General features: G+C 40.6%; 9 protein-coding genes, 1 long non-coding RNA gene and 2 other non-coding genes across 35 annotated transcripts in view; 5 read left to right on the plus strand and 7 right to left on the minus strand.

Moving 5' to 3' along the window:
• LOC139614550 (POU domain class 2-associating factor 1) overlaps positions 1-4740 on the minus strand; it is a 15681-nt gene extending 10941 nt beyond the window's left edge. Inside the window, exon 1 of the mRNA XM_071471897.1 lies at positions 4631-4740. Within this exon, the coding sequence (XP_071327998.1) occupies positions 4631-4646 (16 nt within the window). The 5' untranslated portion in view covers positions 4647-4740. The remainder of the gene's footprint in view (positions 1-4630) is intronic.
• Positions 4741-28658: 23918 nt separating this feature from the next.
• On the plus strand, positions 28659-40277 carry LOC139614557 (NF-kappa-B inhibitor zeta). Of its 2 annotated transcripts, XR_011687076.1 has the most exons (12): positions 28659-28967; positions 29501-29622; positions 30827-30851; positions 31071-31117; positions 31253-31400; positions 31498-31804; positions 32724-32829; positions 33447-33593; positions 35857-35917; positions 36106-36269; positions 37368-38126; positions 38235-40277. XR_011687076.1 is itself a non-coding variant. In XM_071471908.1 (11 exons), exons 1-11 carry the CDS (start codon positions 28814-28816, stop codon positions 37398-37400), a joined length of 1320 nt encoding a protein of 439 aa, XP_071328009.1. In that variant the 5' UTR covers positions 28671-28813; the 3' UTR covers positions 37401-37546. The 2 variants fall into 2 exon arrangements, 1 of the variants encoding a protein (XP_071328009.1); XM_071471908.1 differs by lacking the exon at positions 38235-40277 and having other exon boundaries at positions 28671-28973; positions 37368-37546.
• A 9520-nt stretch (positions 40278-49797) lies between these two features.
• LOC139614405 (uncharacterized) lies at positions 49798-54498 on the minus strand. The gene is made up of 4 exons (XM_071471641.1): positions 54216-54498; positions 53340-53552; positions 51814-53002; positions 49798-51100 (listed from the first exon to the last, which is right to left on the minus strand). The coding sequence occupies exons 2-4, from the start codon at positions 53476-53478 to the stop codon at positions 50914-50916; spliced, it is 1515 nt and encodes a 504-aa protein (XP_071327742.1). The 5' UTR covers positions 53479-53552; positions 54216-54498; the 3' UTR covers positions 49798-50913.
• A 3135-nt stretch (positions 54499-57633) lies between these two features.
• Positions 57634-67989, plus strand: LOC139614406 (uncharacterized). Of its 2 annotated transcripts, XR_011687039.1 has the most exons (5): positions 57634-60253; positions 62326-62420; positions 65425-65484; positions 66246-66714; positions 66949-67989. It is a non-coding gene; the product is annotated as an uncharacterized lncRNA (long non-coding RNA). The 2 variants fall into 2 exon arrangements; XR_011687038.1 differs by having other exon boundaries at positions 66246-67989.
• A 125-nt stretch (positions 67990-68114) lies between these two features.
• LOC139614404 (alpha-2-macroglobulin) lies at positions 68115-100293 on the plus strand. Of its 2 annotated transcripts, none has more exons than XM_071471640.1 (36): positions 68115-68779; positions 70083-70263; positions 71344-71500; positions 73469-73521; positions 74447-74467; positions 75248-75416; positions 75538-75622; positions 77042-77162; positions 77270-77384; positions 77471-77580; positions 78646-78801; positions 79060-79296; positions 79547-79610; positions 80598-80743; positions 80899-81048; positions 81698-81952; positions 82411-82501; positions 82611-82755; positions 85266-85491; positions 85676-85802; positions 87354-87475; positions 88618-88669; positions 89437-89520; positions 89608-89784; positions 90535-90616; positions 93396-93552; positions 93987-94061; positions 94566-94731; positions 95344-95540; positions 95633-95848; positions 96315-96433; positions 97693-97783; positions 97882-97950; positions 98124-98229; positions 98376-98417; positions 99616-100293. In XM_071471640.1, exons 1-36 carry the CDS (start codon positions 68697-68699, stop codon positions 99636-99638), a joined length of 4470 nt encoding a protein of 1489 aa, XP_071327741.1. In that variant the 5' UTR covers positions 68115-68696; the 3' UTR covers positions 99639-100293. The 2 variants fall into 2 exon arrangements, with proteins under 2 accessions (XP_071327741.1, XP_071327740.1); XM_071471639.1 differs by lacking the exon at positions 82611-82755 and adding an exon at positions 82810-82954 and having other exon boundaries at positions 68116-68779.
• On the minus strand, positions 99941-219347 carry phldb1b (pleckstrin homology-like domain, family B, member 1b). 18 transcript variants are annotated; one of them, XM_071471623.1, is made up of 25 exons: positions 219069-219347; positions 189438-189539; positions 185576-185699; positions 183198-183368; positions 159240-159365; positions 151007-152517; positions 132889-133206; positions 131538-131684; positions 131221-131358; positions 128785-128913; positions 125554-125709; positions 125273-125383; positions 124721-124810; positions 124233-124367; positions 121557-121718; positions 119080-119220; positions 117327-117443; positions 117105-117207; positions 116383-116427; positions 114177-114519; positions 112253-112343; positions 110338-110484; positions 109710-109929; positions 107512-107597; positions 99941-105497 (listed from the first exon to the last, which is right to left on the minus strand). In XM_071471623.1, the coding sequence occupies exons 1-25, from the start codon at positions 219090-219092 to the stop codon at positions 105357-105359; spliced, it is 4878 nt and encodes a 1625-aa protein (XP_071327724.1). In that variant the 5' UTR covers positions 219093-219347; the 3' UTR covers positions 99941-105356. The 18 variants fall into 18 exon arrangements, with proteins under 18 accessions (XP_071327724.1, XP_071327727.1, XP_071327722.1 ...); XM_071471626.1 differs by lacking the exon at positions 219069-219347 and adding an exon at positions 209525-209810; XM_071471621.1 differs by lacking the exon at positions 219069-219347 and adding an exon at positions 193746-194261.
• Positions 182052-182149, minus strand: trnar-ucu (transfer RNA arginine (anticodon UCU)). The gene is made up of 2 exons: positions 182113-182149; positions 182052-182087 (listed from the first exon to the last, which is right to left on the minus strand). It is a non-coding gene; the product is annotated as a tRNA-Arg (tRNA).
• Positions 191350-191441, plus strand: trnar-ucu (transfer RNA arginine (anticodon UCU)). The gene is given in 2 exon segments: positions 191350-191386; positions 191406-191441. It is a non-coding gene; the product is annotated as a tRNA-Arg (tRNA).
• A 2279-nt stretch (positions 219348-221626) lies between the features above and the next one.
• On the minus strand, positions 221627-232834 carry arcn1b (archain 1b). Its single transcript, XM_071471956.1, has 10 exons — positions 232435-232834; positions 230929-231192; positions 227552-227731; positions 227086-227291; positions 226644-226805; positions 225611-225776; positions 225328-225475; positions 224934-225042; positions 224400-224604; positions 221627-223253 (listed from the first exon to the last, which is right to left on the minus strand). Exons 1-10 carry the CDS (start codon positions 232435-232437, stop codon positions 223164-223166), a joined length of 1533 nt encoding a protein of 510 aa, XP_071328057.1. The 5' UTR covers positions 232438-232834; the 3' UTR covers positions 221627-223163.
• Positions 232835-233648: 814 nt separating this feature from the next.
• On the plus strand, positions 233649-242959 carry LOC139614593 (porphobilinogen deaminase-like). Of its 2 annotated transcripts, none has more exons than XM_071471958.1 (14): positions 233649-234162; positions 235852-235905; positions 236302-236374; positions 236857-236906; positions 237766-237821; positions 238265-238342; positions 238841-238918; positions 239000-239075; positions 239187-239300; positions 239393-239431; positions 239544-239663; positions 239777-239830; positions 240297-240383; positions 240479-242959. In XM_071471958.1, the coding sequence occupies exons 1-14, from the start codon at positions 234139-234141 to the stop codon at positions 240650-240652; spliced, it is 1077 nt and encodes a 358-aa protein (XP_071328059.1). In that variant the 5' UTR covers positions 233649-234138; the 3' UTR covers positions 240653-242959. The 2 variants fall into 2 exon arrangements, with proteins under 2 accessions (XP_071328059.1, XP_071328058.1); XM_071471957.1 differs by lacking the exon at positions 233649-234162 and adding an exon at positions 234351-235707.
• Positions 242960-243914: 955 nt separating this feature from the next.
• On the minus strand, positions 243915-247022 carry LOC139614591 (uncharacterized). Of its 2 annotated transcripts, none has more exons than XM_071471955.1 (5): positions 246925-247022; positions 246024-246658; positions 245806-245939; positions 245657-245719; positions 243915-244918 (listed from the first exon to the last, which is right to left on the minus strand). In XM_071471955.1, exons 2-5 carry the CDS (start codon positions 246596-246598, stop codon positions 244071-244073), a joined length of 1620 nt encoding a protein of 539 aa, XP_071328056.1. In that variant the 5' UTR covers positions 246599-246658; positions 246925-247022; the 3' UTR covers positions 243915-244070. The 2 variants fall into 2 exon arrangements, with proteins under 2 accessions (XP_071328056.1, XP_071328055.1); XM_071471954.1 differs by lacking the exon at positions 246925-247022 and adding an exon at positions 246746-246909.
• Positions 247023-252514: 5492 nt separating this feature from the next.
• Positions 252515-288358, minus strand: part of LOC139614590 (ubiquitin-associated and SH3 domain-containing protein B-like) — a 45508-nt gene continuing 9664 nt past the window's right edge. The window contains exons 2-14 of one of the 2 annotated variants that reach the window (XM_071471953.1): positions 263680-263733; positions 261834-262020; positions 260836-261034; positions 259477-259646; positions 259189-259397; positions 258410-258554; positions 258158-258281; positions 257879-257998; positions 257673-257765; positions 257406-257550; positions 256163-256269; positions 255913-256022; positions 252515-254795 (exon numbers count right to left, since the gene is read on the minus strand). In XM_071471953.1, coding sequence (XP_071328054.1) covers positions 254658-254795; positions 255913-256022; positions 256163-256269; positions 257406-257550; positions 257673-257765; positions 257879-257998; positions 258158-258281; positions 258410-258554; positions 259189-259397; positions 259477-259646; positions 260836-261034; positions 261834-262020; positions 263680-263733 — 1801 coding nt within the window. In that variant the 3' untranslated portion in view covers positions 252515-254657. Of the gene's footprint in view, positions 254796-255912; positions 256023-256162; positions 256270-257405; positions 257551-257672; positions 257766-257878; positions 257999-258157; positions 258285-258409; positions 258555-259188; positions 259398-259476; positions 259647-260835; positions 261035-261833; positions 262021-263679; positions 263734-288358 lie in introns of both variants that reach the window. The other variant, XM_071471952.1, reaches the window with a different exon arrangement.

Below are 288358 nucleotides of genomic sequence, written 5' to 3' on the forward strand. Positions count from 1 at the left end.
TAACATGCTAACAGTGTCAATGCTAATGTGCTGCAGCTTAGCAGGTAATATTTACCAGGGTCACCTTTAGTTCGTAAGCAAGCTGATATTTGCTAATCAACACAAAACACCAAGTAAATAAGATCACCAAAGTAATGAGGGTTTATCCTCAGAAGACTGTGAACATCTGTGACATATTTCATACAATAGATGTCTTGACATTTCCCTAAAGAACAAACCTGCTGATGGGGAAAGTCAGTAGGATTCATTCTCTGGGAACATGAATGTCTGCACAAAATTTCATGGCAATTTATTTACGTTATTATATAAATGATTTATAATACTTGTTGAGCAAAGATCTGGACCCATTAACAATGCACCATTACCATTGCTTCAGACTGTTTCTACTTTCTACTTTCTACTTCTGCTTTCAACTAAATTATTTAACTAATCTATTTTTTTAAAAATAGCTAATTTATTTCACAATTGATTTGACATTTGAAATATGTTTCCTTTCCTTTCCATTTCATTGCAAAGCACTTGTAGTAATATTGTTTTGTGGCTGACATGAAGGAGAATCATGCTTCACAAAGGTGTGTGATCTGGAAGAGCAGCATGTTCAGGTAAAAAGCCATCTGCAGGTTAACTATGAGCCCCTCTGGCATTGAAGTGTCTCTGAGGCTGAGCTGCAAAGCTGCAGGAAATTGTGAAAAATTAACATCAGTGCAAATCCCAAAAGTCAGACCACCCTTGAGAGGAGTGTCCTGTGCTAAAGAATTTAAATGTGCCTTTGCATTTTGATCGCTCTGCCAACAGAAAATGACATAAACCAACCTCACTGCATCAACTCTGGTGGATCTGGCAACGTCCTGTAACAATTATGTCAAAGTGGGATTACATTTTTTATTTATTGATAATTATTTAATTATCACAACGTCTCTATCTGACACAAAGTGTGAGTTTCTGGCTGTTGGGGAGGGATCATGGGAGTGGTAGCAGTGCACAGTTAAGCCAGCAGTAAGCCTGGGCTGGTTTACAGTTAAGCCGATACAAATTAAATGGCGTGTAGGCACAGGAAATATGGTAGTTTTCTGGCAAGAAAAAGTGCCACACTGTGTTTTACATGCCGCAGTGCGTGCAAGCCGCTGCTGAGAGTCTGATGATATTTTCACACAGTGTCATTCACCGCCCTGAGCTTTTAGTTTTGTATCTAGACTGGTGACACATATTTTATGTTTACCTCTTGTTTATTTTGTGATTGTGCGATTGTAACAGCAAGATGAACCAATTACAAGCGGCGTGGAAGGAAATCTGATCTTATCTACCCATATCGTTCTGTTGTTGTACAATTTTCAGTTCACACCATCTCCACTGGCATGTGTTGAATGTATCAAGCAGCTGTTTGGCAGTAGCCTACAAGAAAACAACCCGTATGCCTGAGAGTGCCAAAATTAAGCACAAAATGCAATTGGCCATATTATCTTATTTCCCTAAACCTTGGTATATTTCCAACTGGTGTTTAAAATGTTTTAGATGGATTAGCAGATAACATAATTTACATTTTTAGGAAAACTGACACAAAATTGTAGCATTTTTGAAGGGAATCTGGTGATTACAGATGCCAATGGGATGAATATACTGTAAAGTTAGGCATTATTTAAGATGAAATGATTGAAAGATTGAAAGATTAAAAAATATTAATACACTATTTTCACGTAAACTGCATTAAAAATCTGCTTAAATACCCAATGTTTGCTGTCCTCTTTGGATAGACTACAGCAGGGGGAAAAAAAACTTAGATTTAGATTTTTTTCCCCTACATAGGTAACGTCCTTAGCAATGTTCCCCTTAATATTTTAAAATCAACAAACATTTCCTGAAGAAATGGCAAGAACATAGCCTACTGTATAAGAAAATAATAAGTAATCAGGCTCTGCACCTTGGAAACTTTACTTTTGCACAGAATAGTTTTATTATATCTGTTGCTGGTGGTATTTGTCTCCTGTTTGTGCCGAATTTATCCGTTTGTTTGTGGAAGACGATCATCTCATCAGCTCCCGTTGGATCTGGAAGTGTTTTGCCAGTTAAGAACAGGAGCGCTCCTCTTAATTCTCCTGCTAAGAATTTCCTTCCAGTTAGCGGCCTGGTCCTCTGACCTTTAGCCTGTGACTGTTGTCCCCATCACTCCCAGTGATGGAGGACGGAGGCCTGTGGTCCAGACTGCTGTTGTCTCTGCCCTCTACATGACCCCTGTTGTTAGGCTAAGGGTGTCCTGACAGTATCTTGTCCAGATTCCTATCTGAGGCTGATTGATCTGCCTTCATGGGTCAGACAGGCTCTAGACAAACAGAACGCTGTGACCGTCTGCTATGTGCAGACGAGTGCATGATGCTGGACAGAAACAGGGACTGGAAACAGGTCTCCCACCCCTTTAGTTACTGTCGTACATGTGCAGTTTACAGTTTTAAAATTTTGCTGACTGAACTGTCTGCTGCTAAAAGATTTGGTCACTATATTGAGCTAGCTCATGAAGCTAACTTCAGCTACATCACCGCAATTTATGTACTTTATTATAATAGATATTAAAGAGATAAGAGATATTAAATTCTGGAGTAAAGTGGTGGACCTATTACCAACACTATCATTGCTTCAGACAGTGTTTGAATTACACTGGTTTTTAAATTTTGCAGACTGAAATCTAACATTAGCTCCATGACTTGGCTGAAAACTCAGACTCCAGCTGACTCTTCAGTGTTTAATGTCCAGTCATTTTCAATACAGAGTGTTAAAGGGTATTAAATAAGCACTTGCTGGCAACATCCACGTTATGCTAACAGACTAAAGCTAACAGGGCACAGGTGAATCATGAAAGAGGTGTTTTCCTTGTGTAGCGGTGTAGCGCTAGTCAAGCTATAGTCATAATGATTAGCCAAGTAGCATCATGTGACCAGTGCTGTAAAGGCTTGAAAAGCTGTGCAGCTTAGAATAGAAATGCTCCATCAAAATGTAATAATTCTCTATAAATCATAGGTTTTAGGCCCAGGTCCAGCCTATGACTGACCTCTGTTTTAGGGTAATGACTAACCATGTCTGGTTGGATTTGTTTGGGTGTTAACTTTGCACAATTCAATAAAGAGCGAATATTACCCCAAAATTTGATACCTAGGAACAGTTTTCAGAAAGTGGTGAAATATTACATAGTAGATATTTTATTCTGAACAGAACTTTTTAAAAACATTATCTGAAATCCCTCAAAATATAGTTAGTTATCGAAATGCTAGTTAGCCAACACGCTAACATTTGCAGTTTATGATACAGCAGCACAGTTACTCAGAAAATCTGCTCAAACTCTGTCTGCTAAATAAGATATCTGTGAATCTTCAAGATATTTTCAAAGTCTCAGTTTATTGCTTCAGACCAAATACTGACGGACCGAGGGCCGCTGTAAACTAGGGCCTGTGCAGCATTTTGGAAATGCTGATTGTGGAGGAACGAGAGCAGATAGCGTTGCAGGAGGTCAGGAAGTGCAGCTGTCACTCAGCCAACAGTAACAAAAGATTTAGAAATGTTCCTGGCAAAGAACTGCAGGAGTGTGAGGAGTGTGCCGCAAACGGGGGAGTGGTGCTTATTGTGACAATTAATTTATAACAGCAGACGGTGCTAAACAAGCACAAGGAAATAAACGGTGTAGGATAAACGCTGCAGTATGGATCTTTGAATTGAAACTCAGTTGAACAGAAGCTGTTGTTGTCTTTCATCTCCCTCGGTTTGAAACACATGAGCACACACAGACAGACAAATAATCAACACGGCACATGCACGGTGGACAACACAAAAGAGGAAGCTCCACAGCTGTGCAGTCTTTTACTGTGCCGGAGATCTGTCGCCATTTTGCATATCAAGATTATAGGCCAATGGCAACATGCAGCCAACTTCCAAAAGACCACCTTCCTCTTTCCAAAAGAGTCTGACGCAGCAGCTTTAATACTGATCCTGAAACAGTTGTAATATACTGTTGTTTCCTCATGTTAATATTCCAAAAACGCTTGAATTAAACATTTCATTCAGTTTTCTTTGTGGTAGTTACACGGCAGGATAATCACATTCAAGTACATTGATGTTGTGGTTACAGCTTTACAAACCATATTTCTTCTGGTTAGAAATAATAAATGAATCAATTACAATTGGCCAAAAATGCATCAGCGAAAATTCAAAGTTCCGAAAAATTACATGTCTTTGTCTCAGAAACAACTCTTGTATTTAAGCAGATCATTTTCTATAAAAGATTCCACACAGACACAGCCAAAAAAATAAATCAAATAAATTCAGGTTGCCTATATTGCAGGGCTGTTGTAATGGATTGCATGGAAATGTGCAGAACAGAATATTCTGCTCCTCCTCAAAGTAAAAACTGATGTAATGCACACAAACAGTACAAAAGATGAGGTGAAACATGCTTTTTAAGAAGTTTTAAAATTTTAAACTTTCTGCAGCTTTTTTATCTCCTTCACTGAAGTCAAAGTTGGTGTAATCACTCAAATCATAGACTTCTCATCAACATATGCTACATATCTACACAACAATCTGCATGAAAGATATTACAGTTTGTGTATATCATGTAAATAAAACAGCGATGTCGTGTTGTACTTACATTTCTCCCAGTGCATACTGCTTATCTCGCTAATATCGTATAGTTAAACTGAAGAAAATCAAAGTGGCGGGTTGACTGACGTGCTTTATAGCAGCCTGTAGCTGACTAACAATCCCCTTGGGATGTCACAGTTTCTCCAACCACAATTCTCCCCTATGCATCTAGTTTCATTGCTGGTGCAATTTAAGTTGAATCATAACTACAAGAGATAAAACATTTTAAAAGAGAAATCGAGTGATGCCAAAATTAAACAGAGTATAAGAAAATGGACAAATAAATAAACAACAATCAATTGTGATACCTTGATGCAAATATTGTTTTATTTGTGTCACAGACTTCCTTTCTAGGCCTTCCTTCCTCAAACCTCAATAATGTTAAACAACGTTTTAGTTTGTCTGAGAGAACTTGCACTAAAACCCACAGAATGCTGTAACATTTAAATATATATTAATATAATTAATCTGATGTTTAACTGAAAGAGGATTTTGCACATCAAGGTCAGTTTGGCTGTTGCGGAGTGTAGCTGCATATGTGAATAAAGTTGTGTAAAGTCTTTTGTGCCTTCATGACTGTGTGAAGTCAAAATAAATGACCTCCAGTGATGTCACATGAGTCACTGTTAGTTTGGGCTTAAGCCTTTAGGTTTGAAAATGAAAAGAATCTAAGGGGCATGGAGTTAGAAAGGCCACTCCTCATTTCTGCTTAAGACTCGTTGCTCGGGGCTACGTTAGCTACTACAGGAACCACACCCAAATCTCTTACAGAACAGTCAGTAATTTAGTTGCATTGTGGGTAATGTAAGTGTCAGGTTTTGACAAGAAAATATATGAATATGTGGAGTAAAAAAACACGATGCTGCATCAATTGTGATCCATTTTTCACAAAAAAGGAATATTAGTTTTTTCTCTTTTTGTCTGATCTTTTTTTTGTGTGTAAATAAATAAATCAAAAATGATCAAGCCAGAGTCAAGTCATAGTTAGCCTAGCTTAGCATTAAGCAAGTTTTGCTCCCAAAGTTCAAAAACACACTTACAAACATGTCTAATGTTCCCTAATTAATACCTCCACCTCCTTTGTTTAATCTACACATGTTCAGAAATGTCTTCTACAGCCAGAGAACATTTCCTGAAAATCCTTTTTAACCTAAGCTAGTTGGTGCGCTCCCTCTTCTTACTGGAAAGTTTCCCTTGTGAAAGGTGCAGCATCCACGTCATCGCCTCACTGCTGTCTCATTTCAGTTCAGACCAGATTTCACCTCCGTTGCCTTCAGGTGCAACAGAGAGATAGAGCGTTGCAGGGACGGCATATTTTTGGAAGCCAACCCAGCTTCAGCTTTTAAATTACTGCAGAAAATAAACTCTGTGACAAATACAAGTTTATGATTCTACATGTCTTGTTCCTAACACCACTTTATGATTTTTGAAGCCTCAATACAATCACCAGAGGTAAAAAGTTAGGCTATAAACCAACTACACGACGGTACCGTGACTTTAACCTACCTACCTCTTCTACAAAAGCCTTTCTTCTTACAAAGTTAGTAACAGTTTGTAAGAGTGTGAGTAGAAACACAACGAGGCTGTAAAGGTGGACTGGTCAGTAGATGAGTTTTTGTGATGACGTTTAACTTCCCCGACAGCGTCTGTGGTCTCATTTAGACACTTAAATCAGGGGTATTTACTGATGGATTTTATGTCCTTGGATAAAACATGAAAATGTCTTGAAGTTGTGTTAACCACAGACCATCTCACCAAAAACCTGTTCAAAAAACCCATGGACTTCTGGGTGAGGGAGCAGGAAGTAGGATTCATTACTGCAGGTTCACTTGACACGTAAAACACCATTCATGAACAAATGTCACAAATTAGTCTTTCAGTAAAATAAACACACAGACTCACAATAAAGACCACAAGTATTTTAATAAGGTTGCTAACATGTTGCCACAGAGCTACATGGAAACTCAGGTCAGAACAAATCAACTGAAACTTCTGCTCGAAATGAAAAGAAGTGAACTTTCTAACATACGCTGGGGCTTGTTCAGGAAGCACTTTGTTCATAATCTGCACCATTTTTAAAGTGAATCCTGAATTTGTAAGTTAACCAGTGGAGAGGAGCCAGTGTGGGAGTGATACGAGCCTCACAGGCGGATCTGTCTTGCTGCCATATCTGGCTGTGGTATTTTAAAGAAGAGGGTTTGCCGACATTGACCTGTTTAGGCATGTGAATGGAGAATTAGTCCAGCTTGAAGTGTATGTACTGTATAATCAGAAGATCTTGATAAGAGACAATAGGCTTTTAATACCAAAATATTTTGGCTGGGAAAAAAAAAAGAAGCGAGTCAACATTAATGTGCTGATCAAGGTTCATGTGCTGGTCAAACATCACAAAGCGACAACAGAGTAATCCAACAAACGCTGCCACAAGAAATTTGATTTCTGATATTTGTTTTTCTGAGGTTTTATTTTTCACAGTTCTGACAAAGATCAGTGTTTAAGATCTCAGGGGGGCCTGGGACGGGCGGCACCCCTGCAGATTCTTGTCGAGCCAAACCAGACCAGAGCCGTGCCCCAGGCTGCACAACTGCTCTCCAGACAGGAAATATCTAATACCTTTGTAATACTTTTTCTCCTGCAATGCTTATATAAAAACATAAGAAATGAAGAAAGTAGATAAATAAAGGTGAAATAGAATAAATATTTTGTATGTAGAAGGTTTCACATCCAACACATTTACACACAGTGCCAATACAAATTTGCACTTGCAACACACATTACTACATACACCCAAAACCACAATGCCTTCCCTCAGATGTCCAACTACCTGATCAAGAACAGAGAAATCAGAGGAAACTGAATCTTTGCTCTGATCAGCCAATCACACGTCTAAAGAGCAAGTTTGCTATTTCTAAATTGGGACAACTTCATAAAATGAACTAAACACAGCTGAATTTTAAGTAAACTTAAAAAGTGGATATAAAGTCAACATAACTTCAGACAAATAGATATATTTACTTGCAGAAGGCAGAGGAGAAGTGTTTCCATAGCAACCCTTCTCTTATGGCGAGAACAGGTGACTGTTTTTTCTCGCTGGACACGACACTGGTTCCCGCTCCGACGGTTCTTAAGGTGGAGAATCCAGAGAACAGAGGATTCAACAAGGTCCTGTAGTCCTACAGCCGGATCTAGAAGAACTGGCTGCTACTGTGACAAGGTGAAAATCTGAAAGGAAAAAAGTGACAGGATATCAAAAAAATAAATAAATAGATTGAGTTTGTAGTTGAGGTTTTATAAATTCAGTTTCAGTGGCTGTGAAGAGTCAAAAAAACCTCACATTTAATTAAAACATATGTTTGTTTCCAGCACCTGAAGTTCACTGTCACTGCATTTAGACAAAGCTGCTCTGAAATAACAGACTGAGCAGTGTTTCTCCTTCAGGCCATGATAGACAGAGAGGTAGTGAAGAGGTGAAGACAGTTAAAAACAATGAATGCACTCACACATAAGATGATTGTGTTGACTATAACAATATGATGTATTGTCACTACACCCTCCAGGCCAGACAAGCTGAATCCTGTCCTGCTTTTACTCATGTTACAATCTGCTTTTTCACGGTAAAAACTTTTACTTTGTGCTGCAAAAACGTGAATTTCTCTCTGTTGTGTATCATCATTGTTGAGTTTTCGTGGTGTGTAGTCTGACGTGTTTCCCTCCAAGTTCAGGAGCTGCCACACTTCTCTTTTGTTTGCAGTAATTGTGTTGATCTCAGAATGACTGTGGTTACAAATCCGCACGCAGAGCAATGATACACAAAACATGCTGACTCTTTAATTCTTTAATTCAACAGCCTGTAATTATAGAATATTTCCATTTCAAGCTGCCTGCTGGAAGTTGGGAGAGAAGATATTAAGATATTATCTCTAAACGTGCTCATGCTTACAGCAGATTATTCTGGTTGGTTTCGAGGAATAAAATCATAATCCCAGCTGCTATGTTATCAATGTGAGGGATTACAGTTAAAATCACAACAAAGGAAGTCATGTCCGTCCTTTGATAACTGGCTTCAGCGGCAGCTCAAAGACGTGACTGTAATTCACATCAACAGAGCTGGAAAAGTAAAACGATGATTGACACATCACCATCAGGCTTTCTCAACATGCTTGCCTAATTTCCATACACTGTATCGAAAACTGTTTCGTGCAGGTGCAAATTAATGGTTAAAAAAAAATGCTCGCTGAGTATGTTTAGATCGAGTGCGGTTCTGATACAGTGGGCAGTTGTGTTTACAGTCATTTCATTGTGGTTGACTTCCTCTTTTTGAGACTTGAAAGAGGTTTGGAAGACAGTTAGCTGCAGGTGAAAGATTATTCCTCTGTAAAACAAAAAAAGAAACTGAATCCAGATTCTAAATCCAAAATTTATTTTCCATGTTTATCTCTCAGAATAAAAAAATACAAATTTATGTAAAAACAGATCAATTTCCCCCATAAACACCATCATAGGAAACTCTCCTCTGGAAACACTAGAGGAAAAAGAAACACATTATAATCTGTTCAAAGTCAAACTACATAAACTCCAGGACAGACAGATTTTTGTGTGTCTATCACGCTGATGAGTGCATGATGTTGCAGACGGTTTAAGTTTCCTTCGGTTCAAACAGTAACATGTTTCTGCCTCAGGTCACATCTGTTCAGTCGGGGTTAAACTCAGTCAAACAAAAGTCCACTTCAACTTGTGAGACAGATTCAAAGTCTGATGACTTCATACTGAAGCTCAGCAGGATCTTTGCTTCCCAGTTAGAGTCCACCTCAGAAGAAGTTAAAGGTCCCATGTTGAATAAAGGTAGATGTCCATGTGTTTGTGATTATAAAGCAGGTCTAGGTTCTATATTAATACTGTGAAAGTATCAAAGCCTCAGTCCACAGAGAAATGCACACAGCCTGTATTCAGAAACTGAGCCTTAAAACCAGCCGTCAGGACTTCTGGAACTTTGTGATGTCACAACAAAGCAGTCACTGCCCTCAGCCACGCCCCAAGCCCCGCCCACCTGGACCCACCATCCAACCTTGTAGGATTTGGTTTCTCTGAGTTTTACCCTGAAATCTGCTATACTTTTATTCCATCACTCAGATAACAGTCAGCCAATCAGAAAAGAGGCTCAGATCCTCTCTTCTGATTGGCTCACAGATGTGTTGTTACCAGAGCTCCAGAGAGAAGCCTGAGAGAGGAGATGTAAAACTACACTGAGATGAGACCAAAATATATCTTCTTATGGAGATCAACACTTCACATAAAACACAGGAGAAGTGTCAAATATGGGACCTTTAAGAAGAGTTTCATTGAGCAGGATTTTGTGACATCACAACTCGTTTGCAAGCCAGTTGTGGCCCAGTATGCAACTTAAACAAGTGTGATGGGGAAATGTGAAGCACCCAGTGCACACACACTCAAACTGGACTTTTCACTAATGTCAAATTTTGGATCCAGTAGTTTTGAAATATTAGTATATTTATAGATCATAACGTTTTCAGTTATTATTCAAAGCAAAGTATTTTTATAAGTTATCAAACATGTCTAGGGGGGACCTTTAAGCATTTCAAATAAGGCCTATCATCAGTGCACCTTTCTTCTATGTTCATTACTCAAGTCAAAAGAAAAAACACTGTCACTATCAACACAGAGAACAGCTGCAGAAATCTGGAGACTAAATTCAGTCTAATGCTGAGCCTGAAACCGGCCTGGTTTGGTCTATGTAGTGGTGCAGGATGGGAAACACCTGCATGTACTTCAAGGTTGACTGAGCAGCAACGCACAAATACCACAAGCAGAAACCTTTGTGATAGTCAGCTTCAACAAGACTGCATGTTTCACTGCCCAACTGAATGATAAAGTCTAACTGATCTGCAGGGTTTACATTATTTAGGATTTTAAAAAAGTAATAGTAAATGGCACCAACTTGGTCTCTGACAAACAGTTGAATCTAGTTTTCTGTTGGTCGAATCATGTCTGTTTTTTAAGCTTTAAATTGACATATATAGTCAATGATTATAAGCAAACCACAGCCATTATCAATACATTCACCAAGATGTAAACTACTAATCAAATCTTCAAATCGTGCAGGTTCGTACGAGCCGGATTCCTGGAAATGAAAGGTGGCTAAACCAGGTTTATCTCCCTCCACCACATCCTTAACTCCACACGCTCTCCTTAGCATCATGCTAATTTGCTAAGCAACAAAAACAGAGAGAAAAGGCTATGACTTACATTCACACACCAAGTTTCATGGCAGTTCCCAGCAAGTCCATTACTCCACTGTGTGTGTCTAGAGTTTTGTGTGCTGCTGGATTTTGAATGTGTGCAGTGAGTGATGCAAAGTGTGGCTTAATGTAGATAGCTGATGCAAAGAGGTTTTCAAAAGAGGTGAGGGCTCTGGTTTGTGATTGTTCATAACGAGGTTTTCACTCAGTGGTGTTCAAATAACTGCAGTGTTGATTTGGTTCAGCAGTGTGTCGGTCATAGAGCAGATAACTGGCCTTAAAGAGTGTGTGTGAAAGGGGGGTGGGGGGGGGGGAGACAGAGAAAGACCGAAACACGAAAGAAAAAGCTGAGCTACAGTTATTTCTCATTGTGAGACTCATTTGTCAGTTTAGCCTGTGGGCTGGGTTTCAACACTGATTCTATCTTCGCTGCTTTCAGGGCAATTTAAGGACTGATGCTGCTATCTCCATCTACAGTAGCCTTACTGACCCACACACAGACGGTAGATTCCTGTCTGAGCCTCGTGCCAACTGCAAGTGTCCGCAAGGCTTCAACACAGCTCATCCTGACTATTAAACTGCTATTAAAAAGACACGCGAGGTGACTCATTTTTAGATGTGTGAATGCTTGTTCAGCACATCTGTATTTCACAACAGGCCGATGAGTTTTAATATGAAATCACTTGTTTCAAAAATGACCACAATAGAGAAGAGAAAAAGAAAACACTCTATACTGCAAAGAGTAAACATGTCGGGTCAGATAACATCTCACTTAATGCATAATAAGAGAAACTGCCTGAGGCCTTTTGCAGAGGACTCGACAGTGCACACACATTCCTCTAGAGGTCTCCAGGAGCCGAGCATGTCATCAGCTTTGAAGAGAAAAACTGCGGCTGTAACTGTGTCCGTTCAGGTGGAAATTCATCAAAGATCAGTCTTAAACACCAGTGTGGAGGGAGAGCTGTACTTAGATAAGGGAAATAGGAAATGAGGCAAACTAAGTGAAAGCTGGTGAACAAACCAGTCAGTCAGTTAAAACTATTTCATCAGAAAATAACCAACATGGACTCATCTTTTTTCTTTAGGCTCTGTCAAAGTGGAAAAGTTTGCAAGGCCACAGAAAAAACTACATCTGAGTTTAATGGTAATAACACTAACAATACTTGTCTAAAACTACTGAGGACCAAATACAAGTAAAGTAAGAAGAGTCATCTTCAAGTTGAAAGAATTAACATTTTCAATTTTATATTACAATTATAAAACTGATGGTGGAGAGCAAAACAGAGCTAACACTAAAAGGACAGTTGGACAGAAACATGACTCGAGTTTAATGTCGTATCAGTGTTGGACGTGTCAATAGGAAAATGTTGATAATGTGGTGGGAATAAGTCACTGTTGCCTCAACAGCTTGTTCCACTGCCCCCAAGTGGCCGATATATGTATTAAGTCTAATTTGAAAGTGGCTGCGGCCCTCAGCGTCAAATATCTTCATGTCCAAGTTGAGGACATGATTTAAACCTGCACATCCACTTCTATATAATGTATTTGTGATGTTTTATGTGTGTGAATAAAGTCAAATCAAATTCTCCTTTTTTCAACTTTATCTGACTGGTTGTTTTACTACATTTATATGCTACTGCACATGACTCCTCTTTAATAGCCTTTATTAGTATATAGTAGTCCATGTCTTCAATCTAAAAGAAATTTCATAATTACAGATATTTTCATAATTACAGATATAATTTCCTGTAATCCATCATATAAAAAGAGCATTTCTTTTCAAATCACAGAGGAAAAAGATATTATAGGAAATATAACAATACATAATCAAATATGAGTACATGAAACATATACATATGAATAAATAATAGAGAAAGCATCATCATCATTTTTCATGCAAACAAATGTTGCATCTTAGTTTATGTACAGTTTATTTTCCATAAGATGAATTTGTTATTTGTCTCCATTTTAGTAGTTGTAGATATTTTCTGCAGCCTCGTAGGCCTTGTTCACACTAATACAGATATGTATTATATGTGATCTATGTGGGGGAAGAAAAAGTTGTGTCTCAATGAGAATCTGAATAGTTTGGCTCTTTAATCACTGCTAGACACTGAGGATCGGAGTGCATATCAACATCATAAGGAATTATAAAACCACATTTGTCAAGCATGGATTTGTCTGATTTTCCTTTCCTCTCCCTCTGTTACATAATTTAATACATTATACAGTACGTTACCTGTGCAGATGCTAATGCTAATGTCACCAGCAGCAGTGTGTGAGAACTGAGGCTACAGTTAGCTTGTGCTCTGCTCCTTCTACCTGGCAAAGCAGCTGCTATCACAGTTGTGGGGTTTGACCTCTTATAAGGTCTTGCCTATGACATCACAGTTAGGGAGGGGCCAGAGGATCCGTCTGGACCAAACGTTCAAATCCGAGCAGACAGAAACCGGCTTGACCTGGGTTCTTCTAAAATCCTGTGTGTGAGTTCCTGAGCTGCAAACTGCTGTGACCTGAACTGACCTGACTGTCCTGCCGCCTCTGCTGGACCTCACCTGATGTGACCTCGCTGTCTGACCTCTTACAGTCCTGATAGGCTGCGCTGGGAGTGTGTGTTTGCCACCACGTTTTCCATGCAAATTTTCTATTAAAGCAAAATCCAAGCAGTAGTGGTGGTAGACAGTAGCAGATAGTCACCCACAGAGGTGGGTTGGAGGTGTGTGAAGAGGTGGGGGGTGAAAATGGGCTGAAAGTGAAGTGATTGGGGGGAAGGAGTAGTAGTAGTAGTGTGTGTGTGTGTGTGTGTGTGTGTGTGTGTGTGTGTGTGTGTGTGTGTGTGTGCCAGACTCCAGCTCTGCTTGGTTTTGGCCTGTGTGTGCATGCTAGGCCTTAAAGGACCTGAAACACGCCTCAACCTGCAGAGCAAACAAATCTGCTCTGGGGGCTGTGGCTTCACTTTCACCTTTCACTTATTGACTCACACTCTCTCTCTCATGCACACACACACTCGTGCATGTTGTGCATTTCAGGCCGCACAAGGCTGGCTGGCCCTCCACCTGTGCGGAGGATCCAGACCTGAGCTCAGGAGGCCTGACAGAATCACTCACAGGGGAGGAAAGTGCAAAGTGCTTGCACAGCTGCTCCTGTTGAATAAATGGTCAATGGACTAGTGTCAGCTTTCTCCTGTTACACTCCGAGGGTCTAAGGGTTCGTAAGTTCATGACTACATAATAAGATAAGGAGGAAATCAGTAGATGTTTGTGCCACTTCATGCCATCCAAAGTGATACCAGCTCAGAGAAATATGAAACACAAGGGGAAAGTCCCTCGAGCTGGTTGTTTAGGTTAATATTTACCTCACACACAAAGAAATGATTTACGTACAGTGAGGTATTAAAATGTGATAGCTAATCTTTGATTTAAAATCCTTCAATCATTCATAAACAGAGTTTTTTTATTTATTTATAAGCAGCACAACAAAGAGCAGTGGATAATAATAGAACAATAAAGAAAAAAAAATGTAGATTACAAAGCTTTAGGTACAAAGGAGTTGTCTCATCTTAAAAGACCAAAAATTAAACACATGCACTGCATTGATTAGATAAGATTTATAACTGAAAATCAGAGAGACATAACTGAAAAAGCATCAATCCATCTGCTCCCCAGGCCACAGTCATAAACTTTATAACCACTTTATTGGGTACACCTGTACATTCAGATGCAACAGCTCTGCATCATATTTTTCCTCTGCAGCCTTATAATGGTCATTTTTTCTTCCGGTTCAGCATCATGTTGGTCACTGAGGTCAGAGTTAGTGGTGGTGGATTATACTGAAATGTGTTTCTAATATTCTGTCCTCCTCTTCAGCCTCAATGACAGAGTTATAGTAAATAACAAATCTCTGAAAGTGTCAATCAAAACCAAATATTATCTTTGTTGACTTTATGGTTGAACTGTTGTACTTAATAAAGTGCCCTCTGAGAATTACCTTTTACTTTTATGTGACTTTATACTTTAATCTCACTACATCTAAGAGGGAAAAACTTTTTACTGCATCACATATATTTGACTGCTGGAGCTGCAAGGTAAGTTTATCTTTCCTTAAAAGCACAGAATCATTTAATAGAATATGATGTATTATTACAAATTAAACTACTTAACAATATCTAAAATTTAGAAAATCATCTCTTCCTCAACCATTTACAACAGCAAAATGCTTCTTATACATTACTTCATCTGTAATAATAATATAATTGTATAAAACACACAGGAGCCATTCCCCCATACATCTTGGTGTTAATATTATATATATTATATATCTTTACATTTTGTGTTCATGATTTTTACACTGTGGTATTTTTACTTTTACTTCAGTTAAGAATTGGACTACTTTCTCCGCCAATGGTTCTGGGTCTGAGTCTGATCAGTCCAAACCAACTGAACTCCAGCCTGGAGGTGCAGAGGAGGCTGCTGCAGCAAAAATACTGAGCATTAACACACACATGGCCTACAATGACAAGACTCACACATAAAACTTAGTAAAAGTTTCAGTAGTTAAAAAAAGTACATAAATAAACATCATATCTTGAATCCATTAAGACATCCCTCAGGATGGCGGCCATATTCAGGAAGTTATGGAACTTCCCTTTTTGTTTTCTAAGCAGGGGCACAGGTGAGTGTGCCAGGTGCTTTTACATTTTATCTTAGTTAAACATCAGCTTCCCTCAGAACTGCCCCGACACATTTATCACTCACATGCACGGGGCAGACAGACAGGTTGTTCACATACTGCACAGACCTGTCCCCCTATCGCCTTAATAAAGTGGGAAATTAAACCGGGTGAACACTGACTTTTATGAAACTTAACATATTCACAGGTCAGTTCATGTAAGGTGAGCAGGCAGCTCAGCGCTGAGCTTAAAAAGACTGAGTAACAAGTCAAAAATGCATCTGGTTGTTCAGCAGAGAAACATTAATCTGTTTGTAAGAATGACTCATATTTCAATAGTGGGTGGTTTATCATCGGTTTAGTGAGTGTGAGAAGTTTGGGCATGTACTTCTATTGATTTAACTGATCCAAAAAGCTGCATACTTCATAGTATTAAACACCAAAAACACTGCTTTTCATATGTACAAAGAGTAAATCATTTGTGGGTTTTACCCAAAATGTTCTATTCACACATGCTTGAACTTTCAAACTTTGTGTTGTTTTTTTTTTTTTTTTTTTTTTTTGAGAACATTTCCAGATTAAATATTGAAGGAACTGGAAAGAAACAGCATTGTGTGGGTTGTTATTTCCTCAGTAACACATAAAGAAGGTGGGTTAGAAAAGCATTGCCCTGAGCAGCAATGAAAGTATTCACCACCTCCACAGAAACTCATTTAATGACACTACCTGCACCTTTACACAAGCGAGGGCTTGTACAGGAGGAAGCAAAGTAAACCCTGACTTAATACTCCACACACACACACACACACACACACACACACACACACACACACACACACATATACATATACATATACATATATCAAGGCACAGTGGTGCACACAATGATCCTTTTTACCACTGAGACATGTCATCACATTTGTTTGACTATCAGCCATAACTTATGTTTCATTGTGCGGTTATGTTGAGGCAAACCCACTATTTACACTGTTTCTGTCTGTCACCTGTTGAAAAACACACTCTCATCAACAGCTCTTTTCAGCCTGGATGAAGTAAAAGTTGAGAAACTAAAGCAAACTGATTACGAGCCTCAGAAAAATACTGGATCAGCCTCTCAGAGGGGCCAGTCCCAGCATGAGGAAGGTCAAAGGTGTTTCATTCATATACAATACTGCCACCTCGTGGTAAACCCTCAAAACTACAAGTCAAGCAAACAAAGACCTTGTTAGGGGATTTTTAAACACTAGATGGAGCCAGAGAACCAGACACAGACTGTTTACTATTGCGCCCCCCCCCCCCCCCCCCCCCCCCCCCCCCCGACCCCCCCGACCCCCCAAGCACCACACATCATTTAAAATGCAGTTTAACAAGAAGATGATGCAAGAGAGGCTGAAAGTTTGGTTGCAGGAGCCAGTAGAGACATCATTTCATGGTGGGTGATTGGCTCCACATCATCAGTCAAACCTTCCCTGCTGCACTACGACCACTCCAGTGAGGCGCCAGATGGATTAAAAACCAAAGTTTTTAATGGAGATTTTTTGTCTCAATCATTAGGTGCTGAGAAGACTCTCCTCCTGTCTGTTTTCATTCAGCTTTATTGGATCAAGTGTCGGCTTGATGGGCAGTGCTCTTCTAGGCAAAGTGTAAAAGGCCCCTGGTAGAGCTGCCTTCAGGCAAAGACTGGGCAGTCTTTAATAATACGGTACACTGAATATATAATATGAAATTCATTGTGCTTTACATTAGGATTAAGATGAAAAGAAAGAAAGAAAGAAAGAAAGAAAGAAAGACAGAAAAAAATACAGAAAAAGAAGAAGAAGAGTGATATAATGATAATAATCAAAACAAGCAAACAGGAGAACACACATAAATTTTACAAAAGACATATTGTACAAGGGTAAAAAAAAAGCTGCTACTGAAAAAGAAATGAAAGCCTGGCTCAGGGGAGATATTCCAGTGTCTATAAGCATGAACATTAAAAGCAGCCTCACAGGATTTTAAATTGGCCCCAGCTGAGGACCTCAGAAGTCTGAATGGCTCAGAGCTTTTAAGCAAGTCTAACATGTCCGATAATGAAAGGCCACTCAGAGCAGAAGAACCATGACGTCGACAGTGTGAACTGGAAGCCAGTGATCGGAGGACTGATATCCAACCATCACAGTAGGGTATAAACAAGCCTCTCTAGACCTGGTTTTGAGAAGTAGTCTGTTGTTTTTGTAATGGTGAAGGCTGTGAAGCACTGTTGATATGTTTATGGAAAATCCAACAAGTCCTCCAGCCTGAACAACCATAGGTTGTCTCTGATGAGCCCCTCAGGCGTGTCTCCTGAAGTAGTGCCCCTACAGCAACAGTAACAGATAAAGAGACAAGTGTCCTCCTCACTGATCACCTGCCTTGATGAGAGGACTGACTGATTACATTTTCATTGTGACCCCAAAGGAGCGCAGGGACATATAAATCTAAATGAATGGACCAAGGGGCTGTTTGCTTCGTGTATTTGAATATTGATCATGTAGAGCAGGTGAAGTCTTCATTTTCATTTTAATATGGCCATAAAATGCGCACATTAGTATGTGGAAATTAAAATTGGATTACTGCAATTTTTCATTTTATTTTCACACATTTTTTTGATTTAAATAACACAAACTGTGGGAGGTGGGGTCACGTGACTGCTGGGCACAGGTGTGCTGAGTGGGCAGCTCACACAGGTGCCTTGAGTTTTCTGTGTTGTTCTGTGTCCTGAGCTCATTCTCTGTTTGACTTTCAGCTGAGCTGCTCTCACCTTTGTTCCTGAGTGAGTAGTTTATTTCATTGCATTTCCTCTGGTCATGTTTATTCTGTTGATGAGTAGAACATCTCATCTCCTTGGTTTGTTCTCACATGATTTTATATTTAAACTCAGAATGTATTGATGCACTGATGTTGATTTAGAATTGTATGTTGCTTTATGCAAGATAATATGATGGAATTTGACCTGTATGTTCACTTTCTTTCATCTGTAGAAATATAACCAGTCAGCTGTAACCACTCACACCTGCCTGCAAGCACAAGATTAAATCCTTTCAAAGGGAACCTGCTGACTGCTTCTCCTGCTTTGCTCATATTCATTAGGTCAGGTCCGGTGTGATCCTAGAACACATACATGAGGGAAAAATTGCATTTCCAAGTTTACATGATCATGATGATAAAGTCTTCTGTAGGTTCCTACAATGACTTTAGCATTTATAGTTTTAGTCTGTTGTTTTTCTGCAGCAGATGCTTTGGAGATGAAACACTATAATAGTCATGTTCTGTGTATTTAAAAGAACACAACTCTTTTCAAGAATTCACATCTTATTCCTGTGCACCAGAAACCAAAGGTTAAAAATGTGTGTTGTCAGTTTGCTCTGTAACAATGAGTGGGACACTGTGAGGCCATAAAATGTTTGCATAATCTCTTACACCAAGATGAATGTTTCAGATCTTAAACCTTTGATCCAATTTAAAACCAGTTATACAACTTCAGTAGCCTGACTGATGAAAGCAAGGATTGAACTTTTTGAGAATGACATTTGCATTTAAGTCTATGCTTCCAGGGTATGTTTTTATGCTGTATTAGTTCATTTGTATTAGTTCTAACTTTAGGACAGATAATACAAACATAACTGTCTGTCGGCACAGGAATAATATGTGTTTGCTTTTGAATGAATGAACTGTATGTTTATGAATTTTGTCTGTTTATTGCCAACTTCAACTTTGTGCATAGTTGGACTTTTACTTGCAGTTTACCTTCACTGACCGCTGCAGTTTATTAACTTTGAACTTCACTCTCAGCTGAAAAACAGCACAAGAAAAGTAAACTGGGGAACAGACGCGCAAAAAATGCAAATACGGAAATCAGGTGAGCAGGAAGAGGCCAGGAGGAAATAGAGCAGAGGAGAGGTACACTGTTTATACCTGTACACTGTTTATATTTCTTTATATACAGTCTATGGTTTATACCCTGCCCTCATGCAGTAATTGGGCAGAGTTGGCGCCTTCCCAGCTTTATATATATTTATTTATATAGCTTTATATATCACAAACAACATGGCTGCAGTGAACCTCCCGTCTCCAAGATTTACATTTTGATATTGAGATAAAGATTAAAAAATTTTAAAAAACCCGAACTGACAAAGGAAACAACGACACTGAAAAACTTGTATTGGCACTGAATAAAGTTCCACAGAAAAATTAAACGGGTATTAAATCAAACTACAATCTTAAAATCCTTAGATTTACAATTTGTATATATTTATTTTTATATTTAATTTTTTTGCATTATGTGTTCGATTATTCTGAGATCTTTTTGTTCATATCTTTTCAATGAGGGTTTTTTATTTATTTTTTTTAACTGTCACTATTTCTCAGTGTCACTGGTTTTAACTTCCTGCCTGTGGGAGAGAGGGGGGCGGGGCAAGGAGCGCATAATTAATGACATCCGGTTGGACCGGCTGAGTACCCAGGTAATGTCTTCCCCAGGTTCTCATGGAACTTCAAACCGCAGGTAACGGTTGTCTCTTGACGTGAAAGCACACCGGGGTAAAGTTGGCCTTTAATGGATAGGCCTTTAAGGTCTGCTTGAACAAACGTTGATGTTAGCTCAATACAAATCAATTAGCTAACATGGTTTAAAACTGGGCCATCTCCTCTGGCGCTGTCTGTTCTGGGATTTGAGCCATTTTCTGCAGCTCATGTGACTGCACTGAATTCTGCTGTGTTTGGGTTTAATGCTGTTGAATATGTTTTTATGGTCGTTATCACGTTTGATGAAAAGATCACGGGGCAGGAGACGCAGCGACCTTTAACCATGTTAGCTTACTAGCTTGTATTGGCTAAGTTAGCGTTTGTTGACCTCTGCTAAAACAGCATAATGTCTGGTAAGAGTTAACGTCTGTCTCTTTCCTGATCACACTGAAAGGCAAAGAGTTCTGGAGTTCCAGTTGAACCAGGTCCTGTCAGGCTTCTGAATGTAAACCCCCCCTCGCCCAAAAAACCACACCCAAACGGTGACAGAAAGTTGAATCTGACACAAAAATAGTGAAAGCGTAAAAATAAACTGTCAACGCACAGACATGACATGAAGAAAAAAACAAACGCATCTTAATGACAAAATATGGTAAGTTTGTTCTTTTTTGTTGTTTTTGTTGTTTGTTTGACCTTATTTTTAAACATGAATCTGATTGGACCGTGACAGTCCAATCACAAAGCAGAGTCCAGATCCTGAGAGGTGTGGTAGATTTTCAAGCCCACACTGTCGTCCATCTTGAAAAGCTACTACGTCTTCCAGGGTCTGCGGTGGACATGAACATAGACAACAAAATCTGCTTTGTGATTGGACTGTTACTGTCCAGTCAGATTCAGGTGTAAAAATAAAATGTCCGTGCCACGCTGTGGGAACCTTGAGCTTTATACAGTTTTCTGCTCTGTCTGTTCACAGATGCTAACAAAATCGCTTCTTCTGTCAGTGTCTTTGTTTTACCTCATCACTGACATCATTCAACAAAAACATCACTTTTCAGGGATTCTCAGTTCAATTTAATCAGACTCAAACTATTGTTAGCTGTAGTTGCTATTAAACGTCACCTTTGCTGGCTGTTCTCAAACTACTAAATTTAGAGTAGTCAATTTTCATACTTGTGTACTTACAATATTAAATGAGTTTAAATTGATGACTGATAAGTCTTTTGTGGTTTGTTTCATTGACCGTGTCCTGACTGAAAGGCCTTTGACTGCTTAAACATTTTAAAGTCATTGTTTCACTTAAAAGGAAACTTTTAAAAGTTTTTCCAGGCTCCTGTTAACAGTATCTGCAGTTTTAGCTGTGTGACTGAGTTGATAATGGTAAGTGAAATGAATTCTAAGTAAAAATGTTTCTCAATTCTTTATTGTGAAGAGCTGCCTAAAATGTCCTGGTTTGCCCTGCAATGGAAAGTTTATTTTATTTATATGTGTGAATAAATAGCAGTGGTATGTCTATGCTTTTGTCTGTGTACAGATAAAGGCCAAATAATGTGTGGCGTAATATGGCATTACATTCCTCTAATTACGTCCTGTGTTGTCTGATTAAGATGTCATAGGTTCATGGTGATAATGTTCAACAGCATCATTTCTAGAATAACGTCTAACTGTGGCATATTGCGGATCTGATGTGGCATTGTATTTTCTCTCTCTTTAGTCTATGATCTTGTAAAATGGTGTCTAATAGTGTTTAAGGGTCGGCTATTTGTTTTGTAATTAGAGTATAATTTGATGTAATGATGTCTTTATTTTAATTCAGGGTTATAAGTGGTTTCAAATGACAGCATAATTTAGCTGTGGTCTATGGTGTCTAATTAGCATATAACTATATTTGTTTACTGTCTATTAAAGAGCATGTAAATTCTAGTTTTGTGTAGTTTGATACAAAGGACAGCTTGTTACGTCTTATTAGTGTACAATAAAATAAAGTGCAAATCAGGTTTGTAACAATAAAAACAAGACTTTATGAATACAACTGAACAAACGATATCAGTGGTGAGGAAACGCAAAGACACTGCTTTTCTCAACAACTGTGAACAGGCACAAAGCAGAAAATTGTGTAAAACTTGGTGCTCAAAGTTCTCACACAGTCATGTCACATGTACAAATTTTAGCCCTGTTTTAACACCCGAATCTGATTGGACAATGACAATCCAATTCTGTCAATCCAACAGTCCAGATTCTGACGGGTGGGAGGTTGGTAGATTTTCAAGATGGACAACAGCGCAGGCTTGAAAATCTACTACACCTTTCAGGTTCAGCTGCAGAGATAAAGGCAACAGAGCCACCTGCCCTCTGGATTCTGCTTTGGACTGTCATTGTGTAATGTTCAGGTGTGAAACTGGGGTCAAAGTTGTAACTTCAGTGTCGCACACTGTGTGGGGAACTTTGAGTATTAAGTTTTATACAGTTTTCTGCTATGTGTTCACAGATTCTTACAAAATCAGTGTCTCTGTGTTACCTCACCACTGGCATAATTTGTTTAGTTTTATTCACAAAGTCTTGTTTTGTTTTTTTTATTACAAATACAAATATCATTCGCACTGTACTTGTATAAAAGTAGACAAAACTAGAAATAATGTTGTTAGACAGTAAATAAACATAGTTATATCATAATTAGACACCACAGGCTACAGCTAAATTATGCTGTAATTAGAAACCACATTTAATCCAGATCCAAAATAAGCAATACTTAGACACAATTACAGCAAATTATACTCTAATTAAAGAGCAAACAGGAGCCCCTAAAATAATGTTAGACACCATTGTAGACATTAGGCTATGAAAGTTGACTTTGCGTCTTTATTTCCCACAAATTGGACTCTTATTAGGCACATTACAACAACACTGTACCGTAAACTAAAGTGAAATCCTCCTACAGTCTTCATACCTTTTTTCCACATCTTATCTTACTTAAATTGCTTCTTCATACAAGTTCAAGATAGCAATGCAGTTTACCATTAGTTGCAAAAATTTCTTCAGAAATTGCAGTTTCTAGTTACGACTCATGTGAAAGCCTTAATCTCAGTCTTTCACACCCAAGGTGGAAAATGGAAAAAAAAACAGTTCCACCACTTCTGCGTTTTTCTGAGTTAGTTCCTAGTACAGATAAAGTCATTATAGTGGATGATTTCGACATTTATGTAGATGTTGACAGCAGCAACTCACTATTGGACTCGATTGGCTTCTCTCAAATGTCAATGCACCCACTCACTGTTTTAATCACACCCTTGATCTTGTTATGACAGGCAAAAAAACATTTCACTAAATTTCCTCAAACTGTTGTCCCAGTTCGTGATAATGGATTACACAGCATTTTGCACAATATTCCATTACAGTAGGTGTCTGACAATACTGTAACCAGATTTAAATAAAAAAATTCCATTGTGGTTTACTCCAGTGTTGTGTCAATACTCCAAGGCCCTTAGAATCATCTCTCCAGCGCCTCTGGTACCAATTATTCTGAACTGGAACAAAGAGTTCCAACAATCTCTAACCCTTTCAACTGAATGAACCTCCTCCGCTCACTGTTACAACATCGACTCCATTTATGTCTCACTCTTTGAAGGATTTCACTGTCATGCTAATTGTGTTGTCAGATGTAAAGGCATTTATTTCTCCACATGAAGTCAGAGATAATATTAGTGATTTAACCTGTCAGCTGACAGGCACTACAGGCAGAATGCTGCAGCTATGTTAGTCATGATAAGTGTTCTGCTTTTGTCAGAGCAGCTCGTCCAACAAAGGAATGATCTCTCTGCAAGCAATTATTAAACATGTTTTGCCTCTTGCAGTCGCTGAGAACTTTCTCTGGTACGACACTGGGGACAGGGTTGCTGAATGGTGTCAATAAAAATAGAGCAAGATAAAGTAAATACTTCATACTTGTTTATGTATGTAGTATTTTAGTGATCCTTAACATATCTATAAACTGAGACAGTTTCTGAGACACCTAAATAGAAACACAGGGGACCTAAATGACATGTTTAAACAAGTAAAGGCAGATTTAACACTTGTTTATTCTTACAGCTGCACAAATATTATATTTACAGTGTGTTACATGTCAAATAGACACCAAATATGTAAACATGTCATATGTATGTTTGCACAAACACACCGATGCTACGCTGACAAGATATGCTATCATCTCACTTTTGAAAGGATAGGGCACATTTCTTCAAACCTATCTTGAAACAGCACTCACACACCCCCATATGCACTGTATGTTGAGAGGCTGAACTTTGGAAGGAAGCCTTGCAGCTGCATTTGTCAATCTCGCACACATCCAGTGGAACTGATGCACTCTTATTTTAATCAGACCAGCTGTTTACACAGGCCACATAATGGTTTGCGTTTTACTTACATGCTATATGCACATAAATGCAACCTGCAGCATACTTTTACAGTCCAGGGCTGTTTTCCAGCATTTTACACAGATAACTAGAAAGTGCAGTTTATGGAGAGATTGCTGCCTTCTGCATGAGCTGACTGAGAAGTCGGTCACAAATACATATAAGGCCTCATGCTAATGCATAGCAACTCAATGTCATTCTGCAGATACTTTATTTAATTGTAATACGTCTGTCACAGCCGTGGGTGTGAACTTGTTTTCTCCTTGTGTCCTCCGTGTCTCCGCCTCCCTGGTCTAATCACCTCTCAGCTGCTCAGTATTAGTTTACTTTAGTTATTCCTTGTATATTTTCTTGTGTACCTCATTAACTTTGTTTTTCCTGCCCCCCAGGACTCCAGTGTCCGACCTTCACCCCATTTCCCTCAAGCCACTGCCCGCTAACCATCTCCACCATGCTGTTCACCTCCAGCCATCTCCAGTCTCCACCACCTCCTTCCCTTTGCTCCACGCTCACCATCGCTCTCCAGTTCTTCCGTCTCCAGTAATACCTCACCTCTGCAGCCAGCCCGCTCCTGCCAACACCCCCAGACATCTCCAGCCTGATGACAGGACCTTTTGTCATCGAGCAGGGGCAGGTGAAGACTGATCCAGCCCAAACCCAGTACATGTAAGCGGCTTCAGCGGTTCCTAGGGTTTGCTAACTTCTCTTGTAGGTTTATCCAAGACTACAGCCCCTATAACCCAACTCACTTCTGCAGCCCATGCTTTTGTTCGGACACCTGAGGCACACATAGCCTTTGCACATCTTAAGCAGCTTTTCACCTCAACCTGTGTTGACTCATTCAATCCCTCTTTGCAGTTTATTGTGGAAGTGGACGCTGCAGAAACAGGGGAGAGCGCCGTGTTATCCCAACGCTTTAGGACAGACTGTAAATTACACACCTGTGCATTTTCCTCTGGGTGCTTGTCCCCAGGAGAGCGTAATGACGATGTTGGCAATCATGAATTGTTAGCAGTGGTTTTAGCTTTAGAGGAGTGGCGACACTGGCTGAGCAGCCTTTCATGGGCTGACCATAAAAATCTCTTGTATCTCAGTTCAGCTGAGAGGCCAAATATTTAAAACAAACATTACAAGTATGTGTAGTAGAAAATAATGAGCTGGTAAAAGCAGAAAATTGTGGCAGTTTTATGTTAAGACAACAAAACTTTTTTGTGTTCAGCATAAGTCTGCAAGTCTTGTTGTACATTTGTGTTTTTTTATGTTGTCATATGAACATAGAAACATTTACAACCATTTTTCAGTTGATTAAACTATTTAAATCAACGCAATTGCACAATGTATGTGTTGTTAAATGGCCAAGAACTAATCAGGCTATATCGACTCTATAAATTTAAGTACATTTAACTCAAATCATAATCATTAACATAAAATATGTCAAGCTCACAAGAGAAGTGTTTGTGTGGACATAAAGTTTTTCTGTCATTGTCAGTCCTGAACATTTGAGTGGACTGGAAAACTGGGGCTGGATTGGCACCAACAGTGTAATTCAAACTGAAATGTGCAATTTGAGATGAAAGAAAATGAATGAAGGTTGTGAAAAGGCTGAATTAATGTGTAAAAATGATGTTTGTGACTTGTTTGAAGTTAAGTTAAGGGAAAGTGAAGAAAGAGGCTGAAGAAGTTTATCTCAGTCACTTCCATGGAAGCTTTTTACAGGAGCAGCTGGAGCCAAACTGCAGTGGTTAACGGATGACTGGAGCTCTGAGCTGCTGGTATGCTGGTAGCTTGTATGTTTGTGTGAGTGTGTATCTGTTTATCTGTGTGTGTACATGTTTGTGTGTGTGTGCAAGTCTAATCAGCTGATCTGAATCGGTTGTGTGTGCCCAGCTGCAGTTAATGGTTGCCATAGTGGTGGTAACTCCTTGGTTGCACCTGGTTAAAACAGGAAATTATGGTGAGACGCACCTCAGACTCTGGCTTGCCAATCAAAGACGGTTACCGCCATCGACTAAAGACAACTAAACACACACACACACACACACACACACACACACACACACACACACACACACACACACACACACACACACACACACACACACACACACACACACACGAAGGAATCTCTGGCCAGTTTGGACAGGAGGAACAATTACAGAGACCAAAAATGCGTCATTGTTGGAAAAAATGTGAACTTGTCTTTTAATAAGTTATTTACTAATTAAGTTACTTGCATTCAACATTTAAAAGACAATCAAAAGGAAATGAAAAATAAGTATTAGATAATAATTGCTTTACCCAGTCTGTCTGTGAATATCTCGGTCACACAAGAGAGCTAGCACAAATACATCTAGCTGCCAGACAAGAAGATGAGTCTATAAAAATGGTTTAAAGATTGAATTGACAGTGTTAGCAGACTGAACACTAACTGTAGTTCTCCCAAAGCTGAGGAGCCAGAACAGTAAATACTTCATCACCCTGTGGAACAGCTAAAAGGCCTAATCCACCATGATCTAACCGACCTTTTGGGGCAGTAATGGGCTGGAGTTTCCTCTCACAGTGACGAGAGAGAAATCTGACCTCAAATAGTCAACTAGTTGATCTTGGCCTGTGCGAGGGAGTGTAGGTGGTGTCTGTTAGGTGTGTACAGACACCTGCCTGAGGTGACATTCTCAACATGACACAGGGGTGTGGACCTCCTCAACAACTGGAACTCACTGCATTTTTCAGTCTGTTTGTGTCTCACGCATACAAGAGGCACTAGTTTACATTTACATGATACTGAACCCGTTTGCAACAGAATAAAACTAAATAAAACCAAAACATAGCAAAATAATTTCCACTTAGTTCACGCCACTTAATATTGGATATAACTACTTTATTAATAATATTTCTTCATAGATTTTTCTTTAAATTGCTTCCAAGTTGTGTGTGCAATAAGATCTTAGTACTTTGTCCATTTATTATTATTATTATTATTGTTATTATTATACAAAGAAGTAATACCCAATAGTAACTTGAATGCTCTTTTTGTAGTCACACATTTCAGAACCGATTTGGAACCAACAAGTTGGTATCACTTAAAGATATTTAGTTTATAGTCCAGCTTGATCTCTGTCAAAAAACAAATTACTGTCATTCGATCTGTTAAATGATGAGTCTGCACATCGCTGTTGTGTCTAATTCCTTCAGCTGTGCTGCATTTCTGAGCTCAGCCAACTTTCACACAAGAGTGAATATTTCAACTGCCAGATCTGTTGCAAGTATTTTTATTTTGTGATATTATTACTTTTAAATTATCTGAATATCTCTCCAGCCTCTGGTTAGGAGATGCAGGGTTTTAAATACAGTACATCATACATGAGTTACACACAGTCGGATCTCATTATGCATGAAACCAAACACATCTTGTCAAACTTGTTATGACTTGTTCACTGATGAAGTGGGCTCCCACAGATTAGAGCTTGAAGACAGCCAGATCCTTATTCCAAACACCAAACAAACAACTTCTGGACATTTTGTTGATTAGAAAGTCATTGAAAGAAGCTTTTGTTAAAGGTCTTACATTTTATTATATACAAAAGATATTTACAGTATCAGAAGTAAAAGTAGGTCAACACATTATACAGCTGAATGGCCCTTGATGGTGTATATTATTTGATTATTATTACTGATTACTTAACATAAAAACATTTTTTAAGTAATGTAACTATCCTGTTGAGTGGTTTAATCTGTAAGAAATGTTAATTTGTATAAAATAACTAGTAACTTCAGCTGTTGAATACATTTAGGGGAGAAAGTGAGGTGCCTCAGATTGTAGTGATAATTTCTGACATTTTACATGTTTTCTTTCATTCTGGGAAAATAGATGTTTCTCTAACTTTTGGAACCCACTGTAAATAATGTCAACATGTATTTACAGGCCGTGGGATGGATATATATTTACATGGCATATGTCTACAATATAGCATATACACATAAACATACATACAGTATTTGTATGGGCTGCACATATCAGTCAATATATGGAATTATTCCAGTTTCTAATAGATTTCATGTATATTTGTACATATGTGCTTTTCTTTTACATTTGTGCTGAGGGGTTATGGCCGCTTCCCAGCTCCCTCTCTCCTGCTGTGGTGTGGGAGTGGACCTGCCGCCTGCAGGTACAGGGCGGCCCCGCCTCTCGGTGCAGCCAGGTGTCCTGCGCGGCGCCGCCAGTCTCACCTGGACGGGAAGCTGTGAGGGCCAGTTACACCCGGCGGCAGGAAGTCCGTCTTTTATTTTGAACTTTAAGCTCTGGGAGCGTTAGGTTTGCATTTCCCACTCGGTCACAGTTCATGATAACGCTTTGTTTCTCGGTACTTGTTCAAAATGAGAGGAAGATACAAAAGAAAGGGCTCGACAGGAAGAAGTGATGAGGCGACGGTCGGTGGGCTCTCTCCGCTCCCGGGGGAAGCCGCGGCGGGCTTAGCCGGACCTGAGGCACCTCCTCCGGGCCACACTGTCCAGGATGTGGGCGGTAAAGGTAAAGGTACGAAAACCTGCTTTAATAACACACTGAAAGATTCAGTGGCAGCGTTGGCGAACAGGCCTCATAAGATGTTTTATCTTTAGCTTGGTGTACCTAATAAACTGCAAACTGGCATCTGTAAATGAGATCTTGATCTCAATGTGACTTCCTGATTAAATAAGGTATACATTTAAAAATAACTATGAATAAATAAAAATTAACAGTGAAGTAACTGTACCTGAAGAGTAGATGTAGTGGGGGAAACATTTTTCTGGGAAAAACAGTGCATAAAGTTGGATAAAATAAAAACAGATTATGTCAAGTACCTAAAAATCACCATCTTTGGTAACAGACAATTAAGATACAGGCAAAGGATGAAAAAATATGTCCTACTGATCCTACTGTCCTTTACAGCTATCCAAAGAGCCCGTCCTCATAGAGGAGCGACACTGTGTACAATTAGTTTGAGCATGTTCTTAAAAACAATGAAAACAGTCTAATGCATCAGTCAGAAAATGATTTATCAGCCCTGCATGTTTCTTCTCCAGGTGCACGGTGTGCCCTTTATGGCGATGACAAGGTCTACCTTGGAGTCCGTGTCAAAATGCCAGTGAGGGATCTGCTGAGGAACATCCGTCTCGCCCAAGGCTGGGAGCCTCAAGATTTACAGGTAACATTTTTTTCTCTGTGACCAAAATATAATAAATGATAATGGTGGAGATATTCATCAATGTGGGCATCCAGTCAAAATCAGAGCCAGAGTAAAATTTGGTTTGCTTGTTTTTGGTTTGGTTTTCTATTATGCAAACACGCAGAAGTTTACCTTCTGTGTTGTATCTTTCCAGTTGGTGTCTGGTTGGTTGTTGCGCGTCTAAACCACAGAAAAGTCATATGGGCTCAAAAACAGCTGAAATATTTGAAGCAGTTTTGCAGTTGAGTAATGAGTTCATGTTACATCAGCAAATTTAAGGGAGTTTGTAGTTGCCTGGGTCCGTTTTTGTTACTTTCTGACTTTTGTGCCATCCTTAATAAATATATAGTATTGTACTATAGTAAAATATGAGGACATTATGGGATGAATCTAAATAAAAAAATGTTAAAAATCAGCCATAGGTGCTTCAGGTTTCGTGCTCAGTTCACCAACCACCATCCTTCTGGTGGTATTTCCCGTACATGACATGTTGATGACTTGTGGTGTTGGGTAATGAGAAACTTTTTACTCATGACATAATTTCACAGCAAATTAAACAGAATCATTTCAACATCAGAGTTTTTGCTTTTCAGATTCAATACAATCCTGATTTAATTTTTTTGTACGAAATGTGTTTCTCCATGTGGAATAATCTCCTTGAGCGTTACTATAGTAACCATTTTAAATGAAAAAAAAAAATAATACTCACATTAATATCATAATTAATATCAGATTAAACTGTCCGACAACCTAACTGCTGAAATCTGTCGCCAACACTTTCATACCTGTTCAGACCGGCTGAGAAAAGAAACAGATGAATGCGAGCTTGAGCTGTGTTTTATTTATTTTAGTCTGGTTATCAAAACTCAAAACTCAACTTCATCCTTATTTTGATGATACCTTGTTCTCATATTTGGTTGAGCTTGTCTTCATGTAACTGCACCACAGTTTGGTTGCAGGAGCCTCCTCGGTGCATTGATTTGATGCATCATTGCCTCCAGACTCCAGAGTTTTCTTCTGTGTGTTGGACATAAAATCAATATTTACATATGAGCCCACCCTGTCCAGCCATACTATGATGTACTTTCATGTTTGTGTATGAAAAACATATAGAAAACAACTTGCACTGATGCAACTGTTTTGTTTTTTTCCCTTTTACATCCCACTTGTGTGTGAATTGCAGGAGATGTGCAGCAAAAGAGTCAAAGGTCAGTAAAACCCAGATTCATGAAAGTCATTTTGGTGTCGTGTAGATTTTTGTGAAAGTGCTTTAACCTGTCAGTTAGATACAGGAGTGAGAGGTTTACAGCACCAACACTAAGCAACAAAACCTACAGGACACCAGTCTGCAATAAGCTAAACTGTGGTTTGCGGCCACACAAACTGTATAGACCTCTCAGATTGAAACTTGACTGTTTCTTTCACAGGGGACAAGAAACGAGTCAAAACTCGCTCAGGATGCCGAACCACCAAGGTGAGTGTTGAAAAACACAGATCCCAGCTCCTCCCAGAGGGTTCCTCCAGCTTTATGTACAAGGCAGGTTTATGGAACGCTGTAAATCACATGACAGTTTTAATCCTGTATTCCTTTACTGTCCTTGGTTTTCAGAGTAAACGCCCCACAAAAAGCCTGGAGGAGCTGGCAATCATCGTCGAGGTGCTGGAGGAGGATCTTAGGACCGGCAGCATCTGCCGCTCCCCTTCCCAAACTCTGTCCTCTCATGACCCGCCAGTGTCCCCTGAGTGGTCTCCAACTGGTAATTCATGGGGACAAGAGCCACTATACAGTTAATGATGAATATGTTAACAGCGACAACCACTCCTCACATGCCACGTCTTCTCTCCAACCTGCAGGGTACAACAGCGAAGAGTCCGATGAAATGATCCCCAGCCCCCAGGCCTACATGAGCTGCTCGCCTGGCACAGCAGAGAACTACAAGGCCCCGTCTCCTCCCGGCTTCGTGCATACCAGCCCTCAACCTTCCGGCTTTGCAAATGCGGGACGAGACGGCGGAAGAGGGGAGGAGCGGTTCGATCATCAGAACCACGACTGGAACCTGAACAACTCTGCGTTCTTCTGGACCCAGCTGCAGAAGGAGGAGAGTCAGCTGAGGGACATCTCTGATGCAGTCCTGCTGGCTGCCGATGAACATGGCAGAACGTAAGTTTGGTGCAAGTGTATCTTTGCACTCAAGGCTGCATTAGCCACTACTGGCATAAAACACCACCAGGTTTTGGCAAGAAAGAAGAAATAAAAAAAGAGGATAGCTGTGTCTCAGTTCAGGGGCCGCATCCTTCGTAGGGCCATAGACCATGAGACGGTCAGGCCTACAAAGGATTTTCTCTTTGCCTCACCAGCTGTGTCTGCACATACCATTACATCACAAAGTGTGGCTCCATTCGCCTGCAACCTTGGCAACACATAACTGGACCTTGAGTTGTACCATTACCCAATACTTAAACCTAGCCCAAAGAATCTTGGGATAGGTTGGGCCACAAAGAATCCACCTATTGGATCCTTCGTTGCTCAGGAAAAGAAGGTCATTTAAAGGAGCCTAGTCGAGCCAATGTGATGTAATCAGTCTTCAGATGCAGCCTCTGAATGATGCAGCCCCTGGACTGGGAAACAGTTGCAGTTGTGTTGCATTGTGGGTGATGAGGGCGCCAGGTTTTGGCAAAAAAGAACAATGTGTGAAAATAAAAAAACACGATGTCTCTGGTTCTGCTGCGTTGATTTTAATGAGTCTGACAATGTTACAGAAGTTCAATTCTAAATCAGCAGACTCGTCCTTTAAGGAAAGCTACAGATTGGTGGTGGCTGAATTCCATTTAGCTCCTTCAGCTTCACGGTCCTGGTGTTGTTCACGCTGGCTCACTGAGACTCTTGAATGGAACAGAGCCACCTGAGCTTTTCCTTCTGTGACAGGTCAGACTGTCAATCCTGCAGACTTTATTCTCTCCCAGCTTTAAGGAACACATGTAACCCAGGTTCAGACCTGTGAACCTCTTAGTAGAAAGTATGCTGCCTCTTTGTGTCAGTAAATGTGTCTAAATATGTCGGATTGCGTTTGTCCCTGCAGAGCTCTCCATAAAGTGGCGTGTGTCGGGAAGAGGGCGCTGGGCTGCGCCATCGCTAAAAGGATGGTGGCACTCAACAGCCTGGACCTTAAGGACTCTGATGGAATGGTACGGGACAGTTCAGATTTTCATCTGTAGTTTTTGTAAATAAATCTGTCTTTTTTTTTTTTTTTTTTTTTTTTGTGTCCATGTAAGAAAGTCAGAACAGTATTTAATGACTTCCTGTGATTTTTACAAAGCATGATAAAGGAAAACACAGAAAAACACTCATTCTTTTTATAAAATGTATATTTGGGAATAATTAATGTGCAAACAAATGTATTAAGATAATAATAAAAGTTACATAGAAATAAAGGACATTCACCTACTATCTGCAAAATAACATAATCTGCCTCTCAGCATTGGTTTTGTCATTCTGTATCTCCTTAATCAAAATGTGCATTTAGCTTGTAATTTAGCAGAACTGCCACATCTGACAGATACTAGGTTAATTAAGTCGGTTAACATAGTATATAATGCATAATAAAGATGTGTGGAAAGTGGGTTTGAAAGTTAATTCTTAACAGTTTTTTACTGCTTCATTTACTCTGGTTGTCAGATCATTCATATCAGTAACTACTCAGTGTTTAAATGTCTGATGGATACAGCTGTTTATTCTATATAAACATATTCTTGTCCCATCATTGGACACATGTAGTTTAATGTTAGCGGCTGTCTTTTCCCAGACTGCCCTCCTGCATGCAGCGAATCACAATCATCACTTCATGGTGGCCGATTTGATCCGTTTGGGCGCCAACGTCAACGAGATGAACAACTCGGGGAAGTCCTGCCTCCACCTCAGTGCTGAGAAAGGCTACGTCCGAGTCCTGGAGGTTAGAGTCTTGTTTTTCTCTCTGTTGCTCAGAGTGTTTTAGAGAGATGGTCCCTGCTGTTTGTTGCGCTTGGTATCTCAGACAACACCAATAGTGTTTGGGCCTCCTCGTTGGGCTCCAGCGTTTTTAAAATGACACTGGCTGCAGATTTGGTGTCAGATTTAACATTTCAAATAGTAGAAAATGTCATCATCAGTCAGGTGACATGTTTACTGCTTGTTTCTTCTGTTTTTATGCAGCTCACAGTTCACAAACATTTCTCACATATCTGATGATATTTACTTCAAACGAGCAACGTGACCCCTGTTGTTAGGAGTTCTTCGAGACCACAGATATTGTTGACTCTGATCCCAACTGACAGGTTATTCAGGTCCATGTACATTTGTTTTCATGTCATGAAGGTTTCCTCTTTGCTGGTGTCAGTAAGTAAAAGTCTTCGAACGACTCAGAGGAAAAGGTCCGTCAGAAACTAACAGAGCCAGTTCGATAAGAAACACCAGCTGTGCACAGTGTAACACACATTATGTGTTGACTGAACTTGTTTCACATGTGTTTGATGTGTGTGCTGCACAGGACAATGAGGATCAGTGTGTCACATGGCAGTGTCATGTTAAAGGGCGTGGGATGCTCCTCACGCAGAGCACTTATTTCAGGTTTTCATAGGCGAAGCTAAGCAGCAACTTGGAGAACTTGTCATTATGAGTCCAAGCAAATGTTTCTCTCTTCACTTTTTAGAGCACAGCTCAAACACACACAGCAGATGTTTCCACTGTCTGTGAAGGACACACGTGAGGCCAACACACCCACAGACCTTATTTTCTTGTAGGCGCCAGTGAAGGCACAGTGGAGTTTTTCTCCCCTCACATGTCACAGTGGAGTGTAAGCACAGCATGAAGACAGTCAAAGGCAATGAAGCAGCGCGCTTTAACAGTGGCGTCAATACTTTTCACACCATGAACCGTGTATGAAAGAATCTGTGTCTGCTGTTTCCCCCATTTTTACACTAGAATCGCTGCTATTAGTTGTTTAAAGAAGCTATTTGTAAGTTTTGCTATTGCTACATAGCTAACGTTAGCAGCTGTAAACAGCTGTTTACTCGCCAGTCTTGCAAAGAGCTTCAGCCATTGTTGTGTTTACAGTACAGGAGGTTATAATACCTCCTCTGAATGGCAGACTGGATGCTACACTGACTCGGTATCGGAAAGTGAGGAGACGGGGCTAGCTGGTTAGCATGCTAACTTAAGTAAAGGAAATAGAAGCAAAACACCTCTGGAGACGGCTCTTAGTGAGTAAAGGAGTAAAGTTAGATGCTGAAGTCGCAGTGTTTCTTCCAGACTGGTAGGTAAACAGCTGTTAATGCTAACGTTAGCTATGTAGCAACAGCAAAACTTACAAATAGCTCTTTAATCAGGTAATCAGTTGGAAAAAAATAATCTGCAGCTATTTTGATGATGTTTGAAGATGTCACTTCCAAACAGTTAATCAATACAATAATCAGCAGATTCACTGATAATGAAATTTGTCAAACTTAATCATTAGTTTTTTTCGTTTAAAAATTTTAACTTGTGCATATTATTCAGTTTGTCTTTAATCACTACTCACATGTATAACTCAATATTTAGTTCTAAAGTTTTATTTTTTAACTTAACAGAGAATGTGGTGTTATTTGGGGCGGGAGGGAGGCTCATTATAAATCTTTTATTAGCCTTTGTTCACTTTCACAACAGAACAAAGTATTGAAAAAAAACAATCATTATTTCCAGCACTTTATGAGATGCAGGACGACACTTTGACTGTAGCCAGTCGGCAGGTATGTCCTCTTTGAATTCCACACAGGCCCAGAGCATTATTCGACCTGCTGAAGCAGGTGGGTGGAACTTAATTAAATGTTGTGCGTCTGTTGCCGATGGCACAAACATGTACATGTTGTTCACATGAAACTGGGAAATGGTGATATTGTAAGCACACATTGGACAGTTCACAGTGGAAAGCTCTTAGGAAAGTTGGTTTCTCTCAGTTTTTCCTCCGTCCCTCTGCTGTGGGACCGTCGAGTGTGTCCTGAAACACGACGATGTGTTTGTGCGACCATGTGCTGTTTTCACATTTGCACTGTTTTATTGCAACTGGGGCAGGAATTTCATTTTCACTGCTTGTCTGAACTGAGAAATGTTTTTAAGGCAGATGAGAGGAACTGTGGTTGGTCTGTGGTTCTCCACGTGATACTGTACGTCTGTGTTGAACTAGTGTGTATGTTTTCTTTTAGGTTCTAAAACAGGCAATGATGGACGGTGTGTTTGTTGACGTCGAAGCCACTGATAACTATGGTACGTACTAAAACCTTGAGGCTTCAAAAGTATATCAGTTATATATAAAATGGTAATAAAATAATAAAAATAATCATAGTTTTTTTTTCTTTATCAGTTGCTTTGGTACAGTTTAGCTTTAGATGTGTTTAAATGTTAAAGTGAAAGAGTAAGGTGTGGATGCATGATCCAGATGCTTGTGTTCTCAGGAATGAGCGTCCTCCAGTGTGCGTCGGTGGCTCTGAAGGCCACAGTGTGTGAGCTGGAAAGCAGTAGATCTCCCAGTCACACCAGACTCCACTCGCTCCGCCAGGAACAGATGATGGAAACCCTGGAGTGTCTGCTGCACATGGGCAGCTACCTTCATACCATGGTATGTCAGTCTGGAATAGCTGTTCACATAGTTCTACACTGTAATGACTGAAAACTAGATCCTCTTCCCGTCTGACACAGATCGGGTTCCAGGAGTAGACTTATGTTTTATATTTAAAGGAAATAATATTGAATAAGATGTGACCATGAGTTGCACTTTTAACAGAAGCAGTAACCATGAACCACAGCGTCTGTGCTCAGCAGCTGAACAGCTCTGTTTTCTGGCTGCTTGTTGACTAACAGTTGTAGCCAGAGGACATTCAAACAGATCAAACTGTTGAAACATCGAGTACAGTTGTCACTTGTTTGTAGTTTAGCTTTTTGGTGGGGCAGCGCCAGATAGCGACGAGCATGAACAAATAATGAGTCATTGAAACAAAACATAAGTAATATATGAATACAAACTATAGGTCTGGTCCCTTCCTGCAGTCTTATGGTTGTTGTATTGTAGGGTATGTTCTTGTAAAGTACTGTTGAGAATGCTGGTATGCTTTTGAAGTGTCACGCAGAGAAATTTGTGGTTGCAGTTGCCAAGTTGTGCACAATTAAAATAAGTCGACTCACAAGCAGGTTGAACAACTGAACTGAGTTCAAAAGCTGAACGTGTTTTTGAACTGACTGATCTATTTTTAAACAAACTCACCGTCTCCTCCAGAGGAGCACTCTGTTCCAGGCTGAAAAGTCACCACAACAATAGGAAACCATGACATTAGACACGTTTGGTCCCTCAGAGGATGAAAACTGATGAACTGGCTGCAGTTCAACATTTCCATTTGTCCAACACATCTCTTTACAGTTTACCTCCCCCTCAACTCTAGTATTCTCTACTCATTTTTACTCATATAACATCCTAACTCTAAGCATGTCAATATTAGCATGCTAGTGTTAGCATTTAGCTCAAAACAGAGGCTGATTGCAGCTTCAATTATTTTTACAACTTTAGAATTTACTCTCAAAAAAGAAACCTGCTCCACCAGTGTTGACTTCAATCTCAATATTAACGTAGAAATGCTGCAGGAATATATTCATTGTTTCTGTATATTAAATGATTATCCAGAGACTTTTGATCACTAATCTGTTTTTTTCATCTCTTTCTCAGGGAAGCCGGAGCATGCAACCTTGGATGGGTTGACCTCTAGGCACATCTGCCCGGCAGGGCTGTTGAGACCCAACAGTAATGTTCTAAGTTGGCTCAGGCTTGAATTCCTCATGGAGAGACAATAATTCCTCTCTCAATTGAATGAATTCAGGCTTGTTGCGTGAAGCATCTGATGTTTTGTGTTTGGTAAAAATGCCTGACTTGCAATCAGGTATTTATTGTAGCCTGCACAGAAACGTCAGGTGCCCATTAGCTGGTTTCTGTGAAACTTCCATTGTTTGTTACATTGAAGTAACAAGTTGTCCTCATTCAGTGTCTGTGTAGATCCAGATGTAAAATCCGATGAGAATATTTTAGAAATACAATAGGATCATTAGAAACATCAGCGCCACAGGTTGTTGTTGTTGTATAGTAAAAAAAAAAAAAAAAAAAAAAAAAAACTGACTGGGCTGATTTAGATTTGGGTTTTTTTGAACCAGTCAATAAAGATGTGAATAAAGAGATTTTACATATTGGATCCTTTAAATAACTTTTATACTAGAGGACATGACAGGTTTTAGTAAGTATTGTATGGTGATGGTGTAAATATAGTTTCATTTACCTTCACACAACTCAGCCCAGTTTTTAAAAGGTCATGCGTAGGAGTTTTGGGTTTTGTTTATGCTTAGCCTGGTTAGCTCAGCTCAAAGACGAAGGAGGGGGAAGAGCGAGGTTGGCAAAGTCAAAGATGTCTTCCAACAACGGGAAAACTGCCGACTGGTGTCATCTGTATTTAATGCACGCACAAAAAGAAACGAGAAATTAGGTCGTGCACTGAAGCTATTGACCAAATAGTTTACATTTACTTTTCTTGGACTCAAAACTCAGGAGTTTTTTGATGCATTGATAATTAACGATCTGGTTGTAAAAAAAAAAGACAATTTTTCCTCTCGCCCAGCTTTTCACTCAGCGCTCAGTCTTTGAGCTGATCAAGACCAAACGTCCTGAATCTCTGAACTAAGATTGTGCAAACGTGCTGTTTTGTTGTTGTTTTTTTAAAATGTCAGTGCATTCCTTCATAACTGTGGTAATGTTGTCCTTTTAAAGGTTTAAAAGATTAGTCTGATGAGATAAAACATTTTGACCACCCCCTGCTTTATGCACCGTTGATGCTTCACATGCCACCAGAGGAGCTCCGACCTGTCGGGGCACGCCCTCTGTTAGACACAAGGTGTCCTCTGGTATCTGGCGTTTGCTAATTGCTATGAGGCACTCAGCATTAATACCTTCTTCCATGAGTGCTCATAATGTATTGGCTCATCTGCGTATTTTATTACTTGACTCATTTATCAGGTATTTGAGCAATGAAGCCATGTGATCTAATTTACTTTAAGGCATGTACTGCTAAAGTTTGTTCAGTCATTAACACGTTTCTAGAGAATTCATGTTGTTTTTCCAAACGATTTGTCTGAATTCTCGATGAGCTTGTTTCCTAGTTGATTTTTTTTTTTTTGTTATTTTAAGTGAGGATCATTTCTGGGTTAAACTCTGCTCAGAGGTTTAAAAAGTGATCAGATCTTATTCTGTATAGTTTTGTAGTTTGGTGGTGGGTAACGGTGAAAAGGACAACACCACAACGGGAGCATTTTTTACTACTGACACAGATCTGAGTATTTTGAAGTGATAGTTATTTAGTGATAGACGAATATGAAATGTACTGATTAACTGTTGTTATAGTTGTGAGATGATATTTCCAGTTCAGTGTGGGGGGTACTGGGAGCTGGTCGGCTGATTCATGTTCTGTTTCCACCTGATTCCAAATAACTCGGTTTAATGAACCAAACCTTCAGCCGGTCCCCCATTAGATGGATGTTCTGTAGTAGACAATGTGATTCATTTGCCAATGAGTGGTCAAGTTGAAGTTAAGTATCTTCATACTTTGGTGACATCTGCCCAGGGCTTTCTTTAACTGCTTGTCACTGTCTGTCGGTCCTGACAGGGACAGTCTTCATATCAAAGAAGATTTTTTTAAAAAGGTGTTCAGGGGAAACTGTCCTGACACTGACACTATGTAAACATTCCACCATGTTGTACAATATATGTTTTTATACTCATCTACTACGGTGTTTTGTGTTTATTATTGATGATATTCATGCAGTTTCCACAACAATAATCAACTTACTTTTACTTACTGGTCAAAGAGAGAGATAGCCTGTAAAGTAATCAAGTGCTCACACTTATAATGTTGTTCATTTACAGTAGCTTATATATTGATAATTGCTGCTTAGATTATAATGTAAGATCATATCAAATTTAATTTCTCGTGACAGGATAATTGCTCACTTAGGTGCTTGTTTTATCTTGCAGGGACGAAGGTTTATAAATCTGTTAGCTTAAAATGAAATACTGTTAAAAAGCTTTTTCAATGGGAAGGTTGAAGTATGAGAAGTGTGTGGGTTAACTGTAGATATCTCACAAGGAGTCATTATCCATGTCAGTTTTCAGTTAACTGACTGGTTTTTTACTGATTGCGTTAGATATGTTTGATGAATCATGCAGGTTGTCATAGTTTTGACAGAGCTGTTCTCCAGACAGAGATGATGTCATAGTTTCAACCAACAGTTTATCTGAGTGTAAATAACACGTGATACAAAAATTCAACGTTAAATCCATGTAATCGTGTTTCTCATCATCTTCAAACATTAATGGGCTAACAAGCGAGCTTAGCTATGCAGCATCACAAACATCCGTACGCGGTGGCGACGTCTGTTCCAGCAGCTCTTTGTAGTTTTGTGCAGCAGTTTGTATCTGCAATTTGTTTTTGTCATATAATGATTCACGTTGGTGATGGTTATTATTACAATTCATGCTTCTGTAACAATATGTGCATTTCTATCTTAAAGACATCAATAAAGTTCTGGATTCAGTAAACTTTGCTTTTCAAATTATTTTATGATTTATTTTTTTTCCCACTGTTACACTCGTCCATGGGTAACCCCTGCTTTAATCACAACAAAAACCAAACATTAACAAAACAAATAATAAAAGTTAAAGGTATGAAGCAGCTGTAAGCTTTTCTACAGTTTCCGTATGTGGTGATGTTTTTCCACTGTGACCTGGCAGGATTCATGGTTCCTGTAGCGCTGACAGTAAAACTACTGACCAATTAAAACTGCAGTAAACACTGGAACAGCACAAGATTTTTTTTTTTTTTTTAAGTTTTTTTTTGGGGCTTTTTAATGCCATTATTATATAGCACAGTGAGAGAGAGGGGGGATGACATCAAGCAAAGGGCTGTGGGTCGGACTCGGACTAAGCTTTAATGGTATGGCTCTACCAGGTGAGCCACCGAGGCGCCCCCAAAGCACAAGATTTACAGTCATGCTATAATACTCCTGTTGTAACTTCCATAAAAATGTAATCACTCTTACACATTCATATCTTATAGTCATATTATGAACCTATTCCGTCTTAATGGATGACACAGTATGACTCATATAAACACACTTCCAAGTCATAAAACGCAGACAGTATTATCACATATCCTCAAATGTCAAACCGTGACAACAAAGACCTTAACCCAGTCCAGCAGCACACTCCTTCAGCTGTCAGGCTTGTGTCTCTTCAGTATTGCATAGATTTGCTGGGGCTTGCTGAGTTGGCGTAGGTAGATGACTAGTTGCATGCCTTGATGAACTGTTTGGTTCCCAGTGCCAAGGTTTGAAAACAAACAACTTTTACCTGGGAAAGAGCCTGTTGAAACCCACATTTTTTTCACGATATAATTCGAGTTTCTGTAACAAGAGCCATTTGCCAACTGCATGTAGACAAGGATCACTCACCAATTTACACAGAAATATTCTTTGTTTTGAAGATAGAGTTCTTAAGATATTCAAGTAAACCACAAATAACAAGGAAAGAGATTGAGCGGGAAAGGAAGTTATAGTTGAGGTTTACAGTAAACAAAGAAAAAGCTGCAGGGGGTGTCACAAAATGCCCCATAAAACAGACCTAATTCAGAAAAATTAGAGCCTGTTTTCATGCATGTTTGCCTCCATGCTCAGAGACATAGAGGCTGCAGGAGGGCAGGGCAGAAAGAATGTCTCTGATGTTCACCTGGGGCAGAAAACAGTTCTTGGCTCATCAGACCAGTTCCATATTTCAGTCCGATGAAAAGTGTAACAGCGTGAACGGGTCACTGACTGACAGTCGGGGGGAGAGAAGATATTTTCAGTCAAGTCCGGGGCTCTTTTTTGACATTAATAGAGGGGATGTCTGATTAGATAAATAAGTGGCACTTGATGTATCGGATGCAACTGATTGATCAACTTATTGATCAATTTAAAATATAGATGTAAGGCACTTGTGTTGTTTTATTTATTTGTTTTCTTGGTTTTGATATTTTCTTTTAATTTTAATGTATGTTGTCATTAAAAGAGGTGAACTTTATGTGTTTGAATTTTATATGATGACGATGATGTTGTTATGTATGCTCGACTGTCTGTTAAAAATACTGATAAAAAGTCATTAGTCGGAAATACTTATTTTTCAATTTAACTCAATATTCTCAATATTGAGTTAAATTTCCATCTCCAGTATGTATTGAGTTGCACACTCTTAAAAACTAGACCGTGCAGTTTGTAGTTTTTTGCAGTTCTTTTGTTCAACCTCATGTCTGCAGTGCATTAAACACAACACAGGTGTTTCAATGTGCTTTACAGGCCAATGAGTCGCAATAATGACCCCACACTCCCCACACACCCATTCCAATGTCAATAGACGCGGTCAGGATTTATTTGGAAATATCTCTGACAGGTTTTTATTCACTTCCAGAAAAACCACTTAAGTAGTCAGTGATATCAAAGGAGCTCATGAGCATTAGCTGGTGTGACATCAGTGGTGTGGGTGTGACCAGAGGTGCAACACGCTCTGAGGTTTCAAACCACAGGAAGTTGAGCAACAGTAGTTTTCCATCCTTTAAACACGTGCAGAAAACCAGGAGAAGTGCAGCCACTGTCCATCATGACCACTCTGCAGGGTGCAGGTCATGTCCTGGATATCTGTGCCACATACAAGGGAGGAGTGCATGGATACAGGGTTCACGCCTCCATATCCAGCCATGCATATATATTTTACTTTTATCATTCATTTGAAGTCATTTTTGTGGCCATCTGATGAAATGCAATGATGAGCAGACACAGAGGAAACCAAAACACTGAGAGATCTAAACAGTGGCGGCTGCAGATTCAGATTATAATACATCACTACCAAAGACACTCTACACACAGTCACATTGTTTTTACATTTGATATGATCTTCTTATAAAAATTTTATTACAGCAGCTTTGAAGTTAAACAGTAACAGAAACTCTCTTGAAATAGTGTCGCTGTGTCATACACATGTGAAGAAACGCAGCGTTGCTAGTTCTGGTTCCACTTCCTTTCAAAATAAAAATCTCCTTTATTGTTTGTTTTATGGTGGAGGAAATGCAATCAACACATTTGTTAGACCTCAAACATACTCACGGTGCTTTTCGCTGAATATAAATATAAATATAACTCAACAGGGCACCTTTAACTTCACAGCAGAACAGGCTGTTTCTGTGTCCTGGCCACCCTCAGGATGAACACAAGGCGATGAATAAGAATATAAATTTATAAAAGAAGAAATCTGATAAGAGACGGAAACTTCCTCAGAATTTCTTTCAAATGCATTATAACTGATGTTGACTCCACCTTGTCCTGTTTTGCATGTACTAACACTTTAGGAAGGTGCCAATATACAAATATCTTTTCCCCTCAAGCTCGTATCTTTTGAAGGCAGCAGAAAAAGGTGGCATCTTTATTTTAATGCCGTCATTTAAAATGTTCCGGGATATATTAAATATATGTTTTATCAACATTTGAAAACATTTGCACAATCTGCATATCCTGCAGTATTACCTGTTTACCTGCAGTTATCCTTTATTCAGACTCATGTTCCCCACATAGCCTCAGTATCGCTTCATTGTATCATACAGAGGAAAGTAAAACGTGTATTTCTATGAAAGTACCACAGAGTATTACTTTAAAGCAAAATGACAGCAGGTTTATTGAGGGTTTAGCTGAGGATTAAATATTAATGTTAAGAAATGCTTAACATTTAACTATTTATAAGTTTTACTTTGCTTGCAATCAATCACCCAAATTGATTGCTCTGCATACTGCTGGGTAGCTTTATCTATAATCATAATATTATCATAATTTATTTGTTTATATTGTATTTTGTGAGCTGTATCTGCAGAGACACTAGTAACTAAAGCTGTGATACAACTACAATATTTGCCTCTGAACCTGTAAATAGCATATGATTTTTCCACGAGCACTGACATGAGGAAGGAAACATTCAAATCTAATGGAGTTATTTCCATAAATGATCAAACAGGTTGAGCCCTATACACCTGCCTGAACATCTCAGGGCAAATGCCTACTTTTGATTTATTCCTGTAGTTGAAAAATTGAGTCCAGTGACTCGGACAATTATTGTATCGTGAAAGTTAAACTAATGCCACAAAGTTTTTCCCACTAGTCTGGCCCTCTGCCTCTCTAACCTCACGAAAGGCCCGTTCACTCCCATCAGCTCATACAGCATCTTTAACCTCACAGCTCCTCCAGTGGCTCATGATGAATTTAAAACCTGCTCGCTGATCTACACACAGCCTCAAACAGAGCCGCGGGCCATTCTGCAACACTGAGCTCCAGCTCATCCTCTCCTCTCCACCAACCCTGATGCTCACTGTGGTCCCTTCACCCGCCTCCTCCTCCATTTCTCTTCTTCTTGCATCACATCCCCTCTCCCACAGCGCCCGCCCAGCCTCCCACCCCTGACCCCCACTGCCTCTAATATGATCATGTCTTGCGTTCGTCTTACCTCTCATGTCTTCAGGCTGCATGTCTCTGTATGACCACTCACAGGAACATCAATATCAATATCCAAACTCCATCTGCTGATGAAAAGTGTAATGTGGTAGAAAGCTCCAGAACAAGTACAGTGAACGGAGATGTTTGTGAACTGTTTCCCAGGTCAGGAATGAACTGTCAGGCTTTATTTAGCTCTTAGTTTAGTTTAATTGTCAGTAGTGTCTCAAGGTTGATGATGGATTCACATCAATCTGTGCACATACTGCATAATTTCCTGTCAGTCCAAAATACATTTATTTTTGTATATTAACTGCAAAAACAATATGATCATTTGTGTATTATTCATACTGTTAGAATGTGTATGAAAGTGGGACATAGCTTATTTCAAAAGTGAAACTTTTTATCATTATTTGCTGGTTGTGTTACTGTATCATTATAATCATTTGTTTCACTTGTTGTTGTTATAATGTTTTTGACCTCTAACCTTTAGTGCTGCCATCAGGTCAGAAATTCACTCTGATCGATACTTGAATCCATGAAAACATCCATATCAAAAAGTGATGCCTCGACTCCCACAACATTTAGTGTGTAAATTGTGTAAACTGTTCTGCCTTCTACAGAGGCAACATCACATTTAATCCATTGTTTGGTTTGAAATTTACAGCTAAATCATCTGAATGCTGGTTGTCCTGTCCAGCACTTTGGTCTGTAGGCTGTAATCTGAAGTCAACACAAGCACGGAGAATTTGTGATGAATACTGTATCCATAATAAATGTCTTTTAAGATATTACATAGAATATATCCGGTTAAATGTGTTTGAAAGATTCAAACTAGATATTGATTACAAAAGTGTTTTTTTGTGGTCTACAAAGAGAGAGTATTTCCCATTTGTTTTTTGACTGTACCAGATTGTTCTGGATTGATGCAACCAACTTTCTGAAAAAGAAACTATAGCTATAACTATAACTATATGTGTATTGAAATACATGTTTATGTTTGATGTAATGCTATATTTTTGTCAAGATAAGATTGAAAGCAACATGTTGTATATAACACAACTTTTTATTATTTTTAAGAAAATTCCATATTCATAAGAAAAAATGGTCAAGAACCAAGCCAACCTTCCGGCACTTTATTAATGAATTTAAACATTATAGCACCACTTTATCAAATGTGAAAAGCAAAAAAGCTGTAAAGACCTTAAAACTGTTGAATGAATATAATATGCTGCATTCTGGCATTGTAACTGGGAAATGTTCATCTCTTTTTTCTTTTGTTCTTTGTTCTTGGGTTTATTTGTGTAGTTGTCTTGTATCATTTATGTGTCTGTATGCTTGTACTTTTGAGTGAACTTGAGTGAAATATAAATAAATAAATAAATAAATAAATAAATAAATTCAACACGGAAGTGCCAAAAGCTGCAGTTCCTCGAATGACCACTAGAGCCCCCCCCCCCCCGGCCCCTAAGTGAGTCAATGCGTTTGTAGTGTTGATGCTTTAAGGAGGATTTTCATCTAAATATTGGACAAAAAATATGTCTTGCTGTGCGACTAACGGAACATGAGGAAGTCTGTGCTCCTGTATTTTGAGGTGAGTGAAATTCTAGTGTTATTTTGTGTCTGTGTTTACCATACCTGGCTTGTTAGCTTAGCTTGTTAGCTAGCTAACTAGCCAGCAAATTAATTATCCTTCGTGCAAGACACCCGGCTTCGCCAACGAAGCTAACGGGAGCTAATGCTTGCCACATGTATTAAACCGGTATGCCGGGGTCTCTGCTCCACACAGGCCCCGCGTCTTTACCAGCTTTTGGCTGAGGTTCAGGTTCAGGCGCTGCCAAGATGGCGTCGGTGGAGCTGTGTGTTTTTCTCGTTTACTGTAAACCGTTACTGAAGTAAAGTAGCGCTGCCACATCCGCAGTGTAGAGCGAATTCTTTCATTTAAAAAAAATCACAAATTGGTGTTGTGTCTTAATACATCTATATTTATGGATAAAAAATAAAATCCTTAAAATAAATTAAGTATTTAATAAATATTCAGCTTTCTAAAATCGTTTGTGGTTCACGGTCAGGCGGAGCGGTTAACCTATGGGTGACGTCACGGAGGCGACGTCCATCTTTATCTACAGTAAACACTGAGTATTTATTACGTCACTGTGTGTTGCCCAATAGAAAGTACTGTGCCCAAGCAGAGTCTGGAAGAACCATGAGAGTTTCTGATTACTCAATTTACCGCCATATTATTGCAGAACGAATTGAATGTCACACCTGGTGATAACCTCCCTGTTCAAGATGCACAACACACCTTACTGGGCTGATTCACTTCATACCTGTGTGGCTTGTGAACGCCCACACTGAGGTGTGGACGACAGGAACGTTTGAAGAGTTCCTAGGAACAACACACATAATGGGACAGTAAAGGGCCTGGAGGAGACGCTGGGGATGAGCGCTGTTGGAATTATCTTTACTCTGTGTATACTGTGTTTGCTTTTCCATTGGATCCTCCATTATTACCTGTTCACAAACTGCATCCAATGAGCATGTTATTAAGATTCATGAAATCTTTTCGCACTTATTCTCAACTACCAGCAAACTCTATATGCATATATCGTATATTTATTGTAATATGCAAACAGTTGTTATTCTTGTGTTGTAAAGAAATGATACATGAAAAAAAATCAAAGTTTTGTTGACAGGTTTTTTTTTTTTTTTTGGAGTGAAAAATATTCTTTTTGTGAGAAATATTGAACTACCTTAAAAATAGAGATTAAGTAATAGTGAGTTTATTTTGAGTGTTTCTGGTATTTTCAGTGCAGTCTTAGATTAACTGTAATGCCAAACTGCATGATGGTAGAGAATCACACGCTTTGAAAAAGTGGATTTAGAATTGAGAAATTACTGTGGTTGGTAGTATACTGTATGTCTATTTGAAAAACCTACAACTTTTACCCTCTAGACCTGTGTTGTAAATCTAAATTAGCCTCTCGTACATTTCACTTTATTACAGCATCATAATATTTCTCCCCAGTATTTGCTCACTTGGTCATAATAAGGATCGAAGCACAGTACAAGAAAACACAGGTATCTAACTGCTTGTAAACAAAAGTGTATCTGAGATTACAAGTCATATAGTTAAGAAAAAACTAACGGTAAGACAAGTGAAACCACCATAGATGTCAAAAAGAAACTGAGTCAAACCCCTTTTTACCCAACAGGTCAAATATCTGCATAATAATGTACATATGTATATTGACTGAGCAGGTTCTACTGAAATTAAAGCAGGAATTTTGCACCACTGTTTTTCATTATGAGACACACTTCACGCAATTCGTTTTTGCTGCTGGTAGTGTAACAAATGTATTTCATCCTGTTTCAATGCTGCTATCGGCAGACACAAGACACTGTAAGGACATGTTTCCCTCCACCAAACTCCATTCCCTCGAGTGCAAACTTTGCGGTTTTTCAATTATTTGTGATATTTATGAGCCTCTGTACAGTTAGTGGGTACTAGATGTTATGTATACATAATAAACTAAAGGCATATTTGAGTACTTTCTACTTTAGATGTTCACTGTATTTCAGAGGAAAATATGACAGCTGTAATTACTGTTACTTTTTTGGTTAAGATTTTACACATGAAACACATGCCAAGCTTCTAAAATACGATCCACTGTTAGAGATGAAATTATCCCAGAATATAACATAGTTAACTGTAAGTACTGTAATAATTAAGTACATTTTGTACAATTTTATAAATACATTTTGTTTGTAATACTCGTGTATTTTTGCTTAAGTAAGTACATGCAGTGGGGTACTTTTATACTGTGGTATTACTACTTCTACCACTGCTCTTGCAGTTGATCTTTATGTTTCTATTTTTCTACTTCGTATTTTGCTGCTGCGACATTTTAATGTCCCTCTAAATCTTAATGCTCCATGTGATGCATGTTAGAAACCAAACTGTGCATAGGTCCAGACCTAAATATAGTGTATTCAATGCTATATTGAAATGTTTGAGGGTTACTGTAGAAATCATTTGAAAATAACAACCCTGCAAAGCTGCAGTCTTTTTCTAAGCTAACAGGGCCCCCTGGTGGTGAAGCAGCCTCACATACAGTAGATCTTGGTGGAATATTCAACGTGCTCACAAGAAAATGTATAATTTCTCCCTGTAAACGGTGTATTTTCAAGTCTGTCTGTAGACCTGCTCATGTCACATTTACCCGTTGTAGTAAATCACAGTATATATTGTAAATTAAAATGTGGTTCTGTAAATATTCTCATCCTGAAATTTGCTTTTATCTTTACAATACTCTTGATATCCATGTAATTCTCACTTAAATTATATTATATTTTGCATCTTTAGTGTTGTTTGTGCATATCACGTATTTGGCTCAGTATTCTTTTATAACGTAAAAACGTTCCAATTTTAATTCAGTGTTTTTGCTTGAAATGTTGGCTGGTTGTTCATCTACCTCAAATGTACAATATATGCTATATGTATATTTATAATATTTTTAAAAACTGTAATATTGTTAATTTTGGAACATTTACATTCAGTATTATATTCACATAATTTATCATGTACAAACCTGGATGAGCGACTAAAAATGGATAAATGGATTCTCATCTCATCTAAAATGTTTAATAAGATAATGTTATAGTGAAGAACTTTATTGAACACAATGCAAAAACAGATTATATTATACATCTTATATCAGCAGTAAAATCAGTTTTTTTACATTTCATCTGTATCAAACAAACAACAAACAGAAAGACAACTGAATCAACAGATTTAATGGCATTCTCTGTCAACCCAGTACTTTTTTATTCTGATAGTTCACTTGTATCTCTCTTCTCTCCTTGTGCAAGTATTGTGTGATATTGCCTCATGCACTTGAAAGGCCTATGACTGCTAGGAGAGATACCAAGAGATTTCACACACTCTCACTCACACACACACACACACACACACTTGCGCACATACATGCATTTGCACACCCTCCACGAGCTGGGAGATGAGATAGGCAATTTATGTCTGTCTGTTGACTGCTGGAGCTTGATATCGCTCCGCTCAGCCCTGCGGATCAATCATAGAGCAGGAACAAAGCATTAAAATATTGGAAAAAATAACATGAGTGTTTCTCCAAACATCTTCCTCTCATTGTGAGGCTGTTTGGACAAGTCGACTCACTCCTGGCTCCTAAGTCTGAAAGAAAACAGGTTGTTTTGTTGCAGAATGGTCAGGTGTCACTCAAAGCCTGCCTCGATATCCTGCCGTCCAGTGGTGAATCTTGGGAAATCACTTGGACTCTTGACTGCATTGCAGCCAAAAAAGAGGGCTGGAACCAACAGTTACAGGGCTGGGCCAAAAAAAGATGGGAGGGGCAGAGTGGGTTTATTCTACACCTCTCTCTATCTCTTAATCCCACTGTTTTCTTATTCAGCGTGTGTGTTGTTCTGGGTGCAGTTCATGTGCTCTGGACAGTCGTAGTGAGGTGTTTTAATGGAACAGAATGAACAGCATGCAGTGAAGAACAGTCCAAAGGCAGAGATGAATGATACTACAGAACTTATTTTTATTTGGCTGCAATTTACCTGATGTATAATTTCCTGACATTGACATTGACTATTAAAAGAACCTGAATTTCAGATACATCAAATTGATCAATTGAAAAACAAAAATTCCCATGAAGTTGTACCATTACCCAACAACAATTTATCGTCGCGTCGACAGGTGATTGTTTGTTCGCAAAATACAGCCGAGAGAGAGAGAAGAGAGAAAGGAAAAAAGCCAGCGAATGTTTCTGTGTTTCTCAGAGCCGAAAACCAAAAACCTGAGCATGGATCACACTGGCAGGGGGAAAACTCAGAGAAAAGTCGCCAGCTTTGACTAGAAGAGTAAAGTCAACTCAGTTAAATTGACGCGGTGGAGATCTTGAAGCCATGCAGTTAACAGAATATTGCCTTCAAATAACACTCGCACATGCTTTTCCAAAATCAAACATGCATTGGGTATTTCAGTGGGGTAAAGAAGTGTAAATACTCAACATTTTAGCAATACAAATTTCTAAATGTTTCTGATAATGAATATTTGTGGAGCATGTTACACACTTTTTCCAGCAATCCCTTTATTCACTTGATTGTTTTAAGCAAAATGATAAATGAACATTATTAAGTAAAAATAAAATATAAAATAAAATATATATTTAGTATGGATCTGCCTTGATGCTGCCAATGTGTGTCACAAAAACCACAAGCAAATTCAACCACTACTACTAATTCAAAGAGCATTTTTGTAAACGATCAATCATTGCAAGCGCAAACTCAGTCATCACAAGGCTGTGAGTGCAGTTCGGATCACAGTGGTCACGGACAAGTTCAGCATCTCCTCTGGAAGCCACCTCACTAAGGCTTTTAATAGTTTAGTCACCCATCTGGAAACTTCTCCTTTTCTTTTTTTTTTTCATAGGAAAGGTGTGTTTTTGTGTCGCCATCCTCTTGAAACAATTTTTTTTTCTTTTTTCTTTTTTTTTTTTTTTAGAAAAGAACTACGAAAATCATGCAACTACCATTTCATTTTTGTGAGACAAAAACCAGTTGGTGCTCTTGACTTGATTTTTCTCTTGCTGCTGGTTGGGAGATTTGGAGGTGAGGTCAGCGTGGGCGTTTTAGGCACTGCCATCCTGTTTGTGTCGCTGACTGCGAGCCTTGTAGACCTCGATCAGTAAATCTTTGACATACTGGATTTCTCGTTCCACCGACTCCGCCTTGTCACGAAGCTCTCGGTTCTGCCCCTCGAGGCCGTGCAGCTCCTCCTCCAGAGAGTCCAGCTCCGCCCTCTTACGCAGCCTGTACCTGCAACAGGAAACAATGCATTCGGTTGGTTTTACAGGTTTTTTGCTGCCTTGCATCTTTATTAATGAGTTAAGCGAGCTTGACCTTTGAGCTGCATCGAGAGGAATTACTCACACAGCTCAGACATCCCTTCCCCGAGATAACATGATGTGCTGTTTATTCCACATTCTGCAGGGGTTCATGACTGATCAAATTTCCACCTTTTCAAACTTCAATCCTTGCCCAACATTAAATACACTTTTTCAATATTTCTCTCATTCTACACAGATGTGGATAAATGAAACTGATGCACACAGACAAACTAGACTTATAGAAATGGTTAGGTGGGGCTGAATCTGGCAGGCAGTGAGGGACTTTCCATTTCCCTCCTACACTCTGTAGGACATTTAAAGCTCAGGGGTGGTTGGTTTATGTAACACTCCAGCCATGTTTAAGTGGAAAGCAAGACAACAAGTATCATCAATGGATGTATAAGCTATGAAAAAGCAAGAATATGACCAGTAATGCAACCACTGCAACATTGACTTAATGAAAAAAATAACCTTGGTTAGTTGTGATTGTGATTTTTTTCTACTTTTTATTGTTATGAACCACATTTTCATTACTGTATTATCAGACTTCTGAACACAAAACCTATTTTTTTTTTTTTAGATGTTTATGGAGGTTGAAGGATGTTTTTATGGAGAGAGAAAGAGGAAAAATCAACTGTTTACCTGTGAGCAGCAGTTTTGTTCTGGTCTCTCTTCTTCTGCTTCCTCTCTCCACTGTTGGTATCCAGAGAAGCTGCGCCCATCACTAGAGATGGTTTGATGGAGCAGTGTTCATCCTTTAGCCTCTGGGTGGGGCGGTGTATAGGGGCACCCATCAGTGGCCCCTCGCCCTCCCCTCTGGACAGACATTCATAGCTTTGGTCTGCAAGGCATTCTGGATAGAGGTAGTGGCCGTGTTGGGGCTCTACAGCCTGTGCTTGTGACGGCTGTTCTAGGTCACCTATAAAGCTATGGTAAGGCTCTGTGCTGGCCATTGACTGGTGGAAGTAGCCGTCACCGGCCACCATTGTCTCTGGGGGAATACTTCCAGAAAGTCCTCCATCTTTGCTGCAGTGCAAAACATCAAGCCCCGTGCTGTCGTAACTTACATTGACCTTCACATTGTGCATCAACTGTCCTTCTCGCTTGTGGTGGCTCTCGTACGAGCCACCCAGACAAAAACCTCGAGCAATCTCTTCGCTGCAAAACATTCCTTCTGAAAAACAATAACTCTCCTCTTCCTTCAACGATAAAGCACATTCTCTCACCTTCTTGACGCTGCTGAGGCTGTTCTTGCTCACCGTCTTCAGTGTGGAGTAGTGGTTCACAGACAACTCTGTGCTTCCTGAGTAACTTCCCCTGGAGCCCCACGTATCAAGTCCAACTTCCTCCCCGACTTTCACAGCCTCGCTGATTATTCTTCGCCCGTTGTTGTGGTGGTAGCGGTGATGGTAGTTGTATGGAGCAGGTCGAGCAATTTTGGTTCTGCCGATGGGACCGCCACAGAAGCTGGCCAGGTCCAATTCCCCTGTTGCCAAGGTAACAACCACAGGGCTGGTTTCTGATTGGCTGGACCCATAGGACCCATAGGGTAACTGATAATAAGACTGGGAGCCCATGGCTTGAGCACCCTTGTCACATTTTGAGGATTTCTCCAACTTGCTTGTTGTGGATGTGGACTCGGAGCGGAAGTAGTCCTCCAGCTGAGCCAGCTCCTCCTGTAGTAGAGAGGTCATGACCTCCAGATCCGAGGGCACCTTGACATCTTGTTCTAATGGTGAGGGTGGAAGGGAAGAGCTTGGAGAAGACTCGGTCGTCGACACAAATGAAGACAAATCAACTTTTTCCGTCATCCAATCTGAGTGACCATCACCTATAAAAATTAAAAAATAACCATATAGTGAATAAAACAATCCATTTTTTTCATTCAGCTGCTTGTATAGAATAACTGAAATAAAAACTAGAAATTCAGGAAAAAATTCTTAAATCACGCAAGGTTGAGACGATAAAAGCTTAAGTTAAAAGCAAGCAATACATCCGAGAAATCCAAGTGAACAACTAACCGATCATCTGAAAATGATTGAACAGCATCGTCTGCATTCGATAAATATCCACTTAGCTGTACTCACTGTACGACATTAGCCCCGTGCTGCACTGCGGCTCCGACCTCGGGATGTGGAAAAATAAAAAAGCGTCTTGGCAAAACTCACCAATTAAGTGCTGCCTCTCCACAGGCTCCGCCCCCGTCCTGGGACGTGATTGGCTGTGGCTAGCCTGTTGGAGAAGGGGAGCGCCGAGCTCGCCTGTGGAAATGGGGGGAATTTTCCTGCGAAGGATCGATGCCGCCATTGTGTCGTCTGCTTCGATCGAATTGTTCAAAAGCACAAACCGTGCACAGGGTGGATGAAAGAGTTGTGGAAGACCTGTAGGAGAAATTAAGGAAATAAACAAATGTCACAAATTTTATTTCACCCTTTAAACCCCCCATTTCAAGCTCAGAAGCACTTAATAATTCTCTAAAATATGTTTTTAAACAATTATTATTATATTAATTATTAATATCTAAAAAATAACACCACACCAATAACTTTATTTAAAGGGTTATTGAGTTCAAATTGGCTTTTATTTTTTCTGTTCACCTGTCATCTTACACTGTGAAGAATTATGCCATAACAATTTAATTATAACGTAACATTCAAAACAATGAGCTGACATACTTTGAGAAACAATACACTTTGAGATTATATTTATTTAAGAAAAATAAAAAGATAATGAAGACTTTAACATAATTACAGTTAATTAAAGTTATTTTACATCACTAGAAACATTTGTGGTGCAAATAGAATATATCATAAAACAGAAATTCAGTTTTTACACTTGAAAAAGTAACTTAGACATAGTCACTTTAAAACAGTATTAAAATAAAGTGCAGCGTCTCCTTTAATAAAATAGACCCATATATGGCGTAAATGAATAAGTGAATTTACGGAAAACATCAGTTTAAACAATGTCTGGACTGGTTTGTTTGCTAAATCCTCCTCTGAACTTTCTCCTATTCCGCCGGAGCTAGAAACAGTTTTACTTACCCCATAGTTTCTGAATAGTCTTGTAAAGTGCGTTGCAGGAGCAAAGCACACGGAGCTTTACGGTGAGGAGGAAGACGGTCACAGTTTAAAAAGCCATGTTTTCCCCTTCTGGAAGTCAGAGACTCTTCTTGAAGTGCTATTTCGACGAAAAGACATGCAGACAGAAAGTTTTTAAATCCGCTACTTCTGCAACTCCTAGTGCCCGGACCTGATCACAGCAGGCGGAATCACTGCGCAGCTTACAGCGATCACCCGGCCGTTACGTCATGAACCTGGGGACTTTCCCATTATCCAGAGGCCACAGCCTGTTTGTGTAGCCTGCACACACTCCTCCAACACGTCCTCATTTATTTTATTTTCATTCCAGTTTATCTGATTTTATTAACTTCATTTCAACAGAATTAAAGAATCTGTCAGAGAATTTAAAAAATAGAATTTGCAATAAATATTGTCATTTTGTAAAAGTTATTCTCTTAAGATGCTACAGAAGTCAGCAACAACTTTATTATTAAAACTAAAATGAAAGTGAGTGTTCCCGTTTTTCTTTTTTTCTTTTCTTTTCTTTTTTTTTTAAATAAAGTAGTGCCTTGCTGGAAAAAGTCTTAAAAACATGATCAAGAGCTTCGCCTCCTAAGACACAGCAGTCTTCAAAGTCTGTAAACGCCCTGTTAATCACACCCAGGCACACTCGAAATAATAAACACACTTTCAAACTGAATGGATGAGGTTGGATACGCTCAGCAGACCGTGGAGCCGGCACTAGTTTTCCGTGCGCCGTAGCGGAAGGACATCATATTGCAGTTCGAAGGTGTAACTTTAGTTGCAGCCCTGTTGCATCAGATCCGCTGGGGATTCGCTGAGCGCTGTAACAATGTGGCCACACCATTGGTTTATCTGGGGGAACTTTTCTATTTCTATTGGCCTGCTATCAGTCTTACACTGATTGCTAATCATTACACATTAGCACCAACCTGGGACTGGAGAACTGAATCTTGCATCCGGCAGTGTTGTGGTAAAAGAGATCATGGCCTCCAGCTGGGACCAAACTGAGACAAACAGCCACTTTAAATCACTTTTAATTCTGCATGTTTATTTTCTCTAAGGTGCACTAATTCAGTCACAAGTTTACTGCTACTCTGTGTAAATCTACTCAATGAGTTAAACAGAAACATACTGGAAGCTAAAGTCCCTTTATCAAACTTTCTATGTAGCTAATAAAGTTTACCCCTTTACTGCTACTGCATCATGTTAGGTTTCTGTTAATATTTCAGACATAAACACATATAAAGTGCATTATATATGAGCAACATCATGAAAAATATATGTGTTAAGGTCTTTTAAGTGTGAAAAATCTAAATCATTGCTTTAAAAAACAATTTTGTGAAAGCACAAGTGAATTTCATGTAGTTTTAAGAGGAGATATAGAGACATATACATCTCAGTCAGTGCAGCTGTGTCCAGAAGAAAGCTGGAGCACATGTTTTTTTATTTTCTCAGGTGTAATGACTAACACGCTGTTTTTCAGATAAGATAAGATGAGGTAAGATGGTTCTTTACTGCAGTGGAGAAATTAGCAGAGTTACAGCAGCAAAGTGGACAGTACAAAAAATCAGTTATTTGAATATAGCAAAAATAGAAGATAAATAATATTACATCTTTGGTGTATGTTAGTTATTGCACATGAGATTTTGTCGTTGTGTTTTTGGTGTTTTACATGTTACACGTTAGATACATGTTGCATTATAAAACTGGTAAATCCCCCTCTGCATTTACCCAGGATAACTATTTGGGAGCATATTTTTACCAAACATATATTTTCCTATTTAGTGTAACATTCATGCATCCCTCAACTCCCACCCCCCCTCCTCCTGCAGGCACCAGTAAGTGGAGGATGGTGTATAAACACACAATGAAGGACAATAGTAAAATAAAACACAATACAAAATATCCCTTATAGGAGAAGTTGAATGTAAACACACACACACACACACATTTTCCTCATTATACAATTCCACCTGCCACTTCACACTCTGATGCCTTCACAACTGTCACAACATCATTATTATTTAACATGCCTCTCAAAACAGGATCTTTATTTAATCATGAGGTTTAATGAAGCATAAAAAGAACAATCAGCCGACTATAACTGCAGTGACATAAAAAATGGAAAGACTTGTAAATCAGTTACACACAAGATGTGGATGTTTTTACAGTCTTCAGGATGTCGCTGCCTGTCACTTGAAGCCGCTGAAGGACAGACTTTGATCGCACATTGATTGATCCCAAATCCCAAATAGAGTGAAAGAGACAGATGATGTAGTCAGGTTTATAGACAGTGGCAATAAAACTGCTGTTAAAATGTGTCAGATAAATCTTCTGTAATCACTGTCTGATAAAAGTCTGTAATGTGATAATGAGACTTTAATCAGGTGTATTTATTCTCTCTCTCACCAGGCTGTCACTCTGTTTGTGTACCTTACACCTGACCTCCGGACCGCCTGCGTGGCATGACAGGCAGCATGACAGTTAGGACATGTGGAGGTCGGACAGGCTGGCTGACACCCAGCGTGTCCCGCTGCCCTCATTAGTAAAACCAGGGTGGCTCTGCACGGCTCCCAGGCTGGAGCTCCTCTGCCTATCCTGGGCCTCCCCAACGAACCAAAAGCTGATTGAAGCAGCCAGGTCTTCCTGTTGCTATAGTAATAGGCAACACTGGCTCACCCCTCTCAAAAACATGTTTTTGGCATCCCTGTAGTTGTGGCTTTTACGGCCTCCCCCTCAGAGCTCACAGTGCCATTGTTTACACTCTTCGTCTTGCTATTTTTGCAGGCAGTGCAGTTTTTATTATGCACGATGCACCTCTTTAGTTGCGCATGAATTTGTAATTCGGGGTTGTGGAGATCAGGACAAGTTGTGGTGATATGTGCAATGCCCCTGCAATCATTTTATATTTTATCTGTCTATAACCTCTAACAAATCACTTATCAAGATCAGTTTCTGAACACACAATCTTACATCCCAGTGTTCATTCATTAAATAAAAACTTACTCAATTATATTTTTAAAATTAATTGCAAATGTCACTATTTTATCTTGACCATATGTTGAAAATCACATTATTACTATTAATGTAGATTTAAAGAATTAAAATATTGATACTTGCATATGAAGAAAAAAAGAAATCTCACTGACGTTGGCCTATAAATAACATATTCTGTTTGATATTAAATTAACGTCCCACTGTTGACTTTACATACTGTATATATTTACAGTCCGCAGATTTCAGTTTTGTGTGCAATAGTGAATCCACAATGAATTCCTTAACTTGCAGGCTTTTTTCTGTATTGCGGCAAAATGATTGCCTGCTTTTTGTGCAGTATTGCCCTCCATCTGTCCTTTTGTACTGTACAACCATACAGGAGCCCTCTCCAGCAGAGCATCGTGGGATGGGAAGAGCCTCCTTCAAAGATGCAGGCGGCCATGCACTCCTCTACTATGGCACATTGGTATCAGTTACACCATAATTTCATCACCAGCAGCTCTCTGTGAATCCTGCTTACATTAACTTTTTACAGGGATTGGCAACGCAGAGGCAGGGATGCATGGCAATGCCAGCACTTGAACCCGTTTAGACTTAGCCGGCTATTCAATAGTTGGTCTCAGCATATTGTTATTTGTTGATGAAGTGTTGTATTTGTATGAACAAATGGTCTGCATTGTGAATAATCCCTGCAGTTACAGTGGGATTACACTGAGAGAAAAGGCGAGGGGGGATTAAAAAAACAAGAAGGATGGGGAGACTTCAAAGTGGCAAAGTGTGTAGGGCTGTGTTTGAATGATGGCTGGCGTATTGTTTTGATAAGTGTTCCCTGAGGAGAACATGTGAGGCTGCATGTCACTTTCTCCTCTCATCTCTGCGATAGGGAGCCGGGCAACGAGGGGATGTCAAAAAAAACCCAGCAGTAATTACAGCGTTCATACAACAACGCTGCAGAGCAGTTGGCTCACGCTCGCTAGCAGCCCAAATGTGAAATGCAAATTAATTAATTTGCTTTAAACATGAAATTAAATTAACATGTTAGACCCAGAGATGGTGATAATAACACTGGTGCACTGGGAGCAAGGAAGAAAATAAAAGAATACAAAATGTAGACAATGTAAATCAACCCCCATGATACACACAGCTGCTTTCATCACTGCTCATTGAGATATTATCAGCTACTGTAGATGCCTGTTATGATGTCAAATACACTGTAAATTTCCATGTTTGTTTACTGTGTGTGAAACTTTAATCTACATTATATTGTTTCTGCTCACAAATTTAAATTACAAAAGCACACATGAATAAACATGAATGAATTAACCCATTAGTTTGGCCATGAACGTCTTTTAGATGATGAAATGAAGATCAGGGGAGGTCTCATTAGTAAATCTGTTTATTATACCATCTTGACTTATTTCATGCATTTAAAATATTGCCAGAAAAATCTCTCTCACACACACACACACACACACACACACTCTAGTACCTCTAACACATACACAAGTAGCAGGAAACAGCACACACATTACACATTAGAATAATCCGACAAAATCAAGCAGCCAAACCTTATTTGTCCTTCTCTCTTATGTGCATCTGCAGTGAAATAATTTTATTTAACAGCTTTACTATGATGTGTGTTTTTATAAAAGAATTAAATATTTGTTCAAAATAATTGCAGGACGAGACCCTGAGCAAAAAAACTGTCATTTAACACACAGGTTTCACCATCATACTCCCAAACCTTAGGGTCAGAGGTCATGAGAGTAATATGGGGAGAGGAAAAACAAACAAAAAAAGAAATCTGCTACATATCGGCTATATATATATATATATATATATATATATACTTATTTTGCAAAATCTTTGTTTTTTATGAATTTCTGAATAGTTTTATCTCTTTAGACGTCAAAAACACATTAAAATGATTCAGCTGCTCACAACTCTCAGACACACACACTGTGACATCTTTGTGTTTAGGGCGTCACAAACATCTGTTTTATTCTTATGGCCCAAAATCAAACTTATATGTGTTAAGAGCTTTAGAATCTGTAGAACATAAAGCCCTTGATTTGGATGTGGTAAAAAAATCCTTTAATGTGGAAAAATATAAGAAAAGGAAGAGAAAACATCCGTCCTCCAGGATGAACAACAGACACAAGACAGATTGTGTATCGTTATTAAAATGAGATATGATGCAATGTTTGTCACCTCTGACTGAGAGGACTTTGTTTTTAATTTAGAAATGACTGTAGAAGGAAAGTATCAGTATAATTTTGAGCTGGACTTTTTTTAGCTGGCTTCCAAATAAATGAACATTTTACTGAGAGTAAAAAAGAAAGCTGGATTTATTTTATAAAAATCAGTAAATTTAATAATTATCAGCACTGGGGTTGGTGTATAGGTTCAATTTATATCTGTTCTGACACAGACTTGAATGGATGAACATAAACACACACAGTGTCTTATATATTAAATTACATCAAACTGATGTTTATTGAGAGAGACAGTCCATCCACCTGCGTCAGTCACCTGAGGGAAAAAAGCTGTGATGGACAAATCACATTATTTCTATGCTCATGGCAGAAATGCTGATTCTGTCATTATGATATTTATTCCATCTCAGATTTTCAGTTCTCCAGCTGGATCACAAAGCTGAGCAGATGAGTTTACATCCACAGAAACCCACATTACTAGATTACTGTTGTGTTTCTCAGGGTGTTTCGCCGCAGTCTCTCGTAACAATGCTGTGGTTGGGGGAGAGTGTACCGAGCCATCCCAGCTATTTCAAGTCATTGTGGTCTCATTACAGCAGGCTGTTGGTAATCCTCTGCCTTTGATCTGCAGGCTGAGGGGAGCTGCGATTTACTGTAGTTCAAACAATGTTCTCCCTGCTCCCTCAGCACCTCCATCAGGAGCCCCGTGGTAACTGAAGAGCCACAGCCCGACAGCGGGAAGTGGAAATGTCGGGGGCTGGTTTGTTTTCCAGCTGAATGCAGGTGAGACTGAAACACACATGAAGCCTTGTTGAAGTCAAGCTGAGGTTAAGCAGAAGGAGACTCACTCCACTGGGGGCTTCAACAATGGGGTCAGATGGAGCGCGCTCTCAATACAAACCAATTCAGAATGTTTTATTCACGCCTTAAGCGATGATTCAAGGCAGGCGAGTCCACAGCTAATGAGAGACGAGAGCACAGAGCATCATTCATACACAAAAACCCATGAAGAAGACAATAGAGTGCACAACAGCTTCACCATCATACAAAAGTCTCTTCATAAAAAGTGCTCTGCAGCGTATTAGTCTCCTAAAATAAAACCAAACCTACTTGTGTTTGTTTTATCATGTGTAGCTTCTAGGTAGTTTCATATAAAAGACTCATTGTGAACACGGAACAGGAGAGAATCTAAACCAACAGATGAGTGAAAAAAAGGTTCAACAAAAGAAAATGCTAGTATTTTGCTTTGTGCTGGTGTCCTCTACACCTTACTGCCATTAAAACATCTGGATACAACCGGATAAAGAAAAACATATGTTAATGCAGCAGATTGCATTTGGATCAGAATGCAGATTCGGATCATTTGGAGATTGGTCAACCTGTAAGACCATGTTCTGAAGAAACTGCAAAAGAGTAGATCCATACCATTGTTGCCTTGAACTGGAACATGGTCTGCTGGTTGATCCAGATACAGATCTTCTGGTAATAACAGGTCTAAACGTGGCTTTAACTGACAGGTTGGGCCACAAGTGTGAACACACCGAAACAGCCTTGTTTACTCAAAGAGTCGCACACAACCTCAACACAGAGAAACCTTTTTAAACAGAAACAGCAGAGCACTGGACATTGTTTTTGCTTAAATGTTTAATATACAGTACATTCAGGAACATTTCAGGAAATACAATGAGCTTAGCTTAGCAGAAAAAAGGAGGGGAAACAACTTGCCTGGCTCTTTCCAAAGGTTAAAATTTGTCACACTAATTAACACATTTATTAGAAGTCAGTTGATCTTCTGAGGTTGAAGGAACCAGTGGAGTCAAGAAACAGGTATAGAAAAGATAAGAATTTTTTTTTTTAAAAATAAGCTCCACACATTTTTTTAATGGGTAGGTTTTCATTGTATGGATGAACTAAACAAGATGTCACCTTGTGAGCTTTAAAGGTGCTGGTAGGTGTTAGCTGTTTCCTCTTGTTCCCAGTCTTTATGCTAAGCTAAGCTAACCGGCTGTTGACCAGTCGAGGTTTCTTCCTTGTAAGAATTATTTTTTGTGCTATTCATTGTGGGGAACTGTTGAATTTCTCTTTATATTATAAGTGTCTTGAGATAATGTCTAATCAAATAGAACTGACTGTAGCTTCATATTGAACTGACACATGAAAACAGATACCACAGGAGTATGAAAACAGCTGCCTGCTTCAGTCAAAACCAAGCTAATGGGAGCGGTGACGATGAACCTGAAGGTGGTAATTCTCCCTGGATTTGTTTCTACAAATTCTACTTTTCACATACAAGTAGTCATGTGATCCATTATTAACATAAAAATATTGATTATAGCTGAACCTTCGTTATAATAACCTGACTATATTGGTTGGAAACATGCTCCTCGGTGCACTGACAGCTCTTTGAAGTATTGTGATGTTTCTATACAACATTACTCCTCTGGGATTTCACCATGGCTGCTTATGTCATGGACTCAGACGAAACCACCAATCAGGAGCAAGCAGCTGCAAGAATAAACAAGAATTGCCACAAGAATTGTTTTTAATAAGAAAAAACAAGCTCTGACCAATTAGTTTACACACCTTTCTTGAGAGCTGTCAGAGGGCATTCTGGGAAATTGATGAGATGAGTGTGAAGTTTTTTTTTCTTAATTTTTTTCAGCCAGTGCTGTAAAAACATATTTCAACTCATTTTAAATTATCTTGTCTAGTATTTTGTGTCTTCTCATGTTGTAATTAAGTCTATAAGTGACATATCTTATTCATTCTTTTTTTATGACACACACACACACACACACACACACACACTCATATATAAAATATTCTTGACAAAAGTTAATTTCTGTTTCAAACAGGTTGAAGATCTGTATTCAAGCGACGTGACTCTGTGAAGGCAGTCCAGTCTCTCTGTCTGTTGATCTGTATCACCAGCCATTCACATTCCCAACAGGTAAACTTAACAATAATAATAATAATGTTTTTCGATTTGTCCAATCCTTTTGGTTTATGACCAAAAACCTGAGAAGTTAATGATGTTACCATCAGCCGCAGCAGGAGTTTGTCTTACTGCTATCTGTCTTTTTTAATAGGCTATTTAAATGTTAGCATGCTCAGATGCTAAACTAAAGTGGTGAACAATCAAAAACATTATAGCTGCGTCTTAATTCAGGGACCGCTCCTTCAGTGAGTACATTTGATGACCAATAGCTTCACAACGCTGTCCCATTTCGAAGGCTTCTTCAAATGCGTCCTTCTCAACAAAGGCTCTACCAGGTGGATCCTTCATGGCCCAACCTAGATTTATTGTGCACCAGTAATTTAAATGATATAGCAGCAAACAAAGCTGACAAAGAGCCCGAAGATTAAACTTTTAAATGTATATATTAGGTTTCAGATCAGTTGAACAGCTAATGGTACAAATGTTTTTGTAAAAAAAAAAAAAAAAGATGCGGCTCCTGAAATCGGACACACCTTGTACCTGCTGAACATACACATGATAGCACTGTCAGTGTGAGCATGTTAGCATGCTGATGTTAGCATCTCACTCTGCTTGGTGACCACGCTGCTACAATAGCTGCTAAAAATCATCACATTGCCACTGTGAGGACGTTAGCATGCTAATGTTAGCATTTAGCTCAAAGCCATACTGTGCCTAAGTACAGCCTGAAAGAGTGGTCCCAGCCTGGTCAGGTGCGAGAAAGAACTGATGAAGCCTCTTGGATGAGAGGTGAAACGTCTTCCTAGACAAATAACCAAGTCCAGTTGCTTTCGATTTGAAACTCCTTTGAGATACTATGACCTGGACAAATGAGAATATTCACAGCCCCAGCCTGAAAGAGCTGCTAACAAGGCTCCAGACTCTTAGTGTTGTCAGGATTTAATTATAAGAAGAAATGACTGATTGTTTGCTGTGAGTAAAGCAGCTGTAGATGATTCAGTTTTCTGAACAGTGGCTACAATTTAAACGTTAAAAAAAATAAGTAATCCAAAACTAACTAGATTGTTGTGGATGTCACGGACAGAGAGTATCTGAGGAGGAGCTCTCCTTTAAATCTTAAGTGGAACACTACAAAGCAGACTAAAGCTAAAAGGCAGCGTCCGGGTCTCTGGAGCACCCATGGGACTCCGGAAACAAACCAAGGCGGTGCTTAATAAACCTCTAGAAACTACACAGGCAAAAGAACTGAAGAAACCAAAGGCAGCCAGCTCTCTGCTATATCCACCACCTGAAGCTCAACATATCCCTGCTCAAGCTCTGTAGACACACACAGACAAACACACACAACTCGTGGATTTTTCTTATAACAATATGGGAATCACATGGTCTGATATGGCCTCACTGACAAAAATTCTCAGGGATTGTGCTCATCGCTGGCTCATGTACCGCCGCTGTGGGCTTCTGTTTGTCCCTGATCTTCAACATTTTGGTAGAAGTGTAGATTCCAATAAAGGCTTGTTAAACAACAGATTTCATTCTCTGACTCAAGAGGGCCCTACATGGCCCAGAGGCGTAAGCTGCTCCTTTGAACATCTAAATCCCCATGCAGCGTCTGACTTCCCTTTGTTATTCACTGGTGGATGTTCCTCCACTGTTTTTCCGTGTGTGCTCTCACTCTGGAAAGGCTCCAGCGGACCGTGTAGAGGGAGCTTTTAGCTGTAAAAGATCATCTCATTGAGATCATCAAGCCCCAGTTAATTGAACTTTTATCTGATATCCTTGTTGGAGCACGGGGTGAACATATTGTTTTAATAAAGAATTCATCAGCCAGAGATGGGAAGCCAGATTTAATGAGCCCTTCCCTGAATCGGGGATGAGAAACGTGAAACAAACACTGTGCTCTCAGCCCTAATGTCTGCTGCCCTCCCCTGCCTGCTGCTGTGAACACACACATCACATTCAAATGCCTAGTTTAGCAGTTGTGTTGCCTTATGAAACCAGAGCAATAAATGGCCAAATTACATGTTTTTTTCCATTTGAAATGTGACCGTCACAGCTGCATAATTATTCATTTCTGGTAATTTTATCAATTGCAGATCTATTAAGGAATTTGTTTGACTAATATTCAACACAAACCAATACAGGTCTTAATTATAAATCATTGCAGCCCTGTGTTAAAATCTAGTTTTATTACATTTATTTTCAAATTTGATATTATGCTTACATGGTGCATTTTTCAAATTAAAAGTATGTTTAATCAAATCGCCACAAACAATGACACCGACACACAGAAAAACTGAGGCCAGGGACTGTTTCAGTGTAATTATTGGTTGGTCTCTGGGTGTATTAAAGCTGTCGTGGGAGGAGGGAATATATACAGCATTGAGGAAGCATTGGGTGAAGGGTGGTGGGGTCACTGGGGGCTCCGCTCCCAATGTACCTAAAGCATCAAAAAAACAAACGTGCACAGTACAAACAGCTTAAAATGTACTATGAAAATAAGTGTATATTGTATATAGCATTCACACAGCCTGTTTATGTGATTCCATTATTTCTTAGATAAACTTCCATCAGCTGTAAAACTAATATCTCCATAACAACACACTGGAATAACTGACACTCAGTGCAGCTCAAATGATGCCTGTGTGCCCACCGCTGATTGAAAGTGAGGTTGCACCTTTTCCTTCAGAGCTGTCAAAAGGCATTCTGGGAAGTGTAATGTGGAGGTGCTGCAGAAATCTTCTTTCCAAAACCTGCAAATGCAGTGAGAGTATTTCATATTGTGTGTTCTGTGAAAAACATTGTGTTCCCAGTATTTTTTTTAAATCAAGTCATTTTCATTCATTCTTGTTTTAAGACACAGAAACAAATTTCTAGAAAATTCTTTAGTTCACAGAAATGACTATGATGGTGATTGTTTGGCAGTGAGTAAAGTGGAAATAAATGATGCATGCTGAGCAAAGTGTAAACAACTTAAGTTTAAGTTAAAAAGAAAAAATATTTATTATGATCACAGGCATCTGGTCAGAATGCATGGAGGAGAGGAAGCCGTGAAACTTCAGTCCTCTGAACGGAGGTATGTTTTCAAATGCATTTCTAAACATGGAGAACACACATGGGCTACTGAATCTGAAAGGAAACATGCAGAGATTAGAGATTAAATTGAACACAATAAATCAAAGTCATCTCATGTGTCCTTCTTAAAGAAATAAGGATAAATAAAGGTCTTAGTTAGAGACTAACATGGACATAGTATAAGGAATGAAGAGTAATGTAAACTTCTCTTATCAGATCTGCATGTGTGAAAAAGAATGAATGAGAAGTTGAAAACGATCAGTAATGAGGAAAGGAAAGGGAGTGAGGGAGAATGAAGAATCTCCAGATTTCAGGGTTTTCAGGTTTTCAGATCACTTAAAGAAAAACTAGATCCTATAAAACAAGTTCATTCAGAAAAGTCCCTGTTAGGTATAAAAGCTTTTGTTTGAATTGCACTGAAGCCACATTAAAATCCATTCAATTAGCCAATAACTGTCTTTACTGACCAGCTTCATTTCTCTGAATTGTTGCTGTAAACACTTTTCTTTTCTCTGCTCCATGATGTTCCTGATGTGGAGTCGTACTCTTGACTCCAGATTTGTGCAAAACATCAAACACATGATTATTGTTCTGAAGGTCTCTGACCTCAGACAAACACTGATAGAAGAAAGTAGAAAGGCAGCGCTGTGGATAAATCTGAAACATTTACAGACAGAATAAGAGCAGGTCTGCACTGAACTACTCTGCATTGTTACAGTTTCTGGGCCATTTATTCTTATATTTGATTGATTTTTTTTTCAGCTGCAGAGATCAAAGGCAGCAGGAGACAAAAGATAAAAGAAGAAAAAGGAGGAGCCGGAGAGAAGACATCCTAAAAACTGTCACCGTGTCACCTCCAGTTGTGGAAAACAGGCTCCGCTGCAGACCTGAAATGAATGAGAATCATATTGTTCTGCTGGTATCCTACTTTAACTGGCTAATTTGCAAACTGGAAAAGTCGGACCTTCCTGTCCTTGTGCAAGAATGAGCAGTGGGAGAGCGGCTCGTCACAGAGAGTATTTTTTAATATCCTGAGAGGAATTCTCCTCATGCCTACCCTCTCCTCACAGGACAACAGGCCTCGTCTGAGCTGCCCTTGACACACAATGTCATGTGCCACATTCCCACAGCTGTGTCTGGTTACCGGCTGGTACTTGTTGTTGCCAAAAGCTCAGGTAGAACTACTTCACCCCATCAGCCTGCAGGATCCGAACGCTGGGGCGAGGAGCAGGTCAGTTATGTTGAGGATGAACAGTGACAAGTGTTTCCTTATCAACAACCTTCAGTCTGGACCACATTAGAAGAGCACTCCACCAGCCTGTGACAACAGCTGTAAAATCCTATCCTAATATAAAAGATTAACATTCCTCTCCAGACATGTTTTAAACTATGTAAATACTTTGCTTTAATACTTTGTTATTATTAATATTGTGTTTAATGTGGTTTTTCTCCATATAAATTGAAGAAAATGGAAAACTGGGGCAGGAAGCACATGTACTCTTACTTCCTCATTGATAATCTGGATCAGGCCTTGGCCCCGCCCACCACCTGCTGGCTCCAGGTGTCCAGGTGAAAGAGCAGAGAGGATGAAGATGGTTAGAGGAGGAAACATCAGAGAGACTCAGCCTCATGTTGGAGCCTCAGTCAGACCCAGACTCAGATGAGGAGTCTGAGACCAGAATCAGAGACTAGCAGACGGATCAGAACCGTTAACAACATTAGATTTTTTTATTTTATTTTCTTTCTATTACTATTTTCCTAATCAAAACACATAAAATGAGCCACACCACAGACTGTGGAGAAAACCCCTGTTAGATTTTTAGTTCTTATCGTAGCTACATGTGTCAGTAGATGTATTTCCATTAACCTGTTTAAAGTGCAATTTAAAATTTCCCACTGAAAAATGAGAAATGGAAACACATGGATTTTGAAAAAACTCAAAAGAATTGATTTGCTCACGTGTGGTGGATTTTCAGACTATTCGACAAAACAAGATTTTGCTAAAGTGAAATGGAAACACTTTTCTTGCACTCACGTTGTGGCGCCTGCCTTATGAGGCCCCTGGAAGCCAGGGAGGTGTGGTCACATTTAATCTGAATGATATCAGGAGAAAACCCAGCTTTATTTGCATAACATCACACAATGGAAACACAGACCATTTGCAATTATGTTTTGTTGACTTTCCTAAAAAAAAAATTGCTTCTCACCTAATGAGACTTTGATGAGGTTTTCCTCTGGAACAGAACCCTGAAGTTCCAGTTCCACTTTGTTTCTCTGTTTAGCTCAATTTTACATGTAGTGACGAATTTTGATTCAAGATTTAAACTTTGTTTGGAGAACCTGTGGAGGTTTTGACCCTTACTGGTGCAGTGGAGAGATGTTTTTAGGAGTGGGCCTCTGTTTTGCTTGGTGTCTTACATATGTGCACAGGGATGCACCAACACACACACACACACACACTGTGTACACACCGTTTCACTGGTGCAGGTAATGCACAGAAACACAGCAATGCATTGTTTTCAGATGACTATTTTCAGACTGCAAAATTTATGAGTTATCAATATACTGTCTGTAATTTCAGGAAATGATCACAAGGGCCTCCATGAAGCCGCTCTGGGCCCCACAGACACTGGGGGATGTGTTTGTGGGGCCAGGTACCTGTGGGAAGTCCAGCAGGGGAACAGATTTCTGCAGGGAAATGTCTCTCTGAAGCGGCCTGAGGAGAGCTGTTCTCTCTGTAGCTGCCTGCTGCAGTCAGGACTGTGCTGAACCCTCCTGGTCACCGCTCCTGGGGCAGACAATGCCTCCTGTATTCTCACCTCCCCACCTCCCCACCCTTTTTGCACCCCCTACCTAATGTCATGTGGGTTTCTCTTGAGTTCTGGAGAAACAGGAGGAGTGGATTCTGGCAGCAGGCAGGACTGTGTGATTCAACTTTTGGGAAATGAAAGTCTGTTGGGAATAGGGAGGAGGCTGCAAGCTTCCAACGAGTTTGGGGGGAGTGACTCAGTTGGAGGGGGTGGCGGAGGTTTAGGGGTATAAACAGCAAAGCCACCGCCACCGCCCCCTGCGCCTGAGCGACTTTGTGTCCGGCACATCATCTCTCCCCGCGTCCGGCCCGCAGTCAGGGAAGCAGGCAGGAAGTGCGTCCTTCTCCTCCGCTGCAGTCCGCTTCAGTTCGTGTGGTCCCGCCGTCGGCCGCGTCCTGCAGACATGACACCTGTCCTCCACGTATGTGTCGTCATCTTCGCATCAGCGCTCCTGCAAACTGCGACACCGGCCTCCCTCAATGAGACGTGAGTAAAAAACTAGTTTCTGATGGAGCCGCGGCTGCTGCTCAGCCTGCAGAAAGTTCGTGTTCGTGCGTCACTGTTATGCAATCAGTGGAGAAGATGTCCCACCAGTGTGTGTGTGTGTGTGTGTGTGTGGCAAAGTCCCTCCATCTGTTGCCACTTTGCACCTTTAATCTGCTCCTCTCTGCAGAAATAATCTGGACAAAATGGAACAATGATGATTGATGAGATGTTATTGATTAATGCATCAACTAAAGTGGTTTACATGATGTAGTTTTGAAGCTAAAGGGTCAAACAGATATCTTGTTTGTTTTTCAAATCAAGATCTTAGTTTAAGAACAAAAGCTCACTGTCTCTGCACAGATCTCCATTCTGATCTTTGTTTTTCAGTCCTGAGTGTTGTCTGCACTGTGGTCATCACGTCTCAAATGCCTCTCATAGTTTAGTATCACAGTCAAATGACTTTTCATCATCGTGCAAAGTCCTCTCCGGCAGAAACAGCATCAATATGCTCAACAGCACCACCCAAAACTCAATTAAATGTGTCCTTTATTTCTCATTGGCAGCAGCAGATCCCTGTGTTCCCACCAGCCAACCACATACTGATCTGCATGTGTCTTTTTACTTTGATCCTTTACTTCAGTGGAACTACCAACAGCACATACGTATTATAATCAAACTGCAGCTCTAAATCAGAAGTAAAGTTCCGTAACTGATGTTTTACAGGTGTAGTGCAGTAGAGGTATAAACTAGCACCAAGTGGAAATACTAAAGTGAAGTGCAAATGCAGCAAAAATTTATTTTTTTACACATTTAAACCTGCAGTTACTGTTGTTGGTCACTCGGGGGCAGCAGAAACAAGCTGTGAACTCAATTTTCACATATTATCACTTTTCAAGTTGATGTGGTAACATCTTAATACAGTCGTTCTCAAATGTTTTCAAATGAAGGAACCTTAAACTGACCACAGACCCCCATGTGATAAGATTTTAGATGTTGTATTACAGAAAATGTTTGAAACTCCAGAAATAGTCATATATTCTGTCATTGTATTACTTATGGATGGAATTATTTTGAAAATAAATTATGCCCCTTTTTGCTGGGGACCCCCAGAAACCCCCTCAAGGACCCCACTTTGAGAACCACTGTTGTCTGTTAATAGAAATCTGACGTTCACTCTCCTTTTAGCTCTGTTTCGGTTTCCACGAGTTCCTGAGATAAATATCTGAGCCTTTAACTGTTAAATGCTCCAGTATGATCACCGGCTAACGTTAGCCGCTGACATCATGTCTCTCTCTGCCTGCAGGATTTTTGCAGTGACTGTGAGTTCCCGGATGACGGGAGGTAAACAGGAGACCCTCTGTGCCCAGATCCACGGCCCCACAGAGCCCGTCTCTCTGACTGTGCTCCTTGAGATGAACTCTGGCTCCACCACTGTTCTGACAGAGGCTGTCAAACAGGACTTTTACCGCTGCGTCACCTTCCAGGTCTGACTCAACACATACACACACAGTTTGGTAACTTTCAGACAAGGATGTGATATTTCAGTCTATTTGCTTATGGTTTTCCAGTTGCAGCAAGATAGAGTAGAGCAGAAAAAAAATAAAATTCAATGTTTGTAGTGGTTAAATGTGTCCGTGAGGTTTCCAGGCACTTTCCTCTCCTCGCCCCCAGCCCCCCATTACACTAATGGCACGAATCCTGGCGTCATTATGTACCTAATTATCCAGCCGGCGCCATGACTGAGGCTGTCAACGCCAATGACCCTCTGTAAATTACTGCTCTGGTTTCTGTCACACCGCTGGTCACTGTTATGCAACTTACAGGCCTTGCTACATATTGATGCAAAATGACCTGCCAACCCCAATCAGCTCTATGACAATAGCACTTAGTTTCACTTGGTTCCCCAGTGTTTGGCCCTGCAGCGGGCCTGGTCTGGAATTTGTTTATCTGCAACCAAACAAAGGCTGCTTTCTGCCAGAGGCTAGCTATGTACCTGCATTCCTCTGGAAAACATCCTCTGCCCCCTACTCTCCGTTTCACACACACACACACACACACACACACACACACACACACACACACACACACACACACACACACACACACACTCACTTAAAACACCCCTTGCAAATTTTGGAAGTGGTTCCAGCCTCTGTTATGTAATGGCAGCTCCTTTAGTAAGTGAAAACATATGCTGCGTAAGTATGACACAATTTCACAATTTCACAATTAACCATATGTAGTAGAAGGGGTCTGTTATTGCTCAATATCAGAAGAGCTCAGATGGATTTGCTTCCAAGTTGTAGAATAACAACATTATAGTTGACAGATGTTTCACAGCAAACACACCCCAAAGAAGGACAATGAGGAAAAAGTGCTTGTTAGCTGGGCTCAAATTCTGGTTCTGCATGAAACAAAATTTAAAAGTCCTCCCTTCCTTCCTTCCTTCCTTCCTTCCTTCCTTCCTTCCTTCCTTCCTTCCTTCCTTCCTCCCTTCCTCTCCTCCTGGACATTCAAATAAACCGTGGTCCTGTCTGACAGATGTGTGTTTTCTGATACTGCAGGTCCCTGTGGTGCGCGGCAGAGTGGTGGCAAACATCAACGTCACCATTCAGGGAGAGAGCGCCTTGATGAGCAAGAAGTCCAAGGTTGTGATTGAGCCTCCTGCTTTTATCCACATCATCCAGACTGATAAACCCATCTACAAACCTGGACAGACTGGTAGGTGTCTGAATGCACTTATATACATTCACACATCACACCTATACACACTGCGGGAGCAGCTTCAGTGTCTTACCCACTTCTACATGTGGACTGGAGGAGCCGGGGATCCTCCTGAGCTCCAGCTGCACAGTGTCAGATTATGCTGTGTGGTAGATGTGCTGATGCTCATCTAGCCCACACGATCCTCTCTGCACTGTTTACCAATTCAGCTGCACTTGCACAAATTTGGACTACTTTATAATATCTGCATAATGCTGAGCCACTAGTTGACAACTTTAGGAATCATGTCTATGTTCAGCACACGGAGGAGTTGCTGTTCCTCAAGAGTTCTTGGTGAGGTTGTTTGTAATCCACATTTTCTTAAGAAAAAGTTGGTGGAGTGTTTTTTTTTTTCCTTAATTTTGTTTAATACCTGGACCCATCAGTTTGTTATTGCTGAAATAATAAACCTTGTTATGTTTACTGTAAAAAATGGAGACACTGGTTCAGCCAACAAAAGCGTCTCTTTTATACCTGTATCTCTGACCTGTCATATTATTAACATTGGTATTTCCTAACATCCCATAATGCAACAGTGGTTATGAGATCCTTCCAACCAGATAAACACCCACGTCTTTCAAACTCCATGTCCCAGAAGTCTAAAGCCTCTAAAGCCTGATGATGACATCATCAGACGAGCGACATGATCTTCATGTGTAAAACAAAGGGTCACTCCGATCAGTTTTACACATTAAGACTGACAGGGTTGTTATTAAACCTTTGAAAACAGTTGTTAAAATGTCTTCTGTGGCTCTGGAGGAGCTTTGTCGAGCTTCAGGGAAAAAACCTTGATGATTTCATAGTGATGTCAGTAGGGTTGTCGTGTCGTTGAGATTAACAATGTTTAACAGAAGGTCTGTGATTAAACTGGGGTCATGGAGTTTGAAAGACGTGGATGTTTACCAAGGATACAGTGCTGCAGGGATGATGTATTTTTGTTGGCCAACCCAGATGTTAGTGTCACCCTGGTTCCCTCGACAAGAAGCCAGTGGGATTTTTACGCGTTTTTAGATCACTGCAGAAAAAAAATGCTGACAAACAAAAGTTTATGATACTGACAAGTTTCGTTCAGCAGGATAATCTTGACTAATAAACACCACCTTCTGATGTTTGAAGCCGAAATACAATCACCAGAATTAAAAAGCTAATGTTAGGCTATAAACAAACTACACCGCGGTCATATGACTTCAGTGTCATCACCAGTGAACTTCCTGCATGTAGTTTGATTTAGCTCTGAGCTTTTCTACAACAAAGTTCGTAACAGTTTTTAAAAATCCATTAAAAAAAATGATAGACTTGCTGAAATGCTAAAATGTTAACTCATTCCTGTGGTACTCTATCTAATATGCTATTGATTTGCATTGTGGGAAAAGCGTTGCAGTGCTTTTGGACCTTCTCGTGTTAATCAGGCCAAACAGGCTGTGTAATGTTTTACTTGTGCTACACGACCTGAAGAATATTTTTTTACACTTCATGCCTATTTTCCTGGATTTTACACATGGAACCGCAGTGATTGTTTATTGGGCTGTCCATGCTAACCCTTCTGTGGACAGTGTTTCCCACATTAGGAGCTAAATTTAGGATATATTGGCCTCTGCTGCTCCAGTTTTAACCATTCTTTATCTTTATGGAAATGTCCCTGGGATCTTGTGTCTTATTAACAAAAACTGGTGATGAATACAACTAATTTTCCATCTTTGTTTCCTCACACTGTCTGCTATCATGAAAAACTGTGCCACACAGCAAACCAGCAGATTTCTCTCCCCTAGCACCCAGTGGAAAGGGCAGTATGCATCTGTTTATTAGCTCCATTTGTTGCTCTTTTACTCACACTATATCATGTATTTCTCTACATGTCTTTAATTATATTAAGAGAATACATTGATGGTAATTGTGGGTTTCTTTTTTCCTCCTTTTTCCTTAAAGTCCAGTTCCGAATTGTCTCCCTGGATGCCAACTTCATCCCTGTAGCTCGAGTGGTAAGTTTAATTTATTCTCTTCAAAATCATGTGACATTGTGTGATGCATGTAATAATTCCAACCACTGAACTTTTTAATCTGGTGTGCGTTCCACTAAAGCAGTCAGTGAATGTGAAGAGTGAGGTCTATTTTGGTTCAGGAGAGTGGGAGGTGAAAGGAGGGCTGTTTGTTGATTTTGAAGACAGCGTGGGTGTGAAGCGCTGTGTGGAGTAGTGTGATAAACATGCTGTCAGAGTTCATTTGGCACACACTGCATTTGACCCAAACATCTGAATCAATATGGGCTCAAGGCCTTTTCCGTTTGTGATGAGAGGCTGAAAACACAACTGTGTGCAGTGACTATGAAATTCATTCAAATATCACATGATGAAGGTGGCTCGCTGGAAAGTGGTAAATCCCATCAGGTATGAAGAAGATTTCAAATGGTCTCAACATTAAAGCTGTGAGATATAAAATCTAGATGTTTTCACACACTGTAAAACAGTATGACACACATCCATCTGCTTGTTTTGACACTTAATCTGAACTACATGAATGAAATATTTTAACCCAATATATTTTCTATGGCTGCAAAATTATCTAAGGTCTCTTGCATCATTTTATACACATTTACTCCAAAATTTTACTCAGTTTCTGTTTCTGTGAACTACCCAGCTCTTCTTCTGTGTATTAAAAAAAGACTAGCTGTGCATCGAAAATTGATGCTATGGAAAAAAACAGATCATGAATTTTCACTGTAGATCAAAATCACTCTTATACCTTACTATCATAGTGTATTTATACATATTTACAAGAAAGTTTCACAAACGTACCCGTTCACTTGAATGGGAAAATGGTCTCACAGTACTGGATTCTACTGTTTTCTAATTGCATATCGTATCTACTTTGCAAATTTTACATAAATGTTTTGTTGTTGTTTTTCAGTACAAAGTGGTGGAACTTCAGGTAAGGAGCATTTAAACTTTTTGCATTAGAAACTAACTCAGGCTCTAATGAGATAGACAGGAAATGACGGGGGCTGTCATGACAAGGTCCCTGACTGGAATCGAACCAGCGATGTTGTGGTTATGTGATATGCTCCTTACTTAGCAGTTAGAGCGTCTTTAGCTTCTTTAATGCGATGCATTTCCAAGTGTGTGGGGGGTTATTTGATCAAATTGTTCAGGCATTTAATTGATTAAGTGATCACTCAGAACTGGGACCATGTATTTTATGTTTATGTTCAGGATGACTCTAATAGGAGGAGTAAAGACAGATTTTTGTATAGATACAGAAAATGAGTTACACAGAAACCAAGGATAACATAATTAACAACTTGGAAATGCAATATTTATTTAAAGATACATAGGATAGGATACTTAAACATTGTGAAGCACATAACTGCAATATTATATAATAGTTTTATTTGTGCTGTGTTACTGTGAGAATTGTTTTTAAATCTTCTACATGCAGGATTTTAAAATGTTTGACTATGGCGACTCCTAGTGGTCGTACCAAAAATAGACATTGATATCAACCAATCAAGGGACACTAAGACGAACAGAGTGAAAGCTGTTGCTGGACTGCACCAATTTTCACTATGATTGTATTTTTCTTCAAACAAATCTTATGCAATCAGCATAATTTGAGTAAATAATCACATGACAGTCCTACACCTAGGGGCTTTAATATAATGCAGAATGTAGCAGCAGTCATTGACTGTGCGTCTTTCTTTCCTGTTTGTAGGATCCAAAATCAAATCGCATTGCCCAGTGGTTGGATAAATCCATTGATGGCGGCATCCTCGATCTTTCCCACCCGATGATTCCTGAAGCGGTTCAAGGAACCTACATAATCTCTGCCACAACGGACAAAGGAGAGCAGATATTCCACACCTTTGACATCAAGGAATATGGTCCTCTGCAGTTATATACTAAAACAATTTAACTATGTCTCACATTTATAATCAGTTTGATTTGTGTAAATTTTTCCAGTGTAGATTTTTGACTCTGTTTCCTTTGTTTCCTCTGCTTTAGTTTTGCCAAAGTATGAGGTAAAGGTCCACCTGCCCAGTGTGATAACCATCGTGGACCAAGAGGCAACGCTAAAGATTTGTGGAAAGTGAGTGTCCCACTTAAAACGAACAGAGGTTAAGAACGGCACTGATGTTCAGACATCATCAGATACATGTAGCCAATTGAATTCTCCTCAGTTTTTGTACAAGGAAACATAAATTCTAATGATACTGCAGCCATTGTGCATATTTTCCTATTTTCTTAAGAGGATAAAACCATTTAAGGAAACTGTCTAAGCTTCAGGTCTTTTCAGTGGGTGTTTCCCTTGTTAGTGGTTCAGCAGCATCACTGCTAGGTTGTCAATTTCCATTGCGTGCTACTGAGAACGTAATACTGTAAATAGTATAATTGTCGATAGCAGACGTTGTGTCCATATTTCAACAAGCACAAGTAGTGTTAGCAGTCAACTGTTGATTTGAACTGTCCATTTTACTGCATTTGATATTTAGAAAACCCATTGTGCTGTTAAGTTTGTATTCTCTCTTACCTCTTGGCTAATCCAAAAATGGGTGAAAAGGTGGGGTGTGTTGAGTCGAAACTATGCATGATGGTTTAATAACTGTGGCAAGTCTGTTTATCCTCTGTTAGCATCATTAGCACAGATGGGATTCTGGCTACTCAAAGGCGAACTCAAGGCTATTTCATTTGGTGGCTAATTGGCTAGGTAACAGGTCCACTAGCTGTAGAGACAGAAACCATTTTTTGTACCAGGCTGTAAACATGTTTATTTCTGCTGTACAGTTGGACATTTTCACATGGGAGTCTATGGGAACTGACTCACTTTTGGAGCCAGACTCCAGACTTCAGTGCTGTTCAATGTTCAATGTTCAAAAGTTCAACGTTGACTTCATTTTTCAGCCCCGGACGTTGCTGCTTGGTTACAACAAATGAACCGACAAAACGAACAAGCCTGTAACTTTTGTAAGATACAGAATAATGTAAAGTACCAAACAGACTTATGTACGAAGAGATTAAGAAACTTGAAGCCATCAGTTCCCCCGCTGGTTAACTGGGTCTGTGAGTGAGATTACAAAATAATTCAAGCACCTGCTCACACAGATATTGAACCAATCAAATTAACAGTAAAGACAGAGACAGTAAAGAGTCAGAACCAGAAATCCATGCAGCTTTGAGAACATTAATGCAGATGTGCTATGACAAAAATTAGTACAGTTATACTTTGTTTTTGTGGTCTGTACAAAAGTCATACAAACACTAAGGATATTTAAACTTAATTTCAATTTAAGTTCAATCCCTTTATGAATTAGTCAGTGTCATCCACATCTGGATTTTATGGTGTTTGTTGCTTTCTTTCTTTCTCACTCTCCACAGCTCTCACTTGCTATGGAAACAGATTAACCTAAAATGGTTGAACTCATCTAAACACCTGCCTTCATCTGTGAATCAGGCTAAAATCGGGATCAATTACATAAAAGAATTCTTGTTCTTTTTCTGTTTCCTGCAGATACACATATGGAAAACCAGTTATTGGTTCAGTCAAGGCAGTGTTTTGTAGGCACGCCATCCGGTTTTACTGGTATTTAAGTACCCAAGAAAATGATCTCTGCAAGACTTATGAACTGACTGTGAGTATTCCAGATGAAAAAAATGTGACTTGCAGTAATCACAGTCCTCTTTTACTCATTTTATGCATTTTTTCAATTTGAATTTCACCTTTGTTATTATCTTCCAGACGGACAAAACTGGTTGTGCTTCACAAATTGTAAACATGACGGAGTTTTCCCTCAACAAGAGCATGTACGACGACAGTTTCGAGGTGAACGCTGAAATAGAAGAGTATGGCACAGGTAGGTTGACTGGATGCCAGATTCTGTTCATTGAGTAATTATGAGCAGTTCCTGATGAGCTGTAATCTGTGTTTATTATCGTGTAGGGGTCATTCTTAAAGGCAGCGGACGGACCAGCTTCAGCAGTCATATCAGAACTGTCACCTTTGAGGATGTACCTGCAGCGTACAAACCTGGCATTTCGTTCGAGGGAAAGGTAATCAGTCCGGGAGCTATACACAGAGACTCATATTTCTTTTTATCCATGCCAATGTTGAGGTTCATGAGGTCATGTTCAATGTCAATTGGACAGCCCATTAGTTAAGTCCAGACTGAAATATCAACAAATATTGGATTCATTTGTCATTCAGGGTCCCAACAGGATGAATCCTGTTGATCATTGGGGTCTCATGACTCTTCCTCATGTGAGGTTGAGTTTAACCTTGCTGATTGTTTCTCACTGGAACGCTCCTTGGGAGTCATTGTTATCTTATTTCCTAAGTTTTGTACGTACACAAGCTTTTACTCTTCGTCTCCTAAAACCAAATGTTTCCGAATGTAGTTGCTCATCTTTTGTACTGACCACATAGTTGGAGAGTTTCATGGCCATTCATGTCATCTATGTAGAAAAGGAGCTGGACTTTTACTCCTGAATTTACCTGGATGCTCAAAATAACTGCACCATCCCCCCCTGATGGGCACAAAATAATGAAAAAAGGTGTTCTTATTTAGCGTCCCCAGAAGATGAATCCTCATATTTTTGGTGGCCCCTAACATTAACTCTAGTGCCACCAGCACATCAAAATTTATTCTTAACCACATCAGTAACAAGGTAGCTTGACAGTTGATAGACAGATAACCATGAAATGTGTTGTGAATATTGGTGGTCCCCAGAGGTTGAGTCTAATAATTTAAACAACCCTTGTTTGAGGGCCCCCACCAGGACAATTTCCAGTGGTGCATGTGAAATATCAAGATAAGTATTGATATCAATAACAGACAGATATCTGTAGCACAGATCGCTTCCGTGAGATCCAGAGGATGAACCCTTAGCTTTTCTCCTGTCCATTGATATTTCTGAACACATTTAAGCTCCCAGAGAGAGAAAAAACCTTTTAGCCTCAAACTTAAAGACCACCAACACAAAGTTTATATTTTAGTCCTTCTGGAAATGCTGGGGAGGGACAAAATCATTAGTATGTTGGGGAATGATGAATTTTGAGCCTTGATGCATCTTGAAAGTGTGCAGCGGGTTAGATTCTACTTTTTGACTTGTTTGCAGGTAAAGATGGTTGGTCCAGACAATAAACCTGTCGCAGATGAGCCAGTGTACCTGGTTGCCGGTGAGTCACAAAATGTGACCCTCACTACGGACAAGAAAGGCATGGCTTTGTTTTCTCTGGACACCTCCCTCTGGAAGGACTTTATTCATCTGAAGGTTGGTTACTGCTCTTTTGTGGTTATTCTATTCTCTTCCCTGGGACTTGTTAATTTCTGGACATTCAGTTCAGTTTGGGGGCTTCCATTAGCTATCAGTTCAGTATCAATTTTACAATCAATATCTAATTAAAGAAAGGTTCATCATATTCATCACATGGCTCACACAGGTCTATAGTCTGATTAAACAAGTTGGTTGAGAATTGGTTGATAACTGAGTGTGAATTTGACCTTTGACCTGCCACTGTCATGTCAACAGGCCAGCTCAAAGACGACGAATGAGAATGAACCATATGTGCCGAATGTGCGTAGACCAGAGTACAGGTCGGCCCACCACCACGTCACAGCTTTTTACTCCAAGAGCAGCAGCTTTCTGAAGCTCATGCAGGTCAGCGAGAAGATTGCCTGTGACGAAGATGCCACTGTGCGCGCTCAGTACGTCATCCAGGGGGAGGAGCTAAACAAGGGACAGGAAGTCCTTGACTTCTTCTTCCTGGTATGTGTGACAGATTATGAGCTACTCAGTACTTTAACATCCATCTGGTGCTGTGCAGGGGACCCTCACTCCTGTGGTCAGTGAGGCAATAAGATAAAATCCAATCCACAGGCTTGTGCAGAAAAGAGGTGGACTTAATTGTGTAATGTTTACACTAGGTGTGGAAAAATTGATTCCATAATATTTCCCCTTTTTTATATTTAAAACCCACATTAATAAATGTCTTTGGATGTGTTGTCTTTCTTTGCAGGTGATGTCCAGAGGTGGAATCGTGCAGCACGGCCGTGTCCCAGTGGCTGTTAAAAAAGGAACAGGTACAACCTATGACCTACTGTTCCTTCATTACCACAGTTCAGTGTTTGGAAACTGGTGGCCTGCGGGCCAAAACTGGCCCACCAGCAATAATATCTGGCCACCAGATTATTTTGATAATCTGATTTTTTTTTTTCTAATCTTACAATATTGAACTGACAGCCTCACATTCAGCTGTAGCTTAGGTAGAAACAGAAAATCTTCCCCCACCTGAAGATTCTTATTATCCATGTTGAGAGTGAATGAAACAGTTACCCACTGAATCACTTCCTCTTTAGCAAATTTTGTTTGTTTATCTTGTCTACAAAATAAAAGCACAAGAAAGTTCTTTTTTTTCTGCAATTCTTAAATTCAAACAAGCTTTTAGCTTTTACTATGAAAAGTTCTGACAGGAAGTTCCAAAGGTCCCATTGCTGACTTGACAGACCTCATGTCATGAGATGTGTGATAAGAAAAAATAACAGCAGTTCAATAAATCAGTCAAATGTATAATAGGTATTTTTATCGATCAGTTTCTTAAATCTGAAGCCAAATTTACTTGCCTGCTGTAGTTTCTATCGTAAGCCCCACATACACCATCCCCTCACTGAAAAAAATAAAAAATAATTTAAAAATTGATCTGGTGCGACCAAATCCACAGCTGAAAATACAACAAATACACAATTTACTACAATTTTACAGAGGCTTTGTAATAAAATTATATATTTGTGATTCATTTTTAAAGAGGCAAAAATCAGTGGTTTGTACACAGGCAACTGTTTGTGATCAAATTCGCCTTAAAAGATGACGTTATGTCACGACTGGGTTGGGAAAGATGGAGAGTGTTGAGAGGAGGACTGACCCGTGTTCAGTAAAGAATAGTTATAGTTATAATATAGTTTTAGTATAATATAGTTTGGTCACCAGAATCAGAAAGTCTGTTATTTGTGTTTTGATTATGTTGTCCTGTCACGTGTCACATCCCTTCGTCTCTGTGTTTCCCGCCTTAGTGAACAAAGGGGAGTTGTCCGTGTCGCTCCAACGGGTGACAGACCTGGCACCATTTGCCCAGGTGGTAGTTTACACTGTGATGCCCAGTGGAGAAGCTGTGGCCGACAGCAAGGACTTCCCCATTCAGCTCTGCCTCAACAACAAGGTAGATTATTAAATGAATCCTAGACTGCAAAACACCTTTTTGATATATACTGAAATACGGAAACATATGCATTCTAGATTATTTTTACAGAGGGATAAACGTCATCTAATCTGCTCCCAAACTAATGACTCTCCATCTCTTTGTGTCCTGTGTAGGTGTCTCTGAAGTTCTCCTCCGTCCAGAAGCTTCCAGCGGAGAAGACCACGCTGAGTCTCCAGGCTCAGCCAGGCTCCATGTGCTCTGTCAGAGCCATCGACCAGAGCGTCCTCCTGCTGCAGTCGGAGCAGGAGCTCACTGTTGACTACGTACGGCACTGATCCTCTTTTACCCGCGTTAACATCTGTACCTGCACCAGCACTGTAACATCACGTTTGCGTCACAAACAGAATAATGCTTTGATTCCAGAGATGGGAAAAGTGGAAATGGTGACTTACCCACAAACCACAGTGTGAACACAGCTGCTCTGTGGCTTTCCTGTCATCTCTTCTGCATACAGTACATTTTACATGCTGTATATTCCTGGTAGATTAGGCTCCCATTTAATGCCATTTGCAAAGATGTGTTCCTTGTTCTCCAGTTCCGTATAAGATACCTTGAGCCAGAAGGATTAAACAGCAGCCTAAACATCTTTGGAAGAATGGCACAATTTTCAGTCTTGCAGCTGCACTTGATTTATCTTTAGCCCTTGTGAATTCTCACTTCTTCATATTTGAAGGTGTCCACTGATGCACAGGGATTAATAATTGTACTGAGCTAATTTATGACTGGAGTTACATCTGCGTTAGTGTTTAAACATGAGTGCAGAAGCCTCTCAAACAGCTTTCAGACAGTAAAGTTTTGTCTCAGCTAATTTGTTCAACAGTAGGTGAGACTCCGAGCTGCTGCAGGTTTTGAAACATTTTTCAGTTTTCACATCATCATTGCGTGGCCCTCCATCACTCTGTGTTTGTGCAGGTGTACAGCCAGCTGCCTTTACAGAAGCTGTCGGGATACACCCACGACGTCGAGGACTTTGAGCCGTATCCCTGCTTCCCGCTGCCTTTGCCAGAGCCGGAGGTCGAACCCGAACCCGAACCCGAACCTGAACCCGAAGCCACACCCGAACTGGAGGTGGAGATTGTGCCCGACACCCAGGCAGCTGGTCGAGCAGCGCGCTCAGTCTACTTCGGGCCAACCAATCAGAAGAATGACGTCTACAGCATCTTTAAAGTAGAAAATTGGATCATTTTGATTGGCTAGTAAAGAACAGGCTACAGGCTATATCATAATGAGAGATCTGTCTGTTTATTGAGCTGTATCTCTGTCTGTTGATCTCTAGTTCTTTATCTCTATTTGTCTATCACATTATATTTCGATTTCTATTCTATCTATTGCTATTTGTTTATCTCTATTTTTCTGTCTTTAACTATTTGTATCTCTTTTCCATTTCGCTCTCTATTCCTTTCTCATACTCTGTCTATCCAACTCTCTCTCTGTTCATCTCCATCTACACCCATCTCTTTGTATCTCTCGCTCTCTCTCTCTCTCTCTCTTTCTGTCTTTATTATCTCTTTTTATTTCCATCTTTGTCTGTCTTTATCTGCCTGGGTAATTAGATATTCATGAAGCATTGTCTTCTGTTTTATCTTGTGTGTCATCGCTCTCTCTCTCTCTCTCTCCCTTTCTAGGACATTGGGATCAAAATTGTGACCAACTCTGATGTGAAAAAACCTTACAACTGCCATGACTTGGCATATCAATCATATTATTATGATATGGGTATGTTTTATTATATACCGCTTGTATTTTACATTGACTGTCCATTCCACTGTCCATTGATACTGGCCCCAAAACAAGAAACTACCATTATACTGTGAACTATATTTAGAGGTATCATACAGCCTCTCGAAATCTGGAGAAATACATCCTATGGAGGACCGCACCAGTTTTTCTGAAGATCAACTTCCAAAGCCCAAGGAGACTATTAGAACATACTTCCCCGAGACCTGGATCTGGGAGCTGGTTTCTCTTGGGTAAGTTTTGTTGTGCGATTAAATTTTTTTTTTTTCCTGTCCATGTGTTCCTAGATTTCGTAGACTCTCCTGTCCCCATGGCCTTCAACATGATGCCACAGAGTTCAGGGGCTGTGCTGAAAGGTAAAGATGAGGAGAAGAAGGAAACCGTCAGGACATTCTTCCCTGAGACCTGGATCTGGGACCTAGTTACTGTGGGGTAATAATGATATACACTATGAAAAGGATCAAAACATTTACATTTCCTATTTTCAGACGTGTGTGCATTTTGGACACGCGTCTGAAGTTTCACATATCTTTTTTTTGGTTTTTTTTTTATTTCGAATTGATTAACTGTTTAGTCTTTAAAAGGCTGTAATATATAATATATTGACAATGTTCACTGCAGTTTTCCAGAGGCCTCGGTGACACTCATGCAGTTGCAAGAAAAAGTATGTGAACCCTTTGGAATGAGTTGATTTACAATGTGCTTAACCTAATAACAACCATTAAACATTCACAGTAAGTGAACCCTTGGCTTTAATAACTGGTTGAACCTCCTTTTGGCTCCAATAACCTCAAACTGAGCATCAGTGACCGAAGTCTCTGCTTCACACACACCCCACCACTTTGCCCATTTTTATGCCTCCGTGCCAGCGACAGCCACGGCTGGAGCTGTATTGTTTTCAGGTTGTCCGTCATACGTCCATCCCGTTCTCGAGGCCACGATATCTCAGTAACGTCGCGACGGAATTTCTTTAAACTTGGCACAAACATTCGCTTGGACTCAAGGAGTTTTTTAGCCATCACTCAAGACTTCACACAGTAATTATGACAAAATAGTTATTATTTTATATGAATCAGGATAAACAGGGAAGTAATCTGAAACTAGTCTGAGTCGCAGAGGCGTACAACCACAAGACATTAATTCTAGTTTGATTAGCTGGGAGTTCGGCGGGGTCAAGCACTGCCAAAATGGCGCCAGTAGACGGGTTCATGTATTTATTCTCGCTACACTGTGAATGTTTGAATGTTTTCAAAATGAACAAGACCAATACAATGATTTGGGAGTTATTAGATAAAATATATTGTTTGTTCATTATTGTAACAAACTTAAACATTAATTAAGTTGATTCCAAAAGGTTCATTTAGTTTTTCTTGCTGCTGCATGTGTCATCCTGTTTTGTCAGACCCACGGATAATTTTGATACAAATGTTAAATCCAGACTGGTTTATGGGTTTATGTAACATCACATATTTTCAACTGAGTCCTGTCATGTGAGAAGAGCACAGAAATAAAAAGCTAATACAGAAATCTCGTGTGTGCAACAGCCAAACACTTCTAACTTTGGCAGAAAATATTGTGTTGTACTGGAGCCCATCACTCACAGTAAGAAGCTAATTGGCCTTTAAATGTTGGTTTTACTGTTAATACATGTATCTTGTTTTGACGACATGATGTACCACGAGGAGCTCTTTCTGCCACTGTAGCAGTATGGTTATAAGGATGTTGTTGTTACAGCACTTTGTATAAAATTTCCAATAGTTGATGAGATATTTCAGGCTTTTCCTCACAGAAAAGCCAGACTTTCTCTGGCTTTTCTCTGACTTGTAACCATCAGGTTAAAATTTTTGTTATAAGATGGAAAGGTTGGTTTGGTGGTTGGTCCACCGCTAAAATATCTCAACAACTATTGAATGAATAGATGGACTGGATGCATGAAATTTTGTACAGACATTCATGGTTTCTGCACAAAGCATTCAAATGATTTTGATGATCTTGTGATTTTTCTTTTAACACCACCATGAAATTAACATTTGTGTTTTTGACTGAATGTCTCGACAACGACAGGATGTTTTCCCAGCATGCTAACATGCTAAACTATGATTGTGAACATGCTAAACATTATACCTGCTGAAAGGTCCCATATTGTATGAAGTGAGATGTCCCGGTGTTTGTGATTATAAAGCAGGTCTAGGTTCTATATTAATACTGTGAAAGTATCAAAGCCTCAGTCCACAGAGAAATGCACACAGCCTGTATTCAGAAACTGAGCCTTAAAACCAGCCGTCAGGACTTCTGGAACTTTGTGATGTCACAACAAAGGAGTCACGACTCTCACTCCCAAGCCCCGCCCACCTGTACCCACCATCCAACCTTGCAGGATTTGGTTTCTCTGAGTGTTTACCTGAAATCTGCTATATATCTATTGGATCACTCAGAAAAATAGTCAGTCTTTTTAGAGTCTTGGCGCAAGTTGTTTTTTGGTGCCCAGGTGGTGCAGGAGTAAAGTTCCCGTCCACCACCAAAGACAGAAAACAGGAGGAGTCATGTCTATATATGAATGAAGAGCAGGCACATTACAATATTTACTGTGCAGTGAATGGAGCTCTCTCTCCCCCTCAGGCCAAATCACAAGATAACTCATCACGCATGATCACAGATTGTCATGAAATGTTTTGAGCATATTCATGTTTCCAGTCTCTGTGCTGTTGAAGTTTTTAATATGGCTGCTTGTATGTTTGTACAGAGACAGTGGGTCACTGGATGTGGAGAAGACGGTCCCTGACACCATCACTAAATGGGTAGCCGGAGCTTTCTGTGTCTCCTCTGTTGGCTTTGGCGTGTCGCCTAATGTGGGACTGACTGCCTTCCAGCCGTTCTTTGTCAGTCTCACTTTGCCCTACTCTGTCATCCGAGGGGAGGTCTTTACTCTTAAAGCCACTGTCTTCAACTACCTCTCCAAATGCATGATGGTAAATATTTAAAACACAGATGACAGATGGAAAAATGACTGTGGGTTTGATTCATTTGACTTGTTTAACATTTTAATAATTAGAGACACGGGATAAATTACATATATACACGTATGCTTTACATATTTGTAATATTTTTATTTCTAAGGCTGAGGATGTTTTGTATTTTATTTCCTGTTTGCAGGTGAAGGTCACACTGGCTGATTCAGAGAACTACACCTTCAGAGACTGTGATGGCTGCCAGTACAGTGTGTGTCTGTGTGGAGAGGAGAGCAGGACCTTCTCATGGATCGTGACTCCAACTGCTCTCGGTATTAATAGATAACTGAGCAGAGATAATGTAGGCTCGTGTCCTTTCAATTTACAAATAATAATAATATTTTTTTTACATTTTACTGCAAATAATATACAGTATGTCAGTTGTTACACACCTGAACTGTTAGATTCCTTCAGTGGTTTGTGGGAAAAGCTGAATTATTTTCAGAACTTTAGAGTTTCAACAGGAACTTTAATGGATGTCAGTGTTTTTGCATTTTTCAATCCAATTTACCAGAAATCACACAGACTGGAGACCATTTTCCAAACCGTGCTGTCTCTTTTCACCACAGTGTCAAAATCAAACATTTAGAGACTTGAACTAGGTCATTCATTTTAATTAACATAATGATTTTGCTTTAAGTGATGTTATTGCTCTGTGGTAATTTGGCTGAGTGCAGATTGGTTTGAAAGCTATGAGTGATGGAAAATACAATCACTCAAATACTATACTATACTACTTTCACAATACTTAATATTTCTATTTTATGCCTCTTTTTATATTTGTATTTAATACTTATTTGTAGTAAAATGTATATTATTTTTACCTTTTTTATTTAGTAAAAGTGCGTTACAGTCATTGAGTTGGCTTGAAATGAAGGCATGAGTAGTAGTGTTTGGGCCTTTTTAAATCTCTGAATGCTCTTTTAGATGCTTTTCAACCTCAGATAAGAATCTCAAAGGATTTTTTTCAACTGTCTAATTTAGTTATTATCTGTACACAACACCATCTAGATTCAGTCCAATAATATCTTGGTTATGTCTTGGTGTCCTTTTTAAAATTGATTGAAAACTGTCTCACCTCTGGTCTTCCTGCCTCCTCATTAGCACAGAGACATTTTCCAACTGACTGTTATTATCTTTACCAATAATATGATGCAGATTTCACATCTTTACTATTAAATACTGATGTAGTTTGTTAAGTCTCATACAATTTTATATACTCTCAGTGACAAAGATGAGACAGAACAAGCTAATTAATCTCTATTAGAGCCACTGACAGCTGTTGCGTCTGCACTGCTGGAAGCAGAGAAAGGCGTCTGTTGCTGTTACGCCGCCTGCTCTGAAGGCAGAGGATTTCCATCAGCCTCCATCAGCTGGGATAGAGATGAGGCTCTTATGAATGTCAAATTGCACTCCTCTAACTCCCCCTTAGAGGAATGCTGACAATCACTTGTACTAACAAGTCAGGTAGTATCTCTGACGAAACACTCAGAAACCTCTCCCTCGGGGGGTGATCTGTACTTGTCCTCCGTGTGAAGGATTGAGGGCTGCGAGGGGAAGGAGGGAGGGTGTGGGAGATGGAGGCGTGTGGGAGAGAGGTAGTATAATAAGGCAACAAATAGGGATTAATGAGGGCAAATAAGATAGGAAACAGGGGGAGGAAGTAAAACACAGGGAGGAGGGATGGAGGAAGAGGGAGTATAATGAAGCAGATAGGAAGCTGTTTTGCCTCCGTATGCACAATGTGACTGTGTGACAGGGCGACAGAGCAGTGATCAATACAGCCCCGCTTTCAGAATAAGAGTATGTTTGTGTGCACACAGGTAAGGTGGACCTGAAGGTCAGCGCCGAGGCCCTGAGGACTGATGTACTATGTGGGAACGAGGTGGCCATCGTCCCAGATGTGGGCCAGATTGACACAGTGATCCGCACCCTGCTGGTGGAGGTCAGTGACACTTCAGACGTAAATAAAGATGGACGTAGCCTCCATGACGTCACCCGCAGGTTTCTGGAGAGTCATTTTGAAGCTCGGAGTAAAATAATAATAATAATAATAATAATATTGGCCACGACCCGTGGCTTTTTCCTGAATGTCATCCTCTCTCTCTCCCTGACTTTCCTGTTGCTACTGTAATAAATAACTTAACACAAAACCCACCCAGGACGTATTTGCATGGATGCATTATAATACATGTACCATATTACATCCATGTGCACTTGTTGTTCAAAGCTTTTAACTTCCCAGCAGGTTCATCACTTTTTAGTGTCCCCTGGAAACACTTCCTTTGTGTTGTGAATATTTGCAGCACGTGTTGTCAAATTGCTGAAGATGTTTTCTGAATTTGTTTTGCCTATTTGCTTGTGTTTCTTAAGTTGCAGCGTGTTGAGTTCTCAGGGCCACCGTAGGTTTGTTACAAAATGAGTCACTGATGTAACTATGGTTCTACAAATTTTGAATGGCCGCCAGAAACGGTCTGTATGCCTGGACATCATCATGTGCAAGCGCAGGAGGCCGAGACCTCATCCCAACAATGTCCTGTGTTACCTGATAAATGAACCCGGCGAAAAGCAGTCTTCATCATGGGTCTCAGTGAACTCAGTGAACTGGCCCCTCCCCTCACAAACATGGTTACAGAATCACTGAATTTTCAGTCAGTGCTGCTTCTGAAACCTGGTAAAGACAAACAAACATGTGACTCATGTTTAGACCCCTGACTTTAACTGCAGACAACAAGGTACAAGCAAACTCAAATGTACTGTAATGTAATGTAGACAACATTATTCAGAAGCTCATACCTGTTGACCAAACTGGGTTTATTAGAAAAAGACACAGTTATTTCATATCATCAGCTCAGCTGTTAAGACCTGTCAGGATTGAGCAGGATTCATCTTCTTCTTTAAAACACTTGAAGAAATGAACTTCAATCTCTTCAATATATTAAAACACTTTTTTAATGTGCCAAAGTCAAGAAGTCTGACAGACGCTATGTTGTCTGACCCTGTATCATTTGTGATGCTGCAGACAACGATTCCCAGCATCTCAACATTGTTTCATTCAATATCGTTTCCTTTGTCTCTCTCCACAAGGCCGAGGGGACGCCGCAGATGGTCAGCCACAATGCCCTCCTGTGTCCGGCAGGTGAGCGTTCACAAACAACCTGAGCATCAGCAGCAGTTATCTAAGCCTCGGGGTGAACGGCCGTCACAGAAAACTAGGACACCAGATAAATACATCTGCTAATGTCATCCTGTCATGGAGGCCTGTGTCAGGGTCAAAGGTCAAAGTTCTCACAGATGTTCAGTGCAGATGGATCCTCACCAGCTGCTCATTATTGTTGAGCTGCATTTTTGTTTGTCAGTGTTAAATGGATGGTTGTAGTAATTATCCACGTGAGGTGCAGTTCGACTGTCACATCTGTGAAGTTTTTAGAAAAAGATTTTTATTCACCTACAAAAAGAAAATTTTATTTTGATAATCTTTATATTGAAATTATCCCTCAGTAAATGTCTTAATTTGTCACTTAATTAATCATGAGTATTGATGCTTTTTTCCTACCTGACTGCATTTCATTTAATTTCAGAATAATAGATATATTGAATCAATTTATATTATCTTTTATTTTACTGCTGCCTTTATCAAGTACTTTGTAACACAGGCAGCATTAAGTCATTTTTAGTCAATTTTTCTTTCTTTTGAGGGTGAAATAACATGAATAAGAGTTGTTTTTTTGCTAAAATGTTTATAAAGTTAAACAAGAGCAAAATAAAAGATGAAACATTTGATAACCTCAACGACAGGTAGATTGGTAATAAAACACGTGGAAATATTCTGTTCTATCGATTTTTACCTGAAGAGAAATGAAGTATTTAAAGTGAGCTCATTTCTTTTTACCTGTGTGTCATCAGAGGGGCCGGTGGACAAGAAAATCTCTCTCCTGATGCCTGAGATGTTTGTGGCTGGATCAGCCAGAGCCTCGGTCTCCGTTCTGGGTCAGTAACAGGATTCTTCCTCTCTGACAAGTAGAAACTCAGATTCTCAGATTCTGTTTTCAACTCTCTTGTTTTTGGCTCCTGCAGGTGATCTGATGGGCCGGGCCATGAAGAATCTGGACAAGCTCCTGGCCATGCCGTACGGCTGTGGGGAGCAGAACATGGTGCTTTTTGCTCCCAACATCTTCATCCTCAACTACCTGAAAAGCACTGGTCAGCTGACCCAGGAGATTCAGGACAGGGCCATGCGCTTCCTGGAAAGCGGTGAGGCCTCAGGACTGACTCTGAATCAGTTAGTGTGTCTTCCCGTCCAGGACGGGTCTGAACGTACGACTCCCAAAACAAACCACTGAGAACGATGGATCTGATTTGATGAATTATTGTAACAAAAATTCAAGGACGCATCTCATGACCGCTCTTTCTCTCTCACACCACTTGATCGTGTATGCTTTCTATTTTATTCTCTCTCTCATACATTTAAGCATCAGTATCACAGAATTTCATTCCTGGTAACAACAGCAGTTCATGAAAGCAGGGCAGTGTCTGACCCGTGTCCAACCACAGTCGAGAGGGGGGTCGAGATAGAGGGTCAGCTGAAGTGGGTTGACCCCTACAGATAGACGTGGGTTTAACCTCCATCACTGTGTCGGTCTGAGTCTGACATTTCACTGGAGTCATTTTAACCAGCAACTGAGAATAACTAGTTTAATGCTAAATGGGCGTTAATAATAATAATAATAATAATAATAATAATAATAATAATAATAATAATAATAATAATAATAGTTATTATTATAACCTTAATTTGTATATCACCTTTCATACAAGAAATGCAGCTCAAAGTGTTTTACAACAAAGAAATGTAATGCTCCGAGTGCTTCACATGAAAAGACAAAACAAACATTTTTGTAAATCTGACACAGCTCTGTGTGTGTGTGTGTGTGTGTGTGTGTGTGTGTGTGTGTGTGTGTGTGTGTGTGTGTGTGTGTGTGTGTGTGTGTGTGTGTGTTGCAGGATATCAGAGGGAGCTCACCTATAAGCACGACGACGGTTCCTACAGCGCCTTTGGGAAGAGTGATGATTCTGGAAACACCTGGTCAGTAAAGATCCAGACACTGATGTATGAACATACAGGAACTGGTGCTCCATCAGTTATAATCAAACTATTACAATAATTTAACTAATATATACCTGTAGAATATTTTTTGTTCTATATTGAAATTATCACACCAGTGACACACGTCACAACATTAACACACATTATGAAATTATAATTACTTTCTTTTTTAAAAACATTTAACAGCAAGTGCTTTAGGCGTGTCCATGTCAGCCATAACACTGTAAAAACAGCTGCGTGGTTCAAACTAATTAATTATGGGAGTGTTTTGGGCGTAATGTATTATAAACCAATCGGAGTGCTATTTCCCATTCCCTTTAAAAGTCAGGTGTGTTTGCACCTGTGGATTTCTGTTCTAATGGTGCAGTGTTTCACAGAATCAGAATATAGGCTACTTGTGGTGAGATGATTAAATATTGAAAATGACCAATGAATCCAGTCCTGACACACCAGCAGCAGCTCTTTTTATCATTATGAGAAATGTAAATAAGTTTTGGGTTCATTATGAAACTGTGTTGGACAAATTTAGTCCAGGGGACGAATGAGAAACACTACAGCACGTTCTGCATGTGTGTGATAGGCAGTGTGTGTGTGCTGTGTGCCTATTATACTGCTGTATAAATCTTTCATTACATTTTAGGTTCTTTTAAATGAGAAGTTAACATTAATTTTAGTTTCATAAAAATCCAACATACTAATAATATTAACACGAATAACAACAGACTAGGTTTAGTGTAAAGAAGGAGGCAGGTATCCCTCCCACTGTCTGTGTTCACACCTGTCAGCTACAACCTTTTGAAGACAATAAACACTAAAGTAATAAAGAATCAGCTCATGATTATAAAACACAGGGAAACTCTGCAGTTACGTTAATAGTTACAGAACATTTTCAAACATTTATCCACAAAACATAAACTGAATATTTTCAGCTCAAATCTCACACTTCATTTGACGAGAGAATAAAGACGTATAGTGGGAGTTGGACACACACAAACACACAGTGTGTCCTCTCTGCCGTTTGGCATCAGCAACCATCCTAATAATTTACTTTATGAGGAACCTGCCAGAAAATATTAATATTTTCATTTAATGGGCTTAAAGCACTGCAGTCCCTCGGGGGATTTAACAAACCCTCTGCTGCTTTTGAAAGGGTGCTGGGCAGTTTGGCAGTTGGTGTGTTTGTGTGTGGGTGTGTGTTTGTGGCTGGGAGAAACTAGGGCTCTCAAGTGTTCGATTACATTAGAAAATCCTTCAGGATGTTGTTTGTCTGGAAATCACTGTGTGCAGAGATGGAGAAGTTCGGAAGTTTTACTTACTAAGTTTGAACAAATTTGCACGGTGGTGCAGTGGTTACTCACTGTCACCTCACGGCAGAAGGTTCTGGATTCAAACATGCGGGCCAGAGTCTGCATGTTCTCATGTGGGTTTTCTGTGGGTGCTCCGGCCTCCTCCCACAACCCAAAGACGTGCAGGTTAATTGGCAACTCTAAACTGCCTGTAGGTGTGAACCTTAGCCTGTATATGAGTGTGAAAAGTGAAGCCAGAGTGTAAGAGCCTTGAACCTGCATCTATCTACTGACCATCAGGGGTCGACTCCACTGGTTGCAAGTCAGATTGTATTGAAGTCTATGGGAAAATGTCTCCACCTCTCACTTTATTTATTACCTTTGTAAATATTTTCCTGATGTTTTCCCAACACAATGTTCATTTTTTAAATTATGGTCCATTTAGAGTAAAATAGACCATAAAGCAGGGTATTGACGGATTGTACCACACAATCAGGATAGAGCACAGAGCAGGTCGGATCCACCCCTCACTCCTCCTCAGCTCCACCTTTTCATACAAATATGGTTTCTTGGTTTCAAAAAACCAAGATGGCGACAGCCAAATAACAGACTCCAGGCTAATAAACGGCATTTAGCTGCCAAACTGTAGAGGGAAATTAGTGACTAGCTAGTGGACCTTGCTAGCTATCCAGTCTGATATTTTTTCTCAGACGTTGATGGAATATTGTACAATCGTCATGAAGTCAGAACCAGGACTTCAAATGATGGCTAATGTTGAGTCTCTATAAGGGGAGAACATTATATGTTAGTGGTTTGTCTTTTTTTAGTCAGCTTGTTCATGCTGCGGCTAAATAGCCACAAATAATTAATGCGATTTGAAATCTGTGCTAATAAAATGTTTATAGTAACAGAAATAATAATGTGAAACAGGAAAAAAGTCACACATCTTTGCTTGACTTGAGTTGGTTGATTACGTTGCTCTGTGTCTGCTGAGAGTGTGAATAAAGAATTGTTTGCTAACATGTTGAACTCTATAAGGTCAGTGTTGTGTTTACAGCTTATTCTGCTGCCCCCAAGTGGCCATGAAAATAATGCAGTTTTTATTATTTGATTTTTTTCCCTTTTGATTTACTGTGGTACAATACAATATGTGTAGTGTGATGTATTTCTGATTAATGAGAATCCATGAATCCATTATCCAGACATATGGGAAGTGGATATTTAACTTTCCAGAGGACGTTTGCTGCCTCTCTGCTCCAGCTGTCTTCACTCTGCTGGGTTTACATGTAGCTCAGAGGAATAAGACTGAGCTGTTGTAGATGCAGCTCAGGCCAAATGCTCTGTGGTAGTGTGGTAGGAGGCTGTTATGTAATTGTCCTGGAGCTGGGTTCATTGTGGGGTTACCAACACAGGCACACATAGCTAGATTTATTCTCTGAAAAAGTGTGTGCGTGTGGTGTGTGTTCTTGTAGGCTGACCTCTTTTGTGATGAAGTCCTTCGGCGGGGCAAGACCATACATTTTTGTGAATCCCAGTCACATTAAAGATGCGAGGAGGTGGCTGTCAAGACACCAGCGACCTGATGGCTGCATCCGATCTGTTGGGAAACTCTTCCACAACGGCATGAAGGTAATGAAGGCATTTTATAGGATTTTATATAGTTTCAATACATTTTTCCTATAAAACAAAATCACAGAATGAGCTCAGTGAGGATCAGGATCAGATTCTGTGGATTGTGCAGATTTCCTGATAACTAAAATAAACAGAGCACAGACCTCCACCAAGGCCAGTGTCAAACGACACACACCAGACTCAATTCACAGTAAAGGATCTAGATCTGCCCAAACTTTAATGAGTCAGTTGGTTCAGTACTTCTTGTGTAATCCTGCTGACAACAAACTAACTGAAATATTATTCAGTTGTAACATAAACCACCGCAGCTTGTACGTTTTGTCAAGTTTTCCAGTTTAATGAGTGAAAGAAAAGCATCAGGTGAACCTGAAAGTGTGACGCTGTGCTGCCTCTTCACTGACCCTCCCACCATGCCCCTGTGTTTCCACAAGGGAGGAGTGAGCGATGACGTGTCCCTGACGGCCTACATCACCGCCGCCATGCTTGAGCTGGATGCCAACGCCACGGTGAGTCTGCCATCGCTCTCCTGCTTTTCAGCCTTCCAGGTTCATCTCAGACTCAGATGACGTCTTGTTGCTGCTGCTGTGAGGTGTTGAAGCGATGAACCCTTGGCCTGCCATGGTAGACTTACTGCCTGTGCCACTAACTTTCTGCAAACAATATTTATGTTAAATAAATGCAGTGTTTTTTATACCACATCATTTTCTACAAATGCTTATTTGTAGGCAGGAGGTGAAAGTTAGGGGAGCACGGAGTCATATTTTATCTCGCTCCACTGCCTCGACGAGATGTCAGCATGTGTTCCTTACTGTCTGTGCAGCTTTAAACAGTGTGTCTCAGTGGCTGCATTTGTCAGTGAGAATTGCTAACAAAGTTGCACAGCAAACATCCTCCAAGTTTTAAAAGCCTCCACGGAAATTGGTCCATTCATTGTTTGAGCTGTTAGAGATCTCTGCCTCTCATTTATGCTCCTGCACAGTCTCATCTCTGCTTTGCTTGGTTTCTGACAGGATCCTGTCGTCCAGAAGTGTCTGCAGTGTCTGAAGGAAGCTGTGGCCGGCCAGCTGGACAACCTATACACCACCGCCCTGCTGTCGTACACCTTCACTCTGGCTGGAGACGAGGAGATGAGGAGCAAACTCATCACTTACCTGCACCAGAAGTCCAACACACAAGGTGAGACAGGGAAACCATCATTTACTGCAGCCGTCAAGCTGCACGAGCTCTGACACAGAAAAAATCCTTTTATGAAGAAAATTTACAAATGCTATTAAAAATCTGATGCTGAAACGTGAAATAGTTGAAATGCTGAAACTGCTGAAGTGGCATCGATTTACAAACACTGAGGTACTGAAGCATGTTGAAGTGTAAGCACTGAATGGAGCTGAAGTGTCAATTGAAGATGTTGAAGTATGTTTAGGGACGTCGGTAAATTGTAGTGTCTGCTGACAGCCATCATGTGATGCATTTAGTGAACACCAGTAAATTGTAGTGACTATTGTCTGCATGTGAGGTGTTTAGGGGACATCTGTAAATTGTAGCTACAGAAATGACCTTGGGTCACATTGTTTGCCCTTTTTTGATAAAAAAGAAAAAAGGTTTGTAAGAGCTTTAGCTTGGCTGTTGATTTTATAAATGTAGAAAATCAAGGGAAATTGGCAACTGAAACATCATCTAAAACTGAAACATGAAGACCTCCTCTTTACAGTTTGAATCACAGGCTCTAGAGCTACATGTACATGTCTCTGCTAACCCACTGACGGATGATTCCACTCTCCTGACCGACAGGAGGCACCCGTCACTGGGACAGAGCAGGGGCTTCTGGGAAAGGCCTGGACTCCCTGGAGGTGGAGATGACCTCCTACATGCTGCTGGCTCTGCTCTCCGGTCCAGCCATGCCAGAGTTTGGCCTGGACTACTCCTCTGGCATCGTCCGCTGGCTTGCTCAGCAGCAGAACCCGTACGGCGGCTTCTCTTCCACACAGGTAGGACAGACCACACCCACAGGTGGTTTCTGTGAAACCTCAAACCCTGAATGGACTCTGACATCACTCCTAACCTCCTCCCTGCTGCTCAGGACACGGTGGTGGCCCTGCAGGCCCTGGCTAAGTATGGAGCTGCCACCTACAGTGTGGAGGGCAGCACGACGGTGACGGTGACATCGTTAGGAGGCCTGAACAAAGAGTTCATGGTGGATCAGCGCAACAGGCTGCTGTACCAGGAGGAGAAGCTGAGCGAGGTCCCAGGAGAGTACACAATCACAGCCCAGGGACAGAGCTGTGTGCTGGCTCAGGTACAAACAAAACACTTCAACCACTGAATGTCTGTCATTCTCAACTATCACGTCAGACAGAGCAGATTTATTTGTGTAGCACCTTTTAACAACAGGTCAAAGTGTTTTACATGAGAGGCTTTAAGATGAGATATGAAATAAACATCAAGAGACACGAAGATAAGACTTTAAAGAAAATACATGGAAGATAAAAATATGGTAAACTGGAATAAAAGTGAAAAAACAGAAGAATAAAAAATGCAGAGCAACATATGAATAAAAGGCTGTTAAATAAACCGTACAACATGTACCTGCTGCAGGTAGAGAAGCGAGTGAGTGAGAGCATCACCTGATATTTCAGTTTGAAATCAAACACCACACGAGTGTGTTGAGCTGTGAGCTGCACAGACGGTGCGAACTCGTCCGCTGTGTCTCTTCACACTGACTGTGGATGAACAGATGTTGCCGATGTTGCGTCTCTCCACAGATCTCCATGCATTACAACGTCCCCCCTCCCCCGGACTTCTCTGCCTTCAACATCTCCAGTAACATCATGGCCAAGTGTAACACCAGCCGGCCGCAGCTCATCCTCTTCGTTAACGTCAGGTACTTTTTACTGACACTTCAGTGCGAGCACAGATCAATAGTTCGTATTGTTGATTATATTTTTCTTACTTCAGTGGAGACTTTGACCAGATAAACTAAAACTTTCTCAGGTTGCATCAGCGAATAGTTTCATACGACACTGAACCAAAAGTAGCTGCATCAACACAAATGAGCTGTTTAATTATGAGGCTAAAATAATGAGTTTAAACTTTGAAATGACCTTCACACAAACCAGTGTTGTGTTTGCACCAGCTACAACTCGTTACAAACTATTGTGATTCTCTTTTTTCTTTTCTGATTTTCAGTTTCAGATTCAGTCCAGACTGTAAGTATTTGGAGAGTTTCACGTTTCATTCTTCAGGCTCTGAGCTCCAGCACATTCAGTGTGAACCAAAATAAAAGCTACTACATTAAATACATTAAAGGGCCAAGTCTCAGCTTTAATTTGAGGAGGTTTACGTGAACATAGAAAGAAGTGTGTGGGTGATACAGGCCTTCAAACGTATATCACACAAAGTTTAGTGGTCAAAAGTAATTGGACAGATGCACATGGCTTCAGACAAAGTGGCCAAATGTCTGATGACTGTTGAAACGTTGAGGTTTGATGTAAACATCCTCAAATTAAAGCTGAGACTTGGAACTTTCAGCGTGAAACTGTCCAAATACATGTGGCCTGGACTGTGTGATAAACACACTGTATATAAAGATGGACATCAGAGTGAGCTGACTGCATGTTTTTGCTGATTTGTGGCAAACACCACATTGTCCCACATGTCATCAAAGAGGCCACACCCACAATTATGCAGAACTTTAAGCCTTAACAAAACTTAAACAGGTGAGTTATATAAAAATTCAGCCTGTACAGTCGTCATGGAGGAGGAAATTAGCTCTAGAGACCAGAACAGTTTCTGTACCAGGCTGTAAACTTGTTTATTTCTGCTGTAAAGTTGGACATTTGAACATGGGCGTCTGTGGGGACTGACTCACTGCTGGAGCCAGACTCTAGTGGTCATTAGAGGAACTGCAGCTTTTGACACAGCATCATTTTTCAGCCCCGGAGTTCGACACTTAGTTAAACAGGATTAAAACATATTTTGCAAACAACAAGAAAGAAAAATTAAACTATACTAAATATGTAATACCTTTTAGATTATAAAGGAAAAAAAAGAAGCACATTCACAGGGAGGCTCGTCGGCTCAGGTGAGTCGAGTGTGTGTGTCTGCGATGTGTTTGACTGTTGGTGTGTGTTGTGTTTGCAGGTACCAGGGCAGGAGAGAGGAAACCAACATGGTGATCATCAACATCAAACTGTTGTCAGGCTACATTCTGGATCAGAGCTCCCTGAAGCTGGTCAGTCAGTCAGTCAGTCAGTCAGTCAGTCAGTCAGTCAGTCAGTCAGTCAGTCAGTCTCCATAACTCTCTAACTATCTGTGTCTGTGCTGCTGCAGCTGAAGAGCGACTCCTCAGTGAAACGTGTGGATGTGGACGAAGGATTCATCAACATCTACTTAGACGGGGTAAGAGGCTCTGTTGCATTCATATCAGCGTCCCTGAGCAGAGCGTCATTGGTTATCTTTGTAAGGGAGGTTGTGAGTGAATTGGAAAGTCGAACTTAATTTCATTAGCTTCTTTCTGTGTGTGTGTGTGTGTGTGTGTGTGTGTGTGTGTGTGTGTGTGTGTGTGTGTGTAGCTGAAGAAGGATGAAGCAAAGATATACAGTGTGACACTAGAGGAGGATCAGCCTGTCAGGAACCTGAAACCAGCTGTGGTCAAAATCTACGATTATTACCAGACAAGTAAGAGACTCATCAACATCTTTTCACAATAAAATGTTTAAACTGAAGGGGTCTTATCACTTACTGAAGCCTCAGTCTGTGTCATTTCCCTCTCTCACCATCTCACATCTGTATTTCTAATGATTTTTTTTTTGTTGCATTTGCAGGTGATGAGGCCGTAACTGACTACACATCCCCCTGTGCAGAGAGTACGTAACATTTCTCACTAATTTCCTTTCAGCTGTTTATCTGATATAAAAAGTATTAGAGGTACATCAGTGTATCTGAAGCATAAATCGAAAGAAATATCAAATTATCAGATAACACGTCACAGTAAGAAAAGCAAAGGTGTGAATAAAGGTGTTCATGCTGCCTCACTGTCACTGAAAGTCATTGCTCATGTTTTTAAGTAACATCTGAACTTCTCCTGCTGTGACAAGTTAAAGTTAAAAACAACTATTACAAGTATCATTTTATTTCTCCTGAACATGCTGGACATCTTTCAGCTGAAATCTATAAACTGAGCTTGACTTAAACAAACTGGATCTCTGGAGCAGTGGTTCCCAACCTGTTCCAACTCAGGCCGACCTGAAAATCTCAAACATGTTGGCGACCCCCATCATGACCCCGTAACAATGTGGAAAACCATCGAACATTCAGGACTGAACTGAAAGCAGAGGAAACATTTTTTATATTAAGATTATTTCATTTTAAAACATTTAAAAACATTATTTATATTGCATCTCTTCACCCATGCTGTACTGTGATTTACAAATGATTTGTCGGCCCTTGGAACAGCTGTCTGGCCCACAGGTTTGGAACCACGGCTCTAGAGTTTAAAGGATAAATCATGGACTAAATTTGTCTTCTAACAATACACACACGTCCATATGTTGAGAGTTGTTGGTCATCAGTTCAGCTGAAGTTAATTTGAAGCCTCAGCTGACTGAATCAAATCCAGTTACAGTGTTTTACTGTCTCTCCAGTAAAACACTGAGATGAAAAGAGGAAATTTAGCACTGAAAACACAAAAGATTTCATCCTAGAGTTTCCTAAACCAAAACCTCCTCTGATGTATGTATGTGTACATTGGTGTTGTATTAGGATACACTTCAATAATGTCGGGTGCAACTAATCAATAACACTGATATATCAGTAATCCAGTCTGCTCACAGGGACAGATAAACTAACATTTTGTCTCTGTAGCTTTGTCGTGAGTTTTCCAAACTCACTTGGCCCAACTTTTCTCGTTTGTTACGATTCAATTTTTCCATTAAGTTTTTTTTCCCCCGAAGTTGACACTAACGTCATATTTTTTCCTCAAAACTGGTCAAACAATGAGTGAGACGTCTCCACTTCAGGTGTGTTTGTAGTTTAAAGGTGAATGACAGTTTGTTTCTTTTCCAGGTGACAGCGTCAACGAGCTGTGAAAGGTCCGGACAGGACGTGTCAGTTAGAAGAATCACTGTGTTCAAGAAAGAAACTTTTAGATGTTTATTTTGTTCTTAGATTGTGTCTCCCAATTTAAATTTTTTTTTTTTTTTTACTCCTTTTAAACTTTTTTCTTTTGCTTTATCAGTGTGTGAATGCAACTTTCTGTGTAATTCCAGGAACAGACTTTTATTTGTTCCACTTCCTGTTACATTAGTCCACAACCTGTAATTAGTCCGCATGAGAATCCACATAACCGCCTCTCATCTCATCACCTGAACTCAAGAAACAGACGACAGACTCTTTAACAGTTTTGTTTTTAATAGATTTGACAAAATCCATATTATTCATACCTGAAAGTGACGCATGAGACGTACAGGGTACCAATAACACAGTATGGTCCGAGTATTGATTCTGAGTGTGTGTGTGTGTGTGTGTGTGTGTGTGTGTGTGTGTGTGTGTGCAATGTGTGTGTTTGAAACAGGAACTACTTTCTAGAAAAGAAGAAGTACAGTCACGTGAGTGCTAGGTGAGTTATTCTGTGTGTTCTGCTGTACCAGTAATAAAAAAGGTAGCTCGATACATCACTACCAAACAATTTAAAATGTAACTGACTGACAATAAAATTTCTAAAATGACAAAAATAAGTAAAAACTGTACTTATTTTCATACAATACTGTTTCATCTCAATAGTAATATTATTTTTTCATTCAGGCATCCTCTACAGTATATTTAGTTTCCTTTCTTTTCAACATTGATAACAACAGTAATGTTTATACCATCTACTATCAACAGACATGATTTAACAGCCTTGCCAGTGTTGAATAGTTTGGTTTGCACATGTTTAAAGGCAAGGAGGGGGGTGGGGGGGGGGGGGCTGAATATATTAAGGTCTTTTCACTGATCTTCTACGTCATGTTTTAGAAGTAAACATGTCACTATCTCAGGCACCACAATCATAAATTATCGTTACTGTACCGACACATGAAACTAAACAACAGTTCCACATGCTCCATAAAAATCACAGTCTGTTAGTCTGAAAACAGCATCCAGGGATCTGCTGACTACAAACCGGCCGATCAACAAGATTCACAATGTGACGATTAACACGACGACAAAGACGATGACCAGGAAACATCCGGTCAGTTAGAGTCTGTTAAAGCTGAAGATACAAGGGTTTCTCCCTCCTGCACTCAGGCCTCCGCTCACAGTGGGGATTCAACGCATGTGACGGCTTCATTACTGATGCAATTTCATGAAGTGGCAGCAAATTAAACGTAGATTTTTTTGTGGCTTTTAAGGAAAATAATACATTTTCTACCAAAAAAAAAAAATCATACTTTTCTTTTAGGTGCCCTACTTTGAAAAATAAACTGTACAGTACAGTGAATTCATGCAGTAAACGGTCTATTGCAAATAAAAGTTGACAAACTAAGGTGCACTACTGAATGTACAAAATATTCACATTTTTATGAGTTTAAGTTTTTCATATACAGTTTATGGTTTAAGCTTGAATCCGAAGTTCCGGTGGGTGTGGCCATAAACGACGGCCTCGGGCTACGTCATGAAACAGCGTGGGATCATGGGAGTTGGTGTCTTAAACACCATTCCCGTAAGCTGCTCTCGGTTTGAATTTCGTCAGTGTGAGTCGTTCAGGTGGTTTTCACCGGAGGCCGAGTTATCAAAGAGGTCTCCTCCTCTCTACAACAACAGACCCGGTGGTTATAACCGAGAAAACTGCAGCTTCACATTTAAAGATGTCGCCTACGGAGGACACATCGGGGAAGGGTTGGGGGCTGAGATTGCTAAACTCACTAACTGCTAATTTACGAGCCAGATGTTCAAAACGTTTTTACCGGGAGCCGAATTATCCGCAGAGGTGTCCACCTCCTCGTGACAAACGGACCAGGGGGTTAAAACCGGTAGAAACACCAAATAAAGCAGTGTCACAATAAAAACCTGCGTTTCACCGGCGCTAGTCGGCGGATTTCAGGCATCAGGGAGGAGCTGTGAGCTAAAACTGTCAAGCTAGCTGCTACTTTATGAACCAAACGGTCGGGAGTTTGTTTTTTAATCCGCAGCCGAATCATCCACAGAGGTGACAACGCCTCCCGAGCAAATGGACAAAGGGATTAAAACCGTGAAAAACACCGAATAAAACCGTGTCAGTCTAAAAACACTTCTCAGCGGACAGGAGTCTTGAAAGGCTAATACTCGCACAGACAGGTTGCTGGTTTGACAATTGCTAGAAATATTTCGGACATATGTTAAAGGTAAAGACGTGTCATGGGACGTAACTCAAAAATATAATATAGGTCCGGTCATTTGTAGACATTTGAAAGTGAAAAGTTATATATTATAATTTCAAATTAAAGCCGCCGTTGTCCACTCACCGGAAATGTCGGTCGCAGCAGGTGGACACATCGTCGCCCACCTGCCAGTGGCCTTGCTCAGCTCTGTCAAACTACACATTTTAGATTTAGCCACATTTGGCTCCAACCACGTGTCCTGTCGCTGTTCTCCCCTGTTTGAAACTACAACAGAGGCCCTTCCACTTCCGCTACGTCACCAAGATGGCGACGGTTGAGAACTGTCCCTCGTTTTGTGCGCAACATCCGGGTACTTTTAGTGCACCGCACTGTAGATTTGTAGTCTTCTGTTCCTCTAGCGCCAAGACGGTTCATCCTCCCGATGACTGTTCAAGTGATTGTGATAAATCAAACTGTCCATTTAACGACGTAAATGAATCCGTTTTGTATTTTGTACATTCAGAGTTTGGTACATGTGAGCCGGTGGATCCCCAGTGTGATCAGGGCCCCTGGTTTCTGCTTGTATCGATGCTGCAGGCAGATGCCTCCATAATGAAGTCCTGCAGATCTGTCCACATACTGCACCACAGCTCAGGAATGCACTGAAACGCATCCATGTGACTGTAGCCTTCCAGCGAGGCTGTGCTGCACTCAGACACGGCATCAACAACAACACATAGTCAAGGCACAGTTCTGAATTTGCATTAGTCTGTATGGTTGATGCTGCGTGGGCTCTGTGGCCTTCTCGTCGGTTCTGTAGGCTGGCAGTGATGATGGCTGCGTCCAGGCCGCGCAGTCGCATCATCGAGTTAGCTAAAGGCTACTTGGCAGATAGTCAAGCTTCTTTAGTTGGAGTGTGTGTGTGTGTAGATATGCAGTTTGAGGTGGCAATGATGAGAGATGAGATATTCCTGTTCAACATATTCACAAGTACACGATAAAGTGGCAGCTATGGTTCGACCAATATACAGGCTCTGTGTGTCGGCCCTCATCCGGTGGAAATATGCAGATTTAAAGCCATGTTTAGCCATGTTTAGCCTTGTTTAGCCATGTTTAGCCTTGTTTAGCCATGTTTAGCCTTGTTTAGCCTTGTTTAGCCATGTTTAGCCATGTTTAGCCTTGTTTAGCCTTGTTTAGCCTTGTTTAGCCTTGTTTAGCCATGTTTAGCCATGTTTAGCCTTGTTTAGCCATGTTTAGCCTTGTTTAGCCTTGTTTAGCCATGTTTAGCCTTGTTTAGCCTTGTTTAGCCTTGTTTAGCTTTGTTTAGCCATGTTTAGCCATGTTTAGCCTTGTTTAGCCATGTTTAGCCTTGTTTAGCCTTGTTTAGCCATGTTTAGCCTTGTTTAGCCTTGTTTAGCCTTGTTTAGCTTTGTGTAGCCTTGTTTAGCCATGTTTAGCCTTGTTTAGCCATGTTTAGCCTTGTTTAGCCATGTTTAGCCTTGTTTAGCTTTGTTTAGCCATGTTTAGCCTTGTTTAGCCATGTTTAGCCTTGTTTAGCCTTGTTTAGCTTTGTTTAGCTTTGTTTAGCCATGTTTAGCCTTGTTTAGCCATGTTTAGCCATGTTTAGCCATGTTTAGCCATGTTTAGCTTTGTTTAGCTTTGTTTAGCCATGTTTAGCCATGTTTAGCCATGTTTAGCCATGTTTAGCCTTGTTTAGCCTTGTTTAGCCTTTCAAAACCTGAAAGCAGATGGGTCCCACCAAGAGAACCAGCTCCAAAGTCAAAGATGTGATAGTTTGACTTCGATTTTGGGGAATCACGCTTATTTACTTTCTTTAGAGTAAGATACAAGTATTGTTGACACTTGTGTCTGTACACTACATATGAAGCTAGAGCTAGCAACTGATTAGCTTAGCAATGCAGAAAACAGAAATGAAATGAGTGAACCAGGCTAGCTGTTGCTTCCAGTCTCTGTGCTAAGCTACAGGCTTTAGCTTCATATTTAGCATACTGATATGTCAGTGGTATCAATCTTCAAACGTTTCACACAAAAGCAGCTAGAGCTTAGATAATGAAGCTAGAGCAAGGATAATGTTAGCTTAGCTTAGCAAAAAGACTGGAAGCCAGAGGACACCACAGGCCTAGTCAAGAAATATAGCAACACATTTAGCAACACGTTTTTAGCTTTTTAGCTTCAGAGCCAGGCTGTTTCCTCTTGCTAGGCTAAGCTAATCGGCTAACGGCTGCAGCTTCATATTTAGCATATACATGTACAAGAGTGGTATCAATCTTCTTATCAAACTTTTGGCATGAAAGCAGCCAGAGCTTAGAGGATGGAGCTAGAGAAAGCAGACTGTTAGGTTTTCTTAGCATAAAGACACGTTGTGATAAAACACAACTTTTCTTTTTAAGCAGAGCCAGGCTAGCTGTTTCCACCTGCCTCCAGTCTTTATGCTAAGCTAAGCCAAACTTGCGCCTCTAGAAAGAAAATAACCACAATGCATATCACAAAATATCAAACTATACCTCCAAAGTGTGCTAACATTTAAAGTTATTGTCACTGTTCTGCGTTTAGTGCAGCATATCAGTTATTGATATGTGCTAATTAGACCAGAACATGATGCTCATTAGCAGCTTCATTACTCATGGAAGAAGATGCCTCCCAAACTGGATATTGAACAAACCATAGAGCGAACTGCAGAATGAACTCCTGAGCTGTTGTCTAACAAAATACCTCCAATTACTTTGATGAGCCTAAGTAAAGTAGGATACCGTGCTGTGCTGTATATGCTGCAATGATTTAGTGTTCATCTTCGTCTAAGAGCAGCACTGAGGCGACGTGACCGTTGTGGACGTGGAGGATGCAGAGATTTACAGATGTGCTGGACTCTTCGATCACCTCCAGCCCCTGCTGACTCACTGACGTCTATCATATCTCATAGATTTGTACAACACATTGAATAAGATTATTTCAAATATATTTCTAAAATGATTACACCCTTTGAAGATTCTTTTAGACTCCGTCTGAACTAAGCATAGTCATGATGAACACTCAAACAAAACAAAAACATTGGCATTATGTCATTTGGCAAATTTCTCCATAAGTAAAAAAAAAGAAAAAGAAAGAAAGGAAACAAATAATACAAAAGGTTCAACAAACAGCAACTACAAGATCTCCATTTGGCAATATAGAAAGGCTTTTTAAAAGTCTCTGACAGGTTTACATTTGGTTTATATACAATAGTGTGTGTGAGTGTGAGTGTGTGTCCTTCACAGGCTCCCTTTTTAAATCCAAACAGAATCACGTAGAAAACGTGGAGGTGAACGTCTACACAGTAAAATCAAATCGTGAGATTAAAAATGAGTAACAAACAAGGCGTTGTGTCTGCGGTGGACTGGAAACAGGAAGGGCCTACAGAGTCTGTGATGGGGAGTCCCTGCCGAAACTATTAGCTCATCACCTGTGCTCTCAGTTCATGAACTGTGTGTATCCCTCCGCTCCTGTGACGATAACATCCATCCAGATCCTCATGGCCTCTGCTGAGGGGGCCACCATGTAGTAGAGCCGGTCGTGGGTCTTCACGCAGAAGGTCAGTGAGGGGTTTGGACTCTGACGGAGAAAAATAAAAAGAGAAAACTAGAATGAAACTAATGAAAAGCTGACCGACTCCCTGCTCTCTCTCCTCTCTTACATTCATCAGGTCTGGATGTAGTTCACAGTTATAGGAGGAAACTCCAGTAAAACAGCAGCTTCAGGAAGTCAAACCCTTTTGATTTTTTGCACTTTGTGTAGTAGATTTAATTCTAAAAGGGTAAAATGGCCACTTTTTATATTCATATACATTTTTGCTAATTTATCAAAAATCAAAAACTAAATTCGTTCATTAACTAAAGTTTTCAGATCCTTTGAATTCCAATTACTGGAACTTGTTGAGTTCAGATTAATCTGCAATTTTATCCATTCAAAGCTAAATCTATAACACACAGTGTGAAAAAGTGAATGAAAAGTGACTGAAGCTACACTGGTTTCAGTTTAACTGGTTCTAATGAGAACCGATCGTTCATGCCTGCGTAACATTAACATGGAGAACCTTGGTTTTCACTGCTGTTTTAGTGGCTATTCTTCCCTAACACCAGACTGTACCTCTCCTAATATGATGGTAATAAATTAAAGCCAAGAGTCGAGACAGAGCTAACCATCAATTTTCTGAAAATAAATAAATAAATGAACAAAGAATTCAATAAAAATTTGACAGCCTTTAAAAAACCCAGGTGGTTGAGCTCCTCTGAAGGTGTTTCCAGAATGATTTTAGCTGCACTGATCAATATTTTATGAACAAAAACGATCAAATGAAAGATGCTGCTCAAAGTGATGAACCAACAAAATTTTCCCCGACTCTGCAGCTCCTCTCAGTTCTTTAGCACCAACGCATCTTCAGCATCTTCAGTCCTGCTCTGTAACTTTTCATCTGTTTTCAGTTAAAAAAAAAAATGCTAACAACTATTATCTATCTTCCTTGTTGTGCTGCTGCCAAAGTGGCCACAAAGATTTGTAAATTAATGCAACTTAAAAACTGCATGAAAAATATTCTGTAAACTGCATGAAATATATATATTTTCAACCTTTTTACCAAATTAATACAAATACAAACAACAGGAACCAGAACCTGTTTCTAAGATCTAGAATTAAATTTCAGTCTCGACCGTATTTGTCTATATTGCTGTTATGTTCGTTGTATCATTTCTGGTTAGCATCTTAGGAACCGGAGACACAGCTGAAGTTGTTGTTGTGTTTTTGGAAAAACAGCCGACCAGACAAGTGTAAAATTCATTTCATCCTCACGTTCATCACTTTTCCTCTGTCTGTGCGAAGTGCACCAGGCTTTCAAGTTTCTCTCTCTGTAATTTGGCAATGGAAGTGACAAGTAAAATCAAAGTCCCAGAGTTGATCAGAGCCACGCAGTTAGTCAGAGTGCGGCGCATTACAACACACACACACACACACACACACACACACTGAAGAAGAGGAGGCAGCAGCAGCTCGGCTTTGTGTTGGAGAAAAGGAAAAGATAAGATGTTTCAGGCTGGAGTCAAAAAGTGAGGAAGCATCGTCCTCACCTGCCTTTTCCTACATCAGATTATTTCATTCAAACATGAACTCTTCTTAAAAACACAGTGAGCATATTTTCCTCTGCTAGAGTGGAGGCATACAGTATGAATAAGGAATCTCCACTCCACTGGTTTACACTGGGATCACTGGGACACAGAGGGATCAAGCAGGATTAGCAACTCAAGTTTGAATCAAACCAGTGCACACTGGTTTCCGCTTGTTATAACCATGCATCGTCAACAAACAGTCCAGACACACAGGGTTTAGTGGCGAGGTGGGGGGGGGGGGGGGGGGGGGGGGACAGAGAGCATGGATACATACACTGGTCATATTCAAGTTGAAAAATCCCTTCTGCGGCGGCAGCAGGCGGCCAAAGCAAAAGCACAGACCGAGAGAAAAGAAGCAGAATCCACAGAATGTGCAAAAAAACATGTTTGAAATAAAAGAGAATGCAGGATGAAAATAAACAAAGTGTGAAATAAGTGAGAGGAAAGGATGATTTTCAGACTTGTACCTTGGTGGCACTGCGGAGGTGATCGTAATAGACCTCTTCTATTGCCTGGAAGTAGATCACACCCTTCAGTTTGGTCTCATGTTTGTCTGTGGGAGGGAAAGAACGACGGTTTGGTCAAAGACTGAAACATGTTGACAACAACAGACTTTTCTTGGCTGGAAAAAGCCAAACCGCATAACGTCCATGTCACCTCGAGCACTGACAGAGAGAACACGAGATACGGTCATTAAAAAAAAAAAAATCAAACTTTGATCATGAGCAATTTGTGGTTCATGATGATGGATGGAAAAAGACAAGCACAGCACTTTTTCTCTGTTTTTAAACCAATGGTGCTCTCATTGTATTTTCAGACTTGACTGCATTCTTACGCTACTCTGGTAAATCATTGCAGATTGTTTCATCAGCCACTGCAGAACTGCAGTAAGGAACCGGTGGGGAACTCAACACCCCTCTCTACCTCCAGGCACAAACACTCCACAAGCCAACTTAAGAGTAGTAGGTAGAACGCGCTGCTTCATTTCGAGGAATAACACTTTCCTTTTAATATGCAGCTATTATCTCCTAATGACCTCTTTAGCATTCAAATAGCCCTGCATTTGCATCTCGTTTGACTGCATCCAAATCACCCAAACTCTGCTCGTTGCAGTTGAGGTTGATTAACGTGAATTAGCGGCTCATGACTTAAAGCTCGTCTCATCTGCTCATCGTTGAAGGTCAGAGACAAGGGCAGGCGCTGCATCTCAATCAGTGTCCTCAGGGAGGCTGCACCCCGCGAATCTTAACTACTGCTGGAGTCATCTCAGAGCGCCTCCCCGCCCCGGCTCCGCTTTCAACCGGCTCCGCTTCCTGCAGCTCTAAGCAGAACCTTGTGATGACTTCAAAGGCCCAGCAGCAAACACGTGTCCCAGTGCGACATCAGATTTACACCGGAGCGCACCTGACGTACCACACCTGCTCAAGGTCTGGAGGACGCGGGTTCCGGCTGTCACTCACCGGCGGCAGGAGATTTCTGCCACTTTACATGTTAAATGTGATTCTGACTGCAGCCTCTGATGTTTCCACACAGGTGCTGTAATGTTTTCCTTCTGTTTGCTGAAATATTAAATCTTTAAATATTAAACCTTAATCTAATATCGTCAGTAACTAATAATTAGATTTACTGAAATAAATAAATTAAGTACAAATTTGAAGCACTTTATTTGATTTATTATTTATATATTTATTTATTTGATTAAGATTTTACTCATAAACCATGTGATGAGTTTATACAATGTGATGAATGTTGTAGATTAAAATACTACAGAGGATGTAAAGTCATTAAAATTGGCTCCAAAGACTATAAAATACTAAATAAAATATTATTAAAAAAAAAAAAAACCGCTGTAAGAGCATTTATTCAGCATTATGAGCACTTTTACTTTTAATTTTTAAAGTACAGGTTGCTGATAATATGTACATACATTAACTGAAGAGATGTTGTCAGTGGAGATTTTTTGCTTCTACTTGAGATTTGTTATATTGTTATTACAGTATTGTTACTTTTATTTTGAAAAGAACCTCAATACTTCCTCTGCCACTGAATGTAAAACTACAGTAAATACTAGTCTTGTGAGGGTCACCATGTTGAGATGGTTGGAGGTCATTGTGATTGGCTGTCGTCTGCAGTGTCATGTTAGAAGGTGCTGCTGTTATTCACCTGAACAACACCTGAGCAACAGCCACACCTCCATCTCTGAGCCACTACCGTGTGTGTGTGTGTGTGTTGCAACATTTACTAAACTGGCTTGAATTTACAACAACGAGGGTCGACTAATATCTGAGGACTATACATAATGTATTCATAACATCAGTTATTCTTTTTTTTGAGTGGAGGGAGAACTAGTGCAACATCAGCTCCTGGAGAGTGTTGCATTATGGGTAGTTTATAGCCTTAATATTATATATAGAGAGAGTTTCTTCTGTGTTTTGTGGTAATAAATCCCAGTTTAACCTGAGAGAGTTTTTGCTGCTTCACATATTTTTCTGCCACAGACAAAATAAAATTAGTCGCAGAGACTGAATCATCTGTCAAATGATTCAATCACCAGCGTCACAGGATGTCATGATGAGGATCCCAAACACCGTCTGAACCGTGTAACAGCTTCTGATGCTTCAAGAGCCTGATGGAGTGTGTCTGAGTATCTGCCCACTCTTCTTACCAACGTAGTAGGAGAGGGTCCTCTTGAGGCGGTCGAAGACGAACCAGCGCTTCTTCCAGGACTTGATCTTGCCTCCCATCTTGACCAGGTAGCCCTTGCACATCTTCTCAGTGAGGATGACGTGGTAGCAGGTGTCCACGCTGTGGCCTGACGACTCCACGTGAGAGCGCAGGTCGAACTCCTCCTTCCTGATGGGCAGGTAGCGAGTCATAGGACGAGCCTGGATCCAGACACAACAACCAGACACAGGATAAACAACTGGAGCAGCAAGGAGGGTTGACATGAAGAGAGGGGGCGGTATCAGTTCAGATTTCACCCTCTGCACCTCCAATAGGATCAGTATGGCTACAGATTTAATAAAATGATTAATAAAAGCATTCATGTTGTGTTTTTTGAGGTTTTGTGTCGTGGAACTGGCTGTTTTGCATGTTTTAAATTCCAAATATTAAAAATATTGGAACTTTGATATCTAATTACATTGAATCCTGGCATAAAAATCTTCCATATACCAGTGTGAAAAACCAGGGTGTCTGCCCTCAGGTATGAGCCCTGACATGTTTTCAGGAGACAGGTGAGTAATTTCATACCTTTCGAGCATGCAAACCCAATTACGTCTCATTTCACTGACCTGGGAGAAGTTCTTGGACCTCATCTTGACCTCTTTCTCCACGAGCTGCTGCCGGTGGAAAGTTTCATCCTGCAGCCTTTTCTCCGCCTCCTCCCTTCTCCTCCTCTCCTCCTCCAGCATCTGACGGCGAGCCAGGCTCTCTCGTTCCTGGAGGAGAGACGGCTTTCATTAAATATTTTTTTGATCTGTGGATGGAGTTTGCAGAGCAGGCCAGCTCTTTTTTTTTTTCCAGCCGTACATTCATACATTTATGAGCTCACGCTGCCGGCCACCGTGCAGAGAGCTTCTGGTTAAGCAATGATCACACGTATGAATATATACAGAGCACTGACACACACATGCAGACACACAAAAAAGAAAAGATGCAAAGGACAGAGGAGAAAACACAAATAAAGTCTGGACTGTGTGTAAATCAGCGTCCAGCTCAGGATCATTTCTATCCATCGCCGACCTATGAAAAGTCATACATGCATTCATCTGTTCTCAGCTTGATTGTTGTACTGCTCTTTATCCAGTTGTCAGCCAGGCCTCCATCCACCGTCTTCAGCTGGCTCTAAATGATTTACTCCTCGTCTTATTACTGGAGCAAACAGGTACGATCACATCACTCCTGTGCTCCCTACACCTGCTCCCTGTCAGATTTCAGATTGATTGAAAAGTTTTATTGCTGATGTTTAAGGCTTTAAATGACTCTTACCTCCATTAAACCTCAGGTTTACTGACATGATCTGAGCCCAACTGAGAACTGAGATCTGTGGCAGGAGGCCTGCTGGTTCCCCCAAAGGTCACAATTTGTGACTAAGGGCGACCGAGTGTTTGCTATCAGAGCCCCCCCACACTGTAAACTCTGTCCTGACTGAACTCAAACGCTCTAACTCATTAACTTCTTTTAAATCTCCTCTTAAAATTTCTTCGTCTCAGCCTTTGATAATGTTTGATCTGTGTTTTATTTATTCTGTTTTATCCCTAATTATTGTTCTTACATATTTTATTGCTTCTCTTCACATATTGTCAGTTTTTATTTAAGCTGTTCCTTCTACTGTGCTCAGACTCTGTCTCTTCTATCTGGTTTGACTTTTCTTCTTCCTCTTCTTCTTATTCTTCTCCTTCTTCTTATTCCTCTTCTTCTTATTCCTCTTATTCTGATTATTCTTCTTATTCCTCTTATTCCTCTAATTCTTCTTCTTATTCCTCTTATTCCTCTAATTCTTCTTCTTATTCCTCTTATTCCTATTCTTCTTCTTCTTCTTATTCCTCTTCTTCTTCTTCTTATTCCTGTTATTCGTCTTCTTGTTATTCTTATTATTAACCCTGTACACTGCCACTCACATTCTTAACAACATCCTCAGACCTCGATCAGGGTGAAGGAAACTTTGACACTGACATCATTAAAACTTCCTGTTGTGCACGAGCTTTGTGATAAATAAATAAATTCCTGCAGCTTTTACAGATCTATAATCTGTCTGTGTCGATCTGTCTGAGAATGTTTACTATGGTGGACAAGAGGGTTTCTTACACGCTCTTAAACCAGATTCAAAACAGTGGCATTCTGGTTTAAATATCTTGGTAAATATAACTTATTAAAAAAAAGCTGTATTCATACAGTGGAAAAGGTGAAAAGTATAATTCAATGGATGGAAGCTCAGCAGAGAAAAGCTAAAACTAAGATGAGAAATGCGGGGAAAGCTTCAGAGAAAACTGATCACACGAAACTTCAACAGACATAAAGAGACAAAGACATTTGAATCCAATAAAAATGAATCACAGGACCGAGTTCCTGTCGGGAACCTTTCCTTCTACGCTCAGTTCAGAAGTATTGACAGAGACCCTGCAGAGGCCTCATCATCAGTCACTACGTATGGATTCAGACTGACGGTTGGATGCTGTAATACACTCTCTTCATGTCGTGTCTCACCCGTGACTCGATAAGTCTGGCTTTCTCCAGCTGAGCCTCCTTCAGCATTTTCTCCATCTCCTCGATCTTCAGTGAGTCCACTCCTCCAACGCTGCAACACACAGTCACCACATCATGTTCATCAGCATTAAAACTGATATTTAATATTCACTATTTTATATCCGAGGCGACAACCTCAACACTGAACTATTACGAATTATAAAATACAAACTTCACCGAAGGAAATCAAACCAAAAAGTCACATTAGAGCTCTAAACATGAAGCTTCAGACCAGATGTGAGGAAGGAACAACTGCCTGATGTCTTTGTTTACTTCCATCAGTCTGATCCAACTTTTCAGAGTTATAGGATTGTTTGTGTGGCTGCAGTGAGCTTCGAGCAGGTAAATGGTTTGAAATATTGATGTTATTGTGCTGAGGATCTGTGTGTGGAAAAATGATGAAACACAGACTCTTCTCTTTCTGTTCAGCAACACAACAACGTCTCAACTTCTTAATTCTCACTATAACATAAAAGCTTTTTATGATAAGCCCCACAGCTCTAAATCTTCGTCCCCATGTAGTATTTCCTAACGTGTACATCATATAATGTAACTGTAAACTGTATAATTTATCTCATTTTAACATTTTAACATATAGAGGCAAATGAGATCAGTCAGGGAGGGTGAATATTTGCCTCTATTGTCATGAAGTGGAACAACTGCAATATTAAAGGTCTGATATTTAATTTAGACTTTTCCTGTGTTTTATTGAAAGTGTTGATATCTATAAGAAGATTTGTTTGTTGTTTCAAGAACCAAAAACCATCTCAGTGACTGTTTTCTGAGTGAGCCAATAAAAATATAAAAATATAGCAGATTTCAGGTAAACACTCAGAGAAACCAAATCCTGCACGGTTGGATGGTGGGCTGTGTGGTGACTGCTTTGTTGTGACATCACAAAGTTCCAGAAGTTTTGACGGCTGGTTTTAAGGCTCAGTTTCTGAATACAGGCTGTGTGCATTCCTCTGTGGACTGAGGCTTTGATACTTTCACAATATTAATATAGAACCTAGACCTGCTTTATAATCACAAACACATGGACATCTACCTTTATACAACATGGGACCTTTAAAAAATCATAACAAAAGCCTGTGGGCTGCTGTCAAACAGTTGATGTCTTGGCCAAAAATTGGCTCATAAACTTTGCCTCTTTACCGCTTTCCTCCCTCCTGCCACCACTCTGCATTAAAGTCATGTAAAAAATAAGTAGCAGCACTAATAGTTTTTGGAATTTGACTCTTGAGAGCTGTAAAGGAGAAATGAAGAACGCGTGCTGCTGAGAACCTGCTGTGGAGAACAGTTGTTCTAACGCAGCACACAGTCGTATGAACAGATGGTCTCTAAATTAACTGAGCTGTGGATAAAGACTTTAACTGGAGGAGAGGAGAGCAGTGTGTGTGTGTGTGTGTGTGTATGTGTGTGTGTTCAGTAGCTTCATATGAACAGTGATGTGTTTGGACTGAAGGTGCTCAGTCAGATTTGCTACTGTGAAATCTGCTCTTGTGGCCTGATGCACAGACTACGGCTGCAACTAACGAGCTTCCTCTATGAGACGTCCAAAACCAGTGAAAAACATCCATAATATGATCCCAGAGAACAAAGCAACACCTTCAAACACTTCATCACCTTGACAGGAAACTGAACTTTGAGGAAAATTGTGAAGCTGTGTTAAAAAAACTGTTCAATTTAACAAACCATGATGACCTTACTCTTCTTTCCAGATGTGTGTATTAGTCCACTCCTGTCTAAAATATTCTTTTATACAACCTGAGTAGCGCTGATCAATTCCTAACACATCACGCTGAATCAGATTCATGTTATTAAAGAATGATTTGACTGAATAAATGATCAATATCAGGCCCGTTCCTCGTCAGTGTGCTCGTACCTGGACATGTTATCTGGCGAGCAGGCCGAGTTGTTCCCAGTGGACACGCTGGTGTCCATGCTGTCGGAGCTCTCCAGGCTCAGCGTGTCGTACGGCTGCTCTCCGGCCGACGGGGGCTGGTGGTGCAGGATGGAGTGGTGAACCATAGGAGGGGGGCCCATGGAGCCGTGGCTCAGCGTGGGGCTGTAGGCCATGACGGGGGAGTAGGAGGGCGACGAAGAGGACGCGATCATGAGGTGGGGCTGCGAGCCGTGGAGCGCCTCCCACTGGCACTGAGCCTCCGCCGCCGCTCTCTGTTTGAGCTCGGCCAGACGACGGCGCTGCTCTTCGATCACCTGCTGACCTGGAGGGAGGGGGGCGGGATCTGATCAGTGGATCTGCTCTTTTGATCTGAGACAGAAGGTGGTTCAGTGACTGAACCTAAAACCTGCAGACAACACCGTCAACATGTCAGAGGTCGGTTTGTTTCTACAGAAACCCACAGGTTTGCTGCAGAGGAGGTCGTCCCAAGCATCGAAAACTGAAGACCTGATACAACCACCGCCAGCCCACAGCCTACAGGACCATGAACCATGCACCGCACATACAAGTATGTGCTCTCTCAGAATCACAAGCTCAAAGACAATTATGAAAATCGAAAAAAACCACCACCAAGTTGGAGCCAAAGTTAAGCACAGGTATCCGTCTAACTTCTCACGTTTCAAATCCATGCTGCTGTGCACCTGATACCGGGCAGAAACATCTGGAGAGAGGTGCCCAGGAGTGCGCTCACCACTGAACATGCAAGATTTATTCTCCACTAGCAGGAACATTCATGGAAGACTGATGGGAGAACAAAAAGAGTGTTCGATGTTACAGATAAAAGAAAAGATGAAAAGAAATCTTTTGGGGGAGAAGAGTTAATGACACGTAGCAGAGCTGAGGATGAGGAGAGGAGGGTGAGATGAAGACAGGGTCTGAAATTAACAACCGCCAAGTGTCAAGTTCTGGTAAACGCTGCCTTTGATGGAAAAATCAACAGACGTAACCTGCCAGACTGGTTTCACTGTCAGATAGGACTCGATTTTTTATTTTTATTTTTTTTAAACAATCTCTGGGGCCAGTTGCACAAAACACCTTAAGTGAAAACTTTCCTTAATATCTGAGTTAAGGTGTTCTTAAAATAAAAATGGTTACACAAAACACCTTTAAGTATTCCCCTTAAGGTTTCCTTAAAACGTTCACTTAAGTATTTAAAGTTTATTCTTTATTTTAGTCTTACACTTAAGGAATCCCTTAAAGTCAGTTAAACCTTTGCAGAAAAGACCTTAGCAACCAAACTAAGGAAAAAAACTAAGGGTACCTCTGACATCTGACCAAAAGTTGTAACAGGTATCACAAGCTAAGCTAAGCTAACAGGTATCACAAGCTAATGACAAACTGTCTCCATGGAAACAGTAGAATTTTACCACTGTAAAATTATTACTGCTGTAAATTACTTAACTTTTTACTTAACTAAGGAAACCTTATAGGAGATTCTGTGCAACGCCCTGACATAACTCCCTCAGCTAAGGGGAAATTAAACCTTGTTATACTTAAGTATAAGAGGTTTTTTATTAACAGATATGACATATAAAGTTAAAGGTGGTTGCAGTTGCACACCGCACCGTAAGTTTTCTATTTAAGTATAACACTGAAGGTTTAATTTCTCCTTAGCTGAGGGATTACTTGAGGGTGTGGCACAGAATCTCAGTCAGACGTATCTTTAGTTTTTTTCCTTAGTTTGGTTGCTAAGGTCTTTTGTGTTTAACTAACTTTGTGATGTCTTAAGTATGAGACCAAGCTAAGGAGAAAACCTTAAATACTTTAATGAACATTTAAGAAAACCTTAAGGAGAAGACTTGAGTGTGTTTTGTGCAATTGTTTTTTATTTTAAGGAAACCTTAACTCAGACATTAAGGAAAATCTTAAGTTAAAGTGTTTTGTGCAGCCCCTGGTCTTTATGTAAATAAAGGCTGCTGATTGGCTGCTTGGTTAACTAGTCACATGCTGTCGCCATCTGAATGATGAATTAAAACAGGAGGGTGAACAGGAGATCACTCTCAGCTGTGTTGGTTGTTGACCCAGTTAATTTCAGACTCTGCATGAAGAGGGAGCAGATGAAAAACACAGGATGAATCCTGCTGATCAGAGGGAAGAGGACTCCTGGACTCTGAGATCCATCTACCTGCTGAGCTCTCCTCTATGGTGTTCTGTCTGGAGGTCAGGGGCTCTGTGGTGCAGCAGCACAGGAGGAGACAAATTCACAGACAAAGACAGATGTGAGGAAAACCTGAACTGCAGACGCTGACGTGTGTGTGTGTGTGTGTGTGTGTGTGTGTGTGTGTGTGTGTGTGTGTGTGTGTGTGTGTGACCAGCTCCGTGGGTGGCTAAAGACACCAGACAGCTTCGCTCTGATCCTTTCAGTCTAACGGCGCTGACACATGAGGAGCTGAGCAGTGAGGGGACACCGGACAATAACCAGCACCGACAGGTTTATAAGAACATGAGTGTAATACTGAAGGAACTAACTGAACATCTGTTTACTAAATCTAATTTAACTTTTCTTTTTAAAATCGTTTGTCTGTCTTGTCCATACTTGACACCTGATGTTTTTCACTCTCACACAGTTAAGGACACAGACTTAATTGTGTATGTGACAAACAATAAATCTTCAGTCTTGGATCTCGGGGGGTCCTGACCCCCTGGTTGGGAACCACTGACCTAAATGATGAGAGGTGACTAAGAAGTTATTGAACAACTGTATTAATGAATAAATCCTTTACCATTAATGCAGGTCACTTTTGTTCAGATAGTTGCTGCAGACTTATCAAATGATAATGAACACCTCAGCACTAAAGAGTGTTGGTTACTGTGCAGTGAACGTGAGGAGCAGACCGGCTCCGTTACCTTTCTGCTGCAGAGCAAGCTGCCTCTTGGTCTCGATGTCCTGCAGGGTTGCAGCCAGGTTCCTGGGCAGACTGCCGGTGCTGTTGGCCACCAGCAGGGGGCTCTGCTGGGTCAGAGGGAGCAGACACAGAATCAGAGACAGACTCGAGGTGATGCAGATGAAAGCCTTGATTACAGGTGAACGGCCAACACCGCTACACCTGCTGACAACAGACACTGTACCTTGGAGCTCGAGTTGCGTCCCAGTGTTGCTGCTCCCTGCTGCAGAGGGGAGGCGGAGCCTGATTTGGGCTGATGAAGAGGAAGGCCTGGATCGCTGTCCAGCTTTGAGCGGAACACCTGAGGGAGGAAGCACACAGGGCGAAGACCCGGAGTTTGTGTGAAAACCAGCCCGTGTGGTGGCAGATGAAGGTGTTAGAACAATGTCAGAGAACAACTGAAATCCACCATGAATGAGCTGCAAGCACCTGATGGAAAATCATGGTTAAAAGCACGAAGAGCATTTTGCTGCAAGTACTTTTGATCACTGATGGAGTCAGTCAGTAAAGTAAAGATGAAAAATATCAGTGCCAACAGACAACACACGAGTTAATCGCATAGTTGAAGAGCTCTTTGATTAGCCCTCATCAGCTAATGCTGCATTCATGTGCTTTAAGATCTGTGTTCAAAGTCACGACTTGAACAAGTTCAATCAGTCTGACTCATGTTTAAAGCAGTGACTGAAGGTTTTTCAGGACAGTGACTCAGATTTATTCAAACCTTAAAGTTCTGATCTGTAACTTTTCCACATAAAAATGTCTAAAAACAACTTTTGTTCCATGTGTTGTTGAGTTCGTTCTTACTTTATCACAAATGTTTCAGTCAATTCTCAAACCAGAGAAATCAGTGATTTTAATCATAGTAACGCTCCATTTCATTGGTCACGTGTCAATGATGTCATATCCTCGATGCTCATGTGTCAGTGTTCAGAAGCTCAGTTTTATCCAGTTTTAAGTCTCATTTTTAAGATTCACTTTTTACACATTGGTCATTTTTAACTTTATATTTTAACCAGATGAAGGATTTTAGCCATCAGACGTCTGGATTTTAAATTATCAGAGTTAAAAGCTGAGAACATGTTAGGCAGCTCAGCTCAAGGCCGCTCTGGGATGTTCTGTGTCTCCTGAACAGCATCTGTGAATCACAGATTTTTAAAGTGGAACTGCTTTATTTGTTGTTTCTACTGGTTTTAATCCCCTGGTCTGTTTGTTATGGAGGGGAGGAGACCTCAGTGGATAATTCAGCTGCTGGTAAAAACCTCCTGAACATCTGGATCATAAGTTATCAGAGAAACAACAGAAACAAAGGTCAGCAGCAGACTCAGCTCCGAACCCATCCTGACGGCCTGTGTCTGCTGCACAGCGTCAGCGATACACTGACTTTAAATGTGAAACTGTTTTATTCAGCGTTTTCACTGGTTACAATCACCTGGTCTGTTTTAGAGAGGAGGAGACCTAAAAACCTCCTGAACCACTGACACTGAAGACAACAACTCCCATGATCCCACGCTACTTCATGACATCACCAACGCCATATTTTGTTATTGTTTTGTTTGAGAGAAGTTACTGTGTTTAATTAAATAAAACGGCCTCATGTTTTACACCAAACACTGAAATTTGAGTCACAGTAAAAAGCTGCAGGTTCAGTCAGGACTGTTCACAATCTGAAAAGTGAGGTTAACTGCGTTTTCAGACTTTTTCTTAGGGTGTGAATGCAGCATGATTAAACCCCTGACATGAAAAAGCCAACACACACACACACACACACACACACACACACACACACACACACACACACACACACACACACACACTGAGACGTCTTCTTCTCCATGGATGTGAGTCGACAGCAGCAGGTTGAAGTTTGGCAGAAACATCACAGCAGAAAGGATGAGCAGGAAAAAAAGTAGAAGAAGAAGAAGGAGGAGGCCTTCTACCTGCAGCACAGGCCTGCGGCCCGACAGAGACTTGGCCGGCAGAGGGGGAGGACACAGCTGGCTGGAATCAGCCATCAGCTCCTGGTACCACTGCTCTAAATCTAGCTTGGGCAGGTGAGGCCTACTGCCCTCAGCCTGGTACTGCAGCGCAGCGGCAGAGCGGCAGAGAGGAGGAGGAGAAGAAGAGAAAACAGCAAAAGATTAGAAAGCATTCAAAGACAGTGGGAAGAGGGTAGAAACATTTGTTTTATACACTCTCAAAAGCTGTAATTAAGGTTCTTTTATACTTTGGAAATTAAATATCTGCAACACATTCTTGTTGTCAGCTGCATTATGCTTCACACCCTCCAGCTGCTAAATCTCTGTTCTACATGTGTTTTAATTCTGTTCCTGCTGCATTGACCCAGTTTCTCACAAGAACATTAAACTTTTCATCCGATTCACTTCAGCATCTCTACACTTCAGAATTTAGGGATAACACTCGAGTTATTTTTTTGTTTTCTGCTTTTTGAGGTTTTCACCACAGCCACGAGCAGCCGCCGCCTGTTTCATCTCAACTGCTCTGAAAAACACATTTTAAACAGCTGACTGAGAGACGCTGCTTACATAATACAGCAGCTACTAACATGACTATCATGCAGCTAATCGCCGTGTTTAACACAACTGTCCTCGTTTTCCTCAGCGCTGCACAAGTTTTATTCAAATTCAGCTCTGGCACAACAATCGAACTCTGAGACACAGAACTGTTGACTGCAACAGACATGATATCAAATGTGATGGATTACATAAGTAAAATCGGCTGTGAGCTACTTTTAGCGGATCTTTGAAAACAATGGGAGTCTGTGACTTCAGGCGAAGCTGCAGCACAACAGACAAAAGCAGCTCCAGACTCTGACGAATCCAGAAACATCACAGGGTTCAGAGTCTTCAGCGGTGACAGAGGAAAGTATCGTCCTCTGATGTTTAAAGCAACACACACCGACTACATCTGTAAGGAAGTCGAGATAGAGTCCTCCACATGTGACGTCAGCAGGTCACTGATCAGAGGGTCTGGGTGTCTGTGCTTTATTATAACAGAAGTTCTCATCTGGCAGAGATGAGCTTATAACACAAACCGATTATTCAATTCAATTACATATTAATCAAATGATCTTTTAACTGATGTCAGTGACAGACACAGATCTTCCTATTTGCTTTTACCTCAGGCAGCAACTTGAAGCTAAGAGACAAAACCAGAAATGAAACAAACAACAAAAGGTGTCGGGCTGCAGAGAACAGCTGGAAAATGATTAGTGTCTGAAATCTCAGTTTACTGCTCGATACCTGAGGCAGTTTTCAAAACCCACCGATTGACCCGAAGGTTTGGGGGGGGGGGGCTATGATTCCAGGCCTGATGTATGATTACACACCAGCTAAAAGCAGGTTTTGACTGTGTAGTGTGAGGAAACCAGACAGTTAACATAATGAGTACAGTCAGTTTTTGATGCATAATCTTCTCCCACAATGCATTGCACAAATGGAAGTGAAGGAACTGCTCACGGCTGCAAAAACTGAAATAAACTGTGGTCAGTGTTGAAACAGCTGCAGGAAGATTTTACGTTAAGAATAAAATGTCTCATGTTATGTCGTATCACTTCCTGTTAGTATAAAGCTGTCAACTCTGCAGATTCTTTGTTCACTCAATGCTAAACTATACTTCTACTATAATTAGTTTGTAGTAGATAATAAATAACAGGTAGTATGAATTTGGGTTTAAGGCTTTTACACTTTCATTTTGTCATGTCTGGGAACTTTAGCTGTGTCCAAATCCAGGGGCCACATCCTGCATTTGAAGACTGATTGCATCACAGCGGCGCCACTCAGCCGTCCCAAGTCAAAGGCTCCTTCAGATGCAGCGGAGAAATGCAGCCTTATTATTGTGTTTCAGCTCCATTCAACAGCAAACGGTACCACTGTTAAAACCAGGGGCCAAGTTTTTGTGAATAAAAGTTGCGTGTTGTCAAGGTTGCAGGCGACAGCAGCTGCAACAGTAAGGGCGGGAACAGCAAAGTGAAAATCCTCCGTAGACCAGACCGTCTCATTTCAGTTCGACCTCTACAGTCCGTGAAGGGATGTGGCCCCTGAATTGGGCCAAAGCTTATAACATTTTGTTATGTCAAAGCAGGAGAAGGAGCAGGTGTAATTAATAATATTAATGAAGGCTGCGTTCCATTTCTGTGAGCCAGGTTCAGGGTCACTGGAAATGCAGAGTCATTGTTAATATCAGTGGTTGCACTTGTGTTTTTCTGAAGTTTGTTTCTCTTTTGTTTCTCTAATCTTTGCTTCAGTTCTTGTGAGTTACTGGATAATTTACCTCGAGAAAAAATACTCAAATAAAACTTCAAGCAGAAATTTGTGTTTTATAAACCTCACTCCCTCGGACAAGTGCAAGCACACAGGTATTTGGCAGGAGGAGAATAGGGAAGGACAGCACACACCTCCACAGAGAGAGAGAGGGAGGAGCCATGAGGAGAGGGGAGGCAGGAGAAGGCGGGGTCTACTGCTCCAGGCTGCAGGGGCTGGCGAAGCGGGGAGGTAGGGGACGACTCCACCTTTGGCATCCCATACATCTGATTTAACTGGCCCACTGTCACATACTCCTTCCCAGAGGCAACACACGCGCACACACACAGGTGGAGAGGAGAGAGAGAGACAGGAGTGAGGACAGACACGTCAGCGAGACAGGCAGCAGGTGGGAAACATCGAGTGCACTTAGTGACCTTCTGCATCACGGAGGTGTGAGGGGAGGAAGGCGTGAAAGGAAACACTGACTGGATAAAAAAAAATACACACAATCAACATCAGGGTTAGACCGACACACACAGCTGACACTGTCTTATCACTCACAACCATCATGCTGCGATTAGTCTGATTACATTTCTCATTATAATCTCTTTAAATGTGACGTTTTGATCAGAAACAAGACAAGAATAAACATGTTTTATTATCCTGGTTTGTCACGTGTCACTAGAGCCGGGAACCAATCAAAACTGCTCAAATAATTCCTCATTTAAATCATAATTTTTTACGTTTTATTATGTTTAGGTTAAAGTTCTTTAATATGCTAAAAATGAAACAGTAAAGATAAATAGGAAAAAGGATTTAGAAAAATATGTTTATATGTGTTATTGCTGTTTTGGTGGGAAGCCCTGATGGATGAGGGGTTTAATGTGGCGTTCATGACCATCGTCCAGCAGGTGCAGGTTGTAACAACAGAACTCCTTGTATTTAACATCACTTATTGAATTATGTGATGTAGCAGGAGAAGTTAGAGACATTGATATTTGTAGTAGACAAATAACTTTGTGTCAAAAATTTGAAGCTCTGTCACAAAAACTGAGACAAAAAGTGTTTCAACCATCTCCACCTGCAGTTATGAAGAAAAATAACAGCCTCAATGAAACCTACGTTAGTCAGTGCAACCCTCATTAAATCGTCTGTATTCCCGATGTGATCCAGTCCCACTTTCATCAGTGTGAACAGTGAATTAACACAGCAGCAGAGAGGGTGAGCCCATGCACCACAGAGCAACAGGCCAACAGTGCAGTCAGTCTGATTAACTGCAGACCAGCAGAGGGAGCAGCATGACACAACAACGGAGGGATGGAGGAGTCAGAGGGAGGAGAGGGAGTGAATACAGACAGGACGAGTCAGGAAGGAGACAGACAGGAAGTGATGGTACCTCGCTGGCGCCAGCTAACGTAGCATCTATGGCAAACGAGCGGCCGTGTGAGGCGGGCTTGCTGCTGTCGCGCTGGTACATCTTATAAACGTCCGACAGCCTCATATACTCCTGAAGCCAGCAGCCGACAAGAGTCAGACAGGATAAGAAGCCATGAGGACAACACACACGCACGCACGCACGCACGCACGCACGCACGCACGCACGCACGCACGCACGCACACACGCACACACACACACACACACACACACACACACACACGCACGCACACACGCGCACACACACACACACACACACACACACACACACACACACACACACACACACACACACACACACAACCCAGAATGCCTTGAGCTTTTCAGTTTGGAGGTGATGTCTTCAGACTTTGACATCCAGGTCCATGTTGTATCTGGTTGTTGTCGTGTCAGTGAAAAGGTGAAGTGTGTGTGTGTGTGTGTGTGAAAACAGACAAACAGTTACACCACTCAGCAATAAACTCAGCGTCTCTTTAGCATCACGAGCAGCTGACACACAATCAGGTCACAGACAGGCACTCTGTTGGTTTTCGCAACAACCAGTGATGTCGTGGTCGATGAGAAGATTTTAAAAGTGTCACATCTGTTTATAATGAGGTAAAAAGAAACTGTGAGGGGACACTGGTGCGTAAAAAGTGAGCAGAGGGAGATGTAGGTGGATTAATCCACTACATCCCTGGACTAAACCCAAGTTCAGCTGAAAGCTACTGTGCTGGCTCCTCTTAATAGTCAATAATTAAAGGTCCCATATTTTATAAAGGTAGATTTCGAGGTGTTTTGTGATTATAAAGCAGGTCTCGGTTCTATATTAACACTGTGAAAGTATCAAAGCCTCAGTCCACAGAGAAATGCACACAATCTGTATTCAGAAACTGAGCCTTAAAATGAGCCGTCAGGACTTCTGGAACTTTGTGATGTCACAACAAAGCAGTCACTGCTCTCAGCCACGCCCCAACCCCCGCCCACCTGGACCCACCATTCAAACTCTCAGGATTTGGTTAATCCGAGTGTTTACCTGAAATCTGCTATATTATCATTAGATCTTTTTTGATTATAAAGCAGGTCTAGGTTCTATAGGCTCAGATCCTCTCTTCTGATTGGCTGACTGACCTGTTGTTACTAGAGCTCCAGAGAGAAGCCTGAGAGAGGAGATGTAAAACTACACTGAGATGGTTTTGGTTCTTATGGATATCAACAAGAAAAGTGTAAAATATGGGACCTTTAATGTTTGTGCAAAAAGCAACCTGGGCCACCACAGAACATCACAGGCACAGTTAGAGCCACAGTGCGACCAGGACACAGCGATGATGAGCGACCTTGTTGGGGTGAGTTGCACAGAGAGAAAGCAGAGAGGACGCTGAGGGCTTCATGCAGGGATCGTTAGTCTGATTACCTCTGTAGGGCTGCTGGGGTACAACTGACAGGGAGGGGAGGGATGTAAGTAGGAAGGAGAGGCCTGACAGAGGGAATGCTGGGAGGAGTGGACATCCTCCAACAACAGGTCAGCCTCGCTGATATGGAGCATTTCCTGTTTCAACAGTCAGGGATAAGTGCTTTTAATACCTGCAGAACAGTCACGGGAGACTAGACACAGGTTAAAGGGAACATGTTCTGTCAGTCGCCTTCCCTCTGCTGCAGCGTTATCCACTGACAACACGTCTAACTTACACACTTGGTTAGTCTAGTGAAGGCACCATTAACAACATATCAGTTACATCCTCCGGCATAAAACTCTGGATTAGTCTGATTACACCAACAAATCACTGCCAGTTAAAGAGGTCAGTGTGAAGAATCAGCTGTGTTTGGTTTTCAGCACTGACGTGTGTGTGGATGTGTGTTTGTTTTCTCCGGACACACACCGAGGTTCGGCTGCTCTCTCACCTCTCTCATTGCAGTGGACGACTTGGGGAAGCTCTTTCCTCCGGTCAGGCTGTGGTATCTCTTCTCCAGGGCCAACAGACGCTCCTTCTCCTGGATCATCAAACCACAGAGTCATTTTACAATCTACTCTTAACTTCTTAAATCTATTGTTAATTAAAGTAATTCTCCTGCTTCTTATTTTATTGATTAATTCAATCATTTTAAAATGTTTTATCTCATTTTTACTGTCCCTCATTGTCACACTTTTCTTATATCTCCTCCAAAATTTGTAAAGCCCTTTAAATAGTTTTTAAATCAGTTTGAAACAATTTAAAGTTTGTTTTATCATTTTTATTGTTCATCCTCAATTTTATCTTGTCCAATAAAGCCCTTTGTAACTGTGTTTTGAAAGGTGCTATATAAATACAGCTTATTATTTTCTTTGAGGAACAACTTTTAAAATCTGGGACAAATGAAGAAATGACAATCATCTGTCACTCAAAAATGCCCCTTTGAATAAAACTTTATTTACTGCAGTGACAGTGTGAGCAGTGTGAACAGGTAAGTGAGCACCTTTTGCAGCATTTGCAGTATGAGGGTTCTGTCTTTCGTCAGCCGCTCACACTCCTGAGACGCCTGCAGGCTGAGCTGGTTGGCCTGGTTCTCCAGAGCAGACACCTTCTCCTGCAGAAGACGACGCAGGGAGAATTAAATCTTCAGTGTGAACTGTAGCAGCAGCAGAGCAAGTGGAGGATCAACTGACAGCTTCATCTCTTACACAAAAACCCATATTGTTCAAACCACAGTCAGGATACTCTGTTACTCCTGTTGCTCCTCAGGTGTCGTCTCCTCACCTTCCTCTTGGCCACACTGCTGTGGTACTCCGCTCTCTCCTGGAGGAGCTGCTGGCTGATGGTCTCTCTCTCCTCCTCCAGGCTGCTCTCTTTCTCCAGCTGCTGAAACTCCAGGTCCTCAAACTTTTTGGTTCCCGCTTCCAATGCCTCTCCGTCCTGATGGCGGGCCCACACACACACACACACACACACACACACACGTTAGCAGAAACATCATATGAACACAAAACCCAACAGTTACTGCTCATTTTAAAGCCATCCACTGTCCCCAGACTAGCGTGGCTGCTAACAGCAACGCGGAAACACTGTGACGTTTGTATCTGAAACGTTTTCCCAGCATGGCTGAAGCTTGTTTTTGGGGAACAACTAAAAGCACAGCGTGCTCGGTCAAGCAGACAGCCGTGAACAACATGCTCCTACTGCAGCACAGCCACTGGTGTGTGCTCAGATGTTCTGAGAAATAAAAGAGGAAGGGGACAGTCACTGATAAAAAAAAAACAAAACATATTTAACACTGAAAGATTTGTGGTCAAAACCTGATTTGATTCTTCTCCTCTACTCTTCTACTTAAACTGCTACAGAATAAACACTAATAATTCAGGCTCATAAAGTTATAGCACAAAAAATCCAACAAAATATATGTATTAACATGTCTGCATTGAAAACACTGATATAAAAACAATATATAAATACATATTCTACTGTGTGGTCCAGAGGATTTTCCTCTAGTGTCAGTGTCAGCATCTCTATGTAGCTGCTGACAGGTTTCAGTTTTACATCTCCTCCGTCAGCAGCAGTGATGAGCATTTGAGCTCTTGAGAGTCTGAGGTCTGGTTCAGATCTGGCGCTAACATCCGTCTCCAGTGATCGACAAGCGTTCAGCTCTAAGCTCGTCAGTTCACACCTGGTTGGGGTGAAATGAACATAGATGCCTTGTTGTTTTTAGAGAGTCCGACGGGTGTGTTGTTGGTGTGTGTTTCTGAGAGAGTGAATCACTGAACTGCTCTCAGCTCTACAACAAAATAAGGTTTTATCCATTTGAAATAGTAAAATATGCTTTGTTCATTATAACCTGTGTTGGGACTCATTAGACTTTGGCAGAGAGGAGGCGGTCCTTCGGTGTGGCCCAGGACACATTTGTGTTCACACTGCTATAGGAATGTGTCCACATGTGGCCCAGACCACCTCCGACTGAGGTCTGAGTGATCGGATCTCAAATGCGTCCTGAATGCGTCCTGGGTGCGTTCACACCAGAGACGGATGTGAATACCAGGTCTGAACCGGGCCTGTGTGTCACAGGCAGCAGTGTCACTTCACTCAGAGACAGTCTGAGGTGAAAATTGCTTATTTAAGCAATGATGAAAAGCAAATGTCTCAAAAATGTCAAACACCTGAGCAAAAAAATTTAAAAAATTTAAACCCTGGGATATGTTTCTGCTCTCCCACCTGCCCGTCAGACTTCATACCTGCTACCTGCTCTACTCTTTGAATGTGAGCCAAAAAAATCACCTACATTACTTTATAACAAAAGAAATGGCTCCTGCTTTACCTGGAGCTCGACACAATATCAACTGACAGCTGATGAGATATTTCAACAAATAAACAAACTGATAAAAACTGTCTTTTTTTCTAGTTTACGTTCAGAATGCACAGTCTGACTCTAAACCAAACAACATTAATTCACACAGAGAAGTCACAGGATGAGAGCGAGGACAGACAGAGAATGGATCTAGTCAGGGCCTATGTTAATTGATTAGTGAGGAGTTATATAAATTATAATGAGCCATGACAAATCGCAGAAGATGCAGATCAGATTCACACATGCAGCAGCAGCAGCAGCAGCAGGGGTCGTGTCACATGACCCACAGTTTAACCAAAATGCATCACTAGCAGCTGAAGTGACCGGGGGCCACTTGTGTCCTGGAGGCTCCAGTGGCGTGTAGGTGTGGCGTGGGGGAGGGAGAATTCCTGCACGTCTGTGTGGGGCTTCTCATAAATACACTGAGTGTGTGAGCATGTGTGTGAGCATGTGTGTCTGAAACGTAAGTAACAGGCCCCTACTAAAGGGTTAAAGGTGCCAGCAGCACTATGTGTGTTGGTTCTGTGAGGAGGCAGAGAGACGTGTCTGTCCACACACTATTTATATTTATATCAATAAGTAATATAATAATAATTATTTAATTTATTTAAATACGTCAAAAGCTGAGAGGGCAGCTACTGAGATCTGCTCAGGTAGTTTACCTTTTTATTTTTCAACAGTATTGGATCTAGTTTAATTTGCATCATTTGATTATGTGAAATAAACTGAATCTCCAAGATGTCAGTTCATCAGCCGGGAAAAAAAATCAGTGAGTAAATTTTCATCTTAGCTTTAGCTGAGGTTAGCCTTTAGGCTATCTCTTAAGTTAGCTTTTACTTGATGATGCTCTTTAGCTTCAGCTGTTACTCTGCAACTTTAAAAGTTTCGAAATACAGATTTTGACTTGTCAAAATCAGGTTTTTAAAGGTCTCATATTTTACACTTTCCTTGTGTTTTTTCTGAAGTGTTTATGATAAATTTGCGGTTTTAAGAACCGAAAACCATCTCAGTGTAGTTTTACATCCCCTCTCTCAGGCTTCTCTCTGGAGCTCTAGTAACAACAGGTCAGTCAGCCAATCAGAGGAGAGGATCTGAGCCTCTCTGAGCCTACAGAACCTAAACCTGCGTTATAATCAAAAAACACATAGACATCTCACTTTACACAATATAAGACCTTTAACTCATTTTTGACCAAATATGTAACTACTGTTACAGCAGCTACTGTGTTTGGTCTTTGTCGGTGTAGCTTACAATGCAAGATCTACACAAACACTATGGGTCTGACATAATGTTAAAACACCAGATATTATAATTTAATTTGTAATTTAATTTATAATATTTATTTATCTATTTTATTTTTTCTTCCCATTTTCTTACATGTTTGTCCTGTTTTATGTGTTTATCTATAATAACACTTTCTTTCACTTAATTACAAAATAAAGAAAAAAAAAACAAATTCTAAATTTAAAACAGGTGTTTAAAACTAAATATGTGAGACTAGAGAGATGATAACTGTGTGGCTGCAGGTGGGACAGTGTGCGGGGTGACAGGTTTGAGTCACATCTTGTAGTTTCACAGGGGCAGACTAGAGTGGGTAGGTGAGGGGGGCGGGGGGTGGTGGTCTAGGTGCTTCTGCTCGACTGTCGACCCACCCTTTTGAGCTGTTCCTGCAACTGTTCCCGCAGGGACTCGGGACAGTTATGAAGCTGGTTCTTCAGCTCAGCGTAGCCCTCCTGGAGGCTCTGCAGGGCCCGGCGCTCGGCCTCAACATTAGCCCTCTCCTAGAAAGACATGACACACACACCCACACGTAGGATGGATGGGTGAGGGGAGAGAAAGAGAGAGAGAGAGAGAGAGAAACACACGTCTCAAAATCCACGCCATGCAAATAAAAAAAAAAAGCTGCAAAGTGTTAGCAACAGAGACGTCGTGACTGATTTTTAGAGCTTGGCCGGGCACAGGAAGGAGATGCTAAACCTTTGGGATGGATTGATGAATGACACATGGGTAACAGAGGAGAGAATATTTGGGTCCAGTCTTATTTATATCCATACACCAAAAGAGAAAAGCTTGAGTGCCAACCTAGAACTAACTAAAATGAACCGTTCATTGTGTCACTGAAGGTTTAAAAATCCTCAGAGAACCGACATGTTCCAACAGGTAGAACTTCAATAAGCTGCGAGAAAATCGCCTCATAATTTACTTGAAATTTATCGACCTCAGAACATTTATTAACTCACTGCTGAGCAATGTGTGACAGTAGTGACACTGTCTCAGTTCAAGTACAGTAGCTCTCCAGTTAAAGTACAGACACGTCGTCTCTCCCGGGCGCTGCTCTAGTTTCAAACTCAGGAATCAATAAGTACTAACTCTGCTGTTACTGGAACAAAGGCGGCTTCACAGTTTCACCTTATACCCTCTGTGTTTTGATGTGAGAAGGAGGCAGACTGGTCCTCGAGGACCGGCGGCTCAGAAAATAGATTCCCTGTTGTTTCTTTTCGGAGCTCAGAGGAAGCTTGGAGCAGTTAAAAGAGACACCGGTGACTTCAACAAACGTTCTGTCAGTTGTAGCCACAGTTTCATTGAACAAAAATATAAACACAACACTTCAGTCTTTTTATTTTTCATGAGTTGAAATAAAACACACAGAGAGGATTTATGTCTCTTAAATTCTGTTCACTGATGTGTTTGAATCTTAGTAAACACCTGACAGATGTGTCATATCCAGATGTGGATTACACAGATGATTATTGCACAGGTGTGCTCTGGGCTAGTCACAATAAAAGGCCACTTTAAAATGTGCAGGTTTATTTTGAAAAATTATTATATTTATCATTTATTTATTATAGACATGTATTACCTATTTATAAATATATTATATTAATTATTATTGAACCCACTGAACTGTGGGTTTCACATTTGGGTTTTGGGCCATGGATGTGCATTTTTTGGAAGGAGGGCCGTGGGCCAGAAAACGAGTGTGACCACCTTTTGCCTCATTGCAACATATGGATAGGCCACACCTGTCAGGTGGATGGATGATCTTGGCAAACAGCGTTAAACACATTTGTGAAGAAAATTTAAGAAAAATAAAATCTCTGTGTAGAAAAAATAATTTTAACTTGTGAAAAATGAGAGCACAACAAAAGTGTGTTTATATTTGTGTTCAGTGGACATTTATCTGCTGATTTTACCAACATCTTCATGCAGATCCAGTTTCCTGAGAAGGATTCCTGCATACGCTGACATGTTCACAGACACACAAACACAGAGACATCTGAACAACACAGTCACTCCTGACGAATGACTCCTTCACTTCTGTTACAGACAAAAACTTTCAGACTTTTACAAGAGTTGATTTTAACAACTTAAAGCAACAAACTAAGCTTGTAATTGTGCGTCCTCTACACTTCCTGTAATTCTTGTGAGTGTTAAAATGTGTTGGATGTGGGTAAAAGAAAAAAAAGGAGCTGCTTAAACCCACTACAGAGGACATGCTACAGCTACAGGAACACCTCTGATGCAGAACCCGTGCACTACTGCAGAACCAAAGACTACAGATCCCACAGAGCTGCTGCAGGGCGGGTGTCCTGGCCTACGGGGGTCTGTCATGCAGACAGTGAAGAAGAAGGAGAGCAAAGTGGATCAGAGATTCAGTGACCTGAGGTGCTGAGGAGGCAGAGAGAGGATTAGAGGTTAATGGATCAGTTAGTTAGCGGAGTCGAGCTGAGGAGAGAACAGATGAGAACTGACGAAACTAAGTTGGAAACATGCGAGAAAGAGAGAAAACACCCGCGGAGGTAAATCCAGGTCTTTTTTTATAAGGCTTCAGATTCTCTAATCATCTGTGCAGCAAATTTAATTCTCCAAGTCCAGGAAACAGACAGGATTCTGACTTATGTCGGGAATCCAACAGTGACAACATGTAGAGGATGTAAGAGACCGAGGAGACTGTTTAGAAGATTGTAAAAAAAAAAAAAAAAAAAAACACAGGCAGTGAGTGTGTGTGTTTTCTCTCCAAGTGTCAGACAATGTTACATAACCTGACTCCTGTATCTGATAAATAGTTTTTCAAACTCTCTCTCTACCTTGTCTTTCTCCCTCTGGATGGCGCTCTCCAGCTCATCCAGCTTGTGCTGCATCTGAGTGATGATGTCTGTCTCCGCCTCTATCTGGTCGAGCTCCGCCTGCCTCTCGCCCTGCAGCAAGGCGCGCTCCATCTCAGCCTGGAAGAGCAGCAGACAGCAGCCTGAGCTCCAGCACCTCCACAGACTCACACAGTTTAAACACTGAGATCAGCTTGTTCTGTTTGTCTCTTCTGAGGGTTCAGCTGGTGTCTGACCTGAGTCACACTTTCACACTGAATCAGATCACATCTCACCAGCCTCCACCTTCAGCACACTACCTCTTGTTTGGACTCCTGAAGCTGCTGCTCCAGCTCAGTCAGTCGGGTTTTCAGCTCATCGATCCGAGCCAGGACGCGAACCCGCTCGTCCACCAGGTAACCCAGCTCCAGACGACCTGCGCTGCCTGAGCTGGACGAGTCCTCGTGCTGCGGGGGGAGGGAACAGAAGAGGTCAAGGAAGTGAAGTCAGGTGGGAAGGAAAGACACAAGCACACACCTGTTACAGATGTAAGACCTTCAATCAGCCAGTTGTACAACATCTAAAATAAAGGTCTCAACTTTATCCTTATTGTAATGTGACATTCTCATCTGTTTACACACAAGTATCTATAAATAATTTCTTTATGTTATAATTACTGTTATTACTTCCATGGTGTTTTGTGTCTCACATGAAATCACTGAGGTCTCTGGTCTAAATGTCGTTTCTTTTAATACAAAAACTATTAATTCAAATCACATCAAAACGGTTGGATAATGATACAGTATGTGGTCTACTGGCATCTTAAATGTAATAATACTTATCACAGCATTAAATATAGAGAGAGAAGAAGAAGAAGCTGAGGAGAAAAAGAGGTGATTGATTAATGAGGTTCATGCAGGCGTGACTGTAAAAACAGATGTTTAAGAGGGAACTTCAGTCCAAATAAATGGGAATAAAAAAGAAAGGGAGGGGCAGGAAGTCGCTGAGTGTTGTTCATTTGCAGACTTCTTATAAATGAAAGAAATATCTTTCGTAATATTTTCATGTGTTCAGTCATGCATCCTGATGTTTTAGCTAATGTTTGCAGACTGAACTGTGCACAGATTATTGTACAATTATTGTACAATTAAACACTTTGTTCACTGTAATTCTTCACTGCAGCACTTAGTAACAACAGCAGCTCTACACATCCACGACTGTAACACTCAGGGGTTTTCAGAAGATGTCGTGCCACATTTCCCCAAACATCCCCCAGTTTGACAGGGATTTATTTAAGGAGCAGAAACATAAAGATTCCTCTTGTTTGGTGTGTAAATGTGCTTCGTGAGTGTTTACACCAGTTGCTTCAATCAGAGGGTTTTCACTGGTTTTTTGTTGAATCAGACTCTGCAGATGCATGAAATCAGCTGACATAAGGAGTCACTATGTGCACACTTCTGTTTTTCATGACTTGAAAGTGAAAAATCTGGTGAAAGGAACAGACATTTGCTGATAGCTTTCCTCCTAGTTTTAAACTTTTCCCACTGGTTCCCCTCGTGGATTCCCAGAACCACCGGTTTAGAAAGAGCCGAGCACAGAACTTGTACATGCTGGTTCCACAGCGGCATGCAGACAGAGCGTCTATGATGGAGGACATGCGTTCACTCTGACCTGTCTGTCTCCATTGTGTAGTGCTGATGCTGTGCTGGGAGCAGGAGATGTCCTCACCTCCTGATGGGTGCTCTCTGTACTACTACACTCCTCCTTCAGATTCTCATCATCGCTCTCCCTCAGCCTCTGCGCCAGGCGGAGCGCAGCTGAGGACGCCGTCCCTCCCAGGACGTTCTCCACGGACGGTCTCCGCCCAGCGCTGTCTGACAACCCTCCGGGGAAACCCGACCTCGCCGAGCCAAGAGGGTCCACACTGGTGCTCTCTCCTTTGTTGTACTCAGCACAGAGGTTTAGGATGGTCTCCAGTCGCTGTCTCTCCTGTGGCAAAGTACAAACAACAAAATCAGGACATCGGGCTGGAGTTGGACAGGTGGGTATATCAAAACATGGCAACAGAATTTGAATCTAAACCACATCACCAGACTCTTACACTTTAAACTTTAACCTAAACTGGATTAAAACCTGAGCCTGATCTACTGTACGTAAGGAGAGAGCTGCGAACGAGCCAAATTAAAAACCCTTTGATGAAAATCAAGTTTTTCACCTTGTTAATGTCCATATGATTTTTTTTTTTTTTATATATAATACAGGACATGTAAGTGAAATAATCAGTCAACACCATGACTGAGTGTTTCCACTTTGATCTGCAGTGAACCAATGACAGTCAGGGATTCATACGTCATAGAACCCAAGGAACCAATCCTGTCAACTAGTGAGGACGGGGCCGGGGCTACATCAACCTGAAACCTTGAGTCAGAGTTAGCATTAGCACGACCACTAACACTGTGTCAGCCACTGCCAGTTACAAGCTAATAAACAACATAAACAAATAAAAGATGCTAACTACGCTAACGGTTCTGATCCGTCTGCTAGTCTCTGATTCTGGTCTCAGACTCCTCATCTGAGTCTGGGTCTGACTGAGGCTCAAACATGAGGCTGAGTCTCTCTGATGTTTCCTCCTCTAACCATCTTCATCCTCTCTGCTTTTTCACCTGGACACCTGGAACAGGTGCTGGGAGGGGGTAAGGAAGTAAGAGTAGGAGTTCAGTTTTCCAGTTTTCCTTTTTTTCTTCCTCGTTTTATGTGTGAAAACCATGTTAAACTAAATATTAACAGAGGATTTTTACAGAGTTTAAAACACGACTGGAGAGGAACTTTCAATCTGGGCCAGTATGAGTTTCATATCTGTCCAAACCTGCCGTGGTACAGAATATATCTGTTTCATTTCCTTTGCCCAAGTCGTCCGTAAATACTAACGCTCATAATGTTTGGTTTTATCATAAATACCCTTGAATTTCATCACAAAGGTCTGGTGCTGGTCATGTGTCAGGCAAACACTGATACACCAGCTAATGTTTAACTGAGCTGCAGGTCACCAGCCTGACTGATAGTTGTTCCTTATTGAATTTGCCACCCAGCCTGAGTTTCAGTACGAGCAGACACCAAGTCTGTCTGGACTCTTCTCACGCCTGAAACAACGCAGCAGCTCACACAGTCTTCTCTCGGGGTTGCAGCCTGGGAGTCAGACTCTCTGACGGGTTGTCCAGCTGTCACTGTGAGGGGTCAGCCCACCTACAGGGCCCCCCGGCAGACCAGGCCAGCGGAGTAACCTCTGAACTCTAAATGTCAGCTGCTGTCTGTTGCAGACGCAGCGTCCCTGAGGTCTGCAGAGCCACATCAGATTCACACAGAACCAGATCCTCTGGTCCAGGATCAGACTGCGCAATGATTTCATCCTCCAACAGTAATATTTACAAAATCAGAAAATTAGCATTTGTAACTATATTACGGTGAAATAGTGAGTCATCCTGAATGTTAATGTGTTCAAGAGACAAAAATCTTGACTCAAGGTACACTTACTAGCTTTCCTGCAGATTTCAGCTCAAGGTCTTCCTCAGCAGATGGAGTTTCTTTGTCCCATCTGCTGAGAAAAATGCTGCTGAATGCTGCCAAATAAGCTAAATTAATGTGGAAGAGATCCAACGTTGAATTTCTTGGTATTGTGAAGCTCAAATATCACCATATACAATATTATCATTGTTTAATAATATAATTATATGATTGTATTTTATGTTTCAGGTATAAACGATGCTGCCACTAAAGTTCAAAGTTCAAAGTTCAAAGTTTTCTTTGTCACATGTCAAGGTACAATGTACAGTAAGCAAAGCAGTGAAATTAGGGTTTTTTTTTTAGATTTGAAAAATATCACATGACAGGAAATACAGGACGATATTTGATAATATTTAATAATGTGATATTTCCAAGCCTAGGTCCACTAGGTGGTAATAACTGTTAAGTCTGGACGATATGCAACAAAAAATCAGACTACAATTATTTTGACAAATGCTGAGATTCTGATTTTTTAGGGGATATGGTAATTTTTGCATTTTATTTTAACCAATAAAAATATAAAAATGATGATGAAGATGTGATTTCTGCAGGGGTCTCGACCAAACAAGTATTATCCCTTAAGATTTGTGAGCAGGGGCATCTCTGTTGCACCTCACTGGTTCATTGCTTCATTTATAATAATATGTTGTGAAACATTTTTTTATCCAAAAAATAAAAAAATTGCAGCAATTTTGCACTTGGTCATATCACAATTTCAATAATATTTCGATTGATCGTTCAGCCCTTGTTATCACGTCGGTCAGAAGCAGTTGACAAAAAGTTAAATAAGTGGTAAGTTAAATCGTGATGAGGATGTTTTCTTATGAGTTAAGTAAAAATATTTGTGTGATTTTTCTGGTATAAAATTTGCAAATTTAAAGACACTGAATGTTCACACGAATGTAAATTCAAACCAAAAGTATCAGAATCAGCCTTCACACCTCCACAAAAATGAATTTGCTGCTTGTTAACAATGGTTAAAGTTTTTGGAGCCAAAGAATCACTGTGTTACTTTCAGCTCTTGTGCTGAGTTCAGGCTCAGTCTGTTTCTCGTTGAGTGTGGACACTTGGAAACAAACTGTTCTCACCCACAAACAAACTCCCTGGTGCCTCCTCCTCTCCCTCAGACTGCAGAGAGCACAGCTTCCCACTGAGGCAGCATCTGCATGAGTAGGAGCTAGTTTGAACCTGTAATCTGGGACCAGTTAGCTTTTAAATGAGGGGGTGAGAGTAAAAGACCCCTTTAGGCTGTGGAACAGAGCACAGCACGATTCACCAGAGAAAAAAAGAGTCAAAACTTCAAACATTTTCTGGCAAGTCTACAACTCCTCGTGAGTCCTCCCACTCAACATCTGCTTGAACGTACACACAGATTAGACCACTCAGCGTTCTGATGCCTGTCTCGTCTTTGTCAGGAGAGTTGACTGAAAGCCAGCGCGAACATTGTGACTGCCAGACGGCCCTCAGGCTGCCGAACCTGCACGGCAGTGTTTGGTTTTAACATAAATCAACTTGATGCAGCATCAAATTAGCTGCCCGACATATGCAAACTGTGCTCAAATTATGCTCCTGATCAGCTGCGTGTTGACAGATTAGTGTGAATCCCGTAATTTCTGTGTTTTCTCATGTGGGTCTTTTAAACGTCAGAGGAATTTTTATGATCAGTGACTGCTGACACCACAGGCTCCAAAAAACTCTTTAGTTTATAAGTCTCCAGGTCTCTCAGTAGATGTCATTAGCAGGCTCCTCAGGGCTCTCAGAGCTGGCTGCGAAGGAACAAGGTGGTACAACAGGTCAGTGTGTTAATCCAGACCTTTAAACCAGACGGCAAGCTCACATGTCCCAGTTGGAAACAAAGAGGTTCTGGCTTGAACAACAGATATTTCCACAGTTGTAGGCCTCTTAAATTTGCCGTGGTGAAATAAAAATCAGCAAATAGCTTTTTCTTTCTTTCACGAGCCTATAGATAGTGACTTCCTAATCTTTAAACCAAGAGAAAATTCACTGTGATGCTTGAAAACAAAGGATGAAAATCTGGGTTTACTCACTCTCATGATGGACACTGTGAGAAGCAGCAGCTGAAGCCTTGAGATGAGGCAAAGACTCAGAAACTGAGCCAGTTTGGCCAAAAGGCACATGAACAAATACTGGCCTTTGAAAGCTAGTAACACCCACAAACCCCTGACACCACCATAACAACAACCCCCCCCCCACTCATCCCACTCATCCCCACCCACCCCCCCACTCATCCCCACCCCCACACATCCTCCGGGAGGTTAACTCCACGGCAACACTCAGTCATTCAGCCACTTAAAGAGCCAATATGTCTAAAGCTAAATGTTATCTAGGTCAAACTACCTGCTCCATGTTTCCAGGTATGACGATGTTGTTTCATTCCACCTTGTAATCAAATACACTTTTTGTCTAAGTTGATTTATGAACAGTTAAAACTGCCTGTGTGAGCCCTGCTGTGTCATCGCCAAGTCACAAGTCTGAAACCACCGACAATGTGATGCACACGAACACACAGCTTCGTTCAACCCCTGGAAAACAGTTCAGTCATACGCTGTATTAAATCTAATCTCTTCTATGGACACAGGTGTAAACTTTCCTCATCTGACTCAGTGTTTTGCAAAATATAGTAGAACAAGTTAACAACAAACAATTAACAAAAGCCATTAAATCAGAAGCAGGAATTTTGTTCTCAGATTCCTGAATTCCCAAAGCTCCCATTGAGACAAAATCATCCTTAAAACAATGAAGCAATCAAACTTTACAGTAGTTTGTTAGAGGTGCAACTTTTAGCTGGTGTACAGCTCGTGTAAATCCCACACGTGAGTTTTTATGAACCGAACAACCATGAGGTTGTGGAGCGACGCCCGTTTCCCAGAGTTCTCCCGGTTCACACATCCCACAGCCCTCCATGTCTCAGCTGGTGGGCGGCCCTCGTGACAACTGGGTTTGAGAAAGAGATTCTGAGGTTGAAGCCGCTGCTGATATCTGTGTGAAATGTGGCTATTTAATGCTAAACATACAAAAAAATAAATAAATAAAGGTGGAAAGCCAGTCTCCTCTATCTACCCTTTCAAAATTAGTGACATAATAAAACAATGACTCATCAAAGTGACAAAGTGAGACTATGTATTGTATTATTTAACTAATCTCCAGAGTGGAAACTATAGGGATTATGCATAATGACAAATAACCAAAGACGTATATATCACGGCAGACTATATATAAAAGACAAACCACAGCAGAAACAGTAACACACAAACTGATATTCCAGTTGTTTAAAGATATAAGAAGATATATTTGTGGTTTTAAGAACCAAAAAACCATCTCAGTGTAGTTTTACATCTCCTCTCTCAGGCCTCTCTCTGGAGCTCTAGTAACAACAGGTCAGTCAGCCAATTAGAAGAGAGGATCTGAGTCTCTCTTCTGATTGGCTGACTGTTGTCTGAGTGATCCAATAAAAATATAGTAGATTTCAGGTAAACACTCAGGGAAACCAAATCCTACAAGGTTGGATGGTGGCTCCAGGTGGGCGGGGCTTAGGCTGAGAGTAGTGACTGTTTTGTTGTGACATCACAAAGTTCCAGAAGTCCTGACGGCTGGTTTTAAGGTTCAGTTTCTGAATACAGGCTGTGTGCATTTCTCTGTGGACTGAGGCTTTGATACTTTCACAGTATTAATATAGAACCTAGACCTGCTTTATAATCACAAACACATGGACATCTGCCTTTAGACTGTGGAGCTTTAACACAACTGATCTGTTAATAATAACACATCCACTGTGACCACACGTTAATTACACAGTGAATCTTTCCTTCATTTTCTTAAGAGAGCTGCTTTAAAGGGGAAAAACATAAAACGCTTTGTGACTGAGGTTTAAGAGTAATTGAATTCTCAACATGTGGGGACCTGAGGAAGCTGCCTGTAGTTTGAGAACCCTCTGTTACACCTTCATTATGTGACCTAACTGACAGCGATTAAAACAAGAAACAATAAACACGTCTCCTGATTAGGTAGATTGTGTTTACCTATTATCTAATTGTTGAAATAAAACCATAAAATTATATTAAAACACAATGAAATTGGAGAAGAGCCATGATTTTGTAACGTCACTTACACAACAATATCTTTGTAAAGTTTGCTAATATTAGCCACCATGTGTGTCCGGTCACACCAGACCACTCTAACAGAACCAGGGTCCTTTAAACTTCTGGTGAATTCAACATTTTCATCTTTCAAACAGTTTTGCTTTGAACTCATCCTGAAGTATTATTAAGTGAAATGCTTTGAAGTTGACTTTGTAGTATTTTAATTGTGTTGTTTTGCTAAACGCAACAAAACATTTTCGACGTCGAATGTGCAGCAGTTAGGAATAATCTCATGGATTCATGCTCCTGTGAATTGCAGACAGTTTTCTAACGTGACATCCTACATCTCACTCTGTCGGTTTTCCCTCATTTAGTCAGTTTGCTCTCTTCGCTTTACTCGTTGCATGTTTTCATCCTCCCTGCAGTTGGCATCTCTTCCTTGTGTCTCCCTCTCTCCCCTGAGAGCCCTTTAATGTCTCTCCCTCCTCCTCCCTGAGCACCTCGGGGACGATCCCTGTCTGTGCACCTTTGATCAGAGCAGTTACTTTTTAAGTGTACAGCTGTATTTTTCACCTATGTCACAGGTGTAAACAGAAATCTCACGTGCATTGTGTTGCAAGAGTAAACTGTGGAAGTTCAACAAAGCCTTATTCTCTGCATACATCTGCAGGCAGAAGAGGAAGATTCACACTCAGCGTCTCCTTAACGGTCTCTAAAACAAACCCCATTCATCAGTCTCTGATCCGCGGAGAGTTCATCATGTTCAGGTCCCAGAGGAGGAACAAACAAAAGATCCTAACAAGAAATATAATATTTCTTTTTTATTTTTCTTCTCCTGCTTTTTTTTTTCTCGCTTGAGGAACTCGTAAGCATCAAAGCCAGGCGGAGGGGATGGGACAGGCAGGCTCTCCAGCAGCAGCCAACCCCACTGGATAATAAGCTTGGTGGTCCTTCATGTCGGTGTCGCTGGCACAGATCTCAAGATGAAATTATGGAGCTGTTGCTCCCGGTGGGGGTGGCTGGCATTAAAACTGCTGAAGCCTCCTCTTCAAGTGGGATCCAAGCCCTGGAGGGATCTCTCAAAGTGAAGACTGGGTTCCAGTTATCACGTCAAACACTTTGAGAACATCAGAGACTAGATACAGTGATTAAAGCCTAGATGGGAGTCTCATTTTAACATCCTCCAAACACTGGTGGGGATAATAAAGAGGCTCGATTATTGAGATGGGACAGAGATAAGATCCAGTCTGAAAGATGTGCAGCCAGTTCAGTCAGCTTTGTTCAGTTAAATCATTTGCTCTGAACATGAAACTGTGAGATTAATTAAAGTCAATAGCGCCTGGTTGGTACAGTAGTGAACCTCTGCACTGAATATCCATGTGAGGCTGTTTAGCTGGAGGAGATTTATAGTGAGCGTTGCAGCCAAGGTAAACAACAGTACCAAGCAAACAGTTGCCAAGCTGTCAAACTAGAGGAGACACACAGCTGCCTGGAGCTCAACATCCTGATTTCCATTTAAAGGGTTCAACGCAAATTACAATGTAGTTCATCTTTATTAGTAGAAAAAACTACATTTATTTTGTCTTTTTCTGAAAAACTTCTATGAGACATTTCACCTCAAGGTAGATGGAAAGTCAAGAGGATCACTGAAGTCTTTAGGATTCATCCTCTGGGACCATAAATGTTAATACACAACTTCATGTTGATGCAGCCAGTAGTTATAAACATTTCTGTCAAACCAACACTGCTATTCATAGAGTCATCCTTGCACTTATTGAATAGAAGTAATACTTAGTGATTTCTCTTTATATAAAAGTGTTGTCAAATGACTCAGTTTAAATTTTAATGTAAATGTAAATGTGGCTATAAATACCAAACACACTGAATCTGATGCATTTTTACATTTTATATCAGTGTCACTTGCCACTTGTCACTGGCCAAAATGAACAATTTGATGTCATAAGTCTAGTTGGATTCTGTCAAACTGAGTCAGGAACTCTTTTAACACTTTTCTGAAACTATGGACTAAACAATCATGAAAAATTGCAAAAGTAACACAGTAAATAATAAATATGACATATATAAGGTGAAAAATGGCTTTGAATTACAGTGTGTTACAGTACTTTCAAGTCTGTTTCCTTGTTGTTTACTTTATGACTTCTTAACATGTTTGAAATGCTGCTGTGACTCTGTTTCTCTGGTAGATATGTTTTTATTTTGATTTCTTCTCTCAGATCAGGTTCAAACTCATCTTGTTTTGATACCGTTTGCAGCATTTTGAAACTTTGCTTGACAGTCAGATGAAAACAACGCTCTGACTCTCCTCCCATATCCACATACCACTGTCCTGCTCCATGTTCATCCATTAAACAGTGAAGACAGCCCCACAGCATGACCTGGTGACCTCTTGACCCCTCTCTGCAATAAGCTTAGTCTTTAAATGAGCTCCCTGATAAACCACACTGACACTTCATTACATGTTCCTACTGTGTAGTTGGCCAATATTTTACTATTTTAACTGAAAATGTTTTATTGATTCATTTGTTCGCTTTCTTACTGAGACTTAGATGAAAAGATCGATACCACTCTTGTGTGTACAAGACATATGAAGCCACAACCATCAGCTGGTTAGTTTAGCTTAGCATAAACAATGGAAACAAAGGGAAACGGCTAGCCTGACTTTATTCAAAGGTGATTAGTGAGTTTTAGTCGTGCTGGAAGGTAGATTCTGTTGCCTTCAGACACAGTTAGACAAGCTAGCTGTTTCCCATCTTAGGTATGCTTAGCTATGCTCCAGTGTTAGCGTTAATTGCTTCAGCAAAGAACTGGAGAACCCCGAACACAAACACACACACACACACACACATTAGCAGACACTACAATTTACAGATGTCCCCTAAATGCCTCACATGTAGGGAATAAGTAGATGCTACAGCACACTTCAACAGGGGCCCCAGTCAGTTGGCCGCTTTGTATCTTTATGGGAGTTTTAAGGGGGTTTGTAGTTGTCAATGTAAAATGTGCCAATACAAGGGGCCATAAAGGGCCCCTTTTCCCTTTATGGGCCCCAAGTATTTGCCTGGTTTGCCTCTCCTGATGATGTGTCTTCGATTTTCTCACCTAACTTTTCCTTCAAGTGTCTGACAAACTTATTCCTGCTTCAGAGGATTTTTCATCTTGAAGAGAATTTTCCAATTCTGGGAAAATTCCCTGTTTTTTTTCTGGAAAAACATGCAGCACTTCAGAAATTCTGCTTCAGTTCAAAAACATCATCTGACACTGGATCCTTCTGCTCCTGGTTAACAAACAATCTTTACATCCTCAACATGCAAACTTTTAAAAGCAACGACTGAACACCTGCCTCTCAGGTTTACTACAGAACTGCAGTTTGCCCACATGACAGGTTATATCATGTCACCTGCCACAGTGTGAATGCATGCAGCACATTTCTAAAGCTCAGCTCATAAAATCCCAGCAAAGCAGTGCGAGGGCCTGAAAACTCCCCTAGAGCTTGTAACCACACAGCATCACGTGTGCTCGACAGGCCCTGAACAGTGCACATATTATCCAAAGACCCCGACGCAGGAACATCCACCATCTATTTAAAATCCTGTGTGAGAGCAACAACAGGCAGAGCTTCGTTAATATTAGCAGCGGCGTCAGTTACCTTCATGAGCGCTGCCGCACCGTTGAGAAGGACCGGCTTCTCTTGAGCCAGAGCGAGCATGTACACCACAGCCTGCTCCCTGCTCTGACCTCGTCTCTGCGCCGGTACAGTCCCGCTACCCCCCAGCACATGATAACGGTCCATGACACACACACACACACACACACACACACACACACACACACACACACACACACACACACACACACACACACACACACACACACACACACACACACACAGGACTGGAAGATGTTGCTCAGAGTCCCCAGAGCTGCGCCTCCAACCAGCTCCTGCTTTACTGTAAAGTGATTTCACAACTGGCTGTGCTACTTTGGGACAGATGGAGAGCAGCCTACCCCCCACACCTCCCCACCTCAGCTCCCCCTGCCCAAGTCTTGTGAGAGGTGGTGGGGAATATGTGTGAACAGGGGTGGAGTTAGAGATCAACGTGTCGGGACTTCCTCAAGTGGGAGGTGACTTGGTGGCTGGTTCTAAGAAAAGCAAAGGAGTGAACTTCATATACCAAGAAGAACTTTATACTGTGTGCATGTCGGCTCCTCACTAGAAATAGGCTGATAAATTTAATCCTGGGGACAGTGATGACTTTAGCTTCAGAAAAGACGAGGTGGAGAAAACAGGGATGAAACATGATTTAAATGTCAAACTCAAAAAAGTTTTTGAAAGAAAGAAAGATTTGCTCACAGTCGAAGTTATTATTTCTCTTTGGGTTTTTAATAAACTTACATAGACCTGCACATCTATGTTCAGTTTAAAGGTATCAGGGCTCAGTATGAGACTCAGGTGTTATCGACCAGGACAACACGTAAATTGAGAGTTTTAAAGTCACCTGAACAGCGATAATGAGGAAGCGACTTAACTTAGATAGCTTACACTAATTTATTTATTTAAATTTATTTAAAAATATTTCAGCTGGAAGGATTAATTGATCATTTGAATAATAATCGCCAGTTATTTTTGATTATTGATGAATTGCTTCAGTAAGTTTTCAAACACAAATGTCATTCTCAATCCAGTTTTTCCAATCAGTGTTTTTTCTTTCTGACATTTTACGGATCAAACGATTAATCAAGATAATCTGTGAGAAAAATCATTCTTTTAGTTGTATTCCTAAAAACATATATACACTACATTAAAAACATGACAACACATATACAGTGTGAAGATAAAGTTTTGGCATCACAATATACATTTAACATCCTCAACTTTTATGTTTTTGCACTTTATTCCCTGATTATAATCACAACTCTGCTGCATTAATATACTGGAGTTTATCACCCTGTGAACCTCTTTTCTGATGAAGCCCCAGATTGTGTAACATTAAATAAATGAACAACACATTATGAAATAACTAATTATAATAACACATTCATACAGAATACATATCTTAACTGTGAAATTGTGGGATGATCCAATAAATTTGTAAAACTCAGCTCATTATTATGACACGTTCTCTAATCCTGCTTCTTTTCACAATAAGATGTTAATGTTTCCAAAATGTTATGTTTGCACTTTGTACAGTCAGTTATGCAGCTGACTGACTCTTTCAGACCAAGACAAGAGTCAAGATTTACTGCATTATTTCGAATTTTCATTGTTGAATTACATAGTTTATTTTATGTATTATTATTTATTCATATGAATATTTTGAATATTTTGGGTCTTCCTCATGTCTGGGCAGTATCTGACCGAACAGACACTTATTTCTACACAGTTTAAAGGAGGTGAAAGTTGGTGTGGGAGGAATTACAGGGTTGGCAGAGTGGACTGAACTGTGGTACTGAACAGTTAAATGACCCCCTCTAGTGGAGAGGATCTAAAACAGCAGGAAGCACTGCCGCAGTTACAACTGTATGTTTTCACTTTTAATAAATATGACACATTAGCAAAAAAACTCCAACAACTGAGAGAAGTCACCTGCAACATCACCTGAATACTGATGATTAATGAAGAAGCAACAGAATAGAAAGAATAGAAGCATCACTGCATCAAGTGACACCAGGCGCCCTGATCTGGTGCTTGTTTTCAATAGAGAAAATCCACACGTGGCATATTTGTTGGTGCTGTCTCAAGACTGGATTACTGCAGCTTTCCTTTGGACGGGCAGAGAAACAGATTTATTGCTGCCCCAGATAAAGAGCCACAGAGACCACTCAACTGTCTTATCTGTCCGAGCCTGCCGCTTTTCTCCTGTTCAGTTTTCAACCAAAACATTCAAAATCCCACTAATCTGCCTCTTGACACTACACTGGGGATTTAAACACTAACATGCAGATGAGCAGGTTGGTCTAGAAGAGTAAACATTTACTGCCTCCTCCTCTTCTTCCACCTTAAATTACAGATTAGTTACACGTGCTGGTCAGTGGGTTTGTGCAGCTCTTTGCATCAGTGTAGGTGCAGGATATATTTGGCTGTCTAGGTGGGCAGGTTTGGTGTCCCACAGTAGCCGGATATATTTGGAAGTGATCTACAAGATGCTGTGTGGTGTTCTGTTTGACAAGTGTGAGGGTATATTTGGTCCGCTAATCCTCACGGACAGTGGTAAAGATGCCAAGCACGCAGGAAAGACTTTTTCAGCATGTCACGCACACTCGACATTTGTGACATCCTGTTGGGCCAGAAAACGACAGAGCAGAGCCGACACAAAGAGAAGGTACAGGGAACAGGTCAGACTGGTGGCCATGTGATGATGATTAATGCCAGGGTTGAACTTCCCTTTGAATTTCCACTAAATCCAATCTCTGCCTGAGGGAAAATATTCAGCCTCCAGGGCTGATTCCTGATATTTGAAGGGGGTTGCACAAAAAAAAAAAGATGTGCTTCTGAGAAAAAGCCTAAAGTAGGTCTTTATTAAAGATGCATTAAGCAATCTGTAACCTTTACCAACCAGCAACCAGTAGCAACAGCAACAGATCTCTTTCTCCACAGGACTCTGACTCAGACACCCCCCTCCCTGCATCACACTATCAAATCAACTTGGCTAATTCAAAAGACCCAGTCCCAGCCTGGTCAGATGCGAGCATGAACTGATGAAGCCACTTGGATGAGAGGTGAAACGTTTTCCTAGACAAATAACCAAGTCCACTTGCTTTCGATTTAAAATTCCTTTGAGATACTATGACCTGGACAAAATGAGAATATTCACAGGCTAATTCAAAAAGAAATAAATCAGGCAAAACTGTCCTGGTCAGTTTAAGCTGTACAACAAAGACCTCACTTCATTCCCCTTCAAAGTAAGAGCAGACATACACAGGTCTGAAGTGACCGCTCATTAAAAACAATGGTGTAATCTTAACTAACGTCATAGAAAAGATGAGGTCATCTTCAGTGGACAGGAGAACGGTGTGTGTGGTGTGTCTGCCACAGACGACTCACGCTGCGACTCCTGCTTCATGTGCCAAGTGTGTTGGCCAAGACAGTGTCAGTCAGATGGCCAAGTGGACAGAGAAGTGCCAGGCTGGACAGCTTGGATCAGATGGACACAGGGAAGCAGTCTTCCCTGCAGACCGGCCATTAGAGAGAGACTCCAAAGGAAAACATCATTTAGCTGAATTAAAAGCTGTTTAAGGGGTTTTCCCTGTGATTAGACGTTGGTATCATGTAGCTGATATGGTTGGGTTGTGATCTCTTTAAATGATACTGCCCCACATTTCCCATATGTTTCAGACTGATGCGCATCTTTAAATACGAACATTTTCTTTATTATAACATGAGTAAAAACTGTTACTTATTTCTTGTCAAAGTGGAAAAGTTTCCTGTGTAACACCACAAGAAACCGCGACATTCAGGAATCACAGGATAAAAATATATTGGATATTCTTTCAGGTTAAAGGGGCACTCCAAAGATTTAGTACAGCTCTTAAATTCCACACTCTCAGTGTATAACACAGGTTTTTCATCAAATATTTGACTGATGACATCATCAGGGTCGAGTACACCGACCCTAATGTGTAAAAATAGTGGAGGGCCCTTTATGAAGTGTGAAGGGGGCCCTAAACGTCGGTTTCTGTCTGATACTTCTGCATACTGTTGTACCACAGTCCCTTTTTATTAGCACAGTATATTAATTAGACTTAGCTTAGTGCATCTTCACAATAAAAAAAAATCTAAGGGATCTATAACAATAAAAGTTTATGTCATGTGTTTATGTTTTAAAAAACTGTACTGGCAAATAAATCGTTATCATAATTTTGAATCTCAGGCTAGAGTCCTCCTACTAGCTCAAATGTGGTCTTGGTCATGGTCTTCATCACATTTGACAGTAAAGACCATCAGTTCAACTGTCAGTTCAACAGTCTCAGATCCTCCCTTCTGATTGGCTGACTGACCTGTTGTTTTCTGACTAGAGCTCCAGAGAGAAGCCTGAGAGAGGAGATGTAAAACTACACTGAGATGGTTTTTGGTTCTTAAAACCACAAATATATCTTCTGATGGAGATCAACACTTCAAATAAAACAAAGGAAAGTGTAAATATGGGACCTTTAAACACCAACAGGTCAAAACTCATTTAAAGTCCAATTTAAAGCTGGTAAATCAGTGCACCAGTGTAGTAGTGTAGCTGTATCTCCCTGCAGCCTCCTGCTGCCTCTGAGCTGTGTACTCCTGTTGATTTCACAATAAGACTCTGAATGTTCCCGAATAAACTCTTAGCACTTGCTGTTCATATAACTTTGTTTTTTGGTAATCAGTTGTGTGAATGAGTAGCAGGCTGTGTGTGAAGTGCTTTAAATGCAGACGCCCTGGAGCAAAGAAAAATCTGTCATGACAGTGAGTCAACTGTGACTAATTACAGGCCCTGCAGCTCCACGCCCTGCCTCCTCGAAGAGCTGCGAGTTTCTGCGCTCGAAAAATACAATAACATCACAGGCTGTGGAGGAATCTTGCCTCTGAGTCTCGGGCAGAACTCGCTCGTCCCTGTGTGGTTTATGCACTTGACACAAATGTCTTTTTGACCTTGCATGCCACAAGCTATTTGCACAAATCTAATGTAAATATTATTCTTTGTGAGCCTGTTGTTGTACTGGTCCAAAGGTTGTTGTGGCTAATTACAATGAGAACAAAGGGTCTGAGGTTTGACAGACTGTGGTACGTGAAGGTTCATATGAGCAGTAAAGATGCTAATGGCCTGTATTATGCTGTATATCACGCCAAGAAGTCTCCCCTCGTGGTTCTAAGAGTAAAAAAAGCTTCTCGACCACCAGTAGAGACTAAAGCTCTTTTACTAAAAACATTCCTTTCGGTTAGATGGCATTGTAACCCACCACAGCAATTTAGCAGCTGGGTGCTCTGGAGTAAGTTACAGTTTCAAGCAGTTAATTAACAAAAATGCCAATGAACAATTAAATTCATTAAATGTGCAAAGAAAACTTCAGGGAAAGCAGGTTTTACAGACTGATTTTAGACTTCAGAGAGCTGACGTCCTGACGTCATGGACGAGCTGCTGCTCTTCTACAACCCAATGCGAATTCTCATTAAAGGTTGTGCTATGGAAAAAATTCAATGTGTCTTTACTGTTGATGCTCTAAGATGAGTGAGTATCTACTGCGGCTGTCATGAAAATCTTAACAGCACTGCAGAGTTGATTTAATGCGTCATATTGACAATTTTGCTTCTAATGTCACCTTTCCCTGTTTTAATGCTCCTAACCTTGTTCATCCTCTAAGGTCGTCTCTCAGCTGGTCTTAGTCTGGTGTTGTTTAACTCCTGATGGTCTTGGGCTTGTGGGAAATTAAGTTTTTTAAAAAGCCATTGAAACTAAAATTTTGAATAAACAATTATATCAGATTGAACATTTCTATGAAAACAAATTTAAAGTTGTATGTTTTTGGACAGGACTGCCGACCTGTCCCCCCTCGCCCAATGTCAGCTGGGACTGGCTCCACCCCCCCCCACAACCCTAAAAGGATAAGCGGTGTGGGGCTAATGAATGAATGAATGTTGTAGGGCTTGATTTTTAGTAATCTACAATATTAAAAATGTCAGTTTTATTACTTCTGAAACAACCCAAAGTTCAGATGTTACATTCACACTGGCTGAGCGATTTATTAGGAACACCTGCTTATTCGAGAAGTTCTCCAAACAGCCAATCATGTGGTTCAGTTATTTTATTTAATTGTGATATGAGTCACGATTTCAGCTGGAATAGTCTTTTTTTCATTTTCACTGAAAAAAATATAAAAATGATGATGATGTGATCTTTGTTGGGGCGCCTTGTGCCAAACAAAAGTAAAGAATATGATGTATAGGCCGGGTTAGGCGTCTGTAGCACCACAACACTTAATTTATGGTCTGTTGTGACATATTTTACCTATTGCGATAATATATCAATTAATTATGAGGAAAAAAATAAGGAACAGCTTTTGAAGGAGAAAAAGACTTTATCTGTGGTGAGAACCAAATCTAACACACACACTCACTAACATGTGATCATTAGCAAAATGTCAACATGCCAGCTACTGTTAGAAACATCAACAGAATCGACAGCCTGTCTTCATAATAAAACTGATCTGAGAGGCTCTCTCTCTCTGGGCTTGCAGCAATGAGCTCGGCCCACTTCACTGTGACTCTGCCGACTCACTGTTTGACTGCCATGCCTCTATAGGAGGCACCAGAACTCGACCTGGTCCGCAGACGGAGGGCATGACAGAGCTGGCTTCACTCACTCTCACACTTTGTAATTACAAGCAGGGCGGACAGACACCTTCTCACACAAGCACAAACACATATATAGGCTTTTCAAAAGGAGTCTTGTCTCTGCAGTTTCACTCACACTGGCAGACAAGTTCAGGATGTCCACCCCTGCTCCCCTACCCCCTCTGCTCAGTTTAGGAAACAACAAACAATGCGGTTGCTATGGGCTCATCTGGGCGCCCTGAGACCGCATGTCAGCAGCGGTTTAGACAGCCGACTGCCAAGTTAGAGACAGTTCGTGTTTGTTTGGAAAAGGAGGAGCATCCAGGCCTGTAGATGATCTCAATGGGGAGACTGCGAGCGTTACACTCCTGTCCTCCAGGAGGTCAAACAGATAAGAGTTAGACCGAGCGTCTGCAAGAATATTAGCAACATTTCATCACACACCAGGAATCTTCCAGTGAGAATCTATACCAATGAAATTCTTTTAGATATGTCAGAAGGTGCTTGAGGCAGTTTTCTGACCTCAGATCCCCAGTTAAACCCTCCCATACCACACTGGAAAGATTTTCCTTGTCAAACTTAATATAAATTCATATCCACGTATATTCACTTTAACAACTGATCAAAAATCCTACAGAAAAAATCCTTTCAACAGACTCGCTTTAACAGGATCAAGAAGCGTGTGCAAACACGTCAAACTACGTGTGCAAGGCTCATCAGCACCAATATATTCATGACTCCTCATAACACATGTATTATCACCAAGATGCTTCTCAGTAAATCAACTCTGTGAGAAGTCTCAGCCAGTCAAAGAGCTGAACTGTGTTCAGGGTGAAGTTAGAACACGAGTGCATACATGAGACTTTTCAGTTGTTTTGATTTTCTCCAGCTGATGTGAAAACAGGCCACTGATGAATTTAACAGCAACAGAATTGGCTGCCACTGTAGAAGCTTTGGTCTCTATCAAGGAAAAAATATAACTTGGTTGAGCTAGGACTTTGTTAAAATTGTCTATTTGCATAATCTTCACTACTTATAAATAAACACTCTTCATACATTTCAAGTGGTCAGCAAACGGTACCTGTGGTCTGGGGGTACATTGTGGATACAGTGGGAACTGTAATTGTAAAAATCAGAATCCCTACATTTGCTAGCATGCAACTGAAACACTCCACCTCAGCCTAAAAGCAACTGACATGACTCAACAATACTTGCTCTGTTTGTTCCGAAGTCTCGGGCGACAGATTAATTAAAACCTTGACATTAGTGTCCTGACTGAACTTTGATAGTAGATTAATCATTTAAATTGAGAGGATTTGTTTTGGTTGGACAAAACAAGAAATTTGAATGTTTTATTTTTGCTCTGGGGACTTTTCATGGCCAAGTATTTTTAACTGAAAAATATTCAGTAAAATAATAATCATTAAAATAAAACGATCATTAGTTGCAGCCCTATTCCCACGATTGATTTATAAACCAGTCAAGTACAAACCTCCATTCCATTAACTAAAACAAACAATATTAACCTTGCATTATCTTTCTAACCCTGAATAACCTTCATTTTGTGTATTAATGTTAGCTATCAAGTTGATAACAGTGAGGATGCTACAACTAAAATATCAAATTAACCCAAAATCATAGTAAAAAACTTTGGCTGAAGAAGTGACTATGAACTCTGTGATATATTGAACTAAACTGCTGTAACCTTCAGGTAAAGATGGTGTTTTGAGTACATGAATGAAAATAGGTGTTTTTAAATGTAAACTGATTTACAGTAGTTTCCTGGTGACATGTGCTCTAGACCCACCAGTCTCTCCATTTCCTGCTCTCGGAGCCTCTCCTCCCTCTGTCGTCGGTGGTACTCCAACAGCTCGTCCTCATTGTCGCTGATTTCTGTGATGCTGTTCTTCCTCTCCCTCATCCCAGGGTGGGGTCTCCCTGCAGACATCTTCCTATGGGTCCTGGGGCTGGCTACGGGGGACGAGCCAGGCAGGGAGCCCAGACTGTAAGCAGGAGACAGAGTATTCCCAAAGCTTGCCTTCCGTACCCCTGCACCACCACCTCCGCCGCCGCTCTCCATCATCGCAGAGGTTGGTGAAGGACTGCGGGCTCTCATCCCCCTGCTGCACATCGGCTCCTCAGATGTGGATCCAGTCTTTCGTCTGAGCCTGGGACTCTCTGGAACAAGCTTGCCAAGGCCTGAGGGACTATCTGGAGTCCTCAAGGTGGGAACTGTCCCTGGTAGCGCCCCTGGTAGTACCGGGACCCCTCTCCGAGCCAAGGAGGGGCTAAGAGGGGGAAGCTCTCTCATATTGCTGCTTGTTCCGCTGCCTCCGTTCAGCTCCAGGTTCCTCCTGGCCATGCGAGGGCTTTCAGGGGGCTGCAGTGAACGGGGATGCTGCTGTAGCGGCGACCCTTGGATGATGTGGACAATGGGATCCAAGGGAGGCTGGAAGGCTCTGGTGGGCTGGGAAAACTGCCTGGAGGGGCTAGAGGTGAGGGAGTGATCAGCTAGAGTGGTCTGCTCTCTGAAGGGGCTGGCAGGCCTTTCCTGGAGCACCGTGGCTGTCTTGGTCCTGGGACTGGAGGGAGATGGGGATGAACAGGTAGAGAATTTGGGAGAGAGTCTGGGGCTACTTGGCACAATGTTTCTACTATTTAGAGATTCACTGGAGGACAGAAGGGCAGTCTGTCGAGGGCTCTCAGACCCATCTTGGCCTAGTCCTCTGCGGCTTGGCTTGGGGCTTGGAGGAGTTTCTGTCAAGACCTTCCTCTGCAGCCTGGGGCTTTCCTGAACCTTCTGGCCCGCCCCTCCGCTGCTGAAATTAGGCAGTATGGTCCGTGGCTGGGGTACAGGTGGAGGCTGGGAGGTGAAATTGTAGCTAGAGGAGCGTACAGGCACTGGCGGCAGAGAAGAACTCTGGTCCTGGGGTCCTCCACTAGGAGATGGGCTGGTAAAGCTCCCACTGCTGGCAGCTGAGGGTGAGGAGAGGGGGGAAAAGGGAGGGGATGTGTTCTCATAGCTGGACCCCACAGACATGGCCCCTGGGCTGGTGGGAGGGGACAGCAGATATCGGCCCCCTCCATTGACCATTGGCGACAGGGGGGAGTGGGGAATCGGTTGGCCTCCGGGAGGCTTTTTGGCCTCCAAGGAAGAAGGCTGGGGGTCATCCATGGCTAGGGAGTCCATGATGTCCTGGAGATCCTTCTCAATGGAGCTGACGATTGCGCTGTGCTCAGACTGGACTCTCTCTCCAGGAGCTGGGGGAGACTGGGCTGGACTGGCCTGGTGATTCCCATTGACCAAGCTCTCTGTGTCTAATGGGGGAGAAGAGAGAAAACGAATATCAGGCTTTTGTTTTGCAAACAAAAAGAAAATGCACCTAATTCAACAAAGGTCTTTAGGCAATGTTCAAAATGTCAAAAAAAAACACAGCCTCCTTCAAGAAGGCTATTCATTGGTGGTGGGGTTTGCAGAAAGCGAAGAGTTCTCCAACAAGTAACCTTAACTTGTCAACGCGATGTAATGGCACCTGACAAGGCGCTACATTGGTCAATCATAAAGGTGCAAGCTAACATTCCTGGTACAACGGTTAACCCACAAACTGTCAAGACAGAGGAAAAACTGACTGTCGCCATGATAAAGCCTTCAAACTCATGGCTGTATTACTCAAGCTGGCCTTCCTAACTGCATTTCACCTTCTCTGCAGAACCAGGAGAACAAGTCAACATCAACACAGCCGATGTCTCCGTTGTTCATCTGAATAATGAGATTGAGCACACTTCTCTTCAACACAGGCCTCAGCTCTTTATACAAGTACCTTCAATGGCTCTTACTCTGAGAGTGTAACACCGCATCATCTATGCTTTACCTTATTATCTATGATAAGGTCGATGGATGCAAATCAGCCAGATGACCTAAGATTACCTATGTTTCCCTGAGCGACAGAAGGTGATGAAACAGGGAATACAGTGCAGTGAAATCCCACACACTGTCAGAACTTTTCCATATCGGAGAACCTCTACATCCAGTCGTAACCTTGTCTCTACTGTTTGAGATATGCTCAAAATCAACAAACCCATGTTTACCAGTCCAGTGTAGAAACCGGACAAGCATGAGGGCAGAGAAAGGATTAGCAGTGAGGAAAGAGGGAAGGACACAGGCGAGGAGATGAACAGATAGACAGGCCTGTGCATTGGATAGGGATCAGGAGAAAATGTGCCTACATAACCCAATTACTGTGTGGCCCGAAAGCAACGTAGGACAGAGGCTGGGTAATCTAATCTTAACCGTCTCTCTTTAATGTCAGCATAGTAGATTATTACAGCAGAAACACACGGCCACGTGGGAGATTCACCAGCATGGCCTTAAGGCAAGGATCAGAACACAGATCAGGTTTTATTACTGCTAAATGAAATCCGTTTAAATGGACTTCTTGTCTGTTTCAATGGAAACATGAGGATAATTGCAGCGAGGAGTCATCAGTGCCAACACTGAGAGGTAAGAGAGGACGTCAGAAGAGAGCTGCCATGTTCAGTAGTGTTGTAATAACATTAGAGATCATAAACATGACTGTGTAACGGAGCAAATGATTGGACGAACATAGAACAGAATAGCATTTAATAGAAAGGTCAATTTTGTCTCTTTGTATGATGATGTCAGAGAGAGATGTCCCAATAGCAAAACTACTCTAAAATATAAAAGCTTCACAAATAATGCATTAGCTGTGCTTGTTCAGCAGAGATGGGAGCAGCTTCCTGCCTGCTCCCCTATAATGACTCTGCCTTACAATGAAGCTTCTGCCTTCATGACAGCCTGACCACAATTAAATCTGAATACATTTTCATGGAAATTATACAGCAGTATGGTCTTGCAGACAGTCACAATGGCACATTTTATGTGTTGAGCTCCGCATGAATGTCAATGTCACGTGTTTCTCACAAACAACAAACCCGCTGGATTCTTACGAACAGGGTCAAAAAACGAGGGGGGGTGGGGTGACAAAAATAAATGCATCCCTTTGCTGAGGGAAAGCCCATGCAATGATGTCATGGGATACAGACTATCGCCTGGAGTACACCATGCCAAACTTCATTTAAAAATCTGGCAATTTAGTGTTAGCTTACTTGCTGGTACAACTGCGACTCTGACACGACATGACTTAAGAGGTTTCATTACACTCGATGACATCTACAATTCGGCATCAATTACATCATCAATAACAAACATACGTTAGGATCATCTGCCATTCCCTGCATTTCCCTCTCATGAGAACACACTGAGACACTGTGACTCAAGCAGAGAAATATCTATGGAACCAAGGACATATTGATTGATAACCTGTACGAAGAATAAAGACCTAAGTTCCAATGAATAGTATTAAGTGTGTGATGTGCTACGCTGTGTGTACCTTCCTGGAGAAACGCATGAACATCAAATCATCATATTCTGAACAGAATTTGGCGTGTGGCCGGTTCCTATCACTTCTCTCGCCCAAAGCTCAGGCATCAAGCAGCAGGGTTACTCACATGAAGGAATAAAACAGCGACCCGGTCAATGTCAGTGCGGTTCACCTGCTATGTGACACACATTGAGGCCCACATCCTCCGGACACCGGTACCAGACCGGGTGTGACGGAGCCGTGCCGTGCCCCGCACACACCGAGGGAGAACTGGAGAGTCACCGCCGAGGTGATACTTCAGCCGGGGGTTGGGGCGCTAGGCACCGCCGCTGCCTACGGTCCCCTGGCATCAAGTCACCTAACACGTAATACAGCTGTTCCGGTCACAACCTTCAAAATAAAGGTCTAATTTAGTTTTAAGTGGACGTGGAAAACACTTACCGCTCTAAATGTACCGTCCTCGTCTACAACGAGTAAATAAAGTAGTTCAAGGTACAGTTAGTGGGATTTTGTCTCTTGTGTGCCTGTTTAATAGGAACGTCCCTGTTGTTTTGAAAGGATAACAGTATGCTGGCTTTTACACTGCAGGTCCTGCATTACACATGGGTTCAAACATGAGACCGGACAGCTCTCCTGCACAAATTCCATGAAATGAGTCAATGTTGTATTATTTTGAAGGTACAACCGCCTTACTTCCGGTGTCATGGCTAACTTGACGTAGCTCTTCCTACACAGGCTGCTGTGGACCACTGGCAGTTTTACAGCGCTCTTTTAAAGAGTCACAGCAGTGGACTTTATGGCCTGTCACTGTTACTGTCTCTCTAATGCAGATTTTAAATAAGACAGGGGAGGAAGCGTCAACAAATCCGACTGAACTACAAATAATGTTACTATAGTGACATTTTACTGGCGTGTAAAATAAGGTTTCTGGATGATTTGGGCTGGTACTGGACCATCATTAAAGTGGATACAGACTGTTGACATCCAGTGACAATGACAGGCTTTTTATAATGCCTTTTATAAATAGGTCTGATCACCAGGGCAACAGAGCTTTTTTCTTTCTACTGAAGGTTGATTCCTTTAAATAAACAGCATTTGTCTGCCTCAGGTTGTCAGTGAAATAAAGCCAAAATAATTTTTTGTTGGACCCTGAACTTTAATTTGTTTGTATTAAAAAAAAAAAAAAAACCTTAAGCAGAATTGAAAAGCTATTCAAAACTAGTGGTGCAAGTATAATAACTACTATTACAAGTAAACTTCCTGCAATGAAAATGCGATGAAAATCATTTTTACTTATGTCATGTAAGTAAAAAGTATTATTTCCAAAATGCACTTCAAGTATCAAAAGTAAAAGCATGCATGCAGCTGAAAAACTGACCTGTGACTGTTCATACTTTTATCTTACATTACTAGATAATCATGTATATTTAAGCTGAAGTAGGTGGTCAAGGTTTTATTTTTTTATTTTTTTTATTTTTGTTTCATATACCTCTAGGTATAAAGTAGCATGAAATAGAAATACTTAAGTATAAGTACTTTTAATGGATATTTATTTAATGTACTTGAGTAAATGCACTTTATTATATTCTACCACAAGTTTGCTTAAACCTGACTCTGTACATTCAGAATATGATGCAGCCTAAATACACAAACTCAAAACTACAAAAATTAATTCAAGTAAACAAAATTAGAACTTTTGTGATGTCAAGTCAACACTACAATAATTTGGTTAGGTTAGGTTATGTGTGTTATGCCCTCCTTTTCATATGAAATACGGAATGACATAAAATAAAATAAATAATAAAATAATAAAATAGAGATCAGGTATAGTGAAATATTAAAGGGGATAAGAACTGGGAGTTAAACTGGTTTGGAAATGTAAAATAAAATGCAGGAAAGAGCTTCTCAGTTTGTTGTCAAAACTGTCCAATCCTAGTTTATTGATGGACACTTTTTATTGCATAATAAAAAATAAATAAATAAATTAAAAAAATCAGAGCTCCAACAGCCATATGGTGCCATACTGCAAACATAATAACAATCAACTGCTTCACAAACATTCAGCTCTGTTAAGCAGCCAGTGACAGATACAGCAGCCAAATCACAGACAGATAAAGGCCTTTTGTTGAAAGGCGAAGCTAACACCCATCCAAGGCAGGTGGGTGGGTGCAGGAAGGGACAGAAGGGGAAACCCGGGGAGGGAGGGTGGGGAGATGGCAGACAGTAGAATGAAAGTGGAGGTTTATAAATAGTTTCTGAAAAAGATACTGTAACCACAGCCGTCGGCCACTTTAAGTAAGCAGCTCAGGGCCACAAAGCCGTCTGCTGGCCTGGCAGAGTGGCACAGGAAACGTCCAATCAGTGAAGAGGTGGTAGCTAAAAGACAGCTGGCGGAGGACAGCTTGTCAGTGGACCGTCACTGACCTGCCACAGCTCAGCAAAACCAGACAACAGACAGGTGAATGTGACCGGGATCACGAAAATACAGCAGCGCTGCAGAGCTGAGTTTCTCAGGGTAAAAAACGTGAATATTTTCAAAACAGAAAAGCACATTTTGCACAAATGAACCACATCAGGCTCAGAATGGTCTCCATCACAGGTGTGCACCTATTAATGAGCCAAGATCAGCTAAGGTGCAAAGTGCCCTTACAGCTGATCAAAAGCCGCTGATGATGCAAATGCAGCAGGTCGATACGAACTTTCAACCAACTTCAACTGGACACAGACTCTCACAACATCTGTACAACATGTGTCCAGATGGTGATTATCAAACTGACTTCGGCCAAGAGTTTTTTTTTTTAATCTTCACACTTCACCATCTAACTGTCATGGATTGGGCTGTTCGGCTCATAAAATTCATTATGTTGTTATTGTTGTTGGGGCAGCTGTGGCTCAGGGGGGAGACCGTTTCATCCACTAATTGGAAGGTTGGTGGTTCGATTCCTGGCACCTCCAGTGTCCTTGGGCAAAATACTGAACCCCACAAATGCTGCATGAATGTGGCTCGACTGTAAATTTCTTTGAGTGGTCAATAAGAACAGAAAAGTGCTGCATAATTTGCTGTTGATGTCTTCGTACGTGACTAAGGTTTCACACTGGTGCAGGGGAAAGGCCAAAAAAACATAATGTTCTTTTTCGTTTCTTTTTTGAAGTAAATGCAGGAAAACTAAACATTATTAGAATATCATGTTTTTAGGACTATAACAAATGACAGACCTGTTACACAGATTCAAATCTAAGTTTGATTTATTTGACAACAATAAAAGTAAACACAAGACTGCGGTTATTCAGTCCTGCCATACAACTAAATTATTAATGATAAAAACGCAATAGAACTAATAGAGTTGGTGACCTGGCAACATGACAGAGACAGACAGAAGAACATACTGGCCCATGTATTTTACAGGTATTTTAAGGGGCATTGGGTAGAATTTTACTGCTCTGTATATCAGCAGGTTTCATAACCAGTGTACATGTATTATAAACGGATACCAGTGTTTTATTTCAGGCAGAAAATCCGGGAAATTTATAATTCTTATATAAATAATGTAGGTCAGTTGGGTTTTGATGGGTTTGGTCTAGAATTCATACACAGATAACGAGCGTAATTTTTAAGTCTCTCCGGGCAGATATGACAGATATGCCCTCTTTATCATGGGAGTGGTATAAGCAGTCCTCATCTGAATGCGACTCAGGAATGCATAATTGAGGAAAATGGTACGTTTCTAAACAACGGAAGGCTTTCATTACTGGATCAGGAAGTCCACAGCATTCAGCGCGCCTGTGTGCTATACTTATCCCCTGGTGGCAGCAGCGTCAACAGTACCATGAGGGAAATAACAAGATGCTCTGACAGATCCCCGGTAGTACAGCCGGCCAAGAAAAGATACACTTACAGTTGTGAGGCCGCGATGAGGAACATTCACAACACACACACACATGCAAGCAGCTAAAAACTTTGCCTGGAGACGTAGAGGAGTGAGATGCTCATAAAACATGCATGGTGTGAACTCCAGCGCCAGGTCCCAGCTGGGCACCATTCAGGCTTCAGGGTTCCACGGGTGCTGCATTTTAAAGACGGATACTAACAACAAGGGTCTTGTAACAAGAGCTGTGAACAGGAATAACGGGCAACGTGTGCCCTATATTTAACACAGATATGTCCAAATATGACCATTTTGGGGCTGTTAATGAAGATATTTTTCTATTTTCCACAGAAAGTTCTTTTGTCAGAATAAGAAATTCACTAAAACCCACTCTGTACACCTCTGCAGACTGCCCTGCTTAACTTCCTCCACCCTAGGCAGGCTATAAAAAAAGGAAAAATGCCAGGGGTTTACTGCTGTGCAAACATCCACCTGTAAAATAAACGTCCCTGCTGCTCCACCTCACCACCAGCCTGCTGGCCCCTGCAACAATCTGGCCCATTCATCCATGTGGGCTGAGCTGAAACTGGAACTTCATGAGGGAAACGCTCTTTCTAGGCTTTCTTAGTCATGTGACAAAAGGACAGTGTGTTATTATTCACACTGGGTCTGTGTTAGGGGAAGAAGAAGGTAGGAATGCTGAGTGAAAATACAGTAGAATACACAAATGAACGGGCGTAATATGAGCACGCGCGTGGGCGCCACACAGTACCTGCACATATTCTGTAGTCCCCGGCGGAGACGCTTCCTCCCTGGGGCATCATGCTCTTCATCCTGAAGGCTTCTTCAGGGTGGTTGAAGCGGAAGAAGTTCGACTGGCCAAAACACAGCATACAGCCTGGAAAACAGCACAGACAGCACCTGTATTCAACTGTTTTCTTTTTGAAGTGTTGATCTCCATCAGAAGATATATTTGTTGTTTTAAGAACCAAAAACCATCTCAGTGTAGTTTTACATCTCCTCTCTCAGACGTCTCTCTGGAGCTCTAGTAACAACAGGTCAGTCAGCCAATCAGAAGAGAGGATCTGACCCTCTCCTCTGATTGGCTGACTGTTTTTTGAGTGATCAAATAAAAATATGACAGATTTCAGGTAAACACTCTGAAAAACCAAATCCTGCAAGGTTGGATGGTGGGTCCAGTTGGGCGGGGCTTGGAGCAGTGACTGTTTTGTTGTGACATCACAAAGTTCCAGAGGTCCTGACGGCTGGTTTTAAGGCTCAGTTTCTGAATACAGGCTGTGTGCATTTCTCTGTGGACTGAGGCTTTGATGCTTTCACAGTATTAATATAGAACCTAGACCTGCTTTATAATCAAAAACACATGGACATCTACATTTATACAATATAGGACCTTTAAAAAATTACCACTAATTACCAGCAACTCCCAATAAAACCACTTGGAGCTTTTAAATCTGCTTGTGAACAGATTATTTATTTATTATCAATACTATTATTACTATTGTTTCTAAAGCACAAAACAAAACTCTATATCACTACAATCTTATGGTGACCAAAACAGCAACTGGTTATGTTTCGTGTGTTCATGTCAAAAACACATCATAACAGCACACAGTAGATACTGTACAATCAATTTTCTTCAATATACATGATGTAATCTAGGACCTGTGCATTAGTTTGATTTGGAAAACTTAGATCTGATGCATTTACAGCTTTGAAGTATTGTGATGTCCCACTGTGTTGAAGAGATGAGTTCACCCATGTTTTCAGAGCTGCAGTCAGCACTGCACCTCTACTGACAGCACTGTGCCTCAGCTGTTCTGTTTGCTGCATCTGACTGTTCAGAAAATGAAGATTACAGTTACATAATTGAACGCCACTATAAATGTGCCAAGAATTCTGCATCTTTCAACCCACTGTGCACCTTTAACTCTTGAAAAGGGACCAGATCCCCACTGTTTGTGTACAGATTAAACAAACAAGATACAACATGTTAATCAGTAAGCTTTAGAGGCTAGTTGTCTCCTCCTGTTTCCAGTCTTCATGCTAAGTGAAGCTAATCACCTGCTGGCTCTAGCTTCATATTTAGCGTCCAGACGTGAGAGTGGTATCAATCTACTCAATCAAAACAAAACAAATCTCTCAAAATGTCAAAGTTGACCAATGGAACAATCAGCCAGAAGCTGTGTGTATGACTCTGAACAGCGTGCAGGGACACAGAGGAATGACATAACAGCCACCAGAGGTAAGTAAGGTGAAAACCAGGCATCAGAGCTGTTCTGACAGTATCGGGGGTGAAACCAGTGCAAAATGCTCAAACAGGAACCAACAGGACAAAGAGGCTGTGCTGACACAGATCACATTGTGTTCACCATCATCAACACAGAGGCATGAAAAAACAAAGCACGAGGACACAGAGTCCCCTGTCACCATGTAGAAGTGATGAGAGACGACACTTTCAGATGATAAAGTGAGATGAGGGAAACTGCAGACAATGTAAAGACAGAGTGGGGTAAACATCTCTAAGTATGACATAAGTTTGGGCATCAACAAAGAAAAATGTATGATTTACCCAAAAAACATATGTTCATATTTACATTTCAAAACCTATTTTTTTCCTTTCTGGAAAGTAGGAAGCTGCATCAGGAGAGTAAATTAAAATTTTAATTAGTAAAATACCCCCAACACCAAATTAAACTGTCTGGCTTGTAATGTAAAGTGCTTAAAGTGGTCAAAAAGACTACAAAAGCTCTAGATAAGTGCAGCCCATCTTGTCCCCTTAAACTAAAACCATCAGTTTACATGATCAAACTGTCCGTTGTGCCTTGCCCCAACATCCTGTTTCTACAGGAATTACAACCAATTAAGGAGATAAGATGCTGTTTGATAGACTCCACACTAAACACAGTGATGACAGACTAAATATTCTGTTTAAAAAATATCAAATGATATTAAATCAAAGGATATCAAAGGATATTCAGTTTGTCAGATGTTCATTAACTGTGGAAAATGTTCCAATCCACGCAGCCTGTAGCTCAGTTTAGGTTTTCAGATGTTTAGTGATCTCACTGCATCATCACACTTGAATTTTTTTATTAGATGTTATAAGTTAACATAAAAACACATGGAGCACTGTTACAATGCAGCCGATGGACCTGACACAGAGACCTGTCTCCAGCGGTGGAAAGTAACTCTTCTGTTTTGTTTTCTATTTCTATCACTGCTTTTCTTCTACTGAAGTTAGCATGCTAACCAGCTAGCCCCTGTCTAGCATGACCCTCCTGTCACTTCCTGATACTAAGTCACTGTGGCATCCAGTCTGCCCTGAAGAAGAGGATGTATTACAACCTCTTGTATTGTAAAGACAACGATGGCTGCAGCTCTCAGCAAGACTGGTAAGTAACAGCTGTTAATGTTAACGTTAGCTTATTAAAACTTACAACTAGCTCCTTTAAAGCTGAACTAATCAATATATTTAATATAAATCAAATGAGCATGTTAAATGTAAAAGCTGCTGCTTAAACTTAGCGATAAATCCAAGGAATATTGTCACCTAATACTGAAGCTCCTTTCAGCTCTGCAGAATGTTGTTGGTGTCTTTCAGCTCATTGTTTTGGTCTTACAGCCCACAGCTTTATATTGTGGTTCACGCTACATTAGAAACAGAGCTAAAGTGAGAGTGAATATTGGACTCAATTCGCCAGGTGTCCACCTCCAAGGTTTAGGTTGACATATCCACTTAAATGCTAAGAAGATGGATACGGAATGTAAACTACTTTTGTTTATTTACCTGAAAACTGCACATAGCACCTTTAAGTTGCCACTGCTGCTTCGAAATGTCACATATAGAGTAAACATGATGCTTGACACATTCATTTTAAACCATTCAGATATTTTGCTGTTATTTTTGAGTAACCATCCACTGTTAATGTGCCGGCTGATTTTATCTACCCCTGTTCACTGACTGCCAAGAATAAAAGGATAATAAAATGTGCTAATGTTTTTTTTTGTTTGTTTTTGTCTTTAGTCTGAAGCTGCAGGTGAACAATATTACATCAGTTATTAGTCACGAACTGACAGAGCTGATCCGGCCTGTATCTACTTACGTGACATAACTCAGACCCAACAAACACACACGGTCTCTATGGTGATATCAATCACATCCACTGTCCACACCGGTTTGAAATGTCAAAACACGTAACTAATGCAGCTCCTTCATGTACCACACGGCCGATAACAGATAAGCGTTTATTGCTTTCTCAATACAGCACCATTGTCCTGCTGAGATTAGGAGGAAAAAAGATCTTCCAGGCCAAGCAGAGATAAGATCCGCCTGTCGTCACGGGAGAACATGAGGCCTGAAGACAGGATGGAAACTTCTCCATCATACAGGAGGCTGAGGTGATGGACAACAAAGCCAGATGGCCTTTTATTCTGGACAGACACACACTGGCAGCCTGGGAATAAACCACCTAATTACATCACAAACTATGGGCAAGGACACAATTGAGGCACAATGATGGAAAATAGGCGTTTGTCATGTTTTGACAAAGAGTGGTTTCTGCAGCCCAGAAGTCCAAATCCCTTTCTATTTCTTCTAATTTGTTTTTCCTCTGTACCCTCTTATCCTTTCCAGGCTTATGGGAGGCCTCAGTGTGCCTCAGCACACATTAGCTAAGGGGCAGGGTACACCCAGGACAACCATTTACACTCAAAATGGTACCCACAGGCAGTTCAGGGTCACCACTTAATCGACCCTGTATGTCTCTATTCTGTGGAGGACACTGGAGCTCACAGAGGAAACCCACCGAGACACTCAGGGAACATGGAAACCTCACAGTAAAATGCCCCAGCCGGCTGAAGGATTTGAACCCTGGACCCTTTGTGCTATGAGTGTTAATCACACAGGTGCAGTGTGTGTATGTGTGTGTGTGAGCAGGATTTCCAAACTGATTTCATGAGCTGGAACAAGCTCATGCAAGTTATTATTACTGCTCATTTTGGTCATGTTGTTCTGCTGCTGAACAGACACAGAACTCGCTGTCATCGGTTGTTACATGTTTTCCTTTTACCTTTATGTACACCCTATCCACAATTACACACTTTCAGACCTGAAAAAAATATATAAATAAATATGGGATCTTTAAGACCTAATAAAACATATCAACATGGTTTAGGTTAGAGTTAGCCTACTATATATAGAGTAGTAGGGAAGGATTGCACTGTATTTGTCAACACTTCAGACTCTCCAACATGTAAAGGCGATGGAGCCTCTGTATGACAGTCTTGTATATTCCATTTAAATTCATTATCACACTATGCGCACACTGTAGTGTGTCTTACACACAACTTGGGATCATCAACTTGTAAAGAATTGCTGACTAGAACAGCGGTGGTGCTAAATACCACTTACATTGATACTTAATACTGGCACAACAAACGCCACATGCTGTGCGAGCCGTCCAAACACAGAGTTTTGCTTATTTGCATTAGTGTATCTGTTTCGTCCTCAGTATCTGGATGAAGTTGTGCAGAGGCCGGTTTTTAAATTTTCCATCAGCGTTCCCTTCAGTGGTCACAACACGATCCTCAACATAATTTTGGTTGGTATTTTCCACAGTTGAAATTGTTTCTCTCGATATTTGGAAGTCTCATCAGGAGGGAAAATGAGCACGCCATCAGTTTGGTCATGAAAGGGGAAAAACAAAAAGATGCTGAACAAGGCATCTGAAGGCAGTTATCAGGATGTTAATACTGTGGTCTGAAGAGCCACGTCAGCTCAGCCACTGTGTCTTCATGCTCCCCACTTCAGCAGTCATCCGACTCCTTCACCTAGCTCCTGTTTCCTCTGGATTCCTCCCTCCACCTCCCTGACTCACTGTGCACACACTCTCCTACCTCTGACTTGCACTAACATGATTTCCCTGGTGAAAGCCAAAGCCAAAGAAAATGCTGGGTAAAAGAGCATAGCTTGAAGCGGCATGTATCTGACACAGTCATGACAGAGCTGCAGGGGTTTGGTGATGGCTCTGTGGTACACTGTGTCATTTTCAGTCAGCAGTTCTGTAAAAACAGTGACACAGGATTTTGAGAACAATAAGGTTCATAACTGCACCTCCAACAACAGTTTTCTATGATATATTTACTGCCAGTATGGGCTTGTTATTAGGATCAAATACAAATATTGTATTATATAATATGTTATATAATATATTTATATTATATTATTATAAACCTAAGCACTGGGAACATTATGCCTGATAAACAAAAGCTTGTTAACAGTGTCATTATTAGTATGTTAGCATTTTGCTTTTAGCACAAAGAACCACCGTGCAGACTCACAAAGCTACATATATGTAGACTTTTGGTTTTGTTTCTAATTCAAAATCATAATTTCTATTTATTTTTTCGATGAATTAATACCTACAATACGTCTTGATCTTACACATTACATCAACGATACTCTACACAAACACAAAACAAAAACAGCTTTAACTCATTTTGTGAATTTTTACAGTTACAGTTTACTTGGAATAATAAAACTTAACAAGCTGCACTTCAATTATTTTAATTATTCACAAAGATACTTAAGTTTCAAAGATACAAAACTGAGAAAATTATCAAGTTAGCATGCTAATTTGTCTACGCTAAGGCTGTGACCTTGGAAAACACTAATGTACCTGCCAAGCATCTGCAGGTCAGCATTAACATTGTTAGCTTGTTTGCAAGCGGCCGTTAGCATTTCAAATTCAGATACTTCTTGTCTGATCAAAAGTCCAAAACAAAAGATATTAAAGTTACAAGGAGAAAAGCAACAGGTTAGAATGCTAATATGCTTAAACTTAAGATACTGAATACAGTTAACACTATACCAGCTAAATATTTTTGGTAAGCTGCAGTTGGCATTTAGCTCAAAGTACCTCAGAGCAGCTAGCATGGCTGTGTCTTGTTTTCTGATACAAAATCATGTCTTTCTGTTCAAAATGAAATTACACATCACACTCCTCTGTAGTTTCATACCACTTCCTTTTAAATTCATATTAAACCCATTTGTTTTCTAAATGCTATGTATTTAGCAGTGTTTCCCACAGACTGAGAACTTATTTGTGGCGGTTGAAGCTCTATAAATGTTATATAGAAACTGGACTAACAACATTCAGACACAGTATCTGTGAGTAAATCACACTGAGCACAGACAGCATTGTTCATCGTGGTGATATCATGTGTATAAATATGCATGCAGTGGTGCGGAGGCTGCTGCAGGCTGATGGATGAGCAGAGACACTTCTCCTCTCCACTGTTTTTTCTCAGCACAAACTGCTGCAGGCAGCCGACACTCACTGACTGACTGCTTCCTCTGCTGCTGCCCCCCGGGGGAGACTGCCCCTGTATCTGGGCACTGTGTGTGGTCACTGACGAGAGAAAGCCCACCAGGGATGAGTCAGCAAAACGGAGAGCACACACATACTGTCAACACACACAAACACATGCTCATTCAGATATACACTGTGCTATAAGATTGTCCTCCGATAGAAAAATTACAGGATGTAGCAGAAGCAAAAGCTACAGATCAACCATTTTGTTAAAATTTGTCACAAGCAAACAGGACTATTTTTCTTAATTTGTGAGATTCATGGTTTTCACAGGATAGCAACAATATTAGACTGAAATTTAGATGCAAAAATAACCAGTTTTTCTTTATTATTTATATAGTTTTTATCCTTAAGATAATCACTTACTGGAAGTTAGGGCAGGGCGATATGGTATTGATACGAACATTTTTCTGTTGTATATTGTAATACAGTAAATTATGCAAAATCACATATAAAATAATGAAATCTATATTCAATACAATGTTTGAAATCTTTCAGTTAGACTAAGGCAGCAATTAAAAATGACTATATCTTCAATATCAATTAGTGTGGATTTACAATTATACAAAAGCAAAAAATCTTCACACTCCTAAGATTTAGAAAATGGCTTTTACTTGATAAATTCCTGCATTAAATTTAAATTGCCCACACACAAGGAACATTTACATAAAGCATGTAATTCAGCATTAATACATCATTTTATGTGAGTAATATCATCACACTGTATTAGAGCTAAACTGAGTTATTGCTGCTGCTGCTGCTTCACGTTAAAAGCACTCAGCAAATCAACCAGGGCTGAAATCTGAAGGATTACAACTTTAAGGTTGTGTATGTTTGGATGTCCTCAGCTTATTTTCTTTATGCTCTCCAATCCAAAAATATATTCAGCATTCAACATCCCACACTGGCCTATTTGACACTTCAGATAACTTGTTCAGTAAAAAAACTGAAAAGCTGATTGATGGTTGAATCACAAAGCAACGCCACTGCCAGGCTGAACACACACTATTCTCCTAATCAATTCATCTGCTTCAAGCTTGCACTGAAACGCTGTCTGCAAAGATCATCACTGCCAGTCTCCTGATACCAATTAGCACTCATCAATTCAACCATTACAGCACCACACAGCTACTTATCATGATGGATCCTCCCACAGCAAGGAGCCACACTGCAGGGAGCCTCAGACAATAGATCTCGTCAAAAAAACTGTAGATTTATGATCGTGTGAGACGTGGAGCGTTTATCCAGGCCCCTGAAACGGCTCAGGATATGGAGACGCTCTAAATGGGCAATTACAGGAACGAAAGGTAATTTAATGGAAGCACTTGGTGTAAAGTCAATAAACTGGGTATGACTGATGAATGAAGAGATGTCTGCTAGGACATTTCCAACTTGAACAACATTTAAGATCAACAAAATCAAATCTTCTGGAAGGAGCAGACGGAACAGGCGCGGAACAATAGCTTATCTCAACTGTCAGTTTGTGTAACAGCATCTGTTTCTGGTCGCAAACACAAGTCTCCAGCCAAACAATGAGGGTTTTCTCACATTATCTCCAGCACTAAACAGATCTGCTGCTGACAAGCCTCTCTCATTTTAATCAGACCAATGGGTGGGGTTGTTAATAAGATGGGGGAGACGCAGAACCCTGACCATGCAGATAAATTAACCTCAAACCACTGAATCCTTTATTTAGACAGGTAGGGCCTTAATAATCTTCCTAAAAAATACATAACAGGACTTCACGTTCAGTTCGTCTTAGCTTCTCCGGAAAGAACCAAGTTAGCAGTGACTTGGTGATAATGTAGAACACTGCTTAACCAAAACACCACGATGCTTTCCAAAAGAAATGCCCTCAGTTCACTTCTGATACACTATCACACATCTCCCTAGGTGGCCCGGGTTTAAACCTGTGAGGCCTTGTTTTCAAAGGTCACATTCTCCTTGGTGATCAGTCATAATAGGAGCTAATCAGCGGCAGTGACAGGAAAGGTGAACCCAGCGGTGATGGAGGTTGAGCTCTCTGGAGATCATATTTCTCCACAGCAGGGAGGGTGGTCTCTTTGACATTTGGTAAAGATGTTTCAAGACCTGCAGCTACTGTAGCAGTAGATGCTGGTTCTATTGAGGAATGAGAATTTTTGGGGTCAGGACGAATGTTGAAATGTAAACTGTGTTTGTGTGATTGAGGTAGAATATCACTGCATGGGTCTGCAGATTAAGAACTGTATGTTTAAGTTGTTTCTATTCAATTTTTTTTAATGCTGACGATGTGAAGTTTGGTCTCTGTGGGTAAAAAGATTTACTGAAAGCACTGGCTTCTTTCTCCTCCCCATCAGTATGATGAAAATTGAAGACATGGTCTTCCTGCAATTGATTTTTTTTTGGCCACTTGGGAACAAAGGGACAAGCTGATACAACACTGACATATTATCACCCTAATAAGTGTATTTACACATCCAGCAGACATGGAGAGACATTAGCATTAGCGTTTTGCCAACCTGGAGAGGAAAGTCCAACTGGTCTCCACAAATGTTGCATTAATTACAAATTAATCCCTAAAGGATTAATAAAGTATTTAACCTATCTATCTATCTATCTATCTAGAAACAAGATCTCTGAGGTCCACAATTGGACTTTTTTTGCCTTATAAAGTTGTCATTCTTAAAAGTTTCATCAAGTTCTACACAGATTCAGAACCTCAGCTAATTATATATCTATATTCAGTATTGTTCCCATTTAGTTATGGGCATACAAGCAACTGACAGCCAAGCCAAGCCTCTGAATCAGACACTCTGATTGGCTGTGTCAACACCAACTGGAGCCAATAGAAGTGTCCGATTCAGTGATGTGATTCTAGACATCACTAGCGATGATTGCGAATGAGAATCCATCAATAAACAGAATAAGCAGAAATGTGCAACTCAAACAGTAAAAATCTTTTCTTTAGTTAGTTTATCGACCAAAGTAACTGACTCACATGGACAAACAGGGACTTGTTGGAAAGCACTGATTTTCTAGTTTAAGTATGTCTCCAGCTCAAACTACTTACATACACGATATCACCACAATGAACAAACCAAAAATTAAAATAAATCTCTTATGAAACATCAGCTTCTTTCATGACAGACTGTCTGGTTTTTCCTCAACTCACAACCAACCATCCTGGTGCACAGCTCAGTGCTTCAACACACAAACAGCCTGATGACTGCATGTGTTAGAGTCTAATATATTTCATAGGACACATTCTCAGGAGTGGAGAGGCTACGACACATAAACAATGGATTCACAAGACGTCTACTACATTCAGCATGTTTATCTCATATCTTGCTCTGTATTGACAGTCTCATAAAACGTCCAGCTCTTACACAACAGCTCACATCTTGACTGCATTAAACTGTTTTTAAGTCCCAATGAAATAAAACATTCCTTGTCACTTTATTAGCTTCTTTTCCATGGTATTATGAGTACAGCTATTTTTAAATAAATGTAATTAGTTTTACATCAAAATCCCATTATTTTTACTGTTTGAAAAGAAGGAAATCTGTTTTCAATCTCATGTTTCCCACATTCAGGACCAGGTGGCATTAATACAAATCCCAATCAGTGAAACCATGACAGATTTATTGTGTCAGTTTAAACCATTTTTCTCGCCGACATGGTTTACACTGTTGACTGCTCTCTCCACACAAACACACTCAAACTCAAACAATCTCTACTGGACAAGACAGGCCCCATCCCCGGTCTTATTTGTGATGGCCAATGAATCTCTACCAGCTGCTATTGGGTCAGGAAGAAACTTCGGAAGACAGTATTTCATTATATGTGGATGATGTGATACTATATTCTTCTTATTAAAATGAATGAATAAATTAAGACGAATATCCTTTGCTGCCCGTTGTGGCTATTTCAAATTATATCAGAAAAGACCACAATAACTTGAGAAGTGCCATTATATTATTATTTATCCGAGAAAAGAAAAGGCCCAGGCTATAGCTACCTCTTTAGCTACTGAGAGGATTAGTGGCCTGTCTCTTAAGCAGTTTCAAATATTGTTATATGTAACAATATTTTTATGATAATAAAATATCAGCTCCACATCTGGCATGGTCGTGTTGGCTTCAGCTATTTAAAACATACCAGTATCTTTTCCCCCTACTGCACAAGAACCCTCTGACCCAGGATAAGCTTGTCAGGATTCTTCCAAGACCCAGTGGTTCACAAACATCTCAGGATTAGTTTTCTAAAGGGCCGACCTCAGCGAAATGAGCTGCGGTAGAAACTGAGATCTGTTTAATCAACGGCTGTGTTTCAAACATTTTTTCAACAGGGAAATATGACACGTTGCCATTTTCATAATTACAATGCATGAAGTCATATAGGAAAGGACATGGTAATGTTGGTAAGAGGGATTGGATTCACAGAGAGGTGGATGAGTGGAGGTGTGTGTATGAGAGAGAGAGAGAGAGAGAGAGAGAGAGCGAGAGAGTTTAATCAGTTAGATTGATTCCCTGACCTGTGTGAGAGAGCAATTTCTTCCTCAACACAACAGGAACTTGGTCTAATCACAGCCTTCATCACAGAGAGTGCACTCTGAGTAATACTGCAAGAACAGCATCTTTAGCCCGGTGCTACGCTCCAGAGTGGCTCCACTTTAACCAAGAAACAACTGAACACTAACCTGGAATAGTTTAAAGTGCTGTATCAAAGAAATAATGGGTATTCATCAATTATGTTATGCTATCAAAGTGCGATATGTGAGCCGTAGTCCAGCCCAAATATCGTGATATACAATAATTATATTATCACAGTATAATTATATTGTTGTATTTTGTGTTTTGCTTTTTTGTGTAATACATAATTATATTATTGTATTACTCATATTTGTTAAAAAAATTAAATCCTTATAAAAAATATTGCATATAGCAGGAACTTTATTTATATAACACCTTTAAAAACTGAATTTACAAAGTGCTTTGATATTTGACTCATATTGACTCATATTTAACTTTGATATTAGGCTCAAAAGGCAAAATAAAAACAGAAAGGCCAAGCAAAAGCAGAACAGAAATAAGGTAAAGTTCAGGAGGGAAGACATACAATATACTTCAATATAAATAAGGAATAAAAAGACAATAAAAAGACAATAAAAAGATGACAACACACAGAAGCAATTTTATAAAAATGGGTTTAAAAAAAAGTTACGGATTCTACTAGTTTCATCTCCTCGGGCAGGTTATTCCAAAGTCAAGGGGCCCCGATGGCAAATATTTAGTGTTATCAAATATCGACCCAAGCTTCTGTATAGAGATTACAAATATCAGCACTATCTTCTCACAAGGACACTATAACCCCATTTTCTAATAAAACTACAGGAACACTTAAGTGGATTATAGAGCACATACTGCAATGCAAAATCAAGGTGGCCATCTATATATAGTTCTTGTTAGTCTGCAAAATAATAAACACAAAGGCTTTCTGTTGCATCAAATAGAAAAGTGCACCCTAAGAGAAATACCTATTTTTTGAACAGTATACACATGTAAGATGTGTAAGGTGGATGTTTAAATTTGCTTTGTTTTCATTAAATTCACCCATTTACAGAGGCAATGTAAGCCCCTAATAGGGCTACAAGTAACTATTAATTTCATTATTGATTAATCTGTCAAGGATTTATTTTAAAAATCAATTATTATAGTGATAGTGAGCTTTTTTAACTATTTTCTTACATTTTATAGATCAAACGATAACTCAGTTGATCAAGAATATAATCAGCTGCTTGATCAAAAACGAAAATGATCATTATTTGCAGCTCTCCAACAATATGAGACCGAAAACCAACAAATCCTTGCATTCTAGAAGCTGGAAGAAGCTACTTCATCACTTAATTGATTATCAATCTGTTGGGGTTAAGTATCTGTCAACTGACCAATCAATTAATTGATTTATGGGATTTCTAAAGAGGATTTCCAAGAAAAACATAAAAGCTGTGGAACTGTTTTTACTGCAGCAAGGACTCATTGTAGTATTTAAAACTGTCCGCCGTGCCAAAATTACAGACAAAATATTGTCCAAGATTTCAGGTAAAGACTTTGAAAAAATCAAATCCTGAAAAGTTGGATGGTGAGTCCAGCTGGGCGGGGCTTGTGGCATGGCTAAGAGCACTGAATGCTTTCTTGTGACATCACAACATCCAGAAGTCCTGACGGCTGGTTTTAAGGCTCAGTTTCTGAATACAGGCTGTGTGCAATTCTCTGTGGACTGAGGCTTTGATACTTTCACAGTATTAATATAGAACCTAGACCTGCTTTATAATCAGAAAAGACATGGACATCTACTTTTATACAATATGGGACCTTTAAACTACATAGAAAACATTTTGCTAATCCTCAGACAATCATGACAACAATCATGTATGTTGAAAAGCAGATAAATCATAAAAAGGGAACATCTACTAAAATTACCAACTTAATATCAGACCTGTCAAGAATAATAATTTTAAACCCTGGTGAGTTTTCATTTGGGACCATTCAGGCCAATCAGCATTAATGCCACATCATGCCTCAAGGGTATTGTGGCATTAAGAAGAGAAACGGTTGGCAGCCCTGGACTGTTTGTCTGAAATGTGTCTGTGCACCAAATATTCCATCATTTTGTGGTATAACCACGTTAAATCTTTCCAGTGCGTCGGCCGGGCCTCAAGTACATTTCCCAGAAGATTAGATCAGAGGAACCAGAGGTGGTCAGAGCAAGAACGCTTCACATTCTCGCAGAATGAGTTCATGTAGAGTCAGAGGAGTTTAGTTAAAGGGTTACACTTATCAGAAACGCAGTTCTATAAATACATGTTAGTAACGCTGGCTTGGCTCTGTGGAGTAGCACATCATGGCCGTGGCTTCCAGTCCAGCTCATGACTGCAGTCACGTTATTCCCTCTGCACCGTGCCGTCTGTCAGACGCTGTGAAAACATATTTTCAACTCATGCAAGCATGTTCACGGGATCACTGTCATCCACCGGAGCGCCAGACAGAGGAGCAAAGAGAACATCCAGAATGGAAATAAACATGCAGAATACTATATAAGTATTTCCTTTTATGAAGTTTCTATATGTAGATTCTCATTTTCTGTTCAAGTATGATGGTTAGGGCCAGCTATCAGATTATAACTGTGAGCTTTTCCAGGGAAGACCAACTACACTGTGAGGGCTCCAACCAGCAAAGAGATACCATCTGAATCAGGTTTTGGAGAAAGTAGCGCAGGGACTCACTATTCGTCATCTCTTTAAGAGTGGAAAGTTTAGGAAGCCTGGTTCCAGACCACATCTTGGTTTTGTTCAGTTATTAAAACAGGCCTAATACTGTGTTTAGTGACAGCTGTTTGGAAAACAACTGAGCCAATCAGAGCTTTGTTAGTGGGATTAATAATGGGGACATCATCTCCCATAACACGGCCAGAAAAACAGCAGAAAACATAATTCACGACCACAAAAAAAAAAATGGCAACAAGGATGGATGGGACTGAAGCAGTTACACTGTAGAGTAAAGTCCTAAACCAGAACTACTGATCAATCAACATGACTAAATTTAGCTAACAACCGCTACTGCTAGCAACCTCTGCATCACTCAAAATTTTATTGGCTGGACAAATATGTTAGTGACTACTGATTGGTCAGAGTAAGATTTAAGTCATCATCATTTGGTGACATGACTGATAATCTCTCCAGGAGATCCCTCTCCTGGAGAGATTATTCTTTATCTATGTTTGTGACAGATGTTCATCTGTGACCTAAACACAATATAACAGCAGCACAAGTGTTGGAGAATCATAAAGTCAGTAAACTGACACAGTAATAAATCTACAAAGAGCTTATGCTATATATCTAAAGATATTTACAGCTCATAGTCTGCTCTTCTACAACAGCTTAGAGGCTATAATTTGGTACTTTAAACTTTTCCACCATGATGAGAGGACTCCACATGTCAGCAGCAGAGGAAGTCTCTCCTCCTAAGTGCTGACTGTAATTCAAATAGCAGAAAATCATCATAAACCCTCAACTTCACTTCACTCTCACTGCCAAGTAGTAACAGCAACTTTTTATTCACTGAGTTAACTTTGAGGAAAAACGTTGGTCATTTTGCAATTTTGTTGTTGTGTGTAACAAACAAAGGCGTTGCCTCTAAACCGGGGTGAGGAGGCGCAGACAAAGGGATGCCCACAACTATGGCCGACAGTTGCTATGGAAAACTGATGGTTTACAGCCTCAGCAAAGGCCAGAGAGTCAAACCCACCAGTTAATCAATGACTGCCTTTCACTGCCTTTCAACACAGATGCACATACCAGAGGAAGACATGGGACTGGTTTGAAAGGAGTACACTGGGGAGAGGAGGAGGAAGAGGAGGAGGAGGAGGAGGGAAGGTCTAACCCTGCATTCCCATCATGTTGGGAAAAACCATCTGAACAAATAAAGGGTTGGAAGAAATGATTTGGAAGAAGTGGTGACATGTTCGAACCAGTCTGACGCCAGTGAGACTGGAAGATGTCTCAACCCGTCCTCCAGCCTGAACGACCACGTTGGTCGTTTGTCCCTAACCCTCTGATAGCGTACCTGAACTTTGTTGTCATGGTTACAATAACTTAATTAAGTTTAGGAAATGATCATGGTTTGGGTTAAATTAAGTACGTCTTTAAGGTTAAAAGTCTTTGATGTCAAGGCTTTTTGAAGACCCACTGTTGCTTAGACTCATCCCTCCACCTCCACCTCCTCCCGACACAGACTCTGTCGCTGTTTATACTAGGTCACCCGACTTCCTCCTTTGCTCCTGTCAAAATCACTATATACAATAAATTTTAACTACAGGTCGTAATAATCAGCTTTAAGAGACGACCTACGAGCCGAGATAGTGGTCGGCCCTGGGCAGCTGCTTCAAACACATGCGTTTATGTCACATACAACCCAGTAAGTAGGTTGTGTTCTTCTGTGGCCTTTTACAAACTATGAACAAAAAACTACATATGACACAAAACTTATTCATCTTGTTGCTGTGGTTTGACAACAACACCTCATTCCTGATAGTTGAATATTTAGTTGGTAAAACCAAACCCTGAGGTCCTGAGTAACATTTACCACATCAGAACTGATAAAGTTTAGTGTTTTTTTCAACTAAGCTCATACTCACAATCCCAGAGTGTAGCGTCTGATGTGACTGTTTCAAATAAGTGTTAATTGAACTGCGAAGTCCCAAAGATGCATGAAATTAACACAAAAAGAATGTGACTGGTATTTAAAAGCATGTGACGAATTAAAAGGCTTTGAAGTTTTCTGCACCCTTAACAGAAAACATCAACATCAACTCTTTGAAAATCAAATTACAGACTCATTAAACATTTAAGTGGTACTACTGAAGACAGAAATCCTAACATTGCTCTAGCCTGCAAATGATGCAACTACTCAGTACTGTTCATTAAGCTCCCTCCAGAGCCACAGAAGACATTACACTTCTGTCCCAGTCTGAGTAGTAAACTGAACTCTGTGTGTAAAATGAGTGGACTGGCCCTTTAAAACGTTTGGTCACATTCACATCCACCGCTGCTCACAGCATCCAGATGCAGCATCCAGCAGGCTGTCAGCTGCTGTCTCTGGTGGACGCTCATCACAGTAACGGTCGGAGGCTGGTTACTGCTTGTCCGAACAGATGTTGCCTGCCCACCCGCTCCCCCTCCCTTCTTACTTCTCCTTTTGTTAAAACTACTAAAGCCAATCCTCCTGCTGTTCAACATGCTCCCAGAGGCAGATGGCTGCAGGCCTGAGGATCAATCAGTATCAAACCAAACTATGTGCGCTGATTTAGAAGTGGGCTGTTGCTCACAGCGGCCTAATTTGTAGGGTTTTTTTTTTTTTTTTGCCATTCTTGTTGCTGAATACATCTGTGCATTAAGGTGTGTCACTTTCCTCCCACTCTCTCTTAATTTGCACTGTTTGTATTCATACTGTGCACAGATTGTGTTTTGTCTACATCCATTCACACTCCAAGATGCTGTAGCAAACCGAGCAGCAACGATTTATGCGAGATATCATTTTCAGAGCGACAACATATTGACTTTGAGAAACAAAATCAGATCTAGAAGCAAACATTCGACATTTAAGATTTTAATTAGCGATGCACTGATCCAATACAATCCAACTGATACGAGACTGACCTCCTGTAAACACAGGACCACTGTTCATTTCCCATAACTGAGTCACTGTTGTTTCTTTTATCTGTGACCGCTCCACAACTTTAACCGTGTTTATTATTGTTACCATGACAACAATCCTCTAACCTTAAGAAAGTATTTTCCTAAACCTAACCAAGTAGTTTTGTGCCTAAACCAAACCAACCCATGACTGTTCCACAACCTTAACTGCGTTTATTTTTGTTGCCATGACAACAACGATGCACTAGGCCTGCTGCTTGGGTTGTGTCCGAGGGTAAAAGACAAGCGACTTGTTGGCCAACATTGATTTTACACATGTTGGAAGAAGAGAATCTGATTCGGATCAGTGCAGATCTCAGCAGCATCTTGACATCAGAGAACTGAGACTGAAAATCTGGGATCTGCTCTAGAAGTAAAGAAATTTCATTCAAAATCCCATTAACATTCATAACTACGCAAATAAATAAAAATCCAACCTGAAAAGAGCCTTTCTCAACAGTATGTTGAGTGGCCTTGTTTCATATATCTAGATAATATTCCTGTTTTTACGAGCCTTCAACAAGCACCCTTTCACTAACCGTCTCCAGCTATAGATAATAGATTGAAAATGGAGAAAAAAATAACTTAAGTAGAGAGTTTTGAATTGAATGGACACAGTAAGTAGTTAAAAAGTGTTAAAATCCTGAAGGTTTCAATTTGTGATTCTGAACTACTGTAGTGGATGCAAATTTCTCTTAGACCCCAGGAAAACGCTTCATTTCTTCAGAGAGCCCAGTGAAAGAAATGATGAATGACAGATTGTATTGAGTCACAGAAGCTGGTGGAGCAGAGTCCAGCCTGGATTTGACTTCATGACTTCAGCTCTCTCTGGAAAGCTTTTGTTTAACATTAAAAACTGCCTGGAATTTAGCTCTGTCAGAGTATAAGACACCATGTTAAAAGAAAAGCAGCCAGCTACAGTATGTTGGTATTTCTGGGGTGGGGCATTGTTTCAGTAAAACCTGAGGATGTACTCTAATCAGAATATGTTGAGACACGCACACGCTGAGTAGATACAAGAGAAAATGTGATGTCTTTTGTTACTGATCCTCCACACTTGCTTGTTCTAGGTTCCTTTCATGAATACAAATTAAGCATTTAGAAAAAACAGACATGGAGGACAGTGTGGAACTCATTACACAGACCTCCAGTGTGAGCACAACCCTGGTCGACTCAAGGCTCGGGTATATTTGTAGTATTTAACCACCGTCTCATACGGACACGTCGCCTTGACCTCGGTGTAGTCAGAGGATGTACGGTCAAAGATTGTGTAAACAACAACATGCAGGGACACACACACGGACCCAGCGTATGCACACCAGCTGCTACCAAACTCTTTCCTCTCTCTTTGCGCTGTGATGCCCCCATCGTCCTTCACACACGTCTGACCTGTGTCCCCCGGGCCCGCTGGGAGCCCACATCAGCCGGATGAGTGTTTGAAGAGGGGGTTTCACTCTGACTACTCACATCCTCTGCTTACAAAGGGGTCAACTCAATGTGTCAGAGATGACAGATGCTGAGAAGGTGCAGCAGTGGAGACAGAATGACCACACTTTTAAAGCAGTGTGCATGTTCACAATGGATCAGCAAGAAGTCAATGAGTTTGAACTGTCTAATATAACCAGAAGTCATGGACCCAGAGGCCTCTGATTAAGCAGAATGCATGAAAGGAAAGCTCTATTCTATTCCAGGTACCAGCCCTGATTAGGTCACACTGGCAACAAGGGGCAGCAGTGTAACAGTAGACAGACACACTGGGGTCTGGTTATGCCAGACTGGAGGGGGAGAGGGTGTCTGCAGATCTGGCAGACTTGTATATGTTTGTAGTCTATAAACAGAACTCATGTGGAGGAAGGGGGGAGTTAGGACTGAGTGGCAGGGGACAGCAAAGTTACAGCAGGTGTTCATGTTGCGTGTGGAAAGACAGACCAAACTCCGTTCAAAAAATCCCGCAGTTTAAACTTTTCTTACACTTTGGCAAAATCAGTTTGCGTTCAAGTTTGACTTAACAACAGATTCGCGTTAAAGGGATAATTTTAAAAAATTCGGCGCCAAACATAATCCAAAGGAGTTCTTAATGTAAACAGAATCGAAACGTTGGTAATCTGCTAACACAGCTAGCTACCGTAACTACCAAGTTGTGAAAGAACTTAATAATATTAAAATTTTTAAAAGCTAGCATAAGTTATGTTTGGTGGCTGTATGCCGATTTGAACAGAGACTCATATTCATTCATAAAAAGCCTCAATTAATATTCTATTTTATATGTAGTTTACCAAAATCGAACTGTAATGTTAAATTTTTGAGAATTTTGAACGGAGTTTGGTGTCTGGAAAGAACTCAAAAGGGAAACGAAACAGCAAGTAGTGTCCACATTATGCTAGCTAGAAGAAGCACTTGTCCCCCCTCCAAGTCCGTAGCTTTCATTCAGCCTAACACTGACTGGACTAACTGCAGGTCCAACAAACACCGACTTTAAACCACCGAAAACCTTTCAACTTCTCCACAGCAGAAACAAAACTTACTTTAACTCCAATGAATGAAACTCCTCTCCCCCCGCGCTGTTTTCATCGCCTCTGCTTCTTTAAATAAAGCCACGTGTTTTCCCCGTTTCTGCGAATTATTGAGGAACAACAGGAGCGTTTACGGGGTTTTGTCCCGACGCGCTCTTGTTATGATAATGTCCAAACCCCGCAGACTAATATATTCTGCAGATATCTGAGTGTTCAACAAAGGGAGCTGCCTTTCTCTCCCACTTGTTAAAACACTGATGCGTTGGTTTATCCCAGTTCATTCAAACCGGTGCGGGAGCGCTCCTCTGTCCATTGTCTCCTCCACACAGCGAAGACGGGATCTCACACACAGCCGGGGCTTGTGTGAGAAACAGCTGGCTCACAGTCACCCCTCCGCCCGCAGAGACAGCGCTGTCAGAGCGGGGAGAGGGAGCAGGACCGGGAGAGACCAGGGAGGAGGAGCAGCAGGAGGAAAGAAGGTGGAGATCCCGAGTCAGAGAGGGAGAGAGAGAGAGAGAGAGACCACAGGAACGAACTGAGGAACTGATCAATAACATTTATTGATTTATTAATCAGTCAGCCTGTTGGTGTGAACTGAGTTTTGTTTTGTTTTGTTTTGTTTTGTTTTGGCAACATTCACTCAGTTTAATCAGCCATGTCAATCAGAATCAGAATCAGAATCAGAATCAGAATCAGAATCAGTTTTACTGATAAAGCTGATTTTAATCTGACAGGGAGCCAGAGTGAGAGAGTTTGCCAAAGTGTGTCCCTCTCACTCTCTCTCTCTCTCACACACACACACACACAAACACTTTATAGCTGTACATAAGAACAAAGGTGAAGCCTTAAATGTGACCAAACATTTATTTGAAAGCCATAAAAATACACATTAAAGGGAGCGTTGAGTAGGAGAGTTCCCTTGAAAGCACATCAGCCTCTGTAATAAATGTTATGATGGTTTGTGGCATCGGTTTATGTGTCTGCCCCACTGACTTCATATCAAGTCAGAGATTTTAATTTGTTTTTTTTATTACACTGTAAAGCAAAAATGGCAATTCTACAACTAAAATAAAAGTAGTGATAGTGACAGAACTGTAAACTGTGTAAAATAAATACTGCTGCATTTACAATTTTACTGTTATAATGCAGGGAAAATGGCTCCTGTGAGTGTTTTTATATCATGGGCTATTGATATGCATGTGTTTATGTGTAAACAACATATTTCTCCTGCTATAATAATGCATCACATTTTATAAGATGTTACATTTTTTATATGCAAAATCTGGATCAGCACAGTTGTCAGATAAATGTAGTTAAATAAAGGAGCATTAAATGGAGATAAGTAAAGAAGAGGTAAAGTACATAACCAAAGACTGGGTCACAGTATATAAAATGTATATTATTTAAAAAAAACCCGGTGTCTCTTAAAGTGATGCTCCATTTAATATTGAACTTCCATAACATTAGGGGAATATCAATATTTAATGGTATTTTCCAATCATGTCATCAGTTGTTGCTCCACATTAAACTGACTTGTCCTCTTCTTTCACAATTTATGCTGAGGTTTTGGTCCGAGCCCACTCTTCCCCTCCAATGTTTCCTAACAGGCTGAGTCAAGGCGACCGGCCGTTATCCCTTTAAAACATCAGCTCATCCCGCTCTGAACAAACGGGCTTAGTTTTTACATGCCCTTTCATTGCTGGGATTTCCCTCCGCCGGCTCTTCTGATTTATACTGTAAATCCAAGAGGATTACCACTAAACGCGTGTTGAGCACATTTTCATTTTGTAACAATACCAACTTGTTGCTGCTTGATTTTCTATAAATTGTAACGCTGACGGGTCAAAGCCATTTAAAGAGTCTGAACTCTGTATTTGTGAGGTGTAAAAACACAGAGAGCAGACAGCATTAGATCACCTGTGACACAGTCATGCCTCACTGTGATGCATCCTCTGCACCCTGCAGGACAACGTGTCATTTAATGTAGTACTCATAATGTACACAACTCATGGGAGTGGTAAGTGACCAATTAAGTCTGACCTACTTCCTCTTTCATCTGTATCAGTCTCCATTATCACTAAAGGAAGCCAAGTGTAAACAACTCAAACGGCTCCTTTCATGACCACCTCAGCTCTTCCCCGTGTACATGAGGAGCCTGACAGTGAACTCTGCTTTACCCTCACACCGATGCTTCAACCTGAAACCCCCTCTGGGGCTAAAGTCAGACCCGTCTGGGGGCAGAAGGGGCAGTATAAATAGCCCTGTGTCCCCTCTCATGTTACCTCACCACAGTCCAGGTTGAAATACCAAAAGACAGAGGGACACACTGACAGACAACACACGTGCTCCCCTGCACATACACACTCCACAGAGTCATGCAGGACACTGGACTCTGTGTGCAGAGAGCATTTAGACAGGAATGATATTAGTCCATGTAGTGTGTGCTCTTTGTGCTATTAGCATAACGCTACAGTGTGCGATTACACACCAGCAGAGAGGGAGGCTCACTTCCTGTGAGTAATGATGAGTCGTGTCTCTCCGTCTGAGGCTCTGATGTGAACTATGAATTTCTATGACTAAACTGAAACAGTTTTATCAGCAGGATTATAAAGCAAAAATACACCTGTGATGACAGTTTCAATTACAAAGGACTGAACGCAGTGATTCAGCTGATTCATAAACTCACATACATTTTTTTTTTAATGCTGGTACATTATGAAATATCCACTCACTCCTGCACTGGTTTGGGAATAAATCATTGTTTAATGGAGGAAATTTATATGGTTTAAATTGTGATGGAATTCAGATTTGAATCAAAAGTCTTGGTTCATTTTTTTCCAACTATCAGTCAGTTATTAAAATTTTACTTATTTAAATGTGAAGATACAGGGATGTGGAGTCTATGTGAACTGAAAACAAAGGTGAATATTTAAGTTACCACACTGATTATGTACTAGATTTTACACTAATTATACTGGCTCAGGTTTGAATTGCTGTACATAATTAATCTGGTTAAACTGGGGACTTGTTGAAAGGTGTCTGAGCATCTGACAGCTTGAATTATTTAATGAACTCCTTAGTAACGTTGGAACCAGGTCTCCAGTTCTCATTTACGAGACTGCAGAGTAAAATGTCACAATAGGCAGAGGTAGAAGAAGCACTGAGATGTTTTTAGTATCAACAACACAATGTAAAAATATTCAATTACAAGTTAAAGTTCTGTATTGAAAATCTAAAGTATTATCAGAAAAATGCTGTAAAAGTATCAAAAGTAAAAACACTCATGATTTTGAATTAATGACCTATGTTAATATACCACTGATTAAGTCTTAACAAGCTTTGAAAGTACTTTACACTACAAGTTACATTCACCCATTCATACACACACACCAGTGGTACATCAGGGTTCAAAGAGACAGTTTTTATGCTCATCAACTTTTAAAGCTCGACTCTGGTGGGACTCGAACCCACAACCTTTGAATCACTTCATCTATGTTGAGCTAGATCTAGAAGTCCAATGCGCTGTCCATTGCGCCACAGAGCCACTGACATGCAGGCGGTATCTCCATGTTGTCGAAGTGGAGCTGATTTCTACATCTATTGTACTGTTGGCTCGGTTAATCTGCAGCAATGTTTAATATGTGTTTAATCCTGCTTAATGTTGATCTACAATGCACAATATTTGGAATATAAGTTTAAAGTAACTTAAAATAGAAATACTTCCACCACTGATGATGAGAATTAAAAATGAGGCCGTTTACTGTGAAAGCATCAAGTCCAGTCTCACTCTTGTCTTCAGCTCATGAACCATCCAGGTTTTATCACTGCAGGTCTGAAAACCAACATCTGATGTAATCAGTGTTGGATTTTATTTCCTGCTTTATTTTTACAGTGATGCATTTGTTAATTTGCTAAATTTTTTGATTTCTCTCTTTAATCATACATCATAGTCCTTTCAGATTTGTTATCCAGCATCTTTCTTTTGTGTTATTGGCAGAGGGATGAGTCTGTCTTGGTGTCCAGTTAACCTTTGCTTCCCTGCCTACATGTAAACAAGCCTTCACCTTTATAACAACAATCCCAGAGGATCATTTTAGCAAAACTCTCCACAGCGTCCAATCTAAGATGCACCCAGGCTGCATCAGACTGAAAATCAATTCACCACCCCCCCAGTTTCTTAAATATCTGCAAGCCTGAGCACAGCGAAGCTCACTCTGTTAACTCATTAACACAGGAACCTCAGGCTGTTCTTCAGTCGATGGCTATTAAAAAGCACAGACTGTGCATTTTATCGAACAGACCTGCTGGCTCCTATGCTGCATTTTCATTGACCAAGTAGGGAGCTAATGGATTGATCTGTGGTTTAACTGGGATCCTGCACGTTGGCCTGCAGGTGAAATTACAGCGCGTGGTCACTGGTTTCCTGTAATGTTTGTTCTACAGTGGAGGAAATGGAAATCCATACGAAGCAGGACCAACATTGTTGTCAAATGTTGCTGAGGGTCTGTCTGCTCTGATTCACACTGCACATCAGTGCTAACAACAACAGAAAGCATCCAAACCAGCAGAGTGAATTATGGGGAAAATGCTACCTTGTGACAGGCGGACAGGCTGTGTGATCTGGAGCCCATCGATGGCGCAGAGATTCCCGCAGGGGTGCAGTGTGATGACCCCCAACCTGTTCTCTATGTAGCAGTGCTGGGCAGCCACCCCGGGGCCCTGGATGCTGATGTCCATGGAACCATGACCCAGAGTCGTCCGGCCTGAGGAGGGAAGAAGAGTTAGAGTAAAATCTGGAGTGATGTAGTGAGCGTGGTCCACCTCTGATAATATATATTCAAATACAGGATACAGTAACTTCAGGAAGTATTCAGACCCCTTCACTTTCTGTACTTTTTAGTGTGTTGAAGATTTAAAAACTGAAATCTTTCATCTACAGAAGTATTCAGACTCTTCTTGGGTAAGTCTCTGCAAGCTTTGCACACCTGGATTTGGGCAGGGACAGACTGGATGAGAAACATCTGTGAACTGCCAGCTTCAGGTGTCTCCACAGGTTCTCTGGGGTTTAAAGGTCCCATGTTGAATAAAGGTTGATGTCCAGGTGTTTTTTGATTATAAAGCAGGTCTAGGTTCTATATTAATACTGTGAAAGTATCAAAGCCTCAGTCCACAGAGAAATGCACACAGCCTGTATTCAGAAACTGAGCCTTAAAACCAGCCGTCAGGACTTCTGGAACTTTGTGATGTCACAACAAAGCAGTCACTGCCTCAACCATGCCCCAAGCCCCGCCCACCTGGAGCCACCATCCAACCTTGTAGGATTTGGTTTCTCTGAGTCTTTACCTGAAATCTGCTGTAAATTTATTGGATCACTCAGAAAACAGTCAGCCAATCAGAAGAGAGGCAGAGGAGATGTAAAAAACGGTTTTATAACTATGACCTGATCTGTGCTTCAACACAGTTTTATCACAGAGGTCTTCAGAGAGTCCTCGGACTTCATGGTTTGGTGTTTGTCCTGACATGCAGGGTGACTTGTGGGACCTTAAATACACAGGTGTGTTGCCACAGGTGAGCTCCAGCTTAGCTCCAGAAACATCTAATTAAAGCAACCAGGAAGCACCTGACTACAGATTGTTCCAGGTGCATCCTTGTAACAGAAAGATTTCAGCTTGTCAAAAAAAGATAATTTCATCCATTTAGAATATTTTTAAAGTGAAGGGAGTCTGAATACTTCCTAATGCCACTGTATATCGTGGAATTGATCGGTAATAAACTGGTTTATTATGGGGAATTTTAAAATTGATTCAAAGACAGATTGAAGACTTTATGTTACTCTGGAGAAACTGCGGAACAGTGAAGCATTATCATCATCAGTTATGTGAGGTGCTTGGAGCTCAGTAAGCCTGTTATAACCATGATTATCAGTAGTAGCGGGAGGTTTAGTTTCTGAATTGGGTAGAAGACAATGAAGATAAATTTAAAAAATTGAAAATTATAATTATAATGTTGTTGTGCTCTCCTTAATAAAGCTAGTATAAGAAAAACATTTTATATAAACCTGTGTGTCTCAACCTCACTGAACTTAAATCATTTCTTTTACAGACACCTGATACTTTTCCATCATTATTGTTCACTACAGACTTTAATGTAAAGTCAATATTACCTGTGAATGAAAATTTATATCAAATGGGTTTTTTTAACCTGAAAAATGATGTTGGCAATATTCAGCCTGTTTGCAATCTGAGAGCCAAAAACCAAAGCAAAAAAAACATCTGCAAACTTGTTTTATCACAGGCTGCTGCTCATTCAGGTCACTGCTGTGAGCTCACAGTGAAAACTGAAGGAAGCTCCTCTCTCCTCATCTGCACTGTGTCAGTATCAGAAAGAGAACAATGTTCCTTTGACTTTAGGACGAATGACTCGACCTCAAACTACTAAATGATTTTGACACTAACACACACCTGATCTGTACAGAGCCTCCACATGAGAGAGCAAAGAAATGTCACAGACAAATGCAATAATCACACACACTCACACACACTCTCCCTGCCAGGACAGGACATGACTCCTGATCAGGGAATCTCCCTGCATACCAGCCTGCAGAGGCACAGACAGACACAGGAAGGCCAGTAGACACACAGGTACTGACAGACAGACGAGGGAATCACACAGAGAGGCAGACCAGAGGTCAAAAGGTCACCAGACACATTTACAAGATGAAACCTGCCTTGTTTGAACAAAGAGACAAGACAATAACCAGAGTTATAAATAGAGGGGATGACAGGGTCAAATACAAGTGTGTGTGTGTGTTGTTGCTGTGGTTCTATGTAAAAGACTTTAAATGTAATAAAATTATATTTAATAAAGATAATCAATAAAGTCAATATATATATATATATTTTCCCTGTTATTAATGACTACATGTAATTTGTGATCAGCTGTTGCTCTGCTGTCTCTGCTGCTGACTCACCCTCAGGCAGGGGCAGCAGGGTGATGGCGGTGCTCAGGCGTCCACTGCCCAGGCTGACCAGGTGGGGGCGCTCCGCCTGGAACTTCAGCCCCTTTCCAGTCTCGATTAGGTCCAGTGGGGTGCTCTGCAGAAGAGGTCAAAGGTCACAAAAGATACCTATATCTAAATCATAAGTTTTTGGTCTGAACTGCAATTCTGTGTTAATTCAGACTGATTAGTTCTTTTCTTTAATTCTGGAAGAAAAATTAAAATATTTGTGGAATATGTGGTGCGTTCATAATCACAGCAGATTTTTGACTGTTAAAATAATAATGATAATAATAATAATAATAACAAATGTTTTAATTTGCATTTTTGCACCATTTATCATTGGAATTTTTCCTTTTGTGTTAACTTTAATTTAAAATTTATATAAAACAAATATTTTGTGCTAAATATATTTTTTTAAACTTATATCTAACTAACTCATAGCTTTAAGTGTGGTAAAATAAGCCACCAGTGATTGACCTGTGACACCAGCACTTTGCAACATACTGTGTGTAATCTGATAAAGTATCTACACCTCTGAAGCTAAAGAGGTCACAGCCCCTGTCTCCATCTGCACAGCCACAGTTTGTCTGGACTATAAACGGCTCGCCATGAATGGGACCTGATAGACAATCATTTCCTGCCCATTAGCTGAACTAATTGATTCTGCGTGACACAAAAAAATGCGAATATGTGGCATCACAGAAAAGATGCTCATCTTTCCTGCCCGGCACTGACTGACTGGAGTTTTCCTGCTGCAGAGAGACGCCCGTCCTCCTCTCCAGGGAGAAGAAAGAGTCTGACTGTCTTCAGCATGGGAGGCTGTTTCCATCTCTGGCTGCTCTTGCTGTTTACATATTCCTCTGCACACTGAGGGAAGTGTGTGTGTCTGTTTCTGTGTGTGTATGAGTGTGTGTGTGTGTGTGTGTGTGTGTCGTCTTCCCCCCTCTGTGTGCTGTCGGCTCAGCAAGGGGGAAGGGATGTCGCCATAGCAACTGCACTCTGCAATTAAGAAACATGAAGCTCCTGGAGGGCTTTCAGCGGGCTAACTTGTGATGCCTGAACGTTGTCTTCTAACTGTTAAACTGCTCCCAACACAGAAGCAGAAAAACATGTTACTGCTGTGTTTTCCTCTCGGCCCCTGGAGTTTCACCTTCTGCTTTCACACAGTAAAACAAATTAAGTTCTCCTGCTGGGCTGCATCCATTATTCCAAATGCACAACACCAGGAACCTGAAACTGAAGCAGCTCAGCATTCATTTGATTATTTATATATATATATTTATTTCCCTCCTGTGTCAAAATGTTACAGCTTTGGTTCCCAACTTTTTTTTTTTGCCTTATGACACTTTAAATTGAAGCACTGCCTATTCTGGGCTCTTTGTCACAGACTGCTGAAGCCTCTGAGCTGCAAACAGACTGATGTTCCCTTCTTAGATTTTTCTTATTTGAATATTTGTTAGAGGCTTGAAAAGGTTTATCTGTCTACTATACAAAAAAAGATTTAATTTTTTTTTTTTTCATCTTTGCAGTCAAATCATGACCCCTCAGATTTATTTTGTGTCCCCTCAGGTCTCCCCGAACTCCTGGTTGGGAACCACTGACAGTTTATTCTTACAGTTTATTTGTCACTGGCTTGATTGATTAAAAGCACATTAAAAATATGAATATATCAGGCTCACAGGACCCTGTCTATACTCAATCCAGTGACTCCACATAGGTTGAGAAACTTTGCATCATGAGTAATGATTTAACACTGATTGGCATCATTGATGATTGAGCATCAGTAGAAATCCAGAGCACCATGTTGTTTGGCAGCAGCAGATTTTAGATTTAGAAGCACTGACTAAAATCTGTTTGTTCATCAGTGTTAATGAACTCTGGCTGTGAGGTCACTCACTGGTGTGAACCTGCATTTAAAACTGCAACTGCATCTTTTTGTCCCATTTTTGAGCCCTTACATTTTCCTATTTACAAACCGTATGCGATCATTGACTCAGCTGCTCGGCTGGTTTGCTGCTCGTGTGTCCTAATAGGATTATCTGATTGCTGGTGGAGTGGGGTCAACGCTAAGAGGATTGCTGAGATAGAGACTGGCTGGGAAGCGCTGGGAGGCTGACTGGGAGTGATGGGAGGAGAGGGGAGGTGCTGGCGGGGCAACGCTGCAGGACTCATACTGCCTGATCTGCTGTGTGCTGCTGCTCCCATGTGGTGCACAGATCAACAGCTCCTCTCTCTCTCTGCCTGAACACGTCTGTGCATACAGACTGATCCAAATCTGCACGCATGGAAAACACTGTACAGTAGGTCTACTACACATGTACATTTCTGTGCGTCTAATCTAAGTATTCATCGTGTGTTTTGTGCATGTTCTACTTTTTCTGCCCTCTGCATGTTGCTGTGCATCATTTCTCTGTTTTATATTTTATGTAATATTATTTTATGCTTCATCTCTTATGTTTCTTTTGTTCATTTTATTAGTCAAGACAGATTTGGAAAACACATAATCAGTAACAGTCCTCAACAACCTTCCTTCCTCACGGTTTAAAAAGTGGAAAAGACGGGAAAAATAAAAATACAGACAAGTTAAAAAATATATGTGAAACATGTGAAACCTCTTGACATCAGCGCAGGACAGAAGCTCCGCCCACAGCAGGTTAACTTCCTGTCTTAAACTGAACCAACAAACACTTGCACTATGCACTATGTCTCACATTTCCTGTCTCTCTACACTGTCCCATCAAATAAAGGTGTAAAATGCCCAAGAAATAACTTAAACACAATATTGATAATTGATCATTAATAACAAAAGTGAAATTAATAGAGGATATAAACAGACAGGAATAATAGTGGAGAACTGTATACAAAGAACAACCAGTTTGTCTGCTGGTTAAACATATTAAGATAAAATAAAAATATCTTGTAGTTTGTGTGACATACATATGACATGTGAGTACAGCTGTTCAAATAGAGCTCCATTACTTGCCCTCACACTGTATATACTTGCTTAAGTCTTCATCCTTCTAATTATTGTGGGTGGTTGAGCTTTCATTTTTTTATTTTCTTTGCAATTAACAAGTCTTTGTTTTTAATTTTCAGTCAAATATTTCTACTTTTTTTTTTAGTTCAACACAAACTTTTCTTTTCTTTTCGTCCCAGTTTCCCTACGAGAATGATCAAAGTTTAATCTCATCTTGTTTCGTGTCTAACTGCCACACACACAAATGCGCAAACACACGGACACACATACACACACGCACACACATACACATACATGCACACATACATGCACACACTGCCCACCCCATAATGCCTGATAGGATTGTCTGACCCAGCAGGTGGGAAGCGAGACATCCAATCTGCAAGTCTGTCTAATTACTGACTCTGTCTGAAGATTCCTGCTTTATAACAGACACACACACACACACACACACACACACACAGACATATGCTGTCAGGACGGATCGCGGCTGCGCTGCCTGACCCGACCTCCTCTCTGTGTTCATCATCCGCGGAGAGTCCCAGAGCCAAAAGTCTGTCAGAGCAGCCAACGTGGTGACATTTCACATCAATGGATACAGTTATCAGAAGAAGAGAGCGCTCACTGTGTGTGTGTGTGTGTGTGTGAGTGGACACACACTGGAAACATGCAACACACACTGATGACATATGACAGGGTTTTTCTGTGAAGGCTGCCAAGCTGAGAACAATAAGGCTTCTGGCTCTCTCTCTCTCTCTCTCTCTCTTTCTCTCACTCTCTCTCTCTCTCTCTCTCTCTTTCTCTCTCTCTCTCTCTGTTACTCTCTTCTCCCCCATCCCCCACCCCACCACTCACCTGTAACACCTGCTGGGTTTGCCGTCCATACTCGGGCATGTTCCTGTTCAGACGGTCCATGTCCTCTGATCTGTCCACGTCTCCCTGCGACACATGAAGATCCTGCGGGAGGAGATGACGACATCAGCATGAACCAGAAAAATGAGTAACAAATGTCATCATGGGTGATTTCATCTGTACAGGAAAATAATAATCAAGTATAAAAATCTTGCGACTCTTTTGTTCTCGTTCTCAACTTCTGGCTACGTGTGAAGTAAGTGTAAAAGTTTCTGAAAAGTCTCAAACTCACAGTTTTTCCACAATAATTTAAGACAGTTGAACCATATTTACTGGGAATCCCCCTCCCCACTCAGCCAAGACACTAATGTGTCAAGGTGTGACTCATTAGTTTCATACTGTCAGCACGCACACACACACACACACACACACACACACACACACAGCAGATGATATTTAGCAACACACTCTGAGGAAGTAACACACACACACACAAACTACACAAATGCATTTAAATCTCTTGGTAGTTGACACATTCCCTGGAAATGAGCCACTTTGGCTGCTCTCTTGCCTCTCAGTCCCTATGAAAACACACACACACACACACACACACACACACACACACACACACACACACACACACACACCGTGCCCACAAATTCCTCCCGACTTACTAATTTTGAGGTATTTCCATCAGCTCAGCTCAGAACAAATCCAGTCTATAAATATATTCCATGTCTATATTAGTACATGTGTTAAGTGGATTCAGTATAAGTGTGAATATATGTGAGAAAACACTTCATCTTGTGGTTGTGAGGAGGCACAGAAAACCAAATGGAAAGGTAAAAAAAAACAACAAAATAAACACATGATTACAGCAATCACAGAGATTCAGAGTGTACCCACAGGCGTCTGCACGCTTAAAATGCTGTTGCAGCGGGGACAGAAAACACGGTTCTGATGTGCTCTACCCTCAGGATAACAAAACACTGCTGCAGTACCATCATGTTTGCTCTTCTGACAGACCCATGAAATGATATTCAGCAGAGTCAGCCTGAAGCCAGTCTCAAACAGTAAATCACAAAACAGCCAGAAAACACAAAAATAAATGTTGAAGAATTCCATCTGCAGAACTCTTTAACTCTTATCTGAGCCAGGAGGGGAAAGAAACTGTTTCCCAATTTCATCCATTCATTTTAATGCTGACCTGCATGCTGTGGTGTCTGAATGGAAAAATTACCTGTCTCCAGTTGTCCAGCAAACGCATCGCCTCCATGACAAAGAGCTGCGCCCGGTTCTCAGCTCAATCCTATCAGTGTGAACCTGATTGAGCAGGACACCGCTAACACGGCTCAACACAGTTCAACCCAATTTCTCCAAACACAGGTTGTTTCTTTGTCTTGACCTGCGTCTTTTGTCTCAAGCTGTATCCTCCACTAACTCCCATTCAGGAGCTGGACCTGTTGCTGCTTGCTCCACTAAACTAAGACCTACATTCCTGACTGGCAGCACCTAAGTCCCAGATAACAGAGCATGTGTGTGTGTGTGTGTGTGTGTGTGTGAGCTGTGATCAAAGGAGAGAATGAAAGGTGAAGAGGAAGGGAGGATGAGAGTGATGAGTGAAATGATTTGATAAAAATAAAAGTCAGAAATAAAGTGAACATGTTGCAGCAGGAAGGAGAAGCTGTTCTATTATACATGATGCAAATGTACTAGGATGCTTGACTGAACAAGCCTCCATGAATAAACCATGAATATTATAATATATACAGTGAGTCTTCACCAATATAAAGACAGGAGCAGGTGAACAGACAAACAGCCAAGTGTTGCTTTACATCATCAATCACACAATATCATGCAGTGTCGATGTATTGATGACATCGTTGAGATGCTGCTGGCGTGGCAGTGATTCAGTGGCTCTGTGGCGCAATGGACAGCGCATTGGACTTCTAGATAAACACAGAGGAAGTGATTCAAAGGTTGTGGGTTCGAGTCCCACCAGAGTCGAGCTTTATACATTATAAAGTTTGAAAACTGTCACGATCACCTAATCCACTACACAATAAGATCGGTGGTTCGATGGCTGGTATTGTCAGTGTTTGATAGAAAAGTGTTGAATGCACAGAAATCTCTGTGACTGCAGCTTGTAGAATAAAGCACTCTGAGTGGTTGATAAGACGAGAAAATCACAATAAGGGCAGATAATGAATCATTTGATGTCAGAATGGGAAAACCTATTAATCACAATGACACAGCCTTTAGTAATAAATAGAAACATAACATCCAACATGCACTAATGCAACCAAAACACTGTACCACAACATGTGTAACTGATTAGACACTGACCTAAAAACACTAATGATCACTACTGTCTGTAAAGTATCTGCTATAATTTAACTGGAATGAACCAAGATTCCATTGCAACAAAACAAAGGTGTTTTTTTATATCATGGACTGAGCTATTTTACAGTATATGTCTCAGAAATGTATCAGAAACACTGCAATAGGCTTCAATAGGCTTTTTCTGTTTTGCCATTTTTGCATACAGAAATTCCAAGTGCACAAAATGAAATTAAAGCAATGCACTACAACAACTCAGCAGCCTTAGTCGACCCTGTCTTCTGCATTTGGCTGCAAGCTCTTATCCACATCACACCCTCTGTCCTCTCTTGTAATTCACTGTGTCCAAGAGGGACATCTGATCATGTGGCTGGTGGTAAACTTTCCACTTCTATGAGGAAAAGAATCCCTCTGTGGGTTTTAGGAATGGAGAGTAAGGTGGAAGGAAAAGTGAGAACACCCTGGGATGAACTGTAAACAAATCTGTGGCTGGAAGAGAGCAGTGAAACGCCACATCTTCCCATATCACTAAAAGAATCCAGCCTCACTGGCCCCCTCTCCTCACCAGGTACTAAATAGAAACATCATTTCTAGGAGACAGGAGTGGCTGAGGATTTACACTCATTTGGTTCTGCCAACCTTTTAGCGTGGGATCCTTTAAAGCAATGCACATTTAACTCATCAAACATATTTTCAAGACCTGTGAGCACCGTGAGCAAAAACTTAACTTTACTTGTAACGTTGTTTACTTTCATTTTATGGAGCAGAAATTTGCTCGTCTTAGTTTTCTTATCTCGCGGCCAATTTATCTTGTGACCCCTTGAGGGGTTCTGACCCCCAGGTTGGGAACCGCTCTAATAAATACAGCAGCACTGCATGTTTGACTGACTGAAAATAAACTGCAGCATGTTCATGATAATTAAGGGACATTTCAACCAGTGCAACAGTGACATTTTTGATTTTGGTCTTTTCATGGGATTTGTTGACAATAAGCAAAATAAAAAATATCACCAGATTTTTCCAATATTAAAAATGACACTTTGTAAGCAATAATATATCTATAATCTGTGGTATACAGAGGTAAATGAGCTAACACAGAGAGCCAAAAACAAAACAAACTAATAAGAAATTGTTTGATGCCATAAATGTTTAAGTCCAGTATGATCTGACCTCAAACTTACACCAACTTTAGTCAAACACCTACCAGCGAATCCAAAGAGATCCTAAAGATTTTTGGCCAAATGATCCACATAAAGAAACAAAATAATAAATTATTTGGTTTATATTATGAAACATAACTGTCTTGCTTTTGAAAATGAAATAAAGTTAGCCAATTACTGCAGTTTAGCCAGTTAGCCTAGCTGACCCTCGAACCTCAAACTGTCCACATTAGCATATTATATAGCTAGGCTGTCTAAGTGAGCTAGTTAGCCCAACTGACCCTTGAACCTCAAATTAGCCATATTAGCCTACCGTATAGCTAGGCTATCCAAGTAAGCTAGCTAGCCTAGCTGACCCTGTAACCTCAAACTAGCCACATTAGCCTTTTGTAGCTATCTACTGTAAGTAAGCTAGCTAGCCTAGCTGACCCTCTAACCTCAAACTAGCAACATTAGCCTTTTGTAGCTATCTACTGTAAGTAAGCTAGCTAGCCTAGCTGACCCTCTAACCTCAAACTAGCCACATTAGCCTTTTGTAGCTATCTACTGTAAGTAAGCTAGCTAGCCTAGCTGACCCTCTAACCTCAAACTAGCCACATTAGCCTTCTGTAGCTATCTATGTGAGCTAGTTAGCTAGCCTGCTGATTCTCAAGCTTTTCCAAATGAAACAGTGAGGGAAGGATAAATAAGTACTTGCCTTTTACACCTTCTCTTTATATTTTGGTAAGAACTCAGTCTTTGCTGTTAAGTTTAATTTTCTGAACCAGAACTCAAACTTTTTGTGCTACTTTGAGCATGTGTTTGTTCTCACCACATCAAAGCCCCGCGCTGTCAGGCTGTTGAGGGACATCAGCAGCTTTTCTTTCTCTCAGATCCACAAACTCTCACTGGGCACACAAAGACCTCTCAATCTCCATTTCTTTCTTTCTTTCCCTCCCTCTCCTCCTCTCATGCCAGGGCAGAAAGGCTGGCATTGTTTTCTGTTGAGCAGGCATGGATCTCTTCTCACACATGAGGGAATCTTTTTCTTCTTTTATTTGATGGGGTTATGAAAGCGGGGGAGGCTCACCATTTAGCTGGAATGAAAAATGTAGAGGGGAGGGAAGCGGGACGGTCTGCCAACCAGACGGTGGGTGAAAAATGTGAGATGGTATGATGATAGAAAGGTGATAGAAAGAGAAAATGAACTGAAATGCAGCTACAGACAGGTTTTGTTTTGAAAGTCTGATCTTACTCAGTCAACAAATCAAAACAATAATTTCTCGGTGTTTTCATCAGCCCATTTGAGTTTTAAAAATATTTTTTATCCGTTTAAGTGTTACGTTTTAAAGTTTTTTTCACTGTCACAAAATCATATCATGATATACTATACATTCATGTTGTAATGAAAAATTACATGCATTTTATCCATATTCCCACATTAAACAGTTAAACCAAACCAACAACACATTCAGATTTCTTTGATCAGTATATGTGTGTTTTATAAAACATACACATAAAAACCCTGAATGTATGTGTGTGAAATATTGCAAAAACATCTTTACTCTCAGCTGAGGCTCGATTAATCATGATGTCCATAAAAGCATGAAAACTAAACTTATACAGAGAGTTATCTTCCACTGAAGAGCCTGAACATTGCAGCAGACAAAAACATCAGATCTGTGTGGAGTGAACTCAACCTCAACCTTTAGAGGGAACACTCCTTTTACTCTCAATCAATCCGTTTTCTAGTGACTGGACAAAATGCCTTTGCCCTGTTCACACATTTTGAACACAACTGTAAATCACATTTTGTAAAATCAGTGTTTAATGTCTTATACAGGATCACATGGAGTCAATTACTTATGATTTTCTGCATCTAAGATGTTAAAAGTTTCATCTTAGATACATGGAGACCTGATGCACTGACAACTACGAGCATTTGAGACAGGTTTCGACAAGCAATTTAAGATGTGTTGAGAGCAATCACACACACACACACACACACACACACACACACACACACACACACCTTCTATCACTATAGTCAGACCACTTCACCTTTTTCAATTTAACAAATGCAGATTCTTCATTAGGAGATGCTTTTTCTTGTCTCCCTTTCAACTGCTATTTTGAAAACACTAAATAAATAAAGCTGACTTCCATGTTACAACAGTAAATGGTCACATCTGGTCACATTACAGCTCAAAATGTACTGAACTGACACGATTTAAAATTTAGGAACAAGTTTAGACCCTAAAGGTTCAAAGATGTGTTTTTTGTAAGTTAACTGAAACATACATCCAGACTGTTTCAGTCATAACAGGTTTGATGATGTGTTCAAAGACTTACTACATGATTCAATGATACTGTTCTCATTCTGGCCTGAGAACAGAAATACCTGAAATATGTCAAATAACTTTCTGGTCTTTATTCTTAAGAAGATCTGTTCCAAAACCATAAGTGGGAGTCTCCAAATACTGACAAACATCTGCTGACCATCTTAGCTCAGTAGCATACAGTGTGAAAGCCAACAGAGAGTGATTAGTTTCTGAGCTAAAGGCTTTTTCACAGCAGACATTTTCCTGTCATTTTACAGGAAGAAAAGCCCAAAGCAGAGTGAAGGAGATCTTATGAGGAGATGATCATCAAAAGCAGTTTTTGTGCCTTGAAATGCAAGAATCACGAGTAAATGGTGAGAAGAAGAAGGAAACCTCAGGGGTTAGCAAGACCTGGTTATAATAACCAGACCTGGTTATAATAACCAGACCAAGGATTCTAGTTTGTAGTATTGATTAATGCAGTGATGCATTCTCAAGCTATTTCTGTCAGAGCTGAAAGCCTCCATCATGGCTGCCAGAGGATGGAGCCCATCGCCTCTAACCTCTAAACTGGAGAATTAATGACTACGAGACAACTGAGAGTTAATAAAGAGGGAAGCACGGGTCGGAGGAGAGATAGCAGGATGATGAAGGCAGGATGATGGAGGAGGAGTATGAGGACAGTGGAAGAGTTCATGGTTTCTCTCTTGGTTCTATCTCGTCCAGCCAGCTGCCACCACACAGCTCTGCTCCTGTCTCCTGAGCTCTGATAATGAAGCCTGCTGGATAATCCTCCTTCTGCAGGGACATCCATCTTTCTATTCCTCTACATTTCTCTCTCTTCATAATTTCTCCTTCTTATCATTTCCATGCCTTCGCTCCGTCTCCCGCTGGATTCTCTCTGACCTTGAGGTTTCCTTTCACAGATACACACACAACAAAAATTTGGCTTCGTGACACTTTTTTGGTCTGGATCACGGCAACATTGCACAACAAGTTATGAAGTAACATTATGAGCGGAGGCGCACAGTCAGGAGAGGCAAACCAGGCAAATGCTGGGGGCCCCACCAAGGGCAAAGGGGCCCTGGATGGCCCCTCATATTGGCACATTTTGCAATGACAATGATAAACCCCCTTAAACTTCCCATAAAGACACTATACAGTGCTGCCCCAACACCCCCCTCAGTGGGGCCCCTGATGATGTGTGTAGTAGCTAGTCAACCTACAGTCTGCGTGTGAGGCGTTTAGGGGACATCTGTAAATTGTAGCATCTACCAGTGTCTTTTTCTTACCATGTAAAGTGCCTGGAGGTATGTTACGATTCAGCTCTATACAAATAAAATTGAATTGAATGGTCTGCAAGTGAGACGTTTAGAGAACATCTGTAAATTGTAGCGTCTGCCAAAAGTCTGCATGTGTGTGTGTTTGTGTGTCTTCCCAGTGTCTCGGATTGTGAAGTTTGAATGTACACTGTTTGTATTTGTTTTTTGTGTGTGTGTTTTTTTTAAAGAGGCTGATGTATGATATACAGTAATTCAGGTAAACTTACTGTATGAAAATTGCCTCTCAGAAACAATTTTCAGGTTTCTCTAGCAGCACCACAGAGCCCTCTGTTCATGAAACTGACAAAGAATCTAAGATAAATTCTTGCTATTTCAGGGAGTGTTGTATCTTTATGCTGCAGTGTTACTTAGTGTCTGCTGGATGTGGCCAAAGCCAAATGACACATTCTGTTTTTAGAAAGAAACCACAGAAATGCAGCAAACTTGTGCCGTGGGGATGAAGGGTGGATCCACTACAGGTTCATTTTCAGACAAGACTTCAAACCATATGCTGTACGTATATAAATGTGCAAATCATAAGACGTAAATTGTCTAAAATGTTGCTCTTGATAGCACAACATCTCAGCGAAAAGAGCGTCTTTCAGCTGTATTTACACAGCTCAGTCGAGTGTTATAAACTAATGGAAAGAGATGAGATAAATGATTTGAATACAACACCATAACAACAATGACAAGATAGTTAAAACATCTCAAAACATAAATTACAAAAGTCTGCTCTTATGGAACGCACGTTCAGCTCAGAGTGGATTTATGGGAGTGAGGAGGAGGCAGAATAGTTCACAAACAAAACAACATATATGAAACCACAGTCTGACAACACCCAGCAGACAGCCTGCATCTGCTGTCCACGAGAACACCCACAGGCCCTCGTGGTTTGAGAAACCTAAAACCTCAATGCTGGTTATTTATTCTTTTTGAAAATACTGCCGTGTATGGACAGAGAAAGTAAAGCATCAGCCAAAAATATTTCAGGTCTGTAACAACAACATCTTTTAATTACGTCATCTAATTTCACACTGTTCCTCTGCAGTGGTTTAATGGCACTGGACTGGAGAAAATGCAGCTGCTTATCTTGATGCTTCCAGCTCCTAATATTCACACATATTAGCAGTAAATAGAAACACACATTAATATGCATGTTTTTGTTTGACTAATTTCTGGAAATTTGCTTGAAATTTGTATCAAATTTTGATGGAAACACATGAATAGGAGCCATTGTTGTGTTTATTAGTAACACCTGTGCCACTAACTCAAAATGTCTGCTCTTAGGTGACGTCACCAAACTACCCCCTGCACACACATTAACTCACATCCACCAACAGGATCTTTTAATTCATTTCTCTTTTCAAGAATTTTGCCTTAAAAGTCTCTGGAAACCCCGGAACAGTTCGTCCTTTAGAAGTTTGATCAAGACAAACCATCCTTCAACTTTTCTCCAGTATTTTCCACTACAATAATATATAACAGACTTGCATATGCATCACTGCTCTTCACTCCTGTGGTGGCATCCTAACCTAAACATGGCATTTACGAGCTTTATGGGCCGAACATGAAGCTCTCATTAGTGGTGACCTCAGTTGTCTCATCCTCAAGAAACATCTGTTACAAAAACAACAGCAACGACTTTTTCTTTTGCAGCACAAATAATATGTTGGTCGTAGTTTAACTCTGAACAAAATGAACAAAGACATTAAATTGATATGAAAATAATTTGTGTATGCTTTTTTATATAATAGTTATTCAGTTTCACTGTCAATAATTTATATAATTCATGTCAGACTAAAAGGAGAGTAAATTAAATTAAGTTTGGTTTGAGAACAAACAATGCAGTTACAATGCAATATGAGACTGTCTCATACTAAACATCTGTCTTTGAACAATACATTTGTACTTGGACACATTCCCAGACTCAAAAAAGAGCGTGTCAGCAGCAGGAGGAAGTGTGAGACAGATAGAGGAAGAAGATGACATGCAGAGAGGCTTCGTCTCGCAGTCTGAGTGTCACTATATGTAGACTTCCTGTACGGCAAACTGAGCCTGGGACCATTTCCTGTTAGTGACAGAGGCGAAGGTCAGGGTTGGCCCTCGGTGCAGGACAGGACCTCAACTACAAACAACACTGATGATTGCTATTATCACATCTGCTCAGACCTCTTATCCTCCTTTTCCTCTTATCTTCACAAAATAATCGTTTGCATCAGTTTCATACTAGTTATATATATTATATTTCTTTTTCTCATGAGATTTATCTGTTTACATGTTAAAGCTAGTGCATCTGAATTTGGCATTCAGGAAACGTTCAATATCTTTTAAAATACGTCTAATCATGCAGAGAGAATGAAGCTACAGTCAGCAGATAGTTAGCTTAGCTTAACATAACTCCTATAAAACTATTACTTTTACTATTACTGCACTTTCAATAAATTAAAATCAATTAAAAGAACAAAAGAACAAGCCAGATTAGCTGTTCTACCCTGCCTGCAGTATTTATGCTAAGCTACGCTTTTTTCAGGCCATAGATCTACTTTGATCAATCATCTAGTTCCTAAACAGTCAGATATTTTATAAGCTAAAGCTAAAAGAAGGGTGATATTCCAGCCCAGTCTCACAGCAATACATATACAGGTACATGAGTTGATTTCATGTACATGGACACGATTTTTCATTGTTTTTGTGACAGAAAAACAGAGAATTTTAGTGACTGCTGCTGTGTTCAACTTTTTAATGGTTATTTTTAGACACTCACAGCAGTGAGTTCACAGAACACAACAAGTTTATGTATATTTAACCAAAGCCACGATCTTTCCTGAGCCTTAACTAAAATACCTGAACCTACAAACCTCTGAATATCAACCTGGGTCTTGTTTTCCCACCATCTCCCTAAACATGCCTCCTGTCACCTCTGCAGCCGATAATGAATGTAGAGTTTCATTTATTCAAAAAATATGTTTCCATTTCGTCCTGAGTGTCACAAAAAATATGTTGACAGGTCGTGTCCAGGTGGACGAAATCAAAAGATTAAATTCCATGTACCTGGACACGAACTGGATAATTATCAGGTGGCTACAACCACAACTCCAACTGAATGCTATTGTTGCTGTGTGTCCACTGATTGTGTAGATATAGCCAACTCTTTGCTAACACATTAGCATGAACAACCTAACGAGAAAACAGTATGTCAAATATTTATTTCATCTTCTTTAACATCTTAATATTGATTAAATATTTTCTAATATGTGTCCTGGCGACAGTTGTGAGAATAATTCTGTAACTGTTTGCTAACATGTTAGCCAGGACACTTACACTAGTAGCTACTGCAAACCTTTAAGGTTACTGTGTTTACCTGGTTTGGAATCAGAGCTGTTTAAATGCTTGTATGAATGGATTCAGTTGTTTCAGGCTCGATGTGCTTAGAAAAGCAGCTGTAATTTCAGTGGTCAGAAAGTTGGTGCAAGCATTTTTTTTTAATTCTGGGATATGTTCAATTTTTAAATGAGATTTGGTTTGGAAGCACACTGACAGACCGCTGTCAGCATACTGTTCGAATCAGTGAATGACTGAGTTCAAAATAAACCATGAAAATGCTCCTGGGTTCAAAATAAATACTTGAAATGAACTTCTCACCACAGAGAGGTCATTCATATTTACTGGAGTGAATAATGAACCTTTTGTTATGAATGACTACCTCAATGCAGTGTAGTATTTTTCCACAGATAAGCCTGAGAAATACACATTAAAATGCTAATCTATGCAGGGTGAGATGCCAGCGTATCCCTCATAGCCCAACAGCATGAGTAAACACAGATCCATTATTTTGGCATGAAACACTGGAGAGACGCCATTATCAGCAGGAAGCTAAACACACCAGCTGCCTCATCTTGTACAGACACAAAGTGGTATGAACACACACACACACACAACTCAACACACACATATACACACTGGAGTGGCAGGAAATGAGAGGTTACCCAGGACTGAATGGGAGAAAATCAGTGAGTAAAGTGAATCTCACCTTCCTCAATGACCGCTGTTGAGATGCCCTTCAGCAAGAAGAGTGGCCTGATGAATACAGGTTATAACATATAAACATACAGTAGGTAAACAGAGCAAATAGCAGGACATGAAAAGCCGACTGACGATCTGCTGTGGTGCATGTTTTTCATCAAAGCTGTGAATTTACTGGCGGCAGAGACGTGTGAAGCTGCAGCTCAGCAGCTCTGAGGATCAGAGGGTTTGTCATTATCAGATTATTGTCTCGGTGACAGTAGAAATTACACCTCAAAGCCCCTCATGAGGGAATGCTTGTTGTCATCACCCAAACCACTGTTATCCTGCAACTTCACTGAGCTGGAGCCACAGGCAGAGATGACTCAGTGTTTCTCTCAGTGCCTCATTACTCAAGGTTAGAAGTGGAAACAGCTATAAAATATAATTTTTTTACTTTCTTAAAAGAACCCCCACCCCCTTCCTCCACACACACCCCTAATATTTCCACTCTCTCTGTTGCTAAAAATAAGTTGGGAAAAGTTTACTGAACTCAAAATCTATCTTTTGTGCAACGAGCAAACCTCCCCATGCTCAGCCAATATTAGTGATCAGGTGCTGGTTGTTTGCAGGAAAAACTAAAATGGGAATCAAACTTGACCACTGCACACTGAGAGGAGATTTACTGAGAGTGAACAACGCGTTTCGCCCGGCATTCACCCGTCACACCGAGCGATGTAGCAGTTGTCCACCATTAGACTTTTCTCATGCAGTCAGTTGTGTATATGGTTTTAGTTTCCTTATTCTTGTGAATATTGTGGAAAACTGAGTAACTTTTGTAACTCTAATATAAATAATGCTGTGATTTTTGATTTGTAATTTGTTGTCATGTTTTTTGGAAAATGTTTAGATGTTCATCTTTTGAGAAAATGTTAAAGATCACTACATGAAGACGATGATGGTCGTGTGGTCATGTGACCTATGTGTATGTATTTACGGCACCTGTGGAACTGTTTACTGCAAGTTTGAGGAAGCTGCAGGCGAAAGGCGTTGTTCACCCTCAATAAAAATCACAGTGAGGTCATCTCTGTGTGCGGTGGTAAAGTGTGATTTCCATCTTTTGTGTATCAAATATCTTTATAATATAAAAAAGGAGCAAACAATGAATCATTCAGTGCATTTTTCAGTCCTTCAGAGTATTTCAGAATAAAAGCATAGATTCTCGGTGGCATGTTTCTTGAATTCAGCAGTGTTGGCGCTAATCAATCCACAGAGACTAATCTTAGCTACAGTACAAGACTCACAATGCTGGTTAGTGTGCTGCTATGCCAACAAATGCTGGCAGCCCAGGACTAATAATGAAGTGATGATGAGAAACATGACCAGCTTCAGAAGATGGTTATCCACTGCAGACATGTATCGTCAGGAGTGATCAGCTGGAATATGAAGCCTCACTCAGGCCAAAAAAGCTGGTAGTTAATAACCAGACTGGGATTCAGGGCTAAATTATTCAATCCACTCCTGTTCATGGCACCAGTTTAATCTAAAATCAGCTGGTTGAATTATGAGGCCAAAGCTGACTGCTGACGTCTCATCCTCAAATGACAGACGTTATGTCCATTTTCTCTCTATTGTTTATGATATTTTTTTTTAAAAAAAGAGCAGTGATAAACCAGAGGCTCTGTAGTGATTAGGCTGATTTGCCATTCAGTCATCACAAAGTAATGAAGGTTAAAAACACCTGGAGCACAGCAGTAAGAGTACAGGTCGGTTGTCTGTACGGGGGAACCAGAGCGATGGGGCACTGAGAACGTGGTATTCCGGTGGTATTCCATTGCTCAGTGGTTCCGTTGACTTTTGGCTCAGTGTTTCCCAAAGACGTGGAGCTGGACAGGCATTCCAGCCTTGCGGGTACAAAGAGGCTCTTTCAACAGCAGTAATCCTCTGGAGGAGGAGCGGGAACGCTGCTGGCCTGCTGCTGCTGCGTGCTGGACTACAGGACCCACACTAAGGCTCACGTACACTGCAGGGCCACAACACGCCAGAGGGGACGGGAACACGTGTTTGAGGGTTGGACCAGTATTTATATGAAGGTTTTATCAAACAGTGGATTTGAGCTAAATATCAGAGGTGATATTAGATCATCCAGTTTGAATCCCTGTTTGCTTTACAATCAGGCTCAAAATGAAACGAGTATCAAGCTACGATTAAATCATAACATTACAAATTATTACTTTTATGGGATTCAGTATTTGCAGGTTTAATACAAAAACATCTGTTTCTCAAAATAAATCTGAAGGGTCCGTGATGATTAAAGGTGATGATTGCAGGTTTGGTAAATGGTATTTCAGCGCCATTGGTAATCTAATATACAGTTATATGCAAAAACATACATGTTTACTCAAGTGAAACAAAGTAAATACAACCTCTGCAACTCTGTCTTCCATTTTCAAAAATATAGAAAAAAAATATGTAATTTGCTGAGCGGTTCCCAAAACTTTTGTATAAAGTTGTAAATGTTTTGTAAAATTGTTCAATGTTCTACAACTGGACAGTTTTTATTATCAGAAAATGTATTGATTTGTCTTATTGATACACTAAATCTCATCACTGGATGTAAACAATATGTGTGTATTAGAAATCAAATTCAACAATAAATGTTAAATCCATAGAACTATTTTCTATCCGTCATATAGTAGATAACTAAAACTGATTGGACCAACATAAATAAAAGGTTAGAACAGGTGATGTTGGTAGAACAGGTTCACTGATCTTCATCCAGTCAAACACAGCAGCATGTTTCTGTTTCTCTCCAGCCAACCGCTTTAACTTAAACACACATATACACACATATACATCCACAGTGTCACTCACCCTCCTCTCTCTCCTCTCTGCAGTTTGATGCTCTCCCTCTCAACCTGCAGCTCATTCAAACATAAGCTTTAAAATCCATCCTGTGTCCACATTTTCTAATGTCCAAAATCCACCCGGCTCAGTCGTTTGGAGGATTGAACACTGTTGGTGGTAAACCATGAAGAGAAGGGAGTGACGGGGAGTGGGTGGAGGCAGGGGTGGGGTGGGGAGGGAAGGGAAATGCAGGGAGGCTGGGGGCAGTGTGGGATATCCCTTTGAGTCATGGAAACTGATCCAAAGAGCAGACTTGCTAACAGCAGCCAAACAGGCCTGTGTATCTCTTTGTATTGTCCCGTCATTCAGCCTCATTACACTGTGAAGACATTTAGCAGCCTCTGGAAACACTTACTGTACTTCCTCACAGGTCAGCCTCTGGAAAACATGTGTAACATCACCAGTGAACACACACACTCTCTGTATTCAACTCTGTCATATTTTCTACAGCTGCTAACACATTAATCAGTACTGAGTTCATTGTGTCAAACTGTTCACACAGTCAGAACTACACCTAACAACCAACCTGCAAAATACATGAAGCTTTCTCATTCAAACTCAACCACGACCAGAAGTCTGTGTATTTACACCCCATTTTCAAAACCTGTTAAATTTATAATCAAAACCTTAACACAAAATCATTAAATAGACTGACATTTGATCCATTCAGCTCCATCTGCATCTAAATAGAAATTAAAGGTCCCATATTTTACTCTTCTCCAGTGGTTTATCTGAAGTGTTGATCTCCATCAGAAGAAATATTTGGGGTTTTAAGAACCAAAAACCATCTCAGTGTAGTTTGACATCTCCTCTCTCAGGCTTCTCTCTGGAGCTCAGGTCAGTCAACCAATCAGAAGAGAGGATCTGAGCCTCTCTAGCACTTAGCAAAAATGAGTTCAACTTCATCTGTTGGATATTTTTCTTAAAAGTTCTTACTTGTATGAATACTTTTTTTTTATATGTTTGATTTTCTGGCATATCTTCAAATCTGTTTGTCTCAGATGGACGGCACAAGCGGCCCCTGCCAGCCAATCAGATGAAAGGTGATGCTTAGATCCCGCCCCCTCAGGCAGCTGAAGACACTAAAAGTGATAAAAACTTTCAGATATTCTTCAATTTTTCCTTTTTCCATCCAATATTCCACAAAGAGAAAATTAGAAAAAAGTCTCCAAAATCTTAATTACACTTTGATCTGATGGATGAAAAATCTATTTTTAATCTTTTATATGAAAAACTGATCTCATAAGCGTTACACAGGTCGTCCTGCTTTCATTTTAAATGCACTAATAAGATTGTATTTCATTTTCAAAGACATAAAAAAAAAAATGTCTCCCATTTATAGTAATAAGTTGTTGAGTCTCATATTTAGCCAAAACAATTTCATTTGCTCTTTATATCCTATTTCATTCTTGGCCCAACTGCACTGTTTTGTGCAATATTCCTGCAGGAATCATTAAAATTTCTTTTCAGTTTATGACACATCTGGTAACAATATAGTGCATCAGGGCGTTAGGTTGGTTAGTGTGTGTGTGTGTGTGTGTGTGTGTGTGTGTGTGTGTGTGTGTGTGTGTGTGTGTGTGTGTGTGTGTTTCCAAGTAGGCCAGGTGAAGATGAGGAGCGGCAGCAGCCAAACACCATGACATCATCCCTTTGCCAGACTGCTGCCTCTGCCAAATCCTGCGTTACCATGGCAACACCTTAGGGGGAAAACACAGTGATGTGTGTGTGCGTGTGTTTGTTTTTGTGTGCATGTGTGTGTGTACTGTACGACACTCCTTACAGTCGGTTAGATGCTGTAAATATATTATGTATCACAAACCGACAGCGTCTTCACGTCTGAGTCTGCGAGAGGAAAAAAGGTCGACAGAGAACGAGGTGAAGTGAAGTGAGACGAGCAGCCTGACACTCATTATGTCTTTGTTTTGGGATGAATCGCTGGCCCGAGGGCTCTCCGCAGATAAAAGACAAACCCAATGAAGGGAGGAAATGATGGGGGAGGAAGAAAATACAGGGGGGAGAAGTCTGCAGAGGTCATATCCCAGTCTGAGGATGACGTACGTTCTGATTGGCTGCCTGTTCGTGTGTGTGTGTGTGTGTGTGTGTGTGAGACTTGTACATGTTGCAGCTGTTTGAGAGGCAGCAGGCAGTAGGTTGCACAGCTGTTTGTGTGAGTAACAGAGTGGAGTGAGAAGGATCACAGGACAGAGGACGACCCTAATCTGACCTACAGTAACCTCACCCTCACTTCTTCTTCTTCCCCTGTTAGAGATGCAGCTCTCTGGAGCAGACAGAGATATGAACCAACACCCTCCTGAATTCAGTCCAAGTCTGAGCACTTCACTTTAAAGGATGATTCTGCTTCATCGCAGAGTGCATGTTAGCGACATTAGCTTTTATTTGCAGTCGCTCTGCTTTGCTCCTTGGAAACACATGGCTCTTTAGCTGCTAAATGTCAAGTCAGGTCAACTTGTGTTTATGTAGTGTCAGATCACAACAGACATTATCTCAGGGAGCTTCTCATATAGAGCAGGTCTAAACTGTACACTTCATAGTATTGACTGCAAAGACCCAACAATTCCCACCTCTGGTGACAGCGGCAGAGAAAAACTGTGTGTGTCAGCCGTGTGCTGCTGGTCAGCCTGTGTACAGTGAGTTTATCGGAGCTTGTTTCCTGGAAACATGAAAGCTGTTGCTGTAAATTACACTAATGAGAACAGTGACACGAAAGCAAACAGCAGGGCTGTAAAACCAAATCACTGAGCTGAAAGGTGCTAAAATACTCCGTAGAACTGAAGGAACAACAGAGTCAGGTGATAATTTGCTGTGGGTTCGTCACCACAATTACACAGAGCCATTTGAACCACTGCTGAGATTCTGTAAACTGATGCAGCCCTAAAGTGATGTTGCTCCATGTTTTATCTTTTTAGAACAGTTTCCAGATATTTGCAATTAACTTGGTGAATATAATGTTGTTATTAGTTATAGAAACAATGGCCAAATATTTAAAAGTCCCATATTGTATAAAGGTAGATGTCCATGTGTTTGTGATTATAAAGCAGGTCTAGGTTCTATATTAATACTGTGAAAGTATCAAAGCCTCAGTCCACAGAGAAATGCACACAGCCTGTATTCAGAAACTGAGCCTTAAAACCAGCCGTCAGGACTTCTGGAACTTTGTGATGTCACAACAAAACAGTCACCACTCTCAGCCATGCCCCAAGCCCCGCCCACCTGGACCCACCATCCAACCTTGCAGGATTTGGTTTCTCTGAGTGTTTACCTGAAATCTGCTGTATTTTTATTCGATCACTCAGAAAACAGTCAGCCAATCAGAAGAGAGGCTCAGATCCTCTCCTCTGATTGGCTGACTGACCTGTTGTTACTAGAGCTCCAGAGAGAGGCCTGAGAGAGGAGATGTCAAACTACACTGAGATGGTTTCTTAAAACCACAGATATATCTTCTGATGGAGATCAACACTTCAGATAAAACACAGGAGAAGAGTAAAATATTGGACCTTTATACATTTCCATCATAAAAATCTGTGAAATGTTTTCAGAGCCATACAAAATTTATCCTAGAGGCATCTGGCACTTCACATCTAATTCAACATTTAAAATTTCATCAGGATTCTGACCTTTAATTTTATTAATTAGGCCGATCAGTGTAACTTGTAAGGATGTGTGCAACATACAGTTAATGTGAGTCATCAGGAAGTTGATTAGGAAACTGAAGTTTTAATTAAATTAAAACAGAAGAAATGTTTTATTTCTTTTCTGAGATATTTGTATTGTCATTATTTTATTATTTTAAATTAAATTTGAAAATCCTTTTAAATGCCATCTTTAATCACAGCACCTCCATCACACCAGTCTGTATTATTTAAATTTTAAAGCATCATCTTGCCCCAAAGTTTGCTCTAAATATAATAACAGCCTCCATGTCAGTCCAATTATTTTTAATTCTGCAGCTCAGAGGAAAGATGAACCCTTCATTACACCTTCAGTGTTTTCTAATCAAACACAGTCAATTTGTGCCACGTAGAATAATGAACACAACCAAATCTGTAGCACACGCCCACTCAAGTTTACACATGGAGGTCAATTACCACTGCACTAATCGCCACCAACACCCTGATGTTGTCATCGTGCAGCTCTGCAGCAAATTGGCTGCGTGTAATGACTCCTACTCTAATTTACACCCAACAACTGCCAGCATTTGCTAATTTTTCCTCCATAAATTCAATCATTCCCCATGAGTCTTACACTAAGCAGCCATGATACACTGAAATTATAAGCGTATTACAGTCCTGTGGTGGTTAACACACATCAAGGCTCTACAGGAAACAATAATAAACTGCCTGATCACATTCAAGGTCACCAGTGTTGCTAATAGCAGAAGTGGAGCACCCAGAACCCAGAGGAGGCATTAAGACCCAACGCAGGGGAGCCGGCAGCAGAATGGGACTGGATAGATGCTGGGTGAGGGGGTGAGGGTGAGGAGGGGGGTCGATAGAGTGCCTCTGTGCTGGCCTGATTCTGCTCTTAACAGAATGAGCTCACATAACAAAGGATTTATTATCACGAGCTGGAGAGTTGCTGCAGTCTGGGAACTCTGCACAGGCGTTTTCTCTGCCAGGCACCCGAAAAATGTGGCCCAGCTCTGCTTCGGTCGGGAGGTTCAAACAACAACAAACCCTGTTTGGGTCTCTCTCTCTCTCTCTCTCTCTCTACCTCGGCCCATAAAGCGGCCTGTGTTTCAGGAGGGTGGGAAGACGGAGAAACTAACGTGGCAGTGAGAGAGCGCTGCCCCTCACAGACGCTGCTGTCATCGCCATCTATAGCTCATTCCTGTCCAGGTACAGCAGCACTGTGTATCTGCGCTCAGCTGTTACTGCAGGTTACAGATTAAAAACAAAAAACGACTTTATTTACTTAATATTTACCAATTTCACTGCAACAAATTGTGATTGTGGTGTGCTTTTGACAAGATTTAAGATTGTGTTATGGATCGTTGAAATTAAGACTATGCACCTTTTCAAATAATAATAATAATAATAATAATAATTATGAAAACTGAACTTAATAACCAATACAACACTCCTTGGTTAATTTAACACACTCACTACTGCTACAGCCTCTCTATAACTGCTAGCTTACAGTGGCTAACGCTGCTGTTAGCCAACTTTAGATATGCTGCGTTCAAGTTTACAGTTACCATTAGCCACAGCACCACCTGCAGTCTTTAAAAAATCACATTCAAGGCAAAATCATTAAAAGTACTTGGATAAAACTGTGTGTAATTTGGAGGAAGAAGAGCAAACACCAACAACACGGACATGTCGTCACCTTGTAAAGTTGTGTTAGCAAACAGCTGCTGACACATCCAGCAGACACAGCGTTAGCACAGCGTTAGCACAGCGTTAGCACAGCGTTAGCTCTCATTTCATGTTTCTGCCCATCACTTGAATCTAAGTCTTTGCTGAGAACTGCCTGCTACTATGAACCAGAGAGCAATGAGAGTGAACCAGCACTTTAAAGCTGTGGGCAGTAAAAACCAAAACAACGAGCTGAAAGACAATAAAATGTAGTTCTAATCTTTCACATCATGGCCGTTCAATCCGGTGGAAACATTGATCAGTGCAGCTTTAAACCGAGCGTCTCCAGCTCGATGAGACGGCCCCAGGCAGACGCCACCTGGCAGACTGAGCCTGAGCTGTTGTGTCTGTGCTGCTGATAAACCAGGATCACACTCAACCTCCGCAGAGGAAAACACCTCCGAGATCCCACAGAGGAACAGACGATGAGCTGCAGGTACATGATCAGGTTTGACACTGATTTACAGTGGCGTCTACACTGTGACTGCATGGAAACCATTATAATCATGAGATGAAAGGCAAGTCTCGCTGCTTTTAAACCTATTACACTAAGATAACACACACACACACACACACACACACACACATACAGTTAACCCCAGCGTCTTAAAAAAAAAAAGCTGCCAGTGTGAAAACAGAAATCACCTTTTAATCCTAAAAACTGTGAAGCTTGGACTTTACCTGCCTGGGTGGTGTGTGGGTGTGTTGTGGTGGGACGGTCCTAAACAAACACACCACTGCTGCTCGTACAGGACGGGACGGCACTGCTGGTGCTGGTGTCACAATTCAACAACACAAAGAAAGAGACAAAAGTCTGACTGGCATCCAAAGAGGTGGTTCCCTCTCTCTCTCTCTCTCTCTCCTGTCGTCAGGGTCTCTCACTCACAGGGTGTCTTCTTGACTCACACACTCTCTGCCTCTCTCGACCATAACACACACTTGGCTAAAACCATGTGGCCGACACTGCTGACACACACTGTCTGGCTGCTGCTGGTCCCCTCCCTCTCACTCTCTCTCTCGACTCACATGCGTGGTCTTTCACGCTCTCTCTCTTCTTTGGCATTACACACACACACACACACACAAACACACACACACACACACACACACACACCCTCCCAGCTTTCCTGTCCGGTCAGCCTCGCCCCAACACGGGTACACAAGGCATTCATTCCTCTGAATAAAGAAATCCTGTGTTGTCCATGAAGTCCTGCAGAAACATTAACCTTAAAGTGGACTCGCAGATAAACAAGGTGCAGGACGTGAGCTGCAGGACACGGTGAGGAGGCGGCGCTTCACTGGACAACACACATTTATTCTCTCACACTGAATTTTCCCACATGTTCTGACACTGTCAACAGAAGGACCTGACTGTATGACTGCATAAATGCTAATAACATTCATTAATTTGTGTACACATTCACAAATCTGAGTAAACACCTACAGGCTGAGATACACTTTCACAATTAATCAAACACACATTTGCAAAGAATAAAATAAAGTTATTATAATAAAGTTATTATTATATTGCAACAGTGCTGGTCCAGAGCTGAGAGAGAGGAGGGATAACAAGCAGCAAAGTTCACCAGCCTGACTGAAATGGGAGCTGCATTTATCTCATATATAGCGTCTTACACCTCTAGGGCAGTGCTTCCCAACCTGCGGGCCAGGGCCCACTGGTGGGTCACGAAGGTATTGCAAGAGGGTCGACAAACCCTTTGGAAAACAGCAGAATTTCAGCGAAAAGATGAATGAAAAAAATGCTAATTATGTTTCAAATGGAATTATCTTTATGATCATTTCATTGTTTTTTCTTGTATTAAAGCCCATCACTGTGATAAGCCCAGCACCCCACCCCCACCCCGTAAAGAAAAACTGATCTTCCCCTGTTTTCAGTTCAGTCCTGAAAGTGGGCCATGAGTTGGAAAAGATTGGAAACCGCTGCCTGCCTAGGGCACTGGGAGGCACCTCTTACATGTTTCCTAATGGGGCTCAGTATAATGCAGTGAACTACATTATAATGAAATATTCATAGGAGCCTTCACTGTGACTCCTTGCATGTCCAAAGGCCTTTTCTTTTACACAACCAGCAACATTTCCAGGTTCAGTTCTCCAGGTAAAACAAACACAGAAAAAAAGTTAATGTAACTGCGTCTCGCTGTTGTCATTCATCACATGGAGACAGCTCCGGTGGCAGCAAGTGACTGAAAGTGTCTTTTATACATTTACATCACATACATCTACTCATTTGGCTTTTATCTAAAGCGACTGAACCAACTTCATCCACTGATGAAGAAAAAACTAGTTAGTAACGTTCACAAACAGCACATCGCCCAAAAAAACCAAAACAAAAACAAACAAAAAAACACAAATCTCCAAATTTGGTGATCTTTAATTTTTCGGACAATGAAGGATTCAGTTCCTCTATGGAGAAAACCTTATTACTTCTTAACCTATATATTAAACACACGCACTGGATTACCTGGAAAACGCACTGCTACAAGCTGAAAACAGGACGATTTTGGAGATACACAATTTTCACAGAACAGCAACAAATTAAAGGTAAAACCAGCCTGAAGTGTCTCAGAAAGGTGCTGGTCCACCACAAGCTTCGTCATAAACGCTCCAAGTATGTGAAACTCTTCTAAAACACATCCGCTATTTGGTGTTTTGATGATGTCGGTTAAGAAAGTTAAGTTAACATGATGCTCCTGAATCTCGGCTGATCTCTAGGCCACTGATGTATAACTCATTAACTGACTCCCTGTGTTATTCAGGTTTTCCCTTTAATTCATCACCTGTCCGTCAGTCTTAAAATTCAATAAAATCCTTAGACTGAGAAGTTCTGACTATTCTGCATATTTTTATTCTCACAACAGTGAGTGCTGACTTGGCATCCATGAAAATCAGCTGTGGTTCTCGTTCCCAGATGTTGTTGTCAGAGAACATTTACAGATTTTACGTTTTCTAATTGGCCCTGGCTGCTGTGACATTGGCATCTCCCAAAATAAAAAATTCAGCCCATACTTGGGCCACATGTTTGTTTTCCTCTGGCCCAGTTTACACCTGGTTCCAAGGCCTGAATCTGGCCCATATACAGCATGATTGTCAGAGGCTGCTTCCACATCTGGAGCGATTCTGGCACACACACCGTATCGGAGGACAACAGCCAGAATCTGCCCAGATGTGGACGTATATGGGCCAGACTTGGGCCGAGGACCCGGCACATGTTGAGCCAGAAATTTCAGTTTATTGGCTCTATTCTAGAGAGGATCCACATAAATAGAATAAATGTCCAGACAGACTCACAAAAAAGACTGAGGTCGCACAAGTATGGACTTGTACAACCACAGTGTGCTGGGAGAGCTGTGTTTGTTGTGGCCTGCACGGAAGTGAAATAACACCATGTTCTATAAAACTGTCAGACTGACTCACATAAGAGCAAGAGAGTAAAAGTAATGTTGTGTTTCTGTGTCTCTACCGTCTATAGTAAAGTCTGCAGCTGTGGGGAGCAGAGCCACCGCAGACTCACATCAACATTACACAGCTGGTGTTTCCTCTCTGACCAAACTGGTTATTTGGATCTAACTGGCCTCTCGGCTGTGACATCACTGAGCCCGAACTCCTGCTGAAACCGCTGCATGCATTAATGTGCACACACACTTTACAGCAAACGCCTGCATGTCCTGATCTGGAAACAGTTCATTTTGAATTATATGCCAAGCTGCACATACCTAACATTCCTGCAAGGCTGGGTGGGATTTATCCTGATTTATATGAAGTGGAGCTCATCCGTCAGCCTGAATCATGCAGCTGTTACAGAGAAAAACATCCAAACACACTGTATTCTGTCTGTTTATCTATTAAATTGTGATGTGGTTATGGAAGCTGGTGGGAAATATTCTCCACAGACACGAGTGTAACCGCTATAATGTCTCCATGTAGGTTGACAGCAGTGTTAATCACCACTGAGATATCTGGCTTTCTAAACTCCCTTTCTTCTTCACTCTCCACTTTGGGAACAAGCTGTGCCTCCCACCATGACCACCTACTCACATTTTCAACTGCTCAGCAGTGCTACAACAACGCAGGACAGTTTACTCTTCAGATAAAATGCCCGTTACTGCTCTAGTTTTTCCAGCAGCATGGTTTAGTGCTGCTCACACCCCCTGTATTTGCAGTATTATATATATTTTTTTCTTATTTGCAGACCTCATTTAGTTATCCCATGGCAGCTCAGCCTCCGACTGATCTCAGGATCAACTCCAGTTCTTTCTGTTATTTTACTACAGTCCCACTTCCTGTCCCACCTTTTTCCATAAATACTGTTCAAAAACACGACTGCGTGTCGAGGGCACAGATCAACAAACAATGAGGTTAGTAAATAAATAGCAATAAATAGTAAAATACATTAAAAAAAGATAAAATACACAGAAAAATTGACCAAGAAATGTGTCTAAGACTGAACAATTATAAAAGACGTTATTCTAAATGAGCCCTGCCCTGTTAGGTGATCTGACAGCAGAGGGAGTAAAGGATTTTGAATATCTGTTTGTTCTGCTCTGGGGTGAAAGGTAGCAGCGACCTGAAGGCAGCTTCCTGAACTCAGATGATAAGACATGTTCAGGATGGTTAATGATGTTCTTTGCCTTCTTTATCATCTGATTTCCTCAGAGTGAACACAGAGCTCTCTGCCTAACCCTGGTGATTTTGGAGCAGATGCTGACAATACTGCTGAAGGAGTTTCTGTCCTTAGTGGATAAAACACTGAACCAGCAGATAAACGAGAATGTTAGAAGACTTTCAATCAATGAGCAATAAAAATTAGATCCATAAAGCTCCAGGATGAGGAGGATAAACATTTTTCAACTCAGGCAGACGCTTCTTCACCTGTTTGCACTGCCTCCAGCAAATCAATGTCTATTCTTGCCCGGTTGCATCTTTCCACTGGCTTCATACCCTCAGTGAGGACTTTATTAAGCATGTATCATGTAGATGCAGGTCAGCAGCTGCAGTGTTCACTTGTTTGGCCTCACCAGCTCCTGTTGTTTCAGCCAGGTGCTTCACTATGTTCACAATCTGTTCTCTAACTCCTTGTGTGTCTGTAGTTTGGTGCTCGACACACAGCGTACGATTGGTTAATTGGACTTATTTTACTTGGATCAGGTTGAGAAGAGCAGTGAGACTGAACCACAACCACCTCAGAGGACCAGGACCTCAGAGTGTCTGACTGCGCTGTCATCTGCGCTTTTCTCCCTCCCTTCAAGTGTGCACTATGGAGCTTATCTGGCAAACAATGCTTGTGTTTTTTTATGATTTTGTTGGTCAAAGGTCAAAGGTCAAGGTCACGGTGACTTCACAAAATACAGTTTTGGCCTTGTCAACACAATATCTCAGGAACTCTTCAAGGGAATCCCTTCAAATATCCACTGGGACTCAAGGACGAGCTGATTAGAATTTGGTGGTTAAAGGTCAAAGGTCAGGTTAGTGTGACCTCATAAAGACTTCACACAGCAATAATGACAAAATTTCACACAAGTAGTTCATATTTTATTTGATTCTGGTTAAACAGGGATGTAACCTGAAATTAGTCTGATTGGTGGAGCCGTACGATCGTGATGTGCTAATTCTAGTTCCCTCATTGTTTACATCCAGGTTTCGCAGCGCTCTTCTTCTTCTTCCTGCCTTTGGGGGCTGATTGCTGAGCTTCTTTGCACCACCGGCTGTCGACTGACTGAACAGCATGAAACCAGAACATGTATCACATTTCCTGTGTGCTCACGCATGCATGTGCGTCCTCTGGGACCCACAAATGTAAACACTGCTCCACGATGCCAATAGTGGTCAAAAACTCCACATGGTACCTGTAACCAATCATTTAATCTAGTGATGACATAGGAAACCTTTATAACAGCACTGCAGGCCTGCGCCGCTGGTGAACCACGTACATCACATCACATCTTATGAGAAACTTCTCTCTCTGAGCGGAATATGTGCTCGATCGCCTTGAGCAGCTTTAATATGCAAAATACAAAGAGCGGCGACAAGTGCAATGAAGACCTTAAACTGTCTTTTATATTCCCCTTTTGTCTGGATAGAGAAATGCTAGCCAATATGGCACCGAGCCTCATCCATGCAGTGCCCCCAGGTAACTGCAAATCACCGGGGGTCAAAGGTAAATTTCTCTTTTATGTGTATACACACATACACACACCCTCACACTTAGCATAAAAAGACATCTGAGACAGTAAAAAGCTCTCGCCCCTTTCATCTTTAATGAAAAGCACATTTGGTTCGGCTCCCCTCCTCCCCTGCACCACAACAGCACCCACGCACCCATTCAAATCCTAACGCCTTTATAGAAACATACAGCGCAGCGCTGCGGGGCTGAGCTGAGGGAAGCGCTCATTATGAACATCAAAGGCCTCGATGGGCGCTGACTTGATCCTTTGAGATGATTGGAGTATCTCACTGAGTGAACAAAAAGCTTGGACGTCTCTGCGCGCCTCTGATACTGTCGACCGGGGTGGAAATTCAATTATCAAGCGATTCAGGGCCGGCGGAGGGGGAGGAATGTACTGTAAAGATTTGAAGGAAATGGGTCATCATTTTTTGCCAGGATGTGTTTGCAGTTGATGGGTGGTGGATCAGACTCCCACATGTTGCCCCCGCAGCCCGGGGCCATACTGAGGGAAGCTGCAGCTCTGTTGTTTAAAATGTTTTATTGAACAACACTATTGCTGAGTGACTGAGTATTCCTACAATCACCGCCATGTCAGTCTTCATGTCATGCTCCGTCTTTCAGGGCTGACATGCTGTTCCTGGGTTTGACAACGGCCAGCAGTGGTTTAATGCAGACAAATGTCTGGGAGCTCTGCTGCTCTGAAGGATTACTGAGAGTTTAGCTGCAGGCATCGTTTCTTTATGATGATGTGTGAGAGGCAGAGAGCAGGGACAAGCAGAACACTAGTGCCACCTGGTGCTGAGGATGAGACCTGCTTCATCGCCGACAGGAGAAATTAGTGGCAGCAAAGAGGTTCAGTTTATCAGTTTTGATGCCAGTATTGATTCAGTTGGTGAAGAGGGCGACCAGAGAGTCAAATTCCACCATGTTTTCACAGAAACAGGGAAACTGTGGCTTTGTGTCTCTCTTTGTTTAATTCTGGCACTTTAACGTGCAGAAAAGTTTACTATTGAGACACAGGAATAAAGTTTAACAAGACTAAGAGTCAACAACCTCACCAGCAGTGGCTCCTTGAGCTAAATGCTAATACTAGCATGCTAACATGTTCACAATTACAATGTTTACTCTGTTCATCTTTTTTAATTTACATGTTCATTTTTCTGTCTTTTCGTGTGAAGCAGTTGGTGAACTTAATTTCCTTGTTGTAAAACACTTTGAGCTGCATCTGTTGTATGAAAGGTGCTTTACAAATAAAGTTCATCATCATTATTATTATTTTTTAAACTCAAACTCGAGCCGAGGCTGATCAGGTCAGGTCTTCAACTCTGCAGGTATCTGGCCGTAAACCAACGTCTCATAACAGGAGCATTTCATGTCATTGTATTTCTCTGTGAAGGTTTGTAATGACTCCTTAAATCCCAGTAAAATATATTCACAAAAAATAAAACCCAAAAACCCAACATACTGGTCAAAGTGAGAAGCACGACTGGTCAGACCGTTATCATGGCTAAAACTGACCATTACTGTCACCGTGTCTGGTTCTTCTGCTCGTGCACCTTTTTTAAATTTGATATATTCATGTATTTACACCCAGCATGTCTGTTGTATTGCTGCAAGGTGGTTCCCTTTTAAATAAAGTTTTTTTTCATAGACCAAAATCTAAATGCTGTCTCAGAGGATTTCTCCTGGCCAGCTAATAAATTCTGTCAAAACTTGTCGGAGGGACTACATATCCCATCTGGCCAAGGACGTCTGGAATACCCTGCTGCCACCACGACCCGACCCCTGAGAAAATGAATGGATGGAAAAACACTGAATACACAAAAGCATTTTACCCTTTACCAAACTGAAGAGATTCGGGGCGTCAAAGAGGTGCTGTTGTTTCGGAGAGGGTGGCAGGCAGAATGTAGCAGAGCAGTGTGAGGAGAGACCCAAACAACAGGACGGACTGACGGGCCGTCAACCTGCGGCTGTGAACGTCACACAGAGGAAATTCCACACACAGACACAGAATTCATCCAATATCCTGTCGTTCTGGTCACTTCACCCTTAATACGAACATTGTTTCATAAGAAGAAGAACAACATGGTTCTGTCGAATCATATCCTTTTGGTTCTACATCAAAAGCTCCAGATGGTTTCATATATTAACCTTTGGTGCTCCAGAAACATTTTCTAATCTCGGCTCGAATGGGTAACTTTTGCACATTGAATGCAACTGCATGAGTCTGCAGATGTAAAGGTCAGTAAATGTTAGAAGCTACTGGATCTAAATTAACATTTTCCAGCTTCCTCTGTAAAATGCACATACAACATTGAATCTGCAACATCTCACTATTTCTCTGTGTTTTCAACAAATCAGGAGCTTGAAAACTAATAAAATCCATATTCAATCATCCACCATTGTTTTCGTTTCCTCCTCTCACTCTCACTGCCGCTCTGCCTCACGCGCTCTTTGACACACTGCTTGGGAAAAGTGTCACCTCTGAGCGGGACGGTAAGAACAGCTGGCAGCAACAGGTGAGAGCAAACGACATGAAACAACAAGTTGAGCCTGATGCCTCTCAAACACCCTCCTGTATCATCGGTGACTGCTCACTGTCTGTGGCTGTGACGGTACCGATATGATCACATGATCATGGCCGACAGTTGACTCTCACGCTTCCCTCATGTGACTGTGACCCCTGCTGACCGTTTACCGCCTGCAGAGGCAACAACTCATCCATCAACATGCTGTTTTCTGAGGGATACAATAAAAATACAGCAGATTTCAGGTAAAGACTCAGAGAAACCAAATCCTGCAAGGTTGGATGGTGGGTCCAGGTGGGCGGGGCTTGGGGCGTGGCTGAGGGAGGTGACTGCTTTGTTGTGACATCACAAAGTTCCAGAAGTCCTGACGGCTGGTTTTAAGGCTCAGTGTCTGAATACAGGCTGTGTGCATTTCTCTGTGGACTGAGGCTTTGATACTTTCACAGTATTAATATAGAACCTAGACCTGCTTTATAATCACAAACACATGGACATCTACCGTTAGACTGGATGAGACCTTTAATGTCTCTAAAGTACTTTGTAACTTTTATTTTGAAAGGTGTAATGCTGGATTAAACACATGAGAAAGAGGTAAATGTCCAAAGGTTTGCAAATGAATGATAAAAGTAGAGAAACATCAACATATATGTGGAAGAAACATGAATTTACCATAAAGAAATAATAATAAACTAATGCACCAGGTCAGATGACAACAGCTGCCGTCTCTTCCCTTGTTTCATACCCACAGTGGTGACAACAGTGAATCTTTTATAGCAGTATTTACAGTCGCTGAGAGCCAGTAGCTACAGCTCCTCCGGTTGCTGTAATTATCGCCTCAGTGTCGCCACACAGCCTGAGCAGCAGGCAGGAGCTTTTCCCTTTGAACTGCAGGCAGGGCCGCTGATGAAGGGGCCAGCAGAGGCCCCGCACAGCTTTGTTCAGTCACACACTGAAGGTTTGTGTAAAAAAGGGATGAGTCTCAGAGCTTACAGGTGGATTAAACGTGGTAAAAGTGGGTAGAGACAGAGTGGATCAGTAATCTGTCCGAGCCTTCTGTCTGTACCTTTAGCAGATCACAGGTCAGTCTGAGAGTGTGTTGGATTTTTCTGTGGACAGAATCTTTTCCTTTCTCTGGTCAGTTACGATGATTTTATCTACTTGTGAATTTCTCCTTTTTTCATATCACTTCCTGTGAGACAGATGAGTTTCCTCAGGAAGGAGCCATGAGGAGTTTAAAGTAGCCACAGGAAGAGATGAGACTGGTTAGATCACTGTGTTATCTCAAGACTGAGAGTAACAAGATGTTTGATTTTTCTTTTTTCTGTTAGTCCTGTGAATGGAGCATGGGAGGAAAAACACTCTTCAGAGTTTAATGTAAGGTATTTGGTGAAATAATAAGTTAAAAGTTTAAAGCGAAGTCTTATAATAACTCTGGAGTCTAGTTATCCAGCTTCATGTGTCTAATTCAACAGTGCGACAGTTTACTGCACAGAAACATGACAAGTTTTCTTACCTTGAATCTCACTTTCTTGAGCATCGTTCTTGAATCCAGCTGAGGAGACAGCGACCAACACGAGATGTTACCAAACTTTTCAAACTCCGTGCTCCATCCAGAAAAACAGCCTCCACCACAGACTCCAACCAGCGGATCCCTCTGATTCCTAATCCAGTCAAAACATCCACACTGAGTCAGGGTGTGCTGTGCAGTGTGAGGTGTCTGCAGACTGGGACTGTGTGTTCAAAACGCCAAAGACAACAGTGTCTGCTCCAGCGTCGCCCTGCGCTCCCCTCTCCCCTCGCCCTCCTCTGAGACCCTTCACAAAGCTTATCTGCCTGCTCATTCATTCGGAAAACAGACACACCCTCTTTTTATGACTGGAGGGCTGCTATTAACACCCCCCACACCCCTCCCCTAACAACACCCCACAGTCCAAATATGGGTGCTGGTAAGCTCTCTTGAACTCGCCCCCTCTGACCCTTTTTAAGCCCTGCTCCCGCCTCCCAGACTCACCCCCCTCCCACCCACCCCCCTCGACTCCCAGCATTCACCCATCTGCTGGGCCGCAGCGTCTCCGCTCGACATCTGACTCACCCCCTCATCCTCAGCGTCTTCTGTCACATGATCCAGCATCCACCTCCCAGAGCCAAACCCTCCTGAAGAAACTCTATCGATACCACCCCCCCACCCCCACACCACCCCGACCCTTTTACTGGAGGCCAAAATGTTTTTATCCATGAGGTTAAAACAACAAGACCTCATGTGACTACAGAAATAAGAGAGGGACTGTTTTGACCTTTGACCTGTTTGTTTGACCTTTGACCCCAAACTACTGAAAACACTAACCCCATCAAAACCACCTCAGTTTGCAGCATCAGTGTTGAAGCAAATCTCAATGTAGCCCAGATGACTTGAATAATGCGATTTCTGTTCATCTGGATTATTACTTTAAGGTCACGGTTAAAAAATAAAAAGATCAACATTCTTGATTTTTCATGTCTTCACCTTAGTGCAGCTTTAATTTTATTTTATTTTCTACTGTAGTTTTCAGCCTCCTTCATTCACCAGTGTAGGATCCTGTGTCTCGTCACATGGCTCTTATGATTCTGTGATATTATCCTTATTACTTTTAATAGACAGACAAGAGTCCAGTTTTCAGTTTCACACCACTGAAGCCATAAAAGTCTGTTTGTCCGTCAGCGAGTCTATTAGATTGATAGATAAAATACTCTATTAATCCCTTGGGGAATTCAGATTGTCCAGTAGCTCACTGATGTATTCAGTTAAGATTAAGTCCATGTCCTGAGGTGTTGAACAGTCTGATGTCTGGTCACAAGATAAACCTGAAGGGTCGTAACATGATAAACAGAAGAGGAAAGCAGGAAAGAAACGCTTTGCTAAACAAAATCATGTTACATTTTTAAGCAGTGTAGCAGAAGGAAGTCACAGCTATTGGATTCACTGCCTTGAAATCTGGTACAGTTTCATGTTCCCCTCAGGATGAACTGTGATAACGTTGGTGAAACGTTAAGTTTTCATCCAGCATCACCATCAGGTCAGAGCTTCACTTTGTTCCACAAAACACCTGCAGAACTAATGACACTCCCATCAGCCTCATCTGTACTTTGTGTTTAGTGCTACTTAGCAAATGTTAGCATGCTAAATTAACATGGTGAATGCATGTTAGCATTTAGCTTAAATCTCCACTGTGCCTCAGCACATCCTCACAGAGCTGCTGGCTCAGCTGTGACTCTGGATCACGTTTTGATGAGACGACAGCTCAGTGTGTGTGGAGCTGCTGCCACTGCACTACTGCAGCCTGCACTTTCACAAAGGTGCAGTGAAGAACAGACATGAGTCATGCATGTGGAGTACAACCTACAGCCCACAGCTCCATGTTTGGTCTGCCCTCTGTGACCCTCTGTGATGTTTTGAACACATGATGAATCATTCTGCGGACTTGAGAGGTGACAGTGATTAGTCATCACACGAGACACAACATGAAATACTTCACATTTCAACTGAGTTTATCCAGGAAAAACGTTTTGTACAGCTAAAGGAAAAACAGGGATGATGGCTCATTAAGTCCAACATTGGACCTCCTCTCTTTTAGATCATACATGCTCAGTGGTGATTCGAGACTTCGGGGGGCCCAGGCAAAGAAATCCACCAAAGAACTCTCTATAATTTACAGATGTGCCCTGAATGCCTCACATGCAGGGAATCAGATTAGATTAGATTTTAGCTGCAACACACATCAACTTTAAGAGTTTCGGAGCAGCAGCAGTGCAGTACAGTGTTATTACAGGAGGTTTAAGAGTGTTTGTAGTTGTCACTGCAAAATGTGCAAATGTGAGGGGCCATCGGGGGGGGCCCTTATCCCCAAGGTGGGTCCAAAACATTTTCTTTTGTCATCAACCCAATGCTAAAGGCCAGTAAAATAAAAACCAGAACCACTTCACTCTAATACAGGAATATTTCTGATTCATGATTTCCAACTAAATTCTTGGTGCTAATTAAGAGTATTACCAAAAAAAACAAAACAAAACAAAAAAAACAAAAAACAGTCAGCCTTACATTTTCAATAATACATTTTATTCCATTAAAGAGTCTTTTTTCTAATTGTACACTGGAATGTTAAGATTCCCCTTCAGTAATTGTTAAAAATGGTCAAAACAGCCATTTTCAACCCCACATCCACACAGCCATTGCTAAATTGAAATTCAGGGAGTATAAATGGGAAAAAAAAAAAAAAAAAAAACGAACATGAAAGACAAACATTATATTCAGAATAATGTTGATGTACTGTGAGAATGTAAGTAAAGGATGACTGGGTGGATGAATGGCAGAGTTTACTGAGGGCTCCAGCAGTCGCTCTGCTCAGCTCGGATGAGGGGAATGGGTTTGAATGTCAGGCTGGCTGGTTAGATTAGGGGCTCATATGTTGTTTCTGGGCTGCGTTCAAAGTACTTTTTAATTCTGTCATATCTCAGGGGATCGTTGGACTTAAATGAACCAGGGTGAAACATGGCATTTCCTTTTAACAAAGTGGAGTGGTTGCAATTGTTTTCCAAAAAAAAAAAAAAAAAAAAGAAGATTGTAAGAATATTCAACAGATGCAAAAGTCAAATGTTTTTACTGATGGTTAACTTTGTTGTGCAGCTGAGAATCCCTTACAAAGTCCTGCTCTTCACTGTCAAATTTTAATATCCAGATTAGTGGTAAACAATGACAAATTATACAGCACAGAACAGTAAAAAATACCAAAGTTAAAAATAAAAGGACAATTTTGCTGATGATAACTGCAGACAGTACAGACAATATGTTTAGCACAGAGCCACAGTTTTGCTTTTCAGCGAAGAACCAATGTGTTACCTCTCTACAAAAACCGAAAAGTCAGTGTTCTCACAAGAAAGAAGAAAAAAAAACAATCATCTGAAGTGAGATATCAATAGAGCAAAATCACAACAGTTTAACGATTAAAGAGCGACAGGCTTATAATGATTGAGACAGCTACAATGCTGCAGTTATTATGGATAAGAAAATCTGAAGAAGAGAGAAAGCAAGAACCCCATTCAAGAATCGACGAACCATTGCAATGTGAGTGTGAAGGAGACAGTTTGTGGAGGATGCTAAACTACCAGCGCTCATTCTAGTGGAGACTGAGACAGTGGCCCTCAGGTCCCTGTTCTCCCTCTCTACCACCTGGCAGGGTTTTACTGATGAAGAGATGGATGCCGGCCTCTCGTGGCCCCACCCCCGCAGTCATCCTCTACTGTGTCTGAAGTTCTCTTTACAGCTCTGCTCGGCGAACACAACAGCATCAGCGTAGTTTTCTTTTTGTGTGGATTTGTTGGTTTTTACCTGTTCAATTAACTCTATATATAGATGATCCTCTCTCATACAAACATATAAATACACCACCGCTGCTCTGCTCCACCACAGGAAGAGGCTTTGCCAGAGGGCTGACGCAGTCCTGTCGATGTACACAGTCTCTGAAGTAGTATACAGGGTGGGCAGGCAAGAAATCTTCAATCTTTCTCTGTAGCATAGATTTGGACTTTTTTTTGTTGGTGATTTTTTTTAACTTTTGTCGTTTTCTCAATATTTTTACAGGATTTCGTATTTGTCGACGACGAAGGAGGTTTCTGAAGAGAATCTAACGGAGCTGTCGTCGTCTACGTGAGTCACTTTGGTAACCTGGGAAAAAGAAAAGTCAAAAGTCACCAACATGTACGTAGGAACATCACTGAGCACAATCAGGAGCAAATACAACTCTTTTACTTTTATCTGCACGGATCTGCTCTCCATACAGCATCTATCCACGACAATTCTTTCATAACATGTAAAAGGAAATGTTCCTGCCTAACTTCTCCTGTAATGTTTTGAACATTTAAGCAGACAAAAGCTTTTTAAACATAACATCCAGCTAAATTTGACACATATCTTTATTCTTTTTTCGGGACTGAAATATCTGCACATGCATAAAAGTTGAGGTGTCCCAGCCTTGTTAACTAGAGACAGTTTAGATGAGCTGTGTTTTGCTTCCCTCCGTCATTGCAGACCTGAATGAGCCACAGTTCACTATAGAGAAGAAAAAAAAAAAAAAAAAAAAAAAAAAAAAAAAACAGACATGCATAATCCCTCCCAACCACAAAAAAGTGGTCCGAGCTGTTTTGAGGTTTTGTGGTTAATCATTAAATGCTCATTGATAAACACGAGTTGCAGTCTGATGGACTTCCTGAGTGTGTCAGACAAAAATCAAAGGTGGAAAGTAGTAATAGTGTTGGCTGATCTCTGATCTCTGATACTGAGACTCTTTAGAAATAATATATTGAACTGATCAGATGGGCACATGATGTATTGTTTATTCCTAACCTGACTGATTTGTTCTTGGATTGTTTGAATCTTAGGTTTGTATTTATTCTGATGGTCTCGCTCTCATTTTGTCTGAATGTGTGCTTTCTGTTTGATCTGACTCCTGCTTCTTTGAGTACAGATTATCTGAATTATTTACTCTCTAATGTGTCTGTTGATGTTTTTTGTTTGTTTGTTTTTCTTGCTTATACACATTTTTCTGTTTAACATGTTCAAAATAAATCGTATCAATCAAAAACATTCAACAACAATGTATTGCTATATTAATCAGCTAATTGTTGCAGATCTGAATATTAATAATTATAAATACACCACAAAGAGAGACAGGACTCATAAAATCAACTGGAAATATAACGAACAACTGCAACAGCAATATTAAGATCTTAGGTGGTAAACTAATGTGGTATCTCAGTGGCTCCACAGTCTCACTACAGTTTGGTTCATGTGGACACAGACTCAGACACGTACCTGGATGTCGCAGTAGTTGCGCTTGGACACAAAGGACACACTGATGGGGAAGAAGTCATTGGGCTGTCCTGCGACGCTGAACTCCAGGCTCCCGGTCTTGTTGTTGGCATCGATGACAGGTAGGCACCACTCCAGCACATTTCGCCTGCTGTCATGTTTGTACTCTCCGTCCAAATCCCCGATCACAGGAGCTCCCACCCCAGATCTGCAGAGCAGCATCGAGTTTATAAAACCACACACTCACACCTCACTATTCTACATCTCAAATGTTACTGTATATGATCCTGAAGACAGTGACTTCTAATAAAACTAGAATATTCACCAGTGTTTTAACCATTTTTTTTTTACCATTTTTATTTTTTCACTGGGACACAGTTTGTGAGAATAAATTTACAAGGTGACCAGATCTCCTTGTAAATCTGAAACCACAAATCTGAAAACACAAATTTATCAACTACAAACAGTCACTTTGAATGCATGAACAGCTCCTGACCCACAGTCAGAGCGTGGACATTAGTTCTGTCATGTACTCACGGCACGGGGATGCTGATGATCACATCGTTGAGCTCGAGGCTCTCCTCCTGCAGCTCATATTCAATGTTGACATCACAGCCAGTGCCGCTCTCTGAAGGCCAGCAGTTTACTGGGGGGGGGGGCAAACGTTCAGTTATACTGTAATACTACATTTAATCTGCCACTGTGCTGGACTGCAGTGAGGACAATCAACAGTTTGAAGTTAATAAGGTTAGAATATGACGATGTTGGCCTCCCTGACTTTTTCATACATGTGTCCACTGTATAAATGTGACAATACATCAACTGTACAGCATCCGGCTCAGATTATCTAATGGAATAAACAGAAGCAGCATCATTTTACAGTGTCTTTACTCCATGAGCCCCTAGATAAAGCACATGTAGCAGAACCTACTGGTTAGAGGTATGAGGGACTCGTCTGTGGTCTGTAGTCTCCACTTCAGCACGCCAACATCGTTGTTGAGAGGGAACGACTTCTCTGGATTCTTCAGGCCAATCACTGAGTCCGCTGTGAACAACTTCTTGTCCACGTTGGGATGTGTCTGAGTAGAGAAGACACACAGAAATAAGAAACGACAACAAGATCGTCTCTTAGTATCAGGTTTTCATACACTGACATTTATGACATTTTCCCTCCTTTCTAAACGAGCGTCACTGTGCGATATGTGTCGACCTACTTGCAGCTGCAGTCCTTTGTTGTCATTATTGTTGATAATGAGGCGAATGCGTCCGTTCTTGTCGTCCGTGACTCGGAGCGTCACCATGCCCAGCACCTCCATGTTCTGCAGGCCGCCATCGCGACCACAGGTCAGCGTTATCTTCTCCTCCACACGCAGATGTACACTGAGGGGGACACACATCCAGACAGTATGTATATGTATGTATGCACTGAATGTTCTGTGTATTCAGTGGTTACGTTTTGAACGTGGTTCAAGTGTGAACTTTGTGGAAACAACTTGCAGGAAAGGTTATTCTAGGTTAAAGCATAGCATAGATGATAGCTTACTATATTAGCTGTCTCACTCGTGACAGTCGTATCAACTGTTGAGTAAAAAGTTACACAGCCTATGGGGACTCACCAGCTCTGCTAACTTGTAGCATCTCTAGAGATCATTGCAGCTGTGAGACAAAGACTGAAAAATAACCTGCACATTAATCTGAGCTCTGTTTGTTGAAGATATATGATCTCTGGCTATGAGACACAAAACAGTGTGTGGATTCTACTTTATTCAGTCCGGAGCGCTAATGTTTGCTAACAGCTCTCTGCAGGTATCAAGCTGATGTCATGTCAACACAAACACTGCAGATTAATTAGTGAGCAGAGCAGAGTTTCTGCTCTGTCTGTGCTCAAACTCACAATTAGAGTGGGAGACTGACTGAGGCATCTGCTGCCGACTTGGCCAAATTGTCGCTGGGGATTTTTTTCACTCCCACGATGATCAGTGCTTGTGGTGTTAGTAAAGTCAAAACATGTCTAAATATACATTTTTATGACTTTTCTTTTAACTTGATGATCGAACTAAAGACAAAACTACAACAGGTCCAAGTTACCTAACATAATTGGATCTCACTCTTAAATAATGGACATGATGAAAAGGAATCTTTGTTTTTTTTGAACTGGCCATCTATTCTCAATTAATTGTAAAGTATTGATCTCTAATGTTAACAGGGGAATGAACATTAACCATATAGACCATGCTGTGTCCGTACCTCTCCACGTTGACTGGTGGTGGCAGAGCCTTTGATACATCTGAGCCTCTCTTTCCTGAGGTGGGCATGATGGTTTCACCCTCAGACTTGAGCTTGTCGACAAAGTTGTCGACCTCTTTCCCTTTAGCGCCCAGTTTCAGAGCCTTACTGGGTCCACTTGGTCTGAAAAAAAATATAACAAAGAAAATAATTAACAACAGCAAAAAGCAGTGGTCAAATCAAAAAGCAATTCAATTCAATTTTATTTGTATAGCGCCAAATCATAATATACATTATCTCAAGGCACTTTGCAGGGTCAGGTCAAGACCTTACTTTGTTACAGAGAAAAACCCAACAGTTCCCACAAAGAGCAAGTGCTTGGCGACAGGGGGGAGGAAAAACTCCCTTTTAACAGGAAGAAACCTCCAAAAGCAGCTGATTGGTGGATCTGTCTGGGGTGTACCTGACTGCAGCAGGTGTGATCTTGGGTTTCTCCGGCTCCACGATGGTGTCTGTGATGATGGACCCTGAGGACATGCTGGTCATGCCAGCGCTGCCGAAGCCGCCGAAAGCTGGCACCTTCTTTCCAGAGCGCTCAGCGTCCCTCCTCGCCTGCTGCAGCTCCTTGGCTTTCCTCCTCATCTCTGCCTTAGCCTCTCTCTCCTGAGTCTGTGTAATTAAAAATAAAAAAATTCAAGTAAACGGTAATAGTACACTGAGAGAACTACATCGTTTTCACTGGTGTTTTACATTTTCTTTATGTCTGCCTAATTAATACATAAAACACTGCTATGGGATTAAACCATTCACTATAGTCATCGTTTTGTTTTGTTGTACCATCCCTTTATTTCGTTGCCTCAATGACCCAATTTCCTCACAGCGACTCATTTTATCCAATAAACAAACCAGTCATAACAGTGTGATCTCACCTCTCTGACAGCACGGAAAACCTTCTCCTCATGGGAGTCCATCTCTGTGAAGGTGCGGATCTGAGCCAGGTTGACGTTCTCTCTGTAGCCTAATGCCACGATCTCGTCGAAGGCGAAGATCAGGTCAAAACAGTGCTCCGATATCTCGCTCTCCTCCAGCACACGACAGTATTCTGGGATCTGAACGGCCAGGGAAGAGAAATGAAAATCAACCAACTGAAGCAGAGCAAACATTTTAACATCTGGAACACCTGCAGCGAGAACGAGACGTGAACTTTTGGAAAAGTAACAGAAAAATGATGAAAAATGACAGTCTAGGCTAAAAGCCATTTCAGAAAAGCTGTTTGCTTGAAATAGCAGCTGCTGAGCTCAGGTCTTCGTATTAATACAGATGTCAAGTTCTGAGCAACTGTAACTGAGGTCCTTTTAACAACCAGTCATCACATACATTAGATAACATAAAGTAACTTATTGTAATTTATCTTTTAATTAGAGATGTTCCGAGCTGATTGTTAAGATCAGTATCCGGGCTAATCTGGACATATTTTGATGGATCAGTGTAGACTGGTTAAAACCAGATCCTTTCATTACTGTGCTCTGCTGTTTAGTCCACCTCAGCCTGAGAGAGTTGCAGCTCCTCCTTAGAGACAGACAAGCTCGACAGCGCAACATCCCGCTGCATAAGCCAGTGAAAATAAGTGTTTGCAAATGTGAAATATTATTTCACATTTCAGACACTGAATTTGGAAAAATACACAAAGGCTGCGATAATAATCATAAGCAGAGCAGTATAGAAAACATGAAGCAAGCAGCTCCTCAGTTTTAACTGGTGTCATTTTCACCACCTTAAAATAATTGATGTTAATTCTGCGAGTGACTTCATGGCAGGCATAAATTAACCCCGGCTGTTGTCAGTGAGTGTGATCTCTACACGCCTCTGTTGGTACATTTTAAAAGATCATTTGTGAGGGAAGAACTTTCACTCTCTAACACCACTCTACCATAAGTTCCAACAATTCCAACAGAGTGAGACCTCTTCTTTCTTGCAAATCACACCAACTCACTTGAAGCTTTTAAATTTTTGGACCATGACGTTCAGTATTTTGACCAAAAAGGTGATTAAAAAATAAGGTGTAAGAGATTAAGTAGTCTACAGCTGTGTTGTTTCAATTTCTCAGATACAGACTAATCAATATCTAAATAACATAAAGATAAGTCAGGTACTGACAGATACTCAATATTAAAGGACTCAGATCAGGATCAGGGGCAAAAAAACTTGACCTTTTGTCCCCATTTTGGATTGTAATTCAAGATCTTCCATATCAAGAAAAAATGAGAACATACTGAAGTGAACATCAACACTGACCCACTTTCACTATTATTTCCCAACAGTGTATTAGTTAGAGGTGCATATGGTTTGGTAATCAAAAACACCAAAATACAAACTACACACAATTTCGATTCTTTCTACCTCTGTGTATTAATCAAAAGGCAACTCAACTAAATTGAAATAGTGTGAAGAGTGAAAAGGGTGTCCTGTTAGACATGCAGTAATGTTGTTTATCAGGAAATAGAGGAAGCAGTCAGTGCACAATAGATGGCTGTTACATGGCAGAGATAAATTCAGTTTGTCAAGAGATTTACCAGGACTGATCTGCTTGCTATGTGAGCTAATTACTAATTGAATGGTTTTACAGGGTGTAGTTGTCTCTGACATAGTTTGTTTTTTTCTTTTTTTTGGTTTTTTAAAATCTCTCAGTGCTTGTCAAGCACTACAGGACATCATGAGTGTCACGATCAAAACTACATATGACATGAAGAGCAGGAAATAAAAGCCCTTATTTACATTTGTGTCTATGCACTTACGTTAGATAATTACAGCAGCGATTTTAGGTTTAGGTTTTAGGTTTCAGATGTCGATACTCTGGATGTTGGAAGTCTACAATCCTACATTACACTGATACACCATCAATACATAGTGAGATGCTGGAGGCTGCTTCAGTGCATGGTTCACTAACTCAAAGAGAGATATCTGCATCTGGTGACAGGTCACAGTGACTACATATAATGTGTGAAAAGGTACAGATCTCATCTTTTAGCAACACCCCACACATTACCATAGCTGCAATTCTCTAATGCAGACACTTATTTTGGAACTTGCCATTCTGAACTCCCTTGTGGTATACCAACACACACACCTGGCTTTTTTTTTTTTTTTTTTTTGCACCATGAACAAGGCTAGCCTTTCTCCCGTGTTTCACAGAGCCAAGCCAATTTATTTTGACTGTTTTCTTGATCTCCTATACATCATGTTAGCTAGCCTGAATCACCTAGTAGCACAATTCGTTAAGTACCGTAACACCAGAACTGGTCCTGACATCCCTGGGGCCCTAGTCAAAATTCTGCTAAGGGGCCAGGTGCCCTCCTACCCGTGAACCATGTAAACCATTTCCAAATATAAAATACTATTTATAATAAGCCTGGCTGCATACCTCATAGTTATTATTATTTGTATGCTGAGCTAATCAACATTTTAAATTCCATATTTAATCAACAGTTGATGTCAACCCATTGCTTTCCATCTTGCATTAGCCCAGAGTTGTGACTAAACCCTGAATGAAAGACTATAGCTGACTATATACTATATATTACCATATACTGTCTGGTTTCATTTGGTGCATATGCATATGGTCGCATGTTCACGTGTGTCGCGGTTATCTGTGCTCAAACTGATCTGCAGTTTATAAATATTCACTATAATTTCATTTCAATCTCACTTTTGTCAGGCACAAAGTCACAGAACAGCCCTGGAAGTGGCTGGTAAGCAAGACAGAAGCAGAGCAAGAAACACACTGCCCAGCTCAGTTAGCAAGACGGAAAGACCAGGGACAGATGCACATCATCCTGATGTTACTGTTATTTGCTGACATCAAACTTGGAGAAGACAGAACAAGTTCACCTGAGTATTTTTTCCACAATTAAGTGTCACGGTGTTTTTTTTCTCTTTTCATGACCAGAAGGACACTTTCGCTTCATCCTCTCATCGAAATTGAGACCTGGTGTAATTTGTGGGGCCCTACATAGGGCCATTCCCCTCGCCTTTTTTACTTTTTATTTCATTTCTTATTCTATTCATGAGGGACAATGTAAAGAATTAAACATGAATGCGACCATTTTATGTAATGTACCAGAGTTAGCTTAAAGCAACCTTTCATCTGCAGTTCCTGTATTTACCTGCCCAAAACAGCATTTGTCACTTCTTCATCATGTTAGCACACTACCTGGTGACAATGTCAGTGTTATATATCACTGATGATGGGTGCGGTGTAATGTACAGGCATAAACAGAGACAGAGATTAAGTTCCATTATTTCTTACCACACGGGAGAAAAGTCTGAGTGTCTCAAGGTCCTCCAGGATGTTGCTGTTCTTGGTGGTGATGAGGACCATGTAGAGTTTCTCGAGGGGCTGGTACACGTAACGAACACTGTCTGTTTCCACAAAGGTGTGCTGCTTGCCAGTGTTCATCAGTTTAGGGAACGCAGCCAGGAGACCCTCGATACGTGTCCGGGTCATTTCCACAAACTGCCGCGATACAATGGCCTTCCCGGCCTTGGTGCATACCGCCGCTGCCAACAGCACCTGCAGGTGAAGAGAAAACACATCATGAATATTATTGTGCCTTCGGCCCTTTAGTTATAACACATTCACAGTTTGAGCAAACAAATGTTACCAAAAGGGAAATACAAAAATAAATTATAGGGCAACAGGAACTTAATAATGTACCAAAAAAAGTGACATTAGCCCCTTTACCTTCAGATCACCATTCAGCCAACGAATGTGTGTATATATTTGGGTGTGTGTCTGTGTGTAAATTCGGCATAAGCATCACTCACTCAGAACTACCTATTCTAATAGTATTGTAGCTTGTGAAGTTACCTATTCTGCTTGGTTTTATGGAATGAAACCGATAGGAATTACTAGAAAACTCATTATAAAGGTTGACATTTTACTCAAATACTTGCTGCAGCAGAGACAACATGTATGCCGAGTTTCAGCAAATCCAGCAAATGTCGCGTATTTTTTTAAGTTGTGTTTATGCTTGACAAGGAGCACAAGCAACTTTGAATCACCAGTATTTTCAATGGTATCTGGTGAAACGTTCTCATCACGGCAGAGAAAACGGCAGCGATCGGGTACAGGAACAATACGCTTCCATTACAGTAAATTAACTTACACAATATTGTCAATTTAACTGAATTTAGGTAAACTCACTATGAATAATACTTTATTTCACACTGGTAAATGAATGGAGGAACTGCATCCATTCCACGTTGACAATGGCTGAAGCTGAAGACCCCGAAGTGCAGTGTATCTGAACTTGGCAGGACCAGCAACAACCGCTACCATCGACTGCCCAGAATACAAACTGTCACACTGCCTAGTTTACAGTTACGATAATACAAATGTACATGTGGCTATGGTTTGTTTAAGCACGGTATCCAGTGTCGTCTGGCTGAGGACAAGCTGACAGCAGGTAACGTTAGCTCGGATCCGGCTAGTGACAGGAGCTAACCTTAGCGCTAGCTTGCAAAGCTAGTTAACGTCAGCAATATCTGCACACTGAGTGCCGCCTATTCACCTGAAATTTGGCTCAGTGTAATGAAACGACGGTTCATTTAGTTAATTTTAGTGAGTAAATATAAGGCTGACGTTGTCTACCCAACAGAGAGAAACGTTTGTATTTGCTCTTATTTCGGTCCTGGACGACCAAGCTAACTGATACCTAACTAGCTTTAGCTACTTGCCAGATTAGCCAATGTTATGATAATTGCAAGGCCCGATAAAAGACAGGAAATATCACGATTTTCGACTGACACTCACCATTTTGGTCTCTCTCTATGGTACGACGATCTTCTGGCTCTCGTGTTTTCTGCTTTGGGGGGGATTTCGAATCACTCCGGAACAACAAGGTGCGAATGTGCAGCTGACTCCAAGCTGTATGATTGTTAGCTAGCTAGCGTCAATATGGCAGCAGCGCAGAGCCACGTCTCCACCGGAAGAGCCGCGCCAGATCAGCCCACCGTGGAAACCAGTGACGTGGGCCCCAAAATGTTGGCCTTGCTGCATAAATAAGTTACTACAGCTGCTGCCACAGGCGTTTCTCCCTCTTCTTTAGATTTCACAGGTAATGCCAACGATTTACGGCCTCAACATACCTTTAATCTCTTCCATAGACTGAATAAGCGAAGGTGATGTGTCACGTACTGAATAACTACCTACACTAATGATCGCGGAGCTACCTGCCCTGTGGTGTAATTATTCTTTTATTTATTTTTGGCCACACCTTTGCATAATATTTCACACTGTGCAATTTAAAAATGGCTCCTGCTCGAATCGCAGTTTGCATTGTAACTTGGTTTTACGTCACTTTGAATAAAACGTGTCAGCCAAATGAATAAATGTGTTATTCATTTTTTTATTTGGGGTTTAACACATGCTGGGGATTGTGGACTGTGTTGCTACTGATCAAATAATATACACGGAAAACAACAAATACACTCGTTGAAACCTATGGTTTTACAAACAGAAAATCACATGTGAAGTAAAACAGCACATCCTATTTGTGTTTTTCATGACGTCACTCTATGTTAAGTAGTTATAATAAAATACATTAAGAAAAATCTAAACTATTTAATTTATTAACTGCTTTATAAACCACAAAGATCAACAAACCATTAGCTTCAGAGAGAACACTGGTCCTGAATTATTATTATTATTTTATGGCTTTGTGTGATCTTGGGTCCAGTAGCTGGTTAATCTAACCATGACTCTTACAATACTGACAACTACATCAAATTTCGACTTGACTAATTTGTTAGTGCCACATGCTGAGAGATGGAAACTCCACCTTAACGCTACAGAACTCAGAGTGAGGCAGTAACTTGGTGTGGTCGCCAGGTGTCATCACTGAAGAGGTGTGTGGAAAGTGGAAAGCCACACTGTAAGATCTATTTATTCACTGAGAGGTGGAGGTTTTAACACAGTTCACTGGCCCTTCCCCTAAAATATTCCAGAGGGCCACAGGTGTGCGGGCCACCTGTATTCACTGTTGCTCACAGATTGCCTTAACCCTTCCTTAAGATATTATATTCTCATTATCATGATTTAGGTGTGGCACTTGAAGTTGAAATACCAGTAGTATTTACCACATCCACACATCATAGGGTATCAATGAAAAAGTGAAACCAGGAAGCTATAAAATCTTCCCTCTGGTGTTAAGTATATAACAGTTTAAAAAGGACTCGCCTGCAAAACACACACTGAACAAATATTTTTTTTTTATTTGGTCGTGACTTCTTTATCTTCTTGCATATTCTTCCCGAGAGGAAACTGGCAGACGGAACAAGGAAATGACCTCTAACCAGTCCAATGACATCATGAGGTTCCGTGTTCATTCATATGGGAGCTGCACGAGAGGGAGGCTCTGACCGTTTCACAGGGTTTGGTGGTCTTTAATGGATTTACTGTCCAGGAAAACACGCTGTTGATTCGAACAACATCGGCGGAGAGAAGCGGATCACCGATATGTCGGAAGAGAAAGCATCTCCGGTAGGTTTTTCTTAATTTGACCCAGTGGTTTGCACCATGCATGAAGCCGTCAGCGCTCTTCCTGGTGGCGAGCGCCATTTCCGTATGCGCCGGCATTTGGAGCGCGGTGATTGGCTGTTGTTTACGTCTGTTGTCGTATTCTGTTTCCCATTGGATGGTGAAAAGTAGGCGGGTAGCTGTCGTAAACGTTGACAGATAGGAGCTAGAAGAGGCAAATGACTAGCTTAAAGTGTTAGCTTTGATTTTCTACTATTTTATTCAGTTTTGCAGGTCACTTGGCAGATTTGTTAGCTAACGACGCCTCGAAAATATCACGGCGGTTGACTTTTGAAGAGGCGAATCACTCAGGAATCACACTGACATTCGGCTAAGACACCGACCAACGTTACAACGTTGTGTAATGGTATTAACTTGAGAAACACCTTTTTATGTGGTCGGTTTTAGCAAATGAAGGGCTATTTGCTCTATTTAATTGATGCCGAATGGAAGTGTGCCCATTATTAGCGTCTGTAAAAAGAGAGTGATTCATATTTATGATATAGTAACCCGGTGCTTTGCTAGGTAACGTTAAAGTGGTAGATTTTTTAGTATAGTTTCTTGATAAGCAGAAGAGAACAAAACAGAACAAAACAAAAAGAAATAAATGAGATATATCGTCATAAGTAATAATGTGTGTTTTATAAATACAGAACATTATATACGTGAAAAAGTAAATTGTCAAAAAGCTCTATAAACCATTAAAATTAAGTACATATTTATGAAATGATATTTCAGTATTTTCACAGTGATTTAAATTGGAGTCTTCTAATTCCCGCAGCAAATTTTCTATCATTTCATATGTAATAATGATAATATCATTTTCTTAATTTCTTAATTTTCTTATTGTCACCAACTCCTGCCTGTTCAAGCTCCAGCCAGTCACATGTCTCCATGCTCTGTTATGGCCAATGACATTTTTGATAAAACATTATCAGTCCTTCATAGCCACTTTTTAATATGGGAAAAAGTCATGTAGACAGCCTTTTATAAGATGATGTCAGTACACAGTGTTAAAGATTTGTCACCTCATTTTATACACAGAGAAATATTTTATTGGAAATTTATATTTTAAATAAAAGCAGTGGGAATTGTGATTTAAATTTTTATTATTTCAGAGTAGTGTGTTCTCTTCAGTGGCAGCTATGCTGATGGCTGCCGACCATTCAGAGGATAAAAGTTTCCACACACAGTCTGTTTTATGACCACACCTTATACCCAGGACCCTCCTTAGCTGCCCCTCCCTGCCTTTTATAACGGACTCAATGAATTGGCACACTTATCTTTTGGAGCCAGAGATATCTTGGGGTGGAGGTCCTGAAGAAGGGGGGGTGGTGTCCGGTAAAAAAGACCACTGTTCAGTATCTAGAGGCTATATGACCTCAGCACAGCTCCTTACCAAGACACAGCAGGCAGTCCCAGCCACACAGCAGACACAATAGCCTCTACAGTGCAGACGCTCAGTGCGGACACAGAATTATGGAGGATGGACCTTACAAGTACATCAGGGTGAGGCATGCAGAGAAAATGCTTCATCACACTTATAGATGTGGTTGTAATTGTGCAGGGGTAACTCAGCTAGAATATCAGGTAGAGGCTCTGCAGAAAGTGAGTGTAAAGTCTTTCAGCTAACTTCTCTTTTTGCCCCTGCAGGATGGGAATGGAAAGGTTAGTCGGGTCATCCGGATCGGAACCCGCAAAAGCCAGGTAAAGTACTGCATCTATTCATTTATGAGCTTTAATTATGCTCACAACTTTATAAGAATTCAGAGCGGATTGCTTTCAGATCAGTATTATAATTACTATAATTTCAATGTGAAGATAAGTCATGCAGACTCTCAGTGTGTCAGTTAACTGTGAGTTATCTTAAGCACCGTTCCTCCACGCTGGTTTAGATACAGCAGAGAAGGACGTCTGCAGCTCTTCTTGCAGAGATAAGACAGTTCTGCCTCAACAATGTCCTCTTAAGATAACTGTTTCTCCTTCAGTCTGTCATACTGATTTGATTTTCATTGACTATATGGATGAGTGTTTTAAAAAATTTTTTTAAAGTATGAATACAATCCAGCTAAAGTCAGTCTCTGCTGTGCCCTTCTATCCCAGTTGGCTTGCATCCAGACTGACAGTGTGGCGGCGAAGCTGAAAGAACTGTACCCTGACGTCCACTTGGAAATAAGTGAGAATCATCCCAAACTTTCGTTGTTAAGAGATTATAACAAAAAATGCACTGTGCATGTAATGTACAACTTTGTAGCTGTGTTACAAATTATTTAGCATCATAAAGGCCTTTTTGCTTTGAATATTTGGTTAATTATTAACTCCATAAATGTAAAAGATGCTGTAAAATTACAGTGAAACACTAACTGTGGAGCTTATTCTTATGGCATTTACATAGTTTTTTTTTCTCTTTAACACACACTATTCACAAACCACTTAAGGTCTTGTAGCTATTACTTTACTTCACTTACTTCAAAGCAATGACTTAATGTTCCACTTGAACTGTTTAAACATTGCAGAGCGTGTTTTATTTCATCTTAACGTCCTCTATGTCATAACAAATGAAGATGTGTGGCTCCATTTCTGACTTGTTCTTGGTGTTTTCACTGTTATTTGTGCTGAATTACATTATTGAATCAATCATTATCTTCTGTCTTTCAGTTGGCATGACAACGACAGGAGACAAAATCCTTGACACAGCTTTATCAAAGGTGAATCTTTTTAAATGAGTGTTCACACATCCAGGGCCACAACTAGCGGCGGGTATCGTTATCAGTAGTATTCGTGTCAGCACTGGCACTGATACGTTGACTTTGATACAGATTGTTAATGATGCTTCTTTGTTACTAATTTTATCAAATCCATTGTAACAAAAACTAAATCACAGTACACATTACTGTATGAATTTTAGTTTTACTTCAACTTTATTTTGAAGCTCGGTCTCTTTACACACTAGGTTCTATATTAATACTGTGAAAGTATCAAAGCCTCAGTCCACAGAGAAATGCACACACTGGACCCACCATCCAACCTTGCAGGATTTAGTTTCTCAGAGTGTTTACCTGAAATCTGCTATATTTTTTTTATTGGATTGCTCAGATCCTCTTCTCTGATTGACTGACTGACCTATTGTTACTAAAGCTCCAGAGAGAAGCCTGAGAGAGGAGATGTAAAACTACTCTGAGATGTTTTTGGTTCTTAAAACCACAAATATATCTTCTTATAGATATCAACACTTTAAAGAAAACACAGGAAAAGTATAAAATATGGGACCTTTAAACACTAATCTATTTATTGTCTAATGGTTTCAGCTCTACACACTCCACAATGAGAAGTTGGGTTTTATTTCTCATACTGGGCACGAAGCAGTGATTACATTATAACAGACCAACACCAACAATAGATGTAAAATTCATTAGAGACTAATTTTGTTTCGTTATCTGATGTTGTACAGTATATACATGAGACACATCCATCCTGCTTGAAGATGTCTGTATTTTCGCTGTAACAGATGAGAGTAAAGAAGCATTGTAACTGAAAATCCCTGTTTTTTGTTTTTTTTTAATGCAGATTGGAGAGAAGAGTTTGTTCACCAAGGAGCTGGAGAACGCTCTGGAGAGGAACGAGTGAGTGTGACCGGTGTCATCTGTGGCTGACACCACATTGTCTCCACTGCATTGTTTCATCAGCGAACACGAACTGTTAACTGAAAGGGCTTGACTTTAGGAGACTGATACTTTTGTACTGTAGCTGCTGTTTACAGTTAATTTGTGCAGTTATTCTGCAGTTGTAAATGACTTTTGACTGCTGCGTGTCTTAGAATAAAACAGCAGCCTGAGTAAAAAAAAAAAAAGTCATCATTATTCAACAAGCCATTTATCCCACCTACAATATCATCCATGGCTTCAGATTGAATCATGCAGAGGGAAACTGTTTGATTTCTCCTGCAGCCTCAGATGTTGCTGGTGTCTCTTGAAGATTTAACACATGGAACACCCCTGAATGGCTGTATTGTACCATGAAACATAAAAGGAGCATGTAAACGTGACTGTTCCTCTGTTTCCTGCAGGGTTGATCTGGTCGTTCACTCGCTGAAAGATCTTCCCACCACTCTGCCTCCAGGATTCACCATTGGAGCTGTGCTGAAGTACGTGCGCTCACACAAGTAGATATCAGCATGCATTTACATGTGTTATGTTGGTTTGTCTCACCAGCTGCTGAGTTTTAAAGTTAGTTTTCCAACCTGTACCCTGAGAATTAGTAGAATTTGGTTCATTAATTCTATTTTTACAAAGATGGAGGATGTTGCAAAACAGAAGCAGCTAACATTGCCACAGGCTGACGCGGCAGGTATTCAGGGGACAGGAGAGGGAGGATGACGTATGACAATATTACAAAGTCCCTGATTGAGAACATCGTGTTAAACCATATCATGAGGCCTTTATTGTTTATTACAAGCCAGTGTCACTGACGCTGAGTAGAGGAGATAGTGAGGCTGTGTTTGGGACATAAGCTCTTCCTTTGTTGGAACAGTTCCTATTGGTCCATATTGGAGCTCAGTGCAAGTCATATGTTGCTCATTGTCCTTTCTGCAGATCACTGTAGTATTTGTTGTGTAACCTCTCGCTGTCCTTGTTGCTTTTAGGAGAGAAAATCCCCATGATGCAGTGGTTTTACATCCAAAAAATGCAGGAAAAACTCTCGACACTCTGCCAGGAAACAGGTACAGTCCGATGGATTAGTTAACTAGTTGTATTTGTCTTCAGTCGCATCAAACCTGACGTCTTTCTGTGTGTTTGTGTAGCGTGATCGGCACCAGTTCACTGCGCCGCGCTGCTCAGCTGAAGAAGAGATTCCCCCACCTGGAGTTCAAAGATATTGTATCCTTCAGCGGGATTCTGTGAATGTGTTAATAGCTGAAAATAAGAGGGGATTTATTTTTTCTCAAGCCAGAGAGGATATTTGTTTGTGTCCTTAACTGTCGTCTCCAGCGTGGGAACCTGAACACACGCCTGAAGAAGTTGGATGAGAAGGCGGACTACGCTGCCATTATCCTGGCTGCCGCCGGCCTCAGGAGGATGGGCTGGGAGAACCGGATCAGCCAGGTACCGTTTAGATCATATCAAGTCCTCTGTGTTGAAGTCTGTCTGCAGGACCTTCCTCATCTCACAGTCTGATTTTATTTTTCCACCGGTAGATCCTGGACCCTGAAGACTGCATGTACGCTGTTGGACAGGTAAGAACAGTGGGATGCAACATATGACTCGTATATAGAAGAAGAGGATAATTGATAATTGATTATGCTGATAATAAAACACTACATTCATATGTGTGTGTGTCCTTTTCAGGGAGCTCTGGCAGTGGAGGTTCGGGCCAGAGATGCAGACATCCTGGAGATGGTGTCTGTCCTCCACGACTCTGACACTGTGCTGCGCTGCATCGCTGAGAGAGCCTTCCTCAGACAACTGGTACACCACACACACACACACACACACACACACACACACACACACACACAAACTTTCCTATTGTTTGACCATAGAAAACCGAGCGTATTCAACTGAACATTTCATCTTTGCAGGAGGGTGGGTGCAGCGTTCCAGTGGCTGTCCACACTGAGGTGAAGGACTCCCAGGTAAGAATGTGAGGTAGAGACAGGTGTGTTTTACTTTAACCAATCAAGAGTGAGAGACATATCTGCTCCTCTGACATCGTTTTCAATCAGAGCAGACGTTCGTTAGCAGCTGCTTGGAGCAGTTAACAAACAGTTTACTTCTGTTTGCAGCTTGTTAGCTATACAGGAAGATGTCATCACATTTTTAAAGGGTAACTTCACTGATTTCAGACATTAAAGTCTGTTTAAGTGTTGGGGAGAACTACTGCATCTAAAGTTGTGTAGCTCAAGGCTACATTAGCTGCTACTAGCATAATATTGTGACAAAGAAGAAGAAAGCTCTGATAGCTCAGATTTTTACAGATGTGAATGGGCACAGCTGTAAACCTGTTTACATTGCTGAACGTATCTGAGATGTTGGCTGTGACTCAGATTAAAAAGTACAAAAAGTATAAAAGTTGAAGGACAGTTTGTTGTGTTTTCCCAGCTCTACCTGACGGGGGCAGTGTACAGCCTGGACGGATCAGACAGTCTGAAGGAGACCATGCAGACAAGCATTTCTGCTGAGGACAAGGTAACAGCCGAAGAAACTGGATGGAACAAGTAATAAGTGGGAAATCATCTGTTTTTCGTTTGTGTCAACACTGATGATGTGTTTACGTGTGACAGAACTTAGAGGAGGTGGCTGAGCCGATCCAGCGAGTGGGAGTGACAGCCAGCAAGATCTCCGGTGAAGCCCAGGACAGAGCAGAGCGGCTGGGGGTCGACCTGGCCAACTTACTGCTGAGCAAAGGAGCCAAGGAGATCCTGACGGTGGCCAGGCAGCTCAACGACGCCAGATAATCCTGCTCTGCTGAGGGGGCGGGGCTGCGGAGGTGACCAGGTCCTCGGGTACAGTCAGTCACAGTCTTGTGTCAAGTAAAAACTTGAATTCCTTTTTTTGCAAGGTTACACACTTGGTGTGGTTTCTTGCTTTTGCACCAGGTGAGCTCAGTCAAATTGTTGAGGATTTCAAACTCTACTTGAACCAATGTTGTGCTCAGTCTGGTACGACGCTGCTCAGCTGGTTCAGAATCACTACACTCTGCAGCCCTCCTGGTCTTGGTTCCAGCCTGCTCTTACATATAGTACCTCATGGAACCATCTCCTGAGCCGCGTAGAAACCGCCTCAATGGGATCATCAGTGGGAAACACAAAATGGCCTTCAAACGCTGTCGTCAGCACTTAGTGCACCATCGCTGGCTGATATCCTCATGGTGAAACCCTTCTTTGTTTTTTAAAGCGTATCAATGCAGTATCATTTTCACAGTTAATGGTATGCCACTAAAATTCAGCATTCTCAAATATTTTTCTCCAAGGATGTTTCATCAGTGTCCAGCATCGTTTGCCACTAGCAGGTTAAAAAAAGAGACGTTACAGCAGAGTTCCTCTTTTAGCTTTTAGCTGCGTTCTCATTTGGAAAAGCTGATTTTTTGATGGTACCAAAGACGAGTTTCCAAGCACTTCGGTGCAGACGATTCTGCAGTGAAATGAGGCTCATTTAAATGTGAAAGTTGACAAATGTAAATATAAATGTAAATTCATTCATCAGCTCTAAATCTGTGGCCAACAGTCGTCATTTATAATAATTTAAATCCATAATCAGACTTTATCCATTGGAGTCATTGTATTTTATTACGTTGGCATTTTTTTCTGCAGAATCTTTATTCAGCTCATGTTGAATGTAACATTTTCAGCTGATGTTTTAAGAGTGTACCAGCTACCTCTTCTACACTGAGAGAATTTATTTAATATGCATGATCGTAAGCTGTAGAGCATTTTGTTTTACTCCACCTGTTACACAGCTTTGTACTCAGAGTATATGATGTTCAGTTTCACTAAATGACCGGGAAACACTTGTTTAACACTGGATCTACTGGCCCACAGCATCTGTTGTCAGCTTTCTGCTCTGATTTTAAAAGTGCACTGGGCTGTTGTATAGCAGCAACAGTTTCTCCTGTTTATGCTTTGCTGATGTGGCGTGCAGCATCAACCGTTAGCTGATGGGTTTTAAATGAGGTGTAAATGCTACAGTTGTGGTTATACAGTCGTATGGTGGACTTTTTAAAGGGTAAAGGGCACAGAAGTGGTTTTCATGTACAAATCACTGTTGATTTAGAGACAGAAAGTAAGTAATAATGCAGGACATTACTTTAAACCATCACAGTATTTCCCAGCTGTATTGCCACACTGGCTCACAGCTTGGTTAAATGGACATTATGAACTCATTTGTGCTGATGGTGCTATGCTGCGCTGTAGCTCTACAGAATCACACTGAATTCAACAAACAAAACTTAAACTTCTCTCATAATTATGACTCCTGTAATCTTGTCATTTTGACTTAGTATCATAATTACATCTGTATCTCCTAATTACGATATAGTTGTCTTCAGACAGAATCTTATGATGACAATTAATAACTCAAATATTGAATCTATATCTTCAAAATTAAAAGATCTTTATCCTGTAATTATCAGCTGCTAAGTCATAATTACAACATATGGAAGTAATAATTATGACAATATATGTTTTGGTGAATGTCATGCACTATTCAGAATTTTAGCAGGTTTTCTGTATAATTAATGGCAAAATAAATAAAAACCATTTGCATTTGCTGTAATGTAAGATGCTGTACTCCAAATAACACAAGTGTTTCCAAAAGCAATAGAATTTCAAACTTGTTGACCTTAATAATAAGTCGCCTAATGAAATACACATATGTCTGAAATGCCATTTTCTTGTCTGTCTATAGTTTCTATCAAAGTGCCACTTCAGTACATGTAAACTGTTTGTCTGCCTTACATAGATCTGTCTGTTCAATCACAATAGATATTCAGTAAACCCAATGTACAGCCAGTGTCTTATTGTATTTCTCTTATTTTATAGGCCTTTATTGTGTATTATACTTAATTTAAACCTCCTGAGATAATGTGAGGTAACATTTGCCATATTATTTGTGTTTAAGCTTTAATTTTTTTTGGGTTAATATAGAGTTTCTCTATTTAGATTCTTTGATAGAGAACAAAATGTTTTGCCACTGATGTGAAGGTCATGTTGAATTGGAAACACACAGATGTCAAGAAACAAATGTCAATAAAGTTATGTGAGTTGTATCTGTTCAGTTTTTGTGTCATTATTTATACATCACATGACAGCTCAGACACTTATTGTTGATTTATACTTTTATTATACATCTCAGAGGAGAATGACCAGACTGGTTGGAGTTGACAGAAAGGCTACGGTAACTCAGATAACTACTCTTTACAGCTGTGGTGAGCAGAAAAACATCTCAGCCTTGATGCAGATGCATTACAACAGCAGAGAGAGCAGGTTCCACTTCCTGTCAGCCACCAACAGAAACCTGGACCCAACACTGAACATTTGAACACTGGAAAAACGTAGCTCTGGTCTGATGGATCTGGATTTCTGCTGAGGCAGCAGTTGGTAGGGTCAGAGTTTGAATCCATGGACCCAACCTACCTTGTGTCAACTCCTTATGGTGGTGGTGTAAGGGTGTGGGGAATGTTTTCATGACTCACTTTGGGTCTTAACACCAATCAATCATGGTTCGAGTACAACATTCTACCTGAGTATTGTTGACCATGTTCACCCCTTCATGACCACAGTTTACCATATTTTAATGTCTACTTCCTGCAGAATAATGCTCCATGTCACAGAGCAAAAGTCATCTCCAACTGGTTTCATGAAGTGGAGTTCAGTGAACTTCGGTGGCCTGCCCAGTCTCCAGACCTGAATCCTGTAGAACACCTTGGGATGTGGTAGAAAAGGAGATTGGCAGCATGAATGTGCAGAATTGATGTGATGCATTCATGTCAATATCGGGCAGATCAACATCAATCAATGACATAAAGAACTGAGGGTACCCAGTCTTAGTATGGTGTTCCTAATGAAGTTTTCAATGAATATAGTTGTTGTAGCAGCTGTGGGGTTGCATGTTTACCTGAATGCTAATGTTAGCCTGCTAGCATGCTAGATTGTGCTGGCTTTCAAATAAGATGACCTGTACCTAAATTACTCTATTAATTAGCCAAAATGTTGACGAAAATGATGCACAACAAATTATTTTATTGTTCAACCAAATGAGCCCATAATGAAATGGTGCTGGTCAGTTGCTAAGCAGATGGTACGAAGCCCTGTTTTCATCCACGACTTTCTAAACAGTGTCCTTGGTCTAAACTGTGGATACTTTCAGCAGCTTGTCCTAGTCATGTCCCCTCATCCAGTCGAACTGCAGCCTTCCATACTGAGTCTTCCCACAGGGATCCGAAGTAAAGAAGCTGTGTTGGGAGGCCATTGGGATCACATGATGGAAGTTCGGGGAGGCCAGCTCCGGGGGGTCTTTCAACTGAATCTTCTGCACCACCCTCTGATGTGCTGCTCCCTGACCAGGCTGGATCGAGGGTATGGATGCTGCCAGTTGTCCAGCGTTGGAAGGCTTCACTGGATGCTCTGTCGTGGCCCGCCTTGCTGCCCGAGGTGAACGGAAACCTTGGACAGAAATTAGTTTGTAAAGGTTTTTCCTCCACTCAGGCATCGGCTTGTGCCCTCTTTGGTCTTTGATAGAGTTGATAGTTTGGGAAAATTGTGCAGGGTCAGAACAGAGTGGGTGGCTGGGACATTCAGGATGGATAATCCTACAGGGTTGAGTTTGAATATTAGACTGCTTAGTCTTAAATGCAGGAGAGTTACTCAGGCCACTGTTCAGACCCCCAGTATTAGCCCTAGAAGCACGAGAGTGCCCAGCAGTGGTGGAGATTTTTCCATGGCCTGACAAGTTCTTGTTCCCAACTCTGAACTTCTTATAGAGCTCGATGACTTTTCGATCGAGGGGCAAACGTTCTTGGTCTCTGATGTTGTTATACTTGGCCGAGGACAGGAGGAACCTTTTGTCTTTGACAGGCAAACATTCAGGGGGGGCAAGGTCTGGTTGGGGTTGAGGATCCTCTGGGATTGAAGGGGTAGGCTTCTGGGGCTGAGAAGTCCAGTTTTGGGGCTCTGTAGTTGGTAGATACGTTCTAAATCTGGGTTCTTCAGCTATTGAAAAGGTACCTACAACACAAAGAAGATTAAATATCAAGAATGGTGATTTAAATAGTGTACAATATAATGGGCCTCATGCAAGAACATTTTTGGTTCTTTATCCTAAATCCTTCTTCTTTCCTGAGGGTAGAGGGAGATAGCTAGCCTGGTTCTGTCCAAGGTAACACAATCGTTTTATCAGCACCTCTAAAACTCACAAGAGACTTCAAGAATTTGCAGCATCGGATCAAGAAATAGTATGTCACATAACCTCCATAAAAGTTCTTATTTACACACTTTGGTTTTTGTACGAGTGAAACAAACAAGATCTACTGTGTTAATAAGTGAGCTTTAGCGATACTGTTAGGTGGACTCTATTGTCTTCACAGAGCCAGACTAGCCTTTTTACCCCATTTCTGGTCCTCATGCTAAGCTAAGCTCACAGCTGCTGGTCAAAGCCATATATTTACTGGACAGGTAAGAGCGTGGTATGTAAACATAGTGATATTGTATAGAGAATATCCATGTCACATTGTTTTATTTTAATGTTTTGTAAAATATTTAAATTCTAAATTCAATCAGATGAAAGGATTGTAAATGTTAAATCAGAGTGGCTCATACACAAAGTCTGGACCAAGAGAAAACTCCAAATTACTCCAAATAACTCACTGAGACCCACTAGTTAAGCACAATTGTGTTCATGTGAGAGACCCAGTGTATTCCTGCGCTGAATGAACATATACAGAGTGTAGTGTTGATGATAGTAACCTTGCTTTGGGATGAAAGTATGTGCAGACACCACAGGACTTTCCACTGGAGGCTTTGGCCGCTCTATAGAAGTGGAAAAAAAATGTTGCAAAGTGAAAAAGGGAAAAATAATTTTTCTCAAACGCCAGTTCAGCATCATTTGCTGGTACCTTCAGGAATGAAACTCATTGGTCTCTGTGTATTTGAGAGATATTGCAGCGGAGGTGTGACGGCTTCACAGAGCTTCATGTCTTCCCTCAGGTCTATCATCGGTTCAGGTCCGTTTTCATGAGAGGAGGGTGGACTAGAAAAAAAGGTGACATATATTCAGTTATTTATGGAGACTTGTGCAACTTGCAGAAGAAAGTTGTTCTGTTTTAATACTTACAGGAAGTTCGCATCCCTTGAACTGTATGTCAAACCAGCTTCTTGCCTTTGAGGCTTTATTTTTCTGTCATCAAATGTTTTCAGCTGGTTCAGATGTGTCTTTGTCTGAAAGTCGTAGGACGGCTTCAGGTCACTTCTATCCATCTTGTCTCTCCTCTCATCTACCACTTCCTTTCCCTCCACCTCCATCTTTTTCTTATTTTCTTTCTCATTTTTCTCAACTTCCCTCTCTGTGTTCTTATCCTCTTTTCTCTTCACATCTGATTTATCCTCCTCTTTTTTGTTTATCCCATCTTGCTTTTCTCTCCTCCTCCTTTTCACCTCATACATCTCCTCTTCCTCTTCCTCGTCCTCCTCCTCATCTTGGATGAACCAAAAAACTCTTGTGCTATCGTCCTCCTCGTCACTTGTGCTGTCCTGATGAAGACTATAAAAGATGACATCATCCCAACAGTCTGTTTGGCCAAGCCCCCTCCCCTTCCCCCTCCAGCTCCGGATCACAGAGTTGGGGATGTAGCCGTCTGGAGCAATGGGCCATTTCAGAGGCTCCGTGGTCACGTCAACAGTTTGAGACATGATGTGATATTCAGTCCTCTTGGGCTCCAGACGCTTGTACTGCTTTTACCCAACATGCAGCTGTAACACAAAAAAAATCAGCCACTTCTGTGCCACCTACTTGACAACAGTTGGAGCCATAAACATATGCATTCATTTCTAACTCACCAGGATGACCTTCCTGTGCACTTTACTGGCCTCAGAAAGAACTTCCTGCAGGTTATTACTTCCTGCAGTCATTCTTGCTTTTCAGGAGAGGCCTCCTGTAGTTCTGCTTTCCATTTTTATTTTAAATTTAAACATTTAAATTTGAATCTCAACAACCAAATTCAGAAAATGGAACTCACATCAGGTTTTCCATTCCAACGACAGCAACAAGGATTTGCATGTTTGAGCAACAGTGGCAAGAAAAAGTCAGCGAACTCTGTTGAATGACCTGGTTTCCTGCAAGAATTGGTCATAAAATATGATCTAATCTTAGGTACAAATTTCTTTGTCATTCAATGGGGCAATTTAATGTAAGTATTTCACAAATGGTGTTAAAGTTTTTACCAAATTCATAGAAACATAAATTCATGTCATATGTGGTTAAAGGCTTTGCAAATATCTACAATGAAACTATTTTATACTGAATCTAGGAGTAGTATTGTAAGATATCAGGGATGAGTCTTGAACTTATTTAACTGAATAAACAGACATAATTTTTGTAATCACTGATCAGTAATGAAAAAAATATAATATATAATATATAATATGCAGTGTTAAAATATCCATCTAAAGTTTTGTGGTCTGGACGATTAGGGAGCTCTTGGGTGACAGTGAAGAAGGAGGTTTGATGCTAATTATCAGAACCACAGGATATGGACTCAAATGCAGGACTCTCAGGTGTAGATAAAAAGGCAGGTTTAAAATACAGAGAGAAGGATCAGTACTCAGGAGTCATCAGAGAAGAACAAGCAAACTCACAGTCGAAACTGGTCAAAAACACACTCAGGCAAACACAAAGAAACTGCTGCAACGGGAAGACGCAGACTAAATACACCAGGAGGTGACGACAATGAGACACAGGTGCAACACATTAGGGGCGGGGTCAACAATCACAGGTGCGGGAAAAACACCAGGGCAGGAAATGTAAATCTAAACCGAGGGACGGTAAGACCAATGGGAGACCCACCGTGACGTCATCCATTTGTTTGCGAGCTGCCGTCTGGAAGCCTCGATTTAGTCATTTGTCCATCGCCATCTTGTTTTTTTTGAAACCAGAAGAAACCATATTTGGAGGAGAAGGTGGAGCTGAGGAGGAGTGAGGGTGGAGCTGACCTCGTCTGTACTCTATCCTGATTGTGTGGTACAGTCTGTCAATCACACGGTAGCCCTGCCCTAATATATCCTCTGCTTTATGGTCTATTTTCCTATAAATGGACCATAATTAAAAAAAATAAACATCATGTTGTATTGAAGAAGACTTGAAACTAGAGACTGGGACCATAAACTCATCAGGAAAACATTATTGAGGTAATAAATCAAGTGTGACGTAGAGACATTTTCTCATAGACTTCAATACAATCAGACTCTGTTTACAACCAGTGGAGTCGCCCCCTGATGGTCAGTAGATAGTCTACATCCACTTTTATTTACAGTCTGTGGGTTAGACATGCCAAAATAAAACAGGAAGTGACACATAACTGACAAAATGTTGACACTTTCATTAGAAATATAAAGCAAAAAGAACAAATATCTTATATGAAAAATGTTAAATGTCTACATAAAAATAAGTCAAAGAAATAAAGTAGGCTATAATACAACACACACTGTTATAAGTATTTTCTTTTTATATTTACTGTGTCATAATTAAATGAAAAAAACAAATAACACACACACACACACACACACACACACACACATACACACACACATATATATATATATATATATATATATATATATATATATGAGTGGTATTTCCTTTCCTCAGCAAGAAAGGGATAACATCACACATATATAAATGTATATAACATTATTTATTATCTAAATTGTCTGTAATAAAACTTTTATAATGTCTAACTATCTGTTTGAGGAGGTTTTATCATTGTTTTGTTGGTCAACCTTCACTTTTTTGTGTAGCTGACATTACAGATCATTCCCGTGATGCTGCTGGTGGGTAAATTAAACCAGTAGGGAATCTAATCTGGAGTCTGCCACTGGAATAATCACATTCAAACACAGCTTGCTTTTTAAGATTAAGTGTGGCATCAAACACTGAAAAACCTTCATCATTATGGTGGAGGCCCACTTTGGAGTCCTTAAGTTATCTCCATCCCCCATGAATGTTTGCGTGAGCTGTGTAGGAGCAGCGCTGAGCTCCAGGTCATTCGTCTGTGGAGAGAGCAGCTGGGGCTTTCTATCACAGCCCCCTCTGTCACATCACTTCCTTCAGCTCACATCATACTCTAGTTTTTGTCCTCAGGACATGGAGGATCCACTTGGCTGGACAAAGAGAAGGAGTCCTGTCTTAGACCAACAGCTCTAGTCAAAAACTTCAGGCCATGGTCTGACAGATCTGACAGGAGGACGAGTGGAGACAAAAGAAGCAGTTCCGCACTGGCATGTCAGATCCTCTTCAAAGTATTATGTCATAGTAAGAAGTATATAGCCTCCACCCCTCTGACGAGCTGCAGTCGTCCAACAGGAAGAGGTTCTTCACTCCTCCAGGATTATTCAGATATAACCAGAGATATAACTTCACTCATTTATAATGCATAAAGTGCCTGGTGAATGTTACTGATGTGTATCATTTCAAATGCACCCCTGTGCCCATGCATGATACAAACAAAAAGGGTACATACTCCACAGCCGACCAGAGGTCAGACTGTGCACGGGGAGCCTTTAAAGCTCCACACAGTCTAAAGGGAGATGTCCATGTGTTTGTGATTATAAAGCAGGTCTAGGTTCTATATTAATACTGTGAAAGTATCAAAGCCTCAGTCCACAGAGAAATGCACACAGCCTGTATTCAGAAACTGGCCTTAAAACGAGCCAACAGGACTTCTGGAACTTTGTGATGTCACAACAAAGCAGTCACTACTCTCAGCCATGCCCCAAGCTCCGCCCACCTTGCAGGACTTTATTTCTCTGAGTGTTTACCTGAAATCTGTGATATTTTTGTTCGATTACTTAGTAAACAGTCAGCCAATCAGAAGAGAGACTCAGATCCTCTCTTCTGATTGGCTGACTGACCTGTTGTTACTAGAGCCCCAGAGAGAAGCCTGAGATGGTTTTTGGTTTTTAAAACCACAGATATATCTTCTTATGGAGATCAACACTTCAGATAAAACACAGCAACAGTGTAAAACATGGGACCTCTAAAGAAAGAGAGGCTCCATTAAAAGGCCAAAACACAGATAAATGCTCTGTTAGAATGAACCTATTTTTGCCATTCACTGCACTCATTGCTTACCTATTAATTTACCACTATCACTGCCCTTTTGTGCATTTAAAGAAGCAGCCTATTGCTGTTGTTTAGTAGAAACAGTATCTATATATATTTCAAAAATGTAAAAAAAAACAACAACAAAAAAAAACAATCTTGTTTTGATTTGATGACAATAATTTTCTGATATTTTCCAAAACTGTTTGATGAAAAAGTTTGCTGGTCAGCTGACTTTCGTTCTGAGGATTCATTCTGGATTCACTCACAAAACACAACAAAAAGAAGGATGTAGGATTTTATTCAGTTTGTTCTCCTTTACAGTTTTTGCAGTGTAGATGGATAGATACTAAATCTGCACACCTGTTGGCTTCTAATGTTATTGCTATGGAGAAAAAAATGATGCTTTTGTTTCATGTTCTGTCAAACAAACTGCAAATAAACACTGAATGACACGTTACTTACTCAAAATATGAAAATATTACAGCTGTTTAAAAATAGCAACTTTCTCCTTTATAACTCACTTGTTGTGTTCACAAACACAAGAACAGACAAAATCAATTTTCCATAAAGCCTCCAGACACACCTCATCTTAAGTTATAAACCAACAAATATATTTTAATTTCAACAGAAGAAAAGTTAAATTAATTTGTGTAAGTTTGGTGATATGGTCAGACAATAAATGAAGAATACAAGAAAAACATGGCTTCTCTCCTGGGTTTTCTCACATGGCTTCTCTTCACTCTTTAAACTGATGTCTCATAATCTAGAAATCTTTCTGACTCTTTAATACAATATGTGCTGCTCTGACAGATATTTAATTGGACTGGATATTACTGGCTTGCAGGTCAAAGAAAAAGGAAGGTGTATCTCTCTGTTTCCACAATATGGACATTGACTTAAGCATTAAATACATGTTTTTACATCCCGGGAAATTAAGAGTATTTATTATGATGGTTTCTAAGTAGATGTGTTTTTTCCTGAATGAATTTGAAGATGAGGATCCTAAAAGGAAGATGTTTGCAAAGGAAGATTTCCAAAATGGCCGAATTTCAAAAATGCTTCAGTGAGGAGACACAGTCATGTTGTGTTGCACTTATTATAGTGAAGGTTTGTTCACATAGATTAGATTTTTGTAATTGTGTTAATTTGACATTTTCAGACATACACATATTTGCATTGTTGCAGAGAGTTCGATGAGCAGACGTCGTGATGTCAGTCTCATGTTTGTTTTGACGTGCCCTGTGGAATTTTATTGTAAACGAATAAAAGTTGTATTTACATTCAGTGTCACTCATGAAAATGCAGTGTGTGTGTCCTTGAGCTCTCCAGCAAAGTTAAGGCCCACTCATAGGAAAGAAAAGCTCCACAGGAATACTAAAGGTCAAAAAACTCCAGCCTTTAAATATTAAACTAGAGTTGTAAGTGGATTAGCTTAGCTTAGCATAAAGAGAGGAAACAGGAGGAAAGAGTTGGCCTGGCTCCCTCAAAAGCTCAAGAATCCGCCTCCTGTCACCTCTAAAGCTCACTGACAAACTCATACACTGTAAAACTTGTATAAAAACAATAATGTAAAAAAAGAAGTTGTAGTTTTACAGGGAACTATGTACTATGTCATTTGGGAACCTCTGAAATTTGGGAACTGTAGCTGTGACCTAATTCAGGGGCTGCATCCGTCGACCTTCAACAGGTGGATCCTCGTGGTCGAACCTATCCCAGGATTCATTGCGCACTGGTTATGAAAATAATATGACAGCAAACAACGCCAATTACACTTTTAAATGTAAGTACTGGGTTTCAGCTCAGATGAACAGCTAAAGGTTGCTACTATTAAAATACAAAGGGTTTTAAAACCTCAAGTTTTTGTAAAAAAAAATAAAAAATTACATGTTGTCAAGGTGTTGCTAGGCGACAGGATTGGTCCACAGCTCACAGGTGTGTCACGAACTTCAAAGGATGCAACCGATAAAGAAAGCTGGATATTTCTAGAGGACTAATGTGCTGAACCAGAGCCAATTATTTAGATTTTTTATTCTTTTTAAATTTTTTTTATCCTGTTAATTGTTTATTATATTTTTTGTAAATGTAATTTCGAAGCCGTGAACACAGGATTCACCTGGGCCTGAAAAGTTAAAGCGGGGATCTGTTGCTCCTGTCAGTGAAGTGAGCAAAATAAACCACATGGAGCCACACTTTCTGACGTAAGCTGACAGGATGTAGGCTGGAATATCTCATTGAATGGGAACTGCACTGAAGCCCTCTGAACGAGTTTCCATCATGTATGGCTTTAGGAAGCACCTGATAGGACATATAGTTGTCAGTTCTCCAAGCAATAAAATATCTTTGAAATTCAACCCAGGCTAGAGAGGGATAAGTAAAGAACTGTCTTATGATAAATTCAAAACATGCAAGTGTTACAATGCACATCGCACATGTGGCTTACATCAAGCATCAGCCGCGGCAACAGATGGAGTTCACTTCTTCTTCTGTAGCTATGAGTGGGCAGTCAGTTCATCAGGAGACATCACTTTAATTTCAAGAGGCACTCACAACAACACAGTCACTCAATCAATGGAACAGTTTTCAAAGCTGCATATACATATGTTTTAAATGCAGTCAACACCTGAGATAAATTCTTACATGCTGTTAAAAGCGATGATCCTCTTTTTTATATATATTTTTGCTTGTAACATCTGAAAGAAATGTTTATAAATAAATAGAAATAAAATTGGAAGACTATTTTTTTTCCTTTTAAAATATGATATTTACAGCTACTCTGAACCCCTGAACAACATATCACAACACAGACTCAAAATGTTGCTGGACCAGAATCAAGAAGCTACTGTATGATTGTCAATAGTGCAGGTTGTGCTGTTATAGATGCGGATGTTTGATTTTTGTACGCACACTACATGACCGGTAGAGAGCACAGCTGTACTGTATGTGCTACATGTGGTGCCAAAATAAAGACAATATGAGGGGCCACATTAAGTGGGAAGCATCAGGAAAGTCCCTGATGAAGACTTGAAACCGGAGCTGATACGTCCTCTCTCAGAGACTGAAGCAGAACAAGCAGGACAATGGATAAGATTTCTTTTCAAACAGTTTATACCATCTGTTTTCATTCTGGTCAGGAGCTGAGTCAACAGCCGCTGTGTTCTTATTCACATGTACGGTGAAACTGTGCAGGAAAGCAGTACTGTTATGACACTCGTGACAAACTCAAAATACTCAATAGTCTCATAAAATTTTGTGAAATAAACACAAACTCAAAAGCAAATCAAATATTGTGGACACATGTAGATTTTGGTCCAATTCGACCCTAAAATGCTGCTCTTTAATCCCACAATGTTTCCCAAATCAAAAAGGTTTAGCCTCTGTAATAATGCTAACAAGGCTAACAATTAGCATGTGAGATGTTGCAGTTAAGCTCAGAGTACAACTGAGCTGTGCTAATGTTAGCATGTTAACATGCAACATTCTTCCCTCTTAAACTAGCGTGGTGACATGGTGATGCTAACTTTAGCTGTGCACACATTTTAACATGCTAACATTCACATGTTATGCATTAGTCAAAGCTGTGTCCAAAATCACTATTTTCTATCTAGTGCATTTTTCTGAATTATGAAACTCATTTACTGTAGACTGTCCTCAGACTTACAGCAAATAATCCCACAATGCATCAGATTTGATAGATACCAAAACTGCAGCTGTGAGACACTGCATCTGCCTCAGTTTACTGCTCATTAAAGTTAATGAGTAAACAACAGAGTGATTCCAGACACGGCTAATGTTGAACATTAGTGAACGGTTACGTTTAGACAAGTAAATCAAACCAGTTGGAAGAGCGAGCTGGTTCAGAAGAAACCTTGGCCTGAGTCTGGCCCATATTCTTCTACATCCGGGAAGATTCTGGCTGTTATCCGCCGAAATGACTGACAGCCGGAAGATGTTCCAGCTGTTTGCCAGAATTGGTCGAAATGAAGACGTAGCATCTGAGAGTCATGCTGTATGTGGGCCAGATCTGGGAACCAGGTGTAAACTGGACCAGAAGAAAACAAGCATGTGGCCCAAGTGTGGGCCGGGTTTACTTTGATATCTAGCTTGTGTTCAGCCAGGAAACTAAAACTATTTGGCTCAGTGAAATTTAGTGAAACTTTGGTAAATACAAACAAAACCTGATCCTCCTGAGCTAAAAGCTAAACCCTCCAACTTTCACATTTAAGGTTTTAGTGACATTACTGCTGACTTAAACCATTAGATTCATGTTGGGATAATATTTTTCTTGATAATCATGCACCATGCACAGAGGCAGAGCTAATGCTAATTTCACAAAACTTCCTGAGACTGGGCTGACAGTAAGGAAGCATGATCGAGCTGACATCCAGCCACACTGCTCAAACCGGCCTCTCCTTCCCTCTTACAAAAAAACAAAACAAAACGTACACTGATTTTTGGGGATTTGATAAATCAATGAAGAAATGAGTCAGTTCACCAACTGGGACTTGGCTCCTTCAACCATCACTGCTGAGACACCACCAGCTGTGTGAAGAGAGAAGTCCCAGTGTTTCTGGGGCCACTGGTCTGAAACTTGTGACTGCAGTCTGTGGGAGTACAGTATGATCAGGTTTGGGGGGCGGGGGGGTCAGATCATCATTCTTGCAGAAGTGTCTCCCTCCAGTCAAAGGAGTGGTTTGGTCCATGTGTGAGGGGGAGGATGGGAGGGTCCACTAACTGCCACACCCCCGTGTCTCCCTGCTCCTCGCAGGAGCAGAAGCCCAGGTAGGGGATCTGAGGACCAAGCAGAGGAATGAAGGGTTAGTTTTAGGAGGAGTGAGCAGCTTCGAGCTGAAGTACGACACCCCTGAACAGCCCTGTGCAGCCATCTGGTGGCATGTACAATAAAACTGTTAGATCATGTGATTTGTTTTTGTATATGTAAACTTGGCCTTTATAAGGAATTTCTCTCAGAAATGAATTTAGTCAGGGTGGAAAAACCTAAAAGTTTAGATCAGGTGGTAAGTGCAGCAATGACTAATGCCACAAATATAGTAGTAATAATAAAAGAAATTTGGACTCCGATCGAAACGTAAATATGTTAAGTCCTCATCATACTGCTGATTGAAGACAGTGAATGTCCCATATTTCTATTTTTTAAGTCAAATTATGAATTTAATATATATCAGAGATTGTGAGCTGATGTGTTGGTGTATTAAACTTTAACAAAGTCAATTTAATTAAGTTACTTAAATACAGTTTTGAGGCACTTGCACTTTAGTATTTCATCACATTTCTACTCCACAGAAAAATAATGTAGTTTTTATTGCACTACATTTATCTGAAAGTTATAGTTTTTCATTTACTAGTAATTTAATAGCAATTCTTCATGTTCTTCAGTGAAATATTCTGACTGAACTGTAATTATCAACATAAATATCTTTATAACCAAATACAATACAAAATGCTGCTCACACATTAATGCAGCAGTGATTATAACAATACTCCTGAATAACAGATGTAATGTTAGAGGAGTGGACATGTGCACATTTAGCTTAACTTTTTCTTAAACTATATTTTTCATGGCCACATTAAAATGAAATCATGACACAGAAAACAAAGTGAAGATGTGTTTTCATGAGGAGCTCAGATGGAACTTTTTCTTCGTTCTGCCTGTGAATGAAAACAAGAAACCTTTTGAACATTGGAGGAAAGTGGTTTGTTTTTTTCTGTCATGCATACAAGCGGATGCTTCACATCTCTGGAGTTTTAAGTGCACACACCCATGTTTCTGCAACCACAGTGAGGATAGGGAGGGGAACTGAGGGGACCAGATGGAAGTAATGATGGAAGGATAGTGAAGTGGGATGTATAGAAGAAAAAGATCAAAACAGAGATGTGGTGAACAGACCTTTCGGACTACTTGGATGAAGTCCTTGGCGCTCTGTGGGCTGCGGCCCTGCAGCTGGCGTGTGCAGGCCTCTAAGGAAGAAGCGTGGGCTACAATCAGCACGTTGTTTCCTACAGAGAGTGGAAACCAAGGCAGGATGCAACATCAGCAGAGGACAAACACATGTGAATGTAAAAAGATTCACCTACACAAACTCAACAACCTCAAGCTATTGCAAAAAGCTCCAGGAGCTCTGCTGTGTGTCTCTCACCAGTGTTTTTGCAGTCTGACAGGATATCTTTGGTCACTTGGTAGCTCCGACTCATGTAGTTCTCATAGGATTCAGACACAGTGAGCTTGCTGACAGGGATCAGAGGTCTACATGGAGACAAATACCAGTTATCAGAAAACCAATGCCACATAAAAAAAAACTGTGTTGCAAACTCAGCTTCTATTGAGTGAAGAGATTTGTTGGATGTGCACTGAGATTTGTTGGTTGTTTTCAGTGAGAAAGTTGAGATTTGACAAGTAAAACCAGCTACAGACACTTCAGCACCGCAGGGATATAAAAGGAAATCTCTGCAGGGCCGACAGAGTGGATAAACAACACAGCTGCAGCTGCAGGTAGTGCATGTAAACTGAACACTGTACAAACATGTACTGTATATACAGTATGTATACACATGTTCACATGCTGCAAATGCAAAGCACACAACAGATCAAACAGATAATATGTGATGTTGAAAAGAGAAAAATGAAGAATGGATTTAATATTTGATATTGCTTATGATCTGAGATTTTTTTTTTAATGGAAGTGACCATTGGGCTCTTGATGCAATAAATACTGTGTGAATCATTATAAACACCTGACACATTTGTTTGGGTAGAAGAACACAAAAAGAAGGTAGTTTAAAGGTCCCATGTTGCATAAAGATAGATGTCCATGTGTTTGTGATTATAAAGCAGGTCTAGGTTCTATATTAATACTGTGAAAGTATCAAAGCCTCAGTCCACAGAGAAATGCACACAGCCTGTATTCAGAAACTGAGCCTTAAAACCAGCCGTCAGGACTTCTGGAACTTTGTGATGTCACAACAAAGCAGTCACCACTCTCAGTCACGCCCCAAGCCCCACCCACCTGAACCCACCATCCAACCTTGCAGGATTTGGTTTCTCTGAGTGTTTACCTGAAATCTGCTACATTTTTATTGGATCATTCAGTGGAAAAAAATGCAAAAGGCAAAGAAGTTGCAATGAAACCATGAACAGTCAAGTCATCATGGAGAGAGATTAGTGGTTTAGCCTGATTTCTTTGGGCTTAGCTCAAGTTTTCTGGTATCCTGAGGCTGGCTAAGACACAGCTCTGTAATACAATAGTAGCTGTGACACATTCAACTCAAATGTCATTTTGTTTTTGTATGCTGTATCTGCTGTTTTGCCGATGATAAACATATTTACATTACTAAATATGCACATATCATATAATTACTTGCACAGTGTGTTGTTTGCATCACCTGTACATTGTGTCCACACTGAAGTGGGCTGCGGCCAGGTCAGCTGGGGGTATCCACGCAGGCAGGGAGTTCCCAGAAACCCACTTGGTCCATTCAAACAGCCCCGGTTCCACCCTCACCTTCAGTTTACCATCCTGCTGCAGACCTGCTCACACAAACACAACCGATCAAACAATAATCTAACTTTATAAAGTACAGGTTTAGTTCAACGAAAGTCTCTGTGTGGCTGTTCAGGGATCAGTGAGTGAATGTTGGAGACTCTGTCACCTTTCAGGATGTTCTGTGCAGTCTGAACGCACCGCAGAGACGGAGAACAGTACACAAAGTCTATCGCCGTGTTACTCTCTAACAGGGCCTCACCTGGAAACACACATATTTAACACACATATGTTTCGTTAACAAAATGCTGAGCTGTGCTTCAGTTCTCTCACACCAGGTGTAGCACATCACTTAGATCTATACAGGTGACGTACCCACGAGTCGAGCCTGTGTGGACCCAAACACAGTGAGAGGAGTGTCCATGTCGTAGTCTCTCTGTCCTCCCCACAGTGGCAAACTGGGGGGCATGTTCAGATTGGAACGTATATATCTACCTGCCGAACAACAAAAATACACACTTCTAGTAAGTAGATTATTTCTATAACCTACTATTTGTCTAATGAAAGGAGGAAGGTCGTCCAACCCATCAATACATCAATATTCATGAAATTCTCCATTCACATGAGCCAGACCTTCAGAGTGGATGTGCTCACCTTTACTGTCTGAGCAGAGGGAGAGCCAGTGTTTCCCAAAGACCACATCCATCCTCTCACCGTGCCGGCAGACAAAAAGTGATCGCTTTGACTGCCGGGAGTGACCCCCACTGATCCGCAGGACCTGCTGGGAAAGAAAAGACTTCAATAAATTACAGGGTTTTTGATAATGTTTATACAAAACCTCATACATGTTTCATTTTAAATTTAAAAACACAATGTGAACTAAGTGAATCTTGAACACAAGATTACCTGCATTGGATGACAAATGAGACTCAGGGTGGGTGTGTCTCCAGGACTCGTGTTATCAGGGCGTCGGCTGTCCAGCAGTCCGTCAAACATCCCTCTCTCTTTACTGGTCTTGTCACTGGGGCCACAGCTGAAGAATGAATGGGAGCTGTGGTGGACAAGGAGAACAGGCATCAGGAATAAAGTACAAACTGGATAATTTACTTTTGGCAACAAAGAAAAGTTGATCCATGGAGTTTTTTGGCATTAACCAAATACGTCTTCGATATCTGTAACTGATCCAAAATAATACATTTCCATAGAGATTTATCATTTCAGGTTTCTCCTGAAGTAATTATCATCAAATGTTTTGTTTTTATTTAAAGGTCCCATATAGTCTAAAGGTAGATGTCCATGTGTTTGTGATCATAAAGCAGGTCTAGGTTCTATATTAATACTGTGAAAGTATCAAAGCCTCAGTCCACAGAGAAATGCACACAGCCTGTATTCAGAAACTGAGCCTTAAAACCAGCCGTCAGGACTTCTGGAACTTTGTGATGTCACAACAAAGCAGTAACTGCTCTCAGCCCCGCCCCAAGCCCCGCCCACTTGGATCCACCATCCAACCTTGCGGGATTTGGAATGACATGTACATTTTGATACTTCTTGTGTACAATGGTGACATTATTCAAGGTTTAGGGGGTCACCAAAATTATTAGGACCATCTGGGACAAAGACTGTTCACACTAAATCTTATCTGGGTCGTTAAAGCCACCTCTTATAGGAGCGTGAGGTGCTCTCACCCATGGAAGACCCAGGTGTCGGACTCATCGGCCAGGCTGACATAATTCTCAGGCAGCAGGCCAGACAGCCCAGATGTGAGCGAGGTCCCGTAAACCCAGCCCTCGCTGGTGCTACTCTGGTCCACCGGAGACATGAAGACAAAATCCCCTGGAACCAGCTCCAGCTCATCCTCATTCTGAGGCATGTAGGGGTACATCACCCGCAGGGTCTGCACAGGAGACACGTAGAGTTGCTGACATTTATAACGAATCGATATCTGTGATCTTGTTAGTGTGAATAATAACTACCTCATGGTTAGCAAAACGGATGTCCCGGGAGAACAAGACAGCCAGCCAATCACAGCCCAGCTTGACTTCAATGCCCTTGGCCAGTTTCTCCAGTGATGGGAGGTGATCATTGGGAAAGTTGTAGGCCAGAGTGACATGGAGCTGCTTCTTGTGAGGCTCCACGTGGACCTCTGGATGAGATGAAGAAGGAGAGATCATCGGTTTCTGCTGTTCAAACCTATTTTTCATCAGTGTTAATAATGTGTGAGATTCTGTGTCGCAGAGATCAACTATATCATAAAAAGTGTGTTTGTGGAAATGCAAGTAAATAGACAATAGTATTACTCCTGATTTTTATCTTAATTTACCATAAAACCTTAATATTTCTACGTCAAAATTAACCTTATCAATATCAAAATCATTTTCTCCCGATAATATGACATCATCTCAAGATAACAGGATATAAATAATTGCGAGTATGGCCTTTCTTGGCTTCTGTATGTATGTGCAATATGTTGCAAAATTAAAATGGAAACTCTTATCAACCCATATCAGGCCGCAGGGAGCGAGTTTGACCCGAGAGGCAAACTGCTGGAAATCCATCGTCACGTTTAATTTGAACGATATTACAAGAGGAGAGAAACCAGCTTTATTCACGTAACATCACTCGATTGAAACACAGACCATTCGCAATAGTTTTTTGTCTATTTTTCTGATATATCGCTTCTATTTTGCACAAAACTGCAACAGAAACCCTCTGTGTACTTGCTCTCCTCCTAGAGGGAAGTGTACAGACAAAATCTTAGGAAAGGAGAAAAAGATTTAAACCTGCCATCAAACATGATAAAAATCAGGCTCTAAAAACCACATCTGTTCTTTTTATTCTTCACAGAGGAGATGAACGCAGCTGGAGCTGGGTAACCAGACAGATCAGTACAGAACCACACCAACGACACACTGTGTAGAAAATACACCTCATAAAAAATGTAAGAAGTTGCAGTGGGGTTACACTGTAAAAACCAACAACCATCAACATTTCTATATCTGATTTTGATGACACGATCTAATCTGTGTCTTTACCGTGAAGCAGAAATATGACAGAGCGTTAACACCAACACCGCAGCCTCTAATCTGATTTGGCACTGAGCAGCCGGAGATATTATTTGGCAGTCAGCTTCATTTTCACTTGTGTTTAACGACAGTGAGAGTGACAGATGCAGTGAGCGCTTTAACAACCCGACACGATGCCCTGAACTGATGAACTGATGCTGACATACTCTAAACACTCAACAGCAAAGTGACAAAGAATGAAGGGGAGACATGCAGCTAAGATCCCAAACATCTTCCAAACCCAGGGCATTGTGGGTATCTGGCTCCTACCTGCCTTCCTTGCAGCCTCTGTGGCAAAGTCGGCTGCGAACTGCTTGAGGATGTCGGCCACCTGTTCCTCCACAAAGAGGCCGATGAAGTTGGAGGATGTGTAGAGCTCTAAGGGCAGCGGGCTGGGAAAGCGACCCCGCCACTGCTGTACGGTGGCCTGGAGGGCCTCAACTAGAGCTTCTACTTTGTGGTCTGCACACTGCGTGGAAGGAAAAAGACATAAGACCTTTTGAGACATGGAACAAGCAACATTCCTGTTTTCATCTGTTGAAGTGATGTTTTTTTTTGTTGTTTTTTCTGCTGCTGGTTCTGAATTTATGACAGATCACAACATCTTAAAGGTGCCCTGTGTGGGATGATGTACTCAGGAGATACACGTTCCTGCCACCAGTGTCACCCTGTTCCACTAATTTACTGTTGACAGAGGTATTGTACAAAGGAATGCAGCAACGCAAACCAGCAGAAGTGCACAGTAAATAACCAGCAAACCTGGATGTAAACAAGGCAGGAGAGATACGCACAACATGTTTTGGTGAGTAACACTGAATCTAAACATAACTTTGTTTGCTTATAAGAAAAGTCCACAGGGTCCCTTTAAGTTGGGGAAAACACTGTATGTGAAGTGTTTTGCAGGATATAATTTAAAATATAAAGAGGAGATCGCCAACTTTTTTTTTTTCCACTTCTTTTGCTGACGAGGATGAGGGGAAAAAATCTTTCATAGTGTGATTTATTTCCTTTGCACAGTGATTTTTGTGGAATTTAATTCAGACCTGAGCCATGTTGGAATAGATAGGAAACTGTTACTGGGTCCAAAGTGACTATAGCTCTGTCAAAATGTCATCACATCCATATAATGAGGTGCTTGTCTGAAAAGAGGCAAGGACGAAGAAGAGAATCATACAAACAGAATCCAGCTGATATTTACTCCGTCTGGGGCGTGACCCTAAAACCTTTAACGACCTTTAACCATCAGCCTTCATTAAAGTTCAGCTCACCATGAAGAACTGGCAGAGAGTGATGTGGGGAAAAATGTTGTGGGCTTTATTTTTGCCACAAGTGACTCGGCTCTGATGCCAGAAGTGGGAGAGCTGGTTCTGCAGGGGTCCGCTGGGCCGCAGGTAGAGGACGAACTCCCTGGGCAGAGGGTCATCCAGGAACGGGTCATCCACGTGGGAAAAAAGCCTGTGGAAGAGACGGAGGTGAATGGACTGAAGGACAGGTATCAGGACTGAATACTGTGCTGTGAGACCAGGGCAGGACGTCACGCCTTTATTATCTTTTGAATGCTGAGTTGTGCCCTTGTGGCAGAATATAACCCTTAAAAGAAGAACTGGGCAAGTACACAGTCCTGAATGCAAATGATTTCAGCCGTACGACCACGTTCACCGCAGCTGGCACATCTGAGCCCTACAGCTCCTTTATAATTGGAACATTTTCTGTCTTGAACTGAGATTCTGGGACACGAAACTTTCCGCCTTGCCTGCTTGTTTTCTGGTAACATTGTTCTCCCCCTGCAGCCACGACAACAGTGACTCTGAATGAATAAACTCCTTGGCCTTTCAGATACATCCAAATTTAATGAACAAAAACAGACTTTATTTTTTCACCAGTGCTATGATGGACATTGTGCTATGACTGAATGGTGCGTAATTTCTTATTTGGCCAAACACAGTTCAACTTGTCTGTCTGTGGTTAATGGAGCACCTCAAGGTTCTGTGTTTAGCCCACTTTTATTTCAGGTGTTACTGCATCGCTCTTCATAAACTAGAGTCTCCATTAAATATTTTACAGTCTGAGCTCAGTTGACACAAACATGTGGTGAATGTAGATAAAACTAAATTGATTTTGACTGAATGATTAGATTTTTCTAGTGCTAGGAAGAAGCCTGGAGACTTTGTGGATACTGTTACAAGTCAGGGGAAGAAAACAGTTGATATCAGTTATAAATATCTCGTTATCTGGCTCGATAAAATGTGAACTCAGCTAAACTTTGTGAGGAAACTGAAACTGAAGGCAGGTTTAGACACAAGCTAAGAGAAGGCCAGTTGTCATCTTCACTGGTTCTTGATCGTAGCGATTTATATGAATGCATCAGCAAAGTGTCTCCACATGTTAGACTCTGTTTATTATTATTAATCAAAAATTGGAATCAAATTAAAACCACTTCCACATACTTGTGCTTTGTATTCCTGAGATTTGTTGGGACTGTGGGAGGAAGCCGGAGCACCCGGAGAAACCCACACAGGCACAAGCAGAACATGCAAACTAATGTTTTATTTCAAATCTTTCATCTCGCAATCAGAGATCAAAGATCACAAGACAAGACATATATTTGCTGTCTGTCCCTAATGTGCAGACAGAAATGAGAAAGAAAACGTTTTCTGCTCCAACTATCTGGAACAGTCTGCTTTGATGAATCTATGGCAGAATTCAAATTACTCCATCTTTATTTGTGTCTGTTCCACTGTTACTTTTAACCTTAGTTTAATCAGTTATCATCTGTTTTTATTGTTGTTTTATCTGTTCCTATATTGTCTGTAACCTTTTTTGCAGACATCTTGGCCAGATCTCCCTTCAATGGGATTTAAATGATTAAATACAGGAACAATTTAAATAAGAAAATTGTTATTATTATAACTGTTATTATTATTTAAGGTATCGTCATTCAGTTTGCATCCAGTTGTATGAAAGGTAATACAACCTGTTCGGTTTTATGGACAGACTCTTACCAGCCTTCTACAGCAGAGGGCAGTATAACACACATTTTTTTCTTTGGCTTGTGGTGCATTTATTGTGTATATGTGAATGTACTGTATACACACATTTGTTGTTTAAACTTACCAGTCACATGCTGCTTGCACACTCCGACCTCCTGTTGAGACCAGAGCTTTCAGTCTGTAACAGAGAAGAAGAAAAGAAATCAAATCAAGATCTCAACAACACTGGGACCGTTCACCTACAAATGACCCATCTACTGTATATTCTGAAACGTGCACAGTAACAGTTTAACAGTGATTGCAACGCAGCAACGGGAAACCCAGAGAAGTCATGTCTTCTACACAGCAGAAGAACACACTGATGTCGTTCTCTGTACAGTAGTTTGTATCCTCTGGACTTTTTTCCGGCAGCAGATGGCAAATAAAAGGAGAACTGTTCTTGTTCCACACCTATGTGGAAACTCTGACTATAAAACAGCTAGAGATGCAAGTGAGGGCTTTAAAGGAGGAGAAGAAAATATGGAAAAGCTTCAAAGTTGTTGACTGAACAGAAATGCCACTGGAGTTGGGTACAGTGTCACTGGAAAAAGAAAACTGGTGAATTATTCAAGTCTTTTCTGGTTTGACTGCCTGAAAAGAATAAATAGAAATTCAGCAACCGTCGACTCAGACAGAAAAACACTGTACACTAAACATTTTTTTCTCTTACCATGTAGTTAGAGCTTAGAGAAAAGTGCTTTTGGCAGCAGTTGAAGTAACAACCTACATTTCCTGTCATTGCTAAAATTACAACGCTTGTAGATCTAAATATTTGTTAAAGTCATTAATACTTTTACTTTAAGTTTAGACTGATCTATTTTTGCTTCACTGCATTTTAATCTCAACATTTGCATCCAATACAAATACACATCAGGTACAATAGAAAATTTGATTTGGAGCAAGATTGAGGAAATGTGAAATCAATCCTAAAGCTGCAGTAAGTGATTTTGAACAAGCCATGGAAAAACATATGGAACAACGTATTATCACCTTGTGAAGCTGTTTTCAGTGAATGTCTTCGCAAACGCTTGGTTATTTACACATTCAACAGAAACAGAGTAACATCAGCGTTTGTGTCCAATATTCACTCGACTTCTAATTCTGTTTTGGTCTCCATGAACTCCTGAGGACAAGTCGTAACCTTAGTTTAAGATTTATCAACTTTTTCTCTCAACATTTTCAGCTGTAGTTGGAAACAACATTGACAAGATAATGAATTTGAACCAAATTACAAAGCTGTGCTCTGTAAAACCAAAACAGATAAAGAAATGTTAAAGGTCTCCATGCAGCTGAGGCAAACAGCAGGATTAGGTGATCTCTCTGTGGGGTTGTCACCTTTAACACTGCACATTGTCACTTAATTCACTGTTAATATAAATATATTGATTGGTGCAGCTTTAATCTGATAACATCTTTTTTGTTTTTAACAATTAAGTCATTTTGTTATCACTTTGGACTCTAGCTTGATTAATATTATCAGCCATGTTAGCTTTCCAGACAGTGACAGCAGTTAAAAATTGATTTCTTTACACATTTTATTTTTACAGCAAACATTTGGACTTGTAATTATTAGCATTTAAAATGGCAACTCTCCATTTAACATCCTGGTAAACCAGGATACATAATACATAATACATCATTTCATAATTTAAAATTTTAATAGTTTTTATACAAAACGGATGTATAAGGCAATAATCAACAATCTGATGAGGCTGAGTTCAGACTTGAGTAAATGTATTTTATTTCCATGTCAGTCAGAGTTGCTGGTCAGTGCGCTCCAATAAAACACAATTATTTTTAGGTAATAACACTTTCATGCAAGCTCAGTATTTTTTTGCAATTCTTTCCACTCCCACCTTTTCATTCAAAAAGGTCAGAGTTTATCAGTGAGTAATTGTAAACGAATGTCACACCAGGAACTGTGAGTAAAACAGAGATGAAGTCTGGGGGCAGAACATGGATCATAAGTCAGAAGAGGTGACAGATCTTCATAAGCTCCAGCAAAGCAGCATGAAAGATGACAAATATCATGTGTGGGACGACATTAACATCGATTCCTTTCGCAGGAAGACTTATCATTACAACTGTGAGCAAACCACAGAGCGGTGATTCCTCTTCACCATGACTAGACCTTCCAGCTCCTTATGAAACATGCATGGTACACTGTCAGTGACGAACTCTGTTAATAAGTGCAGTGTGAAGACTGGACCAAGTGGCTTATTCAAGCAGAATGAATGATTTGAATGAAGATATTTAAGTCCTGATTTTACAGAACAAACAAGGCTGTAGCTAATGGAGAAGACAAATGTCTCAATTTTCATTATGCTGTCGCAGTTACACAAGTTTTCACTGGCGAGGTTGTGTAATACATTAACAGAGATTAAAGACTTTAAAAGAAAGAAACACAGAGAACAGAGATTCATCCATTCACGTGTCCGTCCTTACTTCAGCAGAACCTGGAGGCTCAGCTGACGATGAGGAGGAGAAGCAACGGCACATCAGATTATTCATATTAGAGCCGCAGAATCTAATTAGCCACCACTCAGAAGATAAGAACTCACACATGCTAATGTGGTTTCATCTCTGGGGAGCAAGCAGCTTCCTCAGCACGGCATCAGATGTTGTTCCTGTGGGACGGGTGGAGGTGTACCAGAGTGGTGTGTGTGTGTGTGTTTGTGTGAATTAATGCTGACTATATTCATTAGGTTGGATTATTTCAGGTCTTTGAAGGCTCCTGCTGCTATGCTTGGATTGAAAACCAGTGATTTCTTGATGTTGTGCGTCTGTATTTATAATTTTGAATGTACTATTTTACACAAAATTAGAAAAAAAGGCTGAAGCATAAAGTGTTTTCAGAAGATTTAATCATGCCGGGTTGAAAAAGTGTTGCTATTTAATACCTTGTGTGAATGGTTAATATTACTTTAAAGGTAATATTTAAAAACTATAATTAATTATATGTAATGTGGAACTGGCTTCTTGCAGTCGACTGCCTGACAGTCTGATATTTGATAATTGAGTCTCACTGCTCAGAACGAGCCTGTTTTCAGCTGATGAGCGACCTGCCCAACACACAGAGAAGACACTGTGCTTTTAACAGTGTTTTGTTTACGGTAATTTTGTTTAAAAAAATAGCACATTTGTACAGATGTTAATATTATTGCTTGGGTAATATCCAAAATTTTATATAATATTTAATACTTGTATTACAGTTAAAACAATGCAGCCTCTAAACACCAGTTTGAAGATTTATTTGTCAAATGCAAGCACAGTAAGCAAAGCAGTGAAATGAGGGTCGTACTTGGCAGCAGGGCGCACTGTGCAAAACTGTAGGAAAAAAAAGTCCGTAATTTTGGGAAATGTTGGGCTGATATTCGATAATACCAAATATCATATCATGAAATGTCCTTTAAAGAGTTAAATATTGGGGTTTTCTTAAGATGTTTTCTTAGTTTTGGATTTAAAGGTCCCATATTTGACATGTTTTTGGTGTTTTATTTGAAGTGTTAATATCAATAAAATATTTGTTTCTTTAAATACCAAAAACATGGGCAGGGCTTGGGGAATGGTTGAGAGTGGTGACTGCTTTGTTGTGACATCACAAAGTTCCAGAAGTCCTGACGGCTGGTTTTAAGGCTCAGTTTCTGAATACAGGCTGTGTGCATTTCTCTGTGGACTGAGGCTTTGATACTTTCACAGTATTAATATAGAACCTAGACCTGCTTTATAATCACAAACACATGGACATCTACCTTTATACAATATGGGACCTTTAAGCTGCTGGTGGTGAATATCTTGTGGATTCAGGGTTTATTCTCCTCAAACTGTGAAATAAGATTAAGACCTTCATGAGACATAAAACCTCTTCACTAAAATCCTTTTGAGTGGATTACATGGCAGGCGCGATGAGGTGGGTTTTAAGACCTGACTCCCGTGAATCTCTTGAATGGTCATACTGCGTAAACACACATCAGCAACCATATATAAAAGTTTTTTTCAATATTGTTTACAAAGTGCTTAACACTGTCTGCACATTTATAATAATCAATACATTTTAAATTAAAACACAGTGCCCACGGGAATAGGGTAAAGAGATCAATACGTTCTTAAAAGAGATTTAAAGGTGTGAACAGATCCTTATGCTCTGGTGAGTTATTTCATGCCCCCCTCTGTTACTTCTAGTCAGACGTGGAAACTGGTCTGCACATACAAAATACAAATCATCAACTATCAAGAAAAAGCGCCCACCCTTTCATATGCAACTTCACCACAATGAGCTGAGTGAGCAGCAGTTCTGACCACAGCAGACACGTCGCACTCAGCTCACTGACGGCTGCTTGGGTTCAACGAAGCTGCTTTGTCCCACAGGTGTAAACCTACATATCATTGCATGTGTGTGAGAGAATCAGAAAGAAGGAAGAAAGAGCGAGAAGTGGCAGCTGAAGGAAGCTGTTTAAGGAAGGGCCTTAAACCACCTCAACACACACAAACCAACAGTTCACCAAACCAGATAACATAAAAGAAGGGTTTCACACACCCTGACGAGCACTTTAGTTACATTTAGCGTTAATGATGATCAGATATTGGACCGAGACTCATCTCTTTCACAACCATGTGAGAACTGAAAAGGAGAAGTGGGTCCTGTGATGCATTTGTCATTCAATTTGTCATCATGTTAGTCAGCGTGTAAAACAAGCGGCGCACCGCTAATTACACATATTCAATCAAATGTAGTTCTACTGTGTGTTTACAGGAAATATGAAAGGCGCACATATTTCCTGTAGTCCACACTGCTTAAAGGTGGAAAATGACATATCATGCAAGCTCGAAAGAAAAGGAACAAAAGCATCTGTGTCAGAAATGACTTTATAATATGAACTTGTCAGGCACATTGCACACAGTAAGCTGCAAACACTAGCATGCCCAGCTAATTAGGTGAATACGTACAAAAGCATTTTCATGTAAATAAATGTTTAATGTGCTATTAGTGTCTGAATCCTACAACACAACCCAACCATTCACTGAACACTGATTGCCCAGTTTCACATTCAGAGATAATGTGAATTGTGCTGTAATGAGCACAACAATCTGCATTTGTAGAGTTTTGAGTGTGGTGTCTTTTTTTTTTTTTTTTTGGTCTAAATAAGATCTAAAGTGCTGGTCCCCAACATTTCCAACTCATGATCCACTTGAAAATCTAAAAAACATGTTGGCGGCCAACATCCCACCCTGTAACAATACAGAGGTCAAATAATGCACTTTTTATTTTAAGCAGTAGTCAAACATTCAGGATTGAACTGAAATCAGGGGAAACATTTAGGTCACCAGTTGATTCACTATCTGTCTCTTGACTCTCCTTCCTTTTCACTCTTCCTGTCGCTAACCAGCTGTTTTGATACACTTATCATTGGCTTTTCACAGTGACAGGCCTTAATGTGAGAAACAAAGCAAGAATCAATCCATTTTACATCATTTAAAAATATTACCTATATTTTCTATTTATTTTTCTTTTATAATTACACCTTTAAAACCAAAATTGCTCTGTTTTCCAAGTCATTTGTTGACCCAGTTGCAATATGTTTGCGGCCCACAGGTCCAGCTAACTGGCTCACTCCCTACAGTAGCAATCGAGCCCGGTGCTGCTCGAAGAAAGAAAGAATCCCCATTTACAAGAAGAATATCCCCTGTGTGTTATTTCCCCAATATGTGGAAGCTAGTCCACCAAAGTGATATTACTGCCTGTGTCCTGTTCTGTTGTGTATGAGGAAGCTTATACTCCAAAAAAATACAAAGCAATAAATCATTAACCTCTGTCTTGCTTGTCCGTGGCTCTACACTGCAACACAAGAACAATGTTATCTCTTCACTTTCCAAGTTTGCTAAGTTGGTGAGGATGCAGATTTTTTTTTTACCTGTGATTGATTAGCTTTAGCCTTTTGACATCTCATATGCAGTCATCAAATAATGTTCTGCCACCGTTATCACTGTAGGCTGCTTATATGAGACTGGAAATCCTGACAGACATAGCAACAGTAACTAAGGGTTCGAGGCTTTGTGAGCGGTCAATAGTGACTCAGTCTTTAAGCAGCTGTAACATTTCATGAAGTACAGTTCTGGAGAAAAAAGCCTCTGGCATCATATTTTTCTTCTACTCTGGCTGAATCGATGGAAACAGAAAATAAAAACAGCAACGGATTTGCACCGTAGACAAATAAATACACAATTCAATTATTAGAAAAATCGTCATTGTGAGTTTGTAATCTCATAACGATACAAAGTGTGACAAACCCTCAACGCCAACATCCACAAGTCACAAATGTGGTTGAGGTTGTCAGCATGCAGGCTGTGAAGTCAAATCGTACCACGATCACAGGAAGTTCTCGCGGCTCTAAAGAATAAATGCGCTGACACCTGTTAGTCCACGGCTCCAAAGCCATCCTGAAGCTCAGCGGCTTCATCGGACTGCTCTCACAACCAGCTGTATTTACGTGTTTCTAAGAAAATGTGGATGATCATTATGGAAATCACAAAAACCTACATCTACGTGACTTTGACACTGACTCCTCCAACCTCAGTTTATGACTCCATGTTCAGAACGATGAGAGTTTCAACACGGCAGTGCACACAGCGTAAAAAACCCTTGAATGATCCTCAGGACTTTTTGGATCATTGATCAGTGAGCAGATGAGTCTCAACTGGCTGGTAGCACAGCACCTGTTACATCTGCTGAGAAGCAAAACTGCCTTAAGACTCTCGCAGGTGGTGGCAGCTGCAGTCTCAGTTTCTATTTCCTCGTGATTCTGTTCTGTATCAGAGAATCCTGCAGAATCAGGTCTGGCCTTGAGCTCGTGGGCTAAAGCTGAAGCGAAACAGAGTCATGAAGCAAGACAAGGCTCAAAGTTCCCACATTTTACACTTTCCCTGTGTTTTCTGTGTTGATATAAGAAGATATATCTGTGGTTTTAAGAACCAAAAACCATCTCAGTGTCGTTTTACATCTCCTCTCTCAGGCCTCTCTCTGGAGCTCTAGTAACAACAGGTCAGTCAGCCAATCAGAAGAGAGGATCTGAGTCTCTCCTCTGATTGTACTGACTGTTTACTGAATGATCCAATAAAAATACAGCAGATTTCAGGTAAACACTCAGAGAAACCAAATCCAGTAAGGTTGGATGGTGGGTCCAGGTGGGCGGGGCTTGAGGCATGGTTGAGAGCGGTGACCTCTGTGTTGTGACATCACAAAGTTCCAGAAGTCCTGACGGCTGGTTTTAAGGCTCAGTTTCTGAATACAGGCTGTGTGCATTTCTCTGTGGACTGAGGCTTTGATACTTTCACAGTATTAATATAGAACCTAGACCTGCTTTAGAATCACAAACACATGGACATCTACCTTTATACAATATGGGACCTTTAAAATGAACAGCATGAACATGAGAAAAGCTGGATTCATAAATATGAGCCTCACTTTCCCTCTGGACTGTAGTAGGTTTTTTTTCAGCCTGATCTCACAGGGAAATTGTACTTTTCCCTCCCAGCTTACATCTTTAGAAATCATCGCAGGGCACAAGAGGGTTTCAAAACATCAACAGTGAGCTAGTGTAAGAGCAGGTTGTTAAAAAACCAGCTGTAACCAAAATAACTTACTGAGACCTAAATCTATTAATGTAATTTAACTTGACCTCAACCCAAAAACTGAGCTAAAAATGAAAACAAAAGAGTTTCATGCTAATTATATACAAATACTAATTTGTGGTAAAACCTGGGCCTGCACTTAGTGTCCTGTATGATGTTGCAGAACCTATAGAGGTTATTTTGTGCTTTATATTACCCTGAAAGAGATGTCAGGCAAAAAGGTAACTAAGCTCTACTCTGTCAGAAAACATGTGCTTGAAAGTGGTCTCTGCAGTCTGTTCGATGCTCGATGGTGTGGTGAATGGGTGTTTTTTTTTTTCCAAGGTTGCTCCTAAGCTGCTTTTAATGGCTTAAGAACAGGGAATTTACAGTTTTGGACCAAACCAGTCCAGAATCCAGATCCTTGTACAAGCAACTCTTGCTTCAAAGCCAACACGTCACTGAGCTGAGCTGGATTTACTCCAACACAACACTGGAGGAGACACAACAAGCTCTACTGTTGGTGTTTAGTGGAGTAAGAAGTTACTGAATCTAACCTGCCTCAACAAAAAAAAGTCATTTAAAAATCCAGGGTGCAATAACTATATCAACTTTCATAGTGTGAAGTTTTTGTTTTCTCTTTACTAGAGATGATCTTGTTGTAGCTCATTTTAGGGTAGAAATGGTGTAAAAATACAGAATCAGATTAAAGTCTTGGGTTTCATTTCTTCCAGATTTAAAAAGTGATGTTTTCAGAGCTGAATAAATCCCTTTTTATTTTTACTCCGTTGACTCTATGATTTTACCGTGTAGTTTCTCGCTTTTAAAGCAGTGTTGTTCTTGATTGTTTGTACTGTAACTGAATGAACTTTGCTCCACGTTTTACTTTTTGTTCCTTGTAGATTAATTTGCATAGGGAATTCTTTGTATACATGTGACAAAAACTATAACTGCAGATTGCAAAATTTACATTTTGTATCGTTCTTGAATCATGACTTTCAGAAAACCACAAAAAAAAAAAAAAAAAAAAAAAGCCTGAAACTAATGTATTGGGATTCCCCTTGAGAACCTCTGTTATTTAGCTTTAGCTGCCTCTCAGGGTTTCTCTGGCTGTGGGCTGTTGTTTCATAAGGCAAACCCTAAACTGAGTCAAACATGTCGATTAGAGGCTGGTGGGGACTCGAGGAGGATCCCGTGTAAACACAGCAGGGAGCTTTTTTTGGGAGCAAACTCATGACAGAAATCAAACCTAATGTGTTCAGAAAGCCGATGGTGTAGCAGCTTGGCCTGAGGTTTGCTGATCAAAGTAGGGAGTGATCTGAGTTTCCTCGCTAGAGCCCCAAAAGGCCAGCTACTCACCACTCCCTCAGTCTTCATGATGACAGTGCAACTCTGCTCACAGGCTTTCAACCCCCACACTCTGCTCACTTTAATGTCCAGGAGCAGAAGTCAGTGGCTTCAAGCTTTCGCAGTCACAGCATAAAATCAAGCCGTCAGCTGAAATATCCTCAGGACCGCGATTTCTTTATCTGACTTACCGCCGTTCGTACAGAAACCTTCGTCTCTCAGAAAAACACTGGAGGGACACTTGAAGAGCTGACATGTTTTAATAATACCATTTAGAAAAGCCACCGGCAGGCTACACATGAAGTGTCTTCTGCTAGTTTTGACTGTTACATTTTTAGTTAGTTGGAAAACTGGTGGCCCAAAGATAACACTAGTTCTACAGCACAGCCACAAATTACGGACCAGAAAATGACAGACCAACTGTAGTGACGAACATGTATGAACCATCAAAACAAATGAAGTTAGCTTTGATGCTAACAGGTCGCTGTAAGAAACAGCAGTGTCTTTCACAATAAGAGAATATCACTCAGGTTTCAACAGGGTGGGCTGAGACTGGACTGAAAGTGTTGCTAGCCAGTAATTACATGCATGCAAAATATTCTATTTACAGTTGATCCCACGTGTGTTTCTATTTTATCTGCATGTTCTGTATTGTACAGGAACTACTTTTGTTTTTTTCATAATTCATTCAGTAGGGAATTTGTATCGTGTGTTAGCATCACAAAGCCTCTTGGTTTATGCTGATTTGCCCACAGACCCACAGTAAGATGAGAAGAATCAATTTCACATGTGTGTTCAGTGTGGGATGTGTTTAGCCTAGCTTAGCTCAAAAAATGAATTGAATCATTATTAAGTTTTTGTTTTTTACAAATACTAAGGTGATGACAGACACCATCAAGAAATTCTTTTATTTGAATCTTTCAGTTTAACTGCTGAACTGCATTTTAGATGAGTTTTATTTTCTAACATGAAGATCTAAATGCTGCCAATAACACAGTTCTATAAGGGAAATAATTTATGTATTTATTCTATTTATATTTTGTGTATATTTATATAATTTCACAAAGTATGTATTGAATATATTTAGTCCAATATAAGCTGGAATTAGCTGTTTAAATACCCAACTTAACTATCAATAATGTTATAAATTGTAGAATATACTGTAAGGTTGATAAAACTCATTAAATTACATTAGTAGTAGCTGCGTGTATCTTGCTTGCAAGCTACAATACTACAGCAGGGCTGAACAAATAATCCAAATATTTTCAAAATTGCAATATCCAAATTGCAGGAGGTGAAATTTTTTGACAAAAGTAAAATGTGCCACAATGACAGAGCATAAATGAAGCATTGTGGTAATACGGAGATGCCCCGGCCTACAAATCATATTCTCCAGACCTAAGGGAACATGCTTGTTTGGTACAAGACCCAACAAAAATCACATTACATTTTTTATATTTTCTTCAGTGAAAATGAAATGAAAAAATTACCATTCCAACTGAAATCATGACTCATATCAAAATTGCAATAACTGCCAAAATAATACCAAAATATTATTATTATTATTAGTATTATTTTGCATATCATTCCTAATGTACAGTAATGAAAGTGCATCACATCCATAATCTTGGATTACTCTAATAGGCAAGTACCAGTACAGCTGCATCAATTAATCAGTCATGATAATCAGTGAGTATTTTGATCATTCAAATTTTTAATAATTGGCTGACATTGTAAGATGAATTGATTAAACAACAAAGTAATTAATAATTAAAACATCTGTTGGTCATGGCCTTAAATATGAGAATGGTAGAAGGCCACCATCAGTCATATGTATTTGCTGAACTCCCTGTTTCCCTGTTATAAAACTGCTGTTGCACAGCTGTTTCAACTCTCTCCACCTGTGAGTACGCAGAACAGTGTGGGTTGAGAGCTCACTGAATAAAAGGTCTTTGTAGGAAAATGTCCCTTGATGATTATTTTCCCCATTATGAAAAAGAAAAGAAGAGAATCTAACTAAACGCAGGCTGTGAGCGCCACACCGGTGTGTCTCCAATTTAAAATAAAGAGTGTGGAGGTTGTTTCCCCTAAAGCTGCTGAAGCCGTTCATCAAACTCATTTTGTGAAACATCACATTACACACACACACACACACACACACACGTTACAATCATTTTCGGGCTGAAAGCAACAATCTGTAAAGATGTGCACTGTGATGTGCAATGGCTCTAAATATTTTTGCTTCCAAATTAACACACACAGAGTCAATCTATCATCTTAAAGACATTTATTGTGAGAAAACCACTTGCTTGTTCTCGCCCACAGAGATGTGAAAGCAAGTTTTCCAACCATAGAGAGATCCTCTGTTAACAGCTCGACTCACAGAGAGACAGGAAGAGAAACAGACAAGGCAGCGAGCAACACGCCCACGCAACACAACACCGCTCAGACCAATATATCAAACAGCACAGTGTTTAACTTTAAAACTTCAACTAAGTACGTGACAGCATGGACTAGAAGATAATAGGTAATTATAATAAACAACATGCATGAATAAGTTTAACATTAATATGAACAACAGTGTGAACTTAAGATTGAAAGCCTGAGGAAGTGGGGGCAGAGGTTGGAAAATCTATGTGTGCTGGTTTAGCAGGTTTTCAGAAAATAAAGACCCGTCTCTGAATATTATCAATGTAAAATCTAAATGTGGTCAAGTATGGGCTCAACCAGTTTGCAGCTGTAAAAAAATGTATATGATGCATGTTTACTATGTGGGATTATGAACAGAAGTGTGTGAAAATGTTTGTAGCTTGTAGTAACTCCTATATGGTTAAAGAAAATAATAAGTCAGTCTGCACAGTCAGCTGACCTCTGCCTTCAGCTGTGGTTTAGAAACAATGCAATGTCATAATTATTAAAGGGTAACGCAAAAAGTCAGATGCAAAATGCAAATTTTGACGCATGGATGAACAAATGGGTGATTATTAATTTATCTCCTGATACACGCTAAAGGTGTCGAAAATATTTATTGAGTATTTTTATATCAAATTCCCTCTTCCTGTCAACATGAAGATATTTTTGATGATTCATCTTGAACTCGGGGGAGGTAACATAAGTGTGATTTGCAGTGACCATCTAACCCGACCATCATATGAAATCAAACTGTTAGCTAGAGGATAGCTAGCAGCGCAGCATCACAGGAGTGTGTGTTTGGATTTCATTTGGCAGAGAACTTTGTTTGCAAGTCCAAAGAATGTGATTGAGGTCTAATTCATCAATTTCAGTCTCATCATCCTCCGACCGATCACATGAAATTGTATGAGTAGGGCAACACACCTCAGTAGCTCCCTATCTCCCTACGGCTGTTTCGCTATTGCTACATAGCCATCGTTAGCATTAACTGCTGTTTACCTACTAGTTAAGAAGAAATGTTGCAAGTTCAACATTAAAAGTGAATCCCTTTACTCGCCAAGAGTTGTCTCCAGTGGTGGAAAGCAACCCTTTTGTTTTGCTTCTATTCCTATCACTACTTTTCTTCTACTGAAGTTAGCATGCTAACCAGCTAGCTCCGGTCCAGTCAACCCATCTTGACACTTTCCAATAACGAGTCAGTGTATTGTCGAGTCTGCCCTGAAGAAGTAGCTGCTCCGAGGATGTTTTATAACCTTTTGTCTTGTAACCAGCAATGGCTGAAGCTGTCAGCAAGGAAACAGCTGTTAATGCTAAAATTAGCTATGTAGCAATAGCAAAATGTACTAATAACTCCTTTAAATTTCACTACAAATTTAAAGATGTTCATCATGTTGTAAAAGGGTCGACACCTGTAGCAAAGGCTTCTATTTATCAAACAGTTACCTTACATTCCTCCAGAGACACTGTAGCATTCCTCTTTTTCAGATAAAAAGAAACTTAGGCAAAACGGTTAGCCTAGCCATGCTAAAATAGCTACAGAACTTCATCATTTGAGTTTTTTGACAGTGCTATAATTTCTACTCAGGTAAATTTTCACTTCCTCACAGGAAACTTCTCATTTCCTGTGTCGTTAAACTACCGATTCACCCACAAGCACATAATCAATAGATATAGATCAAAGTTATTTTCAGCATTAATTTTTTACTTGACCTTAGTAGACTGATTGAATCACTGATGCGATGATTAATCAATAATTAAAATTATTTTAATAAAAACATTTGCTTGTATTTGCAGCAGCAGCAGCAGAGCTTCTCAGTCTCTTTTCTTTATTTCATGTAACTTTTTCATGTTAGAAGGCTGCCAAACTTGTGATGGGCATTTGTTGAATATTTTATTATCTTAAATGATTAATCCACCACTATATGAAATGTTATTTCCATTGATTATTCAATAAGACATCAGACATCCTGCATCTGTTGTGCAATGGGGCTCTGTTGCCATCATGGAGCAACGTGACTCACTGTTTAATGAGAAAATAAACCCCCTCCAATTAACACAAGAAAACCTAAGGTAACTTTCCTTTGTTATTTGTTTTGCCCACATCGTCTGTAATTTATTTTCCACACTTTGTAACCCCCAGAATGTTCCAAATTCACCTTAGGAAATAAACAGTGGCTGACATACAGTATCATTTTGTGAATCAGAGATGTGTCATAAAGGCCTAAGAATAAAAATATCAATAATCTAATCTAATTGATAGCATTGTACTTTTGGTAACCCCTTTTGCAAATTTAGAGCAACTGAATGTTAGTAGTCAGACTCCCAAACAGCTTCTTACAGACACCTATTAGCTGCCTCTTGAAGCCTACACAACGGTTAATGTACAAAATGAACACAGAGGCAAAAAGACGAAGTCTTAAAGGTTTCACACATCAAAGTCTGTTTCCAGGTGTTGAGGAGTGCGACTGCGTATGTGAGAAATGTTGCATGAAATCTGATAAATGTCCTCAAATGAAATGAAAATGAAACAAATCTGGAGTTAGAAAGAAGTGAACCTCGCAGACCTCTGTACCGCGCCTCATCTCTGCTTGAGGCTAGAAGAGAATCTCTGACCTTTACTGCTCGTGATCGTGTGACATTGAGTCTAATATAGGTGCCAGGAAGAAGCAGATATATCAGCCTTTACCTGTTTGCTTCTCTCCTATTCTCTGTGCTCAAATACAGTAAAGCTGTTGTCATTGACATGTTTTTCTGTTTCTGTTGTCAGACAATGGAACAAGTTTGAAATAGTGACAGTAACATGGCCTATTAAGCTTTCATGTTAACTTCCTGTCATTTGCTGGCTGCTGATCTGCTGCTAAAATTGCTGTCTGACAAAAATCACCAAACACATAAGTTAAAGACAAAGACTGTGCTGTGATTTGCTATATTTACATGTAAAACGATCACTCAGAGAGAAAGTTAGAAGCTTTTTCATGTCAGCGGTGTGCCTGCAGAGGGAAAGCCCGACCTAGCACGTAAGGTAGCTAAGATTTGTCCGAAAAAAATCACTAGATTTATCGCTGGTTGCTTTTAGGGGGGAAAAAAATTGCTGAAAGAAAAGTTGGGAAATCTAGCGACAAAGGCGCTAAGTTGACAACATTGCTTGTTTGCACCAAATTGTTTTGAAAGAACAGCAACCAATGGGGAAATTCCAACACTCGGCCAGTGAGTCTGTGATATCGACATTCAAAAATGATATAACTGGTTCTGCTGCATGAGCTTCATATGTAAAAACTGTTCATCATGATTCAAACGCTGTCGGAGGAGCAGGATGCTGAATCAGTGGATGATTCTTTTAAGGTTAATAATGAGGTGGCTTTGATGAGGCAGATAGGGTCCTTCAGTTTTTGGTTTGAAGACGTTTTCATAATAAGGAGATGACGATATAATAATAAGCATATGTATCGCTTGTTAGAACATATGAACAAACCATTAAAACCGCATTTAGATCAACACTAAAACTCTCCATGAAAAGAGATTACATTGCAGGTTTCACAAACTGACATATCTGATAGTATCAGATGGTGAGTAAAATATTCCCATACCACTGTGGAAAAAATTGTGCATATTCATACGTACGCAAGTGTGTAATCTGACCAAAATGTCACAAAACTACAATATCACTGATATGCTGATATGAACTAGATTCGGTCAGAGAGGATCCTCAAACGTGGCACCGCAGCAGCTGATAAGATTTCTTTAATTCATATATTGTCGGAGGATTCATCCCTTTATTGACATATTATGTAAAATAAAGGTAAAAAATTAAAGGTCAGAGGTCTCCCTGTCTTGTTACTGACACATTTCTAGCATCTGCCCTGAATGACAGCACAAAGAAAGTACAGACGGTCATTCTGCACCGAGAAGAAAAAATGTTGATGACTGTCATGTGGCCAAACAATGCAGCAGGTTGATGGGGTGTAATTAAGCTCTGCTTGAGGCCCCATTGTAGCTCGAGCCAGCAACACTTATACAGCAGGTGTTATGGGCAACAGTTCGCGTCCACATTAGCACATTAACATTGGGACAGATATCAGTGTATAGGCTGCACATTTACAGTCGAGATAAAGGAGGAAGAGGAAGAGCTGGCTTGTAACAGCTGCCAGAACCAGTTGTCTTGACAGGGAGGATGGTGGCTAATTTGGGATGCTCTGAGCCCCTCCCTGCATTGTCTGACAACTGCTCAACATTAATTTGTTTCGCCTGCTCCCACAGATTAACGCAACACATGTGAAAACAGGCCCTGATACCACCAACTGCACTGACACCAGACCAGCTGACGCGCTGCCTTTTATTAAAATTCAGAGCCAGTCAGCTGGGTCTGCTAATGGATACGATGCAGTGTGATTGATCATACTTTTGTTGGAGGATTGATCACGTTACACAATCTACTCGAGGGCTGCAACCCAAACTCTACATACTGCAACGTCTGATCAGATTAAACACATACACGTGAACACATTTCACTGTGATAATTGGTCTCTGTTGGGCTCATGCTGTTTATCAGCTGTCCTGCATTCACACAGACCATAAATGGGCCCACCCATGTTAAAGGAAACACACACACACACACACACAGAACGCACACACCACCCACTCACGGGAAGCCTCGTTCAGCTGAGCAGTTCTGTCACTGTGGGAAATCCCATGGCTCTTTGTCCTCTGACTGCATGCATCCTCACACTTCCTGTTTACAAATCCGACAACACACACATTTGCAAAGAGGAACACATGCAAACTACCACACACACACAGACACAAACACACAGATATCAAAATATAAACAGGCATGTATGCACGTGAACAGAAATTCAAGAGTCAGGTCACCACAGTGTCTACAGAGGCAGAACCACAGGACTCTGTCCTTCTCTGTCTCACTGTGCTTCATATCGACACAGAGAGGAAGACAGATAACAGTCTAAAGCAGTGGTTCCCAAACTGTTTTAGCCTTAATATAGAGCAGGGCTGCATGTGTGTGTGTATGAGCTGTTAGCAGTTTAATCAAAGGGCCCCTTAGACTCTGGGCTGTACATGTCCAGTATTATAAGCTGCTATTTGCTATATTTTTCATTATGAAAAATAAATAATTAAATAAATGAAAACACCCCTCCCCCCATTCCTGCAATATTATTATATATCCTGATATTTCCCTCATATTAATTTATATAAAAACCTAAATACCTCACTCTCCACTGAGATAATAATGTATATTGCAATATTACTACTAACTAATTACTACTACTACTAGCTTAAAAACTATAAAAATCTATAAAATCTATTTTAAAATAAATCTGATTGCACTGACTGTTTACTGAGCGATCCAATAAAAACACAAGAGATTTCAGGTGAACACTCAGAGAAACCAAATCATGCCAAGTTGGATGGTGGGTCCAGGTGGGCGGGGCTGAGGGTAATGACTGCTTTGTTGTGACATCACAAAGTTTCAGAAGTCCTGACGGCTGGTTTTAAGGCTCAGTTTCTGAATACAGGCTGTGTGCATTTCTCTGTGGACTGAGGCTTTGATACTTTCACAGTATTAATATAGAACCTAGACCTGCTTTATAATCAGAAAACACATGGACATCTACCTTTAGACTATATGGGACCTTTAAAATGAACAGCATGAACATGCTTCATCCAAGAAAAGCTGGATTCATAAATATGAGCCTCACTTTCCCTGTGGACTGTAGTAGGTTTTTTTTCAGCCTGATCTCACAGGGAAATTGTACTTTTCCCTCCCAGCTTACATCTTTAGAAATCATCGCAGGTCACCAGAGGGTTTCAAGACATCAACAGTGAGCTAGTGTAAGAGCAGGTTGTTAAATAACCAGCTGTAACCAAAATAACTTACTGAGACCTAAATCTATTAATGTAATTTAAGCTGACCTCAACCCAAAAACAAAAACAAAAGAGTTTCATGCTAATTATATACAAATACTAATTTGTGGAAAAACTGGGCCTGAGGTTATATTGTGTTTTATATGATGCTTATATATTATAAGAATATAAAAGAGGGTAACTAACTCTACAAATAAAAGAATAAACTGAGTTGAAATGTCTCCATTCACTTCACTAAATCCCTGCTTTCAGCCTGAAACGCTGCTTAAAACAGCAGAAAATAGACACTTGAAAGTGGGTTAGGGTTAGGGTCTCTGCAGCGTGTTCGATGCTCGATACCGTGATGAATGAGTGTTTTTTTTTTTCTTCAAGGTTGCTCCTAAGCTGCTTTCGTAGCTCTGGTTGTATTGGCAGAAGTGTGTGTTTGTTCTCAGGGACCGTTTCTATACTGAGCCAGCATTGTGCTGTGTGTGGTGGATGGGGATACAAACTTCCGTCCTCACAATAATAGAACTGATAATCTTTTTCCTGTTTTACTGTACATTGTTCCACGGAGTCTCCAGCGAGACAAAAGCGCACACATTGTATACACTGCACTTTAGCATGGTTACTTAAGACCAGCACAAATCCCTTTAAAGACATTTTTGGATTTATGCTGGAGGTAGATTATGTTTCATGCCAAGTTGTGACAATTTTAAATATGAGCCATTTTCCTTAGTATTTAGTCTGTGTCCTATTTGACAGCGTTTGTCAGAGTAACATGGAAACACACTCTGTGAATGGGATGTTAGCAGGAACACTAAAACCATGCAGCATTATGAATAAATGAAATTATGGATGCATTCAAATTTCTGCATGGATGATTGAGTTAAGCGTGCAGGGACGTAGACGTTTCACACTTCACATAATGGGACATTTGCTTATATACCATATAATATACACTAGAATCACTGTCACAGTTTAACTTCTAATACTGTGGAAAATAATGTGACATTGATCCAAATTATGGAGCCTAAAAGTGTAAACATATAACAAAGACATTATGGAATAAATCATATTATGTTAGTTAATCTATTAAGTGTCATGGGGTTGATTTTTATTTCATTAAACAAATTTTCATTTTCAATTTCCCCTTTCCGAAAGTCTTTGTTTATTTCATGATGTCAGTTTTTTATGATCTCACTTTGTTATTACATATCCCTTTCATTAAAGTGGTGTTGTCACCAGTCAACGCCCCCTCAGCTCTCAGCCAATCACAAGGGAACTAATGTCCACATTAATATATTTGATGTGCTGTTGTGTGACCAGTGGGGTGCAAATGAATATTTCTTTCATTTCATTTCAAATTTTACATCCATAAATCTGAATGGACCAGATCCAAACCCATCATGTTACTGTTATTGCAGCTAATTGAGGATCTCAGGAACAAAAAAGTTAAGATTTTCAAGTTTAATCTAATTAAAAATTCAATATAAACTTCATTTATTTTATTTAACTGTTTGAAGATAAAAAAAAAAACAGACAGTCTTTCTCTGTTGGTCACCCAACCCAACAGGCAACTAGCTAACCGCTAACACAGGCATTTATAGAATATATAATATTCAGGCTGCAAACAAAATTGGTAGCAAGACTCTCAGAATTAAAACCTGACACATTCTTAACAAAAACAGAACATTATGAGGTTTTTAAGCTTCTTGGTGGAGAAAGCTTGAGTTCAGCTTTGGCTTCTAGGCGGACTGTGCCTTCAGGAAATGTTTGTAGAGCTAAAACTCTAATGTGCCCAGTAATAAGAGGAGATTCAGCCTGTTTGCTATTCATGGTGTAAATGAACTCTGGGATTAGAGCCTCTTCAGGGAAACAATAAGCATCTTTCTGTACACCTCATTGCTGTGTTGTTTGTCCTCTCAACTCATTAATCCTAATTGGTCCTTGCTGGAGAAAGACTACAAATGCTCCAGCCACTGAACCCCACAGAGACTGATCAGTGTTCAGACAACTTATTCACTCCCTGATTCGCCTCCAATTATCCACACACAGATAAACTAGTTCACAAACACACACACACACACACACACACACACTCTGAGACAAAGACACTAATGGAAGGCCTGAGAATCTCATTCATATTCCACTGTTAAAAGCTTGATATTGACCGATATTCACTCTCCTGTTAGCTCTGCTTTGGTCTCCACCAACTCCTGTGACACAAAACTAGCTCATTAGCTGGTAGAATACAATGGGTTAATCTAAGCCTTTGTTTTGATTGATTGAGTTTAAATGATGATATAAATGTTATTGCTATATGACCAAAAATAACACGATAGAAGGGGCTAAAAAGCTGCGCTGAGTTTCAGAGTTGGTGTCAATTCTCACTGAGCTCTTCATTCAGTATGTTTACATGCACACTAATATTCCACTGTAATTCCAAATAGGACAATATCTGGAATTTGATATGGTCATGTAAACAGAATATTCCATGTAGATATTCTGAATTTGACCTTTTTCCAAATTTAGTATTTTCTGATTAAGACTTGTGAGATGTGCTGATGTTATTCTGGTTTTAGTAGCATTGTCAACATTCAGACTTTCTGTCTCAGTTATGGTTTTATGGCAGTTTGTAACACATGTGCGTTGCACAAAAACCAACTAGACATCAGTTTGCAAGGCTGATGCATGCCCAAGAAAAAGGCCCACATTTATGGACGGAAGGAGAAGCGCTCTTATTTTTAAAAAATTTCGACAGACTTGGATTCAGCAGGTTTTTGGATACGTGTGAATATTGCGACAGCGACCTTAATCGGAGCATGCATGCAAACAGGACTATTAGTAGAATATTCCTTTCACATTAAAATGGTATTTTATTTTCAGTGTCCATATAAAAATAAAAACTGACAATGCAGCTTTAAGTTCTCCGAAGCTATTATCTCAGTTAATCCAGTCATGGGTTAAATCATATAGTTGGTTCAGATATATTAATAAGTGCAATGATTCACACGCTGAGCAACAACTAATTGATCAGGTCGTTGTTGTTGCGTGACAACACAGTGTCACAACACTGCTCATGAGATCACGTATAGCTCTTGAAGAAAACGGAGAAAGACAAGACTGGAGGAGCATCACACACTGATAATAAGAAGTGTAAATAAGAAGACTGTGCTCACTTCAAGAGAAGCTCATACTTCTAACATAATCACAGACAGTGGAGATGATTGTTCTCACTAATGAAGCAGTGAATGCCGGCCACATTGACATTGTGTTAACATAAACTCAAAGTTGCAGAGCATTAATTTTGCAAGTGCAGTAATTTTTCTGTTTTATCTTCTTAAGATTTAAGTGAAAAACAAATTTGTCTGCACACAAACGGACACTTGCGTGCACAGTCCAGGATCCGCTGTGTTCATTAATTTACATTTCACAGTATAAATTATTTGACTAACATCTCACTGTACCAGATTAAAGCATGTTCCTATGAACTGAAGCGTTTAACACAATTGTTCTCATCCCTCGCAGCACATGGACACACATGCACAAACAATGACACGCAAACTGTGCTACATTAGGGTCGCAGCACAACAGTATAATATGTATTATATGTATTATATGTACAATATACCACGTGCAGCAGAACTTTTTTTGAACGATGAAAGAGATGTGACACTCTTAAACTAATTATTTGCATTAGTATTAGTACTGCATTAGTACTTATATGAGTTTACTGGAATGACAAAAGGAAACCACATTATACAGCTACATTCTCTACAGTTTAGAGACTACGAATATGAATATGATGCATGAGGAAATGCTTTCTAAAACACACAATGGAAATAAAGGTATGTGGTTATGCTTTTCTCTATTTATTGTAGTATAACTGCCTGAAAGAAAAGGAATATAATGTTGTGCAGCAGCTACAAAATTAAAGACTGAATTATTTCAGTTTGGTCTCATTATTTCCTGATCATTTACGTGACCCATCCTTACGACCACACATACTTACGCTGCACCACTTCATGTCAGTCACACACCATAAGTCTGATTCAGTTAAAACATCAATATAATACAATCAAGAATGCATTTTTATCTGTTATTTGTCTCATCTTAAATTTTAATTTAAATTGAATTACATTCTTTATTTATAAATTCAACCATGCATCCTCATGCATCAAAAAAGTATTCAACTAAAGATACAATAATTCTCAATAATAATCAAATCTAAATCTGTAATTTGAATTAATTAGTTGCAAATCATAACAACTGAGATTAAAATTAAATTTGTATTTAGTTTCTTTAAGATCACAACATCCACAGATCCAACGTCTTCTGGTATCAATATGTAGAGGCAAAGCACCACATCGTATCTGCACACTGTGCACAGACAAATCATATTCAACATATTTATCATCTCAACATATTTTATCATCCTTCTGAAATAACACACATGTACTGCACATGGAAAAATCTTTAAAAACCAATTTGTATAAGCACAGATACTTATGGTGCATTTGCAGGCCAAATGTTTCTGCCAGTGCTTTTGACTTTTTAGACATTAAGATATTTGAGGTTCAAAATAATGATGGATTTGTGAAGGTATGTTCAGACTGAAGGTGTCAATATTAAGACTTTAATGCCAAAAGAGAAGGTGAAAAATTATATGTCAATATTAAAAGCTCTTAATAATTAGCAACGGGACCATAGTGGACTACTCTGTAACCCATGTTAATAATAACTAATAATAACTATTATCAAATACATATTCATGCATATCTACTGTTTCTGTGTGATTCGAAAGTCGATTCTGTTTATGAAGCTTTCATGTTGCTTTTCTCTAAATCCCACAGAACTGATTCCTGAAGGACATGTCGCATTTCAAATTATCGATTCCTTGTCTACATGATTAAAAAACTGGAAGAGGAAATGGTCTTTTTCTCAGTATCAATGTTTTGTCTAACGGTCGTACTCCTCAGCATAAAACAGCCTCTACCCTGATCCAGAATGCATGAGCACCTGTTCCTGAAGGGCTGAGCTGCTCTTCCTGTCAAGATACGGCGCTCGGCTTTACATGTAGCTGCAGATTAGATAACATTAGAATTAAAGTGCAGTCATACAGGAGCTGTATCTCAATATCAGCCTGGTCACCCTGAGTCTGAGGAAACAGCAGATACTTATGTTCTGATTCTGTATCTGCTTACAGGTGCAGGTAGAACAAATGTCACCGTGCTCTGAAAATTCATATTCATCACACTGAAGAGTCCGACCAGCATTTACCGCCTGGTCAAAGCAAACAGTCGTTAACAGCAGCAATATCCACATCCAATCAGGCCTGCAATTAAACGTCTCTTCAGATCTATTTTCCTCCACAATCATTTCAGTCCAGTCATCCAGCAGGATTACTGGAGCACAGGGGGAGGGAGAACGGAGCAGGAAGCCGGTCCAAGATGGAGGAGCTTCCTGCCGTATCCCAGCGAAGCGAACGCGAGGGCAGACGGCAGGAGCTAGAGGAAGCTGGCTGCTGGAGCTGCTCCAGTCGCTGTATTGGCAAAGGTACTACAGGCACAGATGGCTCAGTCATCACTGAGTACACACACACACACACACACACACACACATATACAGACATTTTTGTTTCTATATCCCCATGAGGACCCAACTCTAACCTTAATCTAAATGTAACCTGATCCCGAAAACCAAGTCTTTTGGTGGGAGTCCACACGTTGACGGTGAGCCCCAGGTGTACGCAGGTTAGTACACGGATAAAAACACACACACACACACACACACACACACAGGTAAAAGCCCCTGACAGAAGATGACACATGAGCACACACGCATGCAAACAGCAGTGACATTAGTGCACAGCCGCCCACAGGCTGAAATATGTGAATGAACACACACACACACACACACACACACACACACACACACACACCAACTTGGGCATGAGATTAAACGCCACATCAAATCTACTTTAGCTCCTGATCCTTTCAACCCTGTAGTGCCGTCCTTTACAGAGGCAAAAATAAAAACAGCAACTGTGTTCACAGATTAGTTGTGTGTGCTTGTGTATTGAGGAGAGAGAGAGAGAGAGAGAGAGAGGCCCTGAAACAGTGACAGAGGGAGCATGGGACGAGCACACATTCCAGTTTTCTAGGAGGGTCTAACTGGACTGTGCAGCACTGTAACAGTGTGATTTGCAGATGCAGAGACTGCTCTCCTCCCACCAGGCAGCTCCAGGAATCCATGAATTTGAACTTGCACAGTAGGACTTAAAAAAAAAAAAGCAAAACTGAAAATGAATTTTTAAAGTGTGCAGGAGAGCTTGGGGTTGGCTGATCCTGTATCTCTGGAGGGAACTGGACCGAAGCTGCAGAGAGCTGCGGCTTTATTTTCAGGCTGGGCAGAGAAACCTGTTGAACACCACCAATAAATATTTAAGAAACTGCATCACAACCATCACGTCGCACCTCAAACTAACTAACTTCCTGTCGCACACACGCGTACGAGCACAACCAGGTTAAAGTGAGCTAAAGACCAAATCAAGGCCGAGACTATTCTCCACACTGCTGTGTGAGCGCTGTCTGTAGTGACAGTCAGCTGTCGCTGGGTAAATGTCTCTGTGTAACCTTGGTGCTGGCCACAACACCAGAATTTGTGAAGTGACTTTTCACCATCTTTTTTAAACTCTACATTTGGCTGATATCTATCTGAATATTTACATTTTCTGCAAAAATATATTTAGGTAAAGACATAAATTTCAAATTAAAGAAGGAAAAGAGCGTCCTGCATATGCTGTCTCTCTGTGTCATCACGTAATGAGATGATGACATGATCCTTCTTTCTGCTCTGAAGTTTTTCTTGAAAAAGGTTTTCAAGAAGCTTAATCACATGATGGAACAGTCTCTGTTAAGACCTATGCAGCCAAACAGAAAAGAGACCACGTATACAAACAAATAATAACACCATGGGCTTTAAAATAAGTGCATGTTTCTGTCTAACGTGAAGGTGTTGTTGTCTATATCAGATAAATTGTCAATGACTCATTTACACAAATGAGGTTTTACCTCTTGCTTGGTGTGACACATAGTGAGATTCTGATATTACTGTGCACAGTAGACTGTATTGTCTTGTGACATATGAGGGGTAAAGGACTCTACAAAAGAACCAGTTGTAGAGGTTGTGTTATTTGTCATCAATCAGCTGAAGGGAAACCCTAAAGCTGCATGAATACGAGTCTGAGCCCTGGAGTAAAGTGCTCTATCAGCAGGGAAATCCCAGCAGGTTTAACTTGGCACTGAGAAACTAAACTGGATTCAAGGTCACACCAACACTGAAACAGTCAATAACCTTGGTAGTGTTAGAATCAGATAGAACAACAGACACAGAATCCCCTCAGTTCAGCTGATTATTGATTTGAAAAAGTGCTGTATCCCAATTTGCAAACTGCTTTACATTATTATTACATTAAAAGCTTCAGACACTAAATAAAAAACTTGTTTTATTGTATTTTCTTAAAGACTTTGGTG

The sequence above is a fragment of the Trachinotus anak genome, unplaced genomic scaffold (genome assembly GCF_046630095.1).
Source record: "Trachinotus anak isolate AG129_WGS33_773 ecotype Australia unplaced genomic scaffold, CSIRO_AGI_Tana_v1 ptg000034l, whole genome shotgun sequence".
Taxonomy (NCBI): domain Eukaryota; kingdom Metazoa; phylum Chordata; class Actinopteri; order Carangiformes; family Carangidae; genus Trachinotus; species Trachinotus anak.

Coding starts and splice junctions, on each gene's coding strand:
- LOC139614557 (XM_071471908.1), top strand. CDS start 28,814: ATGAGAGGAAGATACAAAAGAAAGGGCTCGACAGGAAGAAGTGATGAG. Junction 31,805..32,723: donor GCCGATGAACATGGCAGAAC/GTAAGTTTGGTG, acceptor TTGTCCCTGCAG/AGCTCTCCATAAAGTGGCGT. Junction 35,918..36,105: donor CGAAGCCACTGATAACTATG/GTACGTACTAAA, acceptor TTGTGTTCTCAG/GAATGAGCGTCCTCCAGTGT.
- LOC139614405 (XM_071471641.1), bottom strand. CDS start 53,478: ATGGCGGCATCGATCCTTCGCAGGAAAATTCCCCCCATTTCCACAGGC. Junction 53,003..53,339: donor GGAGAGGCAGCACTTAATTG/GTGAGTTTTGCC, acceptor TAATTTTTATAG/GTGATGGTCACTCAGATTGG. Junction 51,101..51,813: donor AACAAAACTGCTGCTCACAG/GTAAACAGTTGA, acceptor TTCCTGTTGCAG/GTACAGGCTGCGTAAGAGGG.
- LOC139614404 (XM_071471640.1), top strand. CDS start 68,697: ATGACACCTGTCCTCCACGTATGTGTCGTCATCTTCGCATCAGCGCTC. Junction 79,611..80,597: donor GGCTGTTAAAAAAGGAACAG/GTACAACCTATG, acceptor TTCCCGCCTTAG/TGAACAAAGGGGAGTTGTCC. Junction 82,756..85,265: donor TGGGAGCTGGTTTCTCTTGG/GTAAGTTTTGTT, acceptor ATGTTTGTACAG/AGACAGTGGGTCACTGGATG.
- phldb1b (XM_071471620.1), bottom strand. CDS start 193,026: ATGTGGATCATTTGGCCAAAAATCTTTAGGATCTCTTTGGATTCGCTG. Junction 185,700..189,437: donor AAACCCAGCAGGTGTTACAG/GTGAGTGGTGGG, acceptor CCTCTTCTGCAG/AGCACCCCACTGGACCTAAT. Junction 125,384..125,553: donor GCAGTGTGGCCAAGAGGAAG/GTGAGGAGACGA, acceptor CGTCTTCTGCAG/GAGAAGGTGTCTGCTCTGGA.
- arcn1b (XM_071471956.1), bottom strand. Junction 226,806..227,085: donor ATCACACCTGCTGCAGTCAG/GTACACCCCAGA, acceptor ATTTTTTTTCAG/ACCAAGTGGACCCAGTAAGG. Junction 225,476..225,610: donor ACAAAGGACTGCAGCTGCAA/GTAGGTCGACAC, acceptor TTCTCTACTCAG/ACACATCCCAACGTGGACAA.
- LOC139614593 (XM_071471957.1), top strand. CDS start 235,678: ATGGAGGATGGACCTTACAAGTACATCAGG. Junction 237,822..238,264: donor AACGCTCTGGAGAGGAACGA/GTGAGTGTGACC, acceptor TGTTTCCTGCAG/GGTTGATCTGGTCGTTCACT. Junction 239,301..239,392: donor GGGAGAACCGGATCAGCCAG/GTACCGTTTAGA, acceptor TTCCACCGGTAG/ATCCTGGACCCTGAAGACTG.
- LOC139614591 (XM_071471955.1), bottom strand. CDS start 246,598: ATGTCTCAAACTGTTGACGTGACCACGGAGCCTCTGAAATGGCCCATT. Junction 245,940..246,023: donor TCAAGGGATGCGAACTTCCT/GTAAGTATTAAA, acceptor CTTTTTTTCTAG/TCCACCCTCCTCTCATGAAA. Junction 244,919..245,656: donor TACTTTCATCCCAAAGCAAG/GTTACTATCATC, acceptor TTTGTGTTGTAG/GTACCTTTTCAATAGCTGAA.